The sequence below is a fragment of the Anolis sagrei genome, chromosome X (assembly GCF_037176765.1).
Source record: "Anolis sagrei isolate rAnoSag1 chromosome X, rAnoSag1.mat, whole genome shotgun sequence".
Lineage (NCBI taxonomy): Eukaryota > Metazoa > Chordata > Lepidosauria > Squamata > Dactyloidae > Anolis > Anolis sagrei.
This window is the reverse complement of record NC_090034.1, coordinates 51,414,655-51,695,389: the sequence shown is the minus strand read 5'-3', so window position 1 is coordinate 51,695,389 and position 280,735 is coordinate 51,414,655. Positions and strand designations below refer to the sequence as shown.

General features: G+C 43.7%; 9 protein-coding genes across 16 annotated transcripts; 4 read left to right on the top strand and 5 right to left on the bottom strand.

Moving 5' to 3' along the window:
- The first annotated feature begins 20,009 nt into the window (after positions 1-20,009).
- On the top strand, positions 20,010-30,810 carry TMEM161A (transmembrane protein 161A). The gene is made up of 12 exons (XM_060785121.2): positions 20,010-20,128; positions 22,347-22,450; positions 23,184-23,264; positions 24,201-24,298; positions 24,504-24,660; positions 24,808-24,959; positions 25,048-25,108; positions 26,113-26,256; positions 27,176-27,289; positions 27,486-27,660; positions 27,957-28,053; positions 28,924-30,810. The coding sequence occupies exons 1-12, from the start codon at positions 20,126-20,128 to the stop codon at positions 29,190-29,192; spliced, it is 1,455 nt and encodes a 484-aa protein (XP_060641104.2). The 5' UTR covers positions 20,010-20,125; the 3' UTR covers positions 29,193-30,810.
- A 2,141-nt stretch (positions 30,811-32,951) lies between these two features.
- MADCAM1 (mucosal vascular addressin cell adhesion molecule 1) lies at positions 32,952-38,694 on the bottom strand. The gene is made up of 5 exons (XM_060785753.2): positions 38,600-38,694; positions 37,093-37,359; positions 36,017-36,334; positions 34,852-35,508; positions 32,952-33,493 (listed from the first exon to the last, which is right to left on the bottom strand). The coding sequence occupies exons 1-5, from the start codon at positions 38,649-38,651 to the stop codon at positions 33,384-33,386; spliced, it is 1,404 nt and encodes a 467-aa protein (XP_060641736.2). The 5' UTR covers positions 38,652-38,694; the 3' UTR covers positions 32,952-33,383.
- Positions 38,695-51,781: 13,087 nt separating this feature from the next.
- On the top strand, positions 51,782-68,736 carry JSRP1 (junctional sarcoplasmic reticulum protein 1). The gene is made up of 7 exons (XM_060785122.2): positions 51,782-52,106; positions 58,937-59,049; positions 59,292-59,338; positions 61,800-62,055; positions 62,169-62,303; positions 65,419-65,498; positions 67,112-68,736. The coding sequence occupies exons 2-7, from the start codon at positions 58,947-58,949 to the stop codon at positions 67,658-67,660; spliced, it is 1,170 nt and encodes a 389-aa protein (XP_060641105.2). The 5' UTR covers positions 51,782-52,106; positions 58,937-58,946; the 3' UTR covers positions 67,661-68,736.
- A 925-nt stretch (positions 68,737-69,661) lies between these two features.
- Positions 69,662-83,740, bottom strand: AMH (anti-Mullerian hormone). Its single transcript, XM_060785124.2, has 5 exons — positions 81,118-83,740; positions 75,905-76,077; positions 74,743-74,866; positions 74,415-74,604; positions 69,662-71,972 (listed from the first exon to the last, which is right to left on the bottom strand). Exons 1-5 carry the CDS (start codon positions 82,517-82,519, stop codon positions 71,060-71,062), a joined length of 2,802 nt encoding a protein of 933 aa, XP_060641107.2. The 5' UTR covers positions 82,520-83,740; the 3' UTR covers positions 69,662-71,059.
- Positions 83,741-84,655: 915 nt separating this feature from the next.
- SF3A2 (splicing factor 3a subunit 2) lies at positions 84,656-101,264 on the bottom strand. The gene is made up of 9 exons (XM_060785126.2): positions 101,067-101,264; positions 94,289-94,456; positions 93,526-93,597; positions 91,735-91,781; positions 90,793-90,902; positions 89,998-90,047; positions 88,303-88,443; positions 86,643-86,711; positions 84,656-85,178 (listed from the first exon to the last, which is right to left on the bottom strand). Exons 2-9 carry the CDS (start codon positions 94,412-94,414, stop codon positions 84,831-84,833), a joined length of 963 nt encoding a protein of 320 aa, XP_060641109.2. The 5' UTR covers positions 94,415-94,456; positions 101,067-101,264; the 3' UTR covers positions 84,656-84,830.
- PLEKHJ1 (pleckstrin homology domain containing J1) lies at positions 101,186-108,565 on the top strand. The gene is made up of 6 exons (XM_060785127.2): positions 101,186-101,358; positions 105,264-105,331; positions 105,708-105,774; positions 105,853-105,943; positions 107,657-107,720; positions 108,086-108,565. The coding sequence occupies exons 1-6, from the start codon at positions 101,193-101,195 to the stop codon at positions 108,149-108,151; spliced, it is 522 nt and encodes a 173-aa protein (XP_060641110.2). The 5' UTR covers positions 101,186-101,192; the 3' UTR covers positions 108,152-108,565.
- A 2,913-nt stretch (positions 108,566-111,478) lies between these two features.
- DOT1L (DOT1 like histone lysine methyltransferase) lies at positions 111,479-182,795 on the bottom strand. 5 transcript variants are annotated; one of them, XM_060785130.2, is made up of 29 exons: positions 182,287-182,795; positions 162,927-162,970; positions 159,377-159,451; positions 156,089-156,152; positions 154,419-154,647; positions 151,403-151,497; positions 149,898-149,960; positions 148,789-148,844; positions 148,545-148,624; positions 148,160-148,228; positions 146,870-146,976; positions 146,558-146,599; positions 144,609-144,692; positions 144,201-144,444; positions 142,888-143,001; positions 142,694-142,785; positions 138,151-138,252; positions 137,054-137,191; positions 135,759-135,884; positions 135,171-135,673; positions 131,680-131,791; positions 130,842-130,991; positions 129,466-129,595; positions 127,302-127,873; positions 123,607-123,728; positions 121,856-121,920; positions 120,489-121,394; positions 119,168-119,706; positions 111,479-116,839 (listed from the first exon to the last, which is right to left on the bottom strand). In XM_060785130.2, the coding sequence occupies exons 1-28, from the start codon at positions 182,365-182,367 to the stop codon at positions 119,213-119,215; spliced, it is 4,959 nt and encodes a 1,652-aa protein (XP_060641113.2). In that variant the 5' UTR covers positions 182,368-182,795; the 3' UTR covers positions 111,479-116,839; positions 119,168-119,212. The 5 variants fall into 5 exon arrangements, with proteins under 5 accessions (XP_060641113.2, XP_060641112.2, XP_060641111.2 ...); XM_060785129.2 differs by having other exon boundaries at positions 123,607-123,812; positions 144,201-144,441; XM_060785128.2 differs by having other exon boundaries at positions 123,607-123,812; positions 182,287-182,794.
- A 19,419-nt stretch (positions 182,796-202,214) lies between these two features.
- AP3D1 (adaptor related protein complex 3 subunit delta 1) lies at positions 202,215-250,219 on the top strand. Of its 4 annotated transcripts, none has more exons than XM_060785134.2 (33): positions 202,215-202,545; positions 210,875-210,970; positions 211,220-211,300; positions 211,614-211,694; positions 211,807-211,914; positions 212,796-212,925; positions 213,198-213,337; positions 214,596-214,669; positions 216,977-217,026; positions 217,127-217,176; positions 217,507-217,555; positions 217,693-217,838; positions 223,868-224,016; positions 224,344-224,574; positions 224,661-224,892; positions 227,510-227,655; positions 227,869-228,010; positions 228,136-228,207; positions 229,941-230,013; positions 230,294-230,493; positions 233,416-233,489; positions 236,812-236,835; positions 237,636-237,837; positions 237,940-237,999; positions 239,479-239,583; positions 240,212-240,352; positions 240,609-240,656; positions 240,758-240,947; positions 242,655-242,743; positions 243,951-244,036; positions 244,127-244,248; positions 246,917-246,996; positions 248,517-250,219. In XM_060785134.2, exons 1-33 carry the CDS (start codon positions 202,450-202,452, stop codon positions 248,610-248,612), a joined length of 3,663 nt encoding a protein of 1,220 aa, XP_060641117.2. In that variant the 5' UTR covers positions 202,215-202,449; the 3' UTR covers positions 248,613-250,219. The 4 variants fall into 4 exon arrangements, with proteins under 4 accessions (XP_060641117.2, XP_060641119.2, XP_060641118.2 ...); XM_060785136.2 differs by having other exon boundaries at positions 229,938-230,013; XM_060785135.2 differs by lacking the exon at positions 236,812-236,835 and having other exon boundaries at positions 202,216-202,545.
- A 1,761-nt stretch (positions 250,220-251,980) lies between these two features.
- LOC132781481 (granulocyte colony-stimulating factor receptor-like) lies at positions 251,981-274,692 on the bottom strand. The gene is made up of 14 exons (XM_067460733.1): positions 274,620-274,692; positions 269,459-269,609; positions 266,697-266,878; positions 266,435-266,589; positions 264,444-264,624; positions 262,287-262,369; positions 261,855-262,074; positions 261,136-261,324; positions 260,237-260,338; positions 258,864-259,010; positions 258,342-258,482; positions 254,711-254,813; positions 254,519-254,609; positions 251,981-252,993 (listed from the first exon to the last, which is right to left on the bottom strand). Exons 1-14 carry the CDS (start codon positions 274,690-274,692, stop codon positions 252,553-252,555), a joined length of 2,259 nt encoding a protein of 752 aa, XP_067316834.1. The 3' UTR covers positions 251,981-252,552.
- Between the last annotated feature and the right edge of the window lie 6,043 nt (positions 274,693-280,735).

The following is a 280,735-nucleotide window of genomic DNA, read 5'->3' as shown; positions in this document are numbered from 1 at the left end:
ATGAGGAACGGCTTAAGGAGCTGGGCATGTTTAACCTGAAGAAGAGAAGGCTGAGAGGGGATATGATAGCCATGTATAAATATGTGAGAGGTAGCCACAGGGAGGAGGGAGCAAGCTTGTTTTCTGCTTCCTTGGAGACTAGGACGCGGAGCAATGGCTTCAAACTTCAAGAAAGGAGATTCCACCTGGACATGAGGAAGAACTTCCTGACTGTGAGAGCCATTCAGCCGTGGAACTCTCTGCCCCGGAGTGTGGTGGAGGCTCCTTCTTTGGAAGCTTTTAAACAGGGGCTGGATGGCCATCTGTCAGGGGTGATTTGAATGCAATATTCCTGCTTCTTGGCAGGGGGTTGGACTGGATGGCCCATGAGGTCTCTTCCAACTCTTTGATTCTAGGATTCTATGATTCTATGACCCAGGCAGTGGCATCTCCGGCCCATCCCTTGTTTGGATATCATCCAGCAAGCCAATGCCTTAAATCAAGAAACAGATCATTCTAAAGAGATACTCACAGGACTCAGCAAGCAAGAGTCCAAAAGTGGCAGGCTAAAAGCCAGTACCTCAATCCAAATGATACCAAATGAGAGGGCCCCTCCTGGGCACACAGAATACTGGGCAATAGGATTGTTTGATTTTTAAAAATGGTTCAAAACTCTTTTCGTATGTAGGGGGCGCTGGTAGTTCGATTCCAAAGTCAGTTCTGATTTTCACAGAAAAAAATGTTCAAAACTTTTAGAAACTTCCGAGACTTCCAAATCCTTCCTTAATGGTTTGAAAGTGTTATTTCCTGTTTCATTGGGTGGTCTTTACTTTGAAAGTAGTTGTTTTAATCCAGAAGTGGGGGGAGGAAGGAAATTCATCCTTCTCTGGTTTAAAATGGCTTCCCAGACTTGAGACAGAAGTGGGGGGAAAGGAAAGGGAGGAAATTCATCCACTCTGATTTAAAGTGGCTTCCCAGGCTTGAGACAGAAGCAGGGGGAGAGGAAAGGGGGAAAATTCATCCACTCTGGTTTGAAACGGCTTCCCAGGCTTGAGACAGAAGCAGGGGGAGAGGAAAGGGAGGAAATTCATCCACTCTGGTTTGAAACGGCTTCCCAGGCTTGAGACAGAAGCCGGGGGGGGGAGGAAAGGGAGGAAATTCATCTACTCTGGTTTAAAGCGGCTTCCCAGGCTTGAGACAGAAGCAGGGGGGGGGAGGAAAGGGAGGAAATGCATCCACTCTGGTTTAAAGCGGCTTCCCAGGCTTGAGACAGAAGCAGGGTGAGAGGAAAGGGAGGAAATTCATCCACTCTGGTTTGAAATGGCTTCCCAGGCTTGAGACAGAAGCGGGGGGGGGGGGGAGGAAAGGGAGGAAATTCATCCACTCTGGTTTAAAGCGGCTTCCCAGGCTTGAGACAGAAGCAGGGGGGGGGAGGAAAGGGAGGAAATTCATCCACTCTGGTTTAAAGTGGCTTCCCAGGCTTGAGACAGAAGCAGGGGGGGGGGGAGGAAAGGGAGGAAATTCATCCACTCTGGTTTAAAGCGGCTTCCCAGGCTTGAGACAGAAGCAGGGGGAGAGGAAAGGGAGGAAATTCATCCACTCTGGTTTGAAATGGCTTCCCAGGCTTGAGACAGAAGCAGGGGGGGGGGAGGGAGGAAATTCATCCACTCTGGTTTAAAGCGGCTTCCCAGGCTTGAGACAGAAGCGGGGGGGGGGGGGGAGGAGGAAAGGGAGGAAATTCATCCACTCTGGTTTAAAGCGGCTTCCCAGGCTTGAGACAGAAGCAGGGGGGGGGGAGGAAAGGGAGGAAATTCATCCACTCTGGTTTAAAGCGGCCTCCCAGGCTTGAGACAGAAGCAGGGGGAGAGGAAAGGGAGGAAATTCATCCACTATGGTTTGAAATGGCTTCCCAGGCTTGAGACAGAAGCAGGGGGGGGGGGAGGAAAGGGAGGAAATTCATCCACTCTGGTTTAAAGCGGCTTCCCAGGCTTGAGACAGAAGCGGGGGGGGGGGGAGGAAAGGGAGGAAATTCATCCACTCTGGTTTAAAGTGGCTTCCCAGGCTTGAGACAGAAGCGGGGGGGGGGGAGGAAAGGGAGGAAATTCATCCACTCTGGTTTAAAGCGGCTTCCCAGGCTTGAGACAGAAGCAGGGGGGGGGGGGAGGAAAGGGAGGAAATTCATCCACTCTGGTTTAAAGTGGCTTCCCAGGCTTGAGACAGAAGCGGGGGGGGGGGGAGGAAAGGGAGGAAATTCATCCACTCTGGTTTAAAGCGGCTTCCCAGGCTTGAGACAGAAGCAGGGGGAGAGGAAAGGGAGGAAATTCATCCACTCTGGTTTGAAATGGCTTCCCAGGCTTGAGACAGAAGCGGGGGGGGGGGGGGGAAGGGAGGAAATTAATCCACTCTGGTTTAAAGCGGCTTCCCAGGCTTGAGACAGAAGCAGGGGGGGGAGAGGAGGAAAGGGAGGAAATTCATCCACTCTGGTTTAAAGCGGCTTCCCAGGCTTGAGACAGAAGCAGGGGGAGAGGAAAGGGAAGAAATTCATCCACTATGGTTTGAAATGGCTTCCCAGGCTTGAGACAGAAGCAGGGGGGGGGGGAGGAAAGGGAGGAAATTCATCCACTCTGGTTTAAAACGACTTCTCTGGCTTGAGCTGAGGCCAGGGACCAGAAGCGGGGAAAGTTAAATAATTTCTGACTCACTTACTGCTTAATTACAGAAATGGCGGAAAAAGCTTTGGAAAGGCAAAGAGACTTCCGGTTTCCTTCAAAACTTCAAATTGGGCTTCAAAAAGCAAATCTTTCCAAAATTATTCCGAATTACGAAGATTCCGACTGAACATTAGGAAGAACTTTCTGACTGTGAGAGCTGTTCAGCAATGGAACTCTCTGCCCTGGAGTGTGGCGGAGGCTCCTTCTTTGGAGGCTTTTAAATAGAGGCTGGATGGCCATCTGTCAGGGGTGCTTTGAATGCGATTTTCCTGCTTCTCAGCAGGGGGTGGGACTGGATGGCCCACCCCCTGCCAGCCTCTATGATTCTATTATTCTATTATTACATCCTGTGATAAATAGAAGTGGGGCAGGGGAAATCTTTAATGAACACCCCTCATAGGACTTTCTTCTTAATGGGTTGCTGTGAGTTTTCTGGGCTGTATGGCCATGTTCCAGAAGCATTCTCTCCTGACATTTCACCTGCGTCTATTGCAGGCATCCTTAGAGGTTGTGAGGTCTGTTGGAAACTAGGAAACTGGGGTTTATATATCTGTGGAATGTCTAGGGTGTCTGTTTGAGGTAGCTGTGAATTTTTCGATTGGTCACCTTGATTAGCATTTAATGGCCTAGCAATTTCAAGGTCTGGCTTCTTATTGCCTGGGGGAATCCTTTGTTGGGAGGTGATTAGCTGGCCCTGGTAGTTTCTTGTCTGGAATTCCCCTGTTATTTATGGATGCCTGACATAAATGCAGGCAAAACGTCAGGAGAGAATGCTTCTGGAACATGGCCGTACAGCCCAGAAAACACACAACAACCCAGGGATTCTGGCCATGAAAGCAACAAAACAATATAGCAACAAAAAAGCCCACCACATGGTTCAGATATTTATTTACTTATTTACTTACTTACTGTATTTGTATACTGCCTTTCTCAGCCCATAGATGACTCAAGGCAGTTAACAGGGCACAATTCAATGCTTACAATGTCATGAATACAATTAAAAACATAACATATAATAAAAACTGAGTATGTGGATGACACCATCAACATTTGGAGAAGAAGAACTCAACAAGTTCCTGGACCACCTCAACAGCAGCCACTCAAACATCCAATTCACCACGGAAAACTGCAATTTATAGATGTCCTGGTCATCCACAAACCCAATCAACAATTGGGCCACACAGTTTATAGAAAATGTACACACACAGATAGATAGATACCTACTTAAAAACTCCAACAATCACCCAAATCAAAAAAGAAGCACAGTTCAAGCCCTGAACGAATCTTTGGAGCCCTCCTTCTCCAAGGTGAACTGAGCCACCTCAACTGGGCTCTACAGTTAAAACACATACACATTGTGACCTACCATTACTCCTCGCTCAAAGGCTAAAGAGAGTTGGACAAACACAACAAGTACCAAGCAGTGAGAGGACAATAATCTCAAATAAACAGCTGTGGGGAATGTTTTATGGGCTTAGATGTCTCCAATGCACAGAAAATGGGAAATAAATGAGATGAACTCAAACTCTTAGCACAGCAAAACAGTTACGATACCTGGTAGGAAGAGTCTTATAATAGAAGAGTGAGTCCTCTTGGGGAGAAAGGGCTGGTTATAAATAAAGTATTATTATTATTATTATTATTATTATTATTATTATTATTATTACCTATTTCAGATAAATAGTTTAAATAGGAAATAAGGTGGAGTAGCATTCTTTACACCTGTAAAGAGATGTAGGACTTCAATCCGGACAGTCAGGTTGAGAGCATCTGAATATTGCTGTATGATTCTATGAACTTGGCGAAAAGTTTTGAAAGTTGAGATTTCAATGGTGTTGTAGTTTCAGGGGTTGACTACAAGGTGGCAGCATTTGCTTGGATTATTTCTGGTCTTTTTTTGTGCATTAAATCCTGGATTCCTTTCTTACAAGCATAGGAATCCTCAGATATTATTATTATAATACTGTGAATATAATTATGGTTAATAATATATTATTATTCAGCAATTTTATTTCTTGTTTTTATTTTTGCATTCAATCCTGGATCCCCTTCTTACAAGCATTGGAATACTCAGATATTGTTGTTGTTGTTGTTTAGAATATTGAATATTCGAATTTGTCATAATCACAAATCAGCAGCAATGAATTAATAATGACACTAATATTAATAATCTATTATCTATTAACATAATAAAAGTGAAAATATGTATGTGTGTAAATGTCTGGGATGCCCACTTACACAGACAAGCTCCTGCCTCCACAAACAGCTATAGCTCCCACAAACAGGAGACACCAATGGCTTTCCCTCCAATGACATTGCAGGTTATAGTGAGCGCAGTGAACTTGTCCAAGAGCCCTGCCAATGTGTTTCCTCCACCACAGGCATCTCAGTGTTTCTGTCTCTCTCCATTGGTGTGGAATTTGCATGACCCCATTCACTGCCTCTCCTTTAACCCTTTCCTATTCTTTTCTATGACACACATCAAACAGAGGAATTGATCAGCAACTGAACATACTAGAGTTGTTTGGGGAGAATTCAACATGATTTATAGGAGTTGTAGGTCCTGGAATGTATAGTTCACCTGCAATCAATGAGTACTCTGAACTCCACCAATGATGTCCTTAGAACTAACTTGACACACAGAACTCTCATGACAAAAAAAAAAACATACTGGAGGTCTTTGGAGGGATTTAGAGTTGTAGTTCACCTACATCCAGAGTGCACTATGAACCCAAACAATGATGGATCTGGAACAAACTTAGCATGCATACCCAATATGTCCAAATTTGAATACTGGTGATTTTTGAGGGGAATTGGCCTGGGCATTTTGGATTTGTAGGTACTGGGATTTATAGTTCACCTGCAATCAATGATCACTCTGAACTCCACCAAAGATGGAATTGGACCAAACTTGGTACACAGAGCCCTCATGAGCAGCAAAAAAATATTGGAGGTCTTTGCGGAAATTCACCTTGATTTGTGGGAGAACTACAGTTCATTTACACCCAGAGAGCACTGTGAATCCAAATACCAATTGATCTGGACCAAACTTGGCACGCATACCTGATTTGCTAAAATTTGATTAATGGAGGGGTTTTTTTTTGGGGGGGGGGTGACCTTCCTTTCTGGGAGCTGTAGTTCACCCACAACCAGAGAAACTGTGACTTCCACCGATGATGGACCTGAACCAAACTTGGCACACAGAACTCCCATGACTAACTTAACCTGCTGCAGGGGTTTGAGGGGACATACTCACCATAGTGGGAGTTGTAGTTCACCCTACAGCCAGAGAGCACACCGAACACCACCCATGATGCATCTAGAGCAGTGGTTCTCAACTTGTGGGTCCCCAGATGTTTTGGCCTTCAATTTCCAGAAACTGGCTGGGATTTCTGGGAGTTGTAGGCCAAAACACCTGGCGACCCACAGGTCAACAACCACTGATCTAGAGCAAACTTGCCCAACAGAAGTAAGAAACTGATGGAGTTTTCCGGGCTTAACTTGGCATGATGTGAGTTGTAGTTCACCCACAACCTTATGCATTTTGTACAATTAAAAATGGACTTTTAAAAATAACCCGGGCCATGGCGAGTACCCAAACTAGTAAAAAAATAAATAATACAATGGCAAAGATGTGCACGCATGCAAAAATTGCTCTTTGGTGAATGCCAATGTCCATGTAAAATGACTCTGTGCAATGTCTATCTCTAGATAGAGATAAGGGAACATAAATACATAAATAGATGTATACATATGCTGCCATGTGGGTCTGGATTGGGTCTTCCAGACAGCATTGTGTTCATGGGGTCTGTCTGGACCATGGCCATGAAGGGGGCTTCTCTGGGAAAGTGTTTTGATCCTGACCTCTGGGGCTGTGTGAACGCAGGCGGGCTGAATGGATTTGCATGCCCTTCATTAGCATATATGCAAATCTTGCCCTGCATTTGTTTGGGGACCGGGCACCTGTTTGCTATGGCAACCGGCTGGCTTTGTGCCAAAAAACCCAGGATGGAGAGAAATGGGGACCTTGGATAGACAGGCAGAACTATGCATTACATTTTTATAATTTTTATAATTTCTTCCAGCTGATGAAGACTATTCAAGTCAATGAGGGTCAATACAAACACACACACACATACATATCACATACATATCAGCCACTGAAGACTATTGGAGACAAGGTGGGTCAATTATCTATCAATCTATGTCTCTATCTATCAATCAATCAATGTATCAGTGTATCAATCAATCAATCAATCAATCAATCAGTGTATCTATCTATCAATGTAACTATTTATCAAGGTATCTATCTATCAAGGTATCTATCTATCTATCTATCTATCTATCCATCCATCCATCCATCCATCCATCCATCCATCCATATATCTATCTATGTAGATTACTAGATAGATTACTAACTGGGGCTAGTTGTAGGGAGCACACTACACCCCTATTAAAGCAACTCCACTGGCTTCTGATAAATTTTCAGACCCAATTCAAAGTACAGGCTATCACCTATAAATCCCTATACACTTTGGGTCCAACCTATCTCTGAGACAGCATATTCCGCTAAGAACTGGCGTGAGCTCTAAGATCTGCCAGGGAGGCCCTTCTCTCAGTCCCACCACCCTCTCAAGTGCAGTTGGTGAGGATGAAAGAGAGGGCCTTCTCGGTGGTGGCCCCCCCGTCTCTGGAATAGCCTCCCTAGAGGATTAGGTTAGCTCCCACTCTCTAAGCCTTGTGGGCTAGTTTAAAAACATGGCTTTTTAGACAAGCCTTTGACTTTTGTGTAATCTATGGTCAGATTGAAAACTCAGTGATTGCTTCACTCCAGCACTTTGATTTGTTACAGGCAGTCTTATTTGCAGTTTATCATATAGGGTTTATGTGTGTAGTTGTTTTTAGACTTCTGCTCCTGTTTTATATGCTATGTATTGTCTGTTTTATATGCAGCACTTCAAAGGGCTTTTGTCAGCTGCCTCAAGTTCCTTCGGGGAGATGGTGGTGGGGTATAAATAAAGATGATGATGATGTACTGATGTATGTATGCATGTATCTATCTATCTAGCAATCTCTAGCAATCTATCTATGTATCTATGTATCTACCTACCTACCTACCTACTGTATGTATCTATTTATCTATCTATGTATCTATCCATCTATGTATCTATCTGTATTTATCTATGTATCTATCTATGTCTCGATTTATATATCTATGTATCACTATCTATCTATCTATCTATCTATCTATGTCTTGATCTATGTATGTATGTATGTATGTATGTATCTATCTATCATCCATCTATCATCTATCTACGTATGATTCTATGTATCTATGTCTCGATCTATGTCTCTATCTATCTATGTATCTATCTATCTATGTATCTATCTATGTCTCGATTTATATATCTATGTATCTCTATCTATCTATCTATCTATCTATCTATCTATGTCTTGATCTATGTATGTATGTATGTATGTATCTATCTATCTATCTATCTATCATCCATCTATCTATCATCTATCTACGTATGATTCTATGTATCTATCTATGTCTCGATCTATGTCTCTATCTATCTATGTATCTATGTATCTATCTATGTATTTATCTATGTATGTATGCATCTACCTTTCTCTCTCTCTCTCTCTCTCTCTCTATCTATCTATCCATCTCTCTCTCTCTCTCTCTCTATCTATCTATCTATCTACCTATGTAGATATATAATCCTGTGTGTGTGTGTGCGTGTGTGAAAGAAAGAGCTAGTTAATGTTATCTATGTTGGTAGATATATATATATATATATATAAATAAAAATGTAATGTTCGTTTGTGGGATTACCAGAACTCAGAAACCACTAGACGAATTTACAACAAATTTGGACACAAGCCACCTAATAACCCAATGTATGTCCTTCACTAAAAAAAAATCGATTTTGTCATTTGGGAGTTGTAGTTGCTGGGATTCATAGTTCACCTACAATCAAAGAGCATCCCGAACCCCACCAACAATGGAATTGGACCAAACTTGGCACACAGAACTCCCATGACCAACAGAAAATACTGGAAGGATTTGGTGGGCAGTGTCCTTTGGTTTTGTAGTTGTAGTTCACCTACATTCAGAGAACACTGTGGACTCAAACAATGATGGATCTGGACCAAACTCTACACAAATACTCCATATGCCCAAATGTGAATACTGGTGAAGTTTGGGGGAAATAGAATCTTGTCATTTGGGAGTTGTAGTTGCTGGGATTTATAGTTCACCTACAATCACAGAGCATTCTGAACCTCACCAACCATAGAACTGGGCAAACCTCCCACACAGAACCCCCATGTGGGCCACAGCATATATATATATATATATATATATATATATATATATATATATATATATATAGTGTGTGTGTGTGTATGTATATATGTATGTGTGTATACACACATACATATATAGACACATACACAAGTGTCTATATATGTATGTAATGAAAGGACCCCTAAGGCCATCTAGTTCCAGCCCCTTTCTCTGCTGCCAGGCTCTGGAGTCAGAAGGGTCCCCTAAAGGCTATCCACCCCACCCCTTGCCCTGGAGGAATGTTCAAGGGTGTGGAAGATGGGTGCCACAGTCCCACCCTGTGGCTGGGGAGCAGGAGGCCCTTTGAATGGGTGCTGAGAGGGGGTCTCCTCCACCCAGACCTCCATGGAAACTTGCTCAGCCGTGTCTCAATAGGCCTCCTGGCATCTTCTTTGCTTTGGTGAGTGACCTCCGACCCTGTCTGTCTGGCCCCCCATTGTCCCTTGCTTTTCCCATCCCACCCGGCCCCCCCTTTCCTCCCCCAAAGGCTGGGTTGTCTGTCCTTCTCTCTCTCTTTTCTGCCTTCTTTTGCCTTGAAGCCGCCTCCTTGGGATGATTTTCAGTTGGGACTCTGTTCAGATCAGACTCCACATTTATTCTGGGTTCCCCCAGACTTATATTTCTTTTTCCCTGGTTGGTGTCCTTCCCATTGGAAATGAAATTGGCTTCCGATTTCTTGCACTGTGAACCAACTTTGGATCCAACTTGTGGAAAGATGCAGCACGTAAGTAGCCAAACTCCGTCCTTAATGATATTGAACTACAGAACACTCTCTGTTTTGAGCCAATTCAGTAATAATAATAATAATAATAATAATAATATGAATAATAATATGAATATAATCATGTATAAGAGTAATACATACTACTATTAGTATTAAGATAATGTATAAGAGTAATATATACTATTACTACTACTAATAATAATAGTAATAATTGAAGAGCTCTAGAAGTACAGTAGACTCCCAGTTTTGAGCCAGTTCAATAATAATAATAATAATAATAATAATAATAATAATAATCTAATAAAATAATAAATATATGTAATATATACCACTACTAGTAATAATATAATGTATAAGAGTAATACGTTCGACTACTAATAATAATCAAAGAGCTCTAGAAGTATAGTAGACTCAGTTTTCAGCCTAGTCAGTAAGGGTGAGATAGAAATAAAGTTTTAATATAATGTAATAATATAATGTATAAGAGGAATGTATAGTACTAATAATCATAATAACTGAAAAGTTCTAGAAGTACAGTAGACTCCATTTTCAATAATAATAATAAGAAGTATAAGAATTAAATGTACAAGAGTAATATATACTATAATAATAATCATTGTCATCATAATAACTGAAGAGCTCTAGAAGAACAGTAGACTCAGTTTTGAGCAAATTCAATAATAATAGTAATAATAATAATATGTATAAGAGTAATATAAACTATAATAATCATAATCATAATAATAACTGAAGAGCTCTAGAAGTACAATAGATGCTCAGTTTTGAGCGAATTCAATAATAATAATAATAATAATAATAATAATAATAAAGCTCTAGAAGTACAGTGGATTCTGTTTTTAGCCTATTCAATAATGATGATGATGATGATGATGATGATGATGATGATATAGTAATATAATAATGTATAAGAGTAACATTTACTATTACTACTACTAATAATAATTGAAGAGCTCTAGAAGTACAGTAGACTCTCAGTTTTGAGCCAATTCGATAATAATAATAATAAAATAATCTATGAGGGTAATATATACTATTACTAGTAATAATAATCGAAGAGCTCTAGAAGTACAGTACACTCGCAGCCTATACAGTAATAATAATAAAGAACCACAGTGGTGCAGTGGGTTAAACCCTTGTGCTGGTAGGACCGCTGACCTAAAGGTTAGTGGTTTGAATCCAGGGAGTGGAGCTCATGTCTGTCAGCTCCAGCTTCTCATGCGGGGACATGAGAGAAGCCTCCCACAGGATGGTAAAACATCCAGGTGTCCCCTGAGCAATGTCCTTGCAGATAGCCAATTCTCTCACACCAGAAGCAACTTGCAGTTTCTCAAGAAGCTCTTGACATGGAAAAAAGTAATAACAATAATAATATAGTAATATAATAATGTACAAGAGTAATATATACTAATATATAATAATGAAATAATTATTATATGAGTAATATATATTGATAATAATCGAAGAGCTAAAGAAGTACAGTAGACTCTCAGTTTAACAAAGTACAGTTTTGAGTCTATTCAGTAATAATAATAATATACTAATATAATAATATTTAAGAGTAATATATGCTAACATAATAATACAATAATAATATATGATATCAATAAGAGACTATAAAATACTCTACATGCTATAGAAAATATAGAAAACCACCTTGAGTCGCCTTTTTTGGCTGAGAAAGGCAGTATAGAAGTAAAGTAAAGCAAATAAAATAATGTAGGTATATGTGGATGATATACTAATATAATATAATGATGTATAAGACTAATATATGCTGATATATCAATAATATACACAACATACTATAAAATAATAATGTAATGATTATATGTAGATGGAAAAGATTCTCAGATATTATTTGGGAGGAAGATCATTCCTATGATTGCTATTATTAATATATAATAATAGAATAAATAATAATAAAATACTAGACTTTCAGAGATCATATGGGAGAAAATCATTCCTATTATTATAATAATTATAATTACAGATTATTGTTATTATTATAGTATTAAAGTATTGCATTATTATTATTATTATTATTGTAGTAGTAGTAGTAGTAGTAGTAAACTCATTAAAACTCTTTTTTTAAAAAAAAATTGGGATCAGAAAATAGGCATGTTTTCCAGATTTGGAAATATTTTCCTGGATGGAGTTCCGAACCTATGGCCACTCTATTTGGGGTCACCCGAGGTCACCCAATGGCTTGCTATGGCTCTCCAATCTCCATCACTGCCAAAAGGCAAGCAAACGGGGTTCAAGTCGTGCTGGGATTCGAATCCACCTCTTGGCTCCCTTTTTTGGGGGGTGGTGTGTGTATTTTGGAGGTGACCCAAAAGATCCTTCAACAGGATGCGTAGACTTTCAGGGTCGGTTTTTCTCTTTGGTTATCTAGCTGTATGAGTGTGCCTGGTTTCATAAAGCTAGAGAACCGAATGTACGAACTGGCCCGCTTCACAACGGTGGTGCTTCGGAAGGCCATATTTTGCAGTGTTGTGTCTTGGAAAACTATTACTCCCAAACTTGAATACCTCTGTGCAAGTATTTGGATAACTATAACTCCCACCCTTGCATAATTATTTGGGCAAAGTCTTGGAAAACTATAGCTCCCACTCTTGCAGAACGCTTTGGGCAAGTCCTTGGAAAACTATAACTCCCTGCCTTGCATAGGTTTGTGCATCAGGATTTGGAAAACTATAACTTCTGGTATTACATAGGTCTTTTGGCAAAGCCTTGGGAAACTATAACTCCCAGGCTTTGCATGGGTCTTTGCGGAAGACCTTAGAAAACATTGGTCGTTGAATGGGGGCTTAGCAAACTATAACTCCCACCCTTGCATAACTCAGCTGGAACATCTTCTGAAACTATAACTCTCAGCCTTGCATAACTCTTTGGCCAACTCTTTGGAAAGCTATAACTCCCACTCTTGCATAACTCTTCAGGAACATCCTTTGAAAACTATAACTCTCAGACTTGCATAACTCTTTGGAATGTCTTTCGAAAACTATAACTCCCAGACTTTCATAAGTCTTTGCACAAGGCCTTGAAAAACTCCTATGTTTGCATAACCCTTTAGGCAAGGTCTCGGAAAGCTATAACTACCACCCTGTTACAATTCTTTGGGAAAGTCCTTGGAAAACGATAACTCCCAGTCTGGCAAAGGTCTTTGCACAAGGCCTTGGAAAACTATAACTCCCAGCTTTGCATGAGTCTTTGGGCAAGGCCTTGGAAAACTATAACTCACAACATTACATAACCCTTTGGGCAAGACCATGGGAACTATAACTCCCAGGCTTGCATAGGTCTTTGGGTAAAGGCCTTGGAAAACTATAATTATCTCCCTTTGGGGAGGGCATTGGAAAACTATAATTCCCAGTCTTGCATAACCCTTTGGGGAAGGGCACTCTGCGCATGCACAAAGGAGCTCTTGTCCTTCCACGAAGGGCTTTCTTCTTTCTTTCCCAGGCTTTTTGTGGAATAAATCCCTCCACATCCTCGAGGGCGAACAAGAAAACACCCACTTGGAAAAAAGACATTTCCAAACAAGTTGTTGTTCCTCGGGCGGATGTTGTTCTGGCCCTCGGTGCCAAAACCCAGCCTTGAAAGAAACAGGCTGCGAGAAGCGTGAGAACACCTTTCCCAAAAGAGGCCTTGGCGAAGACGAAAACTTGTTGGTCCAAGGCACTTTGCGCATGCACAAAAGAACTCTTCCTTGCTGTTGTTGTTTGGTTTTGTTTTTTTGTTTTGCTTGCTAATAGGATTTGAAAAGGAAAACCTTTCACATCCTTTCAGGACTTATTGCACCACCATGAAAGGAATCCAAGACTGAGACCCTTACAGTGCTATTTTGGACATTAAAATATATATTTATCGGGCAACGAATGAAAGATATGGGGGATATTTCTGGCCCTAGTGAATGTCTCAGTCCCTTTATTTTTTGGCCTACAATCTGCAAGGTTAATGGGAATGAATTCATTTTAGGAACGAAATGTAATTTGTTCTGGAAATGGGACTTAATTGGAAGTGAATCCTCAAAAATGACCTTTGGAGCTCCCTTATGGTTCTAGCATCCTTTTATAAACCAATTGGGTCAGACTAGATAACCTACGGGTATCCCTTCCAACCCTTACAGATCTAGAATCCCTTTACATCCAAATGGGGTTGGACTAGGTGACCTTCAGGGCTTGCTTCCAACCCTTACAGATCTAGAATCCCTTTACATCCAAATGGTGTTGGACTAGATGACCTTTGGGACTCCCTTCCAACCCTTATGAATCTGGAATCCCTTTACATCCAAATGGGGTTGGACTAGGTGACTTTCAGGGTTTGCTTCCAACCCTTACAGATCTAGAATCCCTTTACATCTAAATGGTGTTGGACTAGATGACCTTTGGGACTCCCTTCCAACCCTTATGAATCTGGAATCCCTTTACATCCAAATAGGGTTGGACTAGATGACCTTCAGGGCTCCCTTCCAACCCTTATGGATCTAGAATCACTTTACAACCAAATGGGGTTGGACTAGATGGCCTTTGGGGTTCCCTTCCAACTCTTTCAGATCAAGCATAGCTTTACAACTGAATGGAGTTCGATTAGATGACCCTTGGGGCTCCCTTTCCTAACCTTATGAATCTGGAACCCCTTTATATCCAAATGGGGTTGGACTAGATGACCTACAGGGCTTCCTTCTAGCCCTTGCAAATCTAAAATCTCATTACATCCAAATGGGGTTGGACTACATGACTTTGGGGGTGCCTTCCAACTCTTACAGACCAAGCACAGATTTACGACTGAATGGAGTTGGACTAGATGACCTTTGGGGCTCCAGTCCAACCCTTATGGATCTAGAAACACTTTACATCCATATGGGGTTGGACTAGATGACCTTCAGGGATCCCTTCCAACCCTTATGGATCTAGAATCCCTTTACATCCAAATGGGGTTGGACTAGATGGCCTTTGGGGATCCCTTCCAACTCTTACAGACCAAGCATAGCTTTACAACTGGATGGAGTTGGACTAGATGACTTTGGGGGCTCCCGTCCAAACCTTATGGATCTAGAATCCATTTACATCCAAATGGGATTGGACTAGATGACCTTTAGGGCTTCCTTCCAACCCATAGGGATCTAGAACCCCTTTACATCCAAATGGGGTTGAAATAGATGACCTTTGGGGCTCCCTTTCAACCCTTACAGACCGAGTATAGCTTTATGACTGAATGGGGTTGGACTAGATGACCTTTGGGTATCCCTTCCGGTTCTATCATCCTTTTACGATTCAATGGGGTTGGACTAGATAACCTTTGGATATCCCTTTTGGTTCTATCATCCTTTTATGACCCAATGGGGTTGGACTAGATGACCTTCGGGACTCCCTCTTGGTCCAAAAATAGGGGATATTGATTGCAATAGTGGATGGTTCAGCCTTAGGCCTACAATCCTGCTTGATCGGAGGAGGATTTTATTTTGGTCAGAGCCAGCTATTTATTATAGGAAGGGACAAAAGACCCCCTCGATCAAGTTCCCTCTGAATATTTATAGCAATTTGCGAATACAAAAGCCCTGCCTGATTTCAAGGTACAAAAGTTCCTTTTCCTGCAAAGACCAAGCCAGGCCCCTGTTAATGCATGCGCAGAGGCGCATTGTTCTGGGGTCCCCCATTGTGTCTGGCTGGGAAACGGCCGGGTTCAAAACCTGCCCAGAGAATGAGGCCATTGTATCCCAACTGTCTGTCTGAGTCCCATGTATGTACATAGATAGATAGATATATAGATACACACACACACACACACACACACACACACACAGAGTTTCTGCTGGCATTCAGGACATTAGACTTGGAAGGGAGCCCCAGAGGTCATCTAGTCCATCTCCATTTGGCCATAAAGTGTTGAAGGGATCCCCAGAGGCCAACTCGGCCATATATGATTGTATATGATCTACATCTATGTCTAAAAATATGAATATATATGTGTGTGAATGTATCTATAATTAAATCTAAGAATACGAATATATATGTATGAATATGATATTTATGTATCTATATCTGTATCTAAGAATATGAATATATATGTATATGTATATATATATGTATGAATATATATATATATATATATATGTATGTATGTATGAATATATATGTGTGTGTATATCTATATAGCCAAATTTAAGACTATATATATGTGTGTGTGTATGTATATATGAATATATGTGTGTGGATCTATATCGATATCTAAGAATATGAATATATGTGTCTATAAATCTATATCTATATTCATATATATATATATATGAATATGATATATATGTGTATCTATATCTATAACTAAATCTAAGAATATGAATATATATGCATATATCTATATGAATATGATATATGTGTGTTTATCTATATATCTAAGAATATGAATATATGTTTGTATCTATATATCTAAGAATATGAATATATATATATGTGTGTGTGTATATCTATATAGCGAAATTTAAGACTATATATGTGTGTGTATATGTATATATGAATATATGTGTGTGGATCTATATCGATATCTAAGAATATGAATATATGTGCCTATAAATCTATATCTACATTCATATATATATATATATATATATATATATATATGATATATGTGTGTTTTTACATCTATAACTAAACCTAAGAATATGAATATATATGCATATATCTATATGAATATGATATATGTGTGTTTATCTATATATCTAAAAATATGAATATATGTTTGTATCTATATCTAAGAATATGAATATATATATGTAGATGAATATGATATTTGTGTGTATCTATATTATAAGAATATCTAAGAATAACTATATCTAAGAATATGAATATATATGTGTGTGTGTGTCTATATTATAAGAATATGAATATATCCATTTATGTATATTTCGATATCTATATCTGAATATGAATATTATATATATACATATGTTAATACATATATGTATGTATTTCTATATCTATATCTGAACATGAATATCGATGTGTATATATCTACATCTAGTAATATCTATATATGTATCTGTATATCTAAGAATACAAATATGTATGTTTGTGTATATTCTATATATTTAAGAATTTGAATTTATATATATTTATATGTAAATCTATGAATACATATGCATGTGTAGCTATAACTGTGTCTAAGAATATAAAAATATGTGCATATTTCTATATATCTGAATATGAATGTATATGTGTGCCTATATCTATGAATATATGTATATATGATATATCTACAGTATACATGAGAATATAAAATAAAATAAAAAATAAATGAGAATATGAATATACAGGTGTGTCTATATCTAAGGATTCATATATATGTATCTATAGCTATATCTAGGAATATGACTATACATATGTGTCTGTGCATATTTAAGACTACGAATATATATATGTGTGTGTGTGTGTGCACGTGCATGCACCAAACTGCTTCAAAGTGACTCTGTCTCAAAAGTTGGCCAATCACGGCCTGGCTCCCATTTACATATGAATTCGGCCCTGCTGGCTTCTCCAATTTAATGTCATTTAATTTATGGAGCCGCCATTGGGAAGCAGGACATCCATCTAGGTCTTTTTGTCTGTGACGAAATGGGAAATTCGACACTGTCTGGGCACAGATTGGTTCCAGGGAGATGCCTAATATTATTAACTAATAGGGCAAAGTATGTGAGAGGAAGTCATAGGGAGGAGGGAGCAAGCTTGTTTTCTGCTGCCCTGGAGACTAGGACGCAATGGAACAATGGCTTCAAACTACAGGAAAGAAAGAACATTAGGAAGAACTTCCTGACTGTGAGAGCTGTTCAACAGTGGAACTCACTGCCCTGGAGTATGGTGGAGGCTCCTTCTTTGGATGCTTTTAAACAGAGGCTGGATGGCCATCTCTCAGGGGTGCTTTGAATGCAATTTTCCTGCTTCTTGATGGGTGGTTGGACTGGATAGTCCATGAGGTCCCAACTCTAGGATTCTATGATTCTATGAAATCGAGATATACACACATATATACATACAATGATGCCACCTAGAGGGCAGAGCTCGTAATTGACTCCATCACTCAGAGGCAATTTCCACGGCAACCTGCATCCTGGCCAGCCAATCAGAGGCAGTGAGGGCTCTTTAAGGCTGTCAAAGTCAGCATCCTAGGAATCAACAACAACAGCAATAATAATATTTCCTAAATTTCCTGGGGGAAATCAATGAAATAAATGACATCTAAACTAACTAAATAAATATAAATATAATTGAATCTATATATATATAAATGCTCTGTGCATAATGAGTACCTTAAAAACAAAAGAACCAATGAACGAAATAGCACCAAATTTGGCAACAAAACATCTCACAACACAAGGAGTGACCATCACTCAAAAAATTATGATTTTGTCATTTGGGAGTTGTAGCTGCTGGGATTTATAGTTCACCTACAATCAAAGAGCATTCTGAACTTCAACAACGATGGAATCGAACCAGTCTTGGCACACAGTTCTCCCATGACCAACAGAAAATACTGGAAGGGTTTGGTGGGCAGTGTCCTTTGGTTTTGGAGTTATAGTTCACCTACATCCAGAGATCACTGTGGACTCAAACAATGATGGATCTGGACCAAACTCTACACGAATACTCCATATGCCCAAATGTATACACTGGTGGAGCTTGGGGAAAATAGAATCTTGACATTTGGGAGTTGTACTTGCTGGGATTTATAGTTCACCTACAATCACAGAGCACTCTGAACCCCACCAATGATAGAATTGGGCCAAACCTCCCACACAGAACCCCCATGACCACCATAGTGGGCCACAGCAATGCGTGGCAGGGGACGGCTAGTTTATTATATATATAGATCAAATAATAATAATTATTATTATTATTATTTCTAAATTTCCTGGAAGAATCAATTAATTAAAGTGTAAAGGTGTCCCCTAACATTAAGTCTAGTCATGTTATATTCTGGGGGCTAGTGCTTATCGCTAAGCCAAAGAGCAGGAGTTGTCCATAGACACCTCCAAGGTGATGTGGCCGGCATAATTGCATGGAGTGCCGCTACCTTCCTGCAGAAGTGGTACGTATTGATCTACTCCCATTTGAATGTTTTCATACTGCTAGGTTGGCAGAAGCTGGGGCTAACAACAGGAGCTCACTCTGCTCCCTGTATCCGAACCACTGACCTTTCAGTCAGCAAGTTCAGCAGCTCAGCGGTTTAATCCGCTTAGCCACCAGGGGGCCCCATCAATTAATTACTTACACATAAAATAAATGAATAAATAAAAATGAATGAAATATATAGATTAAATATATTATTGACAATAATAACAACAACACATTTCCTGTGGGAATCAATAAAAATTAATTATGCATAAAATAAATCAATACACAAAATTAATTAACCATATAGATTAATTAAATATCACTGAATTAATTGCATATAAATTGACTGAAAATAAATTAATAACATGCATCAAGGAACTTAATACCGATTAATTAGTTACAGATAAGTTAGTTACATGTCAATCAATCTAGACTTATAGAGGAATTAAATATCAATTATAGGGCCATATAGCCCGAAAAAAACCGACAACAACCCTAAATATCAATTAATTATACATTGATTAATTAATTAAATATAAACCAATTAATAAAAATAAACAGATTAACTCAATGTCAATTACTTAATTATACACCAATTAATTAAATAAATAAATATAAACCAATTAATAAATATAAATTAACTAAAAGTCAATTAGTGAAGTAAACATAAATTAAATATAAAGCAATTAATAAATATAAACTGATTAACAAAACATCATTTAATTATGCAACAATTGATTCAATATGAACCAATCAATAAAAATAAATAGATTAACTCAATGTCAATTAATTAATTATGCAGCAATGAATTAATTATGCAGCAATCAATTAATTATGCAGAAATTAATTAATTAAATACATATATAGAATTAAATACATAGATGAATTAAATACCAGTTGATTAAATGCAATTAATTCTTAAGTGTATTGCAACTCATATTATATATTTGGAATTATAGGAGCAGCTAACTACAAGCCCCACAATGCAACGCGGGTATCAAAGCAGCTGAAACCCGGAAGCAGGTGGGCAAAAGCATGGCCCACACGCTGCCCTCTGCTATTGGTTGTTCGATTGTCAATCACCAGCAGAGGCGCGCACCGATTGGGCACGAGGATTTTTTCCTCTCCACCTTCTTTGGAGCAACCAGACCAAACATGTACATTTCACCTTCTTTCTTTCTCCCTTGATTTTTCCCTCTCTTTCTTTTGCAAGTTGTTCTTCATCAAAATGGTAAGTTTGAACTGATTTTGGCAGTCCTTCCAAATAATTAGATCAAACATATAAATTAAAATTAATAGAGTAATAATTATTTCTTAACTGGGTAACAGTATGATTAAAAATGTCAGAGATCCTAACTCTATGAAAATCATAAGTGGATTGCTGTGAGTTTTCCAGACTGTCTGGCAATGTTCCAGAAGCATTCTCTCCTGATGTTTCTCCCACCTCTATTGCAGGCATCCTCAGAGGTTGTGAGGTCTGTTGGAAACTAGGCAAATGAGGGTTATATATCTGTGGGATAATGTCCAGAGTGGGAGAAAGAACTCATGTCCGTTTGAGGCAAGTGTGAATGTTGCAATTGGCCAGCTTGATTAGCATTGAATGGCCTTGCAGCTTCAAAGCCTGGCTGCTTCCTGCCTGGGGGAATCCTTCCTTGGAAGGTGTTAGCTGGCCCTGATTGTTTCCTGTCTGGAATTCCAGACCTCACAATGTCAGAGGATGCCTGCTATAGATGTGGGCGAAACATCAGGAGAGAATGCTTCCGAAACATGGCCATACAGCCCAGAAAACTCACAACACCCAATTTATTATCAATATTTATTCATAACATGTATTGTATATGAATATTATGTATTACCCTTTGTGCATATTTATTTGTGCGTGTGAGTATCTCTAAAATATTTATTATAAATGAAAATATTTGTCATACACATTTATTTGAATATATTTTATACTAGTATTCATTGTGTTTTGGAAATGCTTATTATGACACATGAATATCTATACAATAAATATTGATTATCAATAGATCTATTTAATATACAAATTTATTATATGAACATTATATATTATATTTTATAAGTTTTATTTGTATGTAATGTTAAATAATGGCATTATATATTATATCTATAAAATAAATACGTATTTTTATTTATTTATTTATAAAAATACGTATTTTTATTTATTAATATATTATCAATATATATTTATTATATGTATTCATTATACATATTGATTTAATATTTATTTTTATGAATACTATATATTGTATAAGTTTTCATTTGTGTATAATGTTAATTAATTACAATATATATGAATATCTTAAATACCTATTTTATTTATTATCAATAGCTATATTTATTTTACATATTTATTTAATATTAATTTTTTATGAATATTATATGTTATATTTTATAAATTTTCATTTGCATATAATGTTATTTATAATATTTAGGGATGTTTATTAAATAAATATTTATTGTCAGTAGATACATTTTTATACATTTATATCAATATTCTTCAAGATATTTTATGAATATTTTATTAGAATATCTAATATAATATTAATATATTATATTATATTATATATTAATAGTATGTGTGTATATGTATATATTAATATTAATTTTAATATATATACATATTAACATTATATTAATATTAATATTGTATGTGTATATGTACATGCACACACATATTTCATTTTTAAGCCATTTACAAAGTGTATATCCCATTCAGGGAGGCACAGTGGGTTAAACTGACTGAAAGGTCGATTTGAATCCGGGGAGCAGAGTGAGCTCCCACTGTTAGCCCCAGCTTCTACCAACCTAGCAGTTCGAAAACATGCAAATGTGAATAGATCAATCGGTACCGCTCCAGCAGGAAGGTAACAGCGCTCCATGCAGTCATGCTGGCCACATTACCTTGGAGGCGTCTATGGACAATGCTGGCTCTTCGGCTTAGAAATGGAGATGAGCACCCCCCCCCCCCCCCAGAGTTGGACATGAATAGACTTAATGTCAAGGGAAAACCTTTACCTTTACCTCATTTAGTTATATAGATGGCCTCTTTCGGGACTGATTTACTTGTGCCTTGCTGCTTAATCCCTTCTGTGCTTTGCCTAAGTAACCTGACCGTATCACGTTTCCCATTTGCTTTTAAAAATAGATCGAGAAGGTCAATTTATACACATTATTATCTGGCATGAAGCCAGGTCCATGTGCCTTGAGCCTTCAGGAAACAGAAAGATGCTACTCTCTCAGCTTTTCGGCCTGGATCTGGGTTCAAATCCTGCTCTTCCAGGCTTTGCATTGGCCCTCCAAGCCTGCTGTTATTATCATTCCAGGGCATCTAGATTGTAGAATACAGTGCAGCTTGGCACTGCTTTACCCATTGTGGGATCCTGGGAGTTGCAGTTCCTCAAGGTCTTGTTTTTTCCTCTTTTCGGCAGGCGGTGATGGGGATCCAGCTGGTCGTCTCTCTCCTTGTGGCCAGCGTCATGCAGAAAATGGCTCCTCACTGGTCCTTTGCCCGATGGCTGCTTTGCAATGGAAGGTAAGACAAATTGCAGGGTGGGGGCGGGGGGGGGGGGGGCACCCCAATTTTGGTACTAGTGTCCTGTTGCATCCAAACAAAGTTAAACTATATGACCTTTGGGACTCCCTTCCAACTCTTATTCCTAGGATCCCTTTACATCCAAATGGGGAAGGGCTACATGACCTTTAAGGCCCCTTCCAACCCTTATGGATCTAGCATCGCTTTATGACCTAATGAGGTTGGATTAGATGGCATTTGAGACTCCCTTCTGACTCTTAGTCTTAGCACTCTTTTGTGACCAAATGGGGTTGGGCTAGATGACCTTTGGGGCTCCCTACCAACTCTTACAGACCAAGCACCCCTTTATGACTGAACGGGGTTGGACTAGATGACATTTGGGTCTCCCTTTCAATTTTTACAGACCAAGCATCCCTTTACAGCCAAATGGGGTTGAACTAGATGACCTTTGGGGTTCCCTTCCAAATCTTATGGACCTAACATCCCTTTACATCCTAATGGAGTTGGACTAGATTACCTTTAGGGCTTCTTTCCAACTCTTTACAGAACTAGCATCCCTTTATGACCGAATAGGATTGGACTACATAATTTTTGGGGCTACCTTCCAATTCCTACAGACTAAGCATCCCTTTATGACATAACTGGGAGGTGGTGAGTGCCCTGGAATCAATTGTTTTGGAGGAAGCATTCCATCATTCACAATTGTGCCTTTTCGTTGCCTTTGTCTTGCCAGCTTGTATCGATACAAGCATCCGTCTGAAGAGGAGCTCCTCGCCTTGGCGGGCAAGCAGAAGCCAAAGGGCAAACGGGACCGGTGAGTTGTGCATCACATGGGGTTGGACTAGATGTACTTTGGGGTCCTTTCTAGGTCTTAGGCTCCTGAAGACCCCTGGGCCAATTGGGGTTGGACTAGATGACCTTTGGGGGTCCCTTCTAGAACTTAGGCTCCTACAGTCCCTTCCTGGCCAAATGGGGTTGGACTAGATGACCTTTGGCGGTCCCTTCTAGGTCTTAGGCTCCTACAGTCCCTTCATGGCCAAATGGGGTTGGACTAGATGACCTTTGGCGGTCCCTTCTAGGTCTTAGGCTCCTACAGTCCCTTCCTGGCCAAACGGGGTTGGACTAGATGAACTTTGGGGATCCCTTCTAGGTCTTAGGCTCCTACAATCCCTTCATGGCCAAATGGGGTTGGACTAGATGACCTTTGGGGGTACCTTCTAGGTCTTAGGCTCCTACAATCCCTTCATGGCTAAATGGGGTTGGACTAGATGACCGTTGGGGGTCCTGTCTAGGTCTTAGGCTCCTATGGTCCCTTGATGGCCAAATGAGGTTGGACTAGAAGACCTTTGGCGGTGTCTTCTAGGTCTTTGGATGCTACAGTCCCATGATGACCAAATGGGGTTGGACTAGATGACCTTTGGGTGTCCCTTCTAGGTCTTAGGCTTCTATAGAAACCGCATTGAGTCGCCTGTTTGGGCTGAAAAATGCGGTATAGAAATAAAGCAAATAAATAAATAAATAAATAAATATAGTCCTTCCATGGCCAAATGAGGTTGGACTAGATGATCTTTGGGTGTCCCTTCTAATTCTATTGCAATTCAAAGGCCTTTAAACAGAGGTTGGTTGGCCACCAACTTTGTGTTAGCACCACTCTATGGTCAGCTCAGGTCTTGCAAAGCCTCTTTGCTTGGGATATCATCCATCGGTTTATAAATAATTGTCACCCGTTCAATATTTGATACTTTTGCAGGAGGATGAATGGCGTGACGGACGAAAAGCCTTCCTCGGTGCCTCGAGACATTGATCTGCATCTAGAGAGCAGCCCCATCATGGCTGTGGATGCACTGGGTAAATGATTCTGGGTTGGGATAATGTGGGTGGACTAGATTACCTTTGGGGGGTCCCCTTTGAAATGTAATGGTTTGGAAAGGGTTAGGGTTAGGGTTAGGCCATCAAGCGGAAATCTAGATGGGCCTCTATTGCTCAGCGGCGGAATGGGGTGAGACTAGATGACCTTTTGAGTACCTTCGTTTTTCCTTCTTTCCTTTTTCAGTTCTATCTTATTTCCTGGAGTATCAGTGGTACGTGGATTTTGCCGCCTACTCTGTCCTGGTTTACCTTTTCACCGAAGGCTATTATTGCTTTGTGGATCCGAGGAAAGAAGCCAACATTGGAATCCTGTGGTGCTTGCTGACCGTCTTCTTCTCCGTGTATCCCATCGAAAACTATTCATACAAACTAGAATGGCGTTTGCCTTTTTCGCTGCAGTGCCACATACATGCCAAGGTCTCTTTTTGCATGAGCCTTTCCTATTTCGTATAATATAGGTGCCATCCTTAACTCTTCCCCGCACAAAGCAAAATCTTCTTCATGGTGATGCGGCACTACTTCCGCTCCAAGGAAGGCGGGGAGCGCTCTGTGTGCCTGGCCTTTGCCTTCTTCTTCCTCCTGATCGCCATGATCGTCCTAGTCATCCGCGAAGATTACCTCGAGTTTGGCCTCGAGGCAGGTGAGAGGTTCTGGGTTCAGGTCAGGACGGTTCTGGGTTTGAGTCCCGACACTGTTGTAACCTCTGCTTCCATTGCTTCCCATTGAAGGGTTGACTGAAGTCAGTGACCGGCTGGAAGCCTTCCTACAAGAACAAGGCTGGGAATGGACGTAAGTGGGGATGATAGGAGTTGCAATCTAACGAAAATATCCTAGAGGCCAGCAGCTAATTTTTCTATCTGAATACTGCCATCTTGTGGTTGCATCTCAGCACTACATACATATTTAGGAACCAGCAACTAATCCTTTCTATCTATTGATTGCCCTGTTATGGTTGCACTGAAGACTGTATATATATATAGTGTTTGAATCTGAGTACTGGATACATACTTAGAGGCAGTAGCTAATCCTTTCTAACTCTATTCTGCCGTCTTGTGGTTGCATTTGAGCACTACATACATATTTAGGAACCAGCAGCTAATCCTTTCTATCTATTGATTGCCCTGTTATGGTTGCACTGAAGACTGTATATATATATAGTGTTTGAATCTGAGTACTGGATACATACTTAGAGGCAGTAGCTAATCCTTTCTAACTCTATTCTGCCGTCTTGTGGTTGCATTTGAGCAGTGCATACATGTTTAGGAGCCAGTAGCTAATCCTTTCTATTTATATATTGCCCTCTTGTGGTTGCATCTGAGTACTGCATACATAGAAGCCAGCAGCTAATCCTTTCTATCTCTATACTACTCTCTTGTGGTTGCACTTGCGCACTTACATCAGTAGCTAATCCTTTCTATCTCTATACTGACCTCTTGTGGTTGCATTTGAGCACTTACATCAGTAGCAAATCCTTTCTATCTCTATACTACCCTCTTGTGGTTGCACTTGAGCACTTACATCAGTAGCTAATCCTTTCTATCTCTATACTACTCTCTTGTGGTTGCACTTGAGCACTTACATCAGTAGCTAATCCTTTCTATCTCTATACTACTCTCTTGTGGTTGCACTTGAGCACTTACATCAGTAGCTAATCCTTTCTATCTCTATACTACCCTCTTGTGGTTGCACTTGAGCACTTACATCAGTAGCTAATCCTTTCTATCTCTATACTGACCTCTTGTGGTTATATCAGAGTACTGTATACATCTTACGATTTCTTCCTTTTCGGACAGGATCCCTGTGAGCAAGCTGACCTTCAAACTGGCGCTGGTAGGCGCCTGTTCCTTCCTCGGCGGCTGTTTGACTTTCCCCGGATTGCGACTGGCACAGACTCACCTGGACTCCCTTAAGATGACTGCTGACCGTCCGGCAATCCAGTTACGTAGCGAATTTTAAGTGAAGCTGAGAGAGTGTGGTTACACAATGAGGTTTGCATGGCCAAGCGGGATTTGTACCCAGGACTCTGGAGTCGAACCAGGCTCACCAACGATTACTTACCCTTGTACATCAGAAATTATATTATCATTAATATATTAATGTCATATTATTATTATATATTGTTAACATTATTACTACTTAGCTTTCTACATACAAAATTATATTATTAATATTATATTATTAGTATTATATATATATATATATATATATACACACACACACACATATTTGATATTATTACTACTTGCCTTTCTACATCAAAAATTATTATTCTATTAATATTCTATTATTAATATTATATATTAATAATATTATCAATATTACAATTACTTGTGTTTGTACACCCTAAAATGTTATTATTATATTTTAATATTATATTAACATTATTCTATTATTATTACTAATATAATAATAATAATTTTTGACATACATAGGGAAGTAGTAGTTGTTACTTTGTCTTACAATGTTATTCTGCTTTACCAGTTCTGTAAAGTTCAGACTAGGCCGAAAAAACCTACAACAACCCAGTGATTCCCAGTGAAAGCCTTCGACAATACAATGATATTACTACTTGCCTCTGTACATCCAAAATTATTGCATTGTTAATATTATATTATTAAATATAATAATTATATTATTTATATTGTATTATGCCTTTAATAATTATATTATTAAAGGCAAGTAGTAGTTGTTATTTTGCCTTACCAGTCATTGCCATTTTGCCTTACAATTTTATTTTGCCTTGAAATTCCGGTAAAGTTTGGACCAGAACCTGGAGTGCATTGGCTGTTCCGACAGAAAGGTATCCATTTGGTGCTGATCCTCATTTTCCTCTCACTTTCCTCCCCGGCTCTGCAGGCTCCTCCTCCACGCCAGCTTCCTTGCGCCTGTGATCGTGGTCTTCATGTGGATCAAGCCAGTCTCCCGGGATCTCCTCTTGCGTGCCCCGATGGGGAAGGAGACCGTCCAGATGTGAGTGGCAGGAGGGTAGTCATCGGTTGCATTCCCGCAGCACTTTCCCCCATCTATAGAATGGAGCTTTTCCATGGCTTTTGGGCTGCATTGTATTCTGATAGGGGTCACTGTTTTGGTGGATCAGCGCGAGGATTCGCACCCTGTGCCGACCCCTTTCTTTCTATCTCTCTCTCTGTCTTCGCCCATATTGCAGCATGTCTGACGCCACCTATGACTCGGTGCGACTGTGGACCGTTGTGGGGCTGTGCGTCCTGAGGCTGGCTGTCACTCGAATTCACCTCCAAGCCTACCTGAACCTGGCCGACCGATGGGTGGACCAGATGAAGCGGGAAGCCGGGCGGATTCCTGTCCTGGAGATCCAGCGGAAGGTATGAGTTTCCTCAGACCGAAGGAAGCAATGTTATTTTGCCTTACCATTCCTGCAAGGTTCAGTCTGGAACCAAGAGCAATTTTGTTATATTAGTATTATTATTTTAATATTATATCAATATTATACTACATTATTATATTATATTATATTATATTAATTATTTGTATTATATTATATGATTAATGTTATATATTATTATTATTAATAATAATAATATTTGCCTCTGTAACTCTGAAATTATTATTATATAATTAGTACTATCTTTTTTTTGTTTTTCTTACTTTCCCTGCCCAGATCACCCGAATCTACTGCTACGTAACGGTGGTCAGCTTGCAGTATTTGGCCCCAATCATCCTCACCTTGCATTGCACTTTCATCCTCAAGACTCTGGGTAAGAAAGCACTACCGTCGAGGCTATATCTTCCAACTTGACAGATTTTGAATTATTTCCATATAAGGACTGTTCTGCTTGGAGAATTTCCTAATCAATAAATACAATATAAGGGAGAATTGTGTGCATTGGGCCACTGGAAAGCTGAGGTGACAGTCTCTCAGCCGCTTTTATGTTCTCAGACCTTTGCAGGATGGAGCCTGGGAGTTGTAGTTTTGCAAGGTCTTTAGGTCTCCACTGCACTTGAAGTCCCTGTAGTAAATTTACTAGAATCTGCAATGGAGAATGAGGAACATTCGACACTACTAAACAGCTGAATTTTATGTTGCCCTGGGAGTTGTAGTTTCATAAGGTCCTTGTTAGATGTATCTTGTGTCCCTATATATGGGGAGAAAGCTGGGGTCAAAATAATGTACATGACTTGATGTTATGGCACCCGTGGAGTTATAGTTTCATGGGGTCTTTAGTCTTTGTTTGACGCATCTTGTGTCCCTATCTATGGGGAGAAAACCGGGATCAAAATAATGTACGTGACTTGATGTTATGACACCTTGGGAGTTGTAGTTTCATAGGGTTGTTGGCCTTCACCGGCTGCATCTCCACTGTGAAATGAACGCCATTCAAGCAAACTCAATGCTTTTGAAACTTAGGAGTTGTAGTTTGGGCTGAGAAGGCAATAAAACTACAACTCTCAGGATCCCATAGCAGTGGGAGGGGTACCAATGCAGTGTTGCATATAAATATCTAGTCAAAAGGGGTAGAAATGCTGCCTTGAATTTCCCTGGCTATGGGTTCAAGTTAGAACCCTGGTTATGAGTTAGGAACAGAATGTACCCATTTTTCCATTGTTTCTTCCCCTCCTTTTAAAAGGTGAATACTCCTGGGGTTTGTACCCCGAAGCAGACTTTGCCCCCGAGCCAGTCTCAACCCCTCGACCTGCTTCTGTGGACAAAATCGGGGCGGATGAGGTCCAGGTCACAGTGGCGCAAATCACCGGGACTCTCGGTACTTTGGGATCTGTCTTGACACCGCTCTTTTACCGCGGGCTGTTCTCGTTCTTCGCTTGGTGGGTCTCCGCCTGCCAAGTTGTCGCCACGCTCTTCGGCCTCTACTTCCACCAGCACTTGGCTGCCTCCTAACTCCACCAAGTTCGGCCGACTCTTCTCTCCGCTTTTACAGACCACGGGAACATTGAATTTACCTGTGTTTGAACCGCATGCAGCGAGTCCGGATTTTGAGTGTGCTCCCACTTCAATGCTGGCCGAGCCTTTCCTCTGCTTCTATTCTAGAGAACTTTGTTGTTCTGCCTACATTTTGGTGAAGCTCAGCTTATATTCATTCTGTTTTCATTCCAAATTTCAAGTGATCCACGTTCTGTTTTCGAGAAAATTCTGGGAGATTAGGATGGGAACTGTTCGGATTCATAATTCTGCAACCCGGAGTTCAATTTCTGTAAAAACCTTCTCAAAAACAGAATGGAGTGAAGAATGGATCCGAAATTCGGAAGGAAAACAGAGAGAAAACAGAAAGGATTTCTGCCGTTTCAAAACAAAAACGGAACGAACACAGAACTGATTTCTGCTGCTTCAGAACAAAAGCAGAACAAAAACAAAATGGAATTTTGACATTTCAAAATGAAAACAGAATGGATTTCTGCCATTTCAGAACGAAAGCAGGACAAAAACAGAATGGATTTCTGTTGTTTCAAAATGAAAATAGAACACTCAGTTCTTGTGGGTTTTTTCGGGCAATATGGCCATGTTCTAGAGGCATTTCTCCTGACGTTTCGCCTGCATCTATGGCAAGCATCCTCAGAGGTAGTGAGGTCTGTTGGAAATAGGACAATGGGTTTATATATCTGTGGAATGACCAGGGTGAGACAAAGGGCTTTTGTAAGTTGGGCTAGGTGTGAATCTTTCAACTGACCACCTTGATTAGCATACAATGGGCTGACTGTGCCTGGAGCAAACTCCTCTTGTTGAAAGGTGATTAGATGTCCCTGCTTGTTTTTCTCTCTGCTGTTTTTGCTGAGCTGCTCAGCTGAAAATAGAACAGATTTCTGCTGTTTCAAAACGAAAACAGAATGGATTTCTGCCGTTTTGAAAGAAAACAGAACAGATTTTTGCCATTTCGAAACAAAAACAGGACTGATTTCTGCCATTTTGAAAAGAAGATGGAACAGATCTCTGCTGTTTCGAAACAAAAACAGAATGGATTTCTGTTGTTTCAAAATGAAAATAGAACAGATTTCTGCTGCTTCAAAACGAAAACAGAATGGGTTTCTACCATTTCGAAATGAAAACAGAACAGATTTCTGCCATTTCGAAAAGAAAATGGAACAGATTTCTGTTGTATTGAAACAAAAACAGAACGGATTTCTGCCGTTTCGAACACACTCCAGTTTCATTTTGGGAAAGCCTTAGCCCATCGATATTCCACTCTCCACGCGCCCAAAAAAAGGCAGTTATGAAATTGCACCGTTCCGTTCGGGCACCATTTCACGACTGCCTTTTTTCCAATGTTTTGAAAGATCTTTCAGTATGAATGCGATAGGAGCAATGTCGCACCCTCCCTCTCCCACCACTTTATGGGGAAATCCTGGAACCAAGCCTTCGCAGATACCAAAGGCCCCCATTGTACAACACACATATATTTGATACGTTTTATGAACTGTATATAGAAATCGGTTATAGATACGCAATTATCTTGGATAAATGAAAACTGTATATGATTTGTTCAATAAATTTGTTAGTTGGAGACCTCTTAGCTGTTTCTAATTACTGTCTAATCATTGGTTCAATGATGCTTGAAAATGCTTGGTTTTAGAATCAGAAAAGTTCCCCATAAAGGTAGTAGAACAGGCAGATACAGTTTTCCCTCACTACTTTGCGGTTCACTTGACATGGATTCACAGTTTTGTGGGGTTTTGTAAATATTAATATACAATATAATAATAATATCATATATAAAATATTTACATAATCAGAAAGGGAGGCTGGTGTGCTGGCCAGAATTCCCTTTGCCAGCTCCGCTTGCCCTCCCATGACTTGGAGCGCTTGTGCGGCCATTCCTTCTCCCGGCCCATCCAGAGGACGCCTGCCTGCCTCCCTGGCCTCCGCAGACCCCGGCAGAGCCTCTGGAGCCATGCAGGCAGCAGCAGGCCAGGGAGGCAGGCCTTCCTGCGCCTCAGACTGCTGCACTTCAGGGGTCTGCGGAGGCCAGGGAGGCAGGCCTTCCCCACTGTGCCTCAAGCCACCACACTTCCAGGGTCCTAAGGCATAGTGGGGAAGGCCTGCCTCCCTGGCCTCCGCAGACCCCGGAAGTGCAGCAGCCTGAGGCGCGACGGGGAAGGCCTGCCTCCCTGGCCTGCTGCTGCCTGCATGGCTCCGGAGGCAAGTAAGGAAGCATGGGTAAGAAAATCCGCAAAGTTAGCACACACTCCAAAGGACAGGAGCAGGATTCAGAACGATCTTGACAGATTAGAGAGATGGGCCAAAACTAACAAAATGAAGTTCAACAGGGACAAATGCAAGATACTCCACTTAGGCAGAAAAAACGAAATGCAAAGATACAGAATGGGGGACGATGATGCCTGGCTTGAGAGCAGCACGTGTGAAAAAGATCTTGGAGTCCTCATTGACAACAAGTTAAACATGAGCCAACAATGTGATGTGGCGGCAAAAAAAGCCAATGGGATTTTGGCCTGCATCAATAGGAACATAGTGTCTAGATCTAGGGAAGTCATGCTACCCCTCTATTCTGCTTTGGTTAGACCACACCTGGAATATTGTATCCAATTCTGGGCACCACAATTCAAGAGAGATATTGACAAGCTGGAATGTGTCCAGAGGAGGGCGACTAAAATTATCAAGGGTCTGGAGAACAAGCCCTATGAGGAGCAGCTTAAAGAGTTGGGCATGTTTAGCCTGAAGAAGAGAAGGAGGAGAGGAGATATGATAGCCATGTATAAATATGTGAGAGGAAGCCACAGGGAGGAGGGAGCAAGCTTGTTTTCTGCTTCCATGGAGATTAGGACAAGGAACAATGACTTCAAACTACAAGAAAGGAGATTCCATCTGAACATGAGGAAGAACTTCCTGACTGTGAGAGCCGTTCAGCAGTGGAACTCTCTGCCCCAGAGTGTGGTGAAGTCTCCTTCTTTGGAAGCTTTTAAACAGAGGCTGGATGGCCATCTGTCAGGGGTGATTTGAATGCAATATTCCTGCTTCTTGGCAGCGGGTTGGACTGGATGGCCCATGAGGTCTCTTCCAACGCTTTGATTCTATGATTCTATATTCATTTTAATATTTATACATTATGCTAAAATGTATAAATATTAAAATTAATATAGCGTCCCTACTTCACGGATTTTCACTTATCGTGGGTGGTTCTGGAACGGAACACCTGCGGTACATGAGGGAACACTTTAAACTGTTTCAAGCAAAAGCCTCAATGTCTACAAATGGTACTTTTATTTGTTAACAAACAGCAGGACTGCCTGACACATAGCATTCTTTTATCAGCACTAAAGATCCCCTTATAAAGCTTTATATGTCTCATTGCTCATAGGGTCATCAATTACACCCTTTGTACCAGTATGGGATTTCACATCCAACCCTTTTATTTATTTCCTCCAACGTCCCCATTGATAGTCCCGGCCAAACAGGCCTTGTTTGTATACAACACTCATATGTCCCAGGTTGAGCTTTATGGTATGACCTCAAAGCAGTCACTACACCTTCCACATCCAGTTGGTTCGCAAAGGAAATCGCAGCAATCCAGAAACATCTGGATTTGAGTGTGATCTCCATTGGGCTCAGTGCATGAATAAGGCTGACAATGATTAATTACAGTTTCTGCACAGAGCCCCGCCACACACTTCCGTACAATAGCAATGACTTTCAAAGTAGTTGGTGCTTTGAAAGGTTCAGGGATAGGGAAAATAATGGAAACAGAAGTGTGGACAATTGGATCCAGGTCGGCACAATGCTCCAAAACGTTATAAACCTGCCTCTTTTTGTGTGTGGTGCTAAACAACTTTAAAAAACAAAACAAAAAATACCAACAGTCTGCTGGGTTTGGTGTGTCTTTGGATCACAATCGCTGTACTTATTTCCTAAATGGAAATGCCGTTGGTAGACTGAGTCTCCATGAATTGGAGCGGGATAGGGCAGGTGGCACTTGCAGTTTCCAAATACACAATCCAGAGGGAGGGCAGAACAAGCACAGTTCTGAATCCCCAACATAGTGGTTTCCTTCAACGCCCCTTCAAATCCTGTTCGCCCCATTATAATAGACGCTGCTTAGATTGGGATGACGCTGCTCCTTGCCTAGCCTCCTCGCTTTCGGCAAAGGCGATGGGACACGTATCCGGTGACAACCAGCCCTAGGAGAGACCCAGCCGTTCCAATGGAGATGAGGGTGTCCGGACTGATGGGAGCTGAAAGTCAGAAAGAAGAAGCCAAGTGAAGTCAAGCACAATATAACTCGCTCGCCTGTGCATGAAAACATTAAATATTAGGAAGGCTTTTCTAAACAAAGCATAGGGATACTACTATGGGAGACTGAATTATATATAGCTCTGTGCTCCTCCTTTTAGGTACAATCTATGTTCAGAAGGCAAAGAGATTGTTAGAAATGGCACAGCATTGCTAGTCATATAAAAATACTGTTTGATGAACATGTGAATATTGATAGCACCTGGGCAATTACTGTGAATTTCATGATGCAATACCTAAGGGGTGTGGTAATGGCTGAGTCATAACCATGTGAGGGTTATTGCAAAGGGGTTGTATCAGCCAGTGTCCCTTACAGATGACCAGTCAGCAGGTGGCTATATAATGAGGATTAAAAAATCCATCTTTCTCTCTCCTCTGTGACTCATTGTATCAATCTATTCTGTATGTGACTCTCTGAGGATCTGATCATTTGTAAAGGCAAGCCTGGAAGTGGATCTGTGTATCTGATTGTACATTTGTATAGATTGCAACGCTGAAGAGTAAAGCCTCTGGTTGATTTGAATGGAAACCTAAATCCATGAGTTTATTATACAGTGTGTAGATAAGGTCAGATGCTGGCAGTTGGGTGGGCTGAAGCGTGTTTTGGCTATGAAAGACTCAGCTGTATTTTGTTTCCTTCTGGGACACTTGCTTCCCAGAGCGCGGCGGATCAGTGAGGTTGTGCTTAGGGAACTATAAATGGTTTCCTTCAATCCCTGCACCGGGATTGTGGCGCAGCTGGCTGAGTGTCAGCTGCATTAAGATCACTCTGACCAAAAGGTCATGAGTTCGAAGCCAGCCCGGGCTGGAGTGGGTGTCCAGCCATTGTGTAGCCCGTTGTCGACCTTTGCAACCCGAAAGACAGTTGCATCTGTCAAGTAGGAAAATAAGGTACCACCTTGTGTGGGAGGCTAAATTTAACTAATTTATGAGGCCATAAAGAAAAAGACTCCGGGGAATGTGGAATGCGGAAGAACTTCATCGGTGTCGTTGATGGACGATGAAAAGCAGCAGCTCCCCTGGCGGCCAGAAAAAAAGTTAAATAGCCTTGGTGTATTTGTGTGTTAAATGTTGTTTGTCAAACTGGCATTGAATGTTTGCCATATATGTGTTGACTGTAATCCGCCCTGAGTCCCCTGCGGGGTGAGAAGGGCGGAATATAAGAACTGTAAATAAATAAATAAATAATAAATAAATAATTTCACGAACCCATCCTGTGACAGAGATATGTTACAAGGTTCTACCAGAGCCGCCATGTAACATTTCCTAAAGTGCCACCAACTAAGCCCAATTCACTCACCGTTGGACACAATGACTTGGGCAGACGCCATGCGTTTCGGGCTGGTCTTTGCGACGCAGCGATAAGTCCCTTGGTGTTCCGGGCCGACCCTTTCCACCGTTAAGGTGGACCATCCCTCAGCTTCTTCAACCTTGTAATGAGCCGGTGACAGTGGCGTTTCTGCCCAATGGATTTCAGCACTGTCTCTGCAGTCTGCCAAGTGGCACGAGATGCGAAGGGATACGCCCACGGTGCCTTGAGGAGGGGTGAGCTTGACAAATGGCCAACAGCGGTCTTCTTCAAGGGAAGGATGGACCTTAACTGTGGGGAGACGGCCATCATATGTGGGAGAAGGTCTGATGGTAACCTCAGGTCTTGCCGAATCCTTGGTCATGTTCAGCACAGCTGAGGTGGAGTTGCCCCGAGTCTCGGGTTCTGGGGACTTACTCCACATCTCCACAATACGAGAGAGAGGTCTATTTGACACCGTTGAACCAGGACTCTTGGTTTCTGTTGCAGGGACCGCTTTCGATGTTACGGCAGATGTGGCGGTGGTATGGGGAAGACCATTGGTGGTTGCTAAAAATGAGATCTCGGTGGTGGATGGATCTGGATGAACCCCATGGCTTGTTCTTACTGTCTCAAGGGTTGAGGTCGCGATGGGTGCTCTCTGCGGAGCTGGAGGCAGATAGATCTCTCATTAATCTATTTATGAACCAAAATATTACCTAGTTTCTCTGAAAAAAGAGAGCTAACCTGGAATTAAGACCTACCCTAAACTTAAGACCTGCCCTGAAAATACGCCCTACCCTGAAAATAAACCCTAACATGATTTTTTGGGATTTTGGAGGATGCTCGGAATATAAGCCCTACTTCAAAAGCCAGAAATGGCATCATGATTGAGAGGAGACATTCTGTTAAGGTTCTTCTCTGATGGATGAATGAAACAACAACAACAACAACAACTATTATTATTATTATTATTATTATTATTATTATTATTAATATATTTATATTTATACCTCACTCTCTTCTTTCTACATTTTTTTTAACTTTCTTCCTTTTTGGAGAAGAGTTAACATGCAGTATTCAACCTGTGGACAAGCCAACTCAGGTTGGTTGCATTGTTGTCCCCACACATATACATTAAGCTATAGGGTAGCGATGTGCCCAGATTGTCCCTCACCTTGGAGGCTGACGTTGGCCACCTTCTCTTTGGAGAACATCTGCTGCCCAACCTCCAGGGTGGCTCTGCAGGTGTAGGATGTGCCTTCTACAGGTGTTGGGACTTCCAGGACAGATCGATACAGGAAGAGCTGCTCTGGGGAGCCCTCCATTTCCTCCTCTTCCTCCAGGGCAGCCTCCAGTCTTTGGGCCCCTTGGAACCAGCTGAGCGTCAGCACTCCGGGAGGGTAGATATGGCTCATGGAGCAGACGAGCTGGGCCGCCTCTCTGGACGTCAGGATTGGAGGCTGGGATTCCACTTGCAAAGTATCTGGGAAGGCTGAGGAGCAAGGCATGGATTAGGGAACTTCTGAGAAACATGGTGGAGTGTCCAGCTCCCATTTTGAAAAAGAATGGGAGTTATAATTTGGACACATCTGGAGTGCCCCATTTCTGATGATGGCTTCAAGCTCCAGGTGCATTGGAATACAAACCCCATGCTGCTGGAGAAGTAGCTGAGTTGGTAATCCAACCTTTTAGGAAGGTCCAGAGAGAGCCCTACATTGACAATGTTAGCTTCTGGAGACCAGGATTGGATTTCAATTTTGGAGACCAGGATTCTGTCTGTTCTGGAGATCAGAATTGGATCTCAATTTTGGAGACCAGGATTGGATTGCAAATATGGAGTCCTGAATTCAATTGCAAATCTGGAAACCAGGATTCAATTACAAATTTGGAGACCAGGACTGGATTGCAAATCTGGAGACCCGGATTGAATCACAAATCCAGATCCCACAATTTGATCCTAGTTCTGGAGACCAGGATTGGATTGCAATTCTGTGTCTTCCTCTGAGGCTGTGTGACTTGTCCAAGGTTGGATGAGCCACACATTCTCCAAGGAAGACCAGCATGAACTCTGTCTGAATGAAACAACCCCATGACAGATCTGTCTTAGTGTTGCCGTCAACCGGAAACGGCTCAAAGACACATGATGAGAACAACAAATGTGATAATCAGGGTCAGGATCATTCTCTGTATGCGAGATGGGGAAGATTGTTTCAGAATAGGAGGAGAGGCACGGTTTTTCTCCGGACTTACCATACACTTGCAGGTACACTTTGCGCTGGTTGGACTCTTTCCGGCACTGTCCCGCGCAGCGCTTCTCGCCATCCATGTGGACGCTGGCCTTGGCCACAGTCAGGACGCTGTGGGTGCCATTGGAGACCACGTTGCCCAGGTCAGTATCCAGACCTTCCCATTGGACTTTGCCTCCGGGGCAGTCCATGGAGCAGGTCAACTGGATGGACTCCCCAAGCTCCACCAGCGGGGCCTTGGGGTGGATGGTCAAGCTGGGCATTGGGACACCTGCGTAGAGAACAACAAAGAGGCCCAGAGTGGGCAACGGGCAAGCCGAGATGTAGTTGAACTGCCTTACATAGCAGTGGATACTTACATAATGCAGTCCAATTTTGGCATTACGGAATTGCATTACATGGCAGCGGAGACTCAAATGATGCAGCTCAATTTTGACATTACAGAATAGTGTTATCTGTCAGAGGAGACTCACATGATGCAGCCCAGATTTGGCATTACAAATTGCGTTATATGGCAGCAGGGACTCACATAATGCAGCCCAATGTCAACATTACAAAACTGCGTTATATGGTAGTGGAGACTCAAATGATGCACTCCAGTTTTGGCATTACGAAACTGCGTTATATGGCAGCAGAGATGCACATAATGCAACCCAACTTTGGCATTACGCAATTACGTTATATCTCTGTGGAGACTCACACGATGCAGCCCAATTTCAGCATTATGGAACTGCATTATATGTCAGCGGAGACTCACATGATGCAGCCCAATTTCAGCATTATGGAATTGCGTTATCTGTCAGTGGAGACTCACATGATGCAGCCCAATTTTGACATTACGAAATTGCATTATATTGCAGCATGGACTCACATAATGCAGCCCAATGTCAACATTACAAACCTGTGTTATATGGCAGTGGAGACTCAGATGATGCACTCCAATTTTGGCATTACAAAACTGTGTTATATGGCAGCAGAGATGCACACAGTGCCACCCAATTTAGGCATTATGGAACTGCATTATATCTCAGTGGAGACTCACATGATGCAGCCCAATTTCGACATTACGGAATTGTGTTATATGTCAGCGGAGACTCATATGATGCAGCCCAATTTCGGCATTATGGAACTGCATTATATGGCAGCAGAGACTCATATGATGCAGTTCAATTTTGGCATTACACAATTGCATTATATCTCAGTGGAGACTCACATGATGCAGCCCAATTTCGGCATTACGAAATTGCGTTACATGGCAGCGGAGACTCACATAATGCAGTCCAATTTCGACATTACGGAATTGTGTTATATGTCAGCGGAGACTCATATAATGCAGCCCAATACAAAAAAACAGCATTACGAAACTGTGTTACATGGCAGCAGCTCACATTTACATTCGAACGCATGGAAAGCAACTCGACCCAATGTTATTCTTGACAGACATATGCTTTATATTCTAATTGATCAAAAGATAATACATCTTCCCTGATGTCGGGGATGGTTCTACTTACCACCATTGCGCCAGATGAGGCTGAGCAAGATCCCGAAAGAAAGCCATGCCATTCCCTTATATTTTTCTATGTCTCTTATCTTTCCGTTGCTGAGATAATTCCTTCTGATCCAAAGGTACAGAGTGCCATTGCCTCTTAAATAAGTCCATGGCGCCGCCCCATTCCCTGGAAAACAATCCCATTTCCCCTTCCTTTCCCCACACTTGCCTCCTCCCAGCATTTCTTCTTCACCGAGATGAAAAGAACAACAAGAAAAGGGGCAAGAAAAGGCCTTTGACAGAATCAAGAGCTGGAAGGGACCCCAAAGGCCATCCAGTCCAACCCTTTTTTCTGGCAGGCAAGGCGCAATCCAAGCCCTCTCAGCAGACGTCTATCCAGCCTCATAGGCATACTATTTCTCCATGGATCTGCCAAGGTTTTGGAGGACGAACGGCCATCTGTCAGGAGGGCTTGGATGGTGTCTTTATGGTAGAGAAGGGTTGGACTAAATGGTCCTTGGAGGTCCCTTCATAACACTGGAATATAGTATGGTATAGTATAGTATAGTATCTTATAGTATACTATATATATCTTCTTATAGTATCTCGTAAAGTATAGTATCTTATAATATGGTATAGTATAGTATCATAGTAATATAGTATATACATTTATAGTATAGCATATATATCTATGTATAGTATAGTCTAGTCTTATATCTTATAGCATAGTATATATCTTATAATATAATAAAGTATCTTATAGTATCTTATAGCATAGTATCATATAGTATCTTATAATAATACATTTTATTGATTAGCCCTTAGGCCATATCACAATATATAGTATCTTATAGTGTGTTTGTGTGTGTGTGTGTTTATATATATATATATATATATATATATATATATATATATATATAGTATCTTATAGTATAGCATATACCTATATCTTATGATATAGTGTATATATATGTATATATATATATATATATTATAGTATCATGGGATCTTATAGTACTTATATCTTAGAGTACAGTGTAGTATCACGGAATCTCATAGTATAGTATAGTATCTTATAGTATAACATATACTTATTTCTTATAATATAGTATATATATCTTATAGTATAATATCATGGGATAGTATAGTATATACTTATATCTTAGAGTACAGTGTAGTATCATGGAATCTCATAGTATATTATTGTATCTTATAGTATAGCATATACTTATATCTTATAGTATAGTATATATATCATATCTTATAGTATAGTATCATGGGATCATATAGTATAGTATAGTATAGTATAGTATAGTATAGTATAGTATTTATTTATTTCTGATATTTCTATCCCTTCACTTCTCTATCCCCAAAGGGGGACTCAGGACGGCTTACATTTAGTAGTGGTACAATACCACTACATAAGAATTACAATAGTAAAATCACAGTTAAATACAAATAGCAGACATTAAAACAATAAATACAGCACTAGTTAAAACAATATCACAATATCCTCAGCCGTAACGTTAATCCAGTCCATATCCAGCTGCAGTGCTCCTTATGTCTGTTGTCCGAAAGCCTGGTCCCAAAACCAGGATTTTAATTTCTTCCTAAAGGCCAGGAGAGTTGGGGTCGACCTTATCTCATTTGGGAGTGCATTCCATAGGCGGGGGGCCACGGCCGAGAAGGCCCTGTCCCTCGTCCCCGTCAGAGCATTTGCGATGTTGACGGCAGCGAGAACAGGGCCTCCCTAGATGATTTTAGATTACGAAGTGGGACGTAGCGGCAGATGTGTTCGGACAAGTAAGCTGGGCCAGAACCGTATACTTATATCTTATAGTGTATAGTATATATTTTATAGTATAGCATCTTATAGTATCATAGTATCTTAAAGTATAGGTAAAGGTAAAGGTAGTCCCCTGACATTAAGTCCAGTCATGTCTGACTCTGGGGTGTGGTGCTCATCTCCATTTTTAAGCCGAAGAGCCAGCATTGTCCGTAGATACCTCCAAGGTCATGTGGCCGGCATGACTGCATGGAGCGCCGTTACCTTCCCACCAGAGCGGTACCTATTGATCTACTCACATTTGCATGTTTTCGAACTGCTAGGTTGGCAGAAGCTAGGGCTGACAGTGGAAGCTCACACCGCTCCCCGGAATCGAACCTGCAACCTTTCGATCAACAAGCTCAGCAGCTCAGTGCTTTAACCCACTGCGCCACTGGAGGCTCCATCTTAAAGTATAGTATATACTTATATCTTATAGTATCTTATAGTACTATACTATAAGATACTATAAGATCTTATACTATAAGATACTATACTAAGATACCATACTATCTTAAAGTATAGTATATACTTATATCTTATAGTATGGTATCTTAGTATAGTATCTTATAGTATAAGATCTTATAGTATCTTATAGTATAGTATAGTGTATACTTTTATAGTATAGGAGAGATAACTTATAGTATAATGTAGTACAGTATAAGATATAGTCTTATACTATAGTATTATAGTTTATACTTTTATAGTATAATAGAGATATAGTATAGTGTAGTACAGTATAAGATCTTATAGTGTCTTATAGTATAGTTTGATCCCTTGCCTATGAGGCTGTCCAAAGTGGAGAGGATAGCATTGACCCTTTGCCTCTTTCTCCTCCCTGAATTCCCCCTCATTTTCTTTCGGAACCGCAATTGTTGGACAAACCGACTGATAAGATCTGTCCCTCTTTGCAAGCCAGGCTTTCTGGAATCAGCAGATTTGGGATTCCAACTTTGTCCTGGCAAAAAAGTCTGGCGACTGGCGGCCTGGGCCTCTTAAGTGCCGGAGATCCTTCCCCATCGGAACCAGGCTGAAGACAATAGCGGGGGAATTTTGCAGAGCCTTGGCTCTTTCGGAGGGGGTTTTGTGTATGTGTGTGTGTGTGTTCCATGGCAGGACTCTCTTGGAAGCGGAGCCGTTTCCCATTGGGATGGAAAGGAAGGCAGCCAGGCCTCCGGGGTCACGGATTCCAGGAAGGCAGCGAATGGGGGATTCCCAAGGCTTCCAGGGATTTCATTCCAGTCATATAAATACATATAGGGATACAATTTGCAAAGACAGCAGTTTTCCAATATGACTTATCTATCTCTATCTATCTTTCTATCTATCACATTCCTTCCATTCTCAAACATACCTTTCTGGGGTGCATCTTAGAATCACAGGTGTATCTCACGTGTTTTTGTTGTTGGTCCTGACATTACAGTGGAAGAAATATGGTATATATCAGTGGTTCTCAACCTTCCTAATGCCGTGACCCCTTAATACAGTCCCTCATGTTGTGGTGACCCCCCCAACCATAACATTGTTTTTGTTGCTACTTCATAACAGTCATTTTACTACTGTTATAAATCATAATGTAAATATTAGATATGCAAGATGTATTTTCATTCACTGGACCAAACTGGGCACAAATACCCAATGCACCCACATGTAAATGCTAGTGGAGTTGGGGGAGGATTGATTTTGTAATTTTGGAGTTGTAGTTGCTGGGATTTATAGTTCACCTATAATAAAAAAGCATTCTGAACTCCACCAGCGATGGATTTGAACCTAATTTGCCACACAGAACTCCCATGACCAACGGAAAAACACTGGAAGTGTTTGGTGGGTATTGACCTTGAGTTTGGGAGTTGTAGTTCACCTATATCCAGAGAGCACTGTGGACTCACGCAATGGTGGATCTGGACCAAACTTGGCACAAATACTCAATATGCACAAATGTGAACGCTGGTGAAGCCTGGGAAAATAGACCTTGACTTTTGGGAGTTGTAGTTGCTAGGATTTATAGTTCATTACAATCAAAGAACATTCTGAACTCCACCAATGATAGAATTGGCTCAAACTTCCCACATGGAATCCCCATGACCATCAGAAAATACTGTGTTTTCTGATGGTTTTTGGCAACCCCTCTGACACCCCTTTGCAACTCCCTCAGGGGTCCCGACCCCCAGGTTGAGAAACACTGGTATATATGGATATATATATATATATAGAGAGAGAGAGAGAGAGAGAAGTCCAGTTATATCTATCTGTCTGCTTGTTTGTCTGTGCCACAAAGGCTGCTAAAGTGCCCCCCTGCGATGTCACCACTTTAGCTGTTGCTAGGTGAAGTGGCCCTCTGCGATGTTACGTGTTTGGCTGTTGCTTATTTATTTATTTATTTATTTATTTATTTACAGTGTTTATATTCCGCCCTTCTCACCCCGCAGGGGGCTCAGGGCGGATTACAGTGTACACATATATGGCAAACATTCAATGCCAATTTTTGACATACAAATATATACAGACATACACAGAGGCTATTTAACTTTTTCTGGCTGCCAGGGGAGCTGTCGCTTTCATCGTCCGTCTGCGACGCTGATGAAGCACTTCCGCGTTCCCCGCATGCTTCCCCGCTGGAATGCTCTGCTGGAGTCATCTTTATGGCTTCATAAATCAGTTAATTTAGCCTCCCCACACTTTAAGGTGGCACCTAATTTTCCTACTTGACAGATGCAACTATCTTTTGGGTTGCAAAGGTCGACAACAGGCTACACACAATTGGTTGGAAACCCACTCCAACCCAGGCTGGCTTCGAACTCATGACCTTTTGGTCAGAGTGATCTTAATGCAGCTGACACTCAGCCAGCTGCGCCACAATCCCGGTGCAATCACTGGTTTGGCTGTTAGGTGACGTGTCCCTCTGTCGTATCACATGAAGTCTCTTGCTAGGTAAAGTGGCCTCTGTGATGTTGCTCTGTGATGTCACCAGGTTGGTGATTGTGAGGCGAAGTGGCCCTCTGTCATGTTGCCGGTCTGGCTCTTGCTGGGTGAAGTAGACTTCTGTGATGTTGCTTGTTTGGTTGTGGCTTGGTGAAGTGGCTCTCTGTGATGACACTGGTTTGGCTGCTGCTGGGTGAAGTGGCCATCTGTGATGTCACCAGTCTGGCTGTTGCTAAGGGAAGTGGCCTTCTGTGATGACACAGGTTTGGCTGTTGCTAGGTAAAGTGGTGTCTGTGATGTCGCTGGTTTGGCTGTTGCTGGGTGAAGTGGAGGTCAAAAAACATGCAGGCCCCTGCCTTCAGCCTGATTTGAACCACAGCAGGGAGTTCCATAGTTACAGAACATCTGGTTGGGCCAACATCGGTGGGACTGTGGCTACAGCAGCAGCTTCAACTAAGGGTCATTTCTTGCTTCCTTTTTTCCCTTACCCTAACATTGTAAAAAAATCCCCCAATAAAAAGTATCCTTTGATTGCAACTTTTCCTCTTCATAGTGATACATTGTGTCCCTTTACTGCCTCTAACACTCTCTAACATGAACCTTTCCTTTCCCGAGCTGCAGATCACTGCTGGCTCACCCGGGAAGCTCTCACATCGTCCTGGGGAGGCCGAAACTGCGTTCCTCTGAACTGCGGATACGGAAACCCATTGGGCCCCCGTATCTGCAGGTCAACGGATCGACTCCAAACCGGTGCCATCTTTTTCCTAGACTAATGTTAAGGCTAACTGCTATCTCGTTTTTTTGCATTATGGACCCCTGCGCCATGGGAAAAATCATTTTTTATCTCAAACCTCAGGTGGAGACCAGCTGACTTTGAACCATGGCTCCATGCCGCTGCAACATTCGTGCCTCAATCTCATGGTGAGATTTACTTGGGAAAAATAGGGAAAAAATCTTTTTGGGTCTTCTTGTCTCGCCAGGTGTCTGGGCCCTCTTTGCTGGGTCTGGCTGGTCCTTGCCTCAGCAAGACCCCCTTAAATCTCGTGTTCGACATCAAATTGGCCCTCTGTGATGTCACCAGTCTGGCCATTGCTAAGGGAAGTGGCCTTCTGTTATGTTGCTGGTTTGTTTCTTGCTGGGTGAAGGTGTTTTCTGTGATGTCACTGGTTTGGCTGTTGCTGAGTGAAGTGGCCCTCTGTGATGTCACCAGTCTGACTGTTACTAAGTGAAGTGGCCTTCTGTGATGTCACTGGTTTTGCTGTTGCTATTTGAAGTGGCCCTCTGTGATGTCACTGGTTTGACTGTTACTAAGTGAAGTGGCCCTCTGTGATGTCACTGGTTTGGCTGTTGCTGGGCGAAGTGGCCCTCTCTGATGTCACCAGTCTGACTGTTACTAAGTGGCCTTCTGTGATGTCACTGGTTTTGCTGTTGCTATTTGAAGTGGCCCTCTGTGATGTCACTGGTTTGACTGTTACTAAGTGAAGTGGCCTTCTGTGATGTCGATGGTTTTGCTGTTGTTGGGTGAAGTGGTATTCTGTGATGTCACTGGTTTTGCTGTTGCTGGGTGAAGTGGCCCTCTATAATGTCACCAGTCTGGCTGTTGCTAAGTGAAGAGGCCTTCTGTGCTGTCGCTGGATTGGCTGTTGCTGGGTGAAGTGGCCCTCGGTGATGTCAGCAGTCTGGCTGTTGCTAAGTGAAGTGGCCTTCTGCATTGTCACTGGTTTGGCTGTTGCTGGGTGAAGTGGTCTTCTGTGATGTAGGTGATTTGGTTGTTGCTGGATGAAGTGGCCCTCTGTGATGTCACTGCTTGTTGGGTGAAGTGTCCCTCTGTGGTATTATGGAAATTGTCTGCTGCTAGGTGTAGTGGCCCTCTGTGATGTCATTGGGAAAGAATGGTGACCCCTGTCATGAGACGAAATGCTACAATGAAAGCCATGTTTCCGTTGTAAGTCACTGTGAGGCGGATCCTCTCTGAGCTGGAGAAGGGAGAAAGGAACAAAAGAACAAAAGAGGAAAAAGAAGGAAACGAAAGAAAAGAAGGAAGGAGGAAGGGAAGGGGGAAGAAAGGACAAAGAGGGAAGGAAAAAGGAGGAGAAAGGTATGATGGGGAAAGAAAGAAAGAAAGGGAAAGAAGGGATGAAAGTAGATGGGTAGTAATGAAAAGAGCAGGACTGGATGACCTTTTGGGATCCCTTCAGGTCCCACGACTTTGGGGAGAATTCTTGCAAAGCTTCCAATCTCAGGGCCAAAAAAACACCAAACGCCTGACTCGACAATAAATATTTATGGGACTATTTATGTCTGGAAAGTGCTGAAGCAGCAGGAAAGGACAGTGTCCCACCGCCAAGGGTCCAAATGCCCACTCTGGGGAGAACAATGGGCTTTGTTTTTTCCGCACTGGGTGAAGTGGCCTTTGTTTCCTTGTTTGCTCCAAGGTAAACACACTCTCTTTGTCAAAGGCCAGGCCAGACCCACTACCAAAGACAAGGAACTGGGAACAGTTGAGAATTAAGGAGCACCAGCAGAGAAAGAGAACTGTTAGGCAGCTGGAAGACCATCTGTCGGGAGGGATTGGATGGTGCCTTCCTGCCCAGCAGAGGTGGGTCGGACTAGATGGCTTTTGGGGGTCCCTTGGAATTACACCTTATTTCAAACAAGCAAGGAAACCGACAACACAAGTTTGCACATTTTGCCAATCCACAAAAGGAACAAGGGAGGAAGCCGCAGATCCATAAAAACATCCCGTAAAGAAACCCCCCAGAAAAGAGAGAGATAAGGGCTGTATTCCTGCCTTTCCGGAACCTAATTAGAAAAAAACCCCTCCATTTATAGGAAGCCTCTCTTAAGAGCTTTTCCACTGGATGTCGAGATGATGGATGGAGAAGGCCTTTTCCCGAATGGGAGCGGAAGCCCTCTGTAAACACAACTGATTAAGGGGTGGTCAACGTTCGGGGGTCTTGTTTCCATCCAAGGACAACATCCCCAGCTTCCTCTCTCCCTTTCACCAAATGAGAGGTCAGAAGGACACTGTAAATTAATTTTGATTTCCTTGCTTGCCTTGGATTGAGTGAAGGAGCACATATCAAAGAATGCAGTGTTCCCATTTGGCCACATGGTGGCAGCAAAGGGCCTACCCTGATTTCAATGAAAGCGACCCTTTGGAGAAATTAGAATGAAAGGGTGTCATTTCCCAGTGTGTCCACAGGATGGCGATAAGAGCATTCATTAGACTGAGCCATTGGAGGCGCACTTGGTTTGAGGGAGGCAGAAAATAAAAGCCTGCAATACTCGATGCAGCCACACGATGGCAGCCAAGCGCAACTGCCAACGTGCCAATGTCTATCTTATATTACTGTGACCCAGTCTGTGTATATGTGTTCTTTGTATGTATATATTTGTGTGTTTGTGTATATATATATGATTTTGCACATGTGTTGTAATGTTTTTTTTAATTTGTTTGCTTTTTAAGTCTCTTCCACTGTGTTTTTCAGTATTTTAATGAGTGATGGTCACTTGTTGGCCTGATAAGTGTGTTGTGTCCAAATTTGGTGTCAATTCATCCAGTGGTTTTTGAGTTATGTTAATCCCACAAACAAACATTACATTTTTATTTATATAGACTAGCTGTCTCCTGCCACACGTTGCTGTGGCCCAGTCTGTGTATATGTGTTTTGTGTGTATATATATGCATATATGTGTGTGTGTGTGTGTATATTTGAGTATATATGTGTGTTTACGAGTATATATGTGGTTTTGCACATGCGTTGTAATGTATTTTTTGTTTTTTGGCTTTTAAAGTATTTTCTGCTGTGTTTTTCAGTGTTTTAATGAGTGATGGTCACTCGTTGGCCTGATAGGTGTCTTGTGTCCAAATTTGGTGCCAATTCGTCCAGTGGTTTTGGAGTTATGTTAATCCCACAAACAAACATTACATTTGTATTTATATAGATATTATATTATTCAATTATTATGATTAGATCCAATGTGTCAGTGTTCCAATGCCAATATTAATATTATTTGGCTGGCCAGTGTGCAAACGTCATTATTATTATTATTATTATTATTATAGTATTATTATTACTAAAGTATTATTATTAAATTATTATATTACACTTGCCGTCCCCTGTCATGCGTTGCTGCGGCCCACATGAGGGTTCTGTGTGGGAGGTTTGGCCCAGTTCTATTGTTGGTGGGGTTCAGAATGCTCTGTGATTGTAGGTGAACTATAAATTCCAGCAACTACAACTCCCAAATGACAAGATTCTATTTTCCCCAAACTCCACCAGTGTTCACATTTGGGCATATTGAGTATTTGTACCAAGTTTGGTCCATATCTATAATTGTTTGAGTCCACAGTGATCTCTGGATGTAGGTGCACTACAACTCCAAAACCAAAGGAGACTTCCCACCAAACCCTTCCACTATTTTCTGTTGGTCATGGGAGAACTGTGTGCCAAGTTTGGTTCAATTCCATCGTTGGTGGAGTTCAGAATGCTCTTTGACTGTAGGTGAACTATAAATCCCAGCAACTACAACTCCCAAATGACAAGATCAATTTTTTGAGTGAAGGACATACATTGGGTTGTTAGGTGTCTTGTGTCCAAATTTGGGGTCAATTCGGCCAGTGGTTTTCGAGTTCTGTTAATCCCACAAACGAACATTACATTTTTATTTATATAGATTATTATGTATTCTTATTCTTATTAAATTATATTTATTATAATATTATTATTAAATTTTATTATTATTATTATTATTATTATTATTATTATTATTACCATCATCCTCATTATTAGTAGAGCCAATGGGCCAGTGTTCCAACGCCCAAATGAATATTATTATTAGAATGGTCAATGTCCAATATGTAAACGTCATTATTGTTTCGGTAGTGTCCAACGTTCAAACGCTACCCATTATTATTAATCTCCGTCTGAATTAAATGCAAATAGGTTCTCTAGCATCACTTCCCTTTGCCGCCTTCCAGTGGCCACAGTGAGAATAATTTTAATTATAATAGAAACAACAATTATAATTTAAAGATCGAACTGCAAAGACTCTGGCACGAGCCAGTAAAGGTGGTCCCAGTGGTGATTGGCACACTGGGTGCAGTGCCTAAAGACCTTATTTATTTATTTACGTCACTTTTGTCCCGCCCATATCAGCCCGAAGGCAACTCAGGACGGCGTACAAGTTGGCAACAATTAGATGCCATATATAAAAATACATACATCAGTCAAAAGCCAAAAACACCACAATGCATTTAAAAACCATAAAAGCAATAAACAATAAAAATTATAAAAACGGTGTCTTCTTGTTCAAATCCTCAACCGTTCCATCGTCTTAGCCGTTCCTAGTTCATCTTCTGATTTGAGTTTTTGTGGTCATGCTGAGTTTCCAAACGCTTGCTCAAAGAGCCAGGTTTTCACTCTTTTTCGAAAGGTCAGGAGGGAGTGGGCCGATGCAATATCCTTAGGCAGGGAGTTCCACAGCCGAGGGGCCACCACAGAGAAGGCCCTGTCTCTCGTCCCCGCCAGATGTGCTTGTGAAGCAGCCAGGACCTTGGCGTGCACTTAAACACAATCGATGCTGACAAAATTACCAGCTGCCAAAGGCCACCTTACTGGGATCTGCACGCATTATTCACCAATACATCACACAGTCCTAGACACTTGGGAAGTGTATTGTCGAAAGCTTTCATGGCTGGAATCACTGGGTTGTTGTAGGTTTTTTCGGGCTATATGGCCATGGTCTAGAGGCATTCTCTCCTGATGTTTCGCCTGCATCTATGGCTAGCATCCTCAAGGGTAGTGAGGTTACTACCTCTGAGGATGCTTGCCATAGATGCAGGCGAAACGTCAGGAGAGAATGCCTCTAGACCATAGCCATATAGCCCGAAAAAACCTACAACAACCCACTTGGGAAGTGTCTGACGTGTGATCCAATACAACAGCCAGCAGAGTGATCTTGTCTGCTGTGGACTCATCTTGTTGTGTTTCAAATAATAATAATAATGACAATAATAATAATAATAATAATAATCTTTATTGATACCCCGCCACTATCTCCCCGAAGGGGACTTGGGGCGGCTAACATGAGACCAAGCCCCAAAATACAGTAAAGCAAAATAAAATACAAAGCAACAAAAATAAATTACATCACAATAAAATACATAAAGTAACAGGATAAAATAAACATAATGAAAAATAAAAAATAGAACACAATGGGCGGGCCAAATGCACAAGATAAAATCCATCAACCCTGGATGAGATAGGAGTGGAAAAGTGTATTTGTGAGAGAGGAGCTCATAAGGGACGAACAGTGGGGTTAGGACTTCATTACGGATGGGGGGGACGGACAATATAATAATAACAATATGATATTATAATTATATATTTATATTACATGTAATATTACTAATAATATTACAATATAACTGGTATAGTACAATATAGCACTATTTAAAACTGATCTTGTACTATGCTAATAATATAATATATTGTATGTATATATATCTTGTAAGCCGCTCTGAGTCCCCTTCGGGGTGGGAAGGGCGGCATATAAATGTCGCAAATAAATAATAATAATAATAATAAACACTGTAGATGGAACAGACAGAGATGGGACTATATGGTCACTCTCCAAAGGCACAATGGAAGAGTCAAGTGTTGTTATTGATGTGTCATTTTGTATATTATGCTGTTAATGGTTTTTAAATTTTGTATGCTGTTGGATTGACTTTTGCTCTTGTTGTAAACCGCGTTGAGTCGCCTACAAGGCTGAGAAATTGCGGTATACAAGCAAAGTAAATAAATAAATAAAATAAGTTTTTAGATCTTTCTTAAAGGCTGCTAACATTGGGGCTTGCCTAATCTTGCCTGGTAGTGAGTTCCAAAGCCAAGGGGCCACAGCAGAGAAGGCTCTCTCCGTCGTTCCCACAAGTCATACTTGGGATGGAGGAAGAGGTGAAAGGAGGGCCTCTCCAGAGAGATTGTGCAAGTTTATGGTAGGAGATGCAGTCACGAAGGTAGCCGGGTCCCAAACTGTTCAGGGCTTTATAGGTGATAACCCGCACCTTGAATTGGGACCGGAAGACGAATGGCAGCCAATGGAGCTCCTTAAACAGAGGGGTAGACTGCTTCCTGTAATTCGCCCCCGTTAGTAATCTGGCTGCCGAATGTTGGACCAATCGGAGTTTCCGGGCCGTCTTCAAGGGATGCCCCATGTAGGAGTGCATTGCAGTAGTCCAGTCTAGAGGTAACTAAAGAATTGGACCCTTTTAGTTCTGCCAACCTAGCAGTTCAAAAACATGCAAATGTGAGTAGATCAATAGGTACCCCTCCATGCAGTCATGCCGGCCACATGACTTTGGAGGTGTCTATGAGCAACGCCGGCTCTTCGGCTTAGAAATGGAGATGAGCACCAACCCCCAGAGTCAGACATGACTGGACTTAATGTCAGGGGACAACCTTTACCTTTACCTTTTAGTCCAGTCGAGGCGTAGAGGGCAACTCTTCCCTGCCCTCCAGTGGCCAGAAGGGGAAACTGCACCCTTTAATATTTCCTTCCAAAAGGAGTTTTGTATTAAAACCAACACTCTCAATCATCCCCTGTTTTCCTGCCTGGCAGAAGGAGGTTATACTGGATGGTCCCTTTAAGAGTCTTTGATTCTATTATTATTTATTATTATTATTATTATTATTATTATTATATTTTTGAAATATTATGATTATTCTCAAGCAGAGACTGGATGGCCATCTGTTGGGAGAGATCGGATGGTGCCTTCCTTCCCAACAGAAGGAGGTTGGGCAGAATGGTCCTTCAAAGAGTCTTTGATTCTATAATAATAATTATTATATTTTAAAAATATTATTATTCTTAAGCAGAGACTGGATGGCCATCTGTCAGGAGGGATCAGATGGTGCCTTCCTTCCTGACAGAAGGGGGTCAGACTGGATGGTCATGCAAAGAGTCTTTGATTCCATTATTATTATATTTAAAAATATTATTATATTTTTCATATAATTATTATTCGTAAGCAGAGACTGGATGGCCATCTGTTGGGAGAGATCGGATGGTGCCTTCCTTTCCGACAGAAGGAGGTTGGGCAGGATGGTCCCTCAAAGAGTCTTTGATTCTATAATAATAATTATTATATTTTAAAAATATTATTATTCTTAAGCAGAGACTGGATGGCCATCTGTTGGGAGGGATCAGATGGTGCCTTCCTTCCCGACAGAAGGGGGTCGGACTGGATGGTCCCTCAAAGAGTCTTTGAGTCTATTATTATTATATTTTAAAATATTATTATATTTTTTATTATTATTCTTAAGCAGAGACTGGATGGCCATCTGTCAGGAAGGATTGGATGGTGCCTCCCTGCCTTTCCCAACTCCAAATCGGCTGTCTCCTTTCCCAAAAAGGCTTGGCCACCTGTTGCTGCCCATGAAACGTCTTGCCAAGAGCGAACAAGAGGCAGACGGCTGATCCGAGCGACAAGCCCAGGGCGAGACGGAAAGGCTTTGCTTGTCCTGGGCCCGGGATCCTTCTTGGGAAGGTTTGACTTTGTCTTCCTTATCCATAATATTCTTCTTTTCTCCCAAATCCCCATCACTCGAACCCACCTCAGGCTTCAGAGCCATTGGGTCAAGGCTTTGGCTGGAGCCCAGGCCTGCCTCTGCCTTGCAAGGGAAGGGGACTATTTTTGGGACGGCTCTTTTGACGCCAAGCCAGGAAACAGCAGCAGCAGGAACACTCGACCTGTAAAGTCTAGCGAGGTGGAAAGGTACTCCGCATTTTGCCTTTATTTTATATTGAATGGGCCTCTTCCAACTCTAGGATTCTACCTGTCTATCTCTATCTCTATCTCTATCAGTCTATCTGTATCTCTCTCTCTCTCTCTCTTTCTATCTATCTATCTATCTGTATCTCTATCAATCTCTATTATCTATCTATCTATCTATCTATCTATCTATCAGAAGGCTGGACTGGGTGGCCATCTGTCAGGAGGGATCAGATGGTGCCTTCCTTCCTAGCAGAAATGGATGAACTTTGATTATCCCCTAGTTCTAAGATTCTATCTAACTATCGTCTATCAATCAATCAATCTGTAGCAGATAGATAGATACAGATGATAGATAGATAGATAGATAGATAGATAGATAGACTGACTGATTCATAGATGATATATAGAATCCTAGAACTGGAAGATAACCCACGGGCTATCTATCTATCTATCTATCTATCTATCTATCTATCTCTATCTATATTAAAGGGGCTGGACAGAATGGTCATCTGTTGGGAGGGATTGGATGGTGCCTTCTTGGCATTAGAGGGTTGGTCTGGATGGCCCTTTGAGGTTTTTTCTGGCTTTAGGGTTTTGTTTATCTATCTATCTATCTTAAGGGGGCTGGGCTGGATGGTCTTCTGTTGGAAGGGATCGGATGGTGCCTTCTTGGCAGAAGAGGGTTGGACTAGATGGCCCTTGGGGGTTTTTTTCTGGCTTTAGGGTTCTGTTTATCTATTTATTTATCTTAAGGGGGCTGGACTGGATGGCCATCAGCTGGGAGGGATCAGATGGCGCCTGCTTTCCTTGTAGAAGGGGCTTGGACTGGATGGCCATGGGGTTCTCTTCAAAATCTAGGAATCTATCTATCTATCTATCTATCTATCTATCCATCCATCTATATTAAGGGGGCTAGACTAGATTGCCATCTGTTGGGAGGTATCGGATGGTGCCTTTCTTCCTGGCAGAAGGGGGTTGGACTGGATGGCCCTGGGGTTCTCTTCAAACTCTAGGATTCTATCTATCTATCCATCTATCTATATTAAGGGGGCTAGACTGGATGGGCATCTGTTGGGAGGGATCGGATGGAGCATTCTTTCCTAGAAGAAGAGGGTTGGATTGGATGGCCCTTGGGTTCTCTTCCAATTGTAGGATTCTATCTATCTATCTATCTATCTATCTATCTATCTATCTATCCATCTATCTTAAAGAGGCTGGACTGGATGGCCATCTGTTGTGAGGGATCAGATTGTGACTTCATTCCTGGTAGAAATGGGGTTGGACTGGATGACCTTTGGTTCTCTTCCAGTTCTAGATTTTGTCTATCTGTCCATCCATCCATCTATCTATGTGTCCATCTATCTATCTATCTTAAGGGGGCTGGACTGGATGGCCATCTGTTGGTAGAGATTGGATAGTGCCTTCATTCCTGGCAGAAGAGCATTGACCTTTGGTTCTCTTCCAACTCTAAGATTCTATCTGTCTGTCTATCTGTCTATCCATTCATCTATATCTATCTATTTATCTATCTATCTATCTATCTATCTATCTATCTAAAGGGGGCTGGACTGGATGGCCATCTGTTGGGAGGGATTGGATGGTGCCTTCATTCCTGGCAGAAGAGCGTTGACCTTTGGTTCTCTTCCAACTCTAGGATTCTATCTGTCTGTCTGTCTGTCTGTCTGTCCGTCCGTCCATCTATCCATCTATATAAAGGGGGCTGGACTGGATGGCCATCTGCCAGGAGGGGTCAGTGAGTGTCTTCTTTCCTGGCAGAAGGAGTTTTAACCAAATGCCCCTTCCCACTCTAGTCTTTGATTCTGTCATCCTGTTTCTCCATGAACCTGCCAATGTCTATAAGGCCTGATGGCCATCTGTTAGAAAGGATCGGATGGTAACTTCCTTTCTTACAGAAACGGGGTTGGACTGGATGGCCCTGTGGGTTGTCTCTTCCGACTCAAGGTTCCTATGACTCCAAACCCCCATTCACATTGAACCATGGAGGTTAAAGTGGTATCAAACTGCATTAACACTACAGTGCGGACAGACCTAGTGAAAAAGAAGACTTTGACAGATGGATAGAGCTAGAGAGCACCTGCTGGGCCGCCGAGAGAGGCCTGGGAAGTCCCGCATCCAGCGGACTGGGTTTCACGGCCCTATTCTTAGAAAACGGGCCGCCTGGGTTTTAGGTATCAAAGTGTGAATGAAGGAGGCTTTGGCCTCAGTCTCCAGACAAGGAAGCCCAGCCCCTGCGCTCGAAGCAAGATTCCCTTCTCTCTCTTTCCTTCCTTCCTTCTTTTCATTCCTTTCTCTCCTCTTCTGTCTCTTTCCTCTTCCTTTTCCTTCCTCTTCTTCTTTCCTTCCTTCCTCTCTCTCTCTCTTTCCTCCCCTCATGCCTGTGGAAAAATGAAAATCCTTCCTTCCTTCCTTCCTTCCTTCCTTCCTTCCTTCCTTCCTTCCTTCTTCCTCTCCATCCCTTCCCTTTTCCCCTTCCTTTCTCTTCCCTTCTAGCTCCTTCTTTCTTTCTCTCAAGCCTTTTCTTCCTTCCTTCCTTCCTTCCTTCCTTCCTTCCTTCCTTCCTTCCTTCCTTCTTCCTCTCCATCCCTTCCCTTTTCCCCTTCCTTTCTCTTCCCTTCTAGCTCCTTCTTTCTTTCCCTCAAGCCTTTCCTTCCTTCCTTCCTTCCTTCCTTCCTTCCTTCCTTCCTTCCTTCCTTCCTTCTTCCTCTCCATCCCTTCCCTTTTCCCCTTCCTTTCTCTTCCCTTCTAGCTCTTTCTTTCCCTCAAGCCTTTTCTCCCTCCCTCCCTTCCTTCCTGTTCCTTTTTTCTTCATCCTCTCTCACTTTCTTTCCCTCATTTTCCCTTCCTTCCTTCCCTTTCCTTTCCCTCTCTCTCTCTCTTTCCTTCCCACATACCCTTCCTTCCTTCCTTCCTTCCTTCCTTCTTCTTCCCTCCCTCCCTCCCTTCCTTTCTGCTCCTTTTTTCTTTCTTCCTCCTCTTTCACTTTCTTTACCTTCTTTCCTTCCTCTTTCTTTCTTTCTCTCTCTCTTTCCTCCCCTCATACCTTTATCCCCTTTTTCTCCCCGGCTTCCTTCTTGATTTCTTTCATCCCTTCCTTTTTTCTTTTCTCCCCTCAAGCCTTGTCTCCCTTTCTTCTTTCCTTCTCTTTTCCTCTTTCTCTCTCTCTCTTTCCTTCCCTCCCCACATACCTTTTCCTCCTTCCTTGCTTACTGATCTTTTTCCCCCCTTCATCCTCTCTCACTTTCTTTCCCTTATTTTTTCATTCCTTCCTTCCTTCATTTCATTTTTTCTTTCTCTCCCTTTCTTTCCCCTCTTCTCCTCCTCATACCTTTTCCCCTTTTCTTTCTGTTCTTATTTTCTTTCTTCTTTCTTTCTTATTTCTTCCCTCTCTTTCTTTCTCTTTCCTTTCTTCCCTTCCTCAACTTTCTTTCCTCCCTTCATACCTTTCCTCTTTCCTTTCTTTTCCTCCATTCCCTCCTTTCTGTTCTTTTTTTCTTTCTTCTTCCTCTCTCGCTTTCTTTACCTTCTTTCCTTCCTCCCTCTTTCTTTCCCTCTCTCTCTTTCCTCCCCTCATACCTGTGGCGAAATGAAAATCAAGCATAGTTCACGTTTGGTCAGTCCACACACTGTCTTGCCAGAGAAAGAAAATATGCCACGCAGATGAACCAAAAAGAACAAGTGGTTTTCTCTTCATAATTCAATATTTATAATCATGTGATCAGTTGCAACGACTCACATCATGTCCTTTTATGAGAGATTTAAAACTGTCTTTTTTTTCCATGTGGAGAATCTTCCTCCAGCAGCTCATGAAGCAAGAGCACACTCCAAGAACTCTCTCTCTCTCTGTTTCTCTGCAAGCATCTGCACAGCTCAAGCCTGAAAAATGTAACAGTATCCAAAAGTCCCAGGCTCAGCCAGCTCCCCGAGCGTAGCTTGACCAATCAGTTTTGTGCATCTTATTTTACAGTTGACACACACACACTGATATCTTACATGCTCCAACAATACCTTTACACCTTTTTTCTTCTTCCCTCCCTCCCTCCTTTCTCCTTTCCTTTCATTCCCTTTCTTTCCTCCCCCCTTCTTTCTTGATTTCTTTCTTTCCTTCCTTTTTTCTTTCCTCCACTCAAGCCTTTCCCCTTCCTTCCTTCTCTTTCCTTTTCCTCTTTCTCTCTCTTTCTCTCCTTTCCTTCCCACATACCTTTTCTTCCTTCCCTCCTTTCTGTTCCTTTTTTCTTCATCCTCTCTCACTTTCTTTCCCTTCCTTTTCTTTCATTTTCTTCTCTCTCTCTCCTTCCCACATACCTTTCCTTCCTTCCTTCCTTCCTTCCTTCCTTCCTTCCTTCCTTCCTTCCTTCCTTCCTGTTCCTTTTTTCTTCATCCTCTCTCACTTTCTTTCCCTTATTTTTCCCTTCCTTCTCTTTCCTTTTCTTCTCTCTCTCTCTTTCCTTCCCATATACCTTTTCTTCTTCCCTCTCTCCCTCCCTCCCTCCCTTCCTTCCTTCCTTCCTTCCTTCCTTCCTTCCTGTTCCTTTTTTCTTCATCCTCTCTTTCTTTCCCTTATTTTCCCTTCCTTCCTTCTCTTTCCTTTTCCTCTTTCTCTTTCCTTCCCACATACCTTTTCTTCCTTCCTTCCTTTCTGTTCCTTTTTTCTTCATCCTCTCTCACTTTCTTTACCTTATTTTCCATTCCTTCTCTTTCCATTTCCTCTCTCTCTCTTTCCTTCCCACATACCTTTCCTTCCTTCCTTCCTTCCTTCCTTCCTTCCCTTCCCTTCCCTTCCCTTCCCTTCCCTTCCCTTCCCTTCCCTTCCTTTTTTCTTCATCCTCTCACTTTCTTTCCCTTATTTTTTCCCTTCCTTCCTTCCCTTCTTTCTTTCTTTCGTTTGTTCGTTCATTCTCTTTCTCTCTTTATTTCCTCTCTTCTCATACCTTTTCCTCTTTTCTTTCTGTTCCCATTTTCTTTCTGTTTCCTCCCTCCCTTCTTTTTTCCTCCCTCCCTTTTTGCTTTCCTTTCTTCCTTTCCTCTTCTTTCTTTCCTCCCTTCATACCTTTCCCCTTTTCTTTCTCTTCCTTCCTTCCCTCCTTTCTGCTCTTTTTTCTTTCTTAATAACAACAACAACAACAACTGTATTCTTATACCCCGCCACCATCTCCCAGAAGGCTTACATGGGGACCAAGCCCAGCATCAACAAGGATTAAAAGCCGAAACACAATTAAGAGCATAATAACATATCAACAGTATAACTGAAACAATTCAAACCAGAAAAGTAAAAACATCATAAAAATACGTCAAACGGCATGAAACAAGCAGTGACCAGGAAATTGTGGGCATGATCAGATTCGAGAGGGCAGGGCAAGGACTTGTGCCAAACGCAGACTCTAGGTCTGGAACTGGGAGTAAGGTGCTGAAAAACCTAATCTTCTCCTTCACTTATTTTCCCTTCTTCTTTCCTTCCTCTTTTCCCCCTTCCCTTCCCTCCCTTCCCTCCTTACTTTCTCCTTTTCTCTTCCCTTTCTTCCCTTCATACCCTTTCCCCTTTCCTTTCTTCCCTTCCTTTCTTCATTTCCTGTCATCCATCAAAACTGATCTGGAAATAAGATTAATTGAAAGCATATATAAATAATAATAATAATAATAATAATAATAATAATAATAAACAAATCCCAAGTGTATAATCTGCAAGGAAGCAGATGAAACAATAGATCACATCCTCAGCTGCTGCAAGAAGATCGCGCAGACAGACTATAAGCAGAGGCATAACACCGTTGCTCAGATGATTCATTGGAACTTGTGCCACAAATACCATCTGCCTGCGACAAAGAACTGGTGGGATCACAAGCCGGAAAAAGTCACGGAGAATGAACACGTCAAGATACTCTGGGACTTCCAAATTCAGACAGACAGAATTTTGAAGCACAATACTCCTGACCTCACAATCGTGTTAAAAAACAAAGTATGGATCGTCGATGTTGCAATCCCAGGCGACAGCATGATTGAAGAGAAACAACTGGAAAAGCTGACACGATATGAGGATTTAAAGATCGAACTGCAAAGACTCTGGCACAAGCCAGTCAAGGTGGTCCCAGTGGTGATTGGCACACTGGGTGCAGTGCCTAAAGACCTTGGCCTGCACTTAAATACAATTGGCGCTGACAAAATTACCATCTGTCAGTGGCAAAAGGCCACCTTACTGGGATCTGCACGCATGATTTGCCGATACATCACACAGTCCTAGACACTTGGGAAGTGTCCAACGTGTGATCCAATACAACAGCCAGCAGAGTAATCTTGTCTGCTGTGGAATCATCTTGTTATGTTTGTAATAATAATAATAATAATAATAATAAGAAGAAGAAGAAGAAGAAGAAGCCAGTACAGGTGGTCCCAGTGGTGATCGGCACACTGGGTACAGTGCCTAAAGACCTTGGCCTGCACTTAAACACAATCGGCGCTGACAAAATTACCATCTGTCAGCTACAAATCACCACCTTACTGGGATCTGCACGCATTATTCGCCGATACATCACACAGTCCTAGACACTTGGGAAGTGTCTGACGTGTGATCCAATACAACAGCCAGCAGAGCGATCTTGTTTGCTGTGCACTCATCTTGTGTTTCCAAAAAATAAATAATAACAATAACAACAATAACAATTTAAAGCATAAATTGGGGGGTGGGGGAGGCCATTGCGGAAATAGAAAGAGCCCTGCTATAAATCTGTTTTGTTGTGTTTTCATCGAGCCATTTGCTCTAATAAGGTTTGGCTGGGGGGGAAAAAAAGTTGACTTTCTTGTGTTTGTTTCATCAGGATTTCCGATATGGCAACCGGACCCTGTGAAGCCTTGGAAAGGACGGAGGAAGCCCCCCAAGAGATCCCAAAAGGCGAGCTTCGGAAACAACTCAAAGAAGAGAGCAAAGAAGGTATTGATTCTGAAAGCGGGACCCCAAAGGCTATCTAGACTGACCCCATTCAGCCCAACTCAGCAAGGGGGTGCTTCCATAAAACCATTAGACCTTCGATATGTGGCTATGTTGGTGTCAGGTTTCAGGACTTGATATTATTATTATTATTATTATTATTATTATTATTATTATTATTATGCAAACAAGTGTTGTTTCTATGTGTTTATATTGGTAAAAATATGACTCCTGTCTTTCATCAGATACCAAGAATCCTCCAAGCCAAGAAGAGGTACTCAGCACTCCCAATGTAAGTAGTGGGTCTCAAGCTGGACATCGTTATCATTACATTACCCAGGTTATTTGAAGAAGTCAATTTTGTAATTGTACAAAATACATACGGTTGTGGGTGAACTACAACTCACATCATGCCAGGTTAACCCCCTGAAACTCAGTACTTAAAGTTTGTTATGTTGGGCAAGTTTGCTTTAGATGCATTATCGGTGTGATCTCTGGCTGCATCGTGAACTACAACTCCCAGTATGGCGAATTGGACCCATCATATCCATCCAGTAGGTTGAGTTAGTCAGGGGGGTTCTGTGTGTCAAGTTTGGTCCAGGTCCATCTTTGGTGGAGGTCACAGTTTCCCTGGTTGTGGGTGAACTGCAACTCCCAGAAAGGAAGGTCGGTTTCCTGCAAACCTCTCCAGCAATCAAATTTTGACATATTACGTCTGTGTGCCAAGTTTGGTCCAGATCCATCGGTGTTTAGGTTCATAGTGCTCTCTGGATGTAGTTGAACTAAAACTCCCCCAAATCAAGGTGGATTTCCCCCCAAAGACCTCCAGTATTTTTTGCTGGTAATGGGGGGGGGGGGGGGGGGCTGTGTGAGTTCCAGGTCAATTGTTGGTGGATTTGAGAGTGCTTTTAGATTGAAGGTAAACTATACATCCCAGGACCTACATCTCCTATAAATCATGGTGAATTCTCCCCAGATCTCTCTAATATGATCAATTGCTGATCAATTCCTGTCTTCTGTGTGCCATACAAAAGAATAGGAAAGGGTTAAGGAAGAGGCAGTGGGCGGGGTCATGCAAATTCCACACCAATGGAGAAAGTCAGAAACACTGGGATGTCTGTGGTGGAGGAAACACATAAAATCTAGGATGAAATGGTCCCTGTATGAAAACCTTCACTTGGGTGGTGGGCAGTGTGGTGTTTGTGGACATTGGCAGGGCTCTTGGACATGTTTACGGTGCTCACTATAACCTTCAGTGTCATTGGAGGAGGGCTTTTGGTGTCTTCTGAATAGTGGGAGCTATAGCTGTTTGTAGAGGTGTATGGACACCTCAGTCACATACCCACATACATACTTTCACTTTTATTATGTGTATAGATAGATAGATGGAAGATAGATTATTATTATACCCCATAATATTAACTCATAATAACCAATAATAAACATAAAAAATATTCCAATTCTTATTGTCATGATATTATCATTAATAATAACAATAGTCCATAATAATAACCCATAATAACCAGTAATAATAAAAATATTCTTGCATTATTATTATTATCATGATGTTATTATCATCACTAATAATAATAGTCCATAATAATAACCGATAATAGTAATACACATATTTTTGATTATTATTATTCCGCTTTGGTCAGACCACACCTGGAATATTGTGTTCAATTCAAGACAGATATTGACAAGCTGGAATGTGTCCAGAGGAGGGCGACTAAAATGATCAAGGGTCTGGAGAACAAGCCCTATGAGGAGCGGCTTAAGGAGCTGGGCATGTTTAGCCTGAAGAAGAGAAGGCTGAGAGGAGACATGATAGCCATGTATAAATATGTGAGAGGAAGCCACAGGGAGGAGGGAGCAAGCTTGTTTTCTGCTGCCCTGGAGACTAGGACGCGGAACAATGGCTTCAAACTACAAGAAAGAAGATTCCATCTGAACATGAGGAAGAACTTCCTGACTGTGAGAGCCGTTCAGCAGTGGAACTCTCTGCCCCAGAGTGTGGTGGAGGCTCCTTCTTTGGAAGCTTTTAAACAGAGGCTGGATGGCCATCTGTCGGGGTGATCTGAATGCAATATTCCTGCTTCTTGGCAGCGGGTTGGACTGGATGGCCCATGAGGTCTCTTCCAACTGATTCTATGATTCGATGATTATTAGCCCATTATAATAACACATAATAACAAATAATCATAAGTATTCTTACATTATTATTATTAATAATGATAATTCATAATAATACTAAATAATAGTAATATAAAGTATTCTTAAGATATTATTATTGGTAATAGTGATAACAACCCATGATAACCCATAATAATATTTTTAAATTATTATTAATAAGAATATCCCATAATAATACTCAATAATAGCAATAAAAATAGTATTTAAAAAGTATTATCAGCAATAGTGATAATAAAACCATAATAATCAATAATATTAATTAAATATTTTAAATTATTATTAATAATAGCCTACTATAATAATCCATAACAACCAATAATATTAAAATATTCTTGCATTATTTGTATTAATAATAATTAATAATAATTATTATAATTATAACTCATAATAATATTAAATGGTAGTAATAATAAAGTAAAATTGTTGGTTTGGAAGGGAGGTCCCCAAAGACCGTCTAGCCCAACCCCAGGACGGCACCACTGGATCCCTCCTGACAGAGGACCATTTGGATCTGGGTTCAAAACTCCAATCTGGTGGGGTATGTTCTCTTTTCTCTCCAGGGCATAGGCAGGGGAGAAGCGGAGAAACTCCACGTAGTAGAAAAGGACCTGGATGAGTTTGTGGACAGTGTGACGGAAGTGGCCCAACCGGCCCGCATCCCCCCGAAGCCAGCCCAGCCACCCCCGAAGGCTCCAGCTAAGTTGCCCCGAGCTGAACAAGTGGCCGAGAAAGTGCTTCGGGCGGAAAAAGTGACTGAAAGGCCACCACCACGAGTGGAGAAAGCACCGGAGAAAACACGGCCCGCGGGCCTTGCAAGTATGTGTTAGAGGGCCTAGATCAGCCACAGTCCAAGTTCAAAACATCCAGTGGGCCGAAGTTGGCCTGCGCCTGACCTGTATTGTATTATATTTTCTTTCTCTCTCCTGAAGCTCCCAAGACCGTCCCCGCGAAGAGGAAAACAACGGCAAAAGAGACGCTTCCGTGGGAAGGACTGACCCTCAATAAATGTCTCGTTGTGGCCTCTTTGGTGGCCCTGCTGAGCGTCAGCTGCCAAGTGATCCAAGGTAAGAGGAGGCTGCCTTGCCACGTTAATCCACTTTGATACCACTTTAAATCCCATGGCTCCATGCAATGGAATGCTGGTGTTGCAAGTTTCCCAAGGTCTCAAGTCTTCCCTGCTCATAATAATAATAATATAATGATAACATAGTGATATTTATTTATTCACTAGCCGTCCCCTGCCACATGTTGCTATGTCTCAGATGGGGGTTCTGTGTGGGAGGTTTGGCCTAATTCCATCATTGGTGGGATTCAGAATGTGATTGTAGGTGAACTATAAATCCCGCAACTACAATTCCCAAATGTCAAGATTCTATTTTCCCCAAACTTCACCAGTGTTCACATTTGAGCATATTGAGTATTCGTGTAGAGTCTGGTCCAGATCCATCATTGTTTGAGTCCACAGTGCTCTCTGGATGTAGGTAAACTACAACTCCAAAACCAAAGGACACTGCCAACCAAACCCCTCCAGTATTTTCTGTTAGTCATGGGAGAACTGTGTGCCAAGTTTGGTTCAATTCCATCATTGGTGGGGTTCGGAATGCTCTTTGATTGTAGGTGAACTATAAATCCCAGCAACTACAACTCCCAAATGACAAAATCATTTTTTTTGAGTGAAGGACATACATTGGGTTGTTAGGTGTCTTGTATCCAAATTTGGTGTCAATTCATCCAGTGGTTTTTGAGTTCTGTTATTCCTACAGACGAACATTACATTTTTATTTATATAGATCATTTGATTACTATTATCCTATTATTATTAGCATTATTATATTATCATTATATCATTATTATATTATCATTTTTCCTATTATATTATCATTATATCACTATCTAACCCTGCCAAGACACAAGTGTGTGCTTTCCACCAAATTTGGACACAATCCACCAATCAGGCCAACGAGTGACCATCACTCATTAAAACACTGAAAAACACAGCAGAAGAGACTTAAAAAGCCAAAAAATAAAGAATACATTACAACGCATGTGCAAAACCACACACACACATATATATTGTTGTTCATTCGTTCAGTCGTCTCCGACTCTTCGTGACATCCATCTTGCCCTTGGTCGGCCCCTCTTCCTTTTGCCTTCCACTTTCCCCAGCATAATTGTCTTCTCTAGGCTTTCCTGTCTCCTCATGATGTGGCCAAAGTACTTCAACTTTGTCTCTAGTATCTTTCCCTCCAATGAGCAGTCAGGCTTTATTTCCTGGAGGATGGACTGGTTGGATCTTCTCGCAGTCCAAGGCACTCTCAGCACTTTCCTCCAACACCACAGCTCAAAAGCATCGATCTTCCTTCGCTCAGCCTTCCCTAAGGTCCAGCTCTCACATCCGTAGGTTACTACAGGGAATACCATGGCTTTGACTAGGCGGATCTTTGTTGCCAGTCTGATGTCTCTACTCTTCACTATTTTATCGAGATTGGACATTGCTCTCCTCCCAAGAAGTAAGCGTCTTCTGATTTCCTGGCTACAGTCTGCATCTGCAGTAATCTTTGCACCTAGAAATACAAAGTCTGTCACGGCCTCCACGGTTTCTCCTTCTATTCTCCAGTTGTCAATCATTCTTGTTGCCATAATCTTGGTTTTTTTGACGTTTAGCTGCAACCCAGCTTTTGCGCTTTCTTCTTTCACCTTGATTAGAAGGCTCCTCAGCTCCTCCTCACTTTCGGCCATCAGAGTGGTGTCATCTGCATATCTGAGGTTGTTAATGATTCTTCCAGCAATATTCACCCCAGCTTTGCATTCATCAAGCATGATGTGTTCTGCATACAAGTTAAAAAGGTTGGGTGAGAGTATGCAGCCTTGCCGTACGCCTTTCCCAATCTTGAACCAGTCTGTTGTTCCGTGGTCAGTCCTGACTGTTGCGACTTGGTCCTTGTACAGATTCCTCAGGAGAGAGACAAGGTGGCTTGGGATGCCCATCCCACCAAGGACTTGCCATAATTTATTATGATCCACACAGTCAAAGGCTTTAGAATAGTCAATGAAGCAGAAATAGATGTTTTTCTGAAACTCCCTGACTTCCTCCATTATCCAGCGGATATTGGCAGTCTGGTCTCTCGTTCCTCTGCCTTTTCTAAACCCAGCTTGAACATCTGGCAACTCTCGCTCCATGTCTTGCTGGAGTCTTCCTTGCAGGATCTTGAGCATTACCTTACTGGCATGAGAAATAAGGGCCACTGTACGGAAGTTACACATATATATACGCAAACACATATATATAAACATATACACAAATATACTGGGCCACAGCAACACGTGGCAGGGGATGGCAAGTATGGTATAATAATATTATAATATATAATGCGAATAATATAATGCTAATATATTATATGTGCTTTATAAAATGATGATGTCCTATTTTTATCCAGTTAGGACAAACGTATCGATATCTTGTCAGCAAACTGAAGTGCGCATATTAAATGATACTTTTATTTTGACTATTGGAAAGAATTGCCTGTTTGACTTTTCCTGTGATTATTACTAATATCTGAATTTAAAATGTCCATAGATGTATTTATTTTTCTTCACCTTAGCAAAAGAAAGCTCAGGAGGAGATAAGAAAATTGTTTATGGATATCTTTACCATTTTTAAATAGACTAGACATTGGGATAAATTAATTAAACATTAATTCCATTTGGTCTTTTCAATAGAGTTTTTATTACAAAGCAAAAAAAAGAATAATGCTAATGATATAATAATAATAGAATAATAGAATGATATATTTCTAATAAATGATAATATAATAATATAATGCTAATAATATAATGATATAGTGATAATATAATAAAATAAATAAAATGGTAATATAATAATGCTAATAATATAATGGTAATGATGTGACAATAGAAAAATGATATTCTATTTCTTGGTTTTAAATGCGTCACTGTGTCATTGTTTTTATTGTTCTAATGCTTTGCTTGATGTTTTATTTGCTTATGACTTTTATTGTGTATGTGTATGTTATTGTTGTTGGTGGCCTTGGCCTTTGTAAGCCGCATCGAGTCCTTCGGGAGATTCTGCGGGGTATAAATAAAGTTAATAATAATAAATAATAATATTTTTATATGATGTTATAATAAAAGTTCACTTGCTATTCTATTGTTTTACAGATATAATTGATTACAGCGAGAACGTCCTCAAGGCAGAACTGGAGGCCTGGTCCCAGCAAGAGAGTAGCATTGGCGAACTGGTGAGTGAGGATAGCAACAGCTAATAATATAATGCTAATATAATAATAATATTATAATAATAATAATGCTAATAATTTAATGATATACTGTCCTCTTGTGGCTGCATCTGAGTGCTGCATACATTCATATTTAGCGGCCAGTAGCTATTCCTTTCTATCAATACACTGCCCTCTTGTCTTTGCATTTAGCACTCCATACGGTCTTACCTAGAGGACACTAATCCTTTCTATCTCTTGTGGCTGTATCTTGGCATTGCATATGTACATACCTAGAGGCCAGTAGCTAGTTCTTTGTATTTATACACTGCCCTCTTGTGGCTGTATCTCAGCATCGCATATATACATAGAGGCCAGTAGTATATACTACCATCTTGTGGTTGCATTTGGCACTGCATACATTCTTACCTAGGTAAAAGGTAAAGGTAGTCCCCTGACATTAAGTCCAGTCATGTCTGACTCTGGGGTGTGGTGCTCATCTCCATTTCTAAGCCGAAGAGCCAACGTTGTCCGTAGACACCTCCAAGGTCATGTGGCCGGCATGACTGCATGGAGCGCCGTTACCTTCCCGCCGGAGCGGTACCTATTGATCTACTCACATTTACACTAATCTTTTCTAGCTCTATGCTGCCCTCTTGTGGCTGCATCTGAATGCTGCATACATTCATATCTAGAGGCAAGTAGTTATCCCTTCATATCTCTATACTGTCCTCTTGTGGTTGTATCTGAGCATTGCATACACTCATATTTAGAGGCCATTAGCTGATCCTTTCTATCTATACATTGCCCTATGGTGGCTATATCTCAGCATTGAATATATACATACCTAGAGGCCAGTAGCTATTTATTTGTATCTATACACTGCCCTCTTGTAGTTGCATTTCAGCACTACATACATTCATGTTTAAAGGCCAATAGCTATTGTGTTATATCTATATACTGCCCTCATGTGACTGCCTTTGGCACTGCATACAATCTTTATTTAGAGGCCAATAGTTAATCCTATCTATACACTGCCCTCTTTTGGCTGCATCTGAGCACTGCATACATTCATATTAAGAGACCAGTAGCTCGGTGGTGCAGCAGCTTAAAGCACTGAGCTGCTGAACTTGCTGACCAAAAGGTTGGTGGTTTGAATTTGGGTGAGCTCCTGGGTGTTAGCTCTAGCTTCTGTCAACCTAGCAGTTCAAAAAAATGCAAATGTGGGTAGATCAATAGGTATTTCTATGGGAAGGTAGCGGTGCTCCATGTAGTCATGCTGGCCACATGATCTAGGAGGTGTCTACACACAACGCCGACTCTTCAGCTTAGAAATGGAGATGAGCACCACCCCCCAAAGTCGGACATGACCTTTACCTTTACCTTTACCTATTCCCTTCTATATACTGCCCTCTTGTGGTTGAGCCTGACTCCTGCATCCACACATTTCCAACTATTCGTTTTGGGGGCCTGTAGCTCCAAATGCAATGGATTATTTTGCTGCAAACACCACCATTAATTCAAGTGGGATTGAGACGGTTCTGTGGGCCGCGTTGGTTCCAATCCACCAAGCCATGGAGACTCAAATTTACATATATACACACACACGTTTATCTCGGCAATGTTTGTGTTTGCAGGACGAACGCTGGTTTTACGAGAAGTGGTTCGACTGGTCGGATACGGAGGAGCCACCAGATATAGAGGAAGAAGAAGAAGAAGAAGAAGAGATGGTGGAACCGGAAGAAGAGGAGAAGGAGGAAATGGAAGAGGAGGTGGTAGCAGAGAAAGGAGAGGACGAAGAGGACGAAGAGGAGGAGGAGGAAGAGGAGGAAGAGGCGGCGGCCAGGAAAAAACCAGTGGCCAAGGAGCGGCCCAAGACGAGCCGGACAGAAAAGCCGGCCAAAGAGAAGAGGGTCAAAGGTCTCAGGGCCGGCCTGAAGGAAGAGGAAGACCGCCACAGCAAGAAGAAGGGAAAAGAGGAGAAAGAGGAGGAGAGCAAGGCACGGAAGCGAACACGGCGCCCAAAAGAAGGAGGAGACGAGGTTGAAAAGGGCCGCCGCAAAACGGAGAAGGACTCCAAAGCCCATGAGCGGAAGGAGAGGAAGCCACGGGCAACAGAGCGGTCCTTCTTCCCTTCGCACAAAGTGGGGAAGCCCAAGGGGCCGGAGGGCAAGAGGCGGGCCTGAGGACACCCTCCCTTTCACCTTTTCTGACCTCAATTCGAGCTGGGACATTCCCACTGGTTATTGTTTTGGAAAATGTCCCAGTTTCTCTTTCCTCCTACCTTCATTTGCAGTTCATTTCGGTTGCTGCAAGCGCTCCTTGAAGGACAAGAGAGAGCCGATTTCGCCCTTCCCAAAGCAAACTGCTGCAGCCTCTCCTATGTTTGGTGTATATGTTTTTATCCTCCTTCTTGACCACCTCCTGATGTTGTTTGGCCACACAACTTAATGAATTTGCATATATATGTATGCTTTCTCCCTTCTCCAGCTCTGAAAAGGATTCCTTCACTATGTCCCCAGTGCTAAGTTGCTCCTAGATGCTCCAGCCCTCTATCGATTACCATCAATTATTATATAGATAGCCAATATATATGTATGTATTAGCGATCACTTGGCTGTTTTCCCCCTTCTCCAGCTCTGGAAAGGACTCCTTCACTACGTCTCCAGCTGTAAGTTGCTCCTAGATGCTCCAGCACTCCATTGATTACCATATATACAAGATATGTGTATGAGCCATTGCTTGGCTGCTTTCCCCCTTCTCCAGTTCTGAAAAGGACTCCTTGCAGTTGAAATACCACAATGATTTTACATTGGGTACCAAAGGGCCTGTGTGCCAAGTTTGGTCCAGATCCATCACACCACGTAAGAGCCTTTGTGGGACAAACATACCTACCTACGTACTTTGACTTTTATATATATCTAGATTTGAATCTCTTTGGATCTAGAAAGGGATGCGGATTTTGGGGAGCAATCTGCTTCTTCTTGCCTCAGACTCCTAGTAACCTCCAACTCACAAAATGACCTCAAAAGGGATGTTTCTCCCCATTTTTGGTTTACCTTTGCCTCAGTTGCCTCAGCTCTTTTTGTGTTGAATTCAGATATATAATTGGAAGCCTTGTCACTGTTTATAACCCCAAAAGCTCAAACTTCCAAGAAGCCACTTTTGGTTGACTTCTAGGTTTCCTCCTATTAAATTGGGAGAATTCTGGTATTCCTTTTCCTCTTTCGTCTTGCACAAAATAAAGGAAATATTTCTCCTAGCGTAGCATCATTAATAGTATATAACTGGGAACTAAGTGTGATCCAATTATGGGTGTGTGTGTGTGTGTATATATATATATATATATATATGGTATTATTATAATATTTTAATATTATTTGTATTATTTGTATTATTATATTTTAATATTTATTATGCTAATAATATTATTAATTGCAATATATTTTAATATTTATCATTATTGTATTATCATTTAATATTACTTGTATATTTATATTATTTATTATAATATTGTTTGCTAATATGTTGTATTATTATTTATTTTAATATTTATTATTATTTATTGTATTAATATTATATGTTAATATTATTATTAATTGCATTATTATGTTTTGATATTATTTATTTTAATATTTATTATTGTATTAATATATTATTATTATTTTACTGACACAAAAGCACAGTATGTCACAGCAAATGAGATCTATATGCTGGATTTCGTATCACAAAATCGCAAGTCGAACACTAGGACTGTGTGATGTATTTTCGAATGATGCGCGCAGATCCAAGTAAGGTGGCCTTTTGCAGTTGACAGATCGTGATTTTGTCAATGTTTACTGTTTCCAAATGCCGGCTGAGATCTTTTGGCATGACACCCAGTGTGCCAGTGACTACTGGGACCACCTGTACTGGTTTATGCCAGAGCCTTTGCAGTTCGATTTAGAGGTCTGGATAGCGGCTGAGTTTTTCCTGTAGTTTTTCCTCAATGTGGCTGTCACCCGATATGGCGACATCAATAATCCAGACTTTTTTCTTTTCCACAATCGTGATGTCTGGTGTATTGTGTTCCAAACCTTTGTCGCTCTATTATTATTATTATTGTTATTATTATTATTATTATTATTATTATTTGACTTCACATTATTTTTCTCAATATTGGACAGCATTTTTTTCTATGCAGAAACATCAATTTATTTATTTATTTACAGTATTTGTATACCGCTTTTCTCACCCCGAGGGGGACTGAAAGCGGTTTCAAAATTCAATGCCAGTACAAACAACTACAATTATACATTACAATTAGACATAAATCAAATTAAAAAATACATCCATAAGCAGTAAAACAATCATTAAAACAGTAAAACAATTTAGAAGAGACATTTATTTCATAAACCATAGACTGCCTTCCAATATTTCTCCATTCTCTCTAAAGGCAAGCTTGAAATCATCTGTAACATACTACACACGTGATCTTAGCCAAAAAGCCGAGAAGCATAACATACTACAAACCACAGGAAAACCATAAAAGCATAACGTACTATAAACCACTGGAAAGCCACACTAAAACTATTTTGGGAGCAACTGGTAAACAATATACATGGGATAATATTGGGGGGCAAGAAAATACCCTCAAAGGACTAGATAACTTCCACAGACAGAACATTAAAATAGAATACCAAACTAAAATATCAGTTAAGCAGAGCTTAGGATAAAGTCCAATACAGCCATAGGGGCGCATCTCAAAATCCATAATTTTGGTCCCCATATCTTGAATGATACATGAGGTTGATTTATATGTGAATAGCTATTACATATATAATCCTATAAAATGACTTCATTTCAAGGGCACGTTTTGGGTCCAAAATTACGGGTTTTGAGATGACCTCCTATTATTTTCTGAAAATCAGAGAAGTTGATATCAAATATAAATGGCTGTATAGGATAACAATTTGAAAGCCATAGGATCTCATATTAAAATCCATAATTTGCTGTCAGCTTATACATAACATCAACGTATTCATGAGTATATAGGATGGCCATAGGATCTCATCAAAATCTATCGTTTGGGTCTCATTAGGTCGACATATACATGGATGTACATGGCAGTTATCGGTGCTCATATCAAAATCCATAGTTTGGGTCCCATGAGGTCAATATATATATATTAATATATATATGATAGCCATTGGAACTCATATCAAAATTCATAGTTTGTGTCCCAAAACCTGCCCTCGACATACATCACGTCAACATATACATGAGCATATAGGATAGCCACAGGAGCTTGTATCAAAATCTAGAATGGTCATCATTTGGAAGCCATAGGAGCTCGACTCAAGGGCCCTTGAGTTATACATCATATCTATATGGTAAGCGCTCAAAAGTCGTAGGAGTGTGTATCAAAAATCCATCATTGTGGTTCCCAAATGTGTCTTCGGCTTATACGTGAGTATATATGATAGCTGTAGGAGTCCCAACATGGGATCAATGTAGATGCAGGTCTACGACGTACCAAGGGGGGAAGTGCTGTGCTACCGTCGTGGGGACTCTGGTTTCGTGAGTCCCGCAGACGACTCCCCCCTCTACCGGCACCCGCATGCTTTGGCCACCATGTCCGGGTAGACCTTCACCATTAGCCCTTGGTCGCTGGTGAAGGTGACCATGTGGCTCTGGGCATACTTGACCGGCACACAGCAGGGGGCCCGGTCCAGTGGCGAGCCTTGTTCCTGCATCCGCAAGAGGAAGATGGTGTGGGAGTAATAGTCGGAGACCCGGGTGGAGAGCGGGCTGCGGCAGGGCCCTGCGCAGTTGTTGGCATTGTACGACTCGGGCAAAATGATGTACCCAGTGGACACCAGGTCGACTTGCAGGTCTCGCAGCTGGCAATAGTCATCACTGCGGCGGCCGCTGCTATCTCGGGTGCTGCGGTGGGCTCGCCTCGATTCCCGCCAGTGGGCCCGCATGGCTTGGAGGGCTTTGAGCAGCAAAAGGCTGTGAATTTTGCTTCTCGGACCCCTGTCGCCATCCAACTTCAATGTAATCCCATGTGGCAGGTAGCAGAAAGCTGTCAGGGTACGGAAAAGCTCAGCATTGGCTTGGAAGGCCGGCATGGGCTTGAGGTCCCGGATCACCTCACGCAGCTTGTCCATCATCTGCTGCAGCAAGGGCCCCTCCAGGTGCCAGTTCTCCGCCTGGTCCTCCGCCAAGGCCCGGCCGTCTTCTGGGAAGAGGACCACCAAGTGGTCCTCGGAGCGCACCAATCGCTCCAGTGCCACCTCTTCGGACAGGTTGAGGCGCAGGTGAGGGAGGGCCTCCATGGTGTCAAAATCTAGGCGCAAGCGGGTTCGAACAGCAGACCCCGAATCCACGGTGGGGCTCAGGACTTGGTGAACGAAGCGGGAGAGGCAAGCCAGGAAGCGGCGGGTGTCGGAGGGCGCTGAAGTGTTCGCGGCACCAGACGGTGGCATTTCGGGTACTCCGTCGGTGGGCAAAGCACTGGTAAGGACAGAAAGCAGAACTTGTGAGATAGAAATGGCACAGTGTTTCTAATCATATAATGGCTGAGTCACAACCATGTGGGGTGTATTACAAAGGGGTTACATCAGCCATTGTCCCTTACTGATGACCTGTCAGCAGGTGTTGTATAATGAGAATGAAAGAATCCATCTTTTGGTGGGTTGCTGTGAGTTTTTTGGGCTATATGGTCATGTTCCAGTGGCATTCTCTCTTAATGTTATGCCTGCCATAGATGCAAACTAAACATCAGGAGAGAATGCTACTGGAAGATGGCCATACAGCCCGAAAATCTCACAGCAACCCAGTGAATCCGGCCATGAAAGCCTTTGACAACACCATCCATCTTTCTCTCTCCTGTGTGACTCATTCTGAGTATCTGTCTGTTCTGTATGTGACTCTCTGAGGATCTGTTCACTTACAAGGACAAGCCTGAAAGCAGATCTGCGTATCCTGATTGTGCATTTTGTATATATTACAATAGTGAAGATCAAAGCCTTTAGATATATTGAATCCATGAGTTTACTAAACAGTATATACATAAGGTCAGATGCTGGCAGTTGGACTCTGCTGATAGACAGGCTGAAGCGTGTTGCTGTATTTTCCCTTGCTTCCAGGACACTTGATATCCAAAGTGCAGCAGTTGAGGGGGGTCGTGATTTGGAAACTATACATCATTCCATGAACTTATCCCATGACAAAACTAGCCATCACCATCTCTTTTGTCAAATATAGAATCCTAGTGTTGGAAGGGACCCCAAGGGCCATCTGGTCCAACCCCCTTCTGCCAGGCACATTATGCACAAAGCCCTCCTGACAGACAGTCATCCAGCGCCTGCTCATCATCATCATCATCATCATCTGTATTAACGACTTGGATTATGGAATGGAGAGCATGCTGACCAAGTTTCCAGGTGGCTCCAAGTGTTGTCGAGCAATTTAGAATGGCTGTGGATAGACCAAAACCGTTGTGGGTTGCCTGGTGAGAAAAGAGAAGCCAATATTCCAGAATAAATCTCACCAAGTTGAAGAGAACGCCACCGAGATGTTTATTTCATTCCAGCTGGAATGGATGTCAAACCGCAATTATTTGCCCAGAAGCTGACATAATTCACAAGGCAAAACAACACAGTTTTTATAGGAAATACAGAGCTGTCAAATTCAAATTTCCTGCTCCCCCCCTCCAAGCTGGCTTCACACTGATTGGTTGGAGTCATCAGCTGGCTGGGAGGCGCTGCTGGCTTGACTACGCCTTACCCAATCAGAGAGCCAGCGCCGCTTCGGCCTCTTGGCCAATGAGAAGAGAGGAGACGGGCCAGGTGGGAAATAATGAATGAAGAGGGAAGAAGATAAGATTAAAAATAACTAATGATCGTCTAAGTGGTCAGCGATAGCTTTCTTTTAGCCCTCAAGCTGGCCAGGCTATTGTCTTGATTCTCGTGAAAATACATTTTCATCTGGCTCAGAGGCCAGTCCTTTGTTGTCCTTCCATCCTGGATATGGGATCCATTGATGAGATATGAGACTGGTATCGGCCAGCTAGGTTGTCACAATGAAAAGGAAGCAGTGGTAAATCCTAATCCTCTGCAGGCAGGATGGCACCCTTTTGTGTTGGTGGATCAAGATGCTCAGAGGTCTTATCTCCAGATGGACTAGCCTTTTGCCCTCCAAGATCTGTCTGATAAGAACCAATTTTTTTTATTGTTCATGCAAATGGGCTTGGGGAAACCTTTTGTTAGGGGATTAGTGGCTCAGGAATTTGAGAAATGCTTCCTGGAGCCATGAGGTGCTGGATTCCTGAAAAAAAAGATGGCTTTCCTTCTTTTTTCAAAATATAGACATATACACATATATTGGTATTGGGAAGGAAAACATACAAGGAATTCATAAGGGATAAATCATGCAAGACCAAAGGGATCCCTGACAGCTTTCCCTCCCTCCAAAGTCCATAAAAGTCCATAAAGAGTTGTGGGAATTCATAATAGATTCATAGGGGTTTGGCAGAAGGTGCCTGAGAGTTTCAAAGTTCCTCAAAAAAGTTGATTAAAGTTCCAAAAAGTTTCAAAAGTTCATAAAAGTTGGGGAAAAGTTCATAGGGGGCCATGGCGAGTTCATAAGAGTCCATGGGGAGCATATTGGAGTTATTGTGAATGCTGAGGGTCGAGATCCATTCACTGAAGAGGAGAAAACTATAAATCCAATTAATAAATAATAGCCAAACATGGGGGAGAGATATGGCATAACGGGATCATTCCAGCCTGGTGTACTTGGCAAAACTATGAATTCCCTGATTTTGAATGATTTTTTTGCAGAGTCCTAAAAAAAAAAGGGGGGGGGTCTCTTCTGATATCACAAGTGGAAAGGAGAGCTAAGGTAGTGTAGATGCATCCAGAGAAAAAGATGCTGTAAGAAAGCCAAGCTCACCTGGGTGCCAGGTAAGGAGCTATATCCAACTTGTCGCCGGCAGCAAGGAAAGAAGACTCAAGAGGCGGAAGGGATGTGGATCCAGGTTGCCGCTTCACCAAGAGCAACACCATCGGAGTCATGCGGGTGAAACACTTTGGGTCGAAGCCGAAGAGGAGGTCCTGAGCTTCCCGAGAGGAGAGGGGAACATCTGAAGCAAAGGGACAGACATTTTAAAAAGGGAATCCTAAAGGTCATCTTGGAAGCTAAGCAGAACTTGGGGTGACACCATCCAAGCCCTCCCGACAGATGGCTATCCCGCCTGCAGAGGTCTCTGTTGCACCCATACCTGGATGGCTCTGACGCCGGATTTCCAAGGAAAGTTCGAGGCTCAGGTGACCGGCGCCATGTCTCCCCAAAACCTCTGAGCCTTGGAGGACAAGGAAGCGGGTTCCCCTGGAGAGGCAGATGACCTGAGAAGGGAAACAAGAAAAGGAAAACACATAGGTTGTCCCAGATGCATCAACATGGGAGATCGTCAGACCCAAAGCGGAGTCCCTTTAGACCCCATACTGTTTCCCCCTTGGACCCCATATAGCTGTCCCTTAGACCCCATATTTTTACCCCTTGGATCCCACATAGTTGTCCTTTAGACCCCATATTTTTGCCCCCTTTGACCTCATATAGCTGTCCCTTATACCTCATATTGTTAACCCTTGCATCCCATATAGTTGCCCCTTGGACCCCAATAGAACTGTCCCTTGGACCTCATATTATTACCCCTTACATCCCATATAGTTGCCCCTTGCATCCCATATAGCTGTCCCTTTAGACAGCACATTGTTGCCCATTGTATCCCATATAGCAGACCCCATACTGTTACCCCTTGGATCCCATATAGCTGCCCCTTGGACCTCATATTGTTGCCTCCTTGGACCCTAATAAGGATGTGTCTACACTGTAGAATGAACACAGTTTGACACTCACTACCTCTGAGGATGCTTGCCATAGATGAAGGCGAAACGTCAGGAGAGAATGCCTCTAGAACATGGCCATATAGCCCGAAAAAACCTACAACAACCCAATGATTCCGGCCAACCCAGTTTGACACTACTTTATAACTCAATGCTGTGGTTGTACTATAACGACTGTCTTGTACTATAACTCCCATATTTCCATAGCACTGAGCCCACTGCGGTCAAAGTGGTGCCCAACTGAATTCGTTTTGCAGTGTAGATGCACTAAGGATGAACGGGGACCAAATAGCGCACCACTCTGTTATTCCCAGATTTGGCAGAAATAATCCCGATTAATCCTCTACTGTCCCGCTTTCTCAGCAACTTTTGCAATGTCCTGGCTTCTCTCTGTCCTCAGATGACTTTGAAATGGCTGCAAAGTTTGCATTGAACTTATGGAGATTTGAAATCCTGCCCTTCCCTGGCGGCAATGGCAAAAGCAAACTGCGGCACAATTTGATGCTATCTGGCCACCCTAAATATGTCTGTCCGCACCTGTTCTGGGTGGAGACCTTCTCCCCCGATCAGGAATGTCTCCCGGTTGCTTCCGCTGTCTCTCCCACCTCGGTAAAACACCAAAAGGGCATGTTGCGGAGGTCCCATGGACTCTCCGACCTCCTCCTGAAACATCACCTTGAAGCGGAGTTTCGTCTCGGCTTCCCATTTCACTGCCAGAAGGAAAGATAAAAAAAATGCAGAATATAAAATAAGAGTGCAACTATGACTTCTCTCAATCTTAGACACTAGATTCCTTTGGATGCAACCTATAATTGCGCTGGCTTTTTTCGCTGCTGCATTATGCTGTCGGCTCACTTTCAGCATGTGATCTACTTCTCTCCATCTAACACTAGACGATATGGATGTAGACTATAATAGTATTGGCTTTTTTGTTGCAGCATCACCCTGTTATGTCAAATTATTATTATTATTATTATTATTATTATTATTATTATTATATTACCCCTCTTTTCCTCTCCACAAAGGCAACTCAAAGATGCTAGCATTAAAAGCACTTCAATACGATATTTCACTGCAGCATAATACTGTTGGTTCATGTTCCATTTGTGGGAATATTGGGGAGGCTCTAATCCGTTAATAATCATCATCATCATCATCATCATAATCTATACAAATAATATGTGTGTGTGGCTGGGTTGTCTACTTACACAGACAAGCTCCTGCCTCCACAAACAGCTATAGCTCCCACTCCTCTCCCTCCAATGACATTCCAGGTTATAGCGAGCACCATGAACATGTATAAGAACCCTGCCAATATCCTCCACAAACACAACACTGCCCAAGGGGACAAAATGCATAAGGTTGTGGGTGAACTACAACTCACATCATGCCAGGTTAACCCCGAGAAACTCCATCAGTACCTAAAGTTTGTTATGTTGGGCAAGTTTGCTCTAGATGCATCATCAGTGGTATTCAGTGTGCTCTCTGGCTATAGAGTAAACTACAACTCCCACTATGGTGAGCCAGTCCCCTCAAACCCCTCCAGTAGGTTGAGTTAGTCATAAGAGTTCTGTGTGCCAAGTTTGGTCCAGGTCTATAATCGGAAGAGGTCACCATTACTCTGGTTGTGGTTGAACTACAACTCCCAGAAAGGAAGGTCAGTTCCCTCCAAACCCCTCCATTAATCAAATTTTGGCATATCAGGTCGGTGTGCCATGTTTGGTCCATATAATATTTATATAATAATTTTTATAATAATATTGTAATGCAATGCAATATAATACTAGTAATAATAATAATATGATATTATAATTATATATTTATATTACATGTAACATTACTAATAATATTACAGTAAAATTGATATAGTGCAATATAGCAATATTTAAAACTGATATTGTACTATGTTAATAATACAGGGTTAGTCAAAATGCATAGGCCAATAAGCCATTCAATTGAATGGCTTATTGGCCTATGCATTTTGACTAACCCTGTATATTGTATGTATATATACCTTGTAAGCCGCTCTGAGTCCCCTTCGGGGTGAGAAGGGCGGCATATAAATGTCGTAAACAAACAAATAAATAAATAAATATAACATTGGTGTTTGGGTTCACAATGGTCTCTGGATCTAGGTGAACTACAACTCCCCCAAATCAAGACTGAATTTTCCCCAAAGACCTCCAGTAGTTTTTGCTGGTGATGAAGACTCTGTGTGGCAAGTTTGGTCCAATTCCATCTTTGGTGGAGTTCAGAGTGCTCATGGATTGCAGGTGAACTATAAATCCCTTCTGCTTACAATTCCAAAATCTCCAGCCCAATTCCCCTCCAAACCCACCAGTTCGGAGCAGAATTGGGCATATCAGGTATGCATGTCAAGTTTGGTCCACATCCATCACTGTTTGTGTTCATAGTGGGCTCTGAATGTAGGTGAACTACAACTCCTATATATCTCTTCAAAGACCTCCAGGTTTGTTTTTTTCTTGGTCATGGGGGTTCTGCGCCAAGTTAGTTCCAAGTCTATCATTGGTGGAGTTCAGAGTCCTCTTAGATTGCAGGTGAACTATACATCCCAGGACCTACAACTCCTGTAAATCATGGTGAATTATCCCCAAACCTCTCTGTATGTTCAGTTGCTGATCAATTTCTGTTTGCTATGTGCCATAGAAAAGAATAAGAAAGGGTTAAGGGAGAGGCAGTGGGCGGGTCATACAAATTACACACCAATGGAGAAACTAAGAAACACTGGGATGTCTGTGGCGGAGGAAACACATAAAATCTAGGATAAAATTTTATCCTAGTATGGCGTTTGTGGAGGAGATTGGCAGGGCTCTTGTACATGTTCATGGTGCTCACTATAACCTGTAATGCCATTGGAGGGAGGGTCTTTGGTGTCTCCTGGAACATACAGATTTTCCCTTTTATTATGTGTGCATAGGTAGAAGATATATATATATAATTGTTATATGTGTGTATATATATATAATTTAAGCAGAGTAAAAACCCACCAAGCCTTGGCAACAAGAATCAGAATACTCATGGAAAAAATAGGATTCTTACACTTCGAAAGGGACCCTAGAGGTCATTTAGTCCAACCCCTTGCTGTTCTTATGCCTTATCTCAAGTAACAGATGTTAATTTGGGCAAATATATCCCCTATTAGTTCAATTGAAAGGCTCCAAAGGAAATGCGCTTATATGGATGGATGGACAGAAGGACAGAATTATGGACGGAAGGACGGAGCAAAGGAAGGATTGAATTGCAGGACATCGCTAATAATAATAATAATAGTAATAATAATAATAATAATACTCTGGCACAAACCAGTAAAGGTGGTCCCACTGGTGATTGGCCCACTGGGTGCAGTGCCTATAGACCTTGGCCTGCACTTAAACACAAAATTACCATCTGCCATCTGCAGAAGGCCACCTTACTGGGATCTGCATGCATTATTTGCGGATACATCACACAGTCCTAGTCACTTGGGAAGTGTCCGACGTGTGATCCAATACAACAGCCAGCAGAGTGATCTTGTTTGCTGTGGACTCATCTTGTGTTTATAATAATAATAATAATAATAATAATAATAATAATAATAATAATGGGTGACTGAAAGACCTTGAGAGGCCCATAAACATTTCCACTGAATGTGAGGAAAGTGGGTCAGTGAAACCGTGGATAAGGAGACCCCTATTGTACTTGGAGTTGCGGCTACAAAGGCATCCCTGTGTTTTTGCCCTTCCGATAGCAGCCAAGGAGAAAGCACCATATCTGGAATGTTTTGATTTATATTTTTAACAAGCTGTTACAATCTAAACTTCGGAGAGATTGGGGAAGTTTATCTCCAAACGATGGGAACTTCTGGTCCCCTTGGAAAGTCGGTGTTTTCTGTGTGCTTCCATTGTTCCTTTCTTTGCGACTGCACTTTTGTGTTTGTGTGTGTTGGACGGCAATCCCCATTGGCCAACAAAGCAACTAATGAAGACTTCCATTAACGTTTGGAAGTTTCCACCTTCTTGTCCAATTTATTTGCTCGTACAAGACCGTTTTATCCTAAAGCAGGGATGGAGCTAGGGGGGGAAAAGAGACACTTCCGGACTACAGTTCCCATCCCCAACACAATCAATGTAGGCATGCTAGGGGCTGCAGTTCACGTGGAAAGCCAATACCTTTTGCTCACTTTATAGTTGAAAAAGAGAACAAAAGAGGCATCAGGGAAAGGAAGGCAGATGGGAAAGAGGGAATAAGAGTTGGTTGAACTGCAATGCCCAGCATCCTCACTCTTGCTAAGGGTGGCTGGGGCTTCTGGGAGAAACAGTGCAATAGTTTCTGGAGAGTTCCATGGAAGGAAAGGAAACAGAGGGGGAAGAAGGGATGAAAGGAGGAAGGGATGAAGGATGAAGGAAGAAAGGACGGTTGGAAGGAAGGAGTGAAGAACAGAAGGAATGATTGATAAAATGAAGAATGGAAGGAAGAAACCAAGGAAGGAAAGATAAAAGGATGGAGGAAAGAAAGGAAGGAAGGAAGGATAGAATAAAGGATGGAAGGAAGGAACAAAGGAAGGAAAGATTAAAGATGAGGGAAGAGTGGGAGGGAGGGAAGGATGAAAGGAAAGAGGGCTAGAATAGAGCATGAAAGGAAGGAGAAAGAAAAGATGAAAGGAGGGAGGGAGCAAAGGAGCAAAGGAATGATGGGTGGAAGGAATTATGGATAGAATGGATGAAAAGGAGCAAAGGAAGGACAGATGAAAGGAAGGAGGGAGGAAAGGAAGGAAGGATAGATGGAAGGAAGGAGCAAAGGAAGAATGGATGGATGGACGGAAGGAAAGATGGATAAAACGAAAGATGAAAGGAAGGAACAAAGGAAAGATGAAAGGTGGAGGGAGAGAAGGAAAGAAAAGAAAGGTGAAAGGTTGGATGGAAGGATAGGTAGAATGGAGGATGAAAGGAAGGAGCAAAGGAAGAAAAGATGAAAGGAGGGAGGGAAGGAAAGGAGGAATGGATGGAAGGAAGGAGCAAAGGAAGAAAACATGAAAGGAAGGAGGGAAGGAAAGGAGGAATGGATGGAAGGAGAAAAGGAAAGAAAGATGAAAGTCGGGAAGGAATGAATGGAAGGATGAAAGGAGGGATGGAAAGAAGGAATGATGGAATGAAGGATGGAAAGAAGGAGCCAAGGAAGGAAAGATGAAAGGAGGGAGGAAGGGAAGGAAGAATGAAAGGAAGAATGGATGAATGGAAGGAAAGATGGATAGAAGGAAGGTTGGAAGGAAGGAAGGAGCAAAGGAATGAAAGATGAAAGATGAAAGGAGCGAGAGAGGGAAGGAAAGGAAGGAAAGATGGATAGAATAAAGGATGGGAGGAAGAAGCAAAAGAAGGAACGATGAAAGATAAAAGGAGGGAGAGAAGGAAAAGAAGGATGAAAATAGGAATGGAAGGAAGAAGTGAAGGAAAGATGGATGGATGAAAGAAAAGAATGAAGGATGGCAGGAAGGAGCAAAGGATGGAAAGATGAAAGGAGGGAGGGAATGAAGGACAGGAAGCAAAGGTTGGATGGAAGGAGTGGGGAGGGAGTGAAGGAAGATAAAGAACAGAGATTGGAAATAAGGGGAAGAGGACAAAGAGAGACGACTGCTAAAAATGTAAAGAATTAAGAGCCTTCCTCCCAGCCTATTTTTATGTTTTAATTTCCTTTTAAGACATGAGCTCCTCTGTGTTTGTATTTCCCACTTTCTTTCCTGCCATATAACCTACCTTCTTCTAGGTGAAGCAGGAGGAAACGGCTCTCCCTGGGGTCAGCCAGGCTTTCTCCGACCTGCCGAAGGGAGGAGAGGAGGCCACGGTCTCCAGTCTCCATGGGGCAGATTCCAAAGGCCTCTTGCTCTTCCGGGCCCCAAGCTGAGCGGCCAAGCGCCTTCAGGAACCCGCTGTCATATCCAGTCAGGAGACCAACCACCTCAATGTGGTTGGGGCCCCAGACGCTGCCTTGGTCCAGCTTCACCCGGCAGACCGGTTCTTCGGGGGACCATGGCTGGAAGCCATCTCCCAAAGTCCCCAAGACCTCTCTATGTGCCAAGGTCTGACCTGGCTGAGAGACCTTTGAGCGAGGTCCAACACTGTCTGTGGCTTCATCTTCCCCTCTGAACTCAGGGGTCTTCATCCCTCTCTGAAGACTTTCCAAGATAACTGTAGCTTCATTTTCTCTCGGAACCTCTGGGCCTCCAATCTTAGAGACCTTATGCCTTTTGTGAAGACCATCCAAGACATCTATAGGTTCGTCTTGCCTTGGAATCTCAGATCCTCCAAACTTGGAGAGGCTTGCTCCCCTCCGAAGACCTTCTTCCAAGACATCAGTGGCTTCATCGTCTCCTGGAATTTTGAATCCTCCCAACTTGGAGACCTTTGCCCCTCCATGAAGACCTTCCAAGACATCTCTGGCTTCATCTTCTTCTGGGATTTCAGATCCTGTGAACTCAGTGGCCTTTGGTTGTCTCTGAAGACCTTCCGAAACATCCTTAGCTTCATCTTCTCTTGGCATCTCAGATCTTCCAAACTTGGTGACTTCTACTCCATCCCAAAGACCTTCTTCTGAGATAGCTGTGGCTCCATCCTCAACTGGAATCTCAGATCCTCCAGACTTGAAGACCTTCTGTCTTTTGGGTTGCTCTTCCAAGACATCGATAGCTTTGTCTTGTCTTGGAATCTCAGCTCCTCCAAACTTGGAGTGCGTCGCTCCCTTCCAAAGACCTTCTTCCAAGATGTCTGTGGCTTCATCTTCTCCTGGAATTTCAGATCCTCCAAACGTAGAGACCTTATGTCTTTTGTGAAGACTCTCCAAAACATTCATGGCTTCATCTTTACCTGGAATTGTGGATCCTCCAAACTCTGAGAGCTTTACTCCTCTATGATGACCTTCTGAGAGATCTGTGGTTTCCGCCTCTTCTAGAATTTCAGATCCTCCAAACTCAGAGACCTTTAGTCCTCCTTGAAGACCATCTGAGACATCCATAGCTTCATCTTCTCCAGGAATTTCAGATCCTCCAAACTCTGTTGCTCCTCTCTGAAGACCCTGTCCTGAGAGGTCCTTCTCAGGGATGGAGCTGGTCTCCAGGATCAACGAGAGAGCCAACAGGATCCCTCCGGCTGCAACCCACATGGCTCAGCTTCTTCCACAGAGTCACAGTCCCTTCCCAGACTCTCTCCCAAAAAGTCCAAAATGGAGAAAAGACATCTTTTGCCCTCTGCAAAATGAGAGCCTGACACATCCGCAGACCAGGCAGAGAAGTGTCCTGCTTCCTTCTCCTCCGATGGGTGTCCTTGACAATACACACACTGCACCTCTTTGGGAGGAATTCAGCGTGAAAAGGGAGGGCCTGTCGAATGCACAAGGAACCCTTTCTGTTCTATTTTCAGGCACTGGGTTTATCTCAAAAGGCGGGAGGCTTCAAGACTCAACCTTGACTTGAAAGGGAATTTTTAAAAATTCTATTTCCCCCTCCTCCAAAGGATCAAAGCGGAAAAATGCAAAAAACAACTAACAGTCTAGACTTCAATATATTATCATCACAAGCATCTTAAAAGGGTTAGAAAAGTCCCTTTGATACCAATGCCTTTGTTAGTCCAGGTGTGGAAATGTAGCCCATGGGATGCGTGGTTTGTTTCCCAACCAAGTACAAACTACAACTTATGCCGAATCCAATGGAACCTGAAATCTTTTATTGTTCGAAACCTGGAATGTTATTATATGCTGAATGCAGTGCAAATAGAAAGTCATGCTGCTTGGATCCTCCAAAAACTAAAGTACTGACTTGTCTGTTGCTTTGTTTTGCATATTGAAATGTTATTTTTGGCCCTTTCCACATTTATTTCCCTCTCCAATACCAAGAAACAAAGCCCTGGAACGTGTCTGGAAGAATAATGGAGATATACCAGCAACACACCAGGTGGGTCGGGTCTTCCTTTGAATCTTAAGTTTTTGCCTGCTTACAGAAGGGCTTCTAATACAGTATCACATTTGGAGATACAAAAGGGTCTTTTTCAAGTCTTAAAGAGCTTCGGAATTATTCATGAATGATCCTGGGTCTTCAAAGCTGAAGCTGGAAGGCCAGATGTTGGGAGGGCTTGGACTGTATTTTCTCATGTGGCAGAAAGCGGTTTGGACCGGCTGGCCTTTGGGCCCTCTTCCAAAACTAGGATCCTTTCACCTATCTGAATTTCTCTCCCTTCCTCTCTTTTTATTCATCTGTCTCTATCTATGTATCTATCCTTCTATCCATCGATCTATCTTAGGAGGTTGGACTGGATGGTCTTTGGGGTCTCTTCCAACTCTAGGATCCTTTCACCTATCTCTCTTTCTCTCCCTCCCATTCTTTGTATTCATATCTATCAATAGAAGAATCAATAGAAGAATCAATAGAAGAATCTATCTATTCTTCTATTGATCTACCTTAGGAGGTTGGACTGGATGGCCTTTGGGGCCTCTTCCAACTCTAGGATCTTTTCACCTATCTTTCCCTGTCTTTCTCTCTCCCCCTCTTTCTATTCATATCTATCTATTCTTCCATCTATCGATCTACGTATCTTAGGAGGTTGGATTGGATGGCCTTTGGGGCATCTTCCAACTCTAGGACCCTTTCACCTATCTCTCTTTCTCTCCCTCCCATTCTTTGTATTCATATCTCTCGATCGATCGATCTATATATTCTTCTATCTATCAATCTACCTTAGGAGGTTGGACTGGATGGTCTTTTGGGGCTTCTTCCAACTCTAGGATGCTTTCACCTCTCTTTTTCTCTCCCCCCCCCCTCTCTATTCAGCTCTATCTATCTATCCATTGATCTATCGATCGATCTATCTTAGGAGTTGGACTGGATGATCTTTGGAGCCTCTTCCAACTCTAGGATGCTTTTACCTATATTTCTATTCATATCTTCTAACTATCTATCTATCCTTCTATCCATCCATCCATCTATCTTAGGAGGTTGGCCTGGTTGGCCTTTGGGGCCTCTTCCAACTCTAGGATCCTTTAATCTCTCTCTCTCTCTTTCTCTCTCTCTCTCCCTGCCTGTCTGTCTGTCTATCCATCCATCCCTCCATCCATCTATCATTCTATCTATTGATCTATCCATCTTAGACTGGATGGCCTTTAGAGTCTTAGGGGTCTCTTCCCAACTTGTAGCTTCTTTTCCCATGGAAGACAAATCTCTGAATTCCCAACTGACATTGGATGGTGTTAAGTAGAGTTTTGCTAGAAGGAAATCCACACGAAGGAAGAAGTAAAAAAACAACAACATTTGGACTTTTTAATCTTTTGGACTTTTTAATCGAGCGAAAAGGCCCTGAGCAAAGTCACTTGTGTATTAAAAGGGGTGGAGAAAAAAATAACAAGACTGGTGCTTCTGAAAAAAATGGAAGGGAGGGAATGAAGGAGAGGAGGCTTCCATACCTCTGGAAAAGGGGGATCATTTTCAGCTGGTGGGGGGCGGTGGAGGGATGCTCCCAGGCCCCTCGGTGGGGAGAGGGGGCCTCAGCATGGGGGGCATTGGGGCTGGAGGAGGGACCCCCGGGGCCGGGGGCAGCTGTGGGGGTCCGGGAGGCAAGGGGACAGGCCCGGTGGGGGGCGGCATGGGGGGCAGGGCCAGGCCGGCAGGAGGAGGGGGCGGTGGGGGTGGAGGGAGAGACTCCGGGAGTGGCGGACGAGGGGGCAGGCCATTCATGAGCGGCGGGGGCGGTGGGCGCTTCACGGTGGCTGGTCCAGCGGGGAGGCTTTGGGGTGCGGGGGGCTTCTCCATCTTGAAATGGAACTGGAGGAAGAACTGGAAGCGGAGGAGAAAGACAGAGAGAAAGACACAACATGCTGGGTTACTTTGAATGGCAAGGGTGGTGGAGGCGTTTACGAGAAATGGAGGTGCGGACTGTCAAAGAGGACGAGAGCAGAAACGTTTCCACAAAACGGCTTGGCTCTTGTGGGTTCATTTAACAATAATAATAAGAATACTTTATTTGTATTCTGTCCTGTCTCCCCGAGGGGACTCAGATGTTGCAATTGGCCACCTTGATTAGCATTGGCCTTGCAGAATCTAGGAACCCCACCTCCTCCAAGGTAAACTGAACCCCCTAAACTGGGCTCTACAGGCCAATGGAGACTCTACCGCAGACATCAGAAGAGCTGCAAGACCAAGAACAAACCACGAGAGGAAAGACAAAGATCCACTTAGAGGAAAAGGGTTCTTACTATACAGCAAGGGAACCACTGACTACATAGGGAAGCTGATGAAGAAACACAACTTGCAAAGTATCTACAGGCCCACTAAGAAAATCCAACAAATGCTACGTTCAGCAAAGGGCAAGAGGGATCCTCTCAGCTCTACAGGAGTCTCCCGTATACCATGCAGCTGTGGACAAGTCTACAGAGGGGCACCCAAACGCAGCACCATTGCCCAAACATGAATCAAGGAACATGAAAGGAACTGCAGACTAACTCAACCAGAGAAGTCAGCCGTAGCAGAGCACTTGAACCAACCTGGACACAGCATATGATTGGAGAACACAGAAATGCTGGACCACTCTAACAATCACCATGTCAGACGACACAGAGAAGCCACTGAAATCCACAAGCATGTGGACAATTTCAACAGAAAGGAGGAAACCATGAAAATGAACACAATCTGGTGACCAGTTTTTAAAAAAATATCTAAAATCAGGACAGTAAACAAAGAGCAACACTAAAAAAACAAAAACAAAAAACAAACAGGAATTCCAGTCAGGAAACAATCAGGGCCAGCTAACACCTCTAAACAAGGGATTCCCCCAGGCAGGAAATGGCCAGGCTTTGAAGCTGCAAAGCCATTCAGTGCTACTCAAGGTGGCTAACTACAACATGCACACTTGACTCCAACAGACAAGAGTTCTTTCTCCCACCCTGGACATCATTCCACGGATATATAAACCCCACTTCAAACCTCACAACCTCTGAGGATGCCTGCCATAGACATGGGTGAAACATCAGGAGAGAAAGCTTCTGGAACATGGCCAGACAGCCTGGAAAACTCACAGCAACCCAATAGATTAATTTATTGTTGATTTTAAACCGTTTAGTTCCAATCACATGTCGATCTTGTTTAACTTCAAAAGCTACCTTGACAGTCCCATACTTTGGTGGGGGGAAAGCTGCGATAATAAATCCTCCCTTCCTAATTTCAAATACAAGTTGCCTTATTATTATGACTTTAATTCACACGGTAAGTGTGAAGAATGACTTCTTAGGAAATGACGCTTACCTGTTTGGTTTCTCGGTTCCAGTGGGTCCAGAACTTCCCCTCGGCCTTGTCGATCTCCCGGCTGGGCACCTGAGTGAGGAGAAGAGAGAGCCATCGTTCAATGGGAAACCCACACGCAACTTCGTTTAACTTCCCAAAGTACTCCATTACTGACTTCAATGGTGAATTATTTTCTCATGTAACCGCATATACAACAGCCAAGAAAGTTAAGGAATCAGTTACAAATGTGGCTATCCTTTGCTTCTAGAACTGGTGAAGGAAGACAATGAACAAAACAGAAAACACTGGTTTTGTAAACTGATTTAAAATTCAGATTTTTTTTGAGGGCGGGGGGGATTTGGCAACTCTATCATTGTTTTCAGGGAACCATATGAGAGAATTGCCTGGGCAGGCCTACCCAGTCTATTTGAAATATGACTATTAAGTCATATTTTATGTTGATTATGTTTGAACTTTTATTCTCATGTATTTCAATATGTGTTTGTCTTAAATATATGCTTTTATGGTCGAATTTTTTTAATATGTGAGGCTATAGATGTATTCAACTATGTTGTGCGGGTAGTAAATAATAATAATAATAATAACAACAACAATCATTATTATTCTCTTCAAGCATGCTGTTTTTGTTTTTATTAAGATTTTCTTCTTCAGAGAAGCATATTTATAATTATGGCTAGCTTGGGAACCTGGCGTTGCCCAGGTTATTTGATTTTTTTTAATTGTTTGGGTTCACAGTGCTCTCTGGATGTAGATGAACTACAACTCCCACAAAGACCTCCAGTATTTTTTGCTGGTTATGGGAGCTCTGTGTGCCAAGTTTGGATCAATTCCATCTTTGGTAGAGTTCAGAGTGCTCATTGATTGCAGGTGAACTATACATCCCAGTACCTACAGCTCCAAAATGTCCAGGGCAATTCTCCTCAAAGCCCACCAGTATTCCAATTTGTGCATATTGGTTATGCATGCCAAATGTGTCCAGATCCATCATAGTTTCGTTCATAGTGTGCTCTGGATGTAGGTGAACTATAATTTCTATAAATCCCTCCAGAGACCTCCAGTATATTTTGTTGGTCATGGGGGTTCTGTGTGCCAAGTTAGTTCCAGGTCCATTGTTCGTGGAGTTCAGAGTGCTCTTAGATTACAGGTGAACTATACATCCCAGTCCCTACAACTCCTATAAATCATGGTGAATTCTCCCTAAACCTCTCTAGTATGTTCAGTTGCTGATCAATTCCTCTCCTTAGGGGTTAAGGGAGAGGCAGTGGTCATGCAAATTCCATACCAATGTCCCTATGGTGAGAAAGGTGGGGGTATAAAGATAACAACAACAACCACCACCATTGAATATAGCTTTTCTGTGGTTACGGGTACATGAATGGATACCTCTCCAGGTTTTTGTCAGCCAAATCCCTCTTCCCTCTGAATTTGAAATCAGTTTACAAAATATTCTGTTGCATTGATTTTCAAACAAATTTGTTGTTGTTATTATTATTATTATTATTATTACATTTATTTATACCCCACTTTATCTCTCCCTAAGGAAACTAGCTCTTCCCTCGCCGGTTCTAGAACCGAAGACACTCCCCTGGGATATCCAAATGTTTAATGAGATATGAAACTGGTTTAAAAATTGATCCCAAAAGCAAAATGAGAAATTCACCTTAAAAGCGATGGTCTCATAGGGCTCGGCAGCCATCAGCAGGTACTGCCAACGCCGGTCGGGTGGCTCAATGCGCTGCTCGTAGGCCGACATAAACCGGTGCCTTGGCATAATGCTCTCAGCGATTTCCGGGTAATCAATCTGAAAAGAAGGGCAGAAATCGTGAAACGGAGTGGGAAAGGACTAGCGGGTGTTTGGGAGCTAAGGGAAGGCTTCACAGTTTCTATTATATCACTCTCACATTCACATCCAGTGTGTTGAGTATGATCTTGGAAACAACTGGGAATCACAAAATTACGATGTGAGGCTTCTGCACTCGTTGCTTTAGATACTTTATATTGAATCTCACATGGGAGAACAGTGGGACAGAAATCAAATCTGTAAATAATTTCCAAAGACACACACAATAATAATAATAATAATAATAATAATAATAATAATAAACAACTTTATTTAATACCCCGCCACCATCTCCCCAATGGGGACTCAGGCTTACATGAGGCCAAGCCCAACAGCATATTACAATAAAGTAAAACCAAAAACACAGTAACAACACAGTAAAATACAGCATATGAGTACAAAGACAATAAAGCAAAATCATACACAGTAAAATAAAATAACGTAACATAACAATGAGCGGGCCACATGCGCAAGATAAAAACTAAGAGAGTAAAAATACTAAAATCAGAATGAGATAGGGATGGAGCAGATTGTTTGTGGGGGAGAAACTCGTAAATGAATGGGGTCATAAATATAGACCTTCATACAGGTGGGGAAATATACTCTGGGGACAAAAACCGTTGAGGAGGAGCAACTGTGTATGATAATATGGCTACACACACATATATACTAGCTTGGGTACCCGGCTTATTTGAAAAAGGCATTTGTTTTATTCTACAAAATGCATAAGGTTGTGGGTGAACTACAACTCACATTATGCCAGAGCCTTTGCAGTTCAATTTTGAGGTCCTGATAACGGCTGAGTTTTTCCTGTTGTTTTTCCTCAATGTGACTGTCACCTGGCATGGTGACATCAAGAATCCAAACTTTTTTCTTTTCCACAATCATGATGTCTGGTGTATTGTGTTTGAAAACTGTGTCAGTCTCGATTCGAAAGTCCCACAGTATTTTTGCTTGTTCATTTTCTACTACCTTTGCAGGTTTATGATCCCACCAATTCTTTACTGCTGGCAGGCGGTACTTGTGACATAAGTTGCAGTGAATCATTTGGGTCACAGAGTTGTGCCTCTGCTTGTAGTCTGTCTGTGCGACTTTCTTGCAACAGCTGAGAATATGATCCAAGGTTTCATCAGCTTCCTTACACAGTCTGCATTTTGGGTCATCCGCTGATTTTTCAATCCTGGCCTTAATTGCATTTGTTCTGATGGCTTCCTCCTGGGCTGCAAGAATCAGGCCTTCTGTCTCCTTCTTCTTCTTTGTTGTTGTTGTTGTTATTAGCCAACAATTTGGGGGAAAACGGGTCTAAGAGCAAGTATCACTTGGACTCTCGATAGAAGCCAAAATGACCAAAACAGAGGTTGGCCATGTCGTAGGACAAGATGGATTCATGGGTAAAGACCATAACGTTGGGGAAAACAGATGTTAGTCTAGATCACTAATAATAGTAACACATTTATTACCTGCCTCTCCTTGCAGCAAAAGCAGAACTGTAGAAAGAGGATTTGAGAGTCTTACCTGGAAAAGCAGGCTTTGCTGTCCCATCTCTGGATCTCTCTGTTTGGTCACTGAGATGAAAGAACAGAGGACATATTTAGCTTGGCATTGGAAGGGAAGCACTGGAAGTATTATGAGAAGATGTTCAAAAACACCAGCGCCGAGTTCTTGGGAATCTCTGCTTTCATTCAAAGAGACTATGTTCCTAGTCCTGTAGAGCTGGGCTTTAGCAGAGCAGGTTAACCACCAGCTGCAGTAAAATCTTGTCAACCAAAAGGTTGACAGTTCGAAGCCCAGATTAGAGTAAGCTCCTGGCCTTTAGCCCAGCTTCTGCTTACCTACCAGATTCGAAAACAGCACTGTGAGTAGATAAATATGTACCTCTTTAAAGCGGGGAGGTATTTAAGGCATCCATAAAGAAATGCCAGAAAAATGCTGGCAATTCGATCACGAAGGAAGTTTACAAACAAAGCTCTTCGGCAGGGAAAATGGAGTGACAGTACACCCCTCCCCCGATGGCTGGAACCGAGCACAAGCCTACAAGATGCGGAAGATGGGAAAGTCTATATATACCTATAACTGTGTACAGTTGTCTGTCTTGTCAGTGTATAACAGCATTTAATGTTTGCCTTATATGTGTTCTGTGATCTGCTCTGAGTCCCCTTTGGGGCGAGAAGAGTGGTATATAAATACTGTAAATAAATAAATGGCCTTCTAAGTTTCATATAAATGCATGTCAATGGTGGAGAGAGGCTGCCGCATCCAGCTTACCTGATTCCACAACTTAAGTAGAATCAAAATTAATGAAGGGCCTACCTTTGTAACCCGGCCGCCCAATCTTCACAAACTTCTTGACTTCCACCTTCACCTTTTCGGGGGCAGGCTGGGCCGGGGCTTCCTTGGCCTCTTTGGCAGCTCGCCGCGCTCTGGAAATAGGAAAGAAAAAGAACTTTGGAGATCCTATATCGCAATATATGCCTCCCCGACCCTCCTTTCGCTGAAAGGCTTATGACCAGAAGTGTTTTGGACATAGGAATTTTTCTCTCTCCTCATATTTTGGAATATCTTTATCATGAGATACCTTTTGATATTTCATTGACACCTGATGTACATAGCCATATCTATAGTACTAACACTGTGCACCAGTGGAGAAGAGCAAACCACAGACCACTTACTACAATGCAGCCTAAGCCCTACCACGTGTGCAATGGAGGACCTTCTCATAGCGATACCAGAGGCACTCCAAGTGGCCAGTTTCCAAAGGACATTTAGTATAATGGCAAATTTTAAAATTTGTTTGTGGTTTTTCTATACATTCTGACACAATAAATAAATAAATAAATTCCCTTTCATGTTTTGTTTATTGGTTGAAATGTTCTACCCATCCTGTTGTAACTCTGTTTTTAAACTGGTATTGGGAGAGATTGAAACCAAGGTCTTTGGAAAATCTTGCTTCCAAATACAATGAGATTCCAAACAAGGGGGCTTTCAAACACTGGGAGGTAATGGGAGCGCAGCCAAAAACCCTCTGGACACTAAGAAGAGTCTGCCTGTTATCAACTGGAGGTTGTTGCCGCCGAATGCCGCAAAACTGATACTTCCTAGACGGTGCCAAGGCCATGTTCAGCCAGAAAGAAGGCATAGTGACCTCCTTGTAAACCAGAGGCCTTTTTCCCCCTGAATTCTTGGCTACCAATCAAAGCCCATCTGGGGTCTGGGCCATAATAAAGACACAGCAAAGAGGTGTAAACTACTTACAAATTGGTCTGATGCTTCTTCCCCTGAGTGTGTGCCAAGTAGCTTCCCTGCGGGATGAGAAGAATAAAATAATATCTATAGCATTATTATTATTAATAATAATAATAATAATAATAATACATTTCATTTATTATATATCTCTTCTAATGGCTCAAGGTGAGGTACAACAGACAAAACATATTGACATATAAAATATACATAATAAAACACTTCTCCATATTATTATTTCATGTCAAATTATGATTATTTGACAAGAAATAATAACTTCTCCATAGAAACATTAGAGGAGAATAAAATAAAATTTATGGCATTATTATTATTATTAATATTATGATTATACAGTTTTAAGCTACAGTATACCTATCCATACACATAATAAAAGTAAAAAAATGTATGTGTATATGTGGCTGTGGTGTCCATTTACACAGACAAGCTCCTGCCTCCACAAACAGCTCTAGCTCCCACTGCTCAGGAGACACCAATGGCCCTCCCTCCAATGACATTGCAGGTTATATGAACATGTACAAAAGCCCTGCCAATGTCCTCCCCAAACATCATACTGCCCATCACACAAGTGAAGGCTTTAATACAGGGGCAATTCCACCCTAGATTTTATGTGTTTCCTTCACTACACGCATCTCAGAGTTTCTTTCTCCATTGGTATGGAATTTGCATGACTCCCGCCCACTGCCTCTCCTTTAACCCTTTCCTATTCTTTTCTATGGCACACAGCAAACAGAAGAATTGATCAGCAACTGAACATACTAGAGAGGTTTGGGGAGAATTCACCGTGATTTATAGGAGTTGTAGTACTGGGATATATAGTTCACCTGTAATCTAAGAGCACTCTGAACTCCACAACAATGGACCTGGAACTAACTTGGCACACAGAACCCCCATGACCAACAAAACATACTGGAGGTCTTTGGAGGGATTTATAGGATTTGTAGTTCACCTACATCCACAGCGCATTATGAACTCAAACAATGATGGATCTGCACCAAACTTGTCATGCATACCCAACATACCTAAAATTTAATACTGGTGGGTTTGGAGGGGAACTGGCCTGGACATTTTGAAGTTGTTGGTAGTGGGATTTATAGTTCACCTGTAATCAATGAGCACTCTGAACTCCACCAAAGATGGAATTGGACCAAATTTGGTACGCAGGGTCCCCGTGACTAGCAAAAAAATACTGGAGGTCTTTGGGGGAAAATTCACCTTGATTTGGGGGAGTTGTAGTTCACCTACATCCAGATAGCATCGTGAACCCAAACACCGATGGATCTGGACCAATCTTGGCACACAGACCTGATATGCCAAAATTTGATTACTTGGGGGGGGGGGGGGAGGCATGACTGACCTTCCTTTCTGGGACTTGTAGTTCACTCACAACAAGATAAATTGAGACCTCCACCGATGATGGGCCTGGACCAAACTTAGCACACAGAACCTCCATGACTAATTCAACCTACTTGGAGGGGGTTGAGGAGACTGACTCACCATATTGGGAGTTGCAGTCAGAGAGCACACTGAACCCCACCGATGATGCATCCAGAGCAAATTTGCCCAACAGAACAAACTTTAAGGACTGGTGGAGTTTCTGGGGGTTAACCCAGATGTGAGTTGTAGTTCATCCACAATCGTATGCATTTTGTACAATTAAAAAATGACTTTTTCAATTAACCTGGGCAATGCTGGGTACCCAAGCTATAATTATAATAATAATAATAATAATAATAATAATAATAATACATCCCTCCCCAACATTCTCTGAAGAGAGATTCTTACCTCATTGTTGTGCAGTGTCAGACAAAGCTTGCATTCATAAGAGCCCAAGTGATTTTTCATAAAATAGGGATCCTGGAAAAAAGGGAATATTTAAAGATATAAGCTTTCAATATACAGGCAGTTCCCTAGTTATGAACAAGATAGGTTCTGTAGTTGAAATTGTCTGTAAGTTGGAACAGTACATGTTTTAAGTCTAACTCCAATTGAGGTATGATGGGGCATATATCAGTGCTGCTCTATGGGACATATTATTACATATTATTCTGCTCCTGTCTTCTGGAGTATTGGCTATCCCTCCCAATTTGCAGACGATACTAAATTAGGAGGGATAGCCAATACTCCAGAAGACAGGAGCAGAATTCAAAACAGATTAGAGAGATGGGCCAAAACTAACAAAATGAAGTTCAACAGGGACAAATGGAAGATACTCCACTTAGGCAGAAAAAATGAAATGCAAAGATACAGAATGGGGGACATGTGACTGGATAGCAGAATGACTGAAAAAGAACATGGAGTCCCCGTGAACAACAAGCTAAACATGAGCCAACATATATCAATTGATATATGTGCCATACCAATACAGCAGCCATCGTACCTTAATTGATATATGTGCCAATCAATCCAATACTTCTGTCATCAAGTAGCAGCTGTCAAAACTCTAACCCTTTGGGTCTGTTGGCCCTTTGGGTTTGTTGGTCTTCTCAACTGGGAAATACAGAGCTAAAGTTCGAATTTTCAGCAAAAAACAAATCCAGACACCTACCTTGTTGATATCGATGGTTTCCAAGGCCAGCTGCCTCAGCCGCTCCCTGCGGTCTCGGTTGCTCTCTGAAGCAGAGGCAACCCCTCCACTGCCAGTTTTCCCTCCAGGACGGTGCTGGAAATCCATATTGGATGGTTTTGTGCTTCAAAACTATTTTGTAGAAAAGGGCTGAGGAATCAAAGAGAGAGAAAGGAGAAGCAATTACAAATTAGCAAGGCTATGACTGAAATAGACAAACTCCTTCTGTATCATTCACGTCTTAGAACCCTTTCTCCTCGCAGTGCTGAAGTTATACTTTTCTCCAAAGCTTCCTATCCCAAAGTTTTCCCCTCCTTAGTATGAACACCAATGCAAGACACTGAATAAAACACTAGAATCCTGGAATTGGAGGAGACCCCAAAGGGCCATCCAGTCCAACCCCCTTCTGTCCAGCAGGAAGACACACTCAAAAGCCCTCCCAACAGATGGCAATCCAGCTCCTGCTTAAAACAGAGTGTCCTGTCCAAAGTTTATAATCTGATATTGATGGTGTCTCCTTGCCTAGTTGAAAGGAGTTGGGCCAGATTTATTTATTTATTTGTGATATTTGTATACCACCCTTATCAAACCTGAGGCGGACTGGCAGTCTCTTTCAATTCATTTATATTCATGTGTGTGTATAAATGTATATACATTTATACACATACAAATATATAAATGTATATACATGTATATGTATATACATTTGTATATTTATGTGTGTATATAAAAATACATGTATATATGTGAGTATATACCTATAATTTACTTATTTTTTTACAGCATTTATATTCTGCCCTTCTCACCTCGCAGGGGACTCAGGGCAGATTACAATGTACACATATATGGCAAACATTCAATGCCAATTAGACATACAACGTATATAGACATACAAAGAGGCTATTTAACTTTTTCTGGCCGCCAGGGGAGCTGTCGCTTTCATTGTCCATCTGCGACACTGATGAAGTACTTCCGCATTCCCCGCATGCTTTGCTGGAGTGCTTTTTGCTGGAGTCTTTTTATGGCCTCATAAATTAGTTAATTAGCCTCCCCACACATAGGTGGGACCTAATTTTCCTACTTGACAGATGCAACTGTCTTTCGGGTTGCAAATGTCGACAACAAGCTACACAAAATTGGCCGGAAGCTCACTCTGACCCGGGCTGGCTTCGAACTCATGACCTTCTGGTCAGAATGATGTTAATGCAGCTGACACTCAGCCAGCTGTGCCACAATCCCGGTGCACACACTCACAAATATGAATGAATTAGAAGAGATACACACACACTATATACATAATAATAATAATCATCATCATCATCATCATCACCATGCATTATTCGCCAATACAACACACAGTCCTAGACACTGGGAAGTGTCCGACATGTGATCCAATACAACCGCCAGCAGAGTGATCTTGTTTGCTGTGGACTCATCTTGTTGTGTTTCAAATAATAATAAAATAATAAAATGTTATTTATCTACCGCCCTATCTTCCTAAGAGGACTCAGGGTGGTTTCCAAAATAAGTCAAAACATTCAATTGCCAGAAAGAAAAACCATACAACAAAATTAAACATCATAAAACATAAACATAAATATCATACTAAAACAATCACAAACATTTAAAATCCAGTTTCAATTTTACTCCATCAGACGGGTACAAAATACTAACATCCAGAATTACATAAGGGACATTGTCAAATATGAAATGGCCAGGCAGGGGCTAGTGCAACAGAGCATCACAGGGCCGGGGAGGTGGATAAAGTGCAGAGCAGGGTCCTAGCTAACAGCCAAGGTAAGGGTCTAGGTACTAATCAGTCTCGTAAACCTGCTGGATCAACCAGGTTTTCAGGTCCCTATGGAAGGAGGACAGTGTAGGGGGTTGCCTAACTTTTCTGGGGTGGGCGTTCCAAAGTCGAGGGGTCACAGCCGAGAAAGCCCTCTCCCTCATCCCCACCAACCATGCTTGTGACGGCGGTAGTAGCAAGAGGAGCGCCTCCCTGGCAGATCATAGAGCCTGTGCTGGTTCATAGGTAGATATGAGATCACGAAGATAGGAAGGGCCCGAACCATTGAGGGCTTTGTAGGTCATAACCTACACCTTGAATTGGGATCGGCAACTTATTGACAGCCAGTGGAGCTGCTTTAGTAGGGGTGTTGTATACTCCCTACAGTTAGCTTCAATTAGAACCCTGGCTGCCAACCTTTGTACCAGCTGCAAATTTCCAGGCCATCTTCAAAGGCAGCCCCACATAGAGTGCATTGCAATAATCCAATCTGGATGTAACCAAGGCGTGGATCACCGTAGCCATGTCCAACTTCTCAAAGTATGGCCACAGCTGGCGCACAAGCTTTAACTGTGCAAAGGCTCCACCAGCCATTGCTGACACCTAAGCATCAAGTGTCAGTGCTGAATCCAGGAGGACCCCCAGGCTGCGGACCTGTGTCCTCAAGGAGAGTGTAACACCGTCGAGCACAGGTTGCCACCAGATACCCTGATCAGCCCTGCGGCTGACCAGGAGGACCTGTCTTTTCTGGATTAAGCTTGTTAACCCTCATCCAATCCATCACAGCTGCCAGACACTGGTTTAGTCTGGGAGGCTTCCTTGGAATTTGGTAGAAAGGAGTAGTATAGTTGACTGTCATCTACGTGTATGTATGTATATATATGCATATCTGTATATTTATGTGTGTAAGAATATAAAATACACACATGTACATATTCACAAACACATATATATACACACACACACACAAATATACATATACACACATATAAACGCACACACATGAAGCCAAAGAGCCAGCGCTGTCCGTAGACACCTCCAAGGTCATGTGGCCAGTGTGTGTATTTATTTGTGCATATAATAAGAGACATAGGAACATCCAGTCCTTTGGCCAAGTAGGAAGATACCACCCGATCCTTCCTGACAGATGGCCATCCAACCTCATAAAACAAGTTCATGGAGAAGTTTAAAATCCCCAAAGAAAAAGACTCTACCACACTATGAGGCAACACATTCCACGTCTGTGTGTGTGTGTCGTGTGTGTACAAGCATATGTATTTGTACATATGTGTTGCGTGCAAGTTTTTGTGTTTTTATCTATGTAATTTATTACATACATATTTTATGTTCATATGTGTCCAACTGCTGCATTCCACCTTGAGCCACCAGATAATAAATATATTTATTTATGTATTTATTTATTTTATACATTTCTACCCCACCCTTCTCCCCACAAAGGGGGACTCAGGGCAGCCTCATATAAGCATCATATGATGCTATCAACACATACATCACAAGAATTACAATTAAAACAATAAAAATCATTTTAAAACATTATACAAATTCATTAATAAATTCATTCAACAATAAATTAACATGCCATTTAAAACAAAGATCAAGCCGGGTAAATCCAACGTCGCAAATGTCCAAAATTTCCTTTCCAATTGCCGCTGTCCTCTAGTCGAACACCTGGTCCTAAAGCCAAGTATTCAGTTGTCTTCTAAAGGACAGAAGGGAGGTGGCCAACCTGATGTCCTTAGGAAGGGAATTCCACAGACAGGGGGCCACTGCCAAGAAGGCCCTGTCACTCATTCCCACCAACCACGTTTGCGAAAGTGGTGGGATCGAGAGCAGGGCCTCTCCTGACGATCTTAAGCTTTGTGATGGTTCATAGCAGGAGATACGTTCGGACAGGTAATCTGGGCCAGAACCGTTCAGGGCTTTAAAGGTTAAAACCAGCACTTTGAATTGTGCTTGGAAGCCGATTGGTAGCCAGTGGAGCTGGCACAACAAAGGAGTAGTACGCTCCCTGTACTCTGGTTAACAACCTGGCTGCCGACTGTTGCGAGTAATTGAAGCTTCCGAGAAGTTTTCAAAGGCAGCCCCATATAGAGAGCGTTGCAGACGTCTATTCAGGATGTAACCAGAGCGTGGACCACCGTGGCCAAATTTATTATTATTTACTATTATATATTCAGACACACATATATATACACACAGCCATTACACCAAATCTGTGTGGCTTTGTCAGGGAGTGTGGCACAATAGATGCAATATATGCTGTCCGGTTACTCATGGAAAATCATTGGGAAAAGAAATTGAATCCAGACAAGACAGAGGTTCTCCTGGTCAGTCGCAAGGCCAAACAGGGCATAGGGTTTCAGCCTGTGTTGGATGGGGTTACACTCCCACTGAAGACGCAGGTTCGCAGCTTGGAGTGATCCTGGATTCATCGCTGAGCCTGGAACCTCAGGTTTCGGCAGTGATCAGGTGAACATTTTCACAGTTAAAACTTGTGCGCCAGCTGCGCCCATATCTTGGGAAGTCTGACTTGGCCACAGTAGTCCACGCTCTGGTTACATCCCGTATAGACTACTGCAACGCTCTCTACGTGGGGTTGCCTTTGAAAAAGGTCCGAAAGCTTCAACTAGTCCAACGAACAGCAGCCAGGTTGCTAAAAGGAGCGGCGCTCAGGGAGCATACAACCCCCTTGTTGCGCCAGCTCCACTGGCTGCCGGTTTGCTACCGGGCCCAATTCAAAGTGCTGGCTTTGGCCTATAAAGCCCTTAATGGTTCTGGCCCAACTTACCTGTCTGAACGTGTCTCTCTTTACGAACCATCAAGGACTTTAAGATCATCTGGGGAGGCCCTGCTCTCGGTCCTGCCTTTGTCTCAAGTATGTTTGGCGGGGACGAGAGACAGGGCCTTTTTAGCGGTGGCCCCTCGGCTATGGAATGCCCTCCCTAGGGAGATTAGATCTGCTCCCTCCCTCTTAACGTTTCGGAGGCAAGTTAAAACATGGCTGTTCGAGCACGCATTTATAAATGCAGAGTAGCTAATACAGGAAATTGAACGATTTGACAATGGAACTGGACAATGCTTGATAATAATGAGACGCTAATGATGTTGTTTTTATTACTTTTGTGGTGTTTTATATTCTTTAATGTTTTAATCTGTATTATGTTTTTATATGTTTGGGAGTCCTCTTGGATTCATCGCTTACGCTTGAGGCTTAGGCGTCGGCGGTGTCCGGGAGGGCTTTTGCACAATTGAGACTTGTGCGCCAACTGCGACCGTACCTCGCAAAGGCTGATCTGGCCGGGGTGGTCCATGCCTTGGCCACCTCTAGATTGGACTACTGTAATGCGCTCTACGTGGGGCTGCCCTTGAAAACGGCTCGGAAATTCCAACTGGTCCAACGGGCAGCGGCCAGGATGTTAACTGGTGCTGCTTACAGAGAGAGGTCAACCCTCCTGTTCAAGGAGCTCCACTGGCTGCTGTTTATTTTCCGAGCCCAATTTAAGGTGCAGGTGCTTACCTACAAAGCCCTAAACAGTTTGGGACCATCCTACCTGCCTGACCGCATCTCCGTTTATGAACCCACGAGCTCACTTCGTTCATCCGGAGAGGCCCTGCTCGTGATTCCGCCTGCGTTGCAGGCGCGTTTGGTGGGGACGCAAGACAGGGCCTTTTCTGTGGTGGCCCCCCAACTCTGGAACACCCTCCCCAAAGATCTTAGACAGGCCCCTACATTGGCAGTCTTTAGGAAGAACTTGAAGACCTGGCTGTTCCGATGTGCCTTCCCAGATTAGGAATCTCCAATACCAAGTCCCAGAAGCACTTTATTAGAATTAAGATTGTTGCATACTGCACACTGCACTTACCCTATAATCCTTACATATCACCTGTCACATCAGCACTTTTAATTCTGTACCCATTACTCTGGCCCGGCCCAGTTTTATTGTGTCTTGGTGTATTGTTTATTGCTTGTTGTTAATATTGCTTTAATTGTTTTTAATTTGCTTAGGTTTTGTATTGTTATGTTGTATTTTGAGGCCTTGGCCTTTGTAAGGGGCATCGAGTCCTTCGCGAGATGCTAGCGGGGTACAAATAAAGTTAATAATAAAATAATTGTTAGGTTTTACTATGTATTGAGTCATGCACTGCTAATGGGTTAATGGGCTTCTGTTGGGAATGCTGAGAATGTATTGATTGTATGTGGGGAATCATTTGGGAAATGTGTTTTTGCCTACTCAGAGTGATTGTCTATGACACAATCCTGGGTTTGGGTTGGGTCAATTAGTTGGTAAGCAATCAAGGAGTAAATGTATTGTAAATGTATTGTATATAAGGAAACCATGTACAATGTATATTCCCCTTCCTTTGATGTTGTGCTGTTATTCGTCAAAGACTATAAAAGAACCTGTCTACTTGGACAAGATAGTGCGTACTGTGGTGAGTCTGTGAGTATGTAATATCATCTAAACTGGGGGAAAGACAATGGTAAAAACTGGATAATGGCCTGGCATGTGCTCAAGTATCTACTGTGGAAGCAGAAGACTGAAAAATCTTCTGAGCAGGAGGAAAGCTGCTGGAACGCGCTGAGGCTGTGCAAGTGTGAAGTTAACTCTGGCCATAACAATAATAATAATAATGTACTGATTTGTTGGAAACCACTGAACTTTGTATTCCTTGATCTCGAAAAAGCATTTGATCGGATTTCCCATGAACTGATTTGGCGAGCACTACAATTAGGCGGCTGAGGGGGAAAAGGAAAAGGCCTGAGGCTGTTAGGAATTATGGGAGTTGAAGTCCAAAACACCCGGGAGGAAGGCCCAAGTTTGCCCATGCCTGGCATAAACCCTCAAGAGGCCAATACATGCAATTAAACCAGGCAAAGATATAGAGCAACATTGGTTGAAGCCAAAGGTTTGGAACCCTTCCCTAGACCCTCAGGACGCCATTGCTTACCCCGCTTCGGCCCCGCTTCAATCTCCTCTCCTCTCTGGGAGAGAGAAAGAGCACGGGAAAAAGCCAAACGCGCCGCTCAAGGATCCACTTCCGGCCAAAACGTCTCAGGCTCGCGCGCCGGAAGTGATGTCGAGAAGAGGCCGGGAGCGGAAGTGGGACTATTGCAGCGCCTCTTACCGCGAGAGGGGGGCGTCGGCCATGCGGTTCAACGAGCGGGAGTTGCTCTCGCTCTCGCGGCAGCCGGCGGAGAAAGCCGCCGAGGTGCTCATGCGGGCGCCCAAGAAGGGAAGCCGTGAGTGAGGAGAGAGAATAAGGAGGGGGGAGGGGAACAGAGACCAAGCGGCGGCGTCACGACGCACAGGGAGGGACCAGCCTCGTGACGTCACGGTCCAAACCACGCCCCTCAGGGAAACAGCCCATTCGAGTCGCGAGGGCGGTGTCGCGTGACGTCACGCCGCAGGCCACGCCTCTCAAGTAGTACTACCTTTTGGGAGGCTTTTCCCTTTCCTATTCTGGACTAGAAACTTGAGTGGCCTTTAAATCCTCAGAAATATTACAGATTTCATGTAGGATTGGGAATATTTGCCTAGGCAGCATTGAGTGGCTTGTGTTTATGTTATTTGAGTATTTTTTATTTATATGTTGCCAATTATATATATTATTAATAGTATTTCTGTTTTTATATCTCGCTTTTCTCTCTCTCAAAGCAGCCAACAATGTTTCAAAAAATATAATAAAATAAATGGAAGTCTACATTTTAAAGCCAAAACATGTAAACATTAAAACCAGAGGGTTGTTGTAGGTTTTTTCGGGCTGTACGGCCATGGTCTAGAGGCATTCTCTCCTGACGTTTCGCCTGCATCTATGGCAAGCATCCTCAGAGGTAGTGAGGTCTGTTGGAACTAGGAAAAAGGGTTTCTATATCTGTGGAATGACCAGGGCGGGACAAAGGACTCTTATCTGCTGGAGCTAGGTGTGAATGTTTCAACTGACCACCTTGATTAGCATATAATGGCCTGACTGTACCTGGAGCAAACTTTTGTTGAGAGGTAATTATATGTCCCTGCCTGCTTCCTCTCTGTTGTTGTGCTGTTGCAATTTTAGAGTTTTTTAATACTGGTAGCCAGATTTTGTGCATTTTCATAGTTTCCTCCTTTCTGTTGAAATTGTCCACATGCTTGTGTATTTCAATGGCTTTTCTGTGTAGTCTGACATGGTGGTTGTGACAGTGGTCCAGTATTTCTGTGTTCTCAAATAAAATGCTGTGTCCAGGTTGGTTCATCAGGTGCTCTGCTATGGCTGATTTCTCTGGTTGAAGTAGTCTGCAGTGCCTTCCATGTTCCTTGATTTGTGTCTGGGCGTTGCGTTTGGTGGTCCCTATGTAGACTTGTCCACAGCTGCATGGTATACAGTAGACTCCTGCAGAAGTGAGAGAATCCCTTCTGTCCTTTGCTGAACGTAGCATTTGTTGGATTTTCTTGGTGGGTCTGTAGATTGTTTGTATGTTGTGTTTCCTCATCAGCTTCCCTATGCGGTCAGTGGTTCCCTTGATGTATGGCAAGAACACTTTTCCTCTGGGTGGATCTTCATCTTTACTCTTGTGGCTTGTTCTTGGTCTTGCAGCTCTTCTGATGTCTGAGGTGGAGTCTCCATTGGCCTGTAGAGCCCAGTTGAGGTGGTTCAGTTCATCTTGAAGGAGGTGGGGTTCGCAGATTCTTTTTTGCACGGTCTGCCAAGGCTTTAATGGTGCTTCTTTTTTTACTTGGGTGATGGTTGGAGTTTTTATGTAGATATCTATCTGTGTGTGTGACAAGCCTTCGACAATACATTAAAACCAGAATTAAACATTGGAGTATTATAATTAAACAGAAGATCATTCAAACCGATTATCTTGATGCATCACAGTCTGGTTTTAGGCCTGGTCACTGTATGGAGACGACTTTGGTCGCCTTGGTGGATGACCTCCTCAGGGAGCTAGACGGGGGAGTGTGTCCCTGCTGGTTCTCTTGGATATCTCAGCAGCTTTCGATACCATTGACCATGGTCTCACTCTGGGTCGGCTCTCTGGAATGGGTCCTGGGGGTATTGCTTTGCAGTGGCTCCACTCCTTCATGGAGAATCGCATCCAGAAGGTGATGCTGGGGGATCCCTGCTCGGATCCCTGTCTATTGACTGTGGGGTCCCGCAAGGTCCCATTCTATCTCCCATGCTTTTCAACATCTGCATGAAAGGGAGAGACACTGCTTTGCAGTAGCTCCACTCCTTCCTGGAGGATTGCACCCAGATGGTGATGTTGTGGGACCCCTGCTCGGCAGCATTGAGTGGCCTGGGTTTATTTTATTTGAGTATTTTTATTTATACATTATTATTACCAATAATATATATTAATAATATTTCTAGTTTTATATCTCGCTTTTCTCTCTCTCAGAGCAGCCAACAATGTTTCAAAAAGTATAATAAAATAAATAGAAGTCTACATTTTAAAGCCAAAAACAAGTAAACATTTAAACCAGAATTAAACATGGGGAGTATTAAAATTAAACAGAACTCATTCAACTCGATTATCTTGATCCATCACAGTCTGGTTTTAGGCCTGGTCACTGTATAGAGACGGCTTTGGTCGCCTTGGTGGGTGACGTCCGCAGAGAGCTAGACAGGGGGAGTGTTTGTTTCCCTGCTGGTTCTCTTGGATGTCTCAGCAGCTTTCGATACCATCAACCATGGTCTTGCTCTGAGTCGGCTCTCTGGAATGGGTCTTGGGGCGTATTGCTTCGCAGTGGCTCCACTCCTTCCTGGAGGATCGCACCCAGATGGTGATGCTGGGGGACCCCTGTTCGGATCCCTGGACATTGACCTGTGGGGTCTCGCAAGGTTGCATTCTATCTCACATGCTTTTCAACATCTACATGAAAGGGAGAGGTCATCCAGAGTTTTGGCGTTTGGTGCCATCTGTACGCAAATTAAGCACAATTCTACTCCTTTCCATTTAAATCCAAGGAAGCCCCTCAGATCTTGGACCAGTGTCTGGCAGCTGTGATGGTCTGGATAAGGGCCAACAAACTGAGGCTTAATCCAGATAAGACAGGGGTCCTCCTGGTCAGTCATGATGCTGATAGAGGTATAAAATGGCAGCCCATGCTCAACGGGGTTACACTCCCCCTGAGGGCACAGGTCTGCAGTCTGGAGGTCCTCTTGGACTCAGCGCTGACACTTGAAGCTCAGGTGTCGGCGATGGCCAGGAGGACTTTCACACAGTTAAAACTTGTGCGCCAGCTGCAACCATACCTCGAGAAGCCGGATTTGGCCACGGTGATCCATGGCTTAATTACTTCAATATTGGATTATTGCAATGCACACTACGTAGGGCTGTACCAGTTGCTCAGAAACTGCAGCTGGTATAAAGGTCGACAGCCAGGCTTCTAACTGGAGCTAATTATAGGGAGCACACAGTGCCCCTATTAAAGCAGCTCCACTGGCGGCTGATAGGTTTCTAGTTGCAATTCAAGTGCAGATTATGACCTACAATGCCTTAAGCAGTTAGTGTCTTTCCTATCTTCGTGACCGTATCCCCCCTAAGAACTGGTATGATCTCTAAGATCTGCTGTGCAGGCTCTCCTCTCGCTTCCACCACCGTCACAAGCACGCTGGTAGAGATGAGGGAGGGCATTCTTGGTTGTGCCCCCCTGACCCTTCCCAGGGAGATTAGGCAAGCCCCCAAACTGTCCCCTTTTTGTAGGGATCTGAAAGCCTGGATGTTCCAGCGAGCATTCAAGAATGACTAGTCCTTAGTGATGTAGGCCCAGCCCCTAGGTTGCTAGACAGTTCTACATCTATCCACTTCCTATGTATACTATTTGCACTATTCCTTGCCCAGCCCCTTTTTATCTTTTTCATGCCCATTTTAGTTAGCTTGCTCATTAGTTTTTGTTGAGCCTGATCTGACGGGCTTTGATGCAATGTTTTATGCTTTTTAATATTTTTAATGTGTGTTTTATTTGGGTTGTTGTATTTTACAATGCTTTTAATGTATGTAGTTTTATAGATTGTTTTTGCTTTTATGTCTTGTGGACATTCTGTCCCATGCGTAAGCCACCCCGAGTCCCTTCAAGGAGATGGTAGCGGGATATAAAAATAAAGTTATTATAATTATATTATTATTGATTTAATATTTCAATTTGGATGTCTCTCTTTTTGTAGCCCTGAAGAAGCGCCTGGTGAAACTGGTGGTCAACTTCCTCTTTTATTTTCGTACGGACGAAGCCGAGGTAAAATCAGTGGGGATGATGATGATGATAATAGGGTTGCTGTGAGTTTTCTGAGATATATAAACCCCATTTGCTTAGTTTCCAACAAACCTCACAATCTCCGAGGATGCCTGCCACAGATGTGGCGAAACATGAGAGAATGCTTCTGAAACACGGCCATACAGCCAGGAAAACCCAGTGATTCGAGCTATGAAACCCTTCAACAGCACAATAATAATAATAAATTCTATGCCTTTTGAATATCTTTATGTTTTATCTGTTCTGCTTTACTTGTGTGGTGTAAGCCAACTTTGGGAGAGGCAGGTATAGTAGTAGTAGTAGTAATAATAATAATAATAATAATAATAATAATAATAATAATATCTATCTTTTGCAGCCTATTGGCGCTTTGCTGCTGGAACACTGCCGGATCAACCAAGAGGAAGACACCGTCTTTTCCATCAGTGAGTCCTGCCCCAAAGGAAATTGTAGTTTGAAAGGGATTTCCAAGGAGGCAGAATGACCTCTTGGTTGCCTTATAGGTTTCTTAGAGGAGCCAGCCAGGAAATACTACTTTGAGTGCGACACAGAGGAGCAATGCCAGGAATGGATCGAAGTGCTGCGAAGGGCCAGGTGAGGAATGGGAGAGATTTCCTGAGGAAGTGCGTCGCCAACTGGGGGGCTTTGGTTGGGTCACACTCTCTCAGCCTCAAAGGCAAAACACGCCTCTGGACAATTCCCTGGAAATATCACTTTGAAACCTTGAACATTTTTCACGTTTTGTTACATAGTGTTACTCAATATTGTGGTCCGGCAAATATCTCAATCGTTCTATATTGCAGTGTCCCAGTTGTTTCAATTAGTCTTATGGGCTCCCAAATATCTCAATTATTCAGTTTTATGGGCTCCCAAATATCTCAATTGCTCAATATTATGAACTTCTAGACCAGGTATGGGCAAATCCACGTGCAGGCGCTGGATGTGGCCCCTTGGGCCCTTTTCTCAGGCCCTCCTCTCTCTTACCATCCTATCCTTCCTTTCTTCTCTCTCTTTCTCACCTTCCTTTCTCCCTCCTTTCCTTCCATTCTTTCATCCTCCTCTTTCTCCTTCCCTCCGTTTTGTCTTTCCTTCTTTCTCTTTCCTCCCTTCTTCCATTCCCTGTCTCCCTCCCTTCCTCCTTCCACTTCTTTCCTTCCCTCTTCCCTCCCTCCTTCTCTTTTCTTTCTCCTTCCCTCCCTCCATTCCCTTCCAAACTTCCAGCCATCCTTCCCTTCCACTCTTTCACCCTTCCTTCCCTTTACTTCCTCCTTCCCTCCCTCTTTCTCCCTCCTTCCCTTCCACCCTTTCATACTTCATTCCGTCCCTCTTTTCTCCCTCCTGCCCTCTTTTTTCCTTCCATCTCTCCCTTCATTTCCTTACACCCTTCCATTCTTTCCTTCTACCCTTTCGTCCTTCCTTCCTTCCTTCCCTCTTTCCTTCCTCCTTACCTCCTTCTTTCCTTCGCTTTCACTCTTTCGTCCTTCCTTCCTTCTCTTTCCTTCCTCCTTCTCTTTCCCTTTTTCCTTCCTTCCTTCTTCCTTTTCTCCCCCCCCCCTTCCACCCTTCATTCGTTCCATCTTTCTCTTTCTCCCTCTTTCTTCTCTTCCACCCTTCCTTCTCTTTTTCCTTCCTCCTTTCCTCCTTGGGGATATTTACCTGGGCAAAGAGGTGGTTGAGAGGGAACATGAGAACCATGTTTCAAGATTTCAAAGGCTGTCCCATTGAGGAGGAGGGGAAGGGGACTGACTTTCTGCTGCTCTAGAGACAAAGGCACAAGGGAGCAATGGGTTCAAATGGCAGGGAAAGAGATTCGACTGAAAAGATTAGGAAGAACTTCCTGAGAGCAAGAGCTGTTGGAGAGTGGCAGAGGCGGCCTCAGAGCATGGTGGAATCTCCTTCTCTGGAGGCTTTTCCGCTGTCTTTTGGGAGTGCTTTGATTGTGCCTTCTTGCATGGCAGGGGGTTGGACTGGATGGCCCTTGGGGGTTGCTTCCAAATCTAGGATTCTATATCAGGAGTAGGCAAAAAAAGTGTAACCATTAGACACTGGTTACATTTTTTCTCTCCTGTCAACCATCTTATCCTGACCAAGGCCTACCAAACGTTTCTTGTCTTTCCTTCACTTTCTGCCTCCAAAGGGGAAGAGGAAGGGGAGGAAAGGACAGGGAGGGGGCTTGGGGAAAAACCCCTCCCTCCTTCCTGGCCTGCCCGCCATGCAGTCCCCAAGTTAGAAAGTTTGCCTATGCCTGTCTTAGACCCTCTGTATTCTCTGCTTTGTCAAATCCATCCTTTGTTTCCTTTCTTCTAGTTACGAGTTCATGAGGAGCAGCTTGATCTTCTATCGCAATGAGATCCAGAAGATGACCGGAAAGGTGAGCGACTGACCGCAAAGGTTATGTGTTCCCATCCAAACTGATATCATTCCTTTGAGGAGAAAAAAAGCCACCCTGAGTCCCCCGTCCCCGTCCCCCCCGGGGGGGGGGGGGTACAAATAGCTGAAATAATAATAAATAAAAAACACATAGAATCCTAGAGTTTGAAGGGGTCCTCCAGAGGTCACCCAAGAGTCCAAAACTCCTTCTGTCTGGCAGGAAGGAACTATCAAAACCCTCCCAACAGATAGCCATCCATCTCCAACCACAAGGAAGCCACCTCCTGATGTTTAGGTGGAATTGAACTGGTACTTTGAATCCTTCTCTTTTGAATCTTTCTCCTTTGTTGTTTTCTTTGCCTCCAGGATCCCTTGGAGCAGTATGGCATTTCGAAAGAAGCCCGCTTCCAGTTGGGGGCAAGGAAGGTGTGATCTTGAACGTGCGGCACTCCAATTCCCATCTTCCATGGCCCAAATCTCCTCCTCGGGGTCTGTTTTTGCAGCTGAAATGTTGACCAACCGAGTCTCCCTTTCGAGTCTATGGGGAGATCTTATCTCACTATTCCTTCCTTTGTTGGCAGCTTGAATGTATTTCCAAACCTGCTGTGAAAACATGTTACGTCAGGGCATTTTCAATACTTAGGATAGAAATACGGCATAGAGGATTGTGAGCTCAGCCTGGACCCATTTACACCCGGACATCTTCCCTTCTCCCCACTGAGTAGCCGGTTTTTATTCTACACATGCAATGAAGAGATTGCTTTCTCTGTGAAATATCTGCTTATTCTTTTTGTACACTAATGTCATTGTTTTCCTCACTAAATAAAATATCTTGCCTTGTTTAAACCTTTGGTACAGTGATTATTGTGTGGATCCTAGATTTGGAAGAAGCAGGTTGGACTACATGGACTTTGGGGGTCCCTTCCGACTCCTTGGAGATCTTTAAACAAAGGTTGGATCTCTGTTTTAGCTGTATATTCCTGCACAACAGAAGCAGGTTGGACTAGATGGCCTTTGGGTTCCCTTCCGACTCCTCAGAGATATTTAAACAAAGGTTGGATCTCTGTTTTAGCTGTATATTTCTGCACAGAAGCAGTTTGGATTAGATGGCCTTTAGGGTTCATTCCAATTCTTTGGAGAACTTTAAACAAAGTTTGGACGGGCATTTCAGGGATGCTTTAGTTGCATATTCTTGCACAGCAGAAGTAGGTTGGACTAGATGGACTTTGGGGTCCTTTCTGATTCTTCAAAGATCTATAAACAGGGATTGGATAGACATCTGAGAAGTGTTTTAGTTGTATATGTTTGTATGGCTGAAAGGGGTTGGACTAGATGGCCTTTGGGGGTACCATCCAAATTCTATCCTATGAAAACTTCATTCCGATGCTTTGTCCATTTGGGACTAGCTCTTCTCCCTATTTTCTTCCTCCATTCCTATTATTACATCACCTCTTCTCTTTTTTTCCATTGGACACCCTTGACCAAGAGAGTAACTTCTTCAAATTCTGCTCCATCGATTACTCACTCCACTTCTATGTCTTTATAGTCTTCGTGGATGGTATATGCAGAGGAGTGGACAGGGGAAGTGTGTTGGTTCTCCTAGACCTCTCAGCAGCCTTCGATACCATAGACCACAATATCCTGGGAATGGGGCTTGGAGGTACTATGTCGTAATGGCTCCAGTCCTTCCTGGAGGATCGTTCCCAGATGTTGTTGGGGGACACCTGCTCAGCCCCACAGCCTTTGTTCTGTGAGGTCCCACAGGGCTCAGTATTGTCCCCCATGCTGTTTGACATTTACATAAAACCGCTGGGAGAGATCATCCGGAGTTTTGGAGTTCATTGCCATCTGTACATAGATGACATTCAACTTATTATTCCTGCCCACCTGTTAGGAGGATGTTCAGGTCCTGAACTGGTGCTTGGTGGTTGTTAACTGCCTGGATAAGGGTGAAGAAATTGAATCCAAACAAGAGAGAGGTACTCCTGTTCAGTCGAAAGGCTGAATAGGGTATAGTGTCACAGCCTGTGCTGGATGGGGTTACACTCCCCCTGAAGACTCAGATTCGCAGCTTGGGAATTCTCCTGGATTCTTCGCTGAGGCTGGAAGCCCAGGTTTCAGCAGTGGCCAAGGGAGCTTTTGCACAATTAAAACTTATGTGCCAGTTGCGTCCGTATTTTGGGAAGTCATACTTGGCCGCGGTAGTCCACGCTCTTGTTCTTTGAATAGACTACTACAACACGCTTTATGTGGGGTTAGCTTTGAAGACTGTTTGGAAGCTGCGGGTGGCAGTCAGGTTCCTCACTGGAGCAGCATACAGGGAACATGCAAATCCCGTTATGTCAGCTCCACTGGCTGCCAGCCTGCTACCGAGCACAATTCAAAGTGCTGACTCTAGCCTATAAAGCCCTAAATGGTTCTGGCTCAGCTTACCTGTCTGAATGTTTCTTCCTCTATGAACCATCTAGGAGATTAAGATCTTCTGGGGAGGCCCTGCTCTGTCCCACCTCCTTCCCAGGTGCGACTGCTAGGGTCGAGAGACAGGGCCTTCTCAGTGGTAGTCCCATGGCCTCCCTCCCCAACAAAATTAGATCAGCCCCCTCTCCTGACCTTTTGGGAAAAAACTTAAGATGTGGCTTTGGACCAAGCCTTTGACCAGCAATGGGAGCAATGCAATAAGTGACCATGAATTAACATGATTGACAAATGGAACAGCTCTGGATTATGATTTGGATTGCATGATTTTAATTGATGTTTCAACTGCTGAATTTTAATTGTATTTGTTTACTTTGCGGATGTATATGGCCATAAAATAAACAAATACAATTAAAATCCAGCAGTTTATGGATGTACAATACAGTCTCACTTATCCAACCTTCACTTATCCGACATTCCGTCTTATCCTACGCTCTTATCCAACACCCCCCTTTCCTCCAGTAATTCCCCTTCAGTTAAAGAAGCACTCCCCAACTTTCTCCATTCCCAATAATTGAAAAGGGCAAGAGGAGGATGTGGAGGAGGGAGGAAAGGGGCAAAAGAGGCAGGACTGGAACTCAAAGTGTCCTCCCTCTTTCCCTCTGTGATTTCCATGCTCCTCTTCCACATCCAGGTACTTCTTGCTGGGTTGCTCTAGCCCTGAGGCGTTGCCTTGTCTTAACCCTTTCAGTCCCTGTTGTCAGTATTCTAGGTGTCTAGTGCCATGTTGAATGGATAACAGTAGGAGAATCCATATTATCTGACATTTTTGTTTATCTGACGTTATGCTGGCTTGTTTATGTTGGATAAGCGAGACTACTGTATATGTGTATGGTAGGGCCCCCTGGTGGCACAGCGGGTTAAACTGCTGAGCTGCTGAACTTGCTAACCAAAAGGCCAGTTCGAATCTGGGGAGCGGGTTGAGCTCTTGCTGTTAGGCCCAGCTTCTGCCAACCTAGTAGTTCGAAAACATGCAAATGTGAGTAGATAAATAGGTACCGCTTCTCCAGGAAGGTAATGGCACTCCATGTAGTCATGCCAGCCACATGACCGTGGAGATGTCTATAGACAACGCTGGCTCTTCGGCTTAGAAATGGAGATGAGCACCCCCTGAGTCGGACACAACTAGATTTAATGTCAGGGGAAACCTTTACCTTTATGTGTATGGCATCAAATTGCTGCCTGTTGTAAGGCTGTCCTTAGTCCCCTTCGGGGTGAGAAGGTGGAGTACAAATGTGGTAAATAAAACCAAACTCGGAAAAAGACAAGAAGCACGAGCCGTGGTTATGGTGTATTAAAATACATACATTTTTTTTAATATAAAGACAAAACTCCAAAGCCTTTTTTGTTTAAAAATTACAAACCAAGGTGAGAAGTGGAAGGGAAGGCGGTTATTCCGTAGCGGAGACGTTAGAACGGAAAGAAAACTTTGCAGTGCAAAGGACCAGAAAAGGAAAATATATTGATAAGATTATTATTATCATTAATATCATCATCATCATCATTACATATATACACACGCTTGTGAGATTTTGCATTAGTTCAACCTGGAAGATTGACGGATTAAAAAAAAGGGATTGAGCAAAATCTTCTTCAAAAAAACGAGACAAAAACCAAAAGGCGCCTCTGCCTCTGTGAAGAAGTTGGGTTTTAAATAAAGCTCATTTCCATGGGCTACAAATAATAATTAATAAAAACACCCCCCAATTCATCACCCTTTGTACTCCCTTTGATCCATTTACAAACAAATTCTTTCTTTTTACATATATATTTATACTTATTATCTTACAAATGAATTCCTGAGCAGCTGTTCATTTCCATCGCCGACTGAATGCCCCCCTCTTCTCTCACCAAGAAAGCAGATAGATAGATCGATAGACGTCTTTCCCAAAACTTTATAAAAGAAATCAAAATCTCTATCACGGTATAATGTTTCTGAGTCGCTAAACCAGTCATCACTTGTTTTGTAAAAAATATAATTTGCCATTTTATTGGAAAGGCTCGGATGGAAATGGTAGACAGATCTTTATGGAAAATCATGCCTACTGAAGTCTTATAAACAACATTGGTTTAAGATCAATGTTTCTAATTGCCTTAGGAGACCTAAGTCAAGCAATTTTTCATAATCTGGGTTTCCTTTCCGCATTGCAAACTCTTCCCTAGCCAAGTATCGAAGGATCCAATATATTTCCATTATTTAAAAGGGGAGAAAACAAACAATGAAAGTTCCTCGCTCCCCGTTTGAGATATTTGTTAGCTATGCTTGGAAATTAAATCCATGAAAATACAATGTGATGCCGATGCTAATATTCCGCCTATAATTCATCCATCCATCGGCAGTCTCCAAAAAGGGAACACTTTCCAAAAACAAAAGAGAAGGGAACGCTCAACACCATGGCCAAAATCTTCCAAACCACCATAGCTATTTCATAAAAAGAGAGGGAAGCAAAAGAGTTTTGCTCGGGTTATCCGAGATTGAAATGTGGAACGTCAAGATGAGCTTTTGTTCCATTATTACTATTATTACTATTATTGATTTATTTGTATCTGGCTTTTAATCCCTTGTGATTGTGATGGGTTTGGGAAAAGCAGGCCTTGGTTTAATATGTTGTCGAAGACTTTCATAGCCAGAATCACTGGGTTGCTGTGAGTTTTCCAGGCTGTATGGCCATGTTTCAGAAGCATTATCTCCAGATGTTTCACCCACATCTATGGCAGGCATCCTCAAAGATTGTGAGGTCTGTCAGAAACTAGGCAAGTGAGGATTATATATCTGTGGAATATCAAGGATGGGAGAAAGAACTTTTGTCTATTGGAGGCAATTGGGAATGTTGCAATTAGCATTGAATAACCATGAAGCTGCAAAGTCAATCAGTGAAAGTATCTGCATAGAGGTAGTGAAACCAGTGGAGTGTCGATATCCCCGTGTAATGATGTCCAGGGTGGGAGAAAGAACTCTTGTCTGCTTGAAGCAAGCCTGAATGCAGCACTTGGCCACCTTGATTACATTGAATGGCCTTACAGCTTCAAAGCCCAGCTGCTTCTGACAGTAATTAAAGAGCAAGAGTCAGAAAACTGGGGAATTCCAGACAGGAAACAATCAGGGCCAGTTAACACCTCCCAACAAAGGATTCCCCGGGCAGGAAGCAGCCAGGCTTTGAAGCTGCAAGGCCATTTAATGCTAATCAAGATGGCCAATTGCAACATTCACACCTGCCTCAGACAAGAGTTATTTCTCCCACCCTGGACATTCCACAGATATATACACCTCACCTGCTTCGTTACCAACAGCCCTCACAACCTCTGAGGATGCCTGCCATAAATGTGGGCGAAACATCAGAAGAATGCTTCTGGAACATGGCCAGACAGCCTGGAAAACTCACAGCAACCCAGGCCTTGGTTTGTTTGTTTCACTTCTTGATAAACGGTAAGAAACAGGAGATGATCTGCAGCAAGGTGGAAGCAACTCGAGCCCAAAAACAGCCACGGATAAGGCAAGATCCCACACTGGACAGGCGAATACAGAGACAAACACACAACCCATAGCACCATATTCTGCACAGAAAAGAAGAGGGTGAGCGTTAAGTCTTTGGGGCCGAACCCTGTCTGAAAAAGTCAACAAACGTGGTACAATCCAAAAGAAGAGCCTTAAAAACACAGATGAGACGTATCCCCGCCCGTATAGTTTAGCACCCGGTCTGAGCAGCCGTTAAGCAGGAGGCTGGGTTGTAAAACCAGTATTTTGTACATAGCACCAACTTTATTTTTAAGATCCTTTTTCTTTAAAAGCCGAGAGAGGGGTCAGGTTGCACCTATCTTTTCCTGCCCGGAAAATCCTACCCATTTGAATAGGATGCGATAAGCTTTTGGTAATTCAAATATTCCTTCTTGGATCGTTTCTCAGCTGCACTAAAAGGGAAAGACGAGACAAACTGTCAAGATCACTCACTGATGCCATGCAACTATCACCCCTGACATAGAGCACATGGCTCTTGGGCAAAAGGGAGACAGGATGCTGCAAGGACATATGGACATAAAAGTCAATTGCCCTGAGGTGGGAGAAGGTGGGCTCTGGTATGTGGGAAAGGGCAGGCTCCAGGCACCAGGGCTTTTGGGTGATTGATGACATTGTATCTAAGGCCCTATATAGATGGGTAGTAGTGCTAGACTCTTGTATTCCAAATCAAGATGTATGGTATCATTAGCTGCTGTGCATCTTGACATATTCTTTCCAGAGAAGACTAAAGCCATAGCAACACAGCTGGAGCAAAGAACCCCTCACACAAATCCCATTTGTCTGGCCTTTCCCTAATTTGTGATCACTGAGATTCAATCGGAGAAGGCAACTTCGGAGACTGAATGCTGTTTATTTCTTATGTTTGTGATGTGACCCCTTTTGTGATGGTTGCATCGTACAACACAGGAGCACCGTTAAGATGGCGAAAATAACACAGATTATTGCATCGACTATAATCACAGCCGATCGAGGATCAAGTGCAGGAAAGTGTTCAATTCCTCCGCCTTTCTGCTGTTTGAATAAATAAAGCCAAGCTTCCTGGTTTGATGATTGAATCCCAAAAGCGTTAGCACACCATTTATAATATCTGTGTGTATGTACTTAAAAAAACCTACAAAATACCACTGCCTTTAAAAAAACACTAATTCTGTACACTGATCACAGGTCACAATTTACTTTTTTTTAAAAAAGTATATTAAGTGCGATACAAAGATGGTGGAGAGCAAAACCATACAAAAAAAAAAAAAAAGCAAAGAACCGGCAAGCGGACAAAACGTTGCAGGAGCCAAACGGTTTCCGCAGCAATCAAGTATTCCAAAGGAGCAGTCAAAATTAAATAAAACACCACCAATTTTCTAGGAAGTTGAAACGGAAATCTGCCTCTATTATAAATGACTTGGTTTCTCAAATGGCTGGATGTCATGATCATTCATGCCATGCAACTATCAGCCCTGACATAGAGCACATGGCCCTTGGCCCAAAGGGAGGACACAATGCTGCAAGGACATATGAACCGACCATAAAAGTCAGTTGCCCTGAGGTGGGAAAAGGTGGGCTCTGGTATGTGGGAAAGGGCAGGCTCCAGGTGCCAGGGCTTTTGAGTGATTGATGACATTGTAGCTAAGGCCCTATATTGATGGGCAGTAGTGCTAGACTCTTGTATTCCGAACAATCAAGATGTATAGTATCTTCAGCCCCTGTGCGTGTTCTTTCAAGAGAAGACTAAACCCACAGCAACACAGTTGGAGCGAAGAATCCCTATGCTGAACAACAAAATAATAATTTCCAAGCCAGCAGTATGTTAATTCCGATATTTCGTCGATTCTGAAAGCCACAATCTTCAGCCAAGTTGGCCGGGGCTTTTGGGAGCCGAAGTCCCAAAGGTTTGCTTGGAAAGGGAACCAAAACGCCACGGAGTGCAACACTCAGCATCCCCAACCAGCAGGGCCTCGATGGAAGCTCTAGAATACGAGGAAGACACCAAACTGGACTTTTCTTATAAGTGTTTTGACTCTCTCTCAATGCCTCACTGGGCAGAGTCCAAATGGCTTTGTTTATAAGCAACTTTGGGGTCATTTCCATAAAAGAGTAATATGAAACTGAGTTCATGGAGTTCCCTCACTTGTGATGTTTTGCACCCACCGTTGCTGATGAAATCTGAACCACCTGGAAGACCAAAGGGTATTTCGGGGGGACAATGGGCACCAAAGTCTAAAGTGGTGATTGTTTCAACTCCGCCTTTTGGCTTTAATAAGACAGAGGCACCCCTTTGAAGACGCACCTTATGTGCCCAAATATTTTGAGCAGAAAACAGTTGGGTTACGAGCAAGCACCATGAATGAATTCTCTCTACTGAACCAGAAGGAAGAGGATATAGATGCATTTATTATCCCCTTTGTAATAGGAATTACATTGGCGTCTGGACCAGTTTCCAAAACAGAACGAGGAAGAGGAAAAACGATCATTTTTGCTCCAGAAACCTGGCCAGTCGAAGTACGCCGTTCAGGAATAAATACATAAAGAAACTTCGGCCTATTTTTTTTGCCATTAAAAAGCAAGAAAAAGCACCACGGTTTGAGACTGGACAGGCACAGTTCCTGCTGGAAGTCGATAGCACCACAAGACAACCTCTCTTTTTTGTGATGTCTCTGCTGGTGTGCCAGTCCTTTATTTTCACCCAAAAATAATAATAAAAAGGAGCTATCAACGGCATGCTTATCACCTTCCTTCGGACTGACTTCCCTCCCAGCTATTCCTCAAAAATAAAGCCGCATCTGTTGTGTGTTTGACACCTTTTAAAAATATATATATATATAAATATCTAAATCTATCGACAGTACAAACCGGAGCGGATCCTAAGCATTCTGCACTTTGAATATATATATATATCCATCTGTATATATTTAACTTAAGATTCACAGTATAATTTTTTTCTCTCTCTTGTTTTTTTTTTATGATTGTTTCTGTCCAGTAGTAAAAGAAACACACAAAGGAAGAATGAAAGAAAGAAGGAAGGAACGCTTTTATAGCTGCCTAAGCAAACAGCACCTTCGATGGAAGCTGAGAGAAGTTGGTCCCGGTCGTCCTTGCATAGGTCAACGTTGGGTTGAGGTAGAAGTCTTAGTTACCTGGAATGGAAAATGAGAAAGAATACCATTATCTATACATGTGGAGTGTTGTCGGGGTCTCCACCAAAATGTTTCATTCCTAGAGTTCTAGGTTTCGAAATGCTGTGCATGCGCAGAAAATACCATATGTGTGATTTTCGCAGTCACCATAAAGAAGGGTATAAACAAAAACTTTTTTTCCCCATGTCAGGAGTGACTTGAGAAACTGCAAGTCACTTCTGGTGTGAGAGAATTGGCCGACTGCAAGGAAGTTACCCAGGGGATGCCAGATGTTTTGATGTTTTACCATCCTGTGGGAGGCTTCTCTCATGTCCTCGCATGGGGAGCTGGAGCCAACAGAGGGAGCTCATCTGCGCTCCTCCCGGATTCAAACCTCTGACCTGTCGGTCTTCAGTCCTGCTGACACAAGTTTAGCCCATTGCTCCACCAGAAAATATGTATGTTTATATGTAAAATATGTGAAAATATGTGTGTATGTGACTGGGGTGTCCACTTACACAGACAAGCTCCTGCCTTGCATGACCTCGCCCACTGCCTTTCCCTTAACCCTTTCCTATGCTTTTCTAGGGTACACAGCAAACGGAGAGGAATTGATCAGCAACAGAACATACTAGAGAGGTTTGGGGAGAATTCACCATGGAGCTGTAGGTACTGGGATGTACAGTTCACCTGCAGTCAAAGAGCACTCTGAACTCCACCAACGATGGGCCTGGGACTCACTTGGCACACAGAATCCCCATGACCAACAAAACATACTGGAGATCTTTGGGAGGGATTTATAGGAATTCTAATTCACCTACATCCAGAGTGCACTATGAACCCAAACAATGATGGATCTGCACCAAACTTGGCATGCATAACCAATATGCCCAAATTTGAATACTGGTGGGTTTTGAGGGGAATTGGCCTGGATATTTTGGAGTTGTGGGTACTGGGATTTATGGTTCACCTGCAATCAATGAGAACTTTGAACTCCAATAAAGATGGAATTGGACCAAATTTGGCACACAGAACCCCCATGACCAGCTAAAAAATACTGGAGGTCTTTGGGGAAAATTCACCTTGCTTTGGGGGAGCTGTAGTTCACCTACATCCAGATAGCACTGTGAACCCAAACACCGATGGATCTGGACCAAACTTGGCACAGAGGACTGATACACTGAAATCTGATCACTAGAGGAGTCTGAGGGGACTGACTTGCCATAGTGGGAGTTGTAGTTTACCCTACAGCCAGAGAGCACACTGAACCCCACAGATGATGGAGTTTTTCGGGTTAACCTGGCACGATCTGAGTTGTAGTTCACCCACAACCTTATAAATTTTGTACAATAAAAAATGAGCTTTTTCAAATAATCTAGGCAACACCAGGGACCCAAGCTAGTTTTTTAAAAACCAGAAACAAAAAAGTCATTTAAGCTAGAGTCAGCCATGTTTCACTTCTAAGAATGAAATTATCTTTAGATTTGATCCAATATGTTCCTACTTGGGATGTATAGGTCCTCCGTCGCAGCTCAATGGCCATTGAGAATTTGTGATACACTCTCCTTCCCTGGAGTTTTTAAAGCAGAAACTGAATGGCCATCTGTTGGAAGGGCTTGGATTGTGTCCTCCTGCCTGGATGAAGGGGATTGATTGGAGAGTGATTGGGGTCCCTCCCAACTATAGGATTCCATGATGTAAAATGTTCAGACCATTAATCCCAAAAATTTTAAACAGATATGAATGGCCACCAGTTGCTATGGTTTAGATTGTGTCTTCATGTCTGGAAGAAGAGGGTTGCACTGAAGGGCTATTGGGCTCCCTTCCAACTCTAGGATTCTATGATGTGAAGTGTTCAGAGTAGATATCCCAAACTTATTTAAACAGAGGTTGGGTGGCCATCTGTCAGGAGGGTTTACATTGTGCCTCCCTGCCTGGCAGAAGGGGGTCTTAAGGGACAGTCCTTGAGGTCCCTTCCTAGTCGAGGATTCCATGATTCTCTAGCCCTATTTCTTCATGAGTTTTCTAATGCCTATGAGATTGGATGAACATTTGCCAGGAAGGCTTGGATTGTGTCTCCTTGCCTGACAGAAATGGGTCATACTGGACAGTCGTTGGGGTTCCTTCCAAGTCGAGGATTCTATGCTTCTCTAGCTCTACTGCTCCATGAGTCTTCTAATGCCTATGAGATTGGATGGCCATCTGTTGGGAGGGGTTGGATTGTGTCTTCCTGCCTGGCAGGAGGGAGTTGGACAGGACAACGACCCTTGCGGTACTCTTCCAATTCCAGGATTCTATGATTCGCACACTCATGTGCTCGGTCATTCACTCACTTCAGACTAGCCTTACCTTGCGGAGCACCGATGGCTCGGGGGTCCAGGAGGGGGGCCAGCCTTATCGTGGCTTAACCCCCGGCAGGTGAGAAGCATAAGGCGGCTGCGTGCCCAGGGCGACCCACATCGCGGCCGGGGCAGTCTGCGGGGCCGCAGCCGGGGCCAAGCGAGGCAGAGGCGGGTGGTGGACGGTGAAGGAAGGGTGGGAGGTTTTGTGCTGGAGTGAAGCTAGTTTAACAGACAAAGTGGAGTTAGCAGCAGAGGAGGAAGAAGAGGAGGATGGCGGGAGGGCGGAGAGACTGGGGAAGAGGAGGGATTCCGGGTGCGGAGCCAGGAGGGGAGGTGGAGGTGGGAGGGAGACAGTGGGAGGAGGAGGTGCACGTAGGGCCTCGTTGGGGGGCGGGTGGAATGGCAAAGGGTTCAAGCCGAGCACGGCGCAAGCGGAGACAGCGCTCTTGCCCAAGTGGAGAGCGGAAACGGAAGGGGCGAAGGAAGAAGGGGAAAGAGAGGAAGAGGAGGAGGAGGAGGCGGGAGGCACCACATGGTTAAAAATACCTGCAAACAGGAGAGAGAAAGAGAAAACAGAACAAAAGAAAACAAAACCTCAGCAGATGGACACTGTACAGCACGCAAGAGAAAGAAGCTAATCGAGGAAAATAATAATAAAATGAATCGACTAAAAGGCAAAAGCAAGCAAACCAAAACCAAACTGTAATGGCAGCAGGCAAATGGGGAGGCAATGATGGGAGGCGGCCCAGGAGGAAAGGAGAGGCACTTACCTGCCTCCGATGGGTCCCAGCAGCTGGACTCTCAAGAGACCCACCAATAAGACACACACAGCCCCCTCTTCCATTGCTTCACGCACACATCCATCCAATGGGGAGCCCTACAACTTTGGGAGACCCTCAGCTGGGTGAGTTGATGGGGAATGTTGGGAATTTTGAGGCCACTTTTGTCTGAAACTGTGCAGAAAGCCTTCTCCTGGGACCATGTTCCAAACTCGCAATACCTGTTTGGATTCCGCAGAATATCTAAAAATGGCGGCGGAATACGGCCCCATTTCCTTGGGTCAGTAGTACGAAATGTTACTTCCTGCCACCATTTTCAGTCTGGAAGTGAGGACAATAACATATACTCCATGGAGATGTCCATCCCTGCTTTTAAAATTATCATCATCATCATCATCATCATCATCATCATCATTTGTATCCCACTTTGGGTCTCCTTTAGAAAAGGAAAGCGGGATATAAATAAATATAATAATAATGATCATGACAGTGATGATGATGGAAGATATTTCAGAAAGGCGAGAGAGGGAACCCTCGCCCCTTGCCTACCTCCGACTGTTCCGCCCGTCACTCCGGGAGAGAAGCCCGCCATCGGGTGGGAGTTGGTCAGGCGGGTGGCAGCCGATGAGACGTGGACCAGGCCGGTGGCCGGCATCGAGTTAAATAAGGACTGGAGTACCGAGGGGTTCGTCACCATGGGGCCGAGAGGGAACTGTGACCCGGTGGCCAAGGAGTTCAAGAACGAGTGGTGTGCCTGGGCAGCAGTGGAAGAAACTACAACGGGCGATGCACCGGAAGGAGAGAGTCCTTTGCCATTGAGGAGGCTGCCAGAGGGAGGAACAGCAGCAGCGGCAATGAAGAGGTTGTGCCCGTTCTTGAACTCTACGTCCCGCTCCCGTCCTTTGCCAGCTTTGCTGTTGTGGAGCAGCAAGGCCTTCTCGGCAGCGGAGCCCAGACGGAGTTCATTGCCGTCTTTGCCTTTGGGCCAGTTTAAGTCCTCCCCTTTCCCGGTTCCCAGGCTTTCTAGCTGCCGTTTGCTCAAGAACGGGTTCGTCTCAGAGGCCGATTCCTTACCCCGTTGCACCAGGAAGCTCAACGAGGAGCCGCCCAGGGCCGCCACGTCAATGTTCTTCTGCGGCAACCCAGTGCCGTCGATAAAGCTATGTAAACCAACGTCTGCTGACAGCCCGCTGTTGTAAGGAAATCCATTCTGGTCAGACCCGGGGGCAGAGACGTGTTTCCTCATAGTGGCCTTGGTGTCTCCAGTTGTGCTGTCCTCTGCAGATGGCCTGAAACTGGCGAAGAGGGAGTTCTGGCTCAGGGGCGGCACCGAGGCCTGCAAAGGACTGTCCAAGGTTTTGGTGAGGTTGATGTCGGATATGGGTGAAAAGGTTGACTTCCACTTGCTGCTGTTCATGCTCTCGCTGGCTTGCTTCCTCCCAGCTAAAGTGAGGCCTGTTGTACAAACAAAGAAAAAGAGAGAGACTTTAAAATATGGAAGCCTTTCTACCCCCCCTTAAAGGGGTGAGAAATAAATGCCTTCATCAAATAAATAAATGTATCTCCGCTAGAAGCAGCCTGACTGGATGAGATCTGAACATCAACTGATCCGACCATCAACTAGTCTAGTCTTCTGATATCAGTTGTTGGATGGGCATTGCAGAACTAGCTGTCTGAGTTTGGAAACCAAGGTTCAAATCCCACTTTGTCATGGAAACCCATTGGATTACCATGGACAAGTTACACTCTCTCAGCCTCAAAGGAAGGCCTGGCGAAACAAGTCTGGCAAGCAAATGGAATAAGCTTGCCTTAAGAATCAGTCACCGTATGTACAAAACCTCACTTCTCTCATTGACAACCCAAGACCCGTATTTATTAAAGCACCCAACCCCGTCAATGGAAACTGCCAAACTTACTGTTTTCCATCGACTTTTGTGGGGATTTGCTTTCAAGTGATATCGTTGCAATTTTCCTCTCGATCCTGGGAAAGGAAAGGGCAGAGAGAGAGTGTGTTGGTTGATAAAATACATTGTCATCAATTTAATAGAATCATAGAATCCTAGAGTTGGAAGAGACCTGGTGGGCCATCCAGTCCAACCCCATTCAGCCAAGAAGGAGGAAAATCACATTCAAAGCACCTCCGACAGATAGACATCCAGCCTCTGTTTCAAAGCCTCCCAATAAGAAGCCTCCACCACACTCTGGGGCAGAGAGAGGGTTCCATTGCTGAAGAGCTCTCTCTCATCATTAGGAAGTTCTTCCTTTCTTTCTTGTGGTTTGAAGGAACTGTTCTGTGTCCCAGTCTCCAGGGCAGCAGAAAACAAGCTTGCTTCCTCCTCCCTAGGACTTCCTCTCACATATTTATACATGACCATCGTGTCTCCTATCAGTCTTCTCTTCTGCAGGCTGAACATGCCCAGCTCTTTCAACCACTCTGTCCTCATAGGGCTTCTTCTCCAGACCCCTGATCATTTGAGTCACCCTCCTCTGGACACATTCCAGCTTCTCAACATCTCCCTTAGATTGTGATGCCCAGAATTGGACACAGTGTGATTCCAGGTAAAGTGGTCTGAGCAAGGCAGAATAGAGGGTAAGCATGACTTCCCTGGATTTAGGCACTAGACTCCTATTGATGCAAGCCATAACCCCATTGGCGTTTTTGGCTGCTGCATCATATTGTTGGCTCATGTTCACTTTCCTCCCCACGAGGACTCCAAGATCTTTTTCACATGTACTGCTGTCGAGCCAGGCATCATCCCCAATTCTGTATCTTTGCATTTGACTTTTTCTGCCTAAGTGCAGTATCTTGCATTTGTCCCTGTTGAGCTTCTTTTTGTTAGTTTTGACCAATCATCTCTCTAGTCTGTGAAGATCGTTTTGAATTCTGCTCCTGTTTTCTGGAGTATTGACTCTCCTTCCCAATTTGGACCTGTCTGCAAACTTGATGATCATGTCTTCTAACTCTTCATCTAAGTCATTAATAAAGATTTTGAACAGAATCGGCCCTAGGATGGAACCCTGCTTGTGGCACTCCACTCCTCACTTCTTTCCAGGATGAAGAGGAAGCATTGGGGAGAATCACCCTCTGGGTTAGTTCGCTTAACCAGCCCACATTTGACTAGTTTCCTTGCCAGAAGCTCATGGGGGACCTTGTCAAAGGAAGGCCTTGCTGAAATCCAGATATGCTCCATTCACGGTGTTCCCTGCATCTATCCAGCTTGTAACTCTATCGAAAAAAGAGATCAGATTTGTCTGGCATGACTTATTTTTGATCAATCCATGTTGACTATAAATGATGACTGCATTCCTTTCTAAGTGTTTGCAGACCATTTCCTCAATGGTCTTTTCTAGAACCTTGCCTGGTATCGATGTGAAGCTGACTGGACATTGGCAATTTTTTGGATCGTCCGTTTTTCCCTTCTTGAAGATAGGGATCACATTTGCCCTCCTCCAATCTGCTGAGACTTCTCCAAGAACTCTCAAAGATGATTGCCAGTGGTTCGCAAATGACTTCCACTAGTTCCTTCAATACTCTTGGATGTAGTTGATTCGGCCCTGGGGATTTGTGGGGATCCTAAAATTATTGGGAAGGATGGCGGCGGGATTTGATGCCAAAAGAGGAAACACTGGAAGGAAAGAAGAGGTGCATCATAGTAGTTGCATTCACCTTGTGCTGTTTCGCTCATCCTCCGATCCTTGTTCCTCATCGGATGTCAAGGGTGAGTAATGGATGCCGTTGGTCTGGGGAAGGGGCTTCTCCTTTTTCAGCACTGGCGGCTGGTCGTTGTCCTGGTACGGAACAGGAGAATTCTTCAGGGAGTTTTCGGGGGAAGAAATGGCTGTTATTTCTAAAGGCTGGTTAATGTTACTGACCTGAAGAAAGGAAAGGACAGAAAAAACAAAAACAAATAAAAGATATGGAGAGAAAGAGAAGAAAATGTGTTAAGGATCAAGGAGATGGAAGGGTAAGCAGAAAAGGAAAAGCTTCTGGGGTCCAACTGATGTGCAGGTGGGTTACAACTCCCGTATGCTTTCTAGGGACAATGGGAGTTGTAGTCAACATCATCTGGGGAGTTTAAAAAAATTCTAGCCCATTCTATATGAAAGAGAAAAATAGAGAGAAAGAGAGCTTTGGGACTGAACTTTGGCCAAATCCAGAATTTGGAAGGAAAGGACAGTGACACGACATCTTTGCACACACTTTGTTTCATTTGCATAACATTATCTTAAAGTATTTGTATAAGTAAATATTCCAGAATGCAAAATGCTTCTGGTCTCAAGCATCTTGGATCTCCTGGGATTGGAACTGAACTTTCTTAGATAGGGAGGACTGCCTGATTCTATTTAATAATAATAATAATAATAATAATAATACTTTTATTGTCTGCCTCTCCTTGCGGCTCATAATTAAAAGGTATCTTATTATTCATTGATAAATGTGGATAAAATTCAGAGGGCCTAGCAGAGATTGTACTGGGATGCTGTGAGTTTTCTGAGCTGTATGGCCATGTTCCAGAAGCATTCTCTCCTGACGTTTTGCCCACATCTATGGCAGGCATCTTCAGAGGTTGTGAGATCTGTTGGAAGCTAGCTAAGTGGGGTTTAGATATCTGTGGAATGTCTAGGGTGTCTGAGGCAAGTGTGAATGTTGCAACTGGCCATGAAAATGAACAAAATCTGGGCTACCAGTATTAAAAAACTCTAAAATCAAGACCTTCAAAAAATAACAACACTCAGAAAACAGGAATTCCAGACAGGAAACAATTAGGGACAGTTAACACCTCTCAACAAAGGATTTCCACAGGCAGGAAGCAGCCAGGCTTTGAAGCTGCAAGGCCATTCAGCGCTAATCAAGGTGTCCAATTGCAACATTCACACTTGCCTCAGACAAGAGTTCTTTCTCCCACCCTGGACATTATTCCACAGATATATATATAAACCCCACTTGCCTAATTTCCAACAGATCTCACAACCTTTGAGGATGCCTGACATAGATGTGGGCAAAACATCAGGAGAGAATGCTTCTGGAACACGGTCAGACTTCCCAGAATACTCACAGCAACCCAATGATTCTGGCCATGAAAGCCTTCGACCACACAGAGATTGTACTATCTGAAACTTCTAAGGAATCAACAACTGCATTGAAAATTACTGGTGACTTTCTCTCGCTGTGCTATAGAGTATCCTAACCTCCTGCACCTGGCACCTGGTTTGCTAACTGCACATAATTGCAGATAGAAAGGTGCTCCAAAGGATCACCACTTCTGCACAGAGAATCATTGGTTGCCCTCTTTATAACAACTTTATAGGTCCTGCAGCCTTAAGAAAGCTCTGAGCATTCCTGGGGATCCCGGTATATTCTTTTTTTGAATTATTGCCACCTGGCAAACAGTAGAGGGCGACAAAGACAAGGACAAACAGACTGAGAGATAGCTTTTATCCTAGAGCTGTGGCTATGTTGAACTCCATGGTTTCACATTGATGTGGCACTGGAACATTGTGCGGGGGTTAGTTGGGAGTGTAGAGAGATGGGTTTGTTGTTTTGTGGTGTGTATGCTGGGGAGGGCATTTAATTTTATTGTGTAAAAGTACAATGACAATAAAACTATTCAAAAAATGACTGTGTAGGCCTGCCAGAAGAGATGGGTCTGAAATTACGATTATGTTTTAACTCCAAATAAATCTTCTAAACCTGATCGCCCTAGCGGTTCAAAACTGTGGCACCTTAATGTTTCAATAAGGAAATATCGTCAAAGATTATCCACTACTTCCCACAAATTGTCTCTTAACAGAAAAATGTTAATTTTCAATGACCATGTGGCATAATTGCTGGCATTCAACCTTTCAAAAGGCAGTCCACTTGCTTGAAATGCAATTGCCATATTTCTTCAGCATCAATATGGTCTCTACTGGTCTGTACTAGTCTAGACTGGGTTATGCTGAGCTATACTAGGGGCATAACCTTTGTTGGGCGAGTGGGCTTATTAACAAAAGACCCTCGTCATAAATGCCCAGCACAGTAACTTAGCAGCAGCAGCGTAACCCAGCACCAGCAGCCCAAAGTGATAAAAAGAACAAAAACACACAGAACAATGTTATCTCTTCCATAGGAAGCTTTTTTTGTACAGGGTGAGGCAGCATAACTTCCTTTTTTCAAAACGTAATAAAACCCATTGTATGAGTCAGAATTTTTTTATAATGTAGGTGCATGCCTAAAGTTTTGTTTTACATAGTTTTGAAGATCAAATTAGGTAGGTGACGCCCCCCATTCTCCATACACTGAGTAAACCGATTTCTGGCATTTGTCATGACTCTTGCCAGCATAGAAGGCGTTATGTTGGCAATTTCTTTCTGGATGTTGGTCTTCAAATCTTGTAGAGTCCTTGGACGGTTCACGTAAACATGGGATTTCAAAAAACCCCATAGAAAAAAATCACAAGGAACCAAATCTGGAGAGCGGGCCGGCCACTCCAAATCCGCACGAAAAGTAGGCCTCAACAGCAAAAGCACACTCCTCACTGTTCCAACGCATGATGGTGACTGAACTGTGTCAGGACAAAACTTTATAATTCTGCCTCTCGAATGAGACCACTAGCGCTCCGCTATGCCTTCAACCGACTGAATTTTAAAAAAGGAAGTTATGCTGCCTCTGTACTAAAATAATATGGTGGCACTATTTACAACAAGGTTTCCATAACACAAATAAATGAATACACAGTAGCTTTACACGAAGCAACCTTCATACACTGGAGCTTTTTTGCACGCGACTTCTCTCATACAAAGGTTTACCTCATATTCCTCAGGACGACACTAGTTTGGCCCACTGACTCTAACAGGCTTTGGCCTACTAACTCTCCTCAAGATGACACTAGCTTTGGCCCACTGACTCTAACAGGCTTCGGCTTACTCACTCTCCTCAAGATGACACTAGCTTTGGCCCACTGACTCTAACAGGCTTCGGCCTACTCACTCTCCTCAAGATGGCACTAACTTTGTCCCACTGACTAACAGGCTTCGGCATACTAACTCTCCTCAGGACAACACTAGCTTTGGCCCACTAACTGTATCAGGCTTCTCCCTACTTACTTTCCTCAGGACGACACTAGCTTTGTTCACTGACTATAACAGGTTTCGGCCTACTTACTCTCCTCAGACGACACTAGCTTTGACCCAGACTCTAACAGGCTTCGGCCTACTCACTCTCCTCAGGACAACACTGACTTTGGCCTACTCACTCTCTTCAGGACAACACTCGCTTTGGCCCACTGACTCTAACAGGCTTCGGCCTACTCACTCTTTCAGTGCTTGACACTTTTGTAATAAAACATACCCAGTTAATCTTTTAATATTTCTGACACTCACCATGGAGTTGATATTCAACGGGGAGCCCGATGGCTGAGTGAAGAGCCCGGCCACGGTAGGCAGCGATTTGCGTTTGGGTGACACGCCGGAGTTGGCACCGAGGGCTCCTGTGGAATACCGCTTCCTCCGCCCGCGCTTCTTCCCGTCCTGTGCGTAGGCCGGGCCGCACTCCATACGGACGCTCGCCGCCAAGGGGCTGTGCTTGCTTAAAGTGAAGATGATCCTCCGCTTGCCCTCACTCTCCGGGTCGGAGAAGGTCGGCTCTGACTGCCCTCCTCCCTCAGAGAACATTTTTTGGCTCTCGACATACTGCAGCACCCCTCCCAGGCCTTGGGAGACCCCATTCGACCGGGGGCTGGCCGAGTGAGCTGGTGAGTTCTGCCCTGAGGTCCGCGAGGGTATTGCCAGCAAGGAGGGGTGCTGTGGCGTGGAGCTGCGGGACCCCGACGAGTTGAACAGGCTCCCCGAACTGGACACGTCTTCCAGGGCCGCGTCAATGCCGTGGTTCAATGAGGCAGGGCTGCTGGGAAGGATCCCGTTCAGTGATGCGGAGCCAGACATGTAAGAAAAACCTGTGAAAAGCAGGGAACGGAAATCATTAGGCGCAGGTCTCCAGTTCTGCTTCACTATGCTCAGGTCAAGCCTTTAGTAAAAAATACAAGGTCAGGGTTGCTGCCCCTAGTCCAATCTCTGGTTGCACTTTCAATGTTTAGGCCTAGATTTTATGATTAAAATATTACACCTCTATTCATTGCCCCTGTTGATTCTCTTGGATGTCTCAGCGGCTTTTGATACCATCGACCATGGCCTACTTCTGGGATGGCTCTCCAGAATGGGTCTTGGGGGCATTGCATTGCAGTGGCTCCGCTCCTTCCTGGAGGAATGTACCCAGTTGGTGAAGCTGGGGAACACCTGCTTGGACCCCAGGCCATTGACCTGTGGAGTCCCACAAGGTTCCACACTGTCCTCCTTTTTCAGGGACCTAAAGAGCTGGATGTTTCAACAGACATTTGAGAATGACTAATCCCTAGTTATATATTCCCAGTCCCTAGTTCGCCACTCTGTTCTCTGTGCTTGATCCAACTCCCCGGCCCTATAATATACTGCTTTGCATTATACCATGCCCGTTTTAGTATTTCTGGTTTTTAGTTTTTGTTTTGATGAAGTTTTGATGAAGTTTCAATACTGCTGTTTTATATTTTTATGTTTTATTTAATTGTGTTTTTATCTGGATTATTATATTTTACTATGTTTTATTTCATTGTGTCTGTGTTGTAATGGATTGTTTTGCTTTATGTCTTGTGGACATTCTGTCCCATATGTAAACCACCCTGAGTCCCTTTGGGGAGATGGTGGAAGGGTATAAGAATAAAGCTATTATTATTATTCTCTACATTTAGGCCTAAATATTATGACAACTGCGATTAAAACAATATATGGTAAATGTACTGACTAGCTTGGTTACCCAGCATTGCCCAGGTTATTTGAAAAAGTCGATTTTTTAATTGTACAAAACGCATAAGGTTGTGAGTGAACTACAACACACATTATGCCAGGTTAGTGCGCTCTGGATGTATGTGAACTACAACTCCTATAAGCCCTTCCAAAGACCTACTATGACCTATTCATCCCAGTACCTACAATTCCTATAAATCATGGTGAATTCTCCCCCAAACCTCTCTAGTATGCTCAGCTGCTGATCAATTCCTCTGTTTGCTGTGTGCCATAGAAAAGAATAGGAAAGCATTAAGGGAGAGGCAGTGGGTTTGGTCATGCAAATTCCATACCAATGGAAAGCGATGTCTGTGGTGGAGGAAACACATAAAAGCTAGGATGAAATTGTCCCCGTATGAAAGCCTTCACATGGGTGGTGGACAGTATGGTGTTGGTGAAGGACATTGGCAGGGCTCTTGGACATGTTCATGGCACTCACTATAACCTGAATGTCATTGGAGGAAGGGTCTTTGGTGCCTCCTGAGTAGTGGGAGCTATAGCTGTTTGTGGGGGGAGAAGCTTGTCTGTGTAATTGGACACCACAGCCACATATATACGCATACATATTTTCACTTTTATTATGTGTATAGATTGTAATATAATTATAAAAAGTCTGAAGTTCCTACACATCTGCATTGGAAGGAAGAGAGGAAGAAAGGAAAGGACTCACCTGAGGTAGCCAAAGTCAGTGGCTTGTTGCCAGCAGCATGGCTAACGCCGTTATGAGAATTAGCACCATGTTGTTTTTCAAGTGTTGAAAAGGAGTCGCGGTTCTGGTGGACAGGGCTGGGTGTGCTCCGCTGGAGGACAGAAGAAGAAGAAAGGAGAAATGTGGTTTCATTCCAGCTGTGGAAAAGAATGTTTATTGGTTTTCCAATAAATTTATCCTGCTGAGCTTAATTCTGATCGCCATTCCCTTTCCGTTATGTGCTGCGTCTTATTCAGCTTGTAAGTAGGGAACCTGTCAAAATTAGTCAATTCCCAAGCCACTCTGGTCAAAAAGAGTGAGGCCTACCTCTTTCAATAAGTAAGCAGGAAATTGGTAAAACAGATTGTGAAGGGAGAAGGCACCAACGATCGAGAATAGAAAGAGATATTGGATAGTTGACTCCTGCTTCATCAGCCGGTACGTGGGGAATACTCCACATGTATACCCCAGAAGGATGTGGGGAAAATACCCAAAGTCTGCTAGGAATATTCCTGAAGTATGCCTGGAATATCCCCAAATGTATACATGGAATATTCTCAAAGTATGCAGGAATATCCCCAAAAGTCTGCTGGGAATATCTCCAAAATCTGCAGGGAAGATCAACAAAGTATGCAAGGAATATCCCTGAACTATGCATAGAATATCCCCAAAGTATGCAGAGAGTATTCTCAAATGTATGCGTGGAATATCTCCAAAAGTCTGCAGAGAATATTCCCAAAGTATGCAAGGAAAATCTCTGAATTATGCATGTGATATCCCCAAAAGTATGCAAGGAACATCTCTGAACTATGCATGGGATATCCCCAAAAGTCAGCAGGGAATATCTCCAAAGTATGCAAGGAATATCCCTGAACTATGCATGAAATATCCCCAAAAGTATACAGGGAATATTCCCAAAGTATGCAAGGAATATCCCTGAACTATGCATGGGATATCCTCAAAGGTCTGCTGGGAATATCTCCAAAATCTGCAGGAAAGATCAACAAAGTATGCAAGAAATATCTCTGAACTATGCATGGAATATCCCCAAAGTATGCAGAGAATATCCTTAAAAGTATGCGGGGATTTTCCCCATATGTCTGCAGGGAAAATCCCCAAAGAATGAACATTGCTCCTTCATGCCAAGAAGGGAACCAATTCCCACTTTAACTGGGAAGACTGGATTTAGACGAGGCCAAGCAGCTGTTACGAACTATTCTAGTTGCCTCTCCTCCACAAGAGATGGGGATCCCAGCTTGGAAATGTCTATGAGGGGCCCCCAAAGGGTGTAATGTGGCTTGGCTTTCCAGCGAGGGACAAAAAGAAAGGAAGGTGAAGGAAAAGGCTGCCTTACTCACCACCTTCTCAACACGGCTAGGGAGCACTACGCTGGCCAGGGGGATACTAACAGGGAGCTTATTGGGCTGGACGGTGCTGAGGGGAATGCTGATGGGAAGGCTGGTGATGGTCTCCCCGTTATTTGCAGATGTCCGACTCTCGCGCAAAGCCTGCAAACACACAAACAAAGCAGACAAGGGCCAAAATTCGCACCTTCAGGAGGACTGGGGCAGTGTCGAAAAGCCAATGGCACCGCAGCAAATAGATATAGTTTTAGAGTTGCAGACAGTCAGCCGACATACAGATGCATGCACCACTTTTCCAACAACCACATCTCACTCCCCAGGGGAAAGACATATACATTAAGGAGTATTATCTCCTCCCACTTTGGCCCAGAATGAAGGATCTATGCAAGTACATGCCACCAGGACTGAGGATGAATCACTGGATCACACTGCGACATTTACAATGCAATACTGCAGCCCAAAATTCCAACGCAATGCTAGGCATATTTTATATTTTAATATATGTAGTTCATAGAAACATATTTTAATATTTGCATTTTACATAATGTTTTAGAATGATGTGTTTTAACTGAGTTGTGCCCAGCCTCAAGGAAAGACAAGTAAGAAACATACATACATACATGCATATATATGTGTGTGTATGCACGTGTGTTATGGACTCAATTCTACTATTAGTCCCCCAATGAATTAATTTTAACTGTGTTGACTCGCCATTTAATGGGTCGACTTTTAATGGGATGAACCAGGACTCAAGAACTCAATCACTCAAGGATCAAGTAAAAAAGGCATTTCACCCAAAAGTTCCAGGAATGACATCCAGAAGCTGGCTTACCTTTTCGTTTGCTGCAGGAGAAGACGGACGGGTTTCTGCAGGGCTCATCTTGATGCCGTTGGACATGGTAGGGCTTGGGAAAGTCAGGCCGTTCTCCTTGAGGTGCTCCACTCTAAAAAATCCAAAAGGCGAGAGCTTAGTCTGCCTACGTTCTCCCTTCACTTCACCTAGCAAAAAGCCATTGTGATACAGGAAGACAAACCTACATACTTTGGTTTTTATAGAGAGATGCATAGTAAGGAGAAGGATTACTACTGAGAGATGAACACTTAGTATTATTGTTATTATTGCTGTTGTTATTATTATTATATAGAGATGTATAGTAATAGAAGGATTACTACTGAGAAATAAACACTGATTATTATTGTGTTGTTGAAGGCTTTCACGGCCAGAATCACTGGGCTGCTGTGAGTTTTCTGGGCTGTCTGGCCATGAAAACTCATGGCCAGACTCATGGCAAGCATCCTTAGAGGTTGAGGGGTCTGTAGGAAACGAGGCAATTGGGATTTATATATCTGTGGAATGTCCAGGGTGGGAGAAAGAACTCTGGTCTGTTTGAAGCAGGTGTGAATGTTGTAACTGGCCACCTTGATTAACATTGAATGGCCTTGCAGCTTCAAAACCTGGCTGCTTCCTGCCTGGGGAATCCTTTGTTGGAAGGTGTTAGCTGGCCCTGATTGTTTCCTGCCTGGAATTCCCCTGTTTTCTGAGTGTTGCTCTTTAATTACTCTCCTGATTTTAGAGGTTTTTTTTAATACTGGTAGCCAGATTGTGTTCATTTTCATAGTTTCCTCCTTTCTGTTGAAATTGTCCACATGCTTGTGGATTTCAATGGCTTCTCTGTGTAGTCTGACATGGTGGTTGTTAGAGTGGTCCAGCATTTCTGTGTTCTCAAATAATATGCTGTGTCCAGGTTGGTTCATCAGGTGCTCTGCTATGGCTGACTTCTTTGGTTCAATTAATCTACAGTGCCTTTCATGTTTCTTGATTCATGTCTGGGCAATGCTGCTGTGTCTGGGGATCCCTATGTAAACTTGTCCACAGCTGAATGGTATACGATTGACTCCTGCAGAGGTGAGAGTGTCCCTCTTGTCTTTTGCTGAATGGAGCACTGGTTGGATTTTCTTAGTAAGTCTGTAGATTGTTTGTATGTTGTATTTCTTCATTAGCTTCTCTATGTGGTTAGTTGTTCCCTTAATGTATGTAAGCAGCCAGTCCTTGAAGCTGAAAGGCTATTCAATGCTAATCAAGGTTGCCAATTGCAACATTCGTATTTGCCTTAAACAGACAAGAATTCAAGACATCCCATGCACTGCGGTAAGCGGAGGAGGCCCTCTTCTCGATCCTGCCCCCGTCACAAGCTTGGTTGGTGGGAACGAGAGAGGGGATCTTTTCCATAATCGTTCCCTGTATCTGGAATTCTCTCCCTAAAGAAATAAAAATGGCCCTCACCCTTCTCTCCTTTAAGAAACTTCTGAAAATGCACTTATACACTTTAGTGTATGGAGAGGAGGAGGATTAGGACCTTTTAACCGATTGGTATACTGGCTAACCCACTTGTATTTTATGGTGCTACGATACATCTTAAATGACATATTGGTGTTAGTCATTTTAAAGCCATTTTAAAGTAACTGTATCATAATTGTTTTTAGGGTATATTTTTTAATGTTTTACTCATGTTTTAGTTTACCATGTTATTGGTTTTTTATTATTTTCATCTTCATGCACAATTCTTTGCTGTAAGTTTATTGTTGTTTCTGTGCATTATCTTGTATTATTTTGATGTGTTTGTATTCATTTGAGGCACTGAATGTTTGCTTTTTGTTTTTCATCTGTAAACCAGATGAGGGCAGCCTAGAAATAAAGATTATTATTATTGTTATTATTATTGAGAGATAAAGCACTTATTATTACTACTATTGAGAGAGAGATGTATGGCAAGTAGGAGAATTATGACTGAAAGAGAAGCACTTGGGCCCACCTAGATTAGAATAGCGGTTAAAACCGCTAGCTGCAGGAAAGGCTGCTGACCGGAGGGTCAACAGTTCGAAGCCACGAGTTGGAGTGAGTTCCCGACTGTCAGTCCTAGCTTCTGCCAATCTAGCAGTTCAAAAGAATGTAATGCAAGTAGATCAAGGCAAGAAAGTATAAAGGCGTCCCATGCAGAGATGGAGACATGCCAGCAAAAAGACTGGAGATGTCTATGAACAGCAGGTCCCTTCGGCATGGAAAATGGAACAAGAGCACCTCCCCATGGCCAGAAGTTGAGCATTGTTTCCAGATGCCAGAGATGGAAAAGGGAAGTCCTTTACCTTATCTGTGTATTGTATGTTATTGTTTGTGTAAAATGGCATTGAATGTTTGCCTTATATCTGTACTGTAATCCGCTTTGAGACCCTCCAGGGAGATAAAGCGGAATATAAATAAAGTGTATTGTTTATTATTATTAGATAATAAAAATAAAAATAATTAAAGAGAGATTTACTATTATTATTGAGAAATTTATTACATTATTAGATTTATTAGATTATTAGATAATTGTAAGATAATTATGATGATTACTGTGATGATGATTAGAAAGATTTATAGTAAGTAGAAGGATTACTACTGAGAGATAAAACACTTATAGTTGTTATTATTATTATTGAGAGAGAGATGTATGGCAAGTAGGAGGATTACAACTGAGAGATAAAATATGGACAAGAGATGTTGGAAATGTCAGGAGGCTGAGGGTAGTTTTTTTCATATGTGGTGGACTTGTAGAAAAGCCCAAGAATATTGGAAGATCATTCACGAAGAAATGCAGAAATACTGGGAATCTCCTTCCCAAAAAAGCCAGAGTATTACTTACTTAACATTACTGACTCGGATATTACCCTGGACCTAAATAAAGACATTTTATTCACTTATATAGTTACCGCTGCAAGAATAACTATGGAAAATGGACACCATACCTAAGCTTGAAGATTGGATAATTAAAATACAAGAAGTTAAAGATATGGACAAATTAACTTTTTTGTTGAAGAAAAGTTCGGGAAATCCCATAAGAGAGACAGATTGGTCTTTTTTTGAAAAATACTTAAAGGAAAAGAGGCAGTAAAATAATTAAAAGTAATTGTAATAATAGTAATAGGCCTCTTTTAAATGTATGAAAAACAATAACACTTCCTGAGAAGGAATAGAGTTGACTAATATAACTGGATGAGTTCACCAAAATACAACAAGCAGAGACGCAGAATGGGAGTCAATATATTTTTTTTCTCTTCTTTTTTCTCTTTCTTTTTTCTTTTGGACAATTTTTCTCTCTTTTCTTACTTTTTTACTTTTCCTACTTTACTATACGTTAATGTTCTCCCACTTTCCTTGTAATCTCTATTTGGGGTATGAGGTGGTGGTTTTATATATATTCTATGTGAAAATTCAATAAAACTTTATTTTTAAAAAAACAGAGATAAACACTTGGACCCACCTAGATTCCCCAAACAGCTTACCTCTGGTGGTTCTCGCCACATGCGATTTTGGCACCTGCAACATGATCCTGGTTCAGATGCCTCCGGAGGGCAATCTTTGCTGGGGAAAACCTGGTGTAATCAGGCAAAGCCAGGCCAGAGGAGGTCCTGTCGGATTTCTGTCGGGGACCGTGGCTGGGCGTACAAGGAACGACGTCTTGCTCCAGGTGGGGAGGCGGGTACTGCGGGGTGCTCTGCTTCGAGGAGGGCCGGCCCAGGGCCCCCTGGATCTCGTAGGCCGTGGCGTGGCCGTTCATGGAGAGCTCGGGGCTCATGCCATTAAGGTGGGGTGGCGGTGGCGGCAGGGAGAACTTGGGGCCCTCCAGCTCCAGTGGGAAGAGGCCCGGGTCAGGCTCTGCCTCGCGGCTCGGGTGGCTCTTGTGGCGGGGTGGTGGCACCAGCAAGGACTCCTCTGGCGGCATACAGGACTTCAACTGGAGCAGCTCCTGCTGCCGCTGGCTCTTCTCCAGCTCCACAATGCTTATCTGCCAAACGGAAGGAGAGGTATAACTGACTTACTCGCACTTGGCCACTTGTCTTTTCAAGTTTTGCTCAGGTTCTGCCTCTCACCTGCAATTCCAAGCAATGTTTCTGCTTCTCAGAAATCTGGCTCTTCAGTGCTTGCTTCTCTTTGAGCAGGTTCTCCAGTGAAAGGGTGGACCAGTCCAGCCTCAGTTCCTCGCATCGGGCCTTCAGCTAGAGCACAAAGGAGAAAAAAAAGTTTGAAAAGGGAGTACAGTTCGACTATTAATAATAAAATAACCACAGCAGCATTTTTGTCAGAAAGATTAAAAATTAACTGGGTACTTTTGATTACAAAAGTGTTAGTCAAACACTGAAAGAGTTAGTAGGCCTGTTAGAGTCAGTGGGCCAAAGCTAAATCATTTAAATCATTTTATGTACATGCGGCCCGCCCTTTGTCTTTGTGTCATTATGCTTAGTTCCTATGTTTTGTGTATACTGTTTTATATGCTTTGATGTTTTATATTTTAATGTTATGTTGTTTATTGATTGCAATTTGTATTGTTATATTGTAATTCTTGTTCAGGCTTGGCCCCATGTAAGCTACTCCGAGTCCTCTTTGGGGAGATGGTGGCGGGGTACAAATAAAGTTTATTATTATTATTATAAAGCTAGTGTCGTCCTGAGAAGTGTGAAGTAAACCTCCATGTGTGAGAAGCTTCAGTAAAAGAAGCCCCAAGTTAAAGGCCTTGTGTGTAAACCTGTGTGTAAAGCTACTATGTGAATGAAGCTCCAGTGTAATTTCGGTGCAAGAGGAGGCTCTGTGAGCGAAGCTGTTTACCTGCATGAGGAAGAAGCCCAGAAAGGAAGCAAAGAAGGAATTATAAAGAACTTCATTTGTGTTATAGAAACCTTGTTCTTGTAAACAGTGTAGCCATATTATTTTACTACAAAGAAAAGCCTCCAATGGAAGCGATAGCTACTGGGCTACTGGTGCTGGGTCACACTGCTGCTAATAAGTTACTCTGCTGTGCATTTGAGGGGGGTCTTTTGTTAATAAGCCTGCTCGCCCAACACATTTCACTTGATTTAAGGCACCAAGGTGTGCTTAGCCCATGGAAGTGGTCCTAGATAAGGTTGCAATTGGCTCTTTAATGATCTACTCTATTCAGCAAAGTCTAGTTGAGATTTCTCTCTGGAGGAAGGGACAAGAATGTCTATAGTGCCTTGGTTCAGTGGCTATTGAGAAGCCCTCCTTCCACATTTGCTCCCATTGCTTTGAGGGAGAGGTGAGCAGCCAGGTACAGATCCATTCATGCCCAAGTCCGATATTTTACATAAAGGCATCAGTAAACGTGAGCTTTGGAGGACCTGAAAGGATGTAAAAGTGACCAGGGACCTACCAACTGCAAACTCTGGCTCCGGAGCTCGCCGTTGTCTTTTTCAAGCTGCTTACTCTGCTCCTTCAGCTGCTGGTTGTGGGCCGAGATCTCCTTCTGCGCCTGGATGAGGTCATTGTAGGTCAGGGCCTTAACACCAAGCTGATGGAGGACAGAAGGGGGTATTATTATTACTATTTATACACATAATAAAAGTTATATGTATGTGTGTGGCTGGGGGGTCCACTTACACAGACAAGCTTCTGCCTCCACAAATAGCTATAGCTCCTATTACTCAGGAGACACCAAAGCCCCCCCCCCCTTTCAATGGAACTGCAGATTATAGAGAGCACCATGAACATGTCCAAGAGCCCTGCCAATGTCCTCCACAGACATCACTGCCCACCACCCAAGTAAATGCTTTCATCCGTGGACAATTTCATCCTAGATTTTATGTTTTTCCTCCACCACAGACATCCCAGTGTTTGTGACTCTCTCCATTGGTGTGGAATTTGCACAACCCCACCTACTGCCTCTTCCTTAACCCTTTCCTGTTCTTTTGTATGGCACACAGGAAACAGAGGGATTGATCAGCAACTGAGCATGCTTGAGAGGTTTGGGGAGAATTTAGAGGAATTGGAGGTACTGGGATGTATAGTTCACCTGCAGTCGAAGAGCATACAGAACTCCACCAACAATGGACCTGGAACTAACTGGACACAAAGAATACCGGAGGTCTTTGGAGGGATTAATAGGAGTTGTACTTCAACTACATCCAGAGCATACTATGAACCCAAACAATGATGGATCTGGACCAAAACTGGCAAGCATACCCTATATGCCCATATTTGAATACTGATGGGTTTTGAGAGGAATTGGCCTGGACATTTGGGGTTGCAGGTACTGGGATTTATAGTTTACCTGCAATCAATAAGCACTCTGAACTCCACTAAAATTGAATTGGGCCAAACTTGGCACACAGAGCCCTTATGACCAGCAAAAACACTGGTGCTTTAGGGAAAATTCACCTTGATTTGGGGGAGTTGTAGTTCACTTACATCCAGAGAGCACTGTGAACTCAAACACCATGGATCTTTGCCATGAAGACCTGAAAAACCTACCTCATCCAGCTTTTGCTGGAACAGTCGCTTGATCTCTTCCTTCTGAGCCTGACAGTGAGTAAACAACTGCTGGGCCTTGCCTAGCAGGTGAGTATTCTTTTCCTGAGTGAGAAAAAGAAAGATTTTTAAAATAGCCCCGGAGTTGGGAAGAAGCTGATTTGAGTTGTCGGGGTGTCTGAAATAAAGGAGTCTTGTTTGTCATAAGCAACTGATGGAATGGATGAGCATGTTTATGATGTTCCCCTGCCTATGGAGGATGCTACACTCTCACATTGGCGCCCAACGTGGGCCCCAGGCCTGTCTAGAAAGTCCAAATCCTACGCACAGAAGTTTGAATGGTTGGCAGAACAACAAAGAATACTTGTATAACAGATGAACAACTAACAGGCTAGCATGTTGGAGTAGCTAATGAGGAATCAGCAACAAGCTCAAGGTGAGATGATACAGCACCTGGCTGCTATACAATTAGGCAGAACCCACCAAACAAAGGCTCCTATGTTTCAACCCCCGCCCCTCCAATTAAGTTTATTTAGTTATTATATACCACAATTATATACCACCCCTCTCAGCCCAGAGGTGGCTCGGAGCAGTTCACAATTGGCAACAATTGGCTGCCTCAACAATTATAACAAATAAAGCGATCATAAAATATTGTTAAAAAGATGAGTATACAATATATAAATGCTCTGTGCATAATGAGTACCTTAAAAACAAAAGAACCAATGAACGAAATCTCACCAAATTTAGCAACGAAACGTCTCACAACACAAGGAGTGACCATCACTCAAAAAATTATGATTTTGTCATTTGGGAGTTGTAGTTGCTGGGATTTATAGTTCACCTACAATCAAAGAACATTCTGAACTCCATCAACGATGGAATTGAACCAAACTTGGCACACAGAACTCCCATGACCAACAGAAAATACTGAAAGGGTTTGGTGAACATTGACCTGGAGTTTCGGAGTTGTCGTTCACCTACATCCAGAGAGCACTGTGGATTCAAACAATGATGGATCTGGATCAAACTTGGCACAAGCACTCAATACGCCCAAATATGAACACAGATGTGGTTTGGGGGAAATAGACCTTGACATTTGGGAGTTGTAGTCACTGGGATTCATAGTTCACCTACAATCAAAGAGCATTCTGAACCCACAAACGACAGAATCGGGGCAAACTTCCTACACAGAACCCCTATGACCAACAGAAAACACTTAAGGCCATCCAGTCCAACTCCCTTCATCAGGGCAAGAAAATGTAATCAAAGTCCTCCTGAGAAAGAGCCATCCAGCCATAGATATAGATAAATAGCTAGATATGATTCACACACACAGCGAAATAGTATCATAGATTTGAAAGGGACCCTTAAAGAAGGACAATGATATGTTGCATGTTCCAGGGTGGGCAAACCAGACACTCTCCACATCAACACTGACAAAGAAACAGCAAGAAATACTGTTTACCCACGAACATAAAGAAATTACATATGTTAGAAACCAACATTTTCTCATTACTTTATTTTCCAGATCAACAAACTGGGCCACAGCAACGCATGGCAGGGGACAGCTAGTAAGAATATACAAAACCGTACAAAGCCTTAAAAACATTAATTTGAATAAGATGTGCAAGGAGGATGATCCGTAGGCTTTTCTAAACACTTTTAAACATGTGGCAATGGCAGCCCAATGGCCACACTCACAGTGGACTCTTCTTCTAGGATCATGTTTGGTAGGACCGACTCAAGAGATTGTTGATTGTTTGGACTCAGTTGAGGCTGCTGATTATGACAAGGTCAAGAAGACAATTCTGAGCACTTTGAATGTATTGGAAGACACTTATTGACGACGGTTTAGAAAGATACAATATCAGGCAGGCAGGCAGGCATCCAGGGACAGTGGCTCAGAAAGTGAGAGATAATGGACTGAGATGGCTTAAGCCAGCTGTTCGGAGTGCCATGCAGGTGGCAGAGCAAATCATGCTAGAGCAATTTGTAAATATTTTGCCTATGGAAGCCCGCAACTGGATAAGATGCATAAGCCTGATACTCTAGAAGCAGCAGTGGTGCTGATGGAAGCGTTTGTGGGAGCAGAAGATGCAGAGAGAAAAACATCTCAGCCTATTACATCTAAGGTGCAAACTGGTTTCCAGGAGACTGGGCCCAGGAAAGGACCCAACCACAAACCCAGAGTCAGGGGAGGATCAGACAACTATCATCCTTCTGCTAATAAGACACTGGGAAGAGGCCACAGAGGGTTGGGAGCTCCTGCAGGGTATATTCCCAGGAACAAAGATATTCATGAAGGGAGAGCTAATAACCCCACCGTGTGCTTTAAATGTGATCAAGAGGGCCACATACGTCCAGATTTCACACTTATAGAATGTGAGATGATCCAAGCATGGGCCATCCTGCAGGTGAAACTCCAAGCAGTATGGGTAATTCCAGCAGAGGTAGATGGGGTTAAGGTAACAGCCTTGGTGGATTCTGTAAGTGAAAGGACCTTGGTCTGCCAGGCTGAAGGGCCTTCTTTGAGGGAGGTCATGTTGGTGAAAAGTATTCATGTGGATGTGAAGCCATATACTACAGCACTGGCTAAGATAAAGGTAGCAGGGCAGTTGTTGCACAGCAGAGAGGCACAGAAGAACATCCCATCTTGTACTTGAGCAGAAAATTAAGTCCTAGGGAACAACATTATTCAACTATTGAACGGGAGGCCCTGGCTGTAAAATGGGCTATACACACCCTAAGAAACTATCTGTGGGGTGCCCCCTTTCAGTTAATTACAGATCATGCCCCGTTGCAGTGGTTGCACCAGATGAAGGATGCTAATCCAAGATTGACTATACGGTATCTTAGTCTACAGCCCTATGCATTCACCATTTCTCACCGGCATGGCAAGGAGCATGATGTTGAATGTTTCTCTCGACAGGGGGAGCTAGCTGGAATGCAAACACTGGGCGGTCGCCTCTTGGTGTGTGTGTGTGGAGGGGGGGGGGGCAGTCGTGTAAAGGGGAGACAGTGGAGGGTCCTGCCCTGGAGTTGGAAAGAAGCTGTTCCTTTAAAACACCAGCAAGATCCAAGGACGCTGAATCAAAGCAAGCACTGAGACACACGTGGAGTATTTGGAAGGACGGAGGGGGAAGTGAAGGAGTGGAGATAAGAGCGAGAGTGGGAGAGAAACAGGAGAGTCTACTGGATTTGAGTTGTCGGCGTGTCTGAAATAAAGGAGTTACTGGGAGTATTCCAAACAGCTGCCTGAGTCTTGTTTTTCATAAGCAACTGATGGAATGGATGAGCATGCTTATGATGTGGAGCCTATGGAGGATGCTGGACACTCACACTCCACCACAGACATCCCAGTGTTTCTGACTCTCTTCATTGGTGTAGAATCTGCATGACTACACCTGCAACCTCTCCCTTAACCCTTTCCTATTCTTTTCTATGGCAAACAGCAAGGAGAGGAATTGATCAACTGAACATACTAGAGAGGTTTGGGGAGATTTCACCGTGATTTATAGGAGTTGTAAGTACTGGGGTGAATAGTTCACCTGCAGTCTAAGAGCACTCTGAACTTCACCAACAATGGACCTGGAACTAACTTGGGAGGGATTTATAGGAGTTGTAATTCAACTACATCTAGAGAGCACTATGAACCCAAACAATGATGGATCTGGAACAAGCTTGGCATGCATAACTAATATGCCTGAATTTGAATACTGGTGGGTTTTGAGGGGAATTGGCCTGGATATTTTGGAGTTGTAGGTACTGGGATTTATAGTTCACCTGCAATCAATGAGCACTCTGAACTCAACCAAAGATGTAATTGGACCACACTTGGAACACAGAGCCCCCATGACCAGCAAAAATACTGGTGGTCTTTGGGGAAAATTCACCTTGCTTTGGGAGAGCTGTAGTTCTTATACCCAGAGAGCAGTATGAACCCAAACACCGATGAATCTGGACCAAACTTGGCACACAGGCCTGATATGTTGAAATTTGATTACTGGAGGGGTGGGGTGGGGGGAAGCTTCCTTTCTGGGAGTTGTAGTTCACCCACAACCAGAGAAACTGTGACCTCCACTGATGATGGACCATGACCAAACGTGGCACACAGAACCCTCATGACTAATGCAACCTACTGGAGGGCTTCGAGGTGACTGACTCACCATAGTGGGACTTGTAGTTTACCCTACAGCCAGAGAGCACACTGAACCCCACCCATGATGCACCTAGAGCAAACTAGCACAACATGAAAATTTTAGGTTTTTCAGGGTTAACCTGGCATGATGTGAGTTGTAAGTTCACCCACAACCTTATGCATTTTGTACAATTTTAAAAAACGACTTTTTCAAATAACCCGGACACCGCCGGGGACCCAAGCTAGTATTATTATAATTACTGTTATTATTATTATTATTATTATTATCTGAATTTAGACTTAAAGAAGTTCATGCTTTAAAAAGGGACTCCCTGAGTCAGAAGGGACTCGAAGGCACATAATAAGGACAGGAGACAATAAGATGTTTGCCTCTGGCCTACTCACCTTCTCCTCTTCCAGCAACTGCTGAAGGTTTGCCTTGTACTGCGGGGTCTTCATGTAGGCCATGAACTGCAGATACTGGATCTTGAAAGAGTCTGTGAGGACCAAAGGAGGGGGGAGGGGGCAGAGATGAACAAAGACACCAATGTCAGCCCCACTGTTCCCTATGGCTAACAAGGTCCAGCGGAGCTCCTTACCTAGCAGCTTCTGTAGTGCAGGAGGGGTGGGGGCCACCAGGAGCTGGTTGGACGCATGCCGCTGCACTTTCGGAGGTAGTTGGTAGAAAGGGCTGTGAGGTGACCTGTATGCATCTGGAAGAGGGGGAAATAAGGGGCAGATGAAGAAGGCCCTTCTGCCAGGCAGAAAGACGCCATCTGATCCCTCCTGACAGATGGCCATCCAGTTCAACCCCCTTAAGATAGATAGAATTGGAAAAGACCCCAAGAGTCATCCAGCCAAACCCCTTTCTCACAAGCAGGGAGAGAGATAGATAGACAGACAGACAGACAGACAGACAGAATTGGAATTGGCCCCAAGAGTCATCCAGCCAAACCCCTTTCTCACAAGCAGGGAGAGACCATCTGCTCCTTCCCGACAGATGGCCATCCAGCCCCCTTAAGATAGATATAGAATTGGAAGAGATCCCCCTTAAGACAGACAGATTGATTTATTTCCTAACCCAATCCACTTTTGCCAGGCATGACAACACCATCTGATCCCTCCTGATAGATGGTCATCCAATCCAGCCCCCTTAAGGTAATTAGATTGATAGATAGATATAGAATCCCAGAGTTTGAAGAGAACCCAAGGGGTCATCCAGTCCAACCCCCTTTTGCCAGGCAGGAAGACACCATCTGATCCCTCCCAATAGATGGCCATCCAGTCCAGTCCCCTTAAGATAATTAGATAAATAGAATCCTAGAGTTGGAAGAGAACCCAAGGATCATTCAGTCCAACCTCCTTCTGCCACGCAGGAAGACTCCATCTGATCCCTTCTGATAGATGGCCATTTAGATAGGCAGGTAGATGGATAGATAGATAAATAAATAGATGGATGGAACTAGAAGAGACTCCAAGGGCCATTCAGTCCAACCCCCTTCTGTCAGGCAGTAAGACACCATCTGATCCCTCTCGATATCTATATCTATCTAAAGGGGGCTGGGGGCTCTATTCCATTGTCAAATAGCTCTTACTGTCAGGCGGTTCTTCCTAATGTTGAGGTGGAATAATTTTCCCCCTGCTATTGGAATCCACAGCTCTTTATCACGGTCTCCATACTAGAAACAAACGTGCCCTTTCCCTCCTCGATGGGACAGCCTTTCCAAAATTTCCAACACTTCTCTTCCAAAAGCGAAACATCCCCAACTCCCTAAACCACTCCTCACAGATCTTGGCTCTCAGATCTTTGGCCGTTTAGGAGGAGAAGCGACCCCAGTGAAATGTTTCCAAGAGTAAGAGCTGAGAGAGATCTCAAGGAGGAAAAGGCAGGGTTGCAAAAGACCTCGCTTACCCTGAGGAGAGGACGAAGACGTCTGCGAGGCGGTTTGAGAATTGAGCAACTCTGACGCCGCTGGGTTCTTCTTGGGCTTGCGCTCTGCCGTGCCGCCCACGTTCATCTTCTTGGGCCGCCCTCGCTTCCGGCCACCCATCTTCCGACCCTTTTTGCTCAGCTTCTTCTTGCGGGGTTTGGACGGAGAGGGCTTCTTGAGGGCGTTGGGCCCCGGGAGCTTCTCGTCCTCAGCCCCGTCATCCTGCTTTTTGGGAAAAGAGAGAATAACGGTAAAACCACTAAGATTTCAACACTCTCAACAGAACTTCCTTGGTTTTCCAAAAGCCTGCTTGGAGCAGAAAAGCATGGAGGACAGCCAGCTTTACCATTCGTTATCAAACTGATCATTTGAGTTTGTGAAGTCCTGACCTTATTCTCCTGGACTTTTGTTGGTGTCGTTGTGTTGCTCTTATTCTCTCTCTGCTGCCTGCGCCTAGCTGCCTCTTGCTCCTCCTGCAGGTAGAGGAAAGAGAGAAGACACCGGTGAGGAGACTACGGAGGAGACCCCAAAGTATTATGACAGTGTAATATGCCTCCAGGATTAAAAGTGCATCAAAAGGGCCCCCTGCCAATTCAGTCTGTTTCCCAAAAGGACCTATCTATATCTATATATATATAAATGTTCTGTGCATAATGAGTACCTTAAAAACAAAAGAACCAATGAACAAAATCACACCAAATTTGGCAATAAAACGTCTCACAACACAAGGAGTGACCATCACACAAAAAATTATGATTTTGTCATTTGGGAGTTGCAGCTGCTGGGATTTATAGTTCACCTATAATCAAAGAGCATTCTGAACTCCATCAACGATGGAATTGAACCAAACTTGGCACAGAGAACTCCCATGACCAACAGAAAACACTAGAAGGGTTTAGTGGGCATTGACCTTGAGTTGTAGTCACTGGGATTCACAGTTCACCTGCGAGACACTCGCTGGAACACCTCAGCACGCAAGAGTCCAAAAGTAGCAGGCTCAAACCCAGAACCTCAATCAATGGCTGATACCAAATGAGAGATTCCCCCCTGGGCACACAGAGGACTGGGCGACTTGGAAGGCGCTGAACAGACTGCGCTCTGGCACCACGAGATGCAGAGCCAACCTCAAGAAATTGGGCTACAAAGTGGAATCCACGACATGCGAGTGTGAAGAAGAGCAAACCACTGACCACCTGCTGCAATGCAACCTGAGCCCCGCCACATGCACAATGGAGGACCTCCTTGCAGCAACACCAGAGGCACTCCAAGTGGCCAGATACTGGTCAAAGGACATTTAATCAACTACCAAGCTTGCAAACTCTGTTTTGTCTGTTTGTCAAAAATTTGTTAAAATGTAATACAATTGTCTGGTTGATACTGACACAATAAATAAAATACAGTTCACCTACAATCAAAGAGCATTCTGAACCCCACGAACGACAGAATGGGGGCAAACTTCTCACACAGAACCCCCATGACCAACAAAAAATACTTAAGGCCATCCAGTCCAACTCCCTTCAGCAGATCAAGAAAACATAATCAAAGCCCTCCTGACAGAGAGCCAGCCAGCCAGAGATATAGATAAGATATATATGATTCACACACACACACACACAAACACATATGACAGATATAGTATCATAGATTTGAAAGGGACTACTAAAGAAGGACAATGATATGTTGCATGTTCCAGAGTAGGCAAACTAGAGAATCTCTACTTCAACACTGACAAAAAAAAACCAAGAAATACTGTTTCCCCACAAACAAAAGAAATTATATATATATCAGAAACCAACACTTTCTCTTTACTTTATTTTTCAGATCACCAGACTGGGTCACAGCAACGCGTGGCAGGGGACAGCTAGTTTACTATAAAGAAGAGCTTTCCATACTTTCTGTGTTGGTGACACACTTTTGAGACATGCTTCCTTTTGCAACACGGTCATTCTGCTTTACTAGCAATCCAGAGGTTAAACCCAACCCTTGTAAGAGTTTCTTACAATATATATGTATTGTAAACTATATTATATATATACACACACACAAATATATATCAAACATCATGTCATATATATTATCTGTCTATCTATCTATACATAAATACATATAATAGAAGTGAAAATGTGTACGGGTCTATGTTGCTGGGGTGCCCAATTTCCACAGACAGGCTCCCGCTTCCACAAACAGCTTTAACCCACAGTGCTGAAGAGCCACCAAAATCCCTCCAATGCCATTGCCGGTTATAGCGAGCGCCACGAACATGTAGCCCAACCCCTGCCAATGCCCTCAACTAACACCATACTGCCCAACATTCGTCCACAAGCAAGAATTCACTTACCCTGAGTTTTGGATTTTTGAGACTAGAGAAGTAGTTTTCAAGCTAAAACGAAGAACAAAATGCAAAATATCAATCCTGAAAACAAAAGTAGGAATGTTTTTCCCCCTAAAAAAGAGGCAACGCAGCAGCATTCCCTCCCTAAAGCAATCCCCCAAACTTTTAATGCTATTTTTGACACTCTAAGGGCCAAGAGATCAAATTAAACCATGGTTTGGCGCAAGGGAGGGAAAAGTGTCCCAAATGTTACGTCCTAACCATGTTTAGAAATTAAAGCCATTCATAGAAAATGGCCACCTTGAATAGAGTACTCACTATGGTCCGATCAATAGTATGCAGGTAGTACGAAACGGGTTTTCCGGTCCACGAGACGGATCCTTTCAAGGGCGACAATTCCACCACTCTCATGATGGTGCCAATATCTTTGCAAGGACAAAGAAAGAAAAACATTCCCCATTATAGGAGAAACACAGTCCTCTCTAAGCTTCTTCCCATCTTGGTGTTACACTAAGGCAGTTCTTCTCAACTTTCCTAATGCCGTGACCCCTTAATACAGTGCCTCATGTTGTGAATCCCAACCATAAAATTATTTTCATTGCTACTTCATAATTGTCATTTGCTACTGTTATGAATGGTAATATAAATATTTTATATGCAGGATGTATTTTCATTCACATCCTCAGCTGCTGCAAGAAGATCTTGCAGACAGACTACAAGCAGAGGCATAACATTCATTGAACCAATTTGGCACAAATACCTGATATGCCAAAATTTGAATACTGGTGGGGTTGGGGGGGATTGATTTTGTCATTTGGGAGTTGTAGTTGCTGGGATTTATAGTTCACCTACAATCAAAGAGCATTCTGAACCCCACCAACAATAGAATTGGGCCAAACTTCCCACACAGAATCCCCATGCCTTGAAGAGACTTGCTGGCACGAACCTCCCTCCAGCCTCAAACACTCTCCCTCGTCCGCATATGCGCACCATGCTGTCATGCGCCAAACACGCCTGCTCTCCCCTCCCCATGTGTAGTCTCAGAAACAGCACTCCCCTTGGCTGAGAGGCCGGCCAATCATAGCAGAGGAGGGCTTTTGGTGGGAGGATTCGCCGTCTATTTCCAAAAAGGAAGAGAAGGACAGGCGGAGAGATATTCAGCCTTCTCTGCCAAAGGGTTTCCCAAGACCATCAGAAATATGTTTTCTGATGGACTTTGGTGACCCCTCTGAAACCCCCTCGCAACCCCCCTAAGGGGTCCCGACCCCTAGGTTGAGAAACGCTGCACTAAGGTAAAGGGTCTCCTTATCCAAGCCTCAGTAGAAGGCATGGGCAAGCCTCCTGCAAATAAATCTTGCCAGGAAAACTCTCAGGCTGGATCTATGCTGCCATATAATCCAATATCTGATCCCAGATTATCTGATTTGAACTGGATTATATGAGTCTACACAAGTTCATTTCCCCCTTTCTACTGAGTAATTTGCAGGGCTCTCATAAAGCCATATAAGGAAGGAAGGAATTAATGTATAGAACTCCTGGAGTTTCACACACAACAAACAGAAAAGCAAGGATTCCAATTCCCTTTCTAATGCCAAAGCCAATTCTTACCGCTCAAGTTTCGGCTGTTGATCCTGAAGTTCAGCGGTGCAAATGGTTTCGAGGAAACGATCTGACCCCCTGTTCACACAAGAGCAGACTATTAGTGTCCATTCAGTGTTCAAGCCTCTGAATGATCCAGTCCAAGAAAAGTCAAAACCGCAAAGGCGGAGGAAGACTGTGTGTGTTGGTGGCTCTCTTTGTCCTTCCTATCTCTTCTTCCTCTCTCTTTTCACATTTGAAACTCTACTATTTCGTATTGAAAAGAGAGAGGAAGAAGAGATAGGAAGGACAAAGAGAGCCACCAACACACACATACCCAAGCCGCACATCTCAAAACGGAGCGGCGTGCATTTTCCTTTCCTTGCACGGAAATGCCATGGACCTGACATCTTACCTTCCTTCATGTTGGCAAAACGTTCCTTTAACTGGTGATCCACCTCCGGCCCAAAGGCAAAATTATTCACAAAAATAACACTGCAAGGAAAAGACAAAAATGAGTCAGACATCATTCTGGGGGTTCCACTTTGGGTTGAGGAAAGGGGCACTTAAGCATTACGTTTTGGGTGTTTTTTGGCCCAGAATTCAAGGAAAAGGGCCCCAAGGAAGTTGGATAAGGGATTTGCCATATCAATAGATACCTCGTGTTTGCGATCCTCTCTCGCCATTCCTCCGAGAGAAAGTCACCTCTTTCCAGCTTAAAGAAAAAGGGAGGGTTTCACATCAATTACATCTATCTATACACATAATACAACTGAAAATATGTATGTGTGTATGTGGCTGGGGTGCCCACTTTCACAGACAGGTTCCTACTTCCACAAACAGCTATGATCCCACCTATGAGGAGCCATCAAAGGCCCTCCCTCCAATGACACTGCAGGTTATAGCGAGCGCTGTGAATATGCACAACCCCTGCCAGTGTCCCCCAACAACACCATACTGCCCACCACCTGTGAAGGCTTTCATACGGGGAAAATTTCATCCTAGATTTTATCTGTTTCCTCCATCACAGACACCCCAGTGTTTCTGACTCTCTCCATTGGTGTGGGAATTGCATGACCCCGCCCACTGCCTCTCCCTTAACCCTTTCCAATTCCTTTCTATGGCACACAGGAAACAGATTGATCAGCAAGTGAACATACTAGAGAGGCTTGGGGAGAATTCACCATGATTTATAGGAGTTGTATATACTGGGATGCATACTTCACCTGCAATCTAAAAACACTTTGAACTCCAGCAACTAAACATACTGGAGGTCTTTGAAGGGATTTACCGAAGTTGTAGTTCACCGACATCCAGGGCGCACTATGAACGCAAACAACAATGAATCTGGACCAAACTTGGCATGCATACCTGATATGCCCACATTTGAATACTGGTGGGTTTTGAGGGGAATTGGCCTGGACAGGAGAGTGGCCCAAGGTATTTGGCATTTCTACATTCTTTGACGCTCAGTTTCCTGCTAACTGAATAGTGTTAATGAAGTCTTTTGTAATTTGTAAAGCCTGAATCTACTCCTGTATTGCTGAAGCCTATTTGCTCTACTGCAGCGTCCAAGAAGCTTTTGATCTGCGAAACACCAGAGGCACTCCAAGTGGCCAGCTTGTGGTCAAAAGGACATTTAGTATAATGCCAAGTTTTTAACTTTGTTTGTGTTTTTAAATACATTATAACTGTACCCTCAATTTGCTTCTGACACAATAAATAAAATAAGCTTGGAAGGAAACCATGGTGGTTGAGTTCCACTCACTGTGTAATCTGCGTGTTTCTTCCCATACCATTTCATCCACCTCCTGAATTCTTTGTCCATTGTCTGCAAAAAAAGGTTAAGAGAAAAAACATTCTTCCATTAGCAAACTGAACCGTTACCTTTCCGCATAGATCTATAATATTGAAATTAGATAACAGAGATCATTTTCAAGGTTCCATGAGGTCTGGGTTCAAATCTCCCCCTTGCCAAGGAAAAACAGGCAATGAGAAACTTCTCTCTGGTCACAATCTGGCCAAGAAATTATATTCACATTGATTGGAGGGCTGCTGAAAATCGGCAGAGAAATCGGCAGAGAAAACTAGATGGACCAACTATTGAGATATGGAAGGGGATATTTGAAATTATTTGGGAAAGGGTTAGAAAACAATGCCCGGAAACCTTGAGAAGGGGAATCGGGCACCGTTCTGTGTTTAGTTTTTGTGGGGATTTTGTGCCAGAAAACATGATTTACTGCCTAGGAAAGGATGCTTTAAGAAAGAGAAAATATATATATGCACATTTTGCTGAATTCATGGATTTTAACTGTTGATTTAATACTTCCAATGTTTATTTCTTCTTACGATTTGAAACTATTATTTCTCCTTCTTCTTCTTAGGAATAATATGAGAAATAATTAGAAATAATATATTATTATTTCTTCTTTTTCTTCTTCTTTTTATCATTAGAATTATTATTATAAATACTCTTGTTTCTAATAACAATGAGATATAAATTATAATTATTAATAATAATATATTTCTGATAATAAATTACTGTTTTAAGAGCAATAAAAAGAAATAATATCATATTCATTATTATTCAAAATATTATTATATTATTAATATATTGTTACTAATAATAACAAGAAATTATATATTATTATATATTATTTGTAATTATTATGGTTATTAGAAATATTATATAAATACCATTGCTTCTAATAATAATAATGAGAAATAATAATAAATTATTTCTAATTATTATTGTTAATAATACATTTCTAATAATATATCATTTCTAATAACAATAACAATATAGTATTATTTCTTAATATTATTCAAAATATTATTACATTAATACGGCTTCTAATATTAAGAGAAAATAATAATATTATTATTTCTAATTATTATTATTAGAAATATATAATTAATACAATATTATTTCTAATTATTTTTCTAATAATAATAATAATAGGCTTTGCAAACTGCATTGCTCTTGGCAGTGGGAAGAAAATCCTTAAATAACATCCATTGAGAATGGGATAGGAATTATTCCTATACCTGACATCGCAGCATCTTGGGCGTAAATTGCATCATACTGAAAGCTATTAGGGAGGGAACCTCATTTTGCTTTCGTGGGGCAAAAGACACAGCTAAGAGCAGAGCATGGGGGGAGGATCAAAGAAGAGAATAGGTATTTTTAAGCTAGGCATCCATAGAACTTTTTGTGCCACGTATAGCTTCCCAATGAATTAGTTCATTCAAACCCCAAGATGGTTGAGATACCTCAGCGTATTTGGCTGGAATGTCCGCTTTCTCCACTCCATAGTGATGCTTGCAATTGGTGGCCGCAGCGACCTGGAGAACAACTTGACCCACACCTGAGACAAAGGGTAGAGATTGAGTGATGGGGAGATAGAGAGAGGAAAAACAATTGTACAGGGTTAGTCAAAATGCATAGGCCAATAAGCCATTCAATTGAATGGCTTATTGGCCTATGCATTTTGACTAACCCTGTATTTCATTGCCACCACATAATACAGTCGCCATTTTTTGGAATTAGTAGGTCAAATATACAAAGAAATAGGGCTAACATTTGAGGACCCAAAATGAGTGTTGGCCAATGATGTAGTAAAAAAAAAAGAAAAGAAATAAGAATAATATAAATAATTATAATTATATTGCAATCTATCTATACACATATATATCTGGCCGGGGTGTCCACTTCCACAAACAAGCTCCAGCCTCCACAAACAGCTATAGCTCTCACTACTCAGGAGACACCAAAGGCTCTCCCTCCAATGACATTGCAGATTATATGAACATGTCCAAGAGCCCTGCCAATGTCCTCCACAAACATCATACTGCCCACCACCCAAGTGAAGGCTTTCAGATGGGGAAAATTTTATCCTAAATTGTATATGCTTCCTCCACCACAGACATCCCAGTGTTTCTGACTCTCTCCGTTGCTGTGGAATCTGAATGACCCCGCCCACTGCCTCTCCCTTAACCCTTTCCTATTCCTTTCTATAGCACATAGCAAACAGAGGAATTGATCAGCAACTGAACATACTAGAGAGGTTTGGGGAGAATTCACCATGATTTATATGAATTGTAGGTACTGGGATCAACAGTTCACCTGTAATCTAAGAGCACTCTGAACACCAACGATGGATCTGGAACTAATTGGGAGGGATTTACAGGAGTTGTAGTTCACCTACATCCAGAGTGCACTATGAACCCAAACAACAAAGGATTTGGACCAAACTTGGCATCCATACCCAATATGCCCAAATACTGGTGGGTTTTGTGGGGAAATGGCCTGGACATTTTGGAGTTGTAGGTATTGAGGTTTATACTTCATCTGCAATCAATGAGTAGTTTGAACTCTAAAAAAGATGGAATTGGAACAAACTTGCCACAAAGAGCCCCTATGATCAGCAAAAAAAAATAATCCCCTTGATTTGGGGGAGTTGTAGTTCATCTACACCCAGAGAGCACTGTGAACCCAAACACCGATGGATCTGGACCAAACTTGGCACACATACCTTAAATGGCAGAAATCTGATTACAGGAGGGGTTTGGGGGGAAGTGACTTTCCTTTCTGGGAGTTGTAGTCCTACCACAACGAGGAAAACCGACCTCCACCAATGATGGACCTGGGCCACATTTGGAACACAGAACCCCCATGACTAACTGAACCTAATGGAAGGGTTTCAGGGGACTGACTCACCATACTGGGAGTTGTAGTTTACTCTATAGCCAGAGAGCACAATTAACCTCATTGATGATGCATCTAGAGCAAACTTGCCCAACATAACAAACTTAAAGTATTGATGGAGTTTCAGGGGGTTCACCTGGCATGATGTGAGTTGTAGGTCACCCACAACCTTATGCATTTTGAACAATTTAAAAAAATCACTTTCTTAAATCACATGGGCAACGCTGTGTCCCCAAGCTAGCATATAATAAAATATCATCATCTATCTATATATATATAAAATACTCTGTGCATAGTGAGTACCTTAAAAACAAAAGAACCAATGAACGAAATCACACCAAATTTGGCAACAAAATGTCTCACAACACAAGGAGTGACCATCACACAAAAAATTATGATTTTGTCATTTGGGAGTTGCAGCTGCTGGGATTTAAAGTTCACCTACAATCAAAAGCATTCTGAACCCCACCAATGATGGAATTGAACCAAACTTGGCACACAGAACTCCCATGACCAACTGAACATACTGGAAGGGTTTGGTGGGCATTGACCTTGAGTTTGGGAGTTGTAGTTCACCTACATCCAGAGAGCACTGTGGACTCAAACAATGATGGATCTGGACCAAACTTGGCACAAGCACTCAATACGCCCAAATATGAACACAGATGGAGTTTGGGGGAAATAGACCTTGACATTTGGGAGTTGTAGTCACTGGGATTCACAGTTCACCTACAATCAGAGAATTCTGAACCACACGAACGACAGAATGGGGGCAAACTTCTCACACAGAACCCCCATGACCAACAGAAAATACTTAAGGCCATCCAGTCCAACTCCCTTCAGCAGAGCAAGAAAACATAATCAAAACCCTCCTGACAGAGAGCCAGCCAGCCAGAGATATAGATAGATATATATGATTCACACACACACACACACACACACACATGACAGATATAGTATCATAGATTTGAAAGGGACTCCTAAAGAAGGACAATGATATGTTGCATGTTCCAGAGTGGGCAAACTAGACAATCTCTACTTCAACACTGACAAAGAAACAACAAGAAATACTGTTTACTCACAAGCAAAAGAAATTATATATATATCAGAAACCAACACTTTCTCTTTACTTTATTTTTCAGATCACCAGACTGGGCCACAGCAACGTGTGGCAGGGGACAGCTAGTGTTATATAAAAACATAGTACAATATTATTAAAGTCTTCTTCTTATTATTATTATTTATATCCCACTTTTTTCTCTGTAGTGAGATGCAAGACGGCTCCATTTATATTATTAGAACAGTTTCACTTACATCACTGCCACCACATAATAGCTGCACCCCTATTTTTTTTTGATAACCCAAATGGATTTTTTTGTTTTCCTCGCATAATAGTCCCCCCCGCCCCCATTTCTTTCAGCAGGATGTGTGGAAAGAAATCAGGTCCAAAAACAGCAAGAAGTTTTATTTGGAAGGGAAATAAGGTATTATTCTAATATTATTCTGTATGTATGGGTTCTTGAAAATGGTTTTGGAGGGGCCAGAATGCAAGCAACATGCAACAGTTTGGGCCTCGCTCACCACTGCCCAAGTCGACGAAGAGATCGTCTTCGGTCATCTTAATCTCATCGATCATCTGGGCCACCAAGTTGAAGGAAGTCTCGCCGTAGACTTCCGGGGAAAAGGGCTCGTAGTTGTTGAGTTTTTCCGGGTCGGTCACCGAGTGGTTATAGACTTGCTGGAGAATGTGGCGGAGCAGGCCATTGGATGGACGAGTGTTGAGCTTCATGGGTTGGGTGGTGCCTTTCCACTAGAAGAGAAGCAAACCAAATGAGAAAAAAGCACCTTATTTGCTTATAGTTTTCTCTGATCATATCTCTTCTCCAATGGATCCTATGTGGGTTTCTTAAGCATGATACTCGCCCTAGATTTTGCCTGGAAAAGACATTGCCGGTCCAATCTATACACATAAAAGTGAAAATTCACCTTGATTTGTGGGAGTTGTAGTTCTTCTACATCCAGAGAGCACTGTGAACCCAAACACAGATGGATCTGGACCAAACTTGGCACACATACCTGATATGCTGAAATTTGATTACTGAAGGGGTTGGGGGGGGGGGGGGTCTAAACTTCTTTTCTGGGAGTTGTAGTTCACCCACAACCAGAGAAACCGTGACCTCCACTGATGATGGACCTGGACCACACTTGGCACACAGAACCTGCATAACTAGTTCAACTTACTGGAGGGGTTTGAGGGGACTGACTCACCGAAGTGGGTGTTGTAGTTTACTCTACAGCTAGAGAGCACACTGAAACCCCACATGCATCATGCATCATTATGTGAGTTGTAGTTTACCCACAACCGTATGCATTTTGTAGAAATAAAAATTGGCTTTTTCAAATAACCCGAGCAATGCTGGGTACCCAAGCTAATATATTATAAAATACAGAATTATATAAGATCATTTATTATTATTATAATTATTAATATCCCACTTTTTTCTCTGTGATTGAGATGCAAGGTGGCTCCACTTATAATAATATCCTATCCTATCTGATTTGTCGTCGATCCACTCCTTTGGGCTTCTACCATTTATTTAACAATAATACATGAATATAATATTACTATTATTATTATGTCACTTTTTCTCTATGATTGAGATCCAAGGAGGCTCTACTTGCAATAATAAATTAATATATTAATATTAATATTATTACTAATAACTCATTTTTCCTCTGTTTGAGATGCAAGGCGGCTCCACTTACAAAATATATATTATTATTATTATTATTTCACTTTTTTCTCTGTGGTTGAGATGCAATGCAGCTCCATTTACATTATTAGAACAGCCCCACTTACATTATTAATAGGAATAACCTGCGTGGTCCAATCTTCCGGCATTTGGGGAGCTGCAGTGAGCGCACCAAGGCCTTGTCAAACTACAGCTCCCAGGACTCTAGAGCACTGAACTATGGCAGTTAAGGCCTGGCAAATGGAATTCATTTGACAGACTCCCAGTCTCATAAATCTAGCAAACTGTACTGGCAATTAAAGCTTGCAATCCAATAAGAGTTCATTTCCCCCTGAAATTGCAAAAGTTTAGTTAGGGTTTTCCTCTCTTTTTATTTTTTTCCCCGATACTGGAATTAACATGTGTTTCAACAATCGACGGCATCTTAGAATATTGGCCATTTTCTAGTGTTTCCAAATACGTGAAATACAACAGAGAAAAGATGGCAAGGATACCTACCAACTGGTGAATGCTGTCGATGGCACGGTTGTATTTGTCACAAAGCCTTTGCATGCTTTCGAAGCTGGAGATGCAGAAGGAGAAAAAGCAAGTGAGTCAAATGGGGCAAAGATGTACTCTTATGGGATATTAGGTCCCAATGCACCCCCCATAGAAGTTAATACATGCCAGTTTCCATGCTACTGCCCAGTTTGTACTTCCTTGGGAAAAAAATCTCTCAATGCTCAAAAGCCCAAAACGTTTTTGAGCTTTCTGTGCCAAAGAATGCTAATACCTCACCAAATCCTAGGAATATGTGTGTATTGATATTAACAGAATTGTTACTACCTATGACATTTAATTCTGTTTCCATGTTTATATAGTTGTAGATTTTCAATTCTACTGTAATGCTTTTAATGTAAGCCACTTGGAGTCTCATTGTGGAGGGTACAAATAAACATAATAATAATCTATATCCATAATAAAAGTGAAAATATGTACATGTGTGTGGCTGGGGTGCCCTCTTTCACAGACAGGCTCCCACTTCCACAAACAGCTATGATTCCCAGCTATGAAGAGCCACCAAAGGCCTTCCCTTCAATGATAGTGCAGGTCATTGTGAGCGCCATGAACATGTCCAAGAATGCTGACAAAGTCCCCCACAAACACAAAACTGCCCACGACCCAAGTGAAGACTTTCACACAGAAACAATTTCATCCAAGACTTCCTGTGCTTCCTCCACCACAGACATCTCAGTGTTTCTGACTCTCTCCATTGGTGTGGAATTTGTAAGACGCTGCCCAATGCATCTCCTTTAATCCTTTCCTACTTTTTCCTATGGTGCACAGTAAATACAGCAGAACTGATCAGCAACTGGGTTGGGCAACTGACTCAACATGACGGAAGTTGTAGTTCACAGAGCACTGTGACCCCCACTGACAATGGACCTGGACCACATTTGGCATACAGAACCCCAATGACCTATTTATTTATTTATTTACTATACTTGTACCCCACCCTTCTCAGCCCGAGGGGGACTCATGGCGGCCTCATAAAGGCAAAAATCAATACCATATACACATATACACATTGGTAAATAAACAGCAGCATTAAAATTAACCCAATTAAAAACATAAACATAAAAACACCAATTAAAATCACAAAATCCAGATCACAAACTCTATGACTATCAAAAGATACTGGAGGGCTTTGGGGGGAATTCACCTTGATTTGGGAGAGCTGCAGTTCACCCACATCCAGAAAGCACTGTGAATCCAAACAACAATGGATCTGGACCAAATTTAGCACGCATACCCGATATGCCCAAATTTGAATACTAGTAGGTTTTGGGGGGAATTGGCCTTGATATTTGGGAGTTGTGGGTACTGGAATTTATAGTTCACCTGCAATCAAAGAGCACTCTGAACCCCACCAAAAAGGGAATTGGACCAAACTTGACACACAGAACCCACTTGACCAATAAAAAATACTGCAGAGCTTTTGGGGGAATTCACCTTGATTTGGCGGAGTTGTAGTTCACTTACAACCAGGGAGCTCTGTGAGCCCAAACAACGATGGATCTGGACCAAACTTGGAACACATATCCAATACGCCCAAATTTGAATACTGGAGGGGTTTGGGAGATATTGGCCTTGATTTTTGGGAGTTGTAGTTCACCAACAACTAGAGAAACTGTGAACCTTACCGACAATGGTCCTGGACCAAACTTGGCGCACAGAACCCCCATGACCAACTGAACCTACTGGAGTGGTTTGAGGGGACTGACCTACCATGGTGGGAGCTTTAGTTCATCCTGCAGCCAGAGACTACACAGACTCCACCGATGATGCATCTAGAGAGCAAACCTGCCTAATAAGACAAACTTTAACCACTGCTGGAGTTTCTCAGGGTTAACCTGACATGATGTGAGTTGTAGTTCACCCACAACCTTATCCATTTTGCAAATAACCTGGGCAATGTCAGGTATCCAAGCCAGTAACAATAGAATCACAAAGCATTGAGCCATGGCCATTAAATTAGAGATGAGGGCCCTCAAAGAGGAGCTCCAAGGGCAGCATCCCCTTTTTGTTTTGGCTCAGCACTAAGATGACCGTGTGATGCGCACCCGAATTTTGACGAGATCAATTAGCCAAGAAAAGGTGAGCATTAGACTCGAGTACCGTATATAGTCAAGTATAAGCTGACCCGAATGTAAGCCGAGGCACCTAATTTTACCACAAAAAAACCTAGGAAAACGTATTGATTAGTGTATAAGTTGAGGGTGGGAAATGCAGGGGCTACTGGTAAATTTCAAAAGAAAAATAGATACCAATACATATACATTAATTGAGGCATCGGTAGGTTAAATGTTTTTACATAAAACTGGAATTTAAGATAAGACTGTTCAACTCTGATTAAACCATTATTCTAATCTTCTTCAATGTAAATGTGCTTACGTATCCTCCCAATAATAATAGAGTAAAATAATAAGTGCAATAAAAATAAAAATATTGGAGTAAAATAATGGAAATGTAATAATAACAATAAATAGAGTAAAATAATAACTGTAATAATTATTATAATTAAAATAAATAGACTGCAAAATTGCAACTGCAAAAGCCCATCTTACTTGAATCTACACACATCATTCGAAAATACATCACACAGTCATAAACACTTGGGAATTGTTTGACTTGTGATTTTGTGATACAGAAGCCAGCATATATATCTTGTTTGCTGTGTCATACTGTGATTTTGTGTCAGTATAAAATAAACAGAGTAAAATAATAAATGTAATAACAACAATGATAATGGAGCAAAACAATGTAATAATAAAAATAGAATAAAATAAATGTAATAATAATAGAGTAAAATAATAAATGTAATCATAACAACAATAATATTAAAATAATAGATGTAATAAAATAACAATAATATGTAAAATAATATATGATCTTGACTTGAGTATAAGCCGAGGGGGGTTTTTGAGCCTAAAAAAAGGACTGAAAATCTCCGCATATACTCAAGTATATAAGGCAAATAGAGGGATTTATCTGAGTCCCCAAAGGAGACCTCGTGAACTCCAACTGCCTTTCCTTTTTTCAAAACCGGTCCTCAGTGCATCCCAGGAGGAGATTAAAGAAGCATCTCGGGACAAGGGAGGGAGGTGGGTTGCATAATGAGATTTCAAACCCAGCCCTGCCAAGGCCAAACAGGAGGAAACTAGGTCACGCCTGCCTCTGAAGAGCCTGGTTTTCCCTGAGCGGATGACTGCGGCACATCGCTGCCGAGCAAACATTTCCTTTCACCTTTTAGTATCGTAGTCAATTAGGACATAGTTTTCCATGGCGAGTTTGAGGTCCGGGATCTCCTCGCAGACCCACCTGCAAAAGGGAGAACAAATAAATCAAAAGATTGGCAAGTTATGACCCTTTGCTTTCCTTTCACTTTCTCTTTCATGTTCATATATCTGTTTAAGAACACTTCCCTGACTGACGCCTCAGGCATTTCTCGGAGAGGTGGTCCTGTTCAAACCAGAGATGAGGAAACACCTATAGTGGAACCTCAAGTTAAGAGTACTCCAACTTTAGTGTTTTAAGTTAAGAGCTGTCAATCGGCCTGGGTTTCACTTTGACGTAAGAGCAGCATTTTCAGTTAAGACCAAGCACCAGAGTGCTAATGCCAGAGTACAGGGCTTCTAAGGGAGCAGCCTCTGGGCCTTGTGCCCTTGTCCGCTTTGGGAGATTGCTGCCCACTTTGTTCTTGTCCACTTTGAGGAACTTTAGGTTAGCTGATTTTGTGTGATCTTTATTAATGCTCTGTTTGCCTTAATGAAGGGAAAGAGTACAAGGGAGGGAGGGAGGGAGGTGTAGGGGTTCCTTGCTGTAGCTGTGTTGTTATGGGCTTAGTCTTTACTGGAAAGAATACACCAAGACGCACCAAAGCTAAAGATACCATGTGACTGCATTGTCTGGAATACAAAAACCTAGCACTACTACCCATGTATATAGGGCCTAAGCAACAACATCATAAACATATGTCCTTGAAGCATCGTGTCCTCCCTTTTGGCCAAAGTCCATGTGTTCTATGTCAGGGCTGATAGTTGGATGGCATGAGTGATCATAACAAGAGGCAGGAATGAGGACAGGATGAAGAAAGTGATGCTTCTGCCTCTTCGCTTCGGGCTGCCTTGCCACAACTTTGTGCTTCTACCATTTTTAAGTCAATCTTTCTTTTTTTATTGTTCCTTGCGAATTATAAAATATATTAACTTATTTAAAAACACGTATAAAAAAAATTGGGGGTTTTCGGCACGCTGGAATTAATAGCATTTCAATCTGAAATTTGCTTTAGGATGAGAGCGATTTGAGCTAAGAGCTTGGTCCCAGAACAAATTAAACTCTTAAGTCGAGGTTCCACTGTATTTGTATTTTCATCTTGAGGTGGAGGTCATCTAGTGACACCTGCAATTGGCAAAGTATGTCCTTCCAGACAATGGGGCACAGAACAATGTACTCCATGCCTCTTATGATGGGGTCAGCTGACATTGTTTTCCCCCCAGTGACAACAAAGGCAGCTGTGGCCAATAGTAGATCTAAGAAGGCCAAAGGTGTGAATGGAGAAGTGCACATTTACTAAGAGCAGTTACAGTGGCTGACTGGGAAGGCCCCTGTTCTTTTGGATCAATCAAATTCAATCTGTATTTTTATCAGAACTGATCAGAAGCATTTTTTTTTTAGTTCCAGGGCCAGAGAAGCAGACGGCAAAAACAGAAGAATGCCCTGCCTCAGGGGAGCATGTTTGCTCCATCAATGTTTTACATCAACACAAATGATAAGCCACTGCCAGAAGGAACAGAGAGTTTCATCTATGCTGACGATTGTGCCATCACGACCCAAGCAGGGAGCTCTGAAACGGTTGAACAAAAGCTCTCTGAAGCTTTAGGTGCTCTTACTTCCTATTACAGGGAAAACCAACTTATTCCTAATACATCTAAAATGTGGACATGTGCTTTTCACCTTAAGAACAGACAAATCTCGAGCTCTGAGGATAACCTGGGAAGGAATCCCACTGGTCCATTGCAGTACACCAAAATACCTGGGAGTTACTATGGACTGTGCCCTGACTTACAAGAAGCACTGCTTGCACTGCTTGAAAGTGGGTGCTAGAAATAATATCATACAAAAGCTGACTGGCACAACCTGGGGATCACAACCAGACACAGTGAAAACATCTGCTCTTGCACTTTGCTCCTCTGCTGCTGAATACACATGTCCATTGTGGAATACATCTCACCATGTTAAAACAGTGGATGTGGTTCTTAATGGGGCATGCTGCATTATCATAGGATGTCTACACCCAACGTCACAGGAGAAATTATACTGTTTAGCCGGTATTGCACCACCTGATATCCTCCGGGAAGTAGCAATCAATAATGAAAGGACCAAGGCAGTGACATGTCCGGCCCATTCTCTGTTTGGATATCAGTCAGCATACCAACGACTTAAATCAAGAAACAGCTTCCTAAGATCTACAGAGATACTTACAGGTACACCTTAGCAAGTGAGAGTCCAAAAGTGGCAGGTTAAAGCCCGAAACCTCAATCAGTGGCTGATACTGGATGAGAGACTCCCTCCTGGGCACACAGAAGGCTGGGCAATTTGGAAGACACTGAACAGACTGCGCTCTGGCACCACGAGAGGCAGAGCCAACCTAAACAAATGGGGCTACAAAGTAGAGTCTACAACAGGGGTCCTCAAACTTTTTAAACAGAGGGCCAGGTCACAGTCCCTCAAACTGTTGGAGGGCTGGATTATAATTTGAACAAAACAAAACAAAAGCATGAATGAATTCCTATGGACACTGCATATATCTTAATTGTAGTGCAAAAAAACCCCAAAACAAAACAAAAAACAATTTTAACAAATATAAACTTATTAGTATTTCAATGGGAAGTGTGGGCCTGCTTTTGGCTGATGAGATAGGATTGTTGTGTGCTATCAAGTCGTTTCATACTTAAGTTGACCCTGAGCGAGGGCCGGGTAAATGACCTTGGAGGGCCATATCTGGCCCCCAGGCCTTAGTTTGAGGACCTCTGGTCTACAACATGTGAGTGTGGAGAAGAGCAAACCACACACCACTTACTATAATGCAGTCTGAGCCCTGCCACATGCACAATGGAGGGCCTTCTCACAATGACACCAGAGGCACTCCAAGTGGCCAGTTTTTGGTCAAAGGAAATATAGTATAATGCCAAGATTTACTTTGTTTGTGTCTTTTAAAATACATTATAACTGTACCCTCAATTCGCTTCTGACACAATAAATAAATTTTCAACTGTGTCTAAATACAGCAACTGAAGGAAGCTGGGGGTGAGAGAGGAAACTAAAAGGAGGGGACAACTGACATTATGCCAAATTTGCCTGCCCAGTATTGACATTTCTGGCTTTCTTTTCTCTCCTTCTCTTCATGTTGAAGTCACGCGAGACATTGCTTCTCCTCAAGCCCCAAGCCATCAATGTGATCTTTTGTCCTCCTACTTAGCCTCATGGTCAATGGTGGTTTTTGATTGAGATTATTTATGAGAAAAGAATAAGGACAGTGACATTCCCTTGCTGCCCACAGATAACAGTCTCTATGAGTTCAGAAAAAGAGAAAGGAAAAGGAAAATGGGGGCTTGTCTGTTCTTTTGAGAAACCCCAAAACTAGATTCATATACTGCAAGACGGAAAGAATAAAATCTTCGGAGTAAAGCCTTTTCCCCCACCTCTCTTCTCCTTCGGTCTCAACTAATCCATTCCTTGAGATATGGCTTTTGTACAAGGAGGCAGGGAAGAGAAAATATATTTGAATACCTACCGAATTGTCTCAATGATTTCGTGAGCAGCATCATGGTGTTTGTCCTGAGAGAATGAAGAAAAGGTGGTTTTAGGACAACTAGGAAAAGATATCAATCTTCTTAAAGGATGTCAAATTATTTTGTTTTTATGTCTCAACAAATGTTACAGAGAAAACCATGGAATAGGTTCACCTTAAGCTGGCAATGATGTGGAGGCACGCAATGTCAATCTCTGCATTAAAAAAATGGTTCCCAAAAACCTTTTTGGTCAAAAACCATATCTATAGATGCACCAATTTAAGCCTCTGCATTGGAGAGACAAAAACGCACACAAGAACCGGCTTGAAAGAGAAGGATCAAACCCATCCAGTCCAATATTTTCTCCCCACATTGAGGAAGCAAATGTCACTGGCAAATAGGTCTCTATAAATTCCTATTTGAAAAGAGCACTGAATCCTAGAGTTGGAGGAGACCCCAAAGGACATCCAGTCCAACCCACTTCTGCAATGCAGAGAGATACAACCTAAGCCTTCCTGACAGACGGTCATCCACCTTCTGTTTAAAAACATCCAGAGAAGGAAACTGCATTAGACATCCATATTTCTAGCTCTAACCACCAGGAAGCTTTTCCTAACGTTTTCCTAATCTCTTTCCTATTCCTCTTTGGACTAGCTTGCTCCCTCCTCGATGTGGCAAATCACAACACGCTCTATGTCCAAATGCTGGGATCAAAACACTGATCAGTAAATTGATACGGTCAAATCTACACATTCCAATTAATACAGCTGACATTAAGGCAGTGCCATGTATTATGTTCCGCAGTTGGTGGTGGCAGGGTTAATGTCTTAGTTCTAAAGAGCTGAGTAATCTGTAAGTAAGAGTTTACGGTGAAAGCAATTAAGGGTGGAGGCATGCAACAGATAGCTTACAGCTTGGTGTTATTGGATATAAGGAGCTAGCCTTGGGACTGATCTTTGTCCTATTTTCCCCCCCAAGGTTTGTGGATTTTTGATATCTTGACCTGTCTCCTGCGCTTTTCGAATCCTGGAATCTTGAATCTCTGGACTGGCTATTGACTACGGAATATACTCTTGACCCTTGGACTTTACTAATTGAACTCTTGGCGTTTGACTACTGGGCTGGACCTTTTTGACTATGGTGTTCTCTCGAACCTGCATCAGCATTTGCTGTCAAGTCTTTGTTTTATATTCTGTGGCTGAGTGCTATCTTTATGTTTTATATTTTTGACTATGAAAACAGTCAGACAGTAAGTGGTGCTTTAATTAAACAGTTTTACAGAAGCTGGGTGTTTGTTTTGTTTCACCTCTGCCTGCGTACAGGCAGAGCCCTGGCAACGTGACAGGCAATGGTTCTCAACCTGTGGGTCATGACCCCTTTGGGGGTTGAACAACCTTTTCACAGGGGTCACCTAAGACCATCGGAAAACACATATTTCCGATGGTCTTTGGAACTGAGACATCGCTAACTTTTCCCCACTGCTTTCACTTCCCAAAGGTCTCTTCTTCTTTCCTGGAGGGAGGTGGTGATGTTACTCAGCTTCCACCATTTTAGGAGGAAGAGACAGGAGCAACAGAAGTGAGGTTTGCTTTGAAGTCAAGAAGACTTCAAAGAAGAGGAAGGAGGAGGTAGAGGTGAGAAGGGAGAAGGTAAGGGGGGTATGGAGAGGGAGGCTGGGGAGGAGGGCAGAGCTTAGAGGGGGTGGAGTAGCCCCTCCATGGCCGAATCCCATGGAGAAGTGAAAGTGAGGAGGCCTCCCCCAAAGATATCCTGCAAAGGGCTGCAGCAGCAGGGCCTCCTCCCTCCCTCCTTCCTTTCCTTTCCTCCTTCCCTCAGTTTGCCTGCATCCTGAATGGAGTCCTCTCACACATTCTCCCTTCCTCCTGCTGCACCTCAAGGTCTCCATGATGTGGGCCCTGTCCCTTCCTTCTCCCTCCCTCCCTCTCTTGTACTATTCTGTACACTGCTACTCTATCAGTCTTCAGGCCAGTCTGGCCACATGCAGATACGCCCACAGATGAGTACCCTGCGTGATGACATCATCATGCCAACCCCATCACATACACCCCATACAAATAGAGGTGTATATGACAGGGTTGGCGCTATAATATACTTATGCGGACCAGTCACACATGTTGAAAACAGCTACTGTGTTGAAAGCAGCGGTATTGGAAATAAAATGACATTTTGCTTTAATTATGTTCAATTTGTAATGTGAAAATACATCCTGCGTATCAGATATTTACATTACGATTCATAAAAGAAGCAAAATTAAAGTGATGAAGTAGCAACTCAAATAATTTTATGGTTGGGGATCACCACAACATGAGGAACTGTATTAAAGGGTCGCAGCATTAGGATGGTTGAGAACCATTGCATTAAAGGGAATACTTCCCCTCTTTTTGAGGCCACGAATTGATGACTGTTTGATGAAGGAGCGGCCTGCCCACACATTTCGTGGGCTGCTCTTAACACCACTCCTTACTCATTGCTGAGGTTAATCTTTGAATAATAGTGAAAAAAGATGTTATAAAGCCATGACATTTGCTCCCAGCCCACAAGAATGGAGTGTGGGGAGAAAACAGGAGGGTTTCTGTGGCATGGAAAGCTTTTAAAAGTAACTTCTGCATCTGAAGGCGGGGGGGGGGGGGGGGGAGGCTAGACTCCAGCTGAAGGGCTCTCTCAACTGAGCTCTTCTTAGCAAAACTACAGTGGAACAAAGGGAGGGATTATTCGGGTGTCAAGTGATCTGGTTCCCATCCTAAATGGGCACGAGACAGAGGGCCTTGTGACACCGGGAGCATCGCATAACATTAAATGACATTTGTGGATTGCCGTAAGGTGACAGGGAACTTGAAAGCACATTTGTACTGCAAACTATCCACATTTGCAGTTTTGACTTTTGTGCACTGACATTGCGAACGTCTCTTGGAATCTCTCAGTCCTTCAATGTAATGCTATGGCCAGTTTCAAGTAGAAGTTGACCCTATAGTCATGCTGAATAGACCTAGAAATCCCTAGAGAGGTTTTTTTAAAAAAAAACATTTTCTTCATTTGCAGCCCTAACCCCAGCAAACATGGAAAGCTGACCATACAAACAAGGTTTCAGGAAGACCTCTCTGACGGTGTTAAGGGTGGTTAGTGACCAAAATCCTCCTGGTATAAAAGTGCGCACAGTGAGCACCCCATTGTTATACTTGGGCTTATAGAAACAAAACCAAACTTCTTACATTCTAACAGTTGCCCTTCAGTGTCCTTTGGAGATAAGAGAAACATTCTCACTACTGTCATGTTAGACCCTTGGTTCATTTCTGTCCACCAAATGCCCTTTTTTGGACCTAAAATGAATCCTCTGAGTCATAGTTTTACAAGATCTTTCACCTTCTCTAGCAAAGAGGGCTGGCATTTCACCAAACTACAACTCTTAACTCCATTTAAGTTTTTAGATCAGCTTAAGAGTCAGAATAAGACAAAACCCAAAGGGAAAAATGTTTATTCATTCAGTCGCTTTCGATTCTTTGTGACCGCCTAGACCAAGCCCGGCCAGAGCTCCCTGGCGGCCGTGGCCATCCCCATCTCCATTTGCCAGTTATCAATTTGTCTGGTTGCCATAATCTTGGGTTTTTTATGTTTAATTAGACCCCAGTTGTTGCACTTTTTCCTTTCACCTTGGTTATCAGGTTCCTCAGCTCCTCCTTGCTTTCAGCCACCAAAGTGGTATCATCTGCATATCTAAGGTTGTTAATGTTTCTTCCAGCAATTTTAACTCCAGCCTAGGAATTGTCAAGCCCCGCACACTGCATGATGTGTTCTGCATACAAGTTGAACAGGTCATATGAGAATAGACAACCCTACTGTACTCCATTCCAATCTTGACCCGGTCTGTTGTTCCCTGGTCTGTTCTTACTGTTGCTACTTAGTCCTTATAAAGATTCCTCAGGAGACAGACAAGGTGACTTGGTATCCCCATACCACCAAGAACTTGCCACAATTTATTATGACCCACACAAATGATTTAGAATAGTCAATAAAACAGAAAGAGATGCTTTTTCTGAAATTCCCTGCCTTTCTCCGTTATCCAGTGGATGTTGGCAATTTGGTCTCGTTCCTCTGCCTTTTCTAAACCCAGTTTGTACATCCAGCAACTCTCACTCCATGTATTGCTGGAGTCTACCTTGCAGGACCTTGAGCATTACCTTAGTAGCATGTGAAATAAATGCCACTGTATGAAAATTTGAGCAATTTTTTAGCATTTCCCTTTTTTGGTACGGGGATATACGGTGATTTTTTTCAATCCAAGGTCCATTCTTGTGTTCTCCATATTTGCTGGCATATGGCATGCACTACCTTGAAAGCACAATTTTTCAAGATTTTAAACAGTTTAATTGAGATCCCATAGTCTCCAGTTGAAGAAAAAAAAACAGATGGAGAAAAGGAGAAATTCCTCCCATTCCTCTCCGACATTCATTTAGCTCTCATTCCACCAAGTCAAGGAAAATCACAAATCTCTGAATTTGGGCCTAAAATGTCTTATTTTATTTTTTTTCTTCCTGCTTACTTTTCCTTTTGTGCGCTATCTTGCATTTTTTTATTGACACATCAACCCTTCTGACTGGGTTTTCAGCCATAGAGTGGGAGGGGTCAATGCTATAAATACATACTACAGTGGCAAAACATGCATTATGATTCATCTATTACCGTACAAAATCATTTGCTTACTAAATACTTTCAATCCACCGAGTTTAGCTATGAATATGAGTGTGTGTGTGGGGTGGGTGGGTGGGGGTGTGTATATATATATATTACCTATACTGCATTGCATATAAAACCATGCTTGACCTTTATTTCTATAGGCAAAATGCCTTTAAGACTGAGCTATACATTTCATCTGGCACCACTTTAACCGCCATGGCTCCTTGCTATGGAATCAGGGGAGTTCTAGTTTGACACAGTCTTTAGTCTCCTGTGCCAATGATGTTGGCACTTCACCAAACTTTAATTCCACGGTTGCTATAGCACTTTGTTCAGCAGATGCACCCTTCAGTTTCAGGTTTCACCCGAAGCAAGGAGGAAGAAAGGTCAAAAGGTTTTCCCCTTTGCAAAGGTGAAATACAACTTTGCATCTATTCCCAAAATAAACTGTACTCTTTTCAGAGCCTCAGAGCAATTGGAGTTCACTGGGTCAAGATATCTTCACTGTGCTCTAATCCACCATCTTTACACACTGAAATTAGACACCAACTGAAACACAATTTCAAAGGTTACAGAGGGGAACACTTTCTTGAGCTGGTCGGTGGGCTTTTCCCATTCGACTCAGCTTCTCTCTTGCTGGAGGGGGAATCCCAATGGAAAGGCCCAAAGAAGTGACACAAACAATGAGGGGGAAAATAATACTCTGCTTCCAAACACAGCTGTCATTAATGCCAGAGGTCAAATATTTTCTGAGTCACCGAAGGGGAATTGGAGCAGGGAGGAATCCTCCTCGCAGGCCTTGGATGAGTCACGACTGGATGAGACTCGATTCATCATCAGTCGTGTTCCATCAGGAAAGAGAGTAATACACAGTAAAGACATTCAGGTTTTACATGAAATATGAGGGGTGAGGGATCTGAAAGGCCATCACATTAGCAAGCTCTTCGCAGCCATGCAATTTTGCTAATGATGCAGCCGTCTGCAGTAGCTTGGGATTTGCTGATGCAAACTGCGCTGGGTGGTGTGCGATCGTGTGCTACGTTTTTGGAGCATTTGTCAGGCTCCGCACGAAAGCATAGTCTCCAGCTCTTTGGCACAATGGATTATCCCTAGGGGCACCTTGCCATTTTGCTGGGAAAGGGAAAAAACCAACTCATCGTGCAGAACATAAAATCAGAAGAACTGGGAACAAGAGAACCAGAGGATAGAGAAAGCTTAAGACCCAGAATTAAGGGGAGCCAGGTTTGAATCTCTGCTCAGGCATCAAACAGGGAGATCTCCCCTCACAAGAGGAAAGAGCAAGAGAGTGATTAATATGTATATATTTGTGTGTGCGCGCGCGCGCGTGTGTGTGTGTGTATATCTCTCTCTCTCTCTCACTAGATTGATCAGATCTAAGGTGAAGCAGGTTTAAATCTCTGCTCAGGTACCAAACAGGGAAAGCTCTCCTCCTCTCTCAAGAGGCAAAAACAACAGTGATAAATATGTATATATGTATGTGAATGTATCTATCTATATCTATATAAATAAAAATGTAATGTTTGTTTGTTGGATTAACAGAACTCAAAAACCACTGGACGAATTGACACCAAATTTGGACACAAGACACCTAACAACCCAATGTATGTCCTTCACTCCAAAATTGATTTTGTAATTTGGGAGTTGTAGTTGCTGGGATTAATAGTTCAACTACAATCAAAGAGCATTCTGAACCCCACCAACAATTGAATTGAACCAAACGTAGCATAACAGGACTCCCATGACCAACAGAAAGCACAAGAAGGGTTTGGTGAGCACTGACCTTGATTTTGGGAGTTGTAGTTCACCTACATCCAAAGAGCGCTATGGACTCAAAGAATGATGGATCTGGCCCAAACTTGGCACAAATATTCCATATGCCCAAATATGAATACAAACAGAGTTTGGGGGAAATAGATCTTGACATTTGGGAGTTGTAGTTACTGGGATTTATAGTTCTGTATGTTCCAGAGTGGGCAAACCAGGCAATCACCACAATAACACTGACAAAGAAACAGCAAGAAATAGTGTTTACCCACAAGCATAAAGACATTACAGATATTAGAAACCAACACTTTCTAATTACTTTCTTTTCCAGATCACCAGACAGGGCCATAGCAACGCGTGGCACGGAATGGCTAGTCTATATAAATAAAAATGTAATGTTTGTTAACTGAACTCAAAACTGAACTGAACTGAACTCAAAAAACACTGGACGAATTGACACAAAATTTGGACACAAGACATCTAACAACCCAATGTATGTCCTTCACTAAAAAAAATGATTTTGTCATTTGGGAGTTGTAGTTACTGGGATTTATCATTCACTTACAATCAAAGAGCATTCTGAACTCCACCAATTATGGAATTGAACCAATCTTGGCACACAGAACTCCCATGACAAACAGAGAATACTGGAAGAGTTTGGTGGGCACGGACATTAATTTTTGGAGTTGTAGTTCACCTACATCCAGAGAGCTCTGTGGACTCAATGATTTGGATCTGGACCAAACTTGGCATGAATACTCAATATGCCCAAATGTGAACACTGGTGGAGTTTGGAGAAAATAGACCTTGACATTTGGGAGTTGTAGTTACTGGGATTTATAGTTCACCTACAATCAAAGCGCATGCTGAACCCCATCAATGACAGAATTGGGCCAAACTTCCCACACGGAATCCCCATGGCCAATAGAAAATACTTAATGTCATCCAGACCAAGTCCCTTCACCAGGGCAAGAAAATGTAATCAAAGCCCTCCTGGCAAAGACATGTTAGATGACATGATCACATCGGTCACGTCAATCCCTGAGAAATACGAGCACTTTATTGAAATAGTGAAAACCTGCTCATGGGCCTCTATACCAAGAGGCTGCAGAACCAACTACCTTCAGGGCATTACTCCTGAAACAGCTGCCTTGTTGGAAAACTATTACAGGCTCCACAACGAAGACCCATTTAGTGAGCAGACCCTTCACGCAGCACAGAGCATTGTGTCCTCCATCTCTGAAGCCAAGAAAGAACAGTGGATCAAGCTGATCACAGAGGTCGACATGGGCAGGAGCAGCCAGAAGGCGTGGAGGCTGCTAAGACGGTTGAGCAATGACCCCTCACAAACTAATACCCATGTCAACATAAAGGCAGATCAGATAGCACACAAACTCTTGAAGAATGGGAAACCCAACCTTGCCACCAAAGTAGGAAAGAAACCGATAGCCAGACAAGAGATTGAGAACAACAACCTTCATGAACCCTTTACATCTACTGAATTGGACATGGCTTGGATGATCTACAGATGGAACAAATCAAGAACTTTGGTCCAAAAGCAAGGCATTGGCTGCTGGAGCTGATGAACAACTGCATTGCATCCTGTCAGATCCCCAAAATCTGGAGGAAAGCAAGAGTCATCGCCATCTTGAAGCCAGGCAAAGACCGTAATGATCCAAAAAGCTACAGACCAATCTCCCTGTTGTGCCACCTCTACAAAGTTCTAGAGAGACTTATTTTGCATAGAATTATGGGAAAAATAGACCCCTGTCTGATTCTACAGCAAGTTGGCTTCAGGAAAGGCAAAAGCTGCACATCACAAGTGCTGAACCTGACTCAGCACATAGAAAATGGCTTTGAAAGTCAGCAGATCACAGGAGCTGTCTTCATAGACCTGTCAGCGGCTTATGATACTGTGAACCACCGCCTCCTCCTGAGAAAAATGTATAATATCACAAAGAACTACCATCTCACCTGCCTCATAGGAAACCTGCTACAAAACAGGAGCTTTTTTTGTTGAGTTCCAGGGCCAGAGAAGCAGATGGCGGAAACAGAAGAACGGCCTGCCTCAGGGGAGCGTGCTCCCTCCATCAATGTTCAACATTTACACAAATGACCAGCCACTGCCAGAAGGGACAGAGACCTTCATCTATGCTGATGATCGTACCATTACTGCTCAAGCAGGGAGCTTTGAGATGGTTGAACAGAAGCTATCCGAAGCTCTAGGTGCTCTTATTGCCTATTACAGGGAAAACCTACTGATCCCTAATCCATCTAAAACACAGACATGTGCCTTTCACCTTAAGAACAGACAAGCATCCCGAGCTCTGAGGATTACCTGGGAAGGAATCCCACTGGAGCATTGCAGCGCACCCAAATACCTGGGAGTCACTCTGGACTGTGCTCTGACCTATAAGAAGCACTGCCTAAACATCAAGCAAAAAATGGGCGCTAGAAACAGTATCATACGAAAGCTAACTGGCACAACCTGGCAATCACAACCAGACACAGTGAAGACATCTGCCCTTGCGCTATGCTACTCTGCTGCTGAGTACACACGCCTGGTGTGGAACACATCTCACCACGCTAAAACAGTGGATGTGTCTCTTAATGAGACAGCCGCATTATCACGGGGTGTCTGCGCCCTACACCACTGGAGAAATTACACTGCTTAGCCGCTATTGCACCACCTGACATCCGCCAGGAAGTAGCAGCCAATAGTGAAAGGACCAAGGCAGTGACATCTCCAGCTCATCCCTTGTTTGGGTATCAGCCAGCACGTCAACAACTTAAATCAAGAAATAGTTTTCTTAGTTCTACAGAGACACTCGCTGGAACACCTCAGCAAGCGAGAGTCCAAAAGTGGCAGGCTCAAACCCAGCACCTCAATCCGTGGGTGATACCAGATGAGAGACTCCCCCCTGGGCACACAGAAGACTGGGCGATTTGGAAGGCGCTGAACAGACTGCGCTCTGGCACCACGAGATGCAGAGCCAACCTTCAGAAATGGGGCTACAAAGTTGAATCTACGACATGCGAGTGCGGAAAAGAGCAAACCACTGACCACCTGCTGCAATGCAACCTGAGCCCTGCTACATGCACAATGGAGGACCTTCTTGCGGAAACACCAGAGGCACTCCAAGTGGCCAGATACTGGTCAAAGGACATTTAATCAACTACCAAGTGTGCAAAATTTGTGGGGTTTTTTATCTGTTTGTTTGTTTTGTTCTGTTAGAAATGTAATACAATGGTCTGCTTGCAGATGACACAATAAATAAATAAATCCTGACAAAGAGCCATTCAGCCATAGATATAGATAGATGTATATGATTCACACACACACAGATATAGCATCATAGATTTGAAAGGGACCCCTAAAAAATGATAATTGTATGCTGCATGTTCCAGAGTGGGCAAACCAGACAATCTCCACATCAACATTGGCAAAGAAACAGCAAGAAATACCGTTTACCCACAAGCATAAAGACATTACATATATTAGAAACCAACACTTTCTCATTACTTTATTTTCCAGATTACCAGACTGGGCCACAGCAACGCGTGGGCAGGGGACGGCTAGTCCATAATAAAAGTGAAAATATGTATGGGGCTGGGGTGTCCACTTTCACAGACAGACTCTGACTTCCACAAACAGCTATAACCCCCACCTATAAGGAGCCACCAAAGGGCTACCCTCCAATGGCAGGTTATAGTGAGCGCAATGAACAAGAGCCTTCAACCCCTGCCAGTGTCCTCTACAAACACCATTCTGCCCACCACCCAAGTGAAGGCTTTCACATGGGGACAATCTCATCCTAGATTTTCTGTGTTTCCTCCACCAAAAGCATACCAGAGCTTCTGACTCTCTCCGTTGGTGTGAAATTTGCATGACCTTGCCCACTGCCTCTTCTTTAACCCTTTCCTATTCTTTTCTATAGCACACAGCAAACAGAGAAATTGATCAGCAGCTGAATATATTGGAGGGGATTGGGGGACTGACTCAACATGATGGAAGTTATAGCTCACCCTGCATGAAGACAGAACACTGTGACCCGCACCAACAACAGACCTGGACCACATTTGGCACACAGAACCCCCATGACCAACAAAAATACTGGAGGTGTTTTGGGGAAATTCACCTTGATTTATAGCAGTTGTAGGTCCTTGGATTTATAGTTTATAGTTCTCCTGCAATCAAAGAGCACTCTGAAGACCACCAGTGATGGATCTGGACCTAATTTGGCACACAGAACCTTCATGGCCAACAAAAAATACTGGAGGGCCTTGGGGGTAATTCACCTTGATTTGGGGGACGTTTCAGTTCACTTACATCCAAAGAGCTCTGTGAACCCAAACGATGATGAATCTGGACCACACTTGGCACACACTATTACTATTAAACTTTATTTGTACCCTGCTAGCATCTCCCGAAGGACTCGATGCGGCTTACAAAGGCCAAGGCCTCAAACAACAACAACAAACAATAACAATACAATGCAAGCAAATTAAAAACATAAGCAATAACAACAACAAAACATAACACTATTACGCAATAAAACCAGGGCCGGGCCAATGAAGGGTACAGATTAAAAAGTGCTGGGTGTAAGAGGTGATATGTTAGGATTCTGGGCAAGTGCAATGTGCAGAGAGTCTTAAGCTCTATTAAAGTGCTTCTGGGATGTAGTGCTGGAGGTTATCCTATTCAGGAAAGGCACATCGGAATAGCCAGGTCTTCAAGTTCTTCCTAAAGACTGCCAACGTAGGTACTAGTCTAATGTCTTTGGGGAGGGTGTTCCAAAGTCGGGGGGCAACCACAGAGAAGGCCCTGTCTCTCGTCCCCATCAAACGTGCCTGCAATGCAGGTGGAATCGTGAGCAGGGCCTCTCCGGATGAACGGAGGGTACGCGTGGGTTCATATACGGAGATGCGGTCACGCAGGTAGGCAGGTCCCAAACCGTTTAGGGCTTTGTAGGTAAGCACCTGCACCTTGAATTGGGTTCGGTAGGTAAACGGCAGCCAATGGAGCTCCTTAAACAGGAGGGTTGACCTCTCTCTATAAGGGGCGCCAGTTAACATCCTGGCTGCCACCCGTTGAACCAGTTGGAATTTCCGAGCCGTTTTCAAGGGCAGCCCCACGTAGAGCGCATTACAGTAATCCAACCTAGAGGTGACTAAGGCATGGACCACCCCGGCCAGATCAGCCTTTGCGAGGTACGGTCGCAGCTGGCGCACAAGTCTTAGTTGTGCAAAAGCCCTCCCGGACACCGCCGACGCCTGAGCCTCAAGCGTAAGTGATGAATCCAAGAGGACTCCTAAGCTGCGGACCTGTGACTTCAGGGGGAGTGTAACCCCGTCCAGCACAGGTTGCCACCCTATACCCCGATCCGGTTTACAATTGACCAGGAGGACCTCTGTCTTGTCGGGATTGATCTTCAGCTTGTTCTCCCTCATCCAGATAGCCACAGCGGCCAGGCTCTCGACCAGCACTCGAGGGGCCTCCTTGGAATTAGGTGGAAATGAGTAGTAGAGTTGTGTGTCAACTCCTGGTTAGTCGTAAGGCCGAACAGGGTATAGGGTTACAGCCTGTGTTGGATGGGGTCGCACTCCCCCTGAAGACGCAGGTTCGCAGTTTGGGTGTGATCCTGGACTCATCGCTGAGCCTGGAACCTCAGGTTTCGGCGGTGACCAGGGGAGCATTCGCACAGTTAAAACTCGTGCACCAACTGCGCCCGTACCTTGGGAAGTCTGACTTGGCCACGGTAGTCCACGCTCTGGTTACATCCCGTTTAGACTACTGCAACGCTCTCTACGTGGGGTTGCCTTGAAGACGGCTCGGAAGCTTCAATTAGTCCAACGTTCGGCAGCCATGATACTAACAGGAGCGGAGCGCAGGGAGCATACCACTCCTCTGCTGCGCCAGCTCCACTGGCTGCCGATCTGCTACCGAGCTGAATTCAAAGTGCTGGCGTTGGCCTTTAAAGCCCTAAACAGTTCTGGCCCAAGTTACCTATCCGAACGTATCTCTGCCTATCAGCCCGCCAGGACCCTAAGATCTTCTGGGGAGGCCCTGCTCTCTATCCCGCCTGCTTCACAGGTGCGGCTGGCGGGGACGAGAGACAGGGCCTTTTCTGTGGTGGCCCCTCGGCTGTGGAACGCCCTTCCCATGGAGGTAAGATCAGCTCCCTCGCTCATGGTGTTCCGTAGAAGATTAAAAGCTTGGATGTTCGAACAGGCCTTTGATTAATCAGTGCAATAAATGTGACGATCACAGGAATTGAAATATGGACGATGAATTTTGGATCACGACTCTAGTTATGAGATGCATTGGGTTGTTGCTGTTGTGTAATATTGTGTACTGTGCTCTTTTGTTTGAATTGTGGATTGTTGACTGTTTTTATCCTGTTGTAAACCACGCTGAGTCGCCGGTTAGGCTGAGAAACGGCGGTATAGAAATAAAGTAAATAAATAAATAAATAAAATCTGCGTAGAGATGGCACCTAACTCCAAAACTCCGGATGACCTCTCCCAGCGGTTTCATGTAGATGTTAAAAAGCATGGGAGACAGAATAGAGCCTTGCGGGACCTCACAGGTCAAAGGCCAGGGGTCCGAGCAGGCGTCTCCCAGCTTCACCATCTGAGATCGACCCTCCAGGAAGGACCGGAGCCACGACAGAACCGTGCCCCCGAGACCCATCCCAGAGAGTCGTCCCAGAAGGATACCATGATCGATGGTATTGAAAGCCGCTGAGATGTCCAAGAGAACCAACAGAGTCACACTCCCCCTGTCCAGCTCTCTACGGAGGTCATCCACCAAGGCGACCAAGGCCGTCTCGGTGCCATGGCCAGGCCTGAAACCCACATACCCATTATGCCCAAAGTTGAATACTGGAGGGGTTTGTGAGAGACTGACCTTGATATCTGGGAGTTGTAATTCACCCACAACCAGAGAAACTGTGACCTCCACCGATGATGGACCTGGACCAAACTTGGCACACAGACCCCCCATGACTAACTCAACCTACTGGAGGGGTTTGAGGGGACTGACTTACCATAGTGGGAATAGTAGTTTACCCTACAGCCAGAGAGCACACTGAACCTCACCGATGATGCATCTAGAGCAAACTTGCCCAACATAACAAACTTTAAGTACTGATGGTGTTTCTCAGGGTTAACCTAGCATGATGAGAGTTGTAGTTCACCCACAACCTTATGCATTTTGTAAAATAAAAAAAAGACTTTATCAAATAACCCAAGCAATGCCAGGTACCCAAGCTTGTGTGTGCGTGTGTGTGTGTGCATCTCTCTCTCTCTCGATTGATCTGTCCATCTATCTATTAATCCATATGTGATTTAGAGATGCTTAAAGAAAGGCAGGAAGAGAAAGAAGAAATAAATATCTGAGCTAGTTGCTCGTTCTGCATCACAAATTATGGCCTTGTATGCACCGACATGAAAGAATTAATTCACTTTGACATCACTTTAGCTGCCATTGCCTTGATGCTACGGAACCCTGGGAGTTGTAGTTTGGTGAGACACCGCTGCTCCTCCACTGTGGAATTAATGCAGTTTGGCATGGCTTCCATTGCCATTGCTTCAATGCTATTGAACACTGGGAGTTGGCCGTTTGGTGGGGATCAGCCCTATTTGCTAGAGAAGGCGAAACAGCTACTAAAAATTCATGCTCCTATAATTATATTGCATTCAAGCGGTGTCAAACCTTGTTAGATTAATCTTGGGAAACATCCTTTTTTATTCATCACCTTGGGTACATTTTGTGTCAAAGTCATGCCAAAAGCTCTGCCGATGCAATGACATTTCTTGTTGCCCTTTTTGAGTTTTGTAAAAAGAGAGGTGTACTATTTGGTTTCCTTTGTCTCTCCCACACAGCCGCCCACTCCTCATTTTCTCAGACTGCAAAACTCTTAAATAAAAGAGAAAAAAATCAGTAGGGCTCTGGAAAGCGCTGGAAGAAGGATGAAGAGTGCCATTATAAAAAACCTCACTTCTTAATAAAAATGCCAGAAAATTCCCTAAGAAAAAAAAAAAATCAGGTGCCAAGAAAATCCAAATGCCTTTCCCCAATACTAAGCTGTGCCAAGCAATGTGATGCTGACTGCTTGGATGGAATACATACAGAGAAAGAGAAAGAAAGAGGGAGGGAAATTGGCCTGAATATAACAGAAATAATTCCCCTTTTGCTGCTTGAACAACCAGTCAACAAATGGAGCAGCAAAACCTGCTGACGTCAAAGAAACCACAACGGACCCCTCTTTGCTTCTCTGCCAAGAGAAAGTGGGGAGAGAGAGACAAGTGTAAGGTTGTCAGCTATACACAACAATGTTATTGGATCAGGCAATATAGAGCCTGCCTTTGCTGACTTTGTAAGGCAAAATCTAGGGCCATTTCCTCTTCAATCTGACGGTTCTAAAGTTTCTCCCCATCATTTCATCCTGGTCCAACAAGCAGAGATAAGAGCCCTAAAGCTCAAAGCAAGGCCTATACTGCCCAAAACTCTTGACTGCATGGTAGGCAACCAGTCTATAGCAGAACATTAATAGGTCTGAAAATAGTACTTATATACTCAAGCATAAACAGAGTTATTCAGCCCCTTTTTTTAGTCTGAAAAAGCCCCCCTTGGGATGCCTGTGGTGAAGGAAACACATAAAATCTAGAATGAAATTGTCCCTGTATGAAAGCCTTCACTTGGGTGGTGGGCAGTATGGTATTTGTGGAGGACATTGCCAGGGCTATCGGACATGTTCATGATGCTCACTATAATCTGCAATGTCAATGGAGGGAGGGCCAGTGGTGTCTCCTGAGTAGTGGGAGTTATAGCTGTTTGTGGAGGCAGGAACTTGCCTGTGTGAGTGGACACTCCAGCCACATACACACATACATATTTTCACTTTTATTGTATGTGCGTGTGTATATATATAAATGAAAATCTTACAAGGATTTAGTTTTAACCTACGGTTTCCTAGTCAAACTGAATGACCATGTCATGAAAGGAGGCATGTTTCAAAAACATGTCACCAACACGGAAAGTTTTGAAAGCTCTGTACTAATCAGAAAGGAAATGTACTGGGTACAGAATTGCCGCCAAAACCCAACTTTCGATTTCTGGGAAAGCATAATAGGCCCTCGAAGGCTAGCAAAAACAGAGAAAGAAGAGTGCTGCTCAAACAGGAAAGGACATATTAACTGCCGCACGTTGTAGGTCAAAAATAGCACAGCCTCCAAAGCCGGCAGGATGTTTTGGAAAGAAGGCCAAGAGGAGAAAGCAGGGCCAAGCGTAACATTACGTGGGGCTTTTTCCACCGTTCTGCAGAAACTGGTCACACTGACAGCTGAAGCAGAGCATGAATATCTATGTGACTCAGGCACCACTGCGTTTTCATGCCCTGCCTCTGGCAGACCAAAATTGGAAAAATGCCATTGGCTGCAAAAAATACAGGAGCCTTAAGAGTTGCTTGCCAACTTCCTTTTATATAACACACACACACAGAGTATGTATGTATATTGATTGGTTCGTTTAAACCACAAAGGGGTTTGAGGGAACTGGACCAAACTTGGCACACAGAACCTTTCATGATCCAACTTAAAATAATTGAGGGGGCTGAACTAAAAAAACCCACCCATTTTGGACCCAGAGAAGAGAGAAAGAAAAGGAACAAAGTGGATTAGATGTTGCGGGATGACCTATGTATGACAGGAAGGAAGGCAGAAAAGACTGACAGAGAAAAGAATGGAAAGAAAGGGCGGGATAAGGAAAGGAGGGTGGGAAAAAAAGGGGGGAGGCATTAAGAATAGAGGGAAGAAAGAGAAAGAAAGAAAAAAACAAGGGAAGAAAGAATTGAGGAAGGGAGGAGGGGAAAGAAAGAGAAGAGAAAAGGGAGGGAGGGAGGGGGAAGGCGCAAGGGAAAACAAGGGAAGATGGAAGGAAAGGAAAAGGAGAAAGGAACAAGGTGTGTGCCTTCAACCGCGAGATGGGTAATAAATAAAATTGTTGTTATTATATTATGTACAGCCTGTAATGAGAAATCAATTGTCCCAAGTACAACTTATCTCAAGGTAGGATTCCTAAGTCTAAATGTCAGGTGAGGGAGAAAAAAAGAGCAAGCTAGAAAGCAGCCCTTTTATTGCCTGTTCATAGTTCACCATCCTTGTGAAACAGATAGCCAAAAACCAACCCTGCAGACAAAGATTATGGGGCGGGGAAGCATCAGTGGGTGGAAGAGGAAGCAAGAAAAAATGCCTTGGGTGTGGACTAAGGGCGTATCTGCAAGCCATGAGTCGGGCACAACCGGAAAAGCGGGCTTGCCTGGGATATAAGGAATGTCTGGAACTAGAGAGAGAGAGGGAGAGAGAAAGGGAGAAACAGGGTGGAAAATACTCAACGGAAAAGGCTGGCAGGGAACCAAGAACGCAGCAACACAGTGTCCTGAGCAATGGGTCGAGATGGAGGCCGGCAAGAGTGGTGTTCACTGGGTCAAATAAGGATTTAGCCATGAAAGCTGAAAGCTGCCCAAAGACAACACTTCTGTCTCCAAGGGATTGGAGAAATGAGCAAACATTCAAACCCAGAAGTGAGGTCCTTGCTGGACCAAACTGGAGGCACAGCCACCCTTCACTTTCGCACAGGACTTCCTTCAAAAGTGAAACCCCAAGAAAAGACAACCCTTCTCTGGCAATGTTTAGGCCAGAGTTTCTCAAACTGTGCTCCTCCAGATGTTTTGGACTTCAGCTCCTACCATTCCTAACAGCTGGCAAGCTGGCTGGGATTTCTGGAAGCCGAAGTCCAAAACACCTGGAGGAGCACAGTTTGAGAAACACTGCTTTGGGGGATCCAGAACTTCCTAGAGAGGGGTTTGCTCTAAGAGTCAAGGTTCTCCAGCATGTCTCTATCATCAACATCAGGCAGAAGGTCATAGTCAATAGGAGTTACTGATCAGATGTTTCGAACCCCTGCTTTAGGAATTATTTGGGAACTGAAGACCGACCTTGGAAAGGTCATGGGAGAGGTCACATCAGGACACATGTCTTTGATTGTGACATGAAGGTTGGGACGAACCATTATTATCAATATTTTTAATCTCTTGATTGAAATGCATCTTCAAAGTTATGCATGGGCAAAGCATCGCACTCTATAAAAATAAAGGATAGTCGGTATCTGCCATTGGACTGCAACTCCCATGAAGCCCATTATAATTTGCGCCCCTCTTTGTAAATAATCTGACCATTTACCAGATGATAGTCCCCATTTGCCATCATGAGATATCTAAATGTTACACAAATTCACCCCATTCCTTTCCTACACTATCCCAATAATGTCATCGGACCCTATGTTACATAATTCTCTCACGACACAAAACCACAAAGACAATTTTCCAGAGCAGGAACAACAAAATGCACATTCTGCCAACTTTTCTCCATATAAAACCCACTGAAAACACACTCTCCCAGCCTCAGAGGAAACCAAAGGCCCATGAAGGAAAATCCTAATAGAGGTTGCTATAAATCCAGGTTGAGTTAAAGAAACGCAACAGTTTTCCCTAACATACGTTTTCCACAGTTGCTTTTCTCCCATATTTTGCCCCACCACAACACAGTCCCTCATTTTTCTAAGTAATAGACAGCAAGAAACTCCATGATCCCCTCGCTTTTATACCTGTTTTGAAAGGTACTTTGAACCCAAAGGCAAGGGCAAAGATAAGATATAAATCAATAACAAAACAAAACTCATAGTTTTCTCCATCTGATTTTTGCGCACAATAAAAAATCAACTCCAAACTCTTCCCTTTGCCATTGGAGAATATCCCATTTTCAGTATCACATTCTTCCTGAATAGGTAGCACCCGCAATGTGCTCCATTGAACACCTTTCTTTCATACAATAGGGGATCTCTGGCATCCAACTATCTGAAAATGACCCTACACAAAACAACATATGTAGTAATAACAATAATAATAATAATAATCCACATTGTCTGCTTTGAACTGGAATACATGACAGTATGGACTCAGCTAACCCAGGACCCTTCCAACCAAGAATACCAAGGCAGAAAATCTCACAATATCTGCTCTGAACTGAGTTATCTGAGTCCACACTGCCATATATTCCAGTTCAAAGCAAATAACGTGGGATTTTATTCAGCTGTGTGGAAGGGGCCCCAGAATATCAAGGCAGGAAATCCCACAATATGTGCTGTGAACTGGGTTATCTGAATCTACACTGCCATATATTCCAGTTCAAAGCAGATATTGTGGATTTCCTGCCTTGAGATTCTGGGTTATATGACTGTGTAGAAGGGCCCCGAATCACATTGCCATATAATCCAGTTCAATGTGGATTTTATACAGATGTGTGGAAGGGACCAATGTGGATTCTCTGCATGGATATTCTGGATTTTATGGCAATGTAGAAGGGAAGGACACCCGTTTCCCTTCACTCTCAGAGCCCTTCCACACAGCCATATAACCCAGAATAGAAAGGCAGAAAATCCCACAATATCTGCCTTGAACTGGGTTATCGGAGTCCACACTGCCATATAACTCAGTACAATGTGGATTTTATACAGCTGTATGGAAAGGACCTTAGACAGTTTTGACCCCCTCCGAATTTAGCACTCCTCCCTTACCTTTTGAACATCCCTATTTCCCACCCTGTGAGGACACCCCGTTTTCTCCTCGCCTCAAAGACCCCCCAGTTCCCCTTCCCTCTCAAGGGGCCCCCATTTCCCCTCAGTCCAAGGACACACCCCGTCTTTTCTCCCCCAGACACCCCACTTTCCCTTCACATTGAGGAGCCCTTCAGTCCCTTTTCACTTGCAGAACCCCCCGCTTCCTCATGTTGAGGCCTATTCGCGGCTTCGGTGCCTTCACTCACGTAGATAGGCAGGGGCCACGGGTAAACGGCCGGCTCGGCTCCCACGGGCGACTTCAGCCGGAGCTCCAGCCTCTCGCCCATGTCGGCGGCGGTGAGGGAGTCCGAGAAGCGGGAGGTCAGGTCGGGGCGGCGGCGGGGGGCATGCTGTGGAGGACCGAGCGCGCCGCTCTGGCTCGCCTCTCTATTGCCGCCCGCGCCGCGCCGCCGCCATTTTGAACCCGACGGGAGGGGCCGCGGAGGAGTGACAGCCCGGGAAAGAAGGAAAGAGCCGGGGAAAGCTTCGAAATTACAACGCGGGCGGGCGACGGCACGCAAAGTATTGTTTCTCCTCTTGTGTGTACTGTAGTAGTAATGGGGAGAAAAGAACACGCGACGTCACGTACGCAAAGGAAGGGGGGGAGAGGGGCAGGGGGTGCGCAGGCGCACCACCGCCCGCCCACGTTTTCCCTATAGGTATGAATACATATCGAACCGAGTCGTGAGGTGAGAAGACACAGCAGCAAGGAGCATGCGCAGAAGGGGTTTCTTTCTACAAGGGGGAGGAGTTTGCGTCTTCTCTTCGTCCAATCATGTTCGACCTCGGCTTTCTCCTTTACTGGGAGAACGCGCATGGGCTGGGGGATATAAAGAGATGGGGAATATAAAAGGCGCGCGGAGAGAGGGTTAGCAGATGCGCAGGCGCACTACCGCTCGCCTTCGTTTTTCTATATCCATATTGAACTGAGTCGTGAGGTGAGAAGGAGCATGCGCAGAAGGGGTTTCTTTATTAAAAGGGGGAGGAGTTTGCTTCCTCGCTTCGTCCAATCATCTTCGACCTCGGTTTTTCTTCCTTATTGAGAGCGAGAACGCGCATGGGTAGGGAAGGGGGGAAGAAAAGGAGCGTTGAATAACAAAAAAGAGCGGGATTCTGTGTCTAGGAAGGTGGTTGCGCATGCGCGCGCGCCTCCTCTTGTCCTCACTTGCCCTTCTCCAAGGGGAGGCGGTGATTGGTTGGGGCGCGGGAGCGCGCACGCCCTCTTTCTCCTCACGACGCTTTTTTACTACAACTCGCATCATGGCAGGTTCACCCTAAGGAACTCCATCAGTACTTAAAGTTTGTTCTGGATGCATCATCGGTGGGGTTGAGTATGCTCTCTGGCTGTTGGGTAAACTACAACTCCCACTATGGTGAGTCAGTCCCCTCAAAGCCCTCTAGTAGGTTGAGTTAGTCATGAGGGTTCTGTGTGCCAAGTTTGGTCCAGGTCCATCATCAGAGGAGGCCACCGTTTCTCTGATTGTGGGTGAACTACAACTCCCAGAAAGGAAGGTCAGTTCCCCCCAAACCCCTCCAGTAATCAAAATTCGGCATATCAGGTATGCGTGCCAAGTTTGGTCCAGATCCATCGGTATTTGGGTTCACAAGTGCTGTCTGGATGTAGGTGAACTAGAAGTCCCCCAAATCAAGGTGAATTTCTCCCAAATACCTCCAGGTTTTTTTGTTTTTGTATTTTGCTGGTCATGGGGGCTCTGTGTGCCAAGTTGGGTCCAGTTCCATCTTTGGTGGAGTTCATAGTGCTCATTGATTGCAGGTGAACTATACATCCCAGTACCTACAACTCCAAAATATCCAGGCCAATTCCCCTCAAAACCCACCAGTATTCAAATTTGGACACATCAGGTATATGTGCTAAGTTTGTTCCAGATCCATCATTGTTTGTGTTCATAGTGCTCTCTGGATGTAGGTGAACGACAACTCCTATAAAGACCTCCAGTATGTTTTGTTGGTCATGGGGATTCCTCTTTGTTTTCTGTGTGCCATAGGAAAGGGTTAAGGAAGAGGCAGTGCAAATTCCACACCAATGGAGATAGTCAGAAACACCGGGATGTATGTGGTGGAAAAAACACATACAATCTAGTATGAAATTGTCCCCAAATGAAAGCCTTCACTTGGATGGTGGGCAGTATGGTGTTTTGAAAGACATTGGCAGGGCTCTTAGACATGTTTATAGAGCTCTTTATCACCTACTTGGAGGGAGGGCCATTGGTGTCCCCTGAGTATTGGGAGATATAGTTGTTTGTGGCGGCAGGAGCTTGTCTGTGTAAGTGTACCCCACAGCCATATATATATATATATATACACTCTTATTGTGTGTGTGTGTGTGTAATTTCCCTGAGATTAATTACAGCTATAATTAGTCCGTACATTATAATAGTAATAATAATAATTTGATTCCTGAAAACATGAAAACAACAATACAAAGAAAAGATCAGATGATTCCTGGATCCCACAACATACAGAAAACTAAAACGAGACCCAATCAGCAAAATCACCAGAAAAACCAACACTCTGATCAAGAACTTCTTGATTAACCTGAACATATGCCAACAACTGTGCAAATCAGAAGCCCTCCCATCTAGGCTTTATGAACTCCCAAAAACCCATAAGGACTCCACCCTACTCAGACCTATAATGAGCACTATTGAATCCCCCACATACGACTTGGCAAAATTTTGGCCACACAGCTACAAACCCATATTGGGCTTACTGCACACTATATCAAGGACTCAGTACACTTAATAGAAAAAATCAGCAACCTCAAGCTCAACACCAATGATAAACCAATCAGCTTTGATGTGGTTTCTCTATTTACCAAGGTCCCAGTAGCAGACACCACTGCAGTAATCAACCAGAGTTTCCTAGAAGACATCACAGCTGTGTTTCTGCTGGAAATGACAACCTTCAAGCCTTCTCTAGTAATCTGTTTATCTATGATCTTGTCGCTTACTGTTTCCTGTATGTATGTTCTGGTACGCAGTTTCCTTTATGGTTCCTGTCTATATTCCCAAAGGCTTGAAACTTGAAACAATATTTGTTATCCAAACAGGAGACCTGGAACTTAAACATGGAAACAAGATCCAGACCCAAGAACAGAACTCCTAACTTTGAGCTCCCAGGACAGGCCACTTGACAAATGAAAATCCAACGTTGATCTCCCCACCGAACATTGACTCCAGTTCCTTAAGTATACTCCCCCTTGCCCATGGTTTCACTTTTTCTCACACCCGTGTTCCCTTTGTTTTTCTTTCAGTCTTTGGGAACAGCAAATTTGTCTCTGTTTCACACTATCCCTTCTGATCTGTAAACACTGGGTTATTGGTAACCCTCCTGTCTCCTCCACATTCTTTTCAGAGTCAATCCCTGGCCGATTCTCGAGAATTGCTGTCAGTTTCCTTGACAACAGATCTACACAAAACACTCATCTTGAAAAACATTTTTGCTTTCCCCCACAGAAACACAGGATCAACCAGAAAATCCCGATCCTCATCCTCAGAGGCTTCACAGGCCTCAACTCAAAGCTCTGCCCTCACTCCCCTCCTTTTCATTGTTGCAATGAATGTAATTACCAGACCTGCAGAAACCAGTACCTTGGACTTTGCTGTACGCTTACAACGTAATGTTTACAATTAAAACCAAACAATTAAAACATAATTTATTAAAAACATCAGTTAAAATCACATCATCTAAAATGTAATCCAAGGCTGTTCCACTTATCAACACATTAATTTGTAATCACTTAATTGCATTGCTCTTTTTATTTGTAAAAAGCTTGGTCCCAGAGCCATGACTTAGATCACAGAGACAGTTTCAGAAGAAACAGGATGTTTCTCTTGAGAATCCGTTTCTTGGGCCTTCCCAGCCTTCAGAAGATGGGGAGTTACTTCATGATAAGAGATTAGGGCTCCACATGGAGAGAGCTAAGGAAAGGTTAATGAGAAGGTCAGAAAGAATTCGTGAGGAACAGTAATTGAAAGACCAGTGCAAAAAAGATGATCTCATGTTTGTTTGGTCAGGTTTGAGCTTAAATTAGGTTCTGGTTCCTGGGGCTCTTCAGAGCAGACAACTTTGTTAAATAATCTAGTTCATGACCAGTTCTCAAATTTGCCTATGTTTTTGAATTGATTTTTGCCTTGCTTAAGTTCCTGTTTTTATGCTTTGGTTCCTTGGATTTCATGCACCTTGTTATTTTGGGACTTCTTGTACACTCTTATGGATTTCATGTTTCTTGCTACCTTGGATTTCACGGACATTACCAATTTGGGCTACAGTGTTCCCTCACTTATTGCTGTTGTTTTTAAAGAGGGTTCATGTTGGTACAATCTTTGAGAGAGCAACACTGCATTCAGGCGAAGAGCTCTCATTTTTGGCCTATGTTCTTGGAATTCATGTACATGTACAGTACTCAAGTTTCTAAACTGTTCTTGCTTTTCGTTCATGTGTGGCCTGATTTGCCTGCCTTGGATTTTATGTTATCTTGCCTTTGGAAATCTTGGTGAATTGCTGTTGGGGGCTTTCCTTGCATGGATTTTTGGATTTTCGGCTTTTATGGAAATAACCCTTTGAACTTTCTTGCTTTTGAATTTGCTTGTTTTTTATATACTCTGCTTTTAATAAACTTACTTATTGGATTACCTGGGCAGTGTGTGGTTTGTGGTGAAAACAGACTTCAGGGCCCTAGAGCAACACTTCGCCTCAACACTAAAAAGACAACCAATGAGGAGGAGACTGGCACCATCCAGGCTGATGGTGTGGATCTCCCAAAAGTCAACACCTTCAGGTATCTCGGATTGATGATGACTTCAGATGGCAGCCTTTCATATGAAGTCATTACACAGACTAACGTGAGTTGGATGAAATGGCGCTCGGTAGCAGGTGTACTTTGCGACAAGAGGATGCTCAATCACCTAAAATCAAAAATCTATCGACCTGTAGTGAGGTCTACCGAAATATGTGGAGCTGCACGTTGGCCAGCAACAAAGGAAGCAGAACAACACCTCGGTATTATGTAGATAAGGGTGCTCTGGCTTCACACGCCTTGACCACACCTGCAATTATGACATCCAGCAATGCTATGGCATTTCTTGAGTTGCTGACAAACTACATCTCTGGCATACAACAACAACAACAACAACAAAACTTTATTTATATCTCACCCCATCTCCCTGTGGGGACTCAGGACAGCTCACAGGCATGAAAAGGCAAATATTCAATGCCTTGTATTGTAATACATAAATAAAAATCAGGTGCACAACTGAGTGAAATCGCACCAACAAACCAGTAAAGCAGACCTCCATCAAGCGGGAGAAATGCTGAAGAAGAAGCAATCACAATACATTATTATTATTTTTTATTATTATTAGGATTATATTTATATCTTTTCTCCTGTAAAGAGACTCAAAGCCGCAATCACAATGCAATATTATATTTTATATGCTTTTTTTCCTCTTAAAATTAGACTCAAAGCAGAGTGATGACAATATATTATTAACAATAAATTTTTATTAGGATTACATTTAATTGTATGCTGCCTTTTCTCCCATAAAGAGACCCAAAGCAGTGATCACAATGCAATATTACAGTAGAGTCTTGCTTATTCAACCTTCTGTATTATCCAATGCAGTCTACTTCCCACCCGGATCCACAGCTGTTTCAATACATTGCGATGTTTTGGTGCTAAATTCGTAAATACAGTAATTACTACATAACGTTACCGTGTATTGAACTGCTTTTTCTGTCAATTTGTTGTAAAGCATGATTTTTTGCTTAATTTGTAAAATCCTAACATAATTTGACATTTAATAGGCTTTTCCTTAATCCCTCCTTATTACCCAACATTTTCATGTATCCAACGTTCTACTGGCCCATTTATGTTGGATAAGTGAGACTCTACTGTATTATTATTTTATTAATTTATTTATTTATATGCCATTTTTTCTCTTAAAATTAGACCCAAAACAAAGTGATAACACATTATTATTATTATTAGTAGTAGTAGTAGTAGTAGTAGTAGTGCCTTTTTTCCGTAAAGAGACTTAAAACAATGATCAGAATGCAATATTATAATAATATTTATTTATATTTTATTGACTATTATTATTTTATTTATATGCCATTTTTGCCTCTTAAAATTAGACCCAAAGCAGAGTGATGACAATACAGTATTATTATTATGCCAAAGAAACCATAGAACAGGAGCAAAGACAAAAGCTGTATCATTGTTAGACCTTGGACTTTATATCAACAAGACTGTTTCTGATGGCCAAGTGAAAGCTCAATTTGTGCAAAATCTACAGATTCCATTGCCAGGATATGTATTTCCTGTGGATAAGAAGAGGCACCTAAAATTTCTACCCGAATGGTTCAGCAGATTTCTCTGGTTCGCCTACTCATTTCATGTACAAGGTGCACTCTGTAAGTCTGGAGTGGGGTTTGGAGGAGAAATTGGGGGCAAAGGTGTCCATCAGAAGCTTGGTGCAGTGGTGGCTAAACCATAGGGTTGCTACTCCGCAGTGGAAAATGCCTTGGTTTTATTTATTTACTATATTTATATCCTGCCTTTCTCAACCCCAAGGGGGACTCATGGCGGATGATGAGAAAAGAAATAAGTAGAAAGCAAAAGAAAACAGAAATAATCGCTTGCCAATTGTGGAAACTATTGTCCTTTGCAGGCCGATAAGAGGGAGCACAGATTGCGATTTGGCTTTGCTATCAGAAATGATCTGGTGAAGCACCTGACTGAAGCACCCATTGCCATTAACAAATGACTCTCAACCCTCTGAATTAACCTTGCCAAAAACCAACGGGCAACCATCATAAGTGCCTATGCACCAAAACTAGATGCTGATGAAGACATCAAGGAATTTTTTTACTGTCAGCTGGACACCGTCCTATCTTCCATGATGACAACAGTCTTGGACAGCAATGGCTCCCAAAGTGACCCATTTAAGGTGGAATCAGGTGTCAGACAGGGATGTGTTATTGCCCCAACCTTATTTTCCATCTTCATCGCTATGATACTTCATCTTGTTGATGGGAAACTTCCCACCAGAGTGGAAATCATCTATCGGACAGATGGCAAGCTATTTACCCTCAGCAGACTGAAAGCCAAAACCAAGGTTACAACAACATCTGTTATGGAACTCCAATATGCTGATGACAATGTCGTCTGTGCGCATTGAGAAGAAGACCTACAAGCCACTCTAAACACCTTTGCAGAAGCATACGAGAAGCTCGGCTTGTCACTGAACATCAAGAAAACCAAAGTGCTCTTCCAGCAGGCACCAGCCAATCCGCCTGCAATGCCAGAAGTACAGCTTAATGGTGTAACATTAGAAAATGTTGACCATTTCTGCTATCTTGGCAGCCACCTCTCCACCAAAGTCAACATTGACACTGAAATACAACACCACCTGAGGTCTGCAAGTGCAGCATTTTCCCGAATGAAGCACAGAGTGTTTGAGGACTGGGACATTCATAGGGATACCAAGGTGCTTGTTTATAAAGTTATTGTCCTCCCAACCCTGCTATATGCCTGCAAAACATGGACTGTCTACAGATGTCACATTCAACTCCTGGAACGATTCCATCAGCGTTGCCTCTGAAAAATCCTGCAAATCTCTTGGGAAGACAGGTGGACAAATGTCAGCGTGCTGGAAGAAGCAAAGACCACCAGCACTGAAGCGATGGTCCTCCGCCGTCAACTCCGCTGGACCAGCCACGTTGTCCGAATGCCCGATCACTGTCTCCCAAAGCAGTTACTCTATTCCAAACTCAAGAACGGAAAACGAAATGTTGGAGGACAGGAAAAGAGATTTCAAGATGGGCTTAAAGTTAACCTTAAAAACTGTGGCATAGACATCGAGAACTGGGAAGCCCTGGCCCTTGAGCGTTCTAGCTGGAATCAGCTGTGACCAGCAGTGCTGTAGAATTTGAAGAGGCATGAATGGAGGGCGAAAGAGAGAAACATGCCAAGAGGAAGGTGTGTCAAGCCAACCTCAACCGGAACCACCTTCCACCTGGAAACTGATCCCCTCACTGTGGGAGAACATGCGCATCAAGAATAGGGCTACACAGTCACCTATGTACCCACTTCCAGGACACTGCACTTGGAGGACAATCTTACTCGGACAACAAGGGATCGCCTAAGTAAGTAAGTAAGTAAGTAAGTAAACCTGTGAAGAACCTTTGCATAATAATGGTCATTCCAGGGCTTTGTTGAGATCTCGTGCCAGATCAGGAGACACTGGCCTGAAAAGTCATCTTGGAGGAGGAAAAGTTTCAAGAGCTCCTAAATTTTCTTTTTGGCTACAGGCTTTCTGTATATATTTTGGATGGGACTGGTTGTGCTGGGCAGTACATTCGTGATGGCGCTTTGCTTCTTATTTGTATCCCAATCAGAGTCATGTTCTCTGTCCCTTCTCAGCCATGGAGATGTCTGTTGCCCCAATGTCTCCTTGACCTGCCATACAACCCTCCGGCGCACAGATTGCAAGAGGAGGAGGGAGGGAAAGGATGCGCCGGACGTGCAAAACAGATGCTCCCTGCAGCTGCCGGGTACAGAAGAACATCAGCGAGGGAAGGAGGCGGAGCAGAGGCATTGCCTTCTTCACTGGGTTGAAAAAAATCCCAAAGGTTTGCAGACTAAAACAACAAGAGCAAAAGACAGTCAGGCGCCATACTATTAATACTATTAGTATTATTATTCGACTCTCTGTTCACTGGTCCCCATTGGCATGGATCAATGCCGAATTCATATCATTTCTTGTTGTTTTGGGAGATATTATTCAAAACAAGCCTAGTATTATACCCCATACGAGAGCTCTTTATTGACTTGATATTAATTAATATAATAACAACAAGAAAAGAAAAAGATAATAATAGTGTTACTGTAACTTATTATATATAAGTATATTATATTATATTATCATCATTGTATTGTACAGTTGTGCCAGGCTGCCCCCTACTGGAGAGAGGGCCACAAAGCATGCATAGCTATAGTGGCAATTCACCATTATATATTGTCGAAGGCTTTCATGGCCGGAATCACTGGGTTGTTGTAGGTTTTTTCGGGCTATATGGCCATGTTCTAGAGGCATTTCTCCTGACGTTTCGCCTGCATCTATGGCAAGCATCCTCAGAGGTAGTGAGGTCTGTTGGAAATAGGAAAATGGGTTTATATATCTGTGGAATGACTGGGGTGGGGCAAAGAGCTCTCTGCTAAAGCTAGGTGTGAATGTTTCTGCTGACCACCTTCATTAGCATTTGAAGGCTTGGCTGAGCCTGGGAAAATGTTCTGTTGAGAGGTGTTAAGATGTGCCTGGTTGTTTCCTCTCTGCTGTTTTGCTGTAGTAATTTTAGAGTTTTTTAATACTGGTAGCCAGATTTTGTTCATTTTCATGGTCTCCTCCTTTCTGTTGAAATTGTCCACATGCTTGTGGATTTCAATGGCTTCTCTGTGTAGTCTGACATGGTGGTTGTGAGAGTGCTCCAACATTTCTGTGTTCTCAAATAAAATGCTGTGTCCAGGTTGGTTCATCAGGTGCTCTGCTATGGCTGATTTTTCTGGTTGAAGTAGTCTGCAGTGCCTTTCATGTTCCTTGATGCGTGTTTGGGCAATGCTGCATTTGGTGGTCCCTCTGTAGACTTGTCCACAGCTGCATGGTATATAAGGTAGACTCCTGCAGAAGTGAGAGGATCCCTCTTGTCCTTTGCTGAATGTAGCATTTGTTGGATTTTCTTGGTGGGTCTGTAGATAGTTTGTATGTTGTGTTTCCTCATCAGCTTCCCTATGCGGTCAGTGGTTCCCTTGATGTATGGCAAGAACACTTTTCCTCTGGGTGGATCTTCATCTTTACTCTCGTGGATTGTTCTTGGTCTTGCAGCTCTTCTGATGTCTGAGGTGGAGTATCCATTGGCCTGTAGAGCCCAGTTGAGGTGGTTCAGTTCATCTTGAAGGAGGTGGGGTTCGGAGATTCTTTTTTCACGGTCTGCCAACAAAAAAGCCCACGATATGGTTCAGATATGTGGATGGCACTGTTCGTGTTGTATAACTGAAAGTCTAAAAAAAGATAGAAATATAATAATATAAATAGATAGATACGTTTTATTGATTGGCCTATTGGCCGTATCAAAACATTTAACACATAACACATATAACACATAACACATTTAACACATAGTCATACAACATACAACGCTCGGTATAAGAGAGGTTAAAATAAAAGAGGTTAAAATAAACAAACTGTTGGCAGATCCCGTTCAGGTCAAATATCTGTGTCACCTCCACAGTTTACCCCAATTGATTCTAAATGTGCAATTCTCCGCTGTGTTGCTTTGAATAGAAAAAGGGCTGTTTTGTGTGTTATTTTAGGATTCTGGCCGGCCAACAAAAATGAAGTTTTAATATGTGGATCCCAGTGTGTTTTGTGAATAATGTATGGTCCAAGGCAATGGCCTCTCTCTTTCTTATACAGCTCACAGTTGAACAGAACATGTGTGATATCCTCCACCTCTGATGCTCCGCAAATACAAACTCGATCGTTGTATGGGACCTGATTAAACCTTCCGTGCTTGACCATTGAATCCAGCTGCTCAAAACGAGCTCTGGTAAATACCCTCCTGAGGTGTTTTGGCATATCTGTTTTTAGGTATCGAGCTGTTTGGAAGGTGTGTTTAAAGCGGCTTACCCATTTCAATGAGCCAGCTTTACAGAGAGTAGCAATGTCTTTTTGGCCTTCTATATCCAATACTTGTTGAGCAACTATTTTTGGGTCTAGCTCTTCTAAGAGGTTCGGATACTGAGTCGGGAGTCCACAGCTCCTAATATATTTTGTCAGGAGAACTAGCCAAGAGGATTGATGTTGATTTTCTTTCTGCTCCAACAGGCACAATTTTGGAAGTCTATCATTTGCTATGGCAATCAGTTTTGCTCAGTAGTTGTAGGCCCTGATTTTAGAAATAATATAATATAATATAATGCAATATAATAAAATAATATCCTCTATGTGTTGTATATCTGGAAGTCTCTCTCTCTCTCTCTCTATATATATATATATAATTAATATGATAATATGATATTCTGTCTGTTTTGTATATCTGAAAGTATCAAAAACGTAAGTACAGATATAATATAGTACAATATAATAGTATTTCAGCAATATAATCTTTGTGTTGTATATCTCAAAGGCTATCAATATATGCTATACTATAATATATAATAATGAATATAATATGTTCATATGGTATATTTCAATATCAAAAAGGTGAATACATATCCTATAGTACAATATAATAATTAATATGATAAAAATATTGTGTATCTGAAAGTCTAAAAATAAATGTATAGCTATACATATAATGTAAGGATATATATTATATAGTAATACAATAGTTTATATATTGTATGTGATGCGCAGGCCCGTAGCCGTGGGGGGGGGGGGGGGCTTGAGGGGCTTCAGCCCCCCCCCCCCCAATTCTCAGGGTGGTCCGTGAGAAGGCCTTGCTGGTACATTATTTAAACTGTTATGTTTATTCATATCATGATCTGATCACCATGCTCAATATATCCCATATGCATGGGGGTATTGGGATAATGATACAAAAGGTTTGCTAGGGTAGATCCTGAGCTCCACCCACCCAAATCAAACTCCCCCCCCCCCCAATCAAAATCCTGGCTACGGGCCTGGTGATGCATATTTGAAATAGAATAATGCACATATATTAGTGCAATATAATAATAAATATGATAATATTCTGTACAGGCTCATAGCCAGGATTTCGATTCGGGGGGGGGGAGGGGGCTGAGTTTTTTTCAGGGGGGGTTTCGGTGGGGGGCTGAGCCTGAGTGAAAGAGGGTCTACCCTAGCAAACCTTTTGTATCATTATCCCAATACCCCCATGCATATGGGATATATTGAGTATGGTGATCAGATCATGATATGAATAAACATAACAGTTTAAATAATGCACCAGTAAGGCCTTTTCGCGAACCACCATGAGAATTTCGGGGGGGGGGGGGGGCTCAAGCCCCTCAAGCCCCCCCCCCTCCCCGGCTACATGCCTGATTCTGTACGTGTTGTATATTCCAAAGCTAAAAATAGACAAATGCTTTGTTGTTGTTGTTGTTCATTCGTTCAGTCGTCTCCGACTCTTCGTGACCTCATGGACCAGCCCACGCCAGAGCTCCCTGTCGGCCGTCACCACCCCCAGCTCCTTCAAGGTCAGTCCAGTCACTTCAAGGATGCCATCCATCCATCTTGCCCTTGGTCGGCCCCTCTTCCTTTTGCCTTCCACTTTCCCCAGCATCATTGTCTTCTCTAGGCTTTGCTGTCTCCTCATGATGTGGCCAAAGTACTTCAACTTTGTCTCTAGTATCCTTCCTTCCAGTGAGCAGCCGGGCTTTATTTCCTGGAGGATGGACTGGTTGGATCTTCTCGCAGTCCAAGGCACTCTCAGAGCTTTCCTCCAACACCACAGCTCAAAAGCATCGATCTTCCTTCGCTCAGCCTTCCCTAAGGTCCAGCTCTCACATCCGTAGGTTACTACAGGGAATACCATGGCTTGGACTAGGCGGATCTTTGTTGCCAGTCTGATGTCTCTACTCTTTACTATTTTATCGAGACTGGACATTGCTCTCCTCCCAAGAAGTAAGCGTCTTCTGATTTCCTGGCCACAGTCTGCATCTGCAGTCATCTTTGCACATAGAACTACAAAGTCTGTCACGGCCTCCATATCTTCTCCCTCTATTTTCCAGTTGTCAATCATTCTTGTTGCCATAATCTTGATTTTTTTGATGTTTAGCTGCAACCCGGCTTTTGCGCTTTCTTATTTCGCCTTGATTGGAAGGCTCCTCAGCTCCTCCTCGCTTTCGGCCATCAGAGTGGTGTCATCTGCATATCTGAGGTTGTTAATGTTTCTTCCAGCAATTTTCACCCCAGCTTTGCATTCATCAAGCCCCGCACATCGCACATGATGTGTTCTGCATACAAGTTAAAAAGGTTGGGTGAGAGTATGCAGCCTTGCCGTACGCCTTTCCCAATCTTGAACCAGTCAAAGGGTCACCGCCTTGTCGGGGCGCTGGAGCTTGAGCACCTCAATGATGTCATGAGCGAAACCGTGAAGGGCCACCCAAGACGGGACGGTCGTGGCAGAGAGGTCAGACCAAGCGTGATCCCTGGGGAAGGCAACGGCAAACCACCCCAGTATCCTTGCCAAGAAAACTAAATGGACCAGTACAACCAGAGACAAATGCTACAATATTAAAAATATAATATGTATATATAATAAATATAGAACAATAATAAATATTATATATTATTTATTGACTTTAATATACTTCAATATAATGATTACATCAAAAATAAGAGTACAATAAACATTGTAATATTATAACTACTGTATTACTTCAAAATATAATATAGAGTTATGCCAGAGGGAAGACGCAGGAGTGGGCGGGGCCAGGGGCGGAAACTCATCAATGGGTGGGGCTTCAGAATGCCTCTGAAGGAGAACAGGGCCAGGGCCTTCAAGAAATAACAAGTGGGCGTGGTTCCCTGCCGGAGCCACCTACAGCTGACGTCAACCGACGTTTTTAAAAGAGGGCGGAGCTCCTAGCCAGGCACTGCCCACATGCTGACGATAGTGAGTGTTTAAAGGGGGCGTGGCTTCAACTCGGGCGCCGCCTGAATGCTGACATCATTGAGCAGGAAAAGGGGCGTGGCTTCCAGCCGGGCGCCGCCTACGTGCTGATTTTGGTGAGGATGAAAAGGGGTGGGGCTCCCAGCCGGGCACTTCCTACGTGCTGACGTCTGTCGGCGTCCTCGCCTGAATAAAAAAAAAAGTGAGGGTGGCTCCCTGCCGAGTCCTTGCTCTGTTGTGGCATCTCTACAAAGACTTACTTTGCATAGAATTACGGAAAAAAATAGATCCATGTACAATTCCACAACAAGTTGGTTTCAAGAAAGGCAAAAGCTGCACATCACAAGTGCTGAACCTGACTCAGCACATAGAAGATGGTTTTGAAAGGCAACAGGGAGCTGTCTTCATAGACCTGTCAGCAGCCTATGACACTAAATCATTGCCTCCTCCTGAAAAAAATATGTATAATTTCAGAAAAGACTACCACCACACCTGCTTCATAGGAAATCTACAAAGCAGGAGCTTCTTTATTGAGTTCCAGGGTCAGGGAAGCAGATGAGGAAGACAGAAGAACAGCCTGTCTTTGGGGAGCGTGCTTGCTCCATCAAAGTTCAACATTTATCTATTTATTTATTTACCTTACTTATATACCGCTGTTCTCAGCCCGAAGGCGACTCACAGCGGTTCACAACAAATACGAACAGCAAAAATTCAGTGCTACAATATAGAAACAGTTAACAACCTAACACATTACACAATTAATAAACAGTTACTACAATACCCATTCACTGTCGTCTCGTCATCAAAAACATGTTCCAGATTCGTCATCCATTGTTCCATTCCAGTGTTCATTAACCAATCATTGCACTAATTATTCGAACGCCTGCTCAAACAGCCAGGTCTTCACTTTTTTGCGGAATACCATTAGAGATGGTGCTAGTCTAATGTCCGTAGGAAGGGCGTTCCACAGCCGAGGAGCCACCACTGAGAAGGCCCTATCTCTCGTCCCCGCCAGCCGAGCTTGAGAAGCAGGCGGGATCGAGAGCAGGGTCTCCCCGGAAGATCTCAAAGTCCTGGTGGGTTCATAGGCAGAGATGCGGTCGGATAGGTAGCTTGGGCCGGAACCGTTTAGGGCTTTAAAGGCCAACGCCAGCACTTTGAATTCAGCCCGGTAGCAGATCGGTAGCCAGTGGAGTTGGCGCAACAGGGGGTTGTATGCTCCCTGCGCTCCGCTCCTGTTAAAATCATGGCTGCCGAGCGTTGGACTAGTTGGAGCTTCCAAGCTGTCTTCAAAGGCAACCCCACGTAGAGAGCGTTGCAGTAGTCTAAACGGGATGTAACCAGAGCGTGGACTGCCGTGTCCAAGTCAGACTTCCCAAGGTATGGGCGCAGCTGGCGCACAAGCTTTAGCTGTGCAAATGTTCCCCTGGTCACCGCCAAAACCAGCCACTGCCAGAAGGTACAGGGAGTTTCACCTATGCTGACGATTGTGCCATCATCGCTCAAGCAGGGAGCTTTGAAATAGTCTAACACAGGGGTCCTCAAACTTTTTAAACAGAGGGCCAGGTCACGGTCCCTCAAACAGTTGGAGAGCCAGATTATAATGAATGAATTCCTATGCACACTGCACATATCTTATTTGTAGTGCAAAAACACTTAAAAACACTGCAATAATTAAAATGAAGAACAATTTTAACAAATATAAACTTATTAGTATTTCAATGGGAAGTATGGGCCTGCTTTTGGCTGATGAGATAGGATTGATGTTGTTGTGTGCTTTCAAGTTGTTTCAGACTTAGGTTGACCCTGAATGAGGGCCGGGTAAATGATCTTGGAGAGCTGTTCACCTTAAGAACAGACAAGCATCTCGAGCTCTGAGGATTATCTGGAAAGGAATCCCACTAGAACATTGCAGCACGTCCAAAGACCTGGGAGTCACTCTGGACTGTGCTCTGGCTCACAAGAAGCACTGCTTGAATATCAAGCAAAAAGTGGGTGCTAGAAATAATATCATACAAAAGCTGACTGGCACAACCTGGGGATCACAACCAGACACAGTGAAGACATCTGCCTTTGCGCTTTGCTACTCTGTTGCTGAGCACACATGCCCAGTGTGGAATACATCTCAGCACGTTAAAACTGTGGATGTAGCTCTTAATGAGACATGCCACACTATCACAGGATGTCTACGCCCTACACTGCTGTAGGAATTATACTGTTTAGCTGGTTTTGCATCACCTGACAACTGTCAGAAAGTAGCAGACTGTAATGAAAGGACCAAGGCAGTGACATCTCCGGCCCATCCTCTGTTTGGATATTAGCCAGCACACCAGCCACTTAAATCAAGAAATAGCTTCCTAATATCGAGAGAGATATTCTCGATACTCTCGTGGCTGTTGCATGTTCCAGAGTAGGCAAACCTGACAATCTCCACATCAACACTGACAAAGAAACAACAAGAAATACTGTTTTCCCACAAGCATAAAGAAATTACAAATGCGTGACCATATTTCTGTGTACGAACCCACACAATCTCTTCGATCATCTGGAAAGGCCCTGCTCACACTCCTACCTCCTTCGCAGACGCGATTGGTGGGGACGAGAGAGAGGACCTTCTCGGTGGTGGCCCCCCGACTCTGGAACTCGCTTCCCAAGGACATCAGGCATGCCCCAACTCTGGCAGTCTTTAGGAGGAGCCTGAAAACGTGGCTGTTCCAGTGTGCCTTCCCAGAATAGGGAAAACTCTCAGCATTATGTCCTCAAAATGCACTTTACTACTGCTTTAGGATTGACTGCATTCCCTCATTCTCTCTAAAAATCCTATCCCAATTATATCCTACCTGGTTCACATCAGCACTATTTTTTTAATTTTAATCTATCACATTTGGCCTGGCCATTGGTTTTAAATGTTTATATGTTACTGTTGACTGCTTATTGTTTATTTTGTTTATGTGATTATGATTTATATTGCATTGATTGTTTATTGATGTTTTATTTTATTGGTGTTCTGTTTATTGATGTATTGCGGGCTTGCCCTCATATAAGCCGCACCGAGTCCCTTGGGGAGATGGTAGCGGGGTACAAATAAAGTGTTGTTATTATTATTATTATTATTATTATTATTATAAAACTTTCAGCAATATGCCCTCAGAATGCACTTTACTACTGGTCAGGATTGACTGCGTTCCCTCATCTCTCTTTGAAAACCCTATACCAGTTATATCTGACCTTGTTCATGCCCAGCGTTTATTTTTTAATTTTTAAACCATTACATTTGGTCCGGCCATAGGTTTTTAAAATTTTGTGTGTTACTGTTTATTGGTTATTGTTTATATGTGATTTATATTAATTGTATTGTATTTTCTGCTTTGTTTATTGTTGTTGTTTATTGATGTATGGTTGGGCTTGGCCTCATGTAAGCCGCTCCGAGTCCCTTGGGGAGATGGGAAGTTTTATTATTATTATTATTTTATTATTATTATTAGAAACCAACACTTTCTCATTACTTTATTTTCCAGATCACCAGACTGGGCCACAGCAACGTGTGTCAGGGGACAACTAGTGATTTTTTTTTGGTCGTGTTAGGAGCAAGTCGCTTCTGGTGTGAGAGAATTGGCCGTCTGCAAGGATGTTGCCCAGGGGACGCCTGGATGATTTGATGTTTTTATCATCCTTGTGGGAGGCTTCTCTCATGTCCCCGCATGAAGAGCTGGAGCTGATAGAGGGAGCTCATCCACCTCTCCCCGGATTCGAACCTGCGACATGTTGGTCTTCAGTCCTGCCGGCACAGGGGTTTAACCCACTGTGCCACCGGGGGCTCCAGCTAGTGATAAATAAATAAGTACTGTTTTTGTGCTTGTTGTTGTTGTTCATTCGTTCAGTCGTCTCCGACTCTTCGTGACCTCATGGACCAGCCCACGACAGAGCTCCCTGTCGGCCGTCAACACCCCCAGCTCCTTCAAGGTCGGTCCAGTCACTTCAAGGATGCCATCCATCCATCTTGCCCTAGGTCGGCCCCTCTTCCTTTTGCCTTCCACTTTCCCCAGCATAATTGTCATCTCTAGGCTTTGCTATCTCCTCATGATGTGGCCAAAGTACTTCAACTTTGTCTCTAGTATCTTTCCCTCCAGTGAGCAGTCGGGCTTTATTTCCTGGAGGATGGACTGGTTGGATCTTCTCGCAGTCCAAGGCACTCTCAGCACTTTCCTCCAGCACCACAGTTCAAAAGCATCGATCTTCCTTCGCTCAGCCTTCCCTAAGGTCCAGCTCTCACATCCGTAGGTTACTACAGGGAATACCATGGCTTTGACTAGGCGGATCTTTGTTGCCAGTCTGATGTCTCTACTCTTCACTATTTTATTGAGATTGGACATTGCTCTCCTCCCAAAAAGTAAGCGTCTTCTGATTTCCTGGCCACAATCTGCGTCTGCAGTAATATTAGCGCCTAGAAATACAAAGTCTGTCATGGCCTCCACATTTTCTCCCTCTATTTCCCAGTTGTCAATCATTCTTGTTGCCATAATCTTGGTTTTTTTGACATTTAGCTGCAACCCGGCTTTTGCGCTTTCTTCTTTCACCTTGATTAGAAGGCTCCTCAGCTCCTCCTCGCTTTCGGCCATCAGAGTGGTGTCATCTGCATATCTGAGGTTGTTAATGTTTCTTCCAGCAATTTTCACCCCAGCTTTGCATTCATCAAGCCCCGCACATCGCATGATGTGTTCTGCATACACGTTAAAAAGGTTGGGTGAGAGGATGCAGCCTTGCCGTACGCCTTTCCCAATCTTGAACCAGTCTGTTGTTCCGTGGTCAGTTCTGACTGTTGCTACTTGGTCCTTGTACAGCAGTGTTTCTCAACCTGGGAGTCGGGACCCCTGAGGGGGTCGCGAAGGGTTGTCAGAGGGGTCGCCAAAGACTATAAGAAAAACAGTATTTTCTGATGGTCATGGGGATTCCATGTGGGAAGTTTGAGCCAATTCTATCATTGGTGGAGTTCAGAATGTTCTTTGATTGTAATGAACTATAAATCCCAGCAACTACAACTCCCAGATTACAAAATCAATCCTCCCCCAACCCCACTAGCATTCACATTTGGGTGTATTGGGTATTTGTGCCCAGTTTGGCCCAGTAAATGAAAATGCATCCTGCATATCAGATATTTACATTATGATTTATAACAGTAGTAAAATGACTGTTATGAAGTAGCAATGAAAACAATATTATATTAAACATACATCAAGGGAACCACTGATCGCATAGGGAAGCTGATGAGGAAACACAACATACAAACAATCTACAAACCCACCAAGAAAATCCAACAAATGCTACGTTCAGCAAAGGACAAGAGGGATCCTCTTACCTCTGCAGGAGTCTACCGTATACCATGCAGCTGTGGACAAGTCTACATAGGGATCACCAAACGCAGCATTGCCCAGACACGCATCAAGGAACATGAAAGGCACTGCAGACTACTTCAACCAGAGAAGTCAGCCATAGCAGAGCACCTGATGAACCAGCCTGGACACAGCATATTATTTGAGAACACAGAAATGTTGGACCACTCTCACAACCACCATGTCAGGCTACACAGAGAAGCCATTGAAATCCACAAGCACGTGGACAATTTCAACAGAAAGGAAGAGACCATGAAAATGAACAAAATCTGGCTACCAGTATTAAAAAACTCTAAAATTATAACAGCTAAACAACAGAGAGGAAAAAACCAGGCACAGATTAACACCTCCCAGCAACAGATTTTCCCAGGCTCAAGCAGGCCTTCAAATGCTAATGAAGGTGATCAGCTAAACATTCACACCTAACTGCAGCAGGGAAGAGCTCCTTGCCCCACCCCAGCCATTCCACAGATATATAAACCCATTTTCCTACTTCCAACAGACCTCACAACCTCTAAGGATGCTTGCCATAGATGCAGGCGAAACGTCAGGAGAAATGCCTCTAGAACATGGCTCTATAGCCCGAAAAAACCCACAAGAACCTAGTAAAACAATATTATGGTTGGGGGTCACCACAACATGAAGGACTGTATTAAGGGGTCATGGCATTAGGAAGGTTGAGAACCACTGTTGTACAGATTCCTCAGGAGAGAGACAAGGTGGCTTGGTATGTTTTCGTGCTGATGGGCAACAAAAGGGGGCTTGGCTTTCAACAGGGCGCCGCCTCCATGCTGTCATTGGTGGGCATATAAGGGGGCGTGGCGTACTGACGGTGAATATTGAAAAGCCAGGAACCACCTTCGTGATGACGTCAGCCGGCATCAAAAGGGGGCGTGGCTCTCAGCTTCCATTCGGGCGCGGCCTGTGTGCTGACGTTGGTGAGGCTAAAAGAGGGCGGGGCTTCCAGCAGTCGCCGCCTGCGTGCTAATCCTAGTTAGTATGAAGTGGGCGGGGCTTCCAGCCGGCGCTCTTGCGTGCTGACGCCGTCGCGCAAAAAGGGGGCGCGGCTTGAGTTTCCTCTTCTCAGCTGACTCTTCGCCATTTTGCCATTTTAATTGCCTCAGAGAAGCGGCGCCGGAGGGGCAGGAAAGAAGGGACTGGAGGCGGCCGCCGCCCCGGGATGGGAGCGCGCCTTTAAGGCCGAGGACTGCCTTCTCGCCGCCGGTGTTGCTGGAAGCAGCCTTTCCCCACCCGCCTCGAGTCCAGCGGCGGCTTTCCTCTCCTCCTTCTTCTCCTTCTCCTCCTCCTCCTTCCGCCGCCATGGCTCTGAAGATGGTCAAAGGCAGCATCGACCGCATGTTTGACAAGAACCTGCAGGACCTCGTGAGGGGCATCCGCAACCACAAGGAGGACGAGGTGAGCTCCCGCCGCCTCATCTTGGAGTGTCATCTTTCCCCTTCTCAATGCGTTTAGATTCTTTGGAGCCATTCCTTTTGATTTTGTATCTATCTTTTACCATTAGTCTAGTTGTTCACTGTGTATTAATGGTTTATTATATTATTTAGAATAAATCTAATCTAATTCTTTACCATTTATATTTGTTGTATCCATTGCTTCCTAATTTCATCTATTGTTATATTATTTATTTTTGCTACATTGTTTATTTCAAATTATTTGTTATTTATATGCATTTATGTGCAGTGTTTTGTATTTTTATCTATTACTAGCCATCCCCTGCCACGCGTTGCTGTGGCCCACATATGGGTCCTGTGTGGGAGATATGGCCAAATTCTATTGTTGGTGGGGTTCGGAATGCTCCTTGATTGTAGGTGAACTATAAATCCCAGCAACTACAACTCCCAAATGTCAAGATTCTATTTTCCTCAAACTCCATCAGTGTTCACATTTGGACATATTGAGTATTCATGCCAAGTTTGGTCCAGATCCATCATTGTTCGAGTCCACAGTGATCTCTGGATGTAGGTGAACTACAAATCCAAAACTCAAGGTCAATGCCCACCAAACGCTTCCAGTATTTTCTGTTGGTCATGGGAGAACTGTGTGCCAAGTTTGGTTCAATTCCATCATTGGTAGGGTTCAGAATGCTCTTTGATTGTAGGTGAACTATAAATCCCAGGAACTACAACTCCCAAATGACAAAATCAATTTTTTTAGTGAAGGACATACATTGGGTTGTTAGGTGTCTTGTGTCCAAATTTGGTGTCAATTTGTCCAGTGGTTTTTGAGTTCTGTTAATCCCACAAACAAACATAACATTTTTATTTATATAGATACCGTAATTATTCGTATTATATTTGTTCACTATTACCGTTTATATTATTTATAAAACTTCTTAACTATTATTTATTTATATTATTGATATCAGTTGCTTTTTTATCTACGCATTTTTATTACTGTTTAATATATTGTTTGGAATACTCATCATTTATTCTTTATAATTTATTTATATTGCATTATATTCTCTATTTATTAATAATTAATGATTAAGGATTCTTATATTATTTATAATGTTCGTTATCTATTCATTGTAATTTATTAATATTATTTATATGTATTGCGTACTAATTTATCTATAATTATATTTGTTCACTATTAATGTTTATTATTTGGAATATTGGTTATCTTGTATTGTGTGTTTATTATGCATTGTTTTAGGCACACTCTGCCATCTGTAAGCCGCCCCGAGTCCCTTTGGAGAGATGGAGGCGGGGAACAAAAAAAAAGTTATTATTTATTTATTTATTTGCAATTTATTAATATAATATTTGTATCGACAGTATTGATTTTTTATCTTATTTCTTTATTTCGTAACTGTTTCTTAATATTTATTATATTTTGTTTTTATCTATATGTTTACAATTTATTGTTTATATTATTTATAATATCTATTATTTGAAATTTATTTATATTCCTTGTATCCATTGCTTTTTATTTTATTTATTCACTATTTATATTTATCTTTATTATCTTTTAAGCTATTTATTAATGTCCATTATATTTATATTTGTTATTTAGTATTAACACTTTGTTTATATTATTTATATCCATTGCTTTTTATTTGTGTCGATCAATTTAATATTATATTTGTTCATTGCTAATATTTGTTATATTAGTTATTGATTTATTTATGATTTCTTATTAGTATTTGCTTCTCTTTTTATTTTTATTTTTTTAGTCACTGTATATACTCCAGTATAAGCCTATTTTTTCAGCCCCTTTTTTAGGCTGAAATAGTTCCCCTCGGCTTATACTCGAGTCAAGGTTATTTATTATTTTACTCTGTTATTAGTATTATTTTTATTACATTTATTATTTTACTCTATTATTATTATTACACTTACATTATTTTCCTCTATTATTATTTTATTACATTTATTATTTTATTCTATTTATTATTATTATTGCTTTTATTATTTTACTCTATTATTGTTATTATTGCTTTTATTACTTTATTATTACCAATATTATTACATTTCTATTATTTACTCTATTATTATTTTTATTTCATGTTATTGCATTTATTATTCTACTCTATCATTATTAGTAATAGGTAAGCACATTTGCATTGAAGGAGGTTAGAATAATGGTTTAATCAGATTTGGGCAGTCTTATCTTAAATTACAGTTGTATGTAAATACTCAAAAACATTTAACCTACTGATGATTACCAGTACAAGCTAAATTTCTCACTCTCAGCTTATACTCAAGTCAATACGTTTTTGCAGTTTTTTGTGGTAAAATTAGGTGCCTCGACTTATATTCGGGTCAGCTTATATTCAAGTATATATGGTATATATATATATATATATATATACACACACACATATATATACATACACACATACACATAAACACACATATCCTCCCATCTATATTACTATGGGTCTCTTATAGCTATTATTTACTTTTTATGTATTTGTGGCCTATATTTATATGTATTGCTTTGTCCGTTTTTACTAAACTGACTATGTACTTATTAATCTGCTCTATTTGTTGTTTATTTACATTTGTTGCTTTTTACCTGTTTATATTTTCAGCTCTTCTATTTATTATGCATATAATGTGTATGGGTCAGCTTTATTTGTCCTTTATTATCTATATCTCATATTTCAGGTCACTCAGAGGTTGGCACCTTTGTTTTCTGATGCTTCAATGGACACATTAGTCAAAATATGAGTCATAGCTTTGTATATAAGATGCATATAGAACATACATGTATTCAGATTGGGGTCCCACCACCAATATGTGTCTGTAAATAGTCCATAATCCGACACACTTCTGCTCCAAGTGTTTTGGACAAGGGATACTCAACCTGTGTCTAATTTATTTATTCATCTATTTAACTATTTAATTTATTATATCTCCTAGATAGTTTCCAGTCCTTTAGAGGGTCAATTAAAAAAATTCACTATATTCATGGTTCAAATCTCTGTTAATTGATGGTTCTCTGAGCAGATCTGGTCAAGAAAACTCCTTGATAGATTTATTATTGGAAACAACTCAAAGGGACACAACAAAAGTTGTGGATGATACTAACTGTCTCAGTGGCACAATGGATGATGATACAGACAGCCGAGTAGCATTTTTCTCTAGATGTATTTGTTTTCTCTAGTAAGGAGAAAACAAAAACATGCATGATTACAACAGGTTGCAATGTATCCCTGAGGAGGCATTTGTTGAAAGAAACATTTTCTTTTTGTGTATCTTGGACAAATCATGTTGGCTACTATTTAAAGCAAATGTTCCTTTTGACAAAAGGCTCCTCAGGGCTACAGTTTCAGCCAATTGTAATCTATCCAGTCTAATAAAGGTGAAGTAGGCCTTTTGTGACCCTGTTCTGACAGCAGTACAGTTAATATTAGCAAAACATAGTTTCATTATGATGATAATGATTTATACCCTGCTTTTTCCCTCCACAAGACTCAAAACGGCTACAACGGAGACTCAAAAGTGTCATTAATAGGAATGTTAGTAATTTCCACAATATGAATAGTCACTAGTGTGTTTCTATTGACTGTTATTATTACCATCATCTTTACATTTCACGTTTCCTCAAAAACCTGGGCCTTAGGCAGCTGTGTTGCATTCTCCGGCATGAGGCTATGATTTGGAGGATGCTTTGGTATGAGGCGAGAGTGCATCCCATGCTGCAGACCTTTGATAGAATTCAATGGGATATGCTTATCAGTCTCACTTTCTTGCAATAGCTCTGTGTTCTCTCTGGTCACAGAAGCCAAACAGGTTTAGGCCTAGTCAGTACTCAAAAGGTAGACTATCTAGGTCCTGGAAGCTATACCTCAAAAGGAAAGATAAGCAACTCAAATTATGTGCAGATCTGCATCATACGGTAATCTTAGTGCTGAGCCAAAGAGGGAAGCTGCTTCAGGAGCTGCACCTGGAGCTCCTCTTTGAGGGACACCATCTCTCATTTAATGACCAGAGCTCAATCCTATGCGATCCTGAGATTTGTAGTTTGACGAGGCATACTTATTTAGGCAATCCCTCGAGTAAGAATGTCCTCCAAGTGCAGTGTCCTGGTGGTGGGTACATAGGTGACTGTGGAGCCCTATTCTTGATCAACATGTTCTGCTGCAGAGAGGGCATCGGTTTCCAGGTGGAGAGCAGTCCCAGTCAGGGTTGGCTTGACGCGCCTTCCTCGTAGCACTTTTCTCCCTTTCGTCTTCCATTCGTGCCTCTTCAAATTCTACAGCACTGATGGTCAAAGCTGACCTCCAGCTAGAGCGCTCAAGGGCCACGGCTTCCCAGTTTTCGGTGTCTGTGCTGCAGTTTTTAAGGTTGGCTTTGAGCCTGTCTTCAAATCTCTTTTCCTGTCCTCCAACATTCCGTTTTTCATTTTTGAGTTCAGAGTAGAGCAACTGCTTTGGGAGACAGTGACCGGGCATTTGGACAACGTGGCCGGTCCAGCGGAGTTGATGGCAGAGGACCATTGCTTCAATGCTGGTGGTCTTTGCGTCTTCCAGCACGCTGACATTTGTTCGCCTGTCTTCCGAAGGTTTGCAGGATTTTTCGGAGGCAACGCTGATGGAATCGTTCCGGGAGTTGCATGTGACGTCTGTAGATAGTCCACGTTTCACAGGCATATAGCAGGGTTGGGAGGATGATAGCTTTACAAACAAATGGCATGAGGCATAAGAATCCTTTGACTGAGAAGGCACAAGGCCTTGTCAAACTGCAACCCTCATGATTCCATAGCATTGAACCAAGGCAGTTATAAAGTAGATCCATTCTTCAGTGTAGATACATCCCAAGGTTTATCCTTTCTGTTGCTGGAAGCTTTAGTGCTCTCACACTTTCATTCGTAAAGAAGGAATCCTAAGCGACTGTAATGGACAGATAGCATGTTTGGCCACTTTTTGTGCTTTACATTTAGCAATAAATACTTTTTTTTGGTTTTGAAAATTGAGGTGTGCATTAGATTAGATGGCGCATTTGACCCGAGTAAATATGGGTGTTTTTAATATGTAATACCCTATATATATATTAAATAATATATATTAAATATATATATATTAAAATAATGTATTAAATAATGTGTGTTAAATAATGTATTATGTACATCTCAATCTTTTCTGTAGAAACGTTCAGACCTTTCCCCTTTTCGCTGATGTCCTACAGTTATTTATTTATTTGTCGTGTCAGAGCAACCAGTCCATTATATTACATTTCTAACAGAACAAAGCAAACAAAGACAAATACAAAACTTGTGAGTTTGGTAGTTGGTTAAATGTCCTACAGTTGATGCTGTGTATTTTCCTCTATAGCATCTCCATATGGTTAATCACAAACATAATTGTTAACTGACTTTCTTTTGTTAATGAGAAATGTATCCAATTTGGTAGAAATTGTTGCAACTCAATCAACAAATGGTGCATATTATAAAATTAAAGCAGAACCTACATTTGAACACTTGCACCCTTTGTGGGGACAGAGAAGCGGGGATCACTTTTCATGTGACACACTGGTGTGTCCAGACACACAGTTTGGAAAAAGCTGCTATAGAAGTTTTATCTTTTTGTCTAGGGGAGCAGAGGTGACCCATTTTGGTCCTGCCAAAATGAGTCTTGCCGATCAAAGGATAGGGAGACTTTGATCTCCATTATGGAGGGCTACATTGGGACACTTCCCTAATCTTTTGGCAGCTGAGGAGATGCAGGGAATGCTTATGTCTGGCAAAAAGCAATCCCCACTCAACAACAAGAGAAATACTTCATTCCAAGATACAAAGGGAGCTTGTTCTCCTGGGAGACAAAAGGGCCTTTCAGATTTGCACACCTATCTTCTCTCTGCCTCCTCTTTGGCCCACTCCCTTTTTTCCTCTTTGCCTTGCTGCTTTCTGGAGCCTCCTCCAGGCCCCTGCCCCAAGCCACCCCTTCTCTTTCTCAGCCAGAAAAAAAGCCTTTCTTCCTCCTTATTTCTTCTGCGGCCCAGTGACGTTTTCCCGCCACATGACTCATGGCTAAACTCAAGACGTGTCTTTCTGGCATTGCCTTTGTGCCCATTGCCAGCTTTGGCGGCCGCCTGGTTTTTGGTTCCTTTTACACATCGCATTTCTGCTTTCTAGGTAGCCAATGCTGGGTGTCAGTTACTTTCAAGTCTGGTCAGCAGCCTCAAAAGCCATGGCTATCCAACTTGGCATAGAACATACATTCAAAGGCATTTTCTTGTGCAGGTCTATAAATGTGAACTCTTTCTCTGTGACCTGTCTCTCTGAAGGAGTACAGGATTTGACTGCAGAAGTGTAAACCTGCTAAAAATCACACTCAGCGTGGCAGAGTGTAAATTGGGAAGACGGGGCTTGCAGTATCACCTCTAAGAGGAGCTGTCTGTTCCCCCCCCCCCCCACAACTCATATCACCATATGGAGATCAGGCTGTCCTTGTTTCTGCCCCCCCCCCATATTCCTCCCCCTTGCCCATCTTCTATCTGATATCTTCAGAGTGCTTTTCTCTCTGAGCTGAAAAGCCCTGAAACTAGAAGAAGGTCATTACACAACTATTGGCCACCTTGTCAGGGACGTGTATCAAATGCAGCTATGCTGCCCCTTGAGTTGCCATATGTGTCATGTTTAAAGCCAGCGCAGATGCCAAATTAGGGAGTTTTCTTCCAAAATCTGAGCCAGGCTCATCCTTCTATATTTACCCTACTTTTCCTCCGGCACAGATAATCCTCATCAGCAAATTGTCTCTGATGTGGGCATGGATTTGTGGGCTTGGGAATTAATCTGATGTTTGTCGTACAGAGCAGATGGAAATCGGGCCTTTAAATTTCTTCAGTTATTGATGAAATGTGAAAATAGTATAACTGAGGATTGTTGTCTCCCCAGTATCTTCACCTGGTGAATTTTTTTTAGTGGCTTTAGAAAAAAGTCATTTGGGGCAAGTAAAGCCGGAGCTGGAGACCTGGGCTCAACGCGTGAGGGATTCCTTGACATCTGTTTTCTCCAGCTCTGACATGGTCATCAAATATTTAGCATGAGGCACAATGTCTTTGGTGATCAGTTGCATGCCGAACAAGGATGATCGTTCAGCATCTCTCATTACTGCCAGTGCTGTAAAACCATCTTATTTATTTATATACCGCTTTTCTCAGACCTGTGGAGACTCAAAGCGGTTCACAACAAAGTAAATGGCAAAATTCAATGCCTCACAAAATATAAAATACATCACATAACTAAAGTAGCATATAACAATAGATTAAAACCAGTAAACTACTATTTTGACCTGAAAGGAGAAGCTGATGTTCTGTGGCTGGTGGTTTCCTTAATTTTTCCAAGTATAATTCAGCAAGTGCTGTGGTTTTCATTTTATTCTTTGGCCAAGTTGCAATAGCTAGAAAAATGTCGATCAAGGGCCTGAAGCTTTGTATGAGTTGCCTCCGCTGCCGAATTCCAAGTCTTCCTGCCTGATGGTCGTCCACATCTTTGGCAAGATGCTGTCCAAACGCTTAATAGTTCAGTTGCCATTGTGACTCAGTCCTGCTTCCTCGGTAGAGCTCTTTAGATCCTTGGGATTGATTTCCCATTTCATAATGTGGTTTTGAGATAGCACAAAATCCCATGATTGGGAACACACAGCTCACATTGGCCCTTACATAAAACAACAGGTCTTGGGAGTTTGTGATTTTGGTGGAGTCGGCAAGGAGAATCTCAAATCAGCTGAGTAGTTGGTGCAAACAATATTAAATATAGCTTTGGTCTTAATGTAGTGTTCATTTTCTAGGTTACACAGTGCCTTAAACACTTCTGTAGAAAGGTGGGGTAAACTATGATGAATGAATTGGCTAAACAACAGCCGGCTTTGATGAATGTTGGCCTGGTGCTCTGAACGTCAAATGGCATGGTTTCCATCCCACATTTGGTTCATCAATGGCCGAACTGTGGTTATACATCCACCTTTTTTTGGTCAACCCCTTTGGAGGGCTGGTACTTTGATTGGAGAGTTAATTCCCAACTCTTGGTTTATCTTTCCTTGAGGAGTTTGCTTGCTGTGTCTCTGCATGACCTCTAGTCCTCACAGTCAGGAAGAGCTGAGAGAAGCAACTCTTGTAGAGAGTAAACAGGTGGCTTTCTTGGACAGTGGGCAAAATATGATGAAACTAAAACATTGTGTCTCAAGAGTGAAGCGTTCTGCTCGCTTATCAAGCCTCTTTGCAGGAACCTACTTATCCTTCCACTTTTCTCTCTCTTCCTTCTTCTTTTCCTCTAGGCAAAGTACATCTCTCAGTGCATTGATGAGATCAAGCAGGAGTTGAAGCAGGACAACATTGCGGTGAAAGCAAATGCCGTCTGTAAGCTCACCTATGTAAGTATGACACTTGCTGAGGTCTTGAGTTGCCTTACTCTCCCTCTTTCTGTGAAGAAGAGGTTGGATGACATTGGAGGAGATGCCTGAAATAATGTTCTCATTTCTGGAAGGTGCGGGGCCAGTTCTCATGCCACAGAAAGACAGAATTTGCGAGTCCGTGCTGCTCAAGTCTTGCGATAAAATTATCTTGTGATTCTTGCCTTTCTGAAATCAGTGCCTCAATCTTCCCTTCTCTGCTTCTAACAGTTGCAGATGCTGGGCTACGATATCAGCTGGGCGGCCTTCAACATCATTGAGGTCATGAGTGCTTCCAAATTCACCTTCAAAGTGAGTAGCCTCTTTGGAAGTCGTAGTTGAAGAGCCATTGTTTCAGGAAGGTGATGAATGTCGGTACAGTTTATGATTCTCAGATGGAGCCTGATCTGTGGAGACAGCTCTGTCGAAAAATCTTCCTCCTTTGGAAGAGTTGTCACATTTGTTGACAACTATAATACACATAGTCAAATCTCCCAAAGTCAAACCCATAAATGCAGGGGAAGGGAGGATTCTAGGTCTAGCGTTTGCCAATCTTCTGCTATAATAGATGGCCACAGAGTCTGTTTGGCCTCTAGGCGTGACTACTTTTCCTTTGATCCCACAGAGGATCGGGTACTTGGCTGCCTCGCAGTGCTTTCATGAGGGGACTGACGTTATCATGCTGACCACCAACCAGATCCGGAAGGTGATGATGTTTTTATTATCTGAGGCTGCATCTCCACTGTTGACACCTGCTTAAAAACCGCTATGGCTCAATGGTATGGAAAGCATTTAATGTCCCCCTGTCTTGCCCTTAGGACTTGAGCAGCCCAAACCAGTATGATACCGGAGTGGCGCTGACCGGTTTGTCCTGCTTCGTGACGCCGGATCTTGCCCGAGATTTGGCCAATGACATCATGACACTGGTGAGGCCCGCATTTTGTTTAGATATTATTACATAACTAAGTAATGGGTTGCTATGAGTTTTCTGGGCTGTCTCGCCATGTTCCAAAAGCATTCTCTCCTGATGTTTCACCCACATCTATGGCAAGCATCCTCAGAGGTTGAGGAGTAGATTGGAAAGTATACAAGTGGAGTTTATATACCTGTGGAATAATGTCCAGGGTGGGAGAAAGAACTTTTGTCTGCTTGAGGCAAGTGAGAATGTTGCAGTTGGCCACCTTGGTTAGCATTGAATGGCCTTGCAGCTTCAAAGCCTGGCTGGTTGCTGCCTGGGGGAATCCTTTGTGTGGAGGTGTTAGCTGGCCCTGGTTGATTCTTGTCTGGAATTCCCCTGTTTTTTGAGTGTTGTTCTTTATTTACTGTCCTGCTTTTAGAGTTCTTAAATACTAGTTGCCAGATTTTGTTCATTTTCATGGTTTCTTCCTTTCTATTGAAATTGTCCACATGCTTGTGGATTTCAGTGGCTCCTTTGTGTAGTCTGACATGGTGCTTCTTAAGAGTGGTCCAGCATTTTTGTATTCTGAAATAATATGCTGTGTCCAGGTTGGTTCATCAGGTGCTCTGCTACGGCTGACTTAACTAAGTAATTTTAATTTAATATTACTATTTGTTTTTGGTTTTTTTGTTTGTTTTTTTTGCACCTTGTAGAAGTGTTGTAAACAGTAGCATGCCTTAGGAGAGGAGGGAAACATACCCAAACAGTTAAAGCTGTTTTTTAACATAGTGTCTTTAGGCCACAGTGGGTGAGGGACATAGTTAATGAGCTGTGGAATGTTACAATCCTTTTCTCAATTGTTGCAAAAATAACCCATAAGGGGCTCTTTCCTCCTCCTCCCACCCTCAGATGTCTCATACCAAGCCTTATATCCGCAAGAAAGCAGTGTTAATCATGTACAAAGTGTTCTTGAAGTATCCCGAATCCCTCCGGCCTGCCTTCCCTCGCCTTAAAGAGAAGCTGGAAGACCCAGACCCTGGTGAGCAACTTGGAAGAATGGGATTAGGGTGGGCTTTTGGGGGTCTGATTTGGTGACGAGGGCTGAGGAAGCCATCTCTGGAACTCAGTAAGGGAAGAAGAAGAGAAAAGGCTCTGAAGCTCCACCCTCACACCCCAATGCGTTTTTTGTTTGGCCCAAGATAGATGTCGTTGACTTCTCACTTCAGAAAATCCTTTCTGTGTACGGGGCACTGTAACACGCAAAATGATCTTCTGTCTCTATAAGCCTGCTCCTACTCTCTGTGTTCCCAGGCGTCCAGTCAGCGGCCGTCAATGTCATCTGCGAACTGGCCCGTCGCAACCCGAAAAACTACCTTTCCCTTGCTCCGCTCTTTTTCAAGCTGATGACATCCTCCACCAACAACTGGGTCCTCATTAAAATTATAAAATTGGCAAGTATTCCAGGGTGTCATCTTCGTTAGCAGGTTGAGAGAGAGAAAGGAAACCCAAACAGAAGTGCTATCGTCACATTTAAGAGGTGGCAGCAACCGGCGCAAACGAAGGTAGAATGACAGACCATATATATCATTGAGGAGAAAATAATTGCCTAATTCTCAGCTTCCTGTGGGGGAAAGAGTAAGGTGCAAGCAGGAGTGTATGTGAGCTGTCTTTGCTATGACATTTGGAATTCGACAATTATCTTTTCTGGGGAAACGAACCTGACATTTGTGAGTTTGATCCCAGTTTGACAGCCACCCAAAATAGAAGGCACTTTCTAAGGCTAGTCACAGCATTGTCTTCTTGAATTTTTATAGAATCTAAAGCAGGTTTGGCAAACCCAGCCCCAGGGGTGGATGTGGCCCCTTGGGCTCTTTTCTCAGGTCCTCCTCTCTCTCACCATCCTATCATCTCTTTCCTTCCCTCCTCTTTCTCCTTCCTTTCCACCCTTTCATCCTTCCTCTCTTTCCTTCCTCCTTCCCTTCCTCCAGGCTTTCCTTACCTTCCTCTTTCTCCCTTCTTCCTTCCCTTCCACCATTTTTTCCTTCCTTCCTTCCTTCCCTCTCTTCCTCTTTCTCCTTCCTTCCTTTCCTTTGGTCTTCCCTTCTCTATTCCCTCCCTCACCTCACTCTTTTCCCATCCTCTTTTTCCCTCTGTCATCTTTTCTTCCTTCTATCTTTGCTTCCTCTTTCCTTCCTTCCAGCCTTTCGTCCTTCCCTCCCTTTTGTCTTTCTCTTCTCTTTCTTTCCTTCCTCCTTCCCTTCTTTCCTTCCATCCTTTCCTTCCACCCTTTTGTCTTTCCCTCCCTTTTATCTTTCCTTCCTTCTCAGTTTCGTCCCTTCCTTTCCACCCTTTCATCCTTCCTTCCCTCTTTCCTCCCTCTTTCTCCTTCCTTTCCTTTTTCCTTCCTTCTCTCTTTCCTTCCTCCCTTCCCTCCCTTTCTCCTTCCCTCCATTTCCTTCCTCCCTTTCGTCCTTCCTTCCCTTCCACTCTTTCATCCTTCCTTTCCTTTTGTCCTTCCTTTCCTCCCTTCTTCCCTCGCTCCCTCTTTCTCCTTCCACCCTTCTCTTCTTCCCTTCCTTCCTTCCATCACTGGGAAGCCAGTCCTCCTAGCAGGGAGTGCTAGCATGTGGCTCTCAAGGTAGAAAGTTTGCCCATGCCTGGTCTCAAGGCAACTGTCATTTACTGCCTTTTCTTTCCATTGCTTTGTAGTTTGGTGCTCTCACTCCATTGGAACCCAGGCTGGGCAAGAAGCTGATCGAACCCTTGACCAATCTCATACACAGGTAAGGGTTACCATTGCTTTGTAAGGTGGAAGGAAACTGTGTGTTTCAATGCTAGCACTGGGCTACGGCGAGCCCTCCGTATTCACTGGGGTGAAAGGGTGCGGGATCCCCATGAAAATGAACAAAATTTTAAAATTAGATAATTCTAGGTCTTCCAGCACTGTTATGTAGTCATCATCCAATGGAAGCTTATCCTAAAATTGTACTGGGAGACCTAGACATTTCTAGGCTTCCGCTCTAAGAATGTCTAGGTCTATGAATTTGTGATTGACAGATTGACGGTGTGACTTCATGGGCAACAGAGGAAGTTGACCATAAAGTCACACTGGAAGATCCTTCTAGAGAGAACATTTTAATCTAATACTAAAAATAATAATTCCTGGCTTTCCTGGCACCAAAGTGGAGGGTTGACTGTAGTCTGGATCCTTCCTGTATATGAATGAGATAACCATAGTACTCCTGGTTCTTTGACCAAATTCAAGCAAGACTCAAGAGCCTTATACATGACTCATTGCCTTCTTTAGTGGTCATGATTACCTTTAAAAGAAAAGGGAAAATCCGCCCGCCCCAAGACAGTGCCGCCTCCTGAACGCTTTCTTTCCCCTCCTTGAGCCCCACAGCCTCCACTTAATGTGCCTTTCTTTCCCAAACAGCCAGCGCGCCCTCTTCCAATTACCTAAAGAAGGTAGAGTCCCCACCCAAGATAAAAAATTAGTCTGCTCCCACGAAATGCCGCAAAGTGGACAGTATGTATACTTCGACCCTCCCGCCGGCTCCAGCCTCCTTCCTGCCATCCTCTTTTCTCCCATCCTGCTTTAGTTGACTAGGCGTTCAGGCTTCTAGTGGACCAATCCCGTCAGGGGACACAAACCAGACATCCCATGGTGACTAATACTCATTGCTAGCCATTGCTGCCTCTGGAGATGTGGTGGCAATGGCCATTTTAGACTCTGGAGGGTGCAAAATGTACTAGCTTCATCCCATTCTTTACTGGTCTCCTCGAACATAGTTTTGATGGAAGTATGTGCAAGCTTAGGAGCCCCCAGTGGCCCAGCGGGTTAAATCGCTGGGCTGCTGGACTTGCTGACCGAAAGGTGAGCAGTTCGTATCCGGGGAGCAGGGTGAGCTCCCGTGTTAGCCCCAGCTTCTGCCTACCTAGCAGTTCAAAAACATGCAAATGTGCGTAGATCAATAGGTACTGCTTCTGCGGAAAGGTAACGGCGCTCCATGCAGTCATGCTAGCCACATGGCCGTGGAGGTGTTTACAAACAATGCCAGCTCTTTGGCTTAGAAATGGAGATGAGCACCACCCCTCAGAGTCGGACATGTCTAGATTTAATGTCAAGGGAAACCTTTACTTTTATGTGCAAGCTTATCTTATATATGCTGGTATATATGCTTGCGGCGTAATGAAGGTCTTCCCCCAAATAAGAATGCTGTCCCTCCCTTTGTCCCTCAGATCTTTCCCAAATGGGAAAGGAAGAGGGAAAGAAGCCGAAGTGCTGAAAGAGGGAGAAGAGTTGTCTGCTTTGTGCAATAAAATATTGCTCAAAAGCCAGGCAAACAAAGGGATCCCCTTCAGACTGGAACCTGAAAGGAAGGGCTGTTAAGTCCCTCCTTCTTTGCGCTGTGGAACCCCGCTGTGGCTTCTCGTCCCTTGTGCCTTCCCTCACCTCTCTGACGGTTTTTGGAAGCCCTGGCTGTATGTTGCTGGTTTTACAAACTGGTTTGACTGGAGGGAGAGAGAGCAGGTCTAGCTGAAAAGTTTGGTGTTTCATTTAAAACCAGTTTCCATAGGGAGTCTGTTGAAGCACAGGTTTTAGGACAGACCTGGGCAAAGTTTGGCCCTCCAAGTGTTTTGGACTTCAACTCCCACAATTCTTTACAGCCTTCCAGCTGTTAGGAATTGTGGGAGTTGAAGTACAAAACACCTGGAGGTCCAGAGTTTGCCTGGGCCTGGTTTAGGAGGTCGTGCCTTCGAAGGAAACCTTTAAGGCACCACCGTGCTTTGATCGCTGGGATAAATCATGCCAAAAAATTGAAGAAGAAAGAGTGCATCTAGGCCGGAGAATCAATGCAATGACTCCACTTTAACTGCCCTGGCTTAGTGCTCTGGAGTCCAAGGAGTTGTAGTTTCATAAAACCTTTCTACTGCAATTCCCAGGGTTCCTTAGTTCAAAGCCAAAGGAGTCAAATGGCAATATATTTCACAGTATCAAGGATTAAAAAAATATAATCCTGGCTACTTCTTCCATGGCACTGCTTTGGCTGAGATGTAAAGCAATCGTTTTATCTTTTCCCCTCCAGTACTTCCGCCATGTCCCTTCTCTACGAATGTGTGAACACAGTGATTGCAGGTAAGGAAAGAAATTCCAAAGGTGCGTCTTGTTGTTGATTCGTCATTTCATCTTTAGACAAACGTCTGTTGCTTAAGCGCTCGCCTTGTGCCTTTTCCAGTTCTGATTTCGCTCTCCTCGGGGATGCCCAACCACAGTGCCAGCATCCAGGTGAGCCCCTTTTTCTTTTACAGGCATCTTGCTTTTGATTCTTGGGTGGGGAGGAAACATTTCTTGTGTCTCCCTCGAAATGACACATTCCAAGATTCCTTAAGGTGGCGCCATAACATGATGAAAAAGAACAGAGATTTTGCAGAATCTCTAGCATGAATAAAAAAACCTCATCGTTTTTCAAAACCAGGATCCTTTTTCTCACAGCACAATCCCTGTGCTGCAATTCCACTTGAGCTACCATGGCAACATCCCCCTAAATCCTGGGAGGGACATTTAGGCAGCCCTTCCTTCATCTTACAATATCCACACTCTGCTTTCTCTCTGTAGCTCTGTGTCCAGAAACTGAGGATACTGATAGAAGATTCAGACCAGAACTGTAAGTGGGGAGAGGACCAGTGTGGATGCATTTCTTTTTATCTGTTTATGATGCTTATCCTGAAATGAGAGCGTGGCCATGTCGTTCATAACCGTGTGAACTTTTGTTTTGTTTCCTCCTCCTCTTCCTTTCTGCAGTGAAGTATTTAGGACTGCTAGCAATGTCCAAAATCCTGAAAACCCACCCCAAATCGGTCCAGTCCCATAAGGACCTCATCCTCCAGTGCTTGGATGACAAAGATGAGTCCATTCGTCTCAGAGCCTTGGACCTTCTCTATGGAATGGTAGGCTGATTTTATTAAAAACTAGCTTGGGTACCTGGCATTGCTCGGGTTATTAGAAGAAGTCATTTCTTTAAATTTTTCAAAATGCATAAGGTTGTGAGTGAACTACAACTCACATCATGCCAGATTAACCCCCTGAAATTCAATAAGTACTTAAAGTTTGTCATGTTGGGCCAATGTGTTCTATATGCATCATCAGTGGGTTCCTGTCTGCTCTGGCTGTAGGGTAAACTATGATTCCCATGGTGGGTCAGTCCCCTCAAATTCCTCCAGTACCTTCAGTTGGTCATTGGGGTTCTGTGTGCCAAGTTAGGTCTAGGTCCATCATCGGTGGGTGCAGAGTGCACTTTGATTGCAGGTGAACTATAAATCGCAGTACCTACAACTAACAGATGTCAATGCCAATCCCCCCCCCCCCCAACCCACCAGTATTCAAATTTTGGCATATCGGGTATGCTTGATAAATTTGGTGCATATCCATCATTGTTTGAATTCACAGTGCTCTCTGGATGTAGGTGAACTATTCGTTGTGTCAGGGCAACCAGTCAATTGTATTACATTTCTAACAGAACAAAACTAACAAACAGACAAAATACAAAATTTGCAGAGTTGGTATTCTATAAAATGTCCTTTGACCAGTATCTGGCCACTTGAAGTGCTTCTGGTGTTGCTTCAAGGAGGTCCTCCATTGTGCATGTGGCAGGGCTCAAGGTGCATTGCAGCAGGTGGTCTGTGGTTTGCTCATCTCCACACTCGCATGTCGTGGATTCCACTTTGTAGCCCCATTTCTGAAGGTTGGCTCTGCATCTCGTGGTGCCAGAGTGCAGTCTGTTCAGCGCCTTCCAAGTCGCCCAGTCTTCTGTGCGCCCAGGGGGGAGTCTCTCATTTGGTATCAGCCATTGGTTGAGGTGCTGGGTTTGAGCCTGCCACTTTTGGACTGTCGCTTGCTGATGTGTTCCAGCGAGTGTCTCTGTAGATCTTAGAAAACTATTTCTTGATTTAAGTCGTTGACGTTCTGGCTGATACCCAAACAGGGGATGAGCTGGAGATGTCTCTGCCTTGGTCCTTTCACTATTGGCTGCTACTTCCCGGCGGATGTCAGGTGGTGCAATACCGGCTAAGCAGTGTAATTTCTCCAGTGGTGGAGGGCGCAGACACCCCATGATAATGCGGCATGTCTCATTAAGAACCACATCTACTGTTTTAGTGTGGTGAGATGTGTTCCACACTGGGCATGCGTACTCAGCAGCAGAGTAGCATAGCACAAGGGCAGATGTCTTTACTGTGTCTGGTTGTGATCCCCAGGTTGTGCCAGTCAGCTTTCGTATGATATTGTTTCTAGCACCCACTTTTTGCTTGATATTCAGGCAGTGCTTCTTGTAGGTAAGAGAACGGTCCAGAGTGACTCCCAGGTATTTGGGTGTGCTGCAATGCTCCAGTGGGATTCCTTCCCAGGTGATCCTCAGAGCTCGGGATGCTTGTCTGTTCTTGAGATGAAAGGCACATGTCTGTGTTTTAGATGGGTTGGGGATCAGCTGGTTTTCCCTGTAATAGGCAGCAAGGGCACTTAGAGCTTCGGAGAGCTTCTATTCTACCATCTCAAAGCTCCCTGCTTGAGCAGTAATGGCACAATCATCAGCATAGATGAAGCTCTCTGTCCCTTCTGGAAGTGGCTGGTCATTTGTCTAGATGTTGAACATGGATGGAGCAAGCACGCTCCCCTGAGGCAGTCCGTTCTTCTGTTTCCGCCATCTGCTTCTCTGGCTCTGAAACTCAACAAAAAAGCTCCTGTTTTGTAGCAGGTTTCCTATGAGGCGGGTGAGATGGTAGTCCTTTGTGATATTATATATTTTTCTCAGGAGGAGGCAGTGGTTCACAGTATCATAAGCTGCTGACAGGTCTATGAAGACAGCTCCTGTGATCTGCTGCCTTTCAAAGCCATCTTCTATGTGCTGAGTCAGGTTCAGCACTTGCGATGTGCAGCTTTTGCCTTTCCTGAAGCCAACTTTCTGTGGGATCAGACATGGGTCTATTTTTTCTCTAATTCTATGCAAAATAAGTCTCTCCAGAACTTTGTAGAGGTGGCACAACAGGGAGTTTGGTCTGTAGCTTTTTGGGTCATTACGGTCTTTGCCTGGCTTCAGGATGGCGATGACTCTTGCTTTCCTCCAGATTTTGGGGATCTGACAGGATGCAATGCAGTTGTTCATCAGCTCCAGCAGCCAGCGCCTTGCTTTTGGGCCAAAGTTCTTGATTTGTTCCATCTGTAGATCATCCAAGCCAGCTTTACATTTATTGAGAGCCATGTCCAATTCAGTAGATGTAAAGGGTTCATGAAGGTTGTTGTTCTCAATCTCTGGTTGTCTGGCTATCGGTTTCTTCCTACTTTGGTGGCAAGGTTGGGTTTCCCATTCTTCAAGAGTTTGTGTGCTATCTGATCGGCCTTTATGTTGGCATGGGTATTAGTTTGTGAGGGGTCGTTGCTCAACCGTCTCAGCAGCCTCCACGCCTTCTGGCTGCTCCTGCCCATGTCGACCTCCGTGGTCAGCTTGATCCACTGTTCTTTCTTGGCTTCAGAGATGGAGGACACAATGCTCTGCGCTGCCTGAAGGGTTTGCTCACTAAATGGGTCTTTGTTGTGGAGCCTGTAGTAGTTTTCCAACAAGGCAGCTGTTTCAGGAGTAATGCGCTGAAGGTAGTTGGTTCTGCATCCTCTCGGTATAGAGGCCCGTGAGCAAGTTTTCACGATTTCAATAAAGTGCTCGTATTTCTCAGGGATTGGCGCGACCGATGTGATCATGTCATCTAACATGTCTGAGAATTTAGTCCGATCTGCCTTTCTGAAGTTGAATCTTAATTTAAATTGAACTTCCTGAGGCCTTAATGTTGGGAACAGTTGGCATACTATAGGTCGGTGCTGTGTGTTTGGAATTGGTGGTCCCACAGATTTGGTGCATTGCTGTACAATGCTGTCGCTCACAAATAAGAGGTCTGGGTTATAACCTAGGTGACATCTCCCACTGATGTAGGATGGTGGGAGCTTACTATCATGGATGAGTGATAGTTTGTGCAGTTCAGACCAAGAGAAGATAGCCTCTCCATTTTTATCCTCTTGAGCATAGCCCCATACATGGCTATGGCTGTTAAAGTCACCAATTACTACCACCCTTTGGTGCCTATCAAAGTTCTCGGGGGAGGAGAAGCAGAACTCTTCATTTGGGGGCTTGTACACAGAAGTGATGGTGGTGTTATTAAGCTCTATTGTTATAACCTGTATATTGTTTTCTTCAATGTTGTGGGCACTGCTGACTTGGAGGCCTGGTTTGACAAAGACAGCGCTTCCATACTGCGCATGTGGTCTTTCCGCTACTAGGATCATTCCTGGAATTTTGAGTCTTTTCTGTTGTTCATCCCTGTGTGTTTCTTGGACACACAGCACATCGCATCTCTTATCTCGGCACAGTTCATAGAGCAGTTGTTCTTTGGCAGCTGACATGCCTTCAGTTTTGATTGAGATTATTGTCATGGTTGGTCCTGAAAAGGTCCGTTGGTTGTTTTGCTTGCTTGCTTGCATGCTGCAAGTCGCTTCTGGTCGCTTCTGGGGTGAGAGAATCAGCTGTCTACGAAGACGTTGCCCAGGGGATGCCTGGATGTCTTGCAATCCTGCGAGGAGGCTTCTCTCACGTCCCCCGTAGGTGAACTATAATTCCTATAAATAAAGCCCTCCTGCATAGCCCTCCTGCATTTTTTGTTGGTCATGGGGCTTCTGTGTGCCAAGTGAGGTCCAGAGCCATCATTGATGGGGTCCAGAGTTCTCTTTGATTGCCAGAGAACTATAAATCCCAGTGCCTACAACGACTATAAATCAAGGTGAATTCCCCTCAAGCCTCTCCAGTATTTTTCTTTGGTCATGGGGGTTCTGTGTTTCAAATGTGGCCCAGGTCCATTGTTGGTGGGGGTCACCGTGTTCTGACTTGATGCAGCGTGAACTACAGCTTCTATCATGTGGAGTCAATTCACCCAACCCCCTCTAGTATGTTTATTTGCTGATTAGTTCTGCTCTGTTTGTTGTGCAGACAGTTGAAAAGAATAGCAAAGGGCTAAGGGAGAGGATCATGCAAATTCCACACCAATGAAGAGAGTCAGAAACACTGGGATGTCTATGGTGGTGGAAACACATACAATCTAGGATGGAACTGTTCCCGTATGAAAGCCTTCTCTTGCGTGGTGGGCAGGATGGTGTTTGGGGAGGACATTGGCAGGGCTCTAGATGTTCATGATTCTCACTATTACATGCAATGTCACTGAAGGGGGAGGACCTTTGGTGTCTCCTGAGTGGATATCCCAGCTACATATACACATACTTATTTTCACTTTTATTATGTGTATAGCTTAGGCATGGGCAAACTTGGGCCCACCAGGTGTTTTGGGCTTCAACTTCAACAATTCCTAACAGCCTACTGGCTGTTAGGAATTGTGGGAGTTGGAAGTCCAAATCACCTGGAGGCCCAAGTTTGCCCATGCATGTTATAGGTCTATGGACATTTTATTTATTTCCGTCACTTTTACCCCGCCCTTCTCACCCCCTAGGGGGGACTCAGGGCGGCTTACAGAGAAAGGCACAATTCGATGCCTTATCACATATACATACATATATAAAAACAATTAAGCAATTACAAATTAAATTAAATCATCAATACATAGTAACACCATAAACACAATAGTAGGCTAATCCTGAGCTCAGAGTTCGGAGTTCCGTAAATCCTCTTGTCCGGTTCCAGCTCGTCATCACGTCTTTCTTTAACTGCCTGAGTGTCCAAACGCCTGGTCCCACATCCAGGTCTTCAGCCTCTTCCTAAATGAGAGAAGGGACGTTGCCGATCTAATCTCCCCGGGGAGCGAGTTCCACAGGCGGGGGGCCACCACCGAGAAGGCCCTGCTCCCCGTCCCCGCCAATCTCACTTGTGAAAGAGGCGGGGTCGCGAGCAGGGCCTCCCCAGAGGATCTTAGATTCTGAGGTGGGACATAGAGGGAGATCCGTTCGGATAGATACACTGGGCCGGAACCGTTTAGGGTTTTGTAGGTCAAAACCAGCACTTTGAATTGTGCTCGGAACTGGATCGGCAGCCAGTGGAGCTGACGCAACAGGGGGGTGGTGTGCTCCCTGTATGTCGCCCCAGTGAGCAATCTGGCTGCCTCACGCTGGATCAGTTGGAGTTTCCGAGCAGTCTTCAAAGGCAACCCCACGTAGAGTGCGTTGCAGTAATCCAATCGGGATGTAACAAGAGCGTGGACCACCGTGGCCAAGTCCGACTTCCCAAGGTACGTGCGCAGCTGGCGCACAAGTTTTAGTTGTGCAAAAGCTCTCCCGGCCACCGCCGAGACCTGGGGTTCCAGGCTCAGCGGTGAGTCCAGGATCACTCCCAAGCTGCGAACCTGCGTCTTCAGGGGGAGTGTAACCCCATCTAACACAGGCTGTAACCCTATACCCTGTTCGGCCTTACGACTGACCAGTAGGACCTCTGTCTTGTCTGGATTCAATTTCAATTTGTTAGCTCTCATCCAGTCCGACACAGCAGCCAAGCACCGGTTCAAGGTCTGGACAGCCTCCTTGGTGACAGGTGGGAAGGAGTGACAGATTTGGACATCATCTGCATAGAGATAACATCTTAGTCCGAAACTCCGAATGATCTCCCCCAGCTTCATGGTGCTTCATGGTAACTCTCTGGTGGAAGCTGTTCATATCAATAGGGTCCACCATTATCCATGGGGATCACACTATATAAGAGAGTAGGTGTTCCTTTCACATTCAGAAGAATGTTTTGAGGATGTTTGATGACGGGGTCGCCTTTTTGGGGGGTCTTGAAGCACAGTTTCTCTCAGGAATGTTTTGAAGGTGGCAACACGTTGGGCCCGGGGTCCCTTGTGGTCTCTTCCTGTTCTGAGATGATTACCAGTTTGTGGCAGATGAGCATGTTATCTTTGATATTGGCAACATGTGTTTGTGTGTTCACTTCCTTGGGCCACAGGTCTCTAAGAAGAACCTGATGGAGATTGTCAAGAAGCTGATGATCCATGTGGACAAAGCCGAAGGGACCACCTACAGGGATGAGCTGTTGACCAAAATCATCGATATCTGCAGCCAGTCCAACTACCAATACATCACAAACTTTGAATGGTCAGTCCTTTTTGGGGTCTGGAACAGCAGCTCATAACATGGGAAAAGCCCAGATGTGACTGGAGTTCAGATCCCAGAAGATCTTGCTTGAGATTCTGGGAGTTGTAGTCCAAAGTGTCTAAAGGGCAAACTGGGGAAGAGAAGCAAAGAAGGGTCCAAATAGATGCAAGGTGAAGCTGATTTCAGCGTGTCTGCTCAAGAGGAGAGATTGAGATCTAAATCTAAATCATTGAGGGGCTGGTCTATATTCCAAGGCCTGCTGGAAACCAGTTGCATTGGGTTTCCCTGTGTGATGATCTCCGCTTCTTCCCTTCTCATCTGCCTTAGGTACATCAGCATCCTGGTGGAGCTGACCCGGCTGGAGGGCACCCGCCACGGACACCTGATTGCCTCTCAGATGCTGGACGTGGCCATCCGGGTGAAGGCCATCCGCAAGTTTGCCGTGTCGCAGATGGCTATGCTGCTGGACAATGCACACCTCTTGGCCAGCAACACCCAGCAGAATGGGATTTGCGAGGTGCTCTATGCCGCCGCCTGGATTTGTGGGGAGTTCTCAGAGTAAGTGCTGTGGGGTTGAGTGTTTCTGGTAGTTTTGGAACAATGCCTTTGGGAGCAGTGTTTAACAGTCCCCATTCCTCCCTCAGGCACCTCGAAGAGCCCCACCAGACCCTCGAGGCCATGCTGCGGCCCAAAGTGACCACCCTTCCGGGCCACATCCAAGCTGTGTACGTCCAGAATATGGTGAAGCTTTATGCCGCCATCTTGCAGCAGAAGGAGCACTCCGGGGAGAAGGAAGTGGCCCAGGAGGCGACCCTGATGATGGTGGAGCGCCTGCCCCAGTTTGTACAGAGCGCAGACCTCGAAGTCCAGGAGAGGGTGAGTGCAAGATCAAGATCCTCCTTCTCCTTCAGAGCGGAAAATGGTCTGTCTATGTTGGTGTTTGCTACCCTCTGTGTAGAGTGTTAATCTGACTGTTCTGTGCCCTTAGTTTTACAAAAACAAGGAAAAGAGGAGGAAGGGATTAAGGCCAGCAGGTACCAGCTGCTCTTTTCTCCCTCTAAAGGCAGGGCAATGGCAGCTGGATTATACAGAGAGCTCTGCCAGGCTGTTCTCTCTCTCCAAGGTCTGGGCAATTGCAGTTGGAATATGGAGAGAAAGCTCTGCCAGACCGCTCTTCTCTGCTTCCAAAGTCAAGGCAATGGCAGCTGGAATATGGAGAGAGAGCTCTGCCAGGCTTCTCTTCTCCTCCTCCAAGGTCTGGGCAATGGCAACTGGAATATGGGGAGAAAGGAGAAAGAGCTGTGCCAGGCTGCTCTTTTCTCCTTCCAAGGTCTGGACAATGGCAGTTGGGATTCAGAAGGAGGTTTTCTCTCCAGTTGCCAGGGCCCAGCCATCATAGAGCTGTGTTCAGCTGCTCTTTTGTTCCTCTATAGCTAGGGCAATGGCAGAACGTGGAGGGAGGGCCTCTGGGCAATGGCAACTGGAATATGGAGAGAAAGGAGAGAGAGCTCCACCAGGCTGTTCTTTTCTCCCTCCAAGATCTGGGCAATAGCAAGTGGAACATGGAGTGAGTGTCAAGGCACAATAGATCTGATCCCCTCACCCTTTAAGGCCAAAGCAGTGACAGGTGGGATTCAGAAGGAGGTTTCTCTTCAGTTGTTGGGGCCCAGCCATCAGCTGCTCATCAGTCCCTCTGAAGCAGTAGTTCTCAACCTGTGGATCCCCAGGTGTTTTGGCCTGCAACTACCAGAAATCCCAGACAGTTTACCAACTGGTAGGATTTCTGGGAGTTGAAGGCCAAAACATCTGGGGACCCACATGTTAAGAGCCACTGATCTAAGGGTAGTTAAAACATGGAGGGATGGCCTCTCACCAGTCAACTGAGACCAAGCCATGGTGGATCTGTGTATGACTGGTTTTCTCTCCCTCTAAGGCAGTGCTTCTCAACCTGGGATTCGGGACCCCTGTGGGGGGGGGAGTCACAAGGGAGTTTCAGCGGAGTTGCCAAAGACCATCAGAAAACTTATTTCTATCACAATAAATGGAAAATCCTAGTAAAAGAAACTATATCAATCGGGAACCTTTGAAAAAATACTTGCAGGAAGAAATGAAATTTCAAATTTAACGCATATAAAAAAGGAGTGGACTTTATCAAGAAGTCAGCATACGACGGAAGGAATTTATTGTTTATTTTGAAGACTCAAACTCTGCGGATCGCACTGGAAGTGCTACACCCCTACTTTCACTTTCTGCATTTTCTTCCTAATACTCTATCATCCCATACTCTCTGTTCCTTCAACCTTTACTCTTATTTTCCCATGCCCTTTCCCCTCCCTCCTCCTATTCTTCTTTCCCCTTCTCCTTTTCCTTTTCTTTCCTCTCCTTTCAAAAAATTGTTCACCCTCTTTCAGTGTAAAATGGAAAATGTGAATAAAAATAAGTAAAAAAATAAAAAGAAAACATATTTCTGATGGTCTTCTGAACCACTTTGGCAGAGAAGGCTGAAGATCCCTCCACTTGTCCTTCTCTTCCTTTTTGGAAATAGGTGGCAAATTCTCCCACCAAAATCCCTCCTCTGTTGCAATTGGCTGACCTCTCCGCCAACGGGAGGGCTGTTTCTGAGACTCCAAGCGGGGAGGGGAGAGCAAGCATGCTTGGCGCATGACAGCATGGTGCTCATGTGCAGGCGAGGGAGAGTGTGTGAGGCTGGAGGGAGGCTCACACCCGCGAGTCCCTTCAAGCCAGGGGGGTTCTGTATGGGAAGTTTGGCCCAATTCTGTCGTTGGTGGGGTTCAGAATGCTCTTTGATTGTAGGTGAACTGTAAATCCCAGCAACTACAACTCCCAACTGTCAAAGTCTATTTCCCCCAAACTCCATCAGTGTTCACATTTGGGCATACTGCGTATTCATGACAAGTTTGGTCCAGATCCGTCATTGTTTGAGTCCACAGTGCTCTCTGGATCTAGGTGAACTACAACTCCAAAATGCAAGGTCAATGTCCATGAAACCCTTCCAGTATTTTCTGTTGGTCGTGGGAGTTCTGTGTGCCAACTTTGGTTCAATTCTATCGTTGGTGGAGTTCAGAATGCTCTTTGATTGTAGGTTAATTATAAATCCTAGCAACTACAAAAAATGATAAAATCAACCCCCCTTCAACCTCACCAGTTTTCAAATTTGGGTGTATTGGGAATTTGTGCCAATACACCCACATACTACGTATCATTTACACTACTATTCATAACAGTAGCATAATTTCAGTTATGAAAGTAGCAACGAAAATAATTTTATGGTTGGGGGTCACCACAACATGAGGAACTGTATTAAGGAAGGGGTCGTGGCATTAGGAAGGTTGAGAAACCCTTCTCTAAGGGCAGGACGGTGGCATCTGGACCATAGAGGGTGGGCCTCTGTTGGGATGGAGACATGATGGAGCTCTGCCTCTGAGGCCACAGCAGTAAATAAAACTGTAGGATGTTGTCCTTTGCTCTGCAGGCCTCCTGCATCCTTCAGCTCATGAAGTACATCCACAAGCTTCAGCTCAAAGAGGTGCCAGTGGCTGAGGAAGTCATGGCCTTGTTTGCCGGGGAGCTGAACCCAGTGGCCCCCAAGGCCCAGAAGAAGGTTCCGGTTCCAGAAGGGTACGTGTTATGAGGAAAAAGGTGACCATCAAACAGTCAGAAAGCAAAAGGGCAATTTGGGAGCATTTAGGGTTTCAGATTCCTGGGAAATTGATCCTCATTCTTAGCGAAGGGCAGGAGTGGAAGGGGCGCCATTGCACAGGGAGGTTACATGTAGGAGAATGGTTTTGGGATGGTACTCTGAGACTAGATGAGAGCTCTTCTAATTCGTAGCTTGGATCTTGACGCTTGGATCAATGAGCCGCCCTCGGAGAGCGAGTCAGAGGATGAAAAGCCCAGGACCATCTTCCACGAGGAGGAGCAGAGGCACACGAGGCACCGGCAACCCGAAATGGACGAGGAGGAGCTGGCTCGGGTGAGACGGCCATCCCACGCTTATGGAGGGTGGGCTGAGGAGCTTCTTCTCTTCCTCTTGAGCAGCTCACCAAACCTGATGTCTCCCACTCATCCGACTCTTTGTCTCCTTTCTCTCTTCCAAAGCGTCGGGAAGTCCGGAAACAGGAGCAAGCCAACAACCCCTTCTACATTAAAAGTTCTCCTTCTCCGCAGAAGGTGAGTCTGGCTTCTCCTTGGGGCTGGAATGGCCATCAACAAGGGCCTGAGGTATCCTGTATTGGACTGCAATCATATTCTGCATGAGTTTATAGTCCTCTTCAAGGAAATAGATAAGCAGATGAATGTCAGCTGGTAGGGAAAGCCTTTCCCCCATTGCCCTCTTTGTCTGCCTGTCGCTTTATTCTCTTCTCCTGCTTCTGTTTGACTAATACTTCTCAGGGACATGCCTCTGTTTATTCAAAGTTTCCACACTGCATGGGTCCTCTATTGACCCCTTTTGAGTCTGGGGATATCAAATGGCATTCTCTGAAACCATATCTGTCCCCGTTGGCTTTGCCATTATCCTGGAGATGCAGCAAACAGATGAGAAGACAAAATAAGGAGTCTGTTGTTGTCAGATTGCCAAGAGACGTTGCTTTCTTTCTGCATGCTTCGTATCGTATGGCTTTTAAGCTTGATTTTCCAAGTAGCCATCTTCCTTTGACTCTTGTGGGATTGGAGGATGGACTAAAACTTTTAAACACAGTTTTTGTCTTGTGAGTTTTCTCTTCTACTTGGTCTAATCTTATAATATAACTAGCTTGGGTACCCGGCGTTGCCTGAGGTATTTGAAAAGGTCAATTTTTTAATTGTACAAAATGCATAAGTTTGTGGGTGAACTACAACTCATATCATGCCAGGTTAACCCCAAGAAACTTCATCAGTACCTAAAGTGTCTTATGTTGGGCAAGTTTGCGCTAGATGTGTCATTGGTGTGGTTCTGTGTGCTCTCTGGCTGTAGGATAAACTACAACTCCCACTATGGTGAGTCAGTCCATTCAAACACCTCCAATAAGTTGAGTTAGTCGTGGGGGTTCTGTGTGCCAAGTTTGATCCAGGTCCATCATCGGTGGAAGTCACAGTTTATCTGGTTGTGGGTGAACTACAACTCCCAGAAAGGAAGGCCAGTTCCCCTCAAACTCCTCCAGTAAACAAATTTTGGCATATAAGGTCTGTGTGCCAAGTTTGGTCCAGATCCATCAGTGTTTGGGTTCATACTGTGCTCTGGATATAGGTGAACTACAACTCCTCTAAATCCCTCCAAAGACCTCCAGTATGTTTAGTTGGTCATGGGGGTTCTGTGTGCTAAGTTAGCTCCAGATTCATCATTGGTGGAGTTCAGAGTGCTGTTAGATTGCAAGTGAACTATACATCCCAATACCTACAATTCCTAGAAAAGATGGTAAATTCTCCCCAAACTTCTCCAATATGTTCAGTCGCTGATCAATTCCTCTGTTTGCTGTGTGTCATAGAAAATAATAGGAAAAGGGTTCAGGGAGAGGCAGTGGGCGGGGTCATGCAAATTCCACACCAGTGGAGAGAGTAAGAAACACTGGGATGTCTATAGTGGAGGAAAAACAGAACATCTGTGAGGAAATTGCCCCGTATGAAAGCCTTCACTTGGGTGGTGGGCAGTGTGGTGTTTGTAGAGGAAATTGGCAGAGCTCTTGGACATGTTTATGGTGCTCGCTATAACTTGCAGTGTCTTTGGGAGGGTTTTGGTGGCTTTTCAGCACTGTGGGTTATTAGCTGTTTGTGGAAGCGGGAGCCTGTCAGTGTAAGTGGACACCTGAGGCACATACACATGTTCACAATTATTATCTGTATAGATAATAATAATAATAATAATAATAATAATAATAATAATAATAATAATGGTATAATCCTCTCTATTTCTTTTCGTCCAGCAGTATCAAGACAGCCCTGGTGTTGAACACATCCCTGTGGTCCAGATTGACCTCTCTGTTCCTTTGAAGGTCCCTGGTAAGGTTTCATGATTAATAAGCCCAGGTCTTGTCTAAGCAGGATAAGGTCTTGTTAGGACTTAGATGGGAGACTGCCAATGAATCCTAGTTGCTGGAGGCTCTTCTTTAAAAGAAGCAACTGTCAGAACTACCTCTTTCTGAAATATAACACAGAGGAGAATTCCAAATCCTCAGGCAGGCATAGGTAGGCCTTTCAGACAAACGTCTCAGGACGCTTCCCAGCGTCTTTCCTGTAGCTCTTTTTCTCGCTCAGCTCCTCCTCGGTTCCCTCACTGCAGGCCTCCCAGTCTCTGACCAGTATGTCAAGCTTGAGGAGGAGCGACGGCACCAGCAGAAGCTGGAGAAGGACAAGAAGAAGAAGAAGCAGAAGAAAGAGAAGCGGGGCAAGGGCCGGCGGCACCCCTCTCTGCACACGGAGAGCGACGAGGACATTGCGCCCGCCCAGCATGTGGACATCATCACCGAGGAGATGCCAGAGGTGAGCCCTGAGGACTTTCCTTTGGGGAGGGGGGGGGGGGTCCAAAACCTTATTACTACTTACAGTAGAGTCTCACTTATCCAACATGAATGGAATGTCAGAACGTTGGATAAGCAAAAATGTTGGATAATAAGGAGGGATTAAGGAAAAGCCTTTTACGTTATGATTTTACCAATTAAGCACCAAAACATCATGTTTGAAATCCAAAACACCAGGAAGACCAGAGTTAGGACACACTCATATACTATAGATTAACTGTCTCTAGAATCCCATATTGAGCATAGAGGAATGGCAACACTGGAAAACCAACGTTTGCTAAACACTTATACTTAGGCGATCCTTCACTGGCCAAGTAGGATAGTCTTCCAGGATCAGCATTCTGGTGGGTCCGTCGGTGACTGTGGAGCCCTATTCTTGATCTGCATCTTCTCCCGCAGTGAGGGCATTGGTTTCCAGGTGGAAGGCGGTCTCGGTTGGGGTTGACTTGACGCGCCTTCCTCTTGGCACGTTTCTCTCTTTCACCCTCCATCCGTGCCTCTTCAAATTCTGCAGCACTGCTGATCACAGCTGACCTCCAGCTGGAGCGCTCAAGGGCCAGGGCTTCCCAGTTCTCCGTGTCTGTGCCAGAGTTTTTAAGGTTGGCTTTGAGCCCATCTTTAAATCTCTTTTCCTGTCCTCCAACATTCCGTTTTCCGTTCTTGAGTTCGGAGTAGAGCAGCTGCTTTGGGAGATGGTGGTCGGGCATCCGGACAACGTGGCCAATCCAGCGGAGTTGATGGCGGAGGACCATTGCTTCAATGCTGGTGGTCTTTGCTTTTTCCAGCACACTGACGTTTGTCCTCCTGTCTTCCCAAGAGATTTGCAGGATTTTCTAGAGACAGCGCTGATGGAATCGTTCCAGGAGTCGCATGTGACGTCTGTAGACAGTCCACGTTTCGCAGGCATATAGCATATAGCAGGGTTCATATTGGTCGACTGTCTCCAGAATCTCATCTGGAGCTGGGTGGCTCTCTGTTGGGAGGGCTTGTCTTGTGCCTTCCAGCCTAGCAGAATGGGGCTGGACTGGACAGCCTCTTAAGGGAGCGGGTCTCTTGAGTTTCTAGGATTTGGTTAGAAGAGAAGGAGGAGGAGAAGACCAGAAGTGCAAGTTGCTGCAAGGCTGTCGGTTAAAAGAGGGAGGAGGAGAAGGAGGAGGAAGAGAGAGCATGTGCGGGAGGAAAAGGAAGGGAGAAGAGAGAAAGAGAGAGAATCTGGAGCAAAATGTGTGTGTGTGTGCTGGAATAAAGGGGAGATCCTCTTTCCACCAGTCATGAGCCCCCCCCCCCCCCCCAAAATCTGGAAACAAGGCTGGGTTGGAGATAAGTCTCCAAAGCTCTTTTCGAGACTGCACCAGGAGCAGAGAGAGAGGAGAGAGCCATGCGTTTCCTTTTCCCCTCCTCCCTCCCTTCTTTTTTCCTTTCCCATCCCCCTTTCTCTTTTGATTCACCCCCCTTCCCTCCTATGCACTTTCCTCCCCCTTCTCCTCCCGCATGGGAAAGAAAGCTGCTCTCATGAACACATATCAAAGGGTGCAATGTTTCCAATCGGCCACATGATGGTATCGGTTAACACGTAGTCTTGGGTGAACGGAGCTAGGTTAACCGGAACTCTACTATACTACTTCGGGTTTCTGTGAGTTTTTTGGGCTGTCTGGCCATGTTCCAGAAGCATTCTCTCCTGAAGTTTCACCCACATCTATGGCAGGCATCCTTAGAGGTTGTGAGTTCTGTTGGAAACTAGGCAGTTGAGATTTATCTATCTATGGAATAATGTCCAGGGTGAGAGAAAGAACTCTTGTCTGTTGGAGGCAAGTGGGAATGTTGCAATTGGTCAGCTTGATTAGCATTGAATGGCCTTCATTCAAAGCATGGAGAACCGAATGATGCTGGGGAAAATGGAAGGAAAAAGGAAGAGGGGCTGACTAAGGGCAAGATGGATGGATGTTATCCTTGAAGTGACTGGCTTGACCTTGAAAGAGTTGGGGGTGGCCAAGGCCAACAGGGAGCTCTGGCCTGGGCTGGTCCATGTGAGCACCAAGAGTCGGAAACGACTGAACGAATAAACAATAACATTTTGTTCCCTGTTACTCTTGTTATAATTTGAAATTGAACCTGATCATTTATTTATTTATTTATTTATTTTTATTATTTATTTATATTATTTATTTCAGTTACTTATACCCCGCCCTTCTCACCCCCAAGGGGGGACTCAGGGCGGCTTACAAAGGAAGGCACAATTCGATGCCTATGTCAAAAATACATACATACATAAAAGCAGTAAAACAGTTAACAGGTTAAAAACATCAGTACATAACACAATAGATAACTATTCCAATTTTCTGGGTTGCTGTGAGTTTTCTGGGCCGTATGGCTGTGTCTAAGGAGAGATGGCTTCTGCAACATGGCCATACAGCCCAGAAAACTCAAAGCAACCCAGTGATTTGGAAAGCCTTCGACAACATATCCCAATTTTCCAACATCCATTTTTTCCATCTCTCCACCCTCATGCTATTACTGCTTGTCCTGCCAGGATCTCTTGAATCATTTTTGTTCTTTTGTATTGGTTTTAGTAATACCTAGTACTCCCATTAATAACATACCTAAATTTACCTGTGGTGGTACTTTAAATATATTTTTCTGTCCAAAACTTTCCTGAGGGATATTTTTTATCATGTGGTGCATTAATTTGAGTGTTAGACTACGATTCCAGAGCCGAGGGTTCAATCTTAGGCAGGTCACGCTCTCTCAGCCTCAGAGAGATGTAAAGGCAACATGAACAAATCTGGCCAAGAAAACCCCGATAAGTTTGCTTTAGAGTCACCATAAGTCGGAAACAACAACACAGCATCAAGGATAGGCTTCACTTTTTTCTTTTCCCCCCTAGAACGCTCTGCCCAGTGACGATGACGAGAAAGACCCCAATGACCCTTACAAGGCGCTGGATATAGATCTGGACAAGTAAGTAGGAAGATGGCCACTTGTTTTCGATGGCACAAGGAAGGCAATTGGTGGGGAGGACACTGCTTGTGGTTCTCAAAAATGGCGCTGTCAGTTTTCTAGCGTTCATTTTTTAAAATTTATTTATTATTTATATCCCACTTCCTCTCCCCCATACGGAGACTCAAAGTGGCTCACAATAAAAAAAATACAACTTAATATATACAAATATACCGTAATAAAACAGTATATCATTATATATTATATATTTTCAGTAGTACCATATTTTAATATATTAGTATTATTATATTACAATATTATTACTATATATTGCTGTATTGTATTATTATTGGTATTATATTGTAGTACTTTATAGTATGATTATCAATATTATATGTATATACAATCCATTATATTATTATAATAGCACATTAGTATTATATATTACTATATTGTACTATACCACTATACTGCAATATTATTAATAATATTACATGTAATATATAATATACAATTTATTATTATATTGTTATATATTATATTGTACTCTTAGTATACCACAATACATATAATACACTATTTTTATTGTGTCAGAAGTGAATTGAGGGTACAGTTGCAATGTATTTAAAACACAATGTTAAAAACTTTTTAGCATTATGCTAAATGTTCTTTGACCAGTAGCTGACTACTTGGAGTGCCTCTGGTGTCGCTGTGAGAAGGTCCTCCATTGTGCATGTGGCAGGGCTCAGGCTGCATTTTATTAGGTGGTCTGTGGTTTACTCTTCTCCGCACTCGCATCTTGTGGACTCCACTTTGAGACCCCATTTCTTAAGGTTGTCTTTGCATCTCACGGTGCCAGAGCGCAGTCTGTTCACTGCCTTTTAAATCTCCTGACCTTCTGTGTGACCAGGAGGGAGTCTCTCATTTGGTATCAATCATGGATTGAGGTTCCAGGTTTTAGCCAGCCACTTTTGGACTCTCGCTTGCTGAGGTGTTCCTGCGAGTATCTCTGTGGATCTTAGGAAGCTATTTCCTGATTTAAGTGTTCGCATGCTGGCTGATACCCGAACAAAGGATGGGCTGGAGATGTCACTGCCTTGGTCCTTTCATTACAGTCTGCTACTTCCCGACCTGTGTCAGGTGGTGCAATACTGGCTAAACAGTGCAGCATTTTTTATTAAGAGCCATATCCACTGCTTTAACATGGTGAGATGTATTCCACACTGGGCATGCATATTCAGCAGCAGGGTAGTAAAGCGCAAGGGCAGATGTCTTCATTGTCTGTGGTTGTGATCCCCAGAGACAATGAAGACATCTGCCCTTGTGCTTTGCACCCACTTTTTGCTTGATATTCAAACAGTGCTTCTTGTAGGTAAGAGCACGGTCTAGAGTGACTCCCAGGTATTTGGGTGTGCTGCAATGCTCCAGTGGGATTCCTTCCCAGGTAATCCTCAGAGCTCGAGATGCTTGTCTATTCTTAAGATGAAAAGCACACGTCTGCATTTTAGATGGATTGAAAATCAATTGGTTTTCCCCGTAAAAGGCAGTAAAAGCACCTAAAGCTTCAAAGAGCTTTTGCTCAACTACTTCAAAACTCCCTGCTTGAGTGGTGATGGCACAATCATTAGCATAGATGAAACTCTGTGTCCCTTCTGGCAGTGGCAGGTCATTTGTGTAAATGTGAAACATTGATGGAGCAAGCATGCTCCCCTGAGCCAGGCTCTTCTTCTGTTTTTGCCATCTGCTTCTCTGGCCCTGGAATTCAACAAAAAGCTCCTGTTTTGTAGCAGATTTCCTATGAAGCAAGTGAGGTGGTAGTCCTTTGTGATATTATAAATTGTTCTCAGGAGAAGGCGATGATTTACAGTATCATATGCTGCTGACAGGTCTATGAAGACAGTGCCTATAATCTGCTGCCTTTCAAAACCATTTTCTATGTGTTGAGTCAGGTTCAAAACTTGTCTTGTGCAGCTTTTGCCTTTCGTGAAACCAGCTTGCTGTGTATATTGTACTATTAGTATTATATAATATACTAGCCGCCCCCAGCCACACATTGCTGTGGCCCAGTCTAGTGATCTAGAAAATAAAGTAATGAGAAAGTGTTGGTTTCTAATATATGGAATTTCTTTATGCTTGTGGGTAAACAGTATTTCTTGTTGTTTCTTTGTCAGTGTTGATATGGAGAGTGTCTGGTTTGCCCACCCTGGAACATGCAAGATATAATTGTCCTTCTTCAGGGGTCCCTTTCAAATCCATGATACTATATCTCTGTGTGTGTAAATCATATCTATCTATCTATATCTATGGCTGGATGGCTCTTTGTCAGGAGGGCTTTGATTATGTTTTCTTGCCCTGGTGAAAGGAGTTGGACTGGATGGCCTTAAGTATTTTCTTTTGGTCATGGGGGTTCTGTGTGGGAAGTTTGCCCCAATTCTGTCGTTGGTGGGATTCAGAATGCTCTTTGATTGTAGGTGAACTATAAATCCCAGTAACTACAACTCCCAAATGTCAAGGTCTATTTCCCCCAAACTCCATATGTGCTCATATTTGGGCATATGGAATATTCATGCCAAGTTTGGTCCAGATCCATCATTGTTTGAGTCCATGGTAGTCTCTGGATGTAGGTGAACTACAACTCCCAAACTCAAGGTCAGTGCTCACCAAACCCTTCTAGTGTTTTCTGTTGGTCATGGGAGTCATGTATGCCCCAGTTGGTTCAATTCTATCATGCTATTTGATTGTAGGTGAACTATAAATGCCAGCAACTACAACTCCCAAAAGACAAAATATTTTTTTGAGTGAAGTACATACATTGGGTTGTTAGGTGTATACTGCCCAAATTTGGTGTCAATTCGTCCAGTGGTTTATGAGTTCTGTTAATCCCACAAACGAACGTTGCATTTTTATTTATATAGATTGTACTATATTATAAGCTATAGTATATATAATATATTAGTATTATTACATTACGATGTTGCAGTATTGGAGAAACTAGCTTCCAACCAAGCTCCATTCTTGAAAATCGAGCATCCAAATGTAAACGACCCATTGTAAAAGAAGGTTGAAGTTAATGAGAATAATGCAGTTCTTAATATTGCGGCCTCTTCCAATTCCATAGAAGTTCAAAGCAGCTGATTGGTTCCGCCCAAAACTGAGTAATATTCCCCTCTTTAAATGTTTGGATTTGGGCATCTCTGCGGTAAATCCCCAAATCACACAGATCCCCCAGGGCCTCTCAAACTCCTCTCTTTCTCTTTCCATTTCCTCACAATTGCTGCCTTCTGTCATCATGTTTTTCTTTCCTTCCTTCCTTCCTTTCTCTCTCTTTCTATCTATCAAACAGTCTGGCTTCAGGGAAGCCTGCCAGGTAAGATCCCTCATCTCTCTAGCAAAAAGCTGGCTGCTTCTGCCCAACACTGTAAAGCTACAACATGGCCCAGATCTGTCGGTTTGTCAGATTGCATTGAGAAGTGTCTGGTTTCCGTTAAAAATACAAATCCGGGGAAGTCCCACTGGCCACCGGGCACTCATTTGCGCAAAAGAGGTTTATCCGCTCCTAAAGCAGAAACATAACGAAAAATATATCTGTTTTGTACTGGCTTGTTGGGCTTTACAGCGTTTGGCTGCTTCTCTTCTACCCTTTCCTCGGCTTCCAAACAAAATGAAACCCATCATTCAAAAAAGGGGTCTGAGACAGTGGCAGCTTGCTTGTCAGATGGGAGAACGAGCCGTCGTTTTCGAAGCAATAGTCCCCTCTCTCCTTCTCTTGTCCTCCTCTTCCTTTGAAGTGAAGATTTGGGTGTGTGGGTGGAAGGTGGGAACATTTGCAAATAGTTGTCATTTTATTATTTACTAAAAACAACAAGAAAGTGGATGTCAAGGAGGAGAACCGGGGGAAAGAGTGGACACAAATGCATGACAGGGTTGAAACAGAAAACAAAAATTACAAGGGTGAATATCATCAATGTGGGAGGAAATTAGATTCCAGGCTCTTCTTTTGGCCCAAGGATAATACATTGTAGGTTTCCGAAGCAAAGGGACTTCCAGTTTGAGACAGTTGGAGGGTACACTGGTCCCTATAAAGCTGAACAGATAAAGGAAAAAGGCTGCTTCTTGCGAATGTCGCATTCACTCCTCTTGTTGTCTTCCTTTCCCCCCTCTCGAAAGGCCTTTAGCGGACAGCGAGAAGCTCCCCGTCCAAAGGCACCGAAATGCCGAGGGCCTCAAGTCGCCGCAAGAGACGGAAGCACCGCCGGCCGAGAAGAAGAGCAAGAAGCCAAAGAAGAAGGAGAAGAAGCACAAAGAAAAGGAGCGGGAGAAAGAGAAGAGGAAAGAACGAAAGGCCAAGGAGGAGGAGGAAGGCAAAAAGGTAATGTCAGGCTAGGTATTTCAGAACAAGTCTTCAACCATATTGGTTGAGCACCATGTAGCAATTATTACCCATAATTCTGTTTCTGTGGTTGTTTTCCAGGCTGACGACATGGACTTCTGGCTTTCGGATGCCCCGCCACCGCCTGCTGTGGCCACAGAGGTAAAGATCAGTCTCCCCTCTTTAGGAAGCGTCAGGAAGGGAAATACTAGAAGATAAAATTGCTCTTAAACTTCATTATATGATACCTGTATGCAGTTGGCCCTCTTCTGCAACCATTGAAAATCTTCCCCCAAAGTTCCAAATGTCTGCCTTTTCTTTTACTATCTTTACATATAATAAAAGTAAAAATATGTATGTGGCGGTGCGTCCACTTTCACAGGCTCCCACTTCCACAAACAGCTATAACTTCCACCATTCAGGAGACACCAATGGCCCTCCCTCCAATGGCATTGCAAGTTATAGCAAGCAGCATGAACATGTCCAAGTGCCCTCTCAATGTCCTCCACAAATACCATACTGCCCACCACCAAGTGAATGCTTTCATTCGGGGACAATTTCCTCCTAGACTTTGTTTTTCCTCCACCATTGACATCTCAGTGTTTCTGACAATCTCTGTTAGTGTGGAATTTGCATGACCCCGCCCACTGCCTTTCCTACTCTTCTCTATGGCACACAGCAGAGAGAAACTGATCAGCAACTGAACATACTGGAGGGGTTTGGGGGACTGACTCAACATGATGGAAGTTGTAGTTTACCCTGCACAGATAATGGACCTGGACCACATTTGACACACAGAACCCCCATGATCAGCAAAAAATACTGGAGAGGCTTGGGCAGGGGAGAGTTGACCTTGATATGTATAGGAGTTGTAGATCCTGGGATATATAGTTCACTTGCAATCATAGAGCACTTGCAATATAGTTCACTTGCAATCTGAACCCCACCAACGATGGACCTGGAACTAACTCGGCACACAGATCCCCCATTACCAAAAAAAAATACTGTAGGCCTTTGGCGGAATATATAGTAGTTGTAGTTCACCTACATCCGGAAAGCACTGTGAACCCAATCTGGACCAAACTTTGATACACAGTCCTAACATGGCCAAGTTTGCATTTTTGGGAATTGCAATTCACCCACATCCTTCTGCATTTTCTAATGGGCGCATTCATAAAAAACAAAAGCAAAGACTGACTTTTTTCCTAATAAATAATGTGACAAATTACCAAATTGATATTACCTAATTTCCACAAACAAACAATGTCTTTTTCAAATAACCTGGGCATTGCCAGCTCCCCAAGGACTTGAGGGCTTGAGCGTTCACAGATTTCAAGAACCAAATTGCAGTGAATACCCTGGGACGGTGACGGCTGCCCTTTTGTTGCTTCCTCCCTTTCAATACAACCTTTCACCTTTTATCTGACCTTCACCTGGGAGGTTTTGCTTCATTTTGACCTCATGCCCAAAGAGAGAGCTGTGAGAAGCAGGCCCCTAAAAAAGGAGGCAAAACTAACCCCGGCTGCAAAGGAAGCCCAGATCCAGACCCATGTTGTAGCCCTTTCACCAAGGGCCACATCTTCGCTGAAGCCCCTGACAAGGAGGCATTCCCAGCTGAATTCTGGTGTCCTTCTTTGCCAGGGCCCACTGGAAGCGAGTGCAGATGGGGCTGAATACGAGGTTCCAGAGGAAACCAAGAAGGAGGAGCGAGAGGAAGAGTTGGAGGAGGAGGAAGGCGAAGGGAAGGTGAGTGGCTGATCTATCCTTGCCATCACCAAAGGTGGGGATCGCAAGCCATCATTGAAAACAGCTGCTTTTCCAAGCTCGGGTCCAGAAGAAGGGATTAGTGGGGGACTCTGACCATGTAGACATGGCCAGCTTACTCCAGAAATTCCTATATCTGTTACGTCAGGCTGGCTCCAGGCGGCCTAGAAGCCGTTGCCGGCACAGGCTCCGCCATGTGGAGCTCTCCTGTGTTTGTGCGCGGACCCCCCCCCCCCCTCCGTACGCATGCCCAGTGGCATCTTCTCCTTTTTCAGAATTTGTAAGTTATTTTTAGTTCTTTTTTGTTTTTTATTATTGTTGGTCACACTTTGCGTTGTGAGACGTTGTGTTGCCAAATTTGGGATCATTTGGCCCCGTAGTTTTTTTGTTTTTAAGATACTCACAACGACAAGACCATTTTTATAGAGAGAGATTATTATATAATTCAGTTTTCCATGTTCCAAATTGCTTAGGATGGTGTCTTCAGCCTTGGCAAACCTTAATAGGTTCCTTAGCTAGACCCCAATCATTCAATTTCATTCAATCCGCACATCACACTCTTGCTTCAGAAAGCAGCGTGCACTGACCTGTGGCTTTCCCGTCCTAGTAGAAATCCTCCAAGCACAAGAAGAAGAAGCATAAGAAAGAAGAAAAGGCCAAGGAGCGAAAGGCCAAAAAACATCACGGCAGCGCAGAGGAACCCCCCACGGAATCAGTGCAGAATGGGACATTCGAGGACGAACCCCTGCCGGTGAGCGGATGGTGGCCATGTTTTGGGGTTGGTTGGAACGGGGGAACAGAAAAAAAAATCTGTTTCTGGTGTGAAAGTGTTGCTCCTGTTTAATTGACCAAGACAACATACAATATAGTAGATGAAAACAAAATATATAACTGAAACAATTTCAGATTGAAATAGGATAGCAAAGAAAGGCAGCTATCTATCTCCTCTTGGGCAGATCCTTTTCCTGCTTGACAATGAATCCTCTTTTCCTCTTCTGCCTTTCCAGCCTATGTCCAGTTATGGCCTTCTTGCTGAAAACGCATACATCAAAATGGTAAGTCTGTTGGTTCGTTTCTTTCTGGACAGCCAGGCCTTTCTCTCCCGGGTGCAAAGAAGGCCTAAATTCTTCTACGTCTCCCTTTATTTTTATGTCAGACGTACGACATCCAGGGCAACCTCCAGAGCCACGGCCAGGTGACTGTTTCGGTGATCTTTGAAAACAAGAGCAGCAGCTTCCTCAAGAGCATGGAGCTGAATGTCCTGGACTCACTCAACACCAAGATGCTGCGGCCCGACGGTGCCTCCATCCATGACGGAATCGCTGTCCCCTTCCAACTGCCTCCCGGTACAGACTGAGGCCAAAACATCGGAAACGTAATAAAGCGTGATAGAGCAGGGTCCCAAATTTGATGGGTTGGCGAGATCATCCCTCCCTTGGCCTGGAGGCATTGCACAATTGGGGCTCGGGGTGCTTAGTGAAAGCTATGTTATATAGTAGCATGGGTCCCCGGCATTGCCCAGGTAATTTGAAAAAGTCAGTTTTTTAATTGTGCAAAATACATCAAGTTGTGAGTGAACTACAACTCACATCCTGCCAGGTTAACCATGAAAACTCCACCCGTACTTAAAGTGTCTTATGTTGGGCAAGTTTGCTCTAGATGCATCATTGGTGGGGTTCAGTGCACTCTCTGGCTGTAGGGTGAACTACAACTTCCACTATGGTGTGTCAGTCCCCTCAACGGCCTCCAGTAAGTTGAGTTAGTCATGGGAGTTCTGTGTGCCAAGTAAGGTCCAAGTCCATCATTGGTGGAGGTCACCATTTCTCTGGTTGTGGGTGAACTATAACTCCCAGAAAGGAAGCTCAGTTGTTGTCCCCCACCCCACAAAATGTTTCCAGTAATCAAAATTTCGGCATATCAGGTATGTGTGCTTAGTTTGGTCCAGATCCATCAGTGTTTGGGTTCACAGTGCTCTGTGGATGTAGGTGAACTACAACTCCCCCAAATCAAGGTGAATTTTCCCCATAGATCTCCAGTATTTTTTGCTGCTCATGGGGGCTCTGTGTTCCAAGTTTGGTCCAATTCTATCTTTGGTGGAGTTCGGAGTGCTCATTGATTGCAGGTGAACTATAAATCCCAGTACCTACAACTCCAAAATGTCCAGGCCAATTCCCCTCAAAACCCACCAGTATTCAAATTTGGGCATATTGGGTATGCATGCCAAGTTTGATCCAGATCCACTCCTATTAATCCCTCCAAAGACCTCCAGTATGTTTTGTTGGTCATGGGGCTTCTGTGTGCCAAGTTAGTTCCAGGTCCATCGTTGGTGGAGTTCAGAGTGCAGTTCTTAGATTGCAGGTGAACTACACATCCCAGGACCTACAACTCCTATAAATCATGGTGAATTCTCCCCAAATGTCTCCAGTATGTTCAGATGCTGATCAACTCCTCTGTTAGCTGTGTGGCATAGAAAATAACTGGAAAGAGTTAAGGGAGAGGCAGTGGGTGGGGTCATGCAAATTCCACACCAATGGAGAGAGAAACAAACACTGGGATGTCTGTAGTGGAGGAAACACATAAAATCTAGAATGGAATGGTCCCCGAATGAAATCAAAGCCTTCAGTTGGGAGGTGGGCAGTGTGGTGTTTGTGGAAGACATTGGCAGGACTCTTGAACATGTTTATGGCGCTCACTGTTACTTAAAATGCCATTGAAGGGAGGGCTGTTGGTGTCTCCTGAGTAGTGGGAGCTAAAGCTGTTTTTGGAGGCAGGAGCTTGTCTCCATAAGTGGATACCCCAGCCACACACACACACTATGTTTATAGATGGAGTGGCATCACTGGGTTTATGGGCCAAACTTTCAAACAGGGAAACAAATGTTCATAGTCTTTCTTGGGCCAAGAGTCCAAACTCTCCTCCCTTCCCTTATAGTCTTAGGCAGGATGAATTCCCAATGTGGTCAACTCTCATAATGAATGCAGACTTCAGAAGGAAGGACCTCGAGAGAATGCTTAACGTTCCTGTTGTCATAATGTAATCTCTCTTCCATTCAGGCGTCTCCAATGAAGCCCAGTTTGTCTTCTCCCTCCAGAGCATTGTCATGGCTCAGAAGCTGAAAGGAACGCTCTCATTCATCGTCAAAGTAAGGGCTTTCAGATGGAAAGCAGGCTTGTTTTATATAAAAAATTGGTTCAAAACTAGTTTTGGATGTAGGGGGCGCTGGTTATTCGATTTTGAAATGATTTCTGAAATTCTCTGGAAAAAAAGGTCGGAAATATCAGAATTTCTGAATCGCTTCGTTAATGGCAGGTGTTTTGGCAACCCTCCGTGCCCTGCCCCACTGTTTTTGTCCCTGACCGGAATTCGAACTGGGAAGGCTTTTGTTTCCAAGGCGGGAGCTCTGCCAGTAGGCTATTTTGCTGCCATTGACTTGCATGGGAGAATAGGAACCTTTATCTTCTCTCGATCCCTGTCCCCTGCCAAGGTGTTTCTTTGTGTGGTCTTTGCACTGTTTTTTTTGTATCGTCTTTACTTTGAAAGTAGTAGTTCTACTCCAAAAACTTTGTGTAGCACAAACTGTGTTAATTTGGGGGAGAACAGAAATCATATACAGAGCAGACCCCATCAAAGGACATCTAGGCTGATCCCCTTCTTTGGGATCAAGAACACAGTTTCTCACCAAACGGAAGGGAATGAGTTTCAGAACCCTTAAGCAAGCAACTTTGGTAAAGCCTAAACAAACGGTTTTAAAATCTTGCGGTTTCCCTTCCAGTGGTGAGTGGCGATGCAAAGACTCTGGGATGAGGTGGACGTGGCTAAGCACAGCTCTTCTTGAAGGCCATGCCCCCAGTGGTAGAGATTGCAAAAGGTCCTGTAGTTTAACAGCAGGACCTTTTGCAACCTCTACCACTGGGGGCGTGGCCTTCAAGAAGAGCTATGCTTAGCCTCACCCACCTCGTCCCTCTTTGCATCGCCGCCACTCGCCAGGGAAGGGAAACTGTGAGATTTTAAAACCGTTTGTTTAGGCTTTGCCAAAATTGCTTAATGGTTCTGAAAATCAAAATAACTGTGGGAGACATCCGAAAATAATTCTAAACAATGGGTAAGTGGTTCAGATTCGGAATTGCTCCTCCCACTATTCCTGCATGGTTCGAAATTGGTTCAAAACACCAAATTCGGTATGTTTTTCCGAATTTTATGTTTTTCCGAACCAAACCTAACCAGCCTAATGGAAAGGAGGCTCAACCCAGGGCTTGAAAACCCCTGAAATGGAAAGCTTGTCCACATAATATCTGGGCAAGTTGCTCCTCCAGCTTGCTGTCGCTCAATTCTCCTCCCATTTCCCACAGGACGAAGAGAGTTCCACGCACGACAAGATTGACTTCAAATTGCACTTCAGCTGCGCCTCCTACCTGATCACCACACCCTGCTACAGGTAGGACGCCTTTGGCAGTGGCTCTCAGGTGAAGGGAAGGACGTGGCAGGGGGGAAGAGTGTCCCGTAATGCCCTGTTTTTTCGCCGCAGCGACGCTTTTGCCAAGCTCTTGGAATCGGGGGACTTGCACGCCAGCGCCTTTAAAGTGGAGGGCATCACTGATCCTTTCCACCACATCCTGGCCAAAATCTGTTTCTACCATCATTTCTCAGGTGAGTTCCTACCCTCAAGGCATGCATCCCAGGCCTCTAGGGGCCCATCCAGACACTACCTTTATCCCAGGAGCTTCTGCAGCAAACAGAAGGGTGGCTGCATGCCATTCCCTGTAAACTCAGAAGCAATCGCTAGAAAAGGCAAAAACGTGAGAATTCCAAGTTCAGGAATATCACGGTTTTGAGCCGAATATTTATTTACAGTAATTATATTCCGCCCTTCTCACCCCGCAGGGGACTCAGAGGAGATTACAATGCACATATACATGGCAAACATTCAATGCCATTTAGACATACAACATATATAGACAGACACAGAGGCAATTTAACATTCTAGCTTTTTCCGGCTTCATGACAGTATGCTCAGTTCCGACCCTGGGGAGCTGCCACTTCACCATCCACTTGTGACACCGTTTCCTTTGATGGAGTACTTCCTCATACTTCTGCATCCTACTGGAAGGTTTTATGGCATCGTAAATTAGTTAAGTTAGCCTCCACGCATAAAGCGGTACCTAAATTTCCTACTTGACAGGTGCAACTGTCTTTCAGACTGAATAGGTCAACAGCAAGCTAGACTATTTATGGTCGGGAGCTTACTCTGACCCAGGCTAACTTGGAACTCATGACCTCTCAAGTCTATCTATCCATCTACCTACCTACCCATCTATCCTATCCACCTATTTCTCCAATCTATCATTTAATCTACCACTCTCCTTTCTCTTCATCCATCTGTCTATCATATCCACCTATCTCTCCAATCTGTCCTTTCATATACCCCTCCCTCATCATCTATCTATCTATCTATCTATCCATCCATCCATCCATCCATCCAGGCCCGTAGCCAGGATTTTGATTCGGGAGTTGCTGAGTTTGATTTTGGGGGGAGGCTGAGGATGTACCCTAGCAAACCTTTTGTATCGTTATCCCAACACCCCCATGCATATGGGATATATTGAGCATGGTGATCAGATCATGATATGAATAAACATAACAGTTTACAGTAAGGCCTTCTCACGGACCACCCTGAGAATTTGAAGTGGGGGGGGGGGGGCTGAAGCCCCTCAAGCCCCCCCCCTCCGGCTACATCTATCTATCTATCTATCTATCTATTTATTTTATCCTATCTACTCATCACTCCAATCTATCCTTTCATCTACCTCTCTATTTCTCTTTGTCTATTCTATCCTATCCACTTATCTCTCAAATCTTTCCTTTCATCTGCCTATCTATCTGTCTTATCTATCTACCCACCCATCTATCGTATCCACCTATTTTTCCAATCTAGCCTTATTTATTTTCGGGCACTTCTACCCCACCCTTCTCAACCCCCAAGGGGGGCCTTTCATCTACCTCTCTCCTTTCTCTTTGTCTATTTATTCTATCCTATCCACTTACCTCTCAAATCTATCCTTTCATCTACCTATCTATCATACTATCTACCCACCCATCTATCCTATCCACCTATTTCTCCAATTTTTCATCTACCTCTCTCTTTGTTTGTCTGTTTATCTATCTGTTTATCATATCCACCTATTTTTCCAATCTGTCCTTTCATCTACCTCTCTGTTTTCTGTCTATCTACAGCTGGGGTCCTCAAACTAAGGCCCGAGGGCCAGATACGCCCCTCCAAGGTCATTTAACTGGCCCTCCTTCAGGGTCAACCTAAGTCTGAAACGACTTGAAAGCACACAACAACAACAACAATCCTATCTCATCAAGCCCACACTTCCCATTGAAATACTAATAAATTTATATTTGTTGAAATTGGTCTTCATTTTAATTATCATATTGTTTTAAAGTGTTTTTTGCACTACAAATGTGATGTGTGCAGTGTGCATAGGAATTCGTGTTTTTTTTTTTTCCAAATTATAATCCGGCCCTCCAACAGTTTCAGGGACTGTGACCTGGCCCTCTGTTTAAAAAGTTTGAGGGCCCCAGATATACAGTATCTCCCCCCTCCCCTCTCTATCTATCTATCTATCTATCTATCATATCCACCTATTTCTCCAATCTGTCCTTTCATCTACCTCTCTGTCTGTCTGTCTCTTTTTCTCTATCATATCCAGCTGTCTCTCCAATCTGTCCATTTGCCTCTTTCTTTTCATCTGTCTAATCTATGCAATCCTATCCACTTATCTCTCCAATCTGTTATTTCGTCTGCCTCTTTCTCTCCATTTATTTATCTACCTACCTACCCATCTATCCTTTCTTCCTATTTCTCCAATCTACCCTTTCATCTACCTCTCTCCTTTCTGTTCATCAGTCTATCATATCCACCTCTCTCTCCAATCTATCGTTTCATCTGCTCCCCCTCTCTGTCTGTCTATCTATCTATCTATCTATCTATCTATCTATATATTGTATCCACCTGTCTCTCCAATCTGTCCTTCCATCTACTTGTCTCTCTTTATCCATTCATCTTTTCTTCACACTTCCTATCCTAATTCCTTCAAGGTATTTCAAAATGACTCGAAGTTTCTGAAAATAAAATAGCCATAGAAACATAACGTTGTGCCTTGTGGAGAAATCCACCCCCCCCCCCACCCCTCCCAGTGCTTGGAACCACGTTGGCTTTGGAACTGCAGCGGCTTTGAATGTTAATAGCTTGATGTTTCAAAGAAAGCACTGGATGGACATCTGTGGATTTTCTGTCTCCCTCCTTTTCCAGTGGTCGAACGCATGGGGGACTGCGCCTCCATGTACAGCCGGTCGATCCAGGGCCATCACGTCTGCCTGTTAGTGAAAAAGGTGAGGAGAGAGAAGGGGGTTGCTTTGGAAGACCCCCATCCATATTTATTCTAGATAGTTGACCCTCTTTTGAGGAAGGGAGGGGATGGTAGGTGCTCCCATGCCATTGCCTGGCTTGTCCCATTTTGGGGCAATTCCTTAAAGCCACCCTCTATTATAGATCCGCAGCCCTAATGACATGGAAATCCCACATTCCTACTTGTTATGGAAGGCCAAAATAAAAAGGCTTTGAACCTTTTGGATCTGGGATAGAGGCATGAAATCTCTGGCTCCCAGATATTTTTGGACTGCATTACGGAGGAATGGAGAAAGGATTTGTTTCTCGTGTGCGGCTCAGATCTTTTTAAAGTCATGTCCAAAACATAGGGGAGCGCTTGGGATTTTATCCTCCAACGCAGGCCCTTTGCTTTACTTTTTCCTCTCCTCTCCCTTATTTATTTATTTATTTATTTATAGTGTTTATGAGGCATATCCGGAAAGTAAGGTTACAAGATTTTTTAAAATAATACAAAGAATGAAGATATTTTAATAAAACTTATATGGATTGTAGCATAGATATTACATTACTTTTTTGTCCTCTGTGCAATGGGTTTTTTGATACCTATGTCATAGAAGTTTCCTTCGATTTTCACCTCGTTGTCGTTGGAAAAGTATTTTCCACCCAGGTGTTCCCTCAATTTCGTGAACAGATGATAGTCCCTGGGTGTGAGATCGGGGTTGTGAGAGGGGTAGCTTCAAACATCCCAACCAAATGAAGTCAACGACTTTTGTGTTGCATGAGTGGTGTGCGGATGCACATTGTCATGAAGGAGACAGAAGGTAAACAAAATGAGGATGCTCATCTCTAACCTTTATCACAACGCCAGGCGATGAGCTACTGACAACTGGCACTGCTCGTTCGCTTCCTCTCACTTCCCACTACACAGCAGTGATACCAACTTCCCCCACAAAAATTCCCCACGAGAGCTACATGCCTTGTAACCTTACTTTCCGGATAACCGTTGTATATTCTGCCCTTCTCACCTCAAAGGGGATTCAGGGCGGACCACAGAACACATATTTATTTATTTATTTATTTATTTACCTTACTTATATACCGCTGTTCTCAGCCCGAAGGCGACTCACAGCGGTTCACAACAAATATATGGCAAACATTCAGTGCCAATTATACAATGACAAGAAAAGTTTTTCCCATCTTTCAGCATCTTTGGAGGCTGTACTTGGTTCCAGCCACAGGGGGGTGCTGTTGCTCTATCTCCTTGCCGAAGAGCTTTCTTTGTTCGTAAACTTCTTTTTCTAACTGAAACACTGTGCTTAAAATACCTTTCTGTTTTAATGCGGTTCCTATTTATCTACTTACATTTGTTTTCAAACTGCTAGGTTGGCAGAAGCAGGGCTAAAGGTCAGATGCTCACCCTGACCGGGCCTTTGAACTGTCAACCTTTCAGTTGGCAAAATTTATTGCAACTTGGTGATTAACCTGCTGTTCTAAAGCCTCATTTCCTTCTGCTCTTTTCAAGGGAGAGAACTCTGTATCTATCGACGGGAAGTGCGACGATTCGGCCTTGCTGGGCAACCTGCTCTCTGAACTCAAGGAGACCTTATCAAAGTGCTGAGTCTTCCTTTCTTCCTTCTTTCCTTCCTTCCTGGAGGGGAAAATGCCTCTCTGCGAGAGGAGCGCCACGAGGCTCGAAAGGACTGAAGTGTTCGATTGCCCTCCCTCTCCTTTTCCTCCCATCCGCATGTACGTTTTGTGTTTCTCCCTTGTTTCCGGGCCCACCTTTGGGTTGTCCTCCCCCCTCACTCCATTACGGTTTACACATCCTTTCGGGAAAAGGTTTCTCCTTGGTGGGGTGAACGATTTGTTGATCCCCAGGAAGGGAGTGGCTGAAAAAGTCAGTCAGTCGTCAAATCTCCATTTGGATTATGTTTTGGTTTGATTTAACCTGGCTGGGAGATTGTACTCTCCTGTAAAAACCACTCATTCTTTCAAGTTCTTTCCTCCCTTCTTCCATAACATACATCCCAAAGGCTCTTCCGGCTCTTTTCCCCAGACCAAATCAAATTGACTTGTTGGGAAGTTGGCCGCAAACTCATCACATTCCCGGAGTTGCTGAATGAAGTGAAATGAACTGGAAATCCAAAGGCTTTGTGTGTGTTGACAAAAGAATCTCCACCGACCCTCCTTTCAGCATCTTTGATTGGCCTTTCCTGGAGCTGGCATCGTCTTCCAAAGAGCTGGCATCGTCTTCCAAAGTCCGGAGAGGCCAAGATGTGGAGGAAGAAATAGTTGCTTACCTGTAACTGTTTCTTCGAATGGCGATCTGTGAAATTCACACATATGGGATAATGCTGCACATGCACAGGAAAATCCCATATGTGTGATTTTCACAAACACCATGAAGAAGAAAAATGGATGCTGCAGCTCCGGATCCCAAATCTGGAGTGTCATTTTTTGGGTTTGGAGATAATCCACCCTGTTCTTTGGTTTCCCCTGCTTCCTCCCGTTTGTGATATTCCCCTTCTGCAGGTTTCCCACCAAGATGGCTATTTATTTGAACATTCCTTCTCATCTGCACTTAGCTTTTCTTTTTCTTCGAACGAATGGCTCTCCGTCACAGGATAGAACTCTAAAAATTCAGGGAGAAAGTTTTGGACCTTGATGTCATCTTTCTCGGAAGACACTCAATGCCTCTCTTCGTTCCACTTTTGGTTAGGAGAGAGTTTTTCTTTATTTCGTTCCTTGGTTCCAACGTTCTTCCACTGTGTCTTGATTTGTCACGCAACAAATCGAGGACTCCTTCCTTCCTTTGAACCAGATCAATATTTGGGAATTGGGGTGAATTTATGTGTCATTGCCTCGGAAGTGACTCTGCTCTTTGGAAATGAGTGGATTCGAACTAAATATATATATCTAAATATATATATATATATATACATAGCTATATTCCTGGATGAAAACTTTTGTCACTTTAGCATGTAGAACTCTCTTGTTCTCTTACGGAAACCCCTGTGCGGTGGTGATTCTAGATCTTTCTAAAAATAAGTTTTGAGAATAAAACCACCAAACTTGATTTTTATTTTATTTTTTTGCTATTGACATTCCCCTTGAACGAAAAGAGGAGGGAGGGACGACAAAAGAAACCAAACCACCTAAAGCTGCTGTAACACTTTTTTTTGGTCTGTGTGTGTCGAGATGATCCAATAAAAAATTTCAAATGCAGTCAGATTCAGATTTGTCGGTCCGCTCTCACCTCAGGGGTTCAGCAGGTCAGGTCTTGGATGGGAGACTTTGGGGGAGGGGGAATGCTTATATGGTATTGAGAAGCTTACCTATTTATCGTGTCAGAAGTAAATTGAGTATGCAGTTATTATGTATTTAAAAATCACAAAGGTAAAAACTTTGCATTAACACTTGTGGTGCTTGCCTGTTCTTAAGATGAAAAGCACACATCTGCATTTTAGATGGATTAGGAATCAGCTGGTTTTCCCTGTAATAGGCAGTAAGAGCACTTAGAGCTTCTGAGAGCTTCTGTTCAACCATTTCAAAACCCCCTGCTTGAGTGGTGATGGCACAGTCGTCAGCATACCTGAAGTGTCATATAGGCAGTACAGTGTTCCCTCACTTATCGCAGGGGTTACGTTTCTGAACCACTATGATAAGTGAATATCCGCGATGTAGGGAAGCCCAGGCCCTACATCGGGCCTGAGCTTCCCTACAACGGCGCCCAAGGGGCCTCCGAGGAAGAGGAGGAGGAAGAAGTGGAGGAAGAGGGAGTTGCTGCTGCTCTGCTGCTTGCTGCAAGTGCTCGGGAACGCTCTTCTCCTTTGCTCTTCTCCTTCGCTCTTCTCCTCCTATTCCTCGGAGGCCCCTTGGGAAGCCCAGGCTGGTTGAGAAGAAGAGCGAAGAAGAATGAGAAGAAGAGCACCCCCCAGCACTTGCAGCAGGCAGCGACAGTGCAGCAGCAACTCTCTCCTCCTCTTCCTCAGAAGCCCCTTGGCAGTGGCATCAACGGCGCCCAAGGAGCCTCCGAGAAAGAGGCGGGAGTTACTGCTGCTGCGCTGTCGCTGCCTGCTACAAGTACTCAGGGGTGCTCTTCTTTTACTTCTCCTTCGCTCTTCTAATGCAGCCTGGGCTCACCCTCTTCCTCCGCCACCATCTCCTCCTCCTCCTAGCCCAAAGGGAGCAAGGCCCTGCCGCCTCCTGGGGCTCTGGCATCCTCCGGCCCCACCATTTGCCAGCACCTGGCTCCCCCCCCCATGGCTCGGGGGGGGGGGGGAGAGAAACCCGTAAAACAGCGAGTCCGCAATAGTCAAACTGCGAACTAGTGGGGGAACACTGTAAGTCCCATCCCCTTTGCCAGACTCATAGGTCCCGATGGTTGTCCTTTCCCGCCACCCAGCAGCCACATCGGATTATTGCGCCCCTTTGTATTCTGCTCCACATCCAGCAACTGATTGGCCTTTGTACCTTCTTTCCATCCCCCCCCCCCCCCAGCAGCCGAAAAAGGGATAAAGGCGGCTAAAAACACACACACAAACGGTTTGCTGTTTTGCTTGAGCTGCATCGTTTTCCCACAAGAGGCAAGATAACAAGATTGTTAAAACCACAAGCCATAAAAACACAACCCATCTTTTAAGAATGTTTTTAAGTTGGCCACTGCCTACCTACTTTCTCCCTTCTCCAGCTCAGAGAGGGCCTTTCTCATAATGTCTCCATGGCAAGACTATTGAGACTGCTGCCTGCCTACTTTCTCCCTTCTCCAGTTCCAAGAGGGCCTTTCTCACAATGTCTCTATGGCAAGACTATTGGTTGGGACTGCTGCCTGTGTACTTTCTCCCTTCTCCAGTTCCAAGAGGGCCATTCTTACAATGTCTCTATGGCAAGACTATTTGTTGGGACTGCTGCCTGCCTACTTTCTTTCTTCTCCAGTTCCAAGAGGGCCTTTCTCACTATGTCTCCATGGCAAGACTGTTTGTTGGGACTGCTGCCTGCCTACTTTCTCCCTTCTCCAGTTCCAAGAGGGCCTTTCTCACTATGTCTCCATGGCAAGACTATTTGTTGGGACTGCTGCCTGCCTACTTTCTCCCTTCTCCAGTTCCAAGAGGGCCTTTCTCACTATGTCTCCATGGCAAGACTATTTGTTGGGACTGCTACCTGCCTACTTTCTCCCTTCTCCAGGTCCAAGAGGGCCTTTCTCACAATGTCTCCATGGCAACAATATCATTGGGAGAAAGTAACCACTGTCATGTCTGTTTACTTTCTCCCTTCTCCAGCTTGGAGAGGGCCTGCCTCACAATGTCTCTGTGGCAATGTAGCTCCCTTGTGACTCTTTCCCTTTCCCACTGACCTCACAGTAGCCCACTCCACCTAGCGACAGCCTGTCTAGTGACATCACAGAGGGCCACTACACTTAGCAAAATAACCTTTTGCGGCACATACACACACATGCATACATTGACTTTTATAGAGAAGTGATGGTTTGCGGAGAGGGATAAAAGTATTAGCTAATACCAGAGCGGAGAGCGGCTTGATGGCCAAGACCAATGGGTGGGCTAGGAGCTTTGCGAGATATCTTTGTGTGGCATTTCCACCGGGCAGAGGCTCTTCTCCATCAGATTTGCCAGCAGCGGGAATTTACCTGCGGACCCGAGGGCCGCACGGTGCATGCCGGCCTCGTAGGTCAGATTCTGGAGCCAGACACCTTGTCCAAAGAGGGCTCCAGGGCGGCACACTTGCGGAGATTGGTCTGTTGGCTGCTTCGAGAGGGAGCAGGAAGGGCAGGGGCTGACGTCTTGGACCACGACCTTGGAGTAGTCCGCCTTGGGGAGATCCTCTTCGCCGGCCTTCTGGACTTGAACGAGCCACCGGGTGCTGAGGAGCCTTCCAAAGCTGGATCCGCCTTGCTGGGACGGAGGAGCTGCTTTCAAGACATCGGCGACAGTCAAGCCGAGATAGCCTTGGTTCCACTTTTCTGGGCAATGAGGAGGCAGATCCTGAAGATTGCAAAGAAGAGTAGGAGCTGATGTTCTAGGACAGTAATGCCACGACCCTTTCCTTAATACAGTTCCTGTCATTTTGCTACTGTTATGAATCATGACGCAAATATCTGATATGAAGGATGTATTTTCATTCACTGGACCAAATTTGGCACAAGTACCCGATACACCCACATGTGAAAACTGGTGTGGTTGGGCGGGGATTGATTTTGTCATTTGGGAGTTGTAGTTGCTGGGATTTATAGTTGACCTACAATCAAAGAGCATTCTGAACTACACCAGCAATGGAATTGAACCAAACTTGGCACACAGAAATCCCAATACCAACAGAAAATACTGGAAGGGTCTGGTGGGCATTGACCTTGCGTTTTGGAGTTGTAATTCACCTACACCCAGAGAGCACTGTGGACTCAAACAATGAAGGATCTAGACCAAACTTGGCAGGAATACTCAATGTACCCAAATGTGAACACTGGTTGAGTTTGGGGGAAATAGACCTTGATATGTGGAGTTGCCGTTCAGAGCATTTTGAACCCCACCAATAATAGAATTGGGCCAGACTTCCCACACAGAACCCCCATGACCAAAGAAAATACTGTGTTTTCTGATGGTCTTTGGTGACCCCTGTGAAACCCCATTTCAACCCCCCCCCCCCCCGGGGTCCTGAGCCCTATGTTGAGAAACACTGTTCTAGGACAAAACCCTCTGATGGGACGGTTTCTCCGCTTATGAACAAGCTTTTGCTGAAGGCTTTTCATGACCGGGATTGCTGGCATGTTGTGTAATTTCCGGGTTCACAGCAACCCAGTGGTTCTTTCCTTCCACCATGGCCACTCCACAGGTATATCTACTCCACTTCCTTTACTACCATCAGATCCTCTGAAGATGCCATTAGCCACAGATGCAGGCCAAACGTCAGGAGAAAATGCCGCTAGAACACATTGGCCATGCAGGAAACCACACAACATCCCAATGAGTTTTGATCCAAATCCAAAGAATGCTCCCTCAGTGGAGAGAAGTGGCCATTAGGCCATTCGACCCCTTTATTGTCAACTGGGGACAACGGAATAGAAACCCCCCTAAGGGACCAAATTGGGAAGGAGAGCAGACATCCAAAAGGACAGGATCTAGGATCCGAAAGAATCTTCATAAATCTTGGCCAAGAGTAACGAAAGGGAGCAAAGTATGGTACAGCGTTTAGGTGACTAAATGAAATGCCTGTTTTGAGTCCGAATGCAAGGAATAAACAACAGTGACAACAACAACAATAATGATGATGTAACATTATAGTAGGGATGACACTTTGCTTAGAAAGGGATCAAGAAGTCCGAGCTGAACCCGAACCAAGATTGGAATGTGACAGCTGAAAAAGCCAATGTAATTCATGTCTGGGTCAAACCAAGTTACAACCCCCTTTGACTAGCTCAGAACATCTTTGAAGGTTCAGACTAAAAGCCCTAGCAGATTCAAACCCTGCTGATACAAACACCACACCATTCCCTGTGGAGCCAAAGCCACGCACCTTACTAACCAGACACAGTTTGGGTGGCATCCATGTGGCGAGGCCGCTTTTTGATGGGTCCGGGATCTGTGGCCAGAGGTACTTCTGAATCCTGGAAGAACAACAGAACAAAAATGCGGAAAGGCTGAGATTCAGCTCCGGTCGTCTGATGGTTAGGACGGGCACCCCCCTATAACAGGTATGTTTACATACTTCCGATGCTTCCAGACGCAGATCAAAGAGCCAGCGATAAGGAGAAGGGTGAGGAGGAACCCCACACAAATAACAGAGAGGAACGTCTCCGTTTCCCCATAATCTGGTGAGAGACATTGGAAGGTTTATGGAGAAGTATGGCTGTAAGAATCAAAGAATCCTAAAGGTAGAAGGGACCACCAAAGGCTATCCAGTCCAACCCCTTCTTTCCTGCTCGTCAGGGAGACACTGATGGCCATCCACCCTCGCAGATATTCACAGATTCGTGGGTGTCTTATTTTTTTCATACACAGCCACCTATATTTATTATTATTCACAATTATTATTAACTTAATCATACCCTGCTTTTCTCCCCATGGGGCTCAAGGCAGCTAACAATCCTACACTAGACAAGTTTAAAAAGTGCAATACAAAAGTTAAATAGTAATGGGTAAAAACAGAATCAAAATACAATAAATACACTTAAATGGCATTTAAAATACATAGCCCCCCTCATCCTTGGTAAAGATAAAGGTTTTCCCCTGACATTAAGTCTAGTCATGTCCGACTCTGGGGGTTAGTGCTCATTTCCATTTCTAAGCCGAAGAGCCAGTGTTGTTCATAGACGTCTCCAAGGTCATGTGGTCGGCATGACTGCATGGAGTGCCGTTACCTTCCCGCTAGAGTGGTACCTATTGCTCACATTTGCATGAATTCGAACTGCTAGGTTGGCAGAAGATGGGGCTAACAGCGGGAGCTCATGCCACTCTCCAGATTTGAACATGCAACCTTTTGGTCAGTAAGTTCACAGCTCAGCAGATTAACCCACTACACCACCAGGGGCTCCATCCTTATGCATTTTGTAATGGAGGCATTCATGAAAAACACACACAAACAATGCTTATTCCTTCTAAATAACTGCTTTGAGTCTTTTTTTGGAGAGAAGAAGCAGAGTATAAATAAACATCATCATCATCAACAACAATAACAACAATCATAATAACAAATAACATTACATAATTTAGAACAAGTTCATTTTATCTTCTATATACATAATAAAAATGAAAATATGTATGCATGTGTGTGGCTGGGGTGTCCACTTACACAGACAGGTTCCTATTTCCACAAATAGCTATAACTCCCACCACTCGGGACACACCAATGGCCCTCCCTCCAATGACATTGCAGGTTATAGCGAGCTCTGTAAACATGTCCAAGAGTCCTGCCAATGTCTTCCACAAGTGCCATACTGCCCACCACCCAAGTGAAGGCTTTCATTCAGGCATAATTTCATCCTAGATTTTGTGTTTCCTCCACCACAGACATCCCATGTGTTTCTGACTCTCCATTGGTGAGGATTTTGCATGACCCTGCTCACTGCCTCTTCCTTAACCCTCTTTTCTATGTCACACAGCAAACAGAGGAATTGATCAGCAGCTGAACATACTAGAGAGGTTTGAGGAGTATTCGCCATGATTTATAGGAGTTAGAGGTACTGGGGTGTATAGTTCACCTGTAATCTAAGAGCACACTGAACTCCACCAACAATGGACCTGGAATTAACTTGGTACACAGAACGTCCATGACCAACTTTGGAGGGATTTAGAGGAGTTGTAGTTCACCTACATCCAAAGTGCACTATGAACCCAAACAATGATGGATCCGGATCAAACTTGGCATGCATACCTGATATGCTGAAATTTGATTACTGGAGGGGTTTGGGGGGAACTGACCTTTTCTGGAGTTGTAGTTCACCCACAACCAGGCCTCCACTGATGGATCGACCTGGACAAAACTTGGCACACAGAACCCCCATTACTGACTCAACCTGCTGGATGGTTTTGAGGGGACTGACTCACCATAGTGGGAGTTGTCGCTTACCCTACAGCCAGAGAGCACACTGAACCCCATCGATGATGCATCTAGAGCAAACTTGCCCAACATAACAAACTTTAAGTACTGATGGAGTTTTTGGGGGTTAATCTGGCATGATGGGAGTTGCAGTTCACCCACAACCTTATCAATTTTGTACAATTAAAAAAAAACCTGGGCAACGCCAGGGACCCAAGATGATGATGATGATGATAATAATAATAATAATAACAACAACAACAACAATAATAATAATAATAATAATTATTATTATTATTGTATTGTCGAAGGCTTTCATGGCCGGAATCACTCAGTTCTTGTGGGTTTTTTCGGGCTATATGGCCATGTTCTAGAGGCATTTCTCCTGACGTTTCGCCTGCATCTATGGCAAGCATCCTCAGAGGTAGAGGTCTGTTGGAATTAGGACAATGGGTTTATATATCTGTGGAATGGCTGGGGTGGGGCAAGGAGCTCTTCCCTGCTGCAATTAGGGTGTGAATGTTTAGCTAATCACCTTCATTAGCATTTGAAGGCCTGCCTGAACCTGGGAAAATCTGTTGCTGGGAGGTGTTAATCTGTGCCTGGTTTCTTCCTCTCTGTTGTTTAGCTGTTATAATTTTAGAGTTTTTTTAATACTGGTAGCCAGATTTTGTTCATTTTCATGGTCTCTTCCTTTCTGTTGAAATTGTCCACATGCTTGTGGATTTCAATGGCTTCTCTGTGTAGTCTGACATGGTGGTTGTTGGTGTGGTCCAGCATTTCTGTGTTTTCAAATAAAATGCTGTGTCCAGGCTGGTTCATCAGGTGCTCTGCTATGGCTGACTTCTCTGGTTGAAGGAGTCTGCAGTGCCTTTCATGTTCCTTGATGCGTGTCTGGGCGCTGCGTTTGGTGGTCCCTATGTAGACTTGTCCACAGCTGCAGCTTCATGTAGGCGTCTACCGTATACCATGCAGCTGTGGACAAGTCTACATAGGGACCACCAAACGCAGCGCCCAGACACGCATCAAGGAACATGAAAGGCACTGCAGACTCCTTCAACCAGAGAAGTCAGCCATAGCAGAGCACCTGATGAACCAGCCTGGACACAGCATTTTATTTGAAAACACAGAAATGCTGGACCACACCAACAACCACCATGTCAGACTACACAGAGAAGCCATTGAAATCCACAAGCATGTGGACAATTTCAACAGAAAGGAAGAGACCATGAAAATGAACAAAATCTGGCTACCAGTATTAAAAAACTCTAAAATTATAACAGCTAAACAACAGAGAGGAAGAAACCAGGCACAGATTAACACCTCCCAGCAACAGATTTTCCCAGGTTCAGGCAGGCCTTCAAATGCTAATGAAGGTGATTAGCTAAACATTCACACCCTAATTGCAGCAGGGAAGAGCTCCTTGCCCCACCCCAGCCATTCCACAGATATATAAACCCATTGTCCTAATTCCAACAGACCTCTACCTCTGAGGATGCTTGCCATAGATGCAGGCGAAACGTCAGGAGAAATGCCTCTAGAACATGGCCATATAGCCCGAAAAAACCCACAAGAACTGACGGATTATTATTATTGTCCCTGACACTCCTTGTACCTTGAGACTATCATGGCTAAAAACACATAAACATAATAAAATATACACACATGAAAATGTGTATGTACAGGCAGTCGCCAAGTTACGAACAAGAGAGTTTCTGTAGGTTTGTTCTGAAACTGAATTTGTATGTAAGTAGGAACAAGGACATTCTTTAAGTGGAATTCCAGCTCATGCCGCACTCACCGCTACTCCTCATCAGGACGGCCAAGGCGGGTCCCCGGGTGCTGCCTCCTTCAGTGGAAGCTGTGATGTAGATCCTGACCACGGAACCGGGCCTCAGGTCTTCAATGATGCAGCTCTGCACCGAACCTACGACCACCACCGCTGGCGGGAAACAAAGCGGAGACAACAACAACCATCATCATTAGGCATTTGTCCCCAAACCCCAAAGCCAAACAACGGTTTCGGGACATATTTCTATGACCTTATAATCATATTTCTCCATAAATCTGCGAATGTCTATGACGTTGGATGGCTATCCATCGGAAGGGATTGGACGGTGCCTTCCCAGCTAGTAGAAAGGGAGCTGGACTAGATAGCCTTTGTGGACCCCTCCTAACTTTCTGTGGTATTCCAACGAAAACAAGGTTCCACAGAAAATATACCCCTGCGAAAGGGTTCCACGACACCCAAAGGTTTGGAACCCCGTGGGTCTAGGACTGTGTCCCGCCGTTCGTTCCCCGGCTCAACCCAGCCCAGCCTTACTCCGCTCCTCTTTTCCGTCTTCCTTGTACCCAATGGAGTAGTTCCGGATCACGCCGCCCCGCTCCTTCAAGGGCAGCTTCTCCCACTGCAGCTTCATCCGGGTTTTCCAGACTTGGGTGGGATATAAAACTGGCGCCCGGAGTGGTGCTGAAAAGAGAGCGACGGATAAAGGGATTAATAGGTAACAGATCCAGGGAGCCGCCAACATTATAGGAGGTTCCTGGGTTCAGAACCTTACGGTATTCCCTTTAACATCAGATGACAAATGTCTACCAAATTCACCAGTGTGGAAGTTTAAAAAAAGTTGGGAAATTTGGGATAGGTTTGGTTATTGGTGAGTTGTCCCTTTGTCCAACTCATTGCCTTTTATACACAACCCCATTTTTTGAAAAATAAATAAAATGCCTCTCTAAGGCTGTTATTAGGAGGTCAGATCAATATGTTAGTCTTTTGGCTCTGCCCCTTTGGCTTCAGGTCCCACCCCTTTGGCTTTAGACCCAACCCCTTTGGCTATAGACCTTCCTCTTTGGCTTTAGACCCCTCCCCTTTGGCTTTTGCCCCTCCCCTTTGGCTTTAGACCCCTCCCCTTTGGCTTTTGCCCCTCCCCTTTGCCTTTAGACCCCTCCCCTTTGGCTTTAGACCCCTCCCCTTTGGCTTTTGCCCCACCCCTTGGCTTTAGACCCCATCTATTTGACCCTAAGGGAGCCCCCAGTGGCACAGTGGGTTAAAGCACTGAGCTGCTGAGCTTGTTGACCGAAAGGTCGCAGGTTCGATTCTGGGGAGAGGTGTGAGCTTCCGCTGTCAGCCCCACCTTCTGCCAACCTAGCAGTTCGAAAGCATGCAAATGTGAGTAGATCAATAGGTACCGCTCCGGCGGGAAGGTACCGGCGCTCCATGCAGTCATGCCAGCCACATGACCTTGGAGGTGTCTATGGACAACACCGGCTCTTCGGCTTAGAAATGGAGATGAGCACCACACTCCAGAGTCAGACATGACTGGACTTAATGTCAGGGGACAACCTTTACCTTTTTATTTGACTGTAAGTCCCACCCTTTGGCTTTAGCCACTCCCCTTTGGCTCTAGGCCCCTCCCCTTGGCTATAGGCCCCACCTTTTTATGGTAATCCCCACCCTTTGACTGTAGGTTCCCCCCCCCCCCCCCACTGGCTTCAGGCCCCTCCCTTTTGGATTTCTCTGTAACCTTTCTAAATTCAGTTCAAATCCTAAAGCTTTCTTTTGAAAACCTTTGATTCCCAGAAGTCAGTTTAAAGGTCAGTTTACTAGTTGAGAATGCCGGGCTGTGGTCTAGAAATTAAAATTTGGGAGAATGAAAAAAAAATTAAGAGTAAGATCCATTCTGGTTTAAAACTCACCTATCTGTTTGGAGTAACTGGTGGTCGATCCTGAGGCCCAAATTCTGCCATCAAGGAGCGCAAAGATCCTGAGGCTATAGAGCCGTCCAGGTTCGATGGCCTCTGCAAGGAAGGACAATAATAATAATAATTGATATTGTTATTATTATTATTATTATTATTATTATTAAAATAAATTTGATTCTTTAGTCCTAGTTCTCTATGAACCTGCTTAATGTCTAGGAAGCCAGGTGGCCATCTGTTGGGAGGGATCGGTTGGCGTCTAACTGGGTGGCAGAAAGGGGTTGGATTGGATGGCCTTTGGGAGTCCTCTGTGACTCTCACAGCCTTTGGTTCTACAGCCATATTTCTCCATAAGTCTGCCAATGTCTGTGGGGCTGGATGGCCATCTGTCAGGAGGGATCGGATGGTGCCTTCCTGCATGGCAGAAAGGGGTTGGATGGGATGGCCTTTGGGAGTCCCGTCTGACTCTCAAAGCCTTTGGTTCTACAGCCATATTTCTCCATAAGCCTGCCAATGTCTGTGGGGCCGGATAGCCATCTGTCGGGAGGGATCGGATGGTGCCTTCCTGCATGGCAGAAAGGGGTTGGATAGGATGGCCTTTGGGAGTCCCATCTGACTCTCAAAGCCTTTGGTTCTACGGCCGTATTTCTCCATAAGCCTGCCAATGTCTGTGGGGCTGGATGGCCATCTGTCGGGAGGGATCGGATGGTGCCTTCCTGCATGGCAGAAAGGGGTTGGATTGGATGGCCTTTGGGAGTCCTGTCTGACTCTCAAAGCCTTTGGTTCTACAGCCATATTTCTCCATAAGCCTGCCAATGTCTATGGGGCCGGATGGCCATCTGTCGGGAGGGATCAGATTGTGTCTTCCTGCTTGGCCACCCAAATGGCTTGCTCACCCTTAATGACCGCCCGATTGACGTTCCCAGGCTGACGGCACCAGAAAAACTTGGGGTTCCGCTTCTCCTCGGGCAACGGGCCCCACTCCAAGACGTAGGCCATTTCTGGAAAGCTGGGAAGGGACCATTGCAAAAGCAAGCCATTTCCCCCTGCTGGCGAGGCAAGGACTGGGATCGGGGAGAGAGCATCTAGAAAGGAAAACAGAGCCAAAATTGTGGTTTTTGCAAAGTTGCTAACTATATCCCTGGTCTGGAGGAGCTGTTGTCCCGCTGCTTTCACTTTCCTTTTTTTCCCTTCCTTCCCTTCTTTTTCTCTTTCCTTCCTTCCTTCCTCCCTCCCTCCCTTCCTCCCTCTCTTCCTCCCTCCCTCCCTCTCTTCCTTCCTTCTCTTTTCCCTTCTTTCCTTTCTTTCCCTTTTTTCCTCCTATTTCCTTCTTTCCTTCCCTTCTCCTTTCTCTAGCTTTGAGAGGTACGGCCTCACAGTGTCCCCAATGGCAACACAACTCTCTTTGTGGCTCTTCCCTTTTCCTTTCTTTCCCTTCTTTCCCTTCTTTCCCTTCTTTCTCTTCCTTCCTTCCTTCCTCCCTTCCTTCCTTCCCACTTTCCCTCCCATTCCCTTTTCTCCAGCTCTGAGAGAGCCATCCTCCCAATGTCCTCAACAGCAACATGACTCTCTTTTAGTGCTACCCTTCCTTCCGACGTGAATCCGGACCCCTTACCTTCTCTTCCTCCCGACGGTGGGACCACCAGTTTACTTGGTGGGGAGACCCCTGCGGTGTTGCTGGCCCTGAGGAGGAAGGTGTGCTCTATCCGGGCTGGGAGCGAGAGGGAGCACTGCAAGTCCCGAGTGTGGCATTGCAGGACGGCAGGCTCCCCGTCCCTCTGGGAGTAGAGGCAATAGGCCTGGATCTCGCCATTGGCTTGCTTGGGTTCCAAGGGCTGGATCAACCGGAAAGTAGGAATTAGCCCCAAAGAAGCGCAATGACAACATTCCCGAAATGAGATCAAGCAGAGGCTGGATGACTATCTATCGGGTGGCGGGCTTTGATTGTGTGTTCCCGTGTGGCAAAGGATGTGCACTGGATGGCCATCTGCTGGGAGGGTTTTGATGGCGTTTCCCTGCACAGTTCTCTATCACTTTTCCTGCTTACCTTCCACATCAGAACAACCGCTCTCTTCCCGTCGGCTTCAGGGGTCCCTAGTTTCCTCCAAAGCGCTGGCCCGTTGGAAGGAACTGCAGCAAAGAATCAAATCAAAGAATTGAAACCAGCAAGGAGTTATAGTTTAGTCGTTTCTACCAAAGGTCTTACAGGCAGGCAGTCCCTTTTCATTTTTTATTATTGTTTTTCAATGGAGTTGGAGGGGGGCAGAATAATTTAAATGGGTGTGTATAGTGATAGGCGTCAGATCATGTATTGTGTAATAATACCTAAACTGCTGAAGCACCAAGATAATATCATAACTGTATTGTTGAAAATTGTATATAGTTTGGGTATGCATGCCAAGTTTGCTCTAGATCAATGTTTCTCCACCTTCCTAATGCCGCGACCCCTTAATACAGTTCCTCATGTTGTGCTGACCCCCAACCGTAACATTATTTTAGTTGCTACTTCATAACTCTAAATTTGCTACTGTTATGAACCGTAATGTAAATATCTGATATGCAGGATGTATTTTCATTCATTGGACCAAATTTGGCACAAATACCAGATACGACCAAATTTGAATACTGGTGGGGTTGGGGGGGGGGGGGGTTGATTTAATCATTTGGGAGTTGTAGTTGTTGGGATTTATAGTTCACCTACAATCAAAGAGCATTCTGAACTCCACCAACAATGGAATTGAACCAAACTTGGCTCACAGAACTCCCAATACCAACAGAAAATACTGGAAGGGTTTGTTGTGCATTGACCTTGAGTTTTGGAGTTGTAGTTCACCTACATCCAGAGAGCACTGTGGACTCAAACAATGATGGATCTGTACCAAACTTGGCACAAATATTCCATATGCCCAAATATGAACACAAATGGAGTTTGGGGGAAATAGGCCTTGGCATTTAGGAGTTGTAGTTACTGGGATTTATAGAAAATACTGGAAGGGTTTGGTGGGCATTGACCTTGGGTTTTGGAATTGTAGTTGACCCCTCTGACACTCCCCCCCCCCACTCCTGCGACCCTCCCAGGGGTCCCAACCCCTAGGTTGAGAAACACTTGTCCAGATCCATCATTGTTTGGGTTCATAGGGCACTCTGGATGTAGGTGAACTAGAACTCCTATAAATCCTACCAAAGACCTCCAGTATGTTTTGTTGGTCATGAGGGTTCTGTATGCCAAGTTAGTTCCAGGTCCATCATTGGTATGTTTAGAGTGCCATTTTTAGATTGCAGGTGAACTATACATCCCAGGACCTACAACTCCTATAAATCAGGGTGAATTACTCCCAGACCTCTCTAGTATGTTCAGTTGCTGATCAATTCCTCTGTTTGCTGTGTGCCATAGGAAAGAATAGGAACAGATTAAGGGAGAGGCAGTGGGCAGGGTCATGCAAATTTCACACCAATGGAGAGAGAAAGAAACACTGGTATATTTGTGTTGGAGTGAAAACAGAACATCTAGGATTGAATTGTTCCCGCATGAAAGCCTTCAATTGGGTGGTGGTCAGTATGGTGTTTGTGGAGGACATTGGCAGGGCTCTTGGACATACTCATGGCGCTCGCTATAACCTGCAATGTCATTGGAGAGAGGGCCATTGGTGTCTCCTGGAGAGTGGGAGCTATGGCTGTTTGTGGAGGTGGGAGCGTGTCTGTGTAAGTGGATACCCCAGCCACACACACACATGTACATATTTTCACTTTTATTATGTGTATAGATCAGAGGTCTTCAAACTATTGCCCGGGGGCCGCATACGGCCCTCCAAATTCATTTACCCGGCTCTTGCTTTGGATCAACCTAAGTCTGAAACGACTTCAAAGCACACAACAACAACAACAATCCTATCTCATCAGCCAAAAGCAGGCCCATACTTCCCATTGAAATACTAATAAGTTTATATTTGTTAAAATTGTTCTTCATTTTAATTATTGTATTCTTTTTAAGTGTTTTTGAACTACAAATAAGATATGTGCAGTGTGCATAGGAATTCATTCATGTTTTTTTTCCAAATTATAATCTGGCCCTCCAACAGTTTGAGGGACTGTGACCTGGCCCTCTGTTTAAAAAGTGTGAGGACCCCTGGTATAGATTTTAAATATTATTTTAGATATTTTTTTTAAAAATAAAACATGTTTAAAAAATTAAAAATCTTCTCACCCGCGGGCCGCGTTTGCACAAATCTCACGGTGCTCCAGTCACTCCAATAAGGACCCCATTGGTTCAATAGAGAAGACATACATAGATACTTTGCTCGCACCTGGACTGAGTAGTTGGTGAAAGGGAAAAGGCCGCAGACGTTGGCAAAGGCAATGGCGTCCTCTGCAACTGTGAAGTTCACCTTAAAGGGATAAAGCAGGTTAGAGCTGCACGGGCCAGATATTTAATAAAAGAAGTTATTGTTTTCTTACAGAAGATGTAAAAATCAGACTAGGACTGATGGACCCTCCATGACTCTTAATAGTCTCGGTGGAATCAAGTAGCCAAAGATGAGAATCTTCGTAAGCATTAAGCAACCTAGCACCATAGGCTATAGGAAAGGACTGACCGACCGAACACAAAAGCCTTTAAATGAGTTGGATGAGCATCACTCAATGGAAGGGGTTGGACTAGATGACCTCTGTAGATCCCTCCATGACTCTTAACAGACTCATACATGAACCAATGGCATCAAATGGACATAGAGTACTGGAAAGAAGCAACCAGATTGGAAAGCCTTTAAACAAGGCTTGGATGGGCACCTCTCGATGGAAGGGGTTGGACTAGATGGCCTCTGTAGTTCTCTCCATGACTCTTAATAGACTCAATGGAATCAAGTGGCCAAAGATGGGAGTCTTCCTAAACGTTAGGGAACCTAGAATCGTAGGCTATTGGAAAGGAGCAACCAGAATGTGAAAGCCTTTAAACTAGGGTTGGATGAGCACCTCTTGATGGAAGGGGCTGGATTAGATGGCCTCTGTTGTTCCCTCCATGACTCTTAACAGACTCATACACGAACCAATGGAATCAAATGGGCATAGGCTATTGGAAAGGAGCAACCAGATGCAAAAGCCTTGGATGGGCAGCTCTTGATGGAAGGGGTTAGACTAGATGGCCTCTTAAAAGACTCAATGGAATCAAGTGACCAAAGCTGGGAATCTTCCTAAACATTAGGGAACTTAGAGTCATAGGCTACTGGAAAGGAGTGACCGGATGCAAAAGCCTTAAATGGGTTGGATGGGCATCTCTCGATGGAAGGGGTTGGACTAGATGGCCTCTGTAGTTCCCTCCATGATTCTTAACAGATCCATACATGAACCAATGGCATCAAATGGACATAGGCTATTGGAAAGGAGCAACTAGATGCAAAAGCCTTGGATGGGCACCTCTCGATGGATGGGGTTGGACTAGATGGCCTCTGTAGTTCCCTCCATTGACTCTTAAAAGACTCAATGGAATCAAGTGGCCAAAGATGGGAGTCCTCCTAAACATTAGGGAACCTAGAGTCATGGGCTATTGGAAAGGAGCAACCAGATACGAAAGCCTTTAAACGGGTTGGATGAGCATCTCTCAATGGACTAGATGGCCTCTGTAGTTCCCTCCATGACTCTTAACAGACTCATACATGAACCAATGGCATCAAATGGAAGGGGTTGATGAGCATTTCTCAAATGGACATAGGCTATTGGGAAAGAGAGACCAGAATGCGAAAGCCTTTAAACAAGGGTTGGATGAGCACCTCTCGATGGAAGGGGCTGGATTAGATAGCCCTTGTAGTTCCCTCTATGACTCTTAACAGACCCATACATGAACCAATGGAATCAAATGGACATAGGCTATTGGAAAGGAGAAACCAGATTGGGAAGCCTTGGATGGGCACCTCTCGATGGAAGGGGTTGGACTAGATGGCCCTTGTAGTTCCCTCCATGACTATTAACAGACCCGTACATGAACCAATGGAATCAAATGGACATAGGCTATTGGAAAGGAGCAACCAGATTGGAAAGCCTTGGATGGGCACCTCTCGATGGAAGGGGTTGGACTAGATGGCCCTTGTAGTTCCCTCCATGACTCTTAACAGACATGAGCCAATAGAATCAAATGGCCAAAGATGAACCTAGAGCTGTAGGCGATTGGAAAGGACTGACCGAACGCGAAAGCCATGCTCTCACCTGCATCCAGGAGCTCTCTGCCATGTCCTGGTATTGGATCTCATATTGGGCTTCCGACGCGGAGAGGATCTCGTCCCCTGGCAAGTGCCATGACACCTGGAAGCAATGGCTGTGGTTCGCAGTGATAGCATCAATCACTGGTGGACTGAGTTTGACTGGGATGCAGAGGACAAAAAGGAGGCTCTCAAAGGGCAAGGGGAAAGACCTCGATACCATTTCCCCCCTCGAGGTTAGGACATGTTACCAAACCCGTGCTACTTACCAACGCTCATCCCATGGATGCACGTCTCCGAAGAGCTCAGCTGGCCATCTTGGTTCTTCCCTACGAGTCGGATTTTGTAGAAAGCGAAGAGATTTTCAATGGGGATGCTGCAGGAACGCTCTCCCGGCCCGACAACACATTGCATGGGGCCCCCGAAGTCTCGCCGGCAACGTCCAGATTCCCTGAAACGGGATGTTGTTTTAACCACCAATTCTTACGGCTTCGGAGTCAACAGGGCTGTGTTTTAATTCTCACGGTCCAAGTATATTTCAGATCTGACTCAACAGCTCAGACTAAAACCCAACACAGATTCACCGTTCCATCATGGCCAAGAAGGAATGGAACTGTAGAACTATATCATCCAAGTGTCAGAATATAGTTCAGCAAAATTCGAGGGCTCGTTCATTTTAATATGTAGCTTTTACAGAAATACGTTTTGACACGTGTATCTGTAGTGTTTCTGCAATATTTATATGTTTTAATCATTCAGTCCTGGGGATCACAACCAGATACAGTGAAGACATCTGCCCTTGCGCTATGCTACTCTGCTGCTGAGTACGCATGCCCAGTGTGGAACACATCTCAACACACTAAAACAGTGGATGTGGCTCTTAATGAGACATGCCGCATTATCACAGGGTGTCTGCGCCCTACACCACTGGAGAAATTACACTGCTTAGCCGATATTACACCACCCGACATCCGCCGGGAAGTAGCAGCCAATAGTGAAAGGACCAAGGCAGAGACATCTCCAGCTCATCCCTTGTTTGGGTATCAGCCAGCACGTCAACAACTTAAATCAAGAAATAGTTTTCTTAGATCTACAGAGACACTCGCTGGAACACCTCAGCAAGCGAGAGTTCAAAAGTGGCAGGCTCAAACCCAGCACCTCAATCCGTGGGTGATACCAAATGAGAGACTCCCCCCAGGGCACACAGAAGACTGGGTGACTTGGAAGGCGCTGAACAGACTGCGCTCTGGCACCACGAGATGCAGAGCCAATCTTAAGAAATGGGGCTACAAAGTGGAATCCTCGACATGCGAGTGTGGAGAGGAGCAAACCACTGACCACCTGCTGCAATGCAACCTGAGCCCTGCTACATGCACAATGGAGGACCTTCTTGCGGCAACACCAGAGGCACTCCAAGTGGCCAGATACTGGTCAAAGGACATTTAATCAGCTACCAAGTTTGCAAAATTTGTGTTTTTTTAAATCTGTTTGTTTTGTTCTGTTAGAAATGTAATACAATGTTCTGGTTGCGGATGACATGATAAATAAAAAATAAAATAATTATTCTGTAACCCACCTCGAGGAGAGGCAGGTAAGAAATAAAACAGTAGCAACAACAGCAACAGACCACACAACCTCTGAGGATGCCTGCCTTAGATGTGGGTGAAACATCAGGAGAGAATGCTTCTGGAACATAGCCAGACAGCTTGGAACACTCACAGCAACCCAACAACAACAACAACAATGATGACGACAATAATAATAATAATAATAATAATAATAATAATAGATACATGGCTTGTTGGACCTGGACCTATGTGTGAGGGGAAGGGAGGGAGGGAGGGAGGGAGGGAGGGAAAAAGAAGGGAAGAGAAAGAAAGGGAAAAGGAAGTTCGGGAGGAAGGAGAGTGAAGAAAGAAGAAAGAGAGGAAGGGAAAGGGAAATGTATGAGGGGAGGGAAGGAAACAGAGAGGAAAAGGAAGAGGAAGGAAGAGAGGGAGGAAAGAAGGAAGAGAGGAGAATGAAATAAGGGAAGGGAATGGAAAGAAAGAAGTGTGGGGAAGGTGTGTGAAGGAAAGCAATGGAAGAAAGAAAAAAAGGAAAGGAAAGAAAGAAAGGGGAAAGGTATGAGGAACAAAAGAAGAAAAAGAAGGGAAGAGAAAGAAAGGGAAGCATGGGAGGGAGAAGGAAGAAAGGAAGGAGAGAAGAGGAAGGAAAGGAAGGGGGAAAGGTATGAAGGGAGGAAAGGAAAGAAAGAGAAAAGGGAAGAGAAAGGAAGGAAGAGAGGGAGAAGAATGAAAAAAGAAAAGAGGAAGAGTGGGGAATGTGTATGATGGAAAGCAATGAAAGAAAGAAAGAAAGAAAGAAAGAAAGAAAACCCAAAGGTATGAGGAAGGAAGGAAAGAAAGAAGGAGAAAAAGAAGGGAAGAGAAAGAATGGGGAAAGGAAGGACAGGAGGGAGTGGGGAGAATGATGAAAGTAAGGAGGGAAGAAGGGAGAGAGGAAGGAAAGGAAGGGAAAGGGTATGAAGGGAAGGAAAGAAAGAAAGAGAAAAAAGGGATGAGAAAGGAAGAAAGAAACAAGAGACAGACAGGGGATGAATGAAAGAGAGAAGGGAAAAGAAGAAAAGAAGAGTGTGGAAGGTGTATGAGGAAAGAGAGAAAGGGAATAGAAAGGGGAACAGGTATGAAGAGAGGGAAGGAGAGAAAGAGAAGGAGGAAGAGAAAGGAAAAGAGAAGGAAGAGAGGGAGAGGGGAAGAAAAAAAAAGGAAGGAAGGAAGAGAAAGGAGAAAAAGAAGAAGAGGGGAAAGGTGTATGAGGGAAAACAAGGGAAGAAGGAAAGAAATGAAGAAAAGAGAGGGAGAGATACGTGAGGGAAACACAGGAAGGAAGCAAAGAGCCACAAAGCAAGCCTTGTCATGGAGACAGAACTGGAGAAGGGAGAAAGTGGGCAGGCAGAAATCTCAATGATGCCTGAGATACTAGTACGAAATAGATTTATCAGACGCAAAATACTAAAAAAGCAACTTACTCTGTCACATGGAGGACGTACGTTGTTGGAGGATGTGTCTCAGGCAGTAGATCCCAGTAGCAGGTAATGTTTTTTGCCCAGAAAGTGACACAGTAGTCAATGTTCAGGACACTCGGGCTCACTGCGAAGAGAGGCACATTGATAAACAGCTCTTAGAATTGCTTAGTCCCATGATGTTTTTATGCCCGTCTGTCCATCTCTCTGTCTGTTTGCACTGCAAAGCCTATTGCTAGGTGAAGTGGCCCTCTTGATGTCACTAGGAAAGAAAGGCGATCTGTTTATGTATGAGGGGAAGGGAGGGAAGGAGGGAAGGAGGAGTCACAGAGAGAGCCCCTTTGCCATGGAGACATTGAGAGGTAAGCCCTCTCAGAGCAGCAGAAGGGAGAAAGAAGACTGTCTCAGAGCTGGAAAAGGGAGAAAGTAGGTCTTCTTCTTGGAAAAAGGGAGGAAGAAGACATTCTTGGAGATGGAAAAGGGAGAAAGAAGGCATTCTTTCTGAAAAAGGGAGAAAGTAAACCTTTTCATATCTGGAGAAGGGAGACATTAGGTCTTTTTTGATCTGGAAAAGGGAGGAAGAAGGCATTCTTTCTGAAAAAGGGAGAAAGTAAACCTTCTCATAGCTGGAGAAGGGAGACATTAGGTCTTTTTTGAGCTGGAAAAGGGAGAAAGTAGGCCTTCTTTCTGGAGAAGGGAGAAAGAAGGCCTTCTCAGAGCTGGAGAAAGAAGACCATCTCAGACCTGGAAAAAGGCGAAAGTGGGCCTTCTTTCTGGAGATGGGAGAAACAAGGCCTTCTCAAAGCTGGAGAAGGAGGAAAGTGGGCCTTCTTTCTGGAGATGGGAGAAATAAGGCCTTCTCAGAGCTGGAGAAGGAAGAAGAACATCTCAGAGCTCGAAAAAGGAGAAAGTGGACATTCTTTCTGGAGAAGGGAGAAACTAGGCCTCCTCAGAGCTGGAGAAGGAAGAAAAGTACCATCTCCAAAAAGGGAGAAAGTGGCTAATCTTTCTGAAGAAGGAAAACCTTCTCAGAGACAGAGAAGGAAGGAAGAAGACCTCGGAGCTGGAAAAGAGAGAAAGCAGACCTTCTTTCTGGGGGTGGAAGAAAGAAGGCCTTCTCAGAGCTGGAGAAGGAAGAAAGAAGACTGTCTCAGAGCTGGAAAAAGGAGAAAGTGGGCCTTCTTTCTGGGGAAGGGAGAAAGAAGACCTTGGAGCTGGAAAAGGGAGCTTGAGGAGTGGCAGGAAAGCGGGAAAGAAAAAAAGAAGGGGAAAAAAAGGAAGGTAGTGAGGGAAGGGTGAAGAAAGAAAAAGGAAGGAAGGACAAGAAAGGGAAGGAGGAAAGGGAAGAAAGGATGAAGCAGGGGGAAGTGATCCCTCCTTCACCCAGGCATATACTCTAGTAAATAATCCATTGCAAGGAGTAATAGGGAGGCTTTTGAGCCAGGTCTCAGGTTCTTTTTGGAGGCCTTACCATATTCGTCAGTGGGACAAATGGGTGGATTAGGAGCTCCTGACTCACTGGGAAATTGTCATCAGCGCCATTGTGTTCCTCGGGATCCCCAAAGCAGAAGGAAGCATGCAATGGGAACATTAAGTCTCCCACCGGAGCCAACATCTCCTTCGGCACAGCGAAGGCTTGACAGCTGGCTGATTAAGTGGTGATTAAGGCTTGGCTCTCCGTGTTTTCCAAGCCATCAATGGCACACGTCTTGAGCTCCACGGGAGGGACTACCTTGGCACCGTGTGTTGCCAAGCGGAGAATTTGGTCCTCCTACTACTGCAAAATCAAAGTTTATGGGGTTTCTACGTGTGACTGCATTGACCCTAAATGCGTTCCATGCACTCCGTTGGAAATCAAGCAACCCAAGGAGTTGATGGGCCTCAAAGTCTGGAGATGTTTCACCTCTGGGTTTTGTCTCTCCTGCTTCACTACTTCTTGCCCAAAAGCAATTACTCGCAGCCCCCTTTCCTCCCCAAGGACTTGGGGCTGATGACGGCTAGATTCCCCAAAAGGTTCAAGCGGACGGGTTTGAGCGATTTATCTGCTGCGGACAGAACGTTCCCTCCGCTCCTAGAATATGAATTTGGAACAAAATAGAAACAACGACGAGGCGGCGGCACATAGCGAGCGAGCGAGCGGTTTGGAGATGCAAGCTAAACAGATCGACTTACAACGCTTAGGACATAAAAACAACCATCTCGGCTGATCAACAAAAGCCCAAGGGGGAGAGGCAATGGGGATCTGAAGCGGACACGACAAAAGCGCCTTGCTTCCCGACTTCTGATGCCTTTGGTCATATTCCACCTCTGAAGCACAGCATTTGCTTCCCGCTGGGTTCGATTTCCACCTTCCCAGGCTGGTGCCAGACAGTTATCACCTGTGCATTTTTCACATTGGAATGATCGAATCAGAAGGGACCCCAAGAGACATCCAGTCCGACCCCTCTTTGGTCAGGTGGGAAAACACAATCCGATCCCTCCTGGCAGATGGTCATCCAGACTCTTGTTTATTTATTTATCATGTCAGAAGCGAATTGAGAACAAAGTTATAATATACTAGCTGTCCCCTGCCAGGCGTTGCTGTAGCCCAGTCTGGTGATCTAGAAAATAAAGTAATGAGACGGTGCTGGTTTCTAATATATGTAATTTCTTTATGCTTGTGGGTAAATGGTATTTCTTGCTGTTTCTTTGTCAGTGTTGATGTGGAGAGTGTCTGGTTTGCCTACTCTGGAACATGCAACATATCATTGTCATTCTTTAGGGGTCCCTTTCAAATCTATGATACTATATCTGACATATACATATATATGTGCGTGTGTGAATCATATATATCTATATCGATGGCTGGATGGCTCTTTGTCAGGAGGGCTTTGATTTTGTTTTCTTGCCCTGGTGAAGGGAGTTGGACTGGATGGCCTAAAGGCAGCATTTCTCAACCTGGGGGTCGGGACATCTGGGAGGGGGGTTGCGAGGGGGTGTTGGAAGAGTTGCCAAAGACCACCAGAAAACACAGTATTTTCTGTTGGTCTTGGGGATTCTGTGTGGGAGGTTTGGCCCAATTCTATCATTGGTGAGGTTCAGAATGCTCTTTGATTGTTGGTGAACTATAAATCCCAGTAACTACAACTCTCAAATGTCAAGGTCTATTTCCCCCAAACTCCATCTGTGTTCATATTCAGGTATATGAGGTATCCGTGCCAAGTTTGGTCTAGATCCATCATTGTTTGAGTCCACAGTGGTCTCTGGATGTAGGTGAACTACAATTTCAAAACTCAAGGTCAATGCCCACCAAACCCTTCTAGTGTTTTCTGTTGGTCATGGGCGTCCTGTGTGCCAAGTTTGGTTCAATTCCATTGTTGATGGAGTTCAGAATGCTCTTTGATTGTAAGTTAACTATAAATCCTAGCAACTACAACTCCCAAATGACAAAATCAATTTTTTTAGTGATGGTCACTCCTTGGGTTAGTAGGTGTCTTTCGGCATTCACAGAGGTTGTGAGGTCTGTTGGAAACTAGGAAAATTTTCCTAGTTTCCAACAGACCTCACAACCTCTGAGGATGCCTGCCATAGATGCAGGTGAAACGTCAGGAGAGAATGCTTCTAGAACATGGCCAGACAGTCCGAAAAACCTACACCAATCCACTGATTCCAGCCATGAAAGCCTTTGACAACATAGGTGAAATTTTGGTAATTCGGCAATCATTCGGAGTTGGAAAGGACAAAAATGGTGTTGCTTAATTTATTTATTTATTTATTTATTAGATGCACTTATTGACCGCCATTCTCAGCCCTTACGGGCGACTCATGGCGGTGTACAGTACACATAAAAAGACAGTTACAGAGACCATGTTATTGGAGTTCTACTATATGCTGATGACAACATCGTCTGTGCACATTCAGAAGAAGACCTACAAGCCACTCTAAACCCCTTCGCAGAAGCATACAAGAAGCTCGGCCTGTCATTGAACATTGAGAAAACCAAAGTGCTCTTCCATCAGTCACCAGACAATCCCTCTCCAATGCCAGAAATACAGCTTAATGGTGTAACATTAGAAAATGTTGACCATTTCTGCTCCCTTGGCAGCCACCTCTCCACCAAAATCAACATCGACACCGAAATACAACACCGCCTGAGCTCTGCGAGTGCAGCATTTTTCCGAATGAAGCACAGAGTGTTTGAGGACCGGGGCATCTGTAGGGATACCAATGTGCTTGTTTATAAAGCTATATGCCTGCGAGACGTGGATTATTTACAGACGTCACACTCAACTGCTGGAACGATTCCATCAGCGCTGCCTCCAAAAAATCCTGCAAATCTCTTTGGAAGACAAGTGGACAAATGTCAGCGTGCTAGAAGAAGCAAAGACCACCAGCATTGAAGCAACTCCGCTGGACTGGCCACATTGTCCGGATGCCCAACCACCATCTCCCAAAGCAGTTGCTCTATTCCAAACTCAAGAACGGAAAACATAATGTTGGAGGACAGGAAAAGAGATTTAAAGACGGGCTCAAAGCCAGCCTTAAAAACTCTGGCATAGGCACTGAGAACTGGGAAGCCCTGGCCCTTGAGCATTCCAGCTGGAGGTCAGCTGTGACCAGCAGTGTTGTAGAATTTGAAGAGGCACGAATGGAGGGCAAATGAGAGAAACGTGCCAAGAGGAAGGCGCATCAAGCCAACTGTGACCGAGACCGCTTTCCACCTGGAAACTGATTCCCTCACTGTGGGAGAACATGTGAGTCAAGAATAGGGCTCTAGAGTCACCTACGGACCCACCGCCAGGACACCGCACTTGGAAGGCAATCCTACTCGGACAACGAGGGATCGCCTAAGTAAGTAAAAAGTAAGAATAGTGTTATTGATACGGTTCCTATCCCTTCTCGTAAGTAGTGCAAACAAGGTATGTTTACTGTTGTCCAATGGAAATACTTTTAAGACTACTATTTCACAGATAGCACAATGAAGAAAACCATAATGTACATGTTAATGATGGCACAAAGTTCAGACTCTTGTTGTCACTGATGCGGGATGTACATAGCCGGATTTGTGACATATATTTGCAGCATCTCTGCTTGGGCAATGCTGGGAGTTGTCATCCCAAAATGGTATATGTAGTCCCATTGGTCTTATTAAGGCTGGGAGAGGAACATGTCCCGCCTCCGCTCTTACCTGAGCTGGAAGCCGGAAGGAGGAGGAAGGCAGCCGCAATCCACCCCAGAGCCAGCTGCATCCTGAAGGCCATGGCGCATAAGGAGCCTTGGGGAGAGAAGAAAAGAAAAGAGCAAAGAGGGTTGTTGTTTCCCTGCAAAGGAGACCTCCTTTCAAACCGTACGGCTGTGCGCAGGCAAGGGTCTACCCACACAGTACTTCTGGGGAAAGGACAGATTCGACCAGGAAGTCTAAGTGTGCGGAAGGCCTATTTTAGAAGGAACATTGCCACTTTCCTCCTCTGCCTTTCTTCTAGTGCTAGCGTGAAGTTGAACCAAGGCAAAAGAGGGTTTTGGGGCCCAAGCGGCAAGCAAAAAGTCCTGGGTTCTGATCCTAGCAAAGCTGGAAAGTGGCGTAGCAAAGACACTCTCCAATACCTTGGAGAGTCTACTATATTCTGTGAAGCTGTGAACAAGGCGTCTACATAGGGATCACCAAACGCAGCAGCATTGCCCAGAAACAAAGCAAAGAAGACTTGCTTTAAACAGACAAGGGTTCTTTCTCCCACTGTGGACATTAGTCAAAACATCAAATCATCCGGGCGTCCCCTGGGCAATATCCTTGCAGACGGCCAATTCTCACACCAGAAACGACTTGCAGTTTCTCAAGTCGCTCCTGACACGAAAAAAAAACCAACAACTCTATGCAAATACCTTCACTGATTGACTTTGCAGCTTCATAGCTACTCAATGCTAATTCAAGCTTGCTAATTGCAATATTCACACTTGCTTGCTTCACTACCTCTATGCAGGGACCCTCACTGATTGACTTTGCAGCTTTGTGGCTACTCAATGTTATTTGAGCTTGCTGATTCCAATATCCACATTTGCTTCAAACAAACAAGGGTTCTTTCTCCCACCCTGGACATTATTCGACAGAATACACACACTCCGCTTGCTTCAATACCCTCACTGATTTACTTTGCAGCTTCATGGCTACTCAATGTTATTTGAGCTTGCTAATTCCAACATCCACGTTTGCTTCAAACAGACAAGGGTTCTTTCTCCCACCCTGGGCATTATTCCACAGAATACACCCACCCACACACACACACTCCGCTTGCTTCAATACCCTCACTGATTAACTTTGCAGTTTCATGGCTACTCAATGCTATTTGAGCTTGCTAATTTCAATATCCACATTTGCTTCAAACAATCAAGGGTTCTTTCTTCCACCCTGGACATTATTCCACAGAATACACACACACACACACACACACTCCGCTTGCCTCAATACCCTCACTGATTGACTTTGCAGCTTCATGGCTACTCAATACTATTTGGGCTTGTTAATTCCAACATCTGCACTTGCTTCAAGCAGACAAGGGTTCTTTCTCCCACTCTGGACATTTTTCCACACACACACACACATATATATATACTACTCCGCTTGCTTCACTGCCAACAGAAGAACCTCTGAAGATGCTGGCCACAGATGCAAGCAAAACATTAGGAGATAATGCTACTTTAACATGGCCCTAGAGCTCAAAAACGCACAGCAACTGAGTACCTTGGAGAGTTCAGTGAAAGCATTGTTGTAGTGATAGGTTTTGGGATTGGTGGCAAAAGCAGGGCTTGCATTCATCAACCTTGCAGGATTCTTTGCCATTTGAAAAGTACAGCATCCATGACTGCTTGGTCTTGGGTTTGAACGACTGTCAATGCCACTCGATAGTGGACTAGATTGTCTCAGAAGGTGGCAAATTCTCCTTTTGTGGGAGAAGTTCGACATATTTCCAGGTTGCTGTACCTATGTATTACTGCCTTGCAGAACTGGACTAGATGCTTGTGGGATCCTATCTGATATTCCCAACCTTTTTGAATCATGGAAGTCTTATTCTGTCCTTGATTTTCCTGCAGAATCCGAACTCTGTCCTGAAGCATCATGAACACGCAAAAAACCTTTTTTTCTTTCATTTTGGTGTTCTGTATAATGCAGTAAGTTGGGGAAACATTTGAAGTATCACCACAAACATTGACTTTGGTACAGGACAATATTGGGGATCAACACAAAGCTTGATTTAGTGCAGGGAAATATGGGAAGTGCAGAATGAAACTCCAGTTAGGGCAAAGATTGGCAGCCAGATTACTAATTTAGGCTGGTTATAGGGAGAATACGATGCCCTTGCTAAAGCAGCTCCACTGGCTTCCAACGAGTTTCCGGTCCCGATTCAAAGTGCAGGTTATCGCCTACAAAGCCCTATACAGTTTGGGTCTAAGCTACCTTTGAGACTACATCTCCTTCTATGGACTGGTGTGGGCACTAAGTTATTATTATTATTATTATTATTATTATTATTATTATTAACTTTATTTATACCCCGCAAAATCTCCCAAAGGACTCGATGCGGCTTACAATGGCCAAGGCCGCCGACAACACAGCATACAATACACAATAAATTCATAAGCAAATAATAAACCATCAAGCAAGACAATAAGACAATCAACAATAACATCGTGACACAATTAAAACCAAAGGCCGGGCCAAATGTAATGGACAAAATTAAAAGTGCTGAGCTTGACAGGTAAAATGTGAAGGGTGTTGGAGGTAGGTGCAATGTGCAGATAATCCTGAGTCTCTAACAAGGTGCATTTGGGACTTGAGGCCAGGAGTTTCCTATTCTGAAAAGGCACACTGGAACAGCCAGGTCTTCAGGCTCTTCCTAAAGACAGCCAGCATTGGGGTTTGTCTGATATCCTTGGGGAGAGAGTTCCAGAGTCGGGGGGCTACCACAGAGAAGGCCCTGTCCCTCGTCCCCACCGAGGGTGCCTGCGACGCAGGTGGGATTGTGAGCAGGGCCTCTCCAGATGATCGGAGGTAATGTGCGGGTTCGTAAACGGAGATGCGGTCACGCAGGTAGGCAGGTCCCAAACCATTTAGGGCTTTGTAGGTAAGTACCTGCACCTTGACTTGGGACCGGAAAATGAACGGCAGCCAATGGAGCTCCTTAAACAGGAGGGTTGACCTCTCTCTGTACGGAGCACCAGTTGACATCCTTGCCACCGCCCACTGGACTAGCTGAAATTTCCGAGCCGTTTTCAAGGGCAGCCCCACATAGAGCGCATTACAGTAGTCCAATCTAGAGGTGACCAAGGCGTGGACCACCCCGCCAGATCAGCCTTTACGAGGTAAGGTCACTGGGGTGGCCCTCCTCTCAATCCCACCTCACGACTGGTGGGGACGAGAGGGGGGGCCTTCTCAGTAGTGACTTCCTGGCTTTGGAATGCCCTCCCTAAAGAGCCCTCCCTACGCTACAAGTTTTCTGCAAACACCTGAAAACATTGTTTTTAAAACAAGCCTTTGACTATGTTTCGTGACTATGGCCTTAATCACTGTGGATTTAGTGGTCTGCTTCACTTCTGCACTTGTTGGCGATTGATATTCCATACAACCACTATTTCGTAGCTTATTCTGTTGTATATTGTTGTACTATTGCATTCTTTCTGTGAGTCGCCCCGAATCCCTTCAGGGAGATGGTGGCAGGGTACAAATAAAGCTTTATTATTATTGTTAGTATTATTCGTACCTCACTTAAATCTGCTAAAATTACAATTGTTCAGGAAAGGAAAGAAACCACTTACCGCTGATCCGAGTTCCCCGGTGCTTTGGACGGAGGCTGAGGCTCTTTCCTTGGTTACGAGGAAAAGGCAGTGCTTCGTTTGCAGAGAAAAGAGAGAGATCCCCTCTCTTTTGTATTTCAGACACACTGGGTTTCTTAGGCAGGCATCCTCTGATCCAGAAATCTGGCATTGATAAAAAAAACTGGTTCAAAGAAGAGCCACAGATTTCACAGAGACCACAAAGAAGCTCCCTTCCCTCCCCATTTCCTAGGCATTTACTTTGGTCCCTTTTACTTTAGTCCCTTGCTCCAGAAGCATCCAAGGATGAAGGTAGCAGGTGAGTGGGACCCAAAAGGAGTTTAGAAGCCAAAGGGGGTGTGGCTTAATGCCTCCCTGGCCAATCAGAAGAGAAGAGGGGGAGTCTCAGGTAAATTAAGAGGCAGGATGAGCGTAAGATGGAAATTCGAGGCTGCATCCAAATACCCCTGAATGATGCCTAATACATCTTTGCTTCAATCTAAGGATCCTATCCACACTGCCATATAATGCAATCTGAAACTGCGTTATATAGTCAATGTAGATTCATATAGTGTAGTTAAATTGAGTCCCTTATTATTTTACTGACACAAAAACACTGTATGTCACAACAAACGAGATCTATATGCTGGATTTCGTATCACAAAATCACAAGTTGAACACTTCCCAAGCGTCTAGGACTGTGTGATGTATTTTCGAATGATTTGTGCAGATCCAAGTAAGGTGGCCTTTTGCAGAATCTATCATCATCATCATCATCATCATCATCATCATCATTAACTGTCCACTGCCACGTGTTGCTGTGGTCCAGTCTGTGTATATGTGTTTTGTGTGTGTATATATTTGTGTATATGTATATATGTATACATATGTGTGTGTGGCTTTGTGCATGCATTGTAATGTATTTTTTGTTTTTTGACTTCGTAAGTCTCTTCTGGTGTGTTTTTCAGTGTTTTCATGAGTGACTAGCTTGGGGACCTGGCGTTGCCCGGGTTATTAGAGAAAGTGGGTAATGGCGGTTCTGTATGCCAAGTTTGGTCTTTATTGGTAATTGGATAACGGCTGCATTGTTTTCAGGAAGTGAGTGAAGGTACTGCAAGTCCCATCATCCAAAGTCCTCCTTTAAACTGCAGCAGGATGTAGAGTGTGCTACGTTTGGTCTTGATCAGTCATTGGATTAGGGTCTCAGTGGTCTCAGAAAGTGAGTGAAGTTACTGCAAGTCCCATCATCCATCTCCAAATTTTTCCAAACAACACCAGGATGTAAAGTGGGTCACGAGAGATCTATGTGCCAAGTTTGGTCTTGATCAGTCATTGGATGAGGTTCGCAGAGGTCTCAGAATGTGAGTGAAGGTACTGGAAGTCCCATCATTCATGGTCAACCCTCCTCCAAAACTGCAGCAGGATGTAGAGTGGGTCATGGGGGCTCTGTGTGCCAAGTTTGGTCTTGATTGGTCATTAAATGAGTTTTGCAGCATTCTTGGGGAGTGGAGGTACTTGAAGTCCCATCATCTATGGTCTGTCCTCCTTGAAAGTGCACCAGGATGTAGAGTGGGTCATGGGGACTCTGTGTGCCAAGTTTGGTCTTGGTCAGTCATTGGCGAGGGTCTCAGTGGTCTCAGGAAGTGAGTGAAGTGACTGCAAGTGCCATCATCCATTGCCAAATTCTTCCAAACCGCACCAGGAAGTAGAGTGGGTCATGCGGGCTCTCTGTGTGAATTGTGGTCCTGATCCATCATTGTTGGCAGTTGTAATGGTCTTAGGAAGGGAGTGCAGGTATTGCAAATCCCATCGTCCATGGTGCATCCTCCTCCAAACTGCACCAGGATGTAGAGTGCGTCATGGAGACTCAGTGTGCCAAGTTTAGTCTTTATCGGTAATTGGATGAGGGTTGCAGTGGTCTCAAAAATTGAGCAAAGGTACTGCAAGTCCCATAATCCATGGTTGATCCCCGGCCAAACCACACCAGGACGTAAAGTGGGTCATGAGAGGTCTATGTGCCAAGTTTGGTCCTGATCAGTCATTGGTTGAGGTTAACAGCGGTCTCTGAATGTGAGTGATGGTACTGCAAGTCCCATCATCCATGGTTCATCCTCCTCCAAACTGAAGTAGGATGTAGAGTGGGTCATGGGGGCTCTGTGTGCCAAGTCTGGTCTGTATTGGTAATTTTCTGACTCAGCCCCTGGCCTTTTCCTTTCCTCTCTTTGTCATCTCGGAATCTTGGAATTGAGGCTGGCCAATCAGAGACCATATGCAAATTTCCTTCTCTCATATCCCCGTTTCTGTAATGAACCCTTTTCTCCACCAGGGACTCCTATTGAAGCTGGCCAATCAGAGACCATATGCAAATAGCACCACAGTGGCAGCCAATCAGAAAGCTGGCACATACATTTCCGCCACACTGCCACACATCCGCCGCATACAAACTTTGACTTTTATTATATGTATAGATGGTCACTCGTTGGTCTGATAGGTGTCTTG

Bases quoted from the DNA above. Each gene is read 5' to 3' on its own strand.
- TMEM161A (XM_060785121.2), top strand. The intron at 22,451-23,183 runs GTAAGACAAATT...TTGTCTTGCCAG, and splicing joins TGGCTGCTTTGCAATGGAAG to CTTGTATCGATACAAGCATC. The intron at 28,054-28,923 runs GTAAGAAAGCAC...TCCTTTTAAAAG, and splicing joins TTTCATCCTCAAGACTCTGG to GTGAATACTCCTGGGGTTTG.
- MADCAM1 (XM_060785753.2), bottom strand. From the start codon at position 38,651: ATGGCATGGCTTTCTTTCGGGATCTTGCTCAGCCTCATCTGGCGCAAT. The intron at 36,335-37,092 runs GTAAGTCCGGAG...CTTGCTCCTCAG, and splicing joins AGTGTACCTGCAAGTGTATG to CCTTCCCAGATACTTTGCAA. The intron at 33,494-34,851 runs GTGAGTGAATTG...TCTGACTTTCAG, and splicing joins CCAAGTCATTGTGTCCAACG to CTCCCATCAGTCCGGACACC.
- JSRP1 (XM_060785122.2), top strand. From the start codon at position 58,947: ATGGCAACCGGACCCTGTGAAGCCTTGGAAAGGACGGAGGAAGCCCCC. The intron at 59,339-61,799 runs GTAAGTAGTGGG...TTTTCTCTCCAG, and splicing joins AGGTACTCAGCACTCCCAAT to GGCATAGGCAGGGGAGAAGC. The intron at 65,499-67,111 runs GTGAGTGAGGAT...TTGTGTTTGCAG, and splicing joins AGAGTAGCATTGGCGAACTG to GACGAACGCTGGTTTTACGA.
- AMH (XM_060785124.2), bottom strand. From the start codon at position 82,519: ATGTGGGTTGCAGCCGGAGGGATCCTGTTGGCTCTCTCGTTGATCCTG. The intron at 76,078-81,117 runs GTAGGTTATATG...TCCTTCTGGCAG, and splicing joins CCTGCTTCACCTAGAAGAAG to TGAAATGGGAAGCCGAGACG. The intron at 74,867-75,904 runs GTGCGGACAGAC...TTCCCTTCTCAG, and splicing joins AAGGTCTCCACCCAGAACAG to GTCATCTGCCTCTCCAGGGG.
- SF3A2 (XM_060785126.2), bottom strand. From the start codon at position 94,414: ATGGATTTCCAGCACCGTCCTGGAGGGAAAACTGGCAGTGGAGGGGTT. The intron at 90,903-91,734 runs GTAAGTAGTTTA...TCCTATTTCCAG, and splicing joins AAGAAGCATCAGACCAATTT to AGCGCGGCGAGCTGCCAAAG. The intron at 88,444-89,997 runs GTAAGACTCTCA...CCTTCTTTTCAG, and splicing joins AGCAAAGCCTGCTTTTCCAG to ATTGATTACCCGGAAATCGC.
- PLEKHJ1 (XM_060785127.2), top strand. From the start codon at position 101,193: ATGTCGAGAAGAGGCCGGGAGCGGAAGTGGGACTATTGCAGCGCCTCT. The intron at 105,775-105,852 runs GTGAGTCCTGCC...GTTGCCTTATAG, and splicing joins AGACACCGTCTTTTCCATCA to GTTTCTTAGAGGAGCCAGCC. The intron at 107,721-108,085 runs GTGAGCGACTGA...CTTTGCCTCCAG, and splicing joins TCCAGAAGATGACCGGAAAG to GATCCCTTGGAGCAGTATGG.
- DOT1L (XM_060785128.2), bottom strand. From the start codon at position 182,367: ATGGGCGAGAGGCTGGAGCTCCGGCTGAAGTCGCCCGTGGGAGCCGAG. The intron at 130,992-131,679 runs GTAAGCCAGCTT...GTGTGTTTGCAG, and splicing joins CTCCTGCAGCAAACGAAAAG to GCTTTGCGCGAGAGTCGGAC. The intron at 121,921-123,606 runs GTGAATGCAACT...TTCCTTTCCCAG, and splicing joins GATGAGCGAAACAGCACAAG to GATCGAGAGGAAAATTGCAA.
- AP3D1 (XM_060785136.2), top strand. From the start codon at position 202,450: ATGGCTCTGAAGATGGTCAAAGGCAGCATCGACCGCATGTTTGACAAG. The intron at 211,301-211,613 runs GTGAGTAGCCTC...TTGATCCCACAG, and splicing joins CTTCCAAATTCACCTTCAAA to AGGATCGGGTACTTGGCTGC. The intron at 237,838-237,939 runs GTAATGTCAGGC...GTTGTTTTCCAG, and splicing joins AGGAGGAGGAAGGCAAAAAG to GCTGACGACATGGACTTCTG.
- LOC132781481 (XM_067460733.1), bottom strand. From the start codon at position 274,692: ATGGCCTTCAGGATGCAGCTGGCTCTGGGGTGGATTGCGGCTGCCTTC. The intron at 264,625-266,434 runs GTGAGAGCATGG...TATCCCTTTAAG, and splicing joins CAGAGAGCTCCTGGATGCAG to GTGAACTTCACAGTTGCAGA. The intron at 258,483-258,863 runs GTAAGGCTGGGC...GTTTCCCGCCAG, and splicing joins AGACGGAAAAGAGGAGCGGA to CGGTGGTGGTCGTAGGTTCG.